This window comes from Acinonyx jubatus, chromosome B1, assembly GCF_027475565.1.
Source record: "Acinonyx jubatus isolate Ajub_Pintada_27869175 chromosome B1, VMU_Ajub_asm_v1.0, whole genome shotgun sequence".
NCBI lineage: Eukaryota > Metazoa > Chordata > Mammalia > Carnivora > Felidae > Acinonyx > Acinonyx jubatus.
This window is the reverse complement of record NC_069382.1, coordinates 120,389,565-120,598,043: the sequence shown is the minus strand read 5'-3', so window position 1 is coordinate 120,598,043 and position 208,479 is coordinate 120,389,565. Positions and strand designations below refer to the sequence as shown.

The 208,479-nt window shown below is 42.4% G+C and overlaps 1 protein-coding gene and 1 pseudogene across 5 annotated transcripts; one reads left to right on the top strand and one right to left on the bottom strand.

Moving 5' to 3' along the window:
- Positions 1-15,580: 15,580 nt before the first annotated feature.
- TSPAN5 (tetraspanin 5) lies at positions 15,581-189,123 on the bottom strand. Of its 5 annotated transcripts, none has more exons than XM_015063564.3 (8): positions 188,238-188,731; positions 48,706-48,756; positions 29,502-29,648; positions 25,364-25,534; positions 22,276-22,401; positions 20,334-20,381; positions 20,119-20,235; positions 15,581-17,766 (listed from the first exon to the last, which is right to left on the bottom strand). In XM_015063564.3, the coding sequence occupies exons 1-8, from the start codon at positions 188,316-188,318 to the stop codon at positions 17,701-17,703; spliced, it is 807 nt and encodes a 268-aa protein (XP_014919050.1). In that variant the 5' UTR covers positions 188,319-188,731; the 3' UTR covers positions 15,581-17,700. The 5 variants fall into 5 exon arrangements, 4 of the variants coding, with proteins under 4 accessions (XP_014919050.1, XP_053073082.1, XP_053073083.1 ...); XM_053217107.1 differs by having other exon boundaries at positions 20,334-20,377; XM_053217108.1 differs by lacking the exon at positions 25,364-25,534 and having other exon boundaries at positions 188,238-188,736.
- Positions 189,124-195,725: 6,602 nt separating this feature from the next.
- On the top strand, positions 195,726-195,858 carry LOC113601007 (uncharacterized; annotated as a pseudogene).
- Positions 195,859-208,479: the final 12,621 nt, after the last annotated feature.

Here is a 208,479-nt window from a genome sequence, read left to right as displayed (position 1 = left end):
ACACCTGTTTATAATACTAGATAGATAGGAACTTAATATGGTGAGAGTTCATTTATATATTAGAACCAATTACAATTAGGCCAAACTTAGGTACATACTGATGCCTGTGGTTCTCCTGACATTTTTGTTTTCTCAGTCCCTGGCTTTCCCACTGCCTAATACCACATTTATCCAAAGAGAGATGTAGAGCCTCCTACTTACTGAGCAAAATGGAAGATCAGGGTGATGTTATGAGCAGTGTCCTGGGCTCACAAGCAACTTCAATGGTTTCTCTGGTCCCCAACATTGTCAATGCAGTTTTCAAGGAATCAAAAACAGAGCAAGCAAGGTGGCTAAGGCATGGAAATGGGGGCTCAAGGGAAAATTGACTTGAATCAAAAAAAAAAAAAAAAAAAAGGCTTTTACCTTCACCCCTGACCTGAGGGCACATTGTTGGAACTTGTCCATGGCTCAGAGATTTGTAGTCTTGCTGGTACGCATGTGTGCGATTTTATTTTACTCTGTTTAGCCAAATAGAGTTAAAACCACATTCAGCAGTGTGTGGAATGGTTTTTAGTTGGTATTGGTCACATATGTAATTTTCTGTTTCAGGATTAGGCTTTCAGAAATTTGGCTAAATTTATCTTCATCAGGGAAGTATAAAGCCTAATCTTGTCATACTTTGAAACCTATTTGAGGTTTCAGGTTTTGTTTTTTTTTTCAGGAAATAATTTTAAAGTTACTAGACTTCTGTTAATATTTTAAAATTTTAAATCCTTAACACATACATCCAGTATATGAACTTTAAATATAACAATAGATCTTTTAAAAATATATGTAATCTATTTTCACATATAATTGAGAGACATTACTATTTAAGTAGTTATTTGTTATTTATTGATTCCCAGGAATCCTGAGGAATTTTGAAGGAAAGAAACTCTGGCTGTCCCTTTAGATTACAGTCCTACTAAATTTCTCTGTGAATGCTCACTTTAAATTTTATAACCATATCTACTTTAAAATAGGCCTATCAAAATAGTGTTTCTGTTGGCTTTTAAGGGACTGCAATATAAATGAAGCCAAGACCATAGGGAAGCTGGCTTCATCCCTGACCTCACAGAGTCCATGCACTCAGATGAAAAACTCCTTCTCCTTTTGGGACATTTCACAGGACTCTTCCAAGGTCAGCATCACCCCATCACCAGGAACACAGCAAGGTAGCTGCTTTTGACCTTGTCTTCCCTTAGGGATATTCTGCTCAGCTTCTTGGTTCTCAGTCCCATCCCCATGTCTAGCATAGGCACATCAGATGAATACCTGTAGTTACCTAGAACTTATGAAGGAGAGAAAGGTTGAATTATACCCTAATATAAAGGCATGTAGGTTGCAACCCAACACAAAAAGATAAATAGCTGACCTAATCAGTGTGAACAATGGGGAGGAAATATTAACCAGGGCAGCTTTGATTTCAGACCCATCTCTGAAGCAATCCAAAACAGTTCTCAATTTCACTTGGGGCCAACCATCAGTATACAATTCTTCACCCCACCTTCCCTTTTTTTAAGGTTCTAGAATGCAACCCACTCCCCCATCATATCTTTCCTACAATAACTTCCTTTCTCTTGCAGGCAAGGAAAGTAAGGGAGGAAGTATGAATGACTCCTATTCCACTTTTTACCCATACCGCTCAATTCCTGGTACCCAGAAAGTAGAGGAAGTGACACAGCAGAGTGACCATTGAGCTTTATAATATCACATACTAATACCTTTTAAATCCTCTGCTTCCCTGCTCCTACATCCTGCCCTCTTGTTCCCCTATCAGGATAACTGTGAGCTGCAGTGCCTTACCCGGAACCATGAGAAGTGGAGCAAAATGTGCACTGACCTAAGAAAAGCATCCGAGGGTTACCCGTACATATGAGCACCTATAACCGGATTTGGCAGTCCCTTACTCTAGAAAATGCAGGCTTTGTTAAACCTGTGACTAAAGTCCTACGCAGAGTTTCAGAATGAGGTTCTGGCATGCTCGGCCACAGCAACTGCCCTGTGCATGTGCATATGATGCAAAGATGAAGTGTCCTGCCTCGTGTAGCTACATCTTCTTTCCACTTCTACAATAAGCATTTGTCCACATTACTAAGAACTCTATTTCATAAACCTCATTTTTAATGGATGCATATTCTTCAAATATATGGATGTACCATAATTTACTTAACCATTTTCCCCACATCTAGACGCTTAAGACATATTTTGATTTTTGAAAAACAAACCCCAAACGCTAAGCCGTGAGCACTTGGAGATGCTAGAGCAGTTCCTAAAAAATTATCTGACCTGTCAGTCCCTCTACTTTCTGCCTCTAATTCCTATTACAATCTTCTTCAGAGGTCCTTGTCAATTGCTCAGTGTAGCCTCTTTGCACCCTCCTGATTCCACTTGTCCTTTCATTACTTCCTGGACACTCTGCTCCTGCCAAGCCCTCCCCATTCTCCTAAAGGGACTGACCACCCTAGGGAAGAGGGGCCACAAGAGCAGAGTGACAGCACCTCCCTCCTGGGCATCTAGGCATTAAGTCCGTTACACCCACTCACCATTGACCACACCCTCTTCCTTACCAAATGTGTCAGAGTGGGCCAAAAAAGAGTAGGCACAGAACACACCTCCAAACACCCATTAGAGCTGATGTTTAGCTAATTGGAGCCTAATTGCCTCTTGGCAGTGTCCTCAACTGCTACCAGCACTTTTGCACCTGTTACCAATCCTGTGAACCACCACTCTTGATTTGTTCCAAGCTGATAAACACTCTCCAGGCACCACTCACATGGAGAGGGGAAGACTGGGGTGGAGAGCCTCTTCTTCCTCAAGAATCTTCATTTAACACTCCTTGGGGTTCGATAACCTAGCTAACCCATTTCTTCCTATAGACCAAACATGGCAAACTGGGGACCCTCATACATATTTTGAAAAAAACGGGGCAGGGGGTGGTGCTGAAAAGCTGTAAACATTTAAAATTTGGATGATTTTGGGGGTGCCTGGGTGGCTCAGTCAGTTGAGTGCCTAACTTTGGCTCAGGTCACGATCTTGCTGTCTGGGTTTGAGCCCTGTGTTTGTTCTGTGCTGATAGCTCAGAGCCTGGAGGCTGCTTCGGATTCTGTGTCTCCCTTTCTCTCTCTGTCTCTCCCCTGCTTGTACTTTGTCTCTCTCATTCAAAAATAAACATTAAAAAATTTTAATATAAAAAATGAAAATTTGGATGATATTGGATAAAAACCTAGTCTTTTTTTTTTTTTCAATGGGGAAATCTGGTAACCAGGAACTCTCTATTCCAGGAGGACAGCATGTGGCTGTGGTCCCCCTTTGGATAAGGCATGCTTCTCCAGCCTGTTAAGAGTCCCTGCCTGGCCGCCTTCCCCTGTTCCTCCGTAGTTCCTGGAAGTCCATGTGTCTGTGACCCTGTGGAGCCCGTATGTGCAAGCTACCTACTTTTGGAGCAAGAGTAAGGGGAGTGGATTTTTAGGGCAAAAGCAGCAGCACTACGGGAAAAGCCATTTCTAATGGAGGTCCAAATATTTGGCCCAAGGGCATTGACCCTGAGCAAACATGCATTGTTTTTATCCCCTCAAAGACTTGAAATTCAGAGGGTCAGTGACAGCTGCGATCTGATGAACATTAGGTGCGTGGAAATGCAGACAGCTACAAGCCATGCCTCGGCCTGCCCCCACTCCATCCTGCTAGCAGGAGGGGACTGGTGCTGACCTTCTTGTCCCCTCACAGGGCTGGCAGCACACTGTGGTGACTGCAGAAATTGAAAAAGTCCCTTCTTATCTGGGTCAGAAATGCATCCCTTCTCCTGAAGCCAAAAGTATCCTAACCATCCCCATGAGTTGGGAGCTTTTATACAAAAGGGGGATACTGCTAACCCAAAAAGAAAAGCACCCTGCTCCTAAATGTTTCATTGACATCATATACCAAACGGAGGTATGTTCCCCGTATACTCCAGAGTGAATAAGCCCCAAGGGCCAGGTAATTCTCTGTGATTCAAACCACCAACATCACACAGACCATGAGCTAAAATATGACAATAGCACAGGAACAGTTGTCAAACCTTGTTTTCATTAGAGGTGACTAATTCAGGACCAAATATGTGCCAGAGCTCCCATAGCTCTGCCATATTGGAAGATGAATATAGTATCAAGAAGAGACTCAAACAAACAAAAGGTCTTCAGTTTGAGAAAATGAGGCAGAGCATGAAAAAGCAGAGGAAAAAGAAAGCAGCCACCACTTGGGACACAGACATGGTGCAAATGTCTATAAAGCCAGAACATATGGGAACAGTGTGCTTAGGCAAAGGGTTAGATTAGTAGGATCAATTAAAAAAAATTTAAAAGACATTTTGTGATAGACAACTATGAATTTTTCACCCAATATCCAGCTCCCCATTCCTTTTTACCAGAACTCCAGTTTTGTTCAGAGGGACATTAAGCCAAGCTTAAAATACTCCAATTTCTCAGCTTTCTAAGCTTCACCTTTTCCTTTTCTTCCTTTTCCCTGCCTCAGATAGTGATACGGTTCCACATGTCCAGCAGCCCTCTTGCAAACATGAGGTACAAAAATGAGGTGAAAGGACTATACACCAAGGATAGTGGAGCAGAAAGGTGAAAAGCGCCTCGACCCTCAGTAGCATCCATGACCTGGAGGAGCTGCCCTGTACCAAGGACTCTCAGTAACACATGAGACACACACCTGTTGTTCAAACCCCTAGAGCAAGGCTTTCTGTTATTTGGAGTAGAATGCAATTTTGATTAGCAAGGCTAGTCATTAAAGCATCAAAACCTCTGAAGACAAGTTGTTCTGTTCATGAGCCATAGACACAGAACTCATTAAAACAAAAGACAAAGGATTAAAACAGTTGGGGCTACCGGCTTTAACTCTCAAAGTTCAGAAAAGTCCCCGAACAGCCTCACTTGCTGATGTAGCAGCTTTCCTCACTACACAAAAATTTACTGAGCTCTTACGGTGTACATCAGGCACCCTGTTGGGATAGAACGAGAAGACAGATACGGTCCGTTGGGGAAGAAGATGAGAAACATTAATCTATTACATTAAGTAAACAAGTAAGAGTGTTAACTGCATAAACAATTACAGGGGTCTGTAGAGAGAGGACTCCGAGCATCCTGCAGCAGAGAATACATAGGAAAGAAGGGTGGAGGCAAAAGATAAGGTGAGAAAAATAGAGAAGACCAGATGGGGACAGTGGGGCTTAGACATTTAAAATTTTTATTTTGTCATAGAAAACCAAAAGTTTTTAAACAGAAGATTGGAATATTGGCTTTATGTTTTGTTCTACAACCAGAACTATTGCTAATAGGACACACACGCACCAGCAGGAAGATTAATAGGTAATTGTGCTAAGTTCCTAATATTGAGAGACAATTCTCCATGGGCATCTTGTGTTTCTATACTTCTGTGAAGAGATAGCTTTTTGTCTCTAACTATCCCTACAAGGATGTTGGTATAACAAACAGCCTTGTAAGACAGAGATAATGCCTCCTTTGATGGCAAAATATGGCCAAGATTGTTGGCAGACCCCTTTATAAGATTGGGGCTCTCCTAAGTGTTCCTCAATTGAAGCACAAACCTACTATGTGTATAGTCACCATCTGAGTCACTGCCCCCTGTGGGACTAGGGGGCATGAGAAACTTACAACCCACAGGGCAGTGAGTAATAAAGTCCTGTGTCTCTGACCCAAGAATCTCATACCTCCTCTCGGCATTGGTGAAACAGAGGCAGGCTGACCTGTTAGCTCACATGGAGGGTAAAGCCTCAGAGTCATCACAGTTCTTCATGCTTAAACTGGGACCATATGGACAGAAAAGGGTGGATTTTGGAAGCAAAGTTGATTGTGAAGTGTCTGAATTGGGTGGCAGTGCAGAAGACAGTGAAGATGTTAATGGAGAGGAGGAACAAAGGAGGAGAAACAGGTTCTTGTAAGAGAACAGTGAGCTGGCTTTGATGCACTGGGTTGGAGGTGCTTAGGGCATCTTGAGGAGACATCCAGTGGCAGGTCCTTATCTAGCTAAGCCATGCCTATAGGAGATGTTCCATATAACAATAAGACCCTCAGCCTGCAGTGTGCCTTTTAGTACTTCCTAAATGCACATATTGTTGTGTTGCATCAGGGTTCCCAGGAAACACCAAAAACATCCCCCCTGCCTGCCAAAAAAAAGGTATACCTTACACAAAACTTAGGGAATTAAATCTCCGGAGATGGAGCCTGGGCATCTGAATTTTTAAAGCTCCAGAAGTGATATCTATCTGCAGCTATAGTGGAAAAACATTGGCCTATTAGAAACTAGGCCAATCAAACTTTCCTTAAAGTCTTCAGAACTTGACCTGGCCAACAAATGGCAGGTGGCCATTTACTGCATCAATAATCCAGGATCATTATTCAAACTTCAACCTTTTGGAAGCCACTAAGTTCTGACCCAGGGGACCAATAACAACTTTCTAAGTGAGTGGACTTCTTAAGCTGCTCCACTCCAGATGTGGTCTAAGGTAGACATCTCCCAGAATGGTCATAGATCTGACACCCCAAAATTCCTGGAATGGTTATTCTTGACACATCCTCTGGGATATGACCTGAATATCCTCCTGCTTGCTCAGTCTTACTGGGCACAACTCCAGATACACCCATTGTCCACAACATCCTGCCCCCATCACCTTGATGGAAAGCCCAGACATCAAGAGCCTCTTGCTGATAATCTGGGGCCTTGAGCTCCTAGAGAAGGTAAAGGGAGTGAATGCACCCCTGATATGCACATAGCCTTTCTCTTCAGCTTTCCATGTGTCCATGCGTGCCTTACAACCTTTCCATGTGAGGACCCATGACTTCCTATTGTCTGGGAAAGGGTGGTTTCTCTTCCCACCACTGGATACCTGAAGGATAGCCAACTAGTGCAGCACAAATACTCTTACTGTTTGAACCTAAGCTCATGAGACTCATGAGGATCTCAATTTCATTTGGCAATCTCACAAGAGTTTTTCTCAGCTTAATGTTGATCCCCCCTCCCGGCAACATAGCTATATCAAAAAATAGTTGTTTCCAAAATCCTTCAAGCCTGGGAAAAAGTCAGAATTCATTAGCAAAATAATTTCTCCCAAGGTCTGATCCTCACCCACATTTTCCTTCCCTGTTCGATGCTTAAATAGGATTGGAGGGAGGGAGGAGAAGAGAGCCTGTGAGGGTTAGACACAGGCCGGAGCTCATCCAGGGTTGTCTGGCAGTTGTCAGGGTCAGTTCAACTTTGAAAAAAGCATCTTACAGGGAAGTAGAGATCTATTTTATAGAATAAAAGTCCATCCTTTAGGTGAGCCTATACTCTCTATTCGCATCCTGTACTGACATGCTCAGAAAAGCAGCTTCGTGAATATTTGGGTGCTTGAGACACAGCGGTCAACAACATGGGCCAATTCCATGGAAAAAAGGCAATGTTCAAGGGAATTCATGTGTTAGGAGTTCTTCAGAAGTGAGTGTTGTGGAGCATGTGTTTGGGGGAGTGGAGAGAGGGCCTCCCGAGTTCTGACAGGATCTCCCTGAGAAAGCCTTTTTTTTTTAGGTGAGTCTAGGGCATGCATGGGGTTTGGAGAAAAAGAGCAGTTTGACCCCTTTAATCCCACGGTATAGGTACCACCATCTCCATCTTACAGGGTAGAGCACTGAAGTAGGAGAGAAAGTAGTGTATCTAAGGACCCACCTTAGGGGCGGGGGTGTGGCCAAGCTCTAAGGAGCGCATACAGTTTATGACCTTCTGACTTTACCACAAATGGGTTTCCTTTTTTCTAAAAGCAACCCCAAGACTTTTCACTGACAGTATTAAAAACAAGACAATAGGCCCAAAATGTAGTTACCAAACCAAGACTTAATTACATTTTGGCCTTTCCCAGAAATGGAATTTTAAACCAGTCAACCAGGAATCACCAATCACACCAATGAGTTGATTATGTACCTGACAGATTCCTGCCATCCCCTTAAGGAAAGTGACCTTGCCACAACCAATCTGCTTTATGCTAGCATAACTTCCTTGTTCCCAGTGCCTTCTGCCCATAGAAGTCTTTCATTTTGTACAGCAACTCCGAGCTCCTTTCTATGTGCTAGATAGACGCTGCCCGATTCATGAATCATTGAATAAAGTCAGTAAGATCTTTAAAATTTACTCGGTTGACTTTTGTTTTTTAACAAAAGTATCCTTCAGGCTTAGCAAGTGACCAGACTTCTATTCACAGAGACTGAGTCATTCAGGCATACGTTCCAATGTCGAGTTTCACTCCAGCTCTTCCCATGACAGAGTCCATAAAGGAATCGACATCTCATAAAGGCTCTCCTTGAACTCGAGTGGAATGACTTGACTCCTTGTATTTGCTTTAACACTGCCCTGTCTTCCCTCCATCACCCTAAAATTGAGTAGAACACTTGATATACAGGAGGTTGAGAAGATGCATGTTGAGAGCCAGCATTAGCAATTGTTCAAGGAAGCAGAGTAACAAAAGCATTAGTAAAAATTAAATTAGGACTTGAAGCCAGAGTCCTGAGATGATCTTTCCCAAAAGATATAATGTACCCTCGAGAGCCATTTTCTTATTCATGTTCTCCCACTGAGAAGATGGTGGGAGAGGATAGCACTGCTCTGCCCTCGGACAGCTCAGTGGCAAATACCTCCATCACAACAGATTTGGGGGGTGGGGTAACCAGCCTTCTAATATTTTATTAGGTTAATATAAGTGATAATATGGAACAGACAAAACAAAATTTTCCTCTTTTGATTCTGGGTGCAAATCTTCACAAAATTAACAATTTTCATTTTAAAATTTGTGAATGATAAGGTATCAACTTTGCACAGTTTTAAATAAGGCTTAACTGTAAGTGCCACAAATTAGATGTGCTTAGTTAGTCCTTTGATATAGTTCTTCCACTATTAGGAGTCTACCAATGTGCAAAGTATAAGAAATGTACAAGAAAGTTTACTGCAACTGTATTTACTTGGGAAGGGCCTAACTTTCCAATAGTGATGGTTGTTTAGTTAAATTATGGTTTATCTAGACCAACAATTCTTGAACTTTTTTGGCTCAGGATCCTCTTACACTTAAAAATGGTTGAGGCTCCAAAGAACTTTTGTTTATGTGGGTTATTTCTATGAATATTAACTATATTAAAAATTAAAAAGAAGAAATGTTTAAGGCACAAAAATACCCAAATATATATTCTGTTAGTTGTCAGAGTGAGGACATCACTACAGCATTCAATCTCCGAAAATCTCCACTGTGCACTCAGAAAGGATAATAAAGAGGAAATGTCTAAGTATTATTATGAAATAGTCTTGACATTGTGGATTCTTTGAGAAGGCCTGGGGAACCTCAAAAATTGCCTGGACTTTTGCCTTCATTTTGCCTTTTTTGAAAACCCCTAATCTATACAATAGAATACTATGTGACCATAAAAATGTTTACTGTATAAAATATTCAGTGATAGTGAAAATGTCCTATTTTGAAGAAAGCAGACTACAAAAGAGTATAACCAGTATTAGAAAATTTAAAATAGTCTATGGCCATACCACCCTGAACGCGCCCTATCTCGTCTGATCTCAGAAGCTAAGCAGGGTCGGGCCTGGTTAGTACTTGGATGGGAGAAAATTTAAAACAAAAAAGTCATAGACACACTAATTCGTGAGTCTATACCAATACAGACCTTTAGATGGTAAAAATATAAAATATATACAAATATATATACACATATAAATACACAAAGATATAAAATATAAAAATGAAAACACATATTTCTTTTTCTATTTTCCTGTGCTTCTTGCACTGAAATTCTTCTTTTGCGGTTAGCACAAGATATACTTAACAAATACACACATATTGCCTATTTATTGCCACCCTGAGTTTTCCTTCCCAGACATGAAAATTTCAACTCAGTAACTTTAGGAAAGATGTCATCCAGAAATATCAAAGATAAGGTATGAATTTTGCACTGCTGTAACTAAGGCCTACCTGTACATTGCCTTTGCCTTTCAGAGTGTGGTCTGTAGATGACAGCAGCGTCACCTGGGGCCTGCTAGAACCATGGCCTCCACTGCTACTCAAGACCTGCTAAATCAGACCCAGGTGATTTAAGGTGACCCAGATGATTCATGTAACATGAAAATGTGAAAAACCCTGGTAGTGCAGGAGGAATTACCTGGGAGCTTTAAAATGGGGAATGGGGGGCACCTGAGTGGCTCAGTCAGTTGAGCATCCAACTTCCGCTCAAGTCATGATCCTGCAGTTTGCAAGTTTGAGCCCGAACGTTGGGCTTGCTGTTGTCGGTGCAGATGCCGCTTTGGATCCTCTGTCCCTCCTCTCTCCCCCCTCCCCACTTGTGCACACAAACACACTCTCTCACTCTCTCAAAAATAAATAAACATTAAAAAAATGGGGAATGGAGGGGGCACCTCGTGGCTCAGTTAAGTGTCTGACTCTTGATTTCAGCTCAGGTCATGATCTCATGGTTCATGAGATTGAGCTCCATGTTGGGCTTTGCCCTGACAGTGCAGAGACTGCTTGGGTTTCTCTCTCTCTCTCTCTCTCTCTCTCTCTCTCTCTCTCTCTCTCTCACACACACACACACACACACACACACACAAATATGCATTTTTTAAAAAATGGGGAGTGGGGAAATTCTGCATGGTGGTGTTTTGGGTTTGGTTTTGGTTTGTTTTTGTCTGATACTCCGATGGGATTGTAATGTGCATCTACTGCTGAGAACAGCTACTCTCAGGCAAGGGCCTGGCTTCAACCTGAAAAAGAACAAGACTGTCACCTCCAACCTCCACATGCTTCCATGCAATGTTCCCCGCTGCAACATGTTGGTGCTCACCCTGCCAGCTCCCAGATCATAGAAATTTCACAGGGACGGTGGAGCTGGATGGAGCAAATGGCTGGGTTCCAGAACAAGGAGAAAATAAGGTATTTGCTGCTGCCCTGAAGAGCTCTAAGGCCATTTGATCTGTAAAGTTACAGTGACTTCATGCATGGGCATGGGTGTCGTGGCTGTTATTTTATTTGCTTCCCACAAAATACTTCGAAAGAAAATTCTGGCAAATTTTTGAAATGATTTTTTGAGTATTCTCATCAAAAGCCAGGTGTTTGTACCTGCAGACATTGTCCAGCTTTACCACAAATCCTACTTTGCATCAAACACCTCTTCATTCCAGAAGGAGGGGGCTATGGATCACCTCAGGTACCAACCCCCATCATTCAGCAAGTTTCTGAGGTCTTGGGCTGTGCCAGGGACTGGGCCACAGTTCCGGGACTCTGTGTGCTTGACTTTCTCACTGCTTATCTGCACTTTTCCTTACCCCTGGGGCCTCCCCAGCAACACTCACCTTCTCACTCCTGCCCTGGGATGGCTTCCTCTGCTCTTGCTGGGGGCCCAGGTCAAGCCTGTCTTCCTCCTTGAGGCCTTCTTCCATGGCCCTGTGTTCTTCCCCTCTGGGCCAGCACCACCTTGGAAGATACTGGTTTAACTTGCGATGAAGTCTAAATTTTCCACATGCGTGGGGTTATTCTCTCCTTTGGTTTACATTTCCTCAAAAACGTATGCAGAGTGCTTACAGCACAGTGCCTGGAACATAGTAAACTTTCAGTAAATGCAGCCTGTTACTTCAAGGCATAGATGACGCATTACCCGCAGTACCAGCTTACAGGAGGCTGTGGGTGGGCCAGTGGGCTGATTCAGTCACAAAGTAACAAAACTTAAAGAAAGCACACATCATGGAAATACAGCTATTTTATTTATAAGGCTTTAATCACCCCAACAAGTTACATTTAAGATCATTTACTTAAAAATGGACCACGACTTTTAACAATAAAACATTCCTAGGGCACCTGGGTGGCTCAGTTGGTTAACCGTCCGACTTCAACTCAGGGCATGATCTCACGGTTGGTGAGTTCCAGCCCCACATCGGGCTCTCGGCTGACTGTGTGAAGCCTGCTTTGGATCCTCTGTCTCCCTCTCCCTCTCTCTCAAAAATAAACAAACATTAAAAAAAATGGTTTTTTTTTTAATAAATCATTCCCTATGTTTAAGATGTCCCACAAAACATGCTGAGACTATGTGTAAGAGCTTAAGGAAGATACAGAGAGCACGTCCTAAGCCATGTTCAGGTGCATCCATTTAAACAATATGGAGGAGCTCTGCCCAGGGCACATACATACCAATTCTAAGGTGAAAAGCAGCATGTGGACCTCAGAACAGTCCTCCCACTTCCTCCCTGAAAACCAGCACAAGGCAATCGAACTCTGTATTTGTTTCCTAGGGCTACAATAGCAAAGTACCACAAAGTTGGTGGCTTCAGCCACAGAAATTGTCTCACAATTCTGGAGTGTAAAAGCCCAAAATTAAGGTTTTGGCAGGCCTAGGTCCTTCTGGAGGCTCTGAGGGAGAATCTGTTCCTGCCGCTCTCCTAGCTTCCAGTGGCTTAGTGGCAATTCCCGGCATTCTGTGTTCATGTGGCGTTCTCCCTCTGTGTGCAGCCACATCCAAATTTCCCCAGAAGACCCATCCTACTCTAGTATGACCTCATCTTAATGAAGTACATCCACTCTATTTCCAGATAAGGTCACATTCTGCTGTATTAGGTTTAGGACCTCAACATACGAATTTTTGGAAGACAGTTCAACTCACAACGAACTCCTAAAACACAAGTTACAGTTGGTAATCCAGACCACCCCCAACACCCTACCAATCTTCTTTAAAATCAAAGTGGCAAATTCTCGGATCAAAGCAAACTCCAGGGGATCCAAACGGGTGCTTATAGAGAAAATACCAGAAGCGTCGTATTCATTGCTTCAGGAGAATTGCTTGCCCGGCAGATAAGCAGTTTTAGACTGCCACCACCTCTCGTGTAAACTGTGTCTGAGTCTTGGCAGGAAGGCAGGGCCCAGCTTCACCTGCATGCACCCTGACGCAGAGCCCTGTAAAGTCCCAGGACATAGACGGTAAAGAGAGGCAAACATCCTGCTCTCTCACTTTCCAAAACAAACTATGTCATTTTCAGAAGTGCATAAAGGGAATGAAGGACTTACCAACCCAGAGCACACAAAATACAGCCATATAACGCTCAAGTGTCTCCAAAGCACAAGTACTTCTGAGTAGTGATTTCATTCCTGCAGAAACCAGAACTCCAGCCAGTAGTTGTTCTACATGGTCACCACTAGGGGGCAGGCCATTAATACGTTCCTGTCAAACCATTTGCTCTGCAAAAGTTAATATACGAAGATAAGTTCCAGATTTACAAGACCAGTGCCCTAAACCCTGAGCTAGGGAGCCTATAAGCTCCAGATTTAAAAGGAGTCTTTCTAGTTGGTTTTCTCCCACATACATTGCAAGTACACATTCAAAGAAAAGCAACAACATGGGAAGAACTATCTTGTTTGCATGCTGTTTTCTTTTTAGAATGTATTTGCACAGTAAGAAACTCTTAAACTAACCTGCTCTTCCTTCAGGTATTCTCCGATCGGGAGCTCCTACAAGTAAATTGGGGCCTCCACTGGCCAGTGCAGGCCCCAAGGAGTTTGATTGGGGTTAACGGATACCAGGAGTGGATTAATTCAGGCATCCTGTCATGGGTGCCAAGCTTATAAGAGAAGTACTCATCATGAACAATCCAAAGGAAGCTGTATTTAGTTCTTCAAAATTACAGAAGTCCTAAAAACTAGCACTTCTATGATTTTATAAACTCGACCTTTGTCACAAACTCTTCCAAAAAAGAAGGCAAAGGAAGTCTAAAGTTGGCTTTGGTCTTTGTTCCGAGTTTGGCTTCTCTTCTCTAACCCCTACCCCTACCCAGAGACATCCGCCTTATCTGTCGTCATGTATAGATTTTATGTCACCAGAAGGCCAAAGTTAGTATATTTCCAGGCAAACACTGTATTTTTCCTTCAAAGACGTGGCTTCTCACTGCTGAGAGGGCAGCACCTCCAAGCAGTCCCATGACCTCACTGGAGTGTGCTGGCCATGAACCCTCGTTGGCCAGTGTTCATGGAGAAGTTGCCAGTTCTTCCTTGGAGGTCTAAACAGGATTTCCCTAGAGAAGGAGGGCTTCACTGAACAAACGACAAAGAGAGCTGCAGAGGGCCAGCCAGGTCACTGGGCTCCAGCTCCTCATTGTTCAGCCCCCCGGCTTCCCAGGGCTCCTGTCCAAGTGAGCCGGAAACTGACACTCAGAGGGACTCCACAGAACTGCAGAATGACCCCACTCCTGCCCACACAGACCCAGGGCATGAATGAGGAAACATTCTGCACAACGAGGCCAAGAGACACTTTTCAGAATCTCCTGGAGAGAAGGAAGACTGGGACCTACAGTAGGGAGAAGGCTGACAGAGACATCAAGGTTTACTCCCTGGGAGAAGAAAAGAGGGAGAAAAAATAGAGGGACTGACTTCTCTTTTAAGTGCTTGGTGATGCAAAATTCTTTTATTCCTGTGTTCATTTTTAAAAATGGTATTAAATATTTTTAAATCATGGAAGCAATGATTTTGTCGTAAGCAAACGATACAGATAAAGAGAAATTTAGGAATCATCCTGCAGGAGTCTACCTTCAAAACAGGAAGAAACTTCCTGTAAGCCCTGAGTTTCATGGACAAAGCATCCTTTTACATCTAAGCTAGAATTTTCTTTGTTGGCTCTGTGTCTGCTGTGAGCAAGGAGGGCCAATCACCTCACAGAGGTACATAATCCCTACCAGCACAGCTAAGAAAACTCAGTAGGGACTGCTTATCTCCAATTGCCACTGACAACTTTCTGTAAAGTCAAAATAACATTTTGGTCTCAAATATCCAGGGAAACGAGGTAAAACGTTTCTCAAGCAAGTCTTGGGACCTACTTGGGTCTCTATGAAACTTCACATTTTGTTTGATCTTTGAAAAAAGTCTAATAGTTTTAAAGACAAGTCTTTCTACAGTGGTAATTCACAATGAAAGGACATTTACAATAGCATTTTTCAAATGGGTTTTTAAGATTCTTATTCTCAGGGACTACTAGCAATTATTTTCTTAGAAAAAAGTTGTGAATATTACCAAGATAATGAGTCCTGAATTTCACCGTGCATTAAATTTTTAACGGGAGCTTCTTAAAAACATAGGCTCTGGCTCATGCCCTCCCAAACTGCCAGGGGCAAGGCCTGATGATCTGCATCCTACGTGGTCCCCAGGTGACTGTGACCAGCAGACAATGACCTCAAGGACAGACAGTTCCTACATACCCACCCAGTAGCACCCAGTAGCACAAAGGGACTTTTCCCTCCCCAACCCCGAAATGTTCCTTTCCCCCTTAGAGAGCTGATCAGAGCAGTACTTCTCAAACTGTGCATCCAAGACGCACAGCATCACCAGGGAACTTGTCAGAAACGCACCTCCTAAATCAGAAATTGTGGGGATGGGGCAAACCCAGTAATCTGTTTCAGCAAGCCCTCTGGTTGATTCTGATGCCCGTTAAAGTCTGAGAGCCACTGGATTTGAGAATTCTGCAATCCCAAGACAAGTAATGAAGAAAGACAGAACTCCACGTAAGGTAGAACCAGTTTATTAATGACAGCCTTAATTACAACCACTCTCAAGTGTAAAAAATAAAGGGTGACTAATTAAAATTTAGAACGCACTTGGACTTGCCGTTTGGCCTTTCACTGGATGTGCCAAAGGGAGGGGATCCTGCCTGATTCTGAATCAACTGGTCAGAGGGAGTTCACCGGAGAATGAGGTAATAAAGACAAGAGTGCCAATTGCGGGGCTCGAGTCTTCTCCGTGTTGGAATGACATTACAGAATGACAACTGCGTGGGGGCAGAGATGACATCAAATCATCTTACAGCCAGAAGATGGAATGAACATCTCTAACTACACAGAGACACAAAAACACACATGCAGCCACACACACACACCCACACTCTGGAGACAGTTTTCAAAGAATGTGTCTTTTCTCTGAGCAGATTGACACGTTCATCAGCCACAGAGATGCAACATGGGGCTAAAACGGAAAAGCTTGCTAAATTTCCACAAAGCATGCTAGCTGCCCAGTTTTGTGCTGGCAAGTGTGGCATCACCGTAAAATGTACCTGTGGTTTTCCCGCCGTTCCACAGGCTGATGTCTGCTCCCCAGGAGAGTGGCATCCTGGTGGATACCAGCTGGATTAAAATCTGGGGGCAGGACTCATCCCTCCCCACCTTCGTGGGGGTAAGGATGAGCGGCAGCACCTGGAAGTGGTGTCCGACCTTGGGTCACAGAACACTTGCCCCATCAATGCCCTTCCCTCCTAAGTATTTGTGCTTTGTTACCATCCTGATGGCTAGTCTGCACTAGGAGGGAGCTCTGGCCATGCTTTTTTGTTGTTGTTGTTGTTGTTAAATAAAAGCAAAGTAAAACCAGAAGGGGGAAAAAAACATTATAAATTTCTTGATTGTGAGTCAACACTGTTTCAGCATTAGGTTCAATTCCATTCAAAGAGAAAACTGGGGGCTGCGGATGAGGCCCCGGAGACTGATGGGGTAAAGGGACTATCGAGTCTGTGGAAGCATTTACCAGTCGCTTCGCAGCCAGGGAGGACACGCCACACCTCTGAAGGCCGGGAACCTACGAAGTGAATGCCGACAAAATAACATTTATAAATGTTCGTGGGAGACAGGGCAGGAAAAGGAGCTGGTGGATTCAGGTTCACAGATCATGCAGGGAGATTATACCAAAAAATTAACATTGAGCTGAGTAAGAAAACACTTTAAGAGAAACTGCATCCCAGCTCTCACTTTTGGGAGACAAAAACAAAAACGCAAAAAAAGCCAAACAAAACCCAGAATATTCCAGAGTTTCCAAAGAATCCAACAACTAATAGGGTGGGCGGGGGTGAGGGATGTTAACCAATAACCTCTTCATTAACTTCAATTTCTCCTTGAATGTCATTGATAAATAAAGCTCAGGCCTACTTAGAACAACGATCTGTCCTGCTAAAATTCAGCATCACAAAGTGTCCTGCTGCCCTTACTCCATGCACGTGGGATACACAACGTCCCTTCTAAGGGACACTCCAGGAGAGACCACGCATGCCCACCCGCATTACTTGCTGAATGCGGTCACAAACTCTGAACCCCGAAGACAAGCTGTTTTCTTCTTGGGATCACAGTTGTTAACAGTTCCTTGAAATGTACAGCGAAGGGGTGCCCCAAAACACCACAGCCCCCCCAGGTAAGGGGCTGAGTTTTAGGAAAGATGTACTTCTTTAGGCCATGGAACAGAAAGCAGTCCCTTCAAGGTGTGACAAAGAACAAAACTGCTTCTTCCAGCCCTCCAGTTATCGAAGTGGAGAACGAGACTGTGTTCCACAAATTCAGGTACATCTGGGTCCCTCACCCTCCCTTTTTTTTCTTTTTTTGGTAAGTATCCATCCATAAATTCATGGCTACAGTAGAGATTCACGGCTCAACGACTTTCATACTGGTTATCTGTTTAATTCTGTCAGTGAGCAGCATTTCCCAGTTGCACCATCCCCCTCCCCCAAACCAAGTTCTTGGCAGCTCCATCAGGTGGGATTGCAAGATGCCTCTGTGATCAGGGTCCGTGCAGCATGGATCGGGTTGGGCACGCTGGAGGGGCAGGAAGGCTGGGTCTGTCCAGTGTTTTGCAGCAGCATTGCCGGGGCCCTACCAGCTAGCCCTGACAGCTTCAATATCACTAACCAAATTCTGGGCCAGGCAGATCCCAAAAATCTGGGAAAGGAAGGAAAAGAGAGTCAAACAGTGAAACTCAAAATGTCATTAGGCTTTTCCTAGGTCAATGAATCTCTTTTCTTTCATTTTTAAAATTGATACATAATTCATACACTATAAAGCATGTCCTAATTTTAAAGTATACACATCAGTGGTTTTTAGTATATTCACAAGGGTGTACGACTATCACCACTGTCTAATTCTAGAACATTCCATTACCTTGAAAAGAAACTCTACCTATTCACAGGCATTTCTATTCTCCCATCCCTCACAACCACTCAAGTTCAATCCTTTTGATGACTTGACTAATATTCCATTCTATGGATAAACCACATGTTGTTTATCCATCATCAGCTGATGGCCATTTACACTGGTTCCACTTTTTTGTTATTATGAATAGTGCTGCTATGGATGTCCCTGTACAACTTTCTAGTGAACAGATTTCCAGTTCTTTTGGGAGTGGAGTTGCTGGGTCACAATGGCAACTCCGTTTAACTTTCCGAGCAAGTGCCGAATTGTTTTCTACAGTGACTCTATTGTTTTCATTCCCTTTAACAATGTATTACGGTTCCCATTTCTCCACATCCCTGCCAAGACTCATTATTGTCTTCCTTTTCAATTACATCCATCCTAGCATGTGTGAAGGGCTAGGTCATTGTGGTTTTGATTTAAACTTCTCAAATATCTAATGATGAGCATCTTTTCATGTGCTTATTGGCTATTTGTACTTTCTTTGGAGAAATATCTATTCAAATTCTTTGCCCATCTTTGGATTGGGCTGGTCTTTTTATTGTTGAGTTGTTCTTTATATATTCTAGACTTTGGACCCCTATCCGACACAATGATTTGCAAGTATTTTCTCTCATTTTGTGGGTTGTCTTTTCTCTTTCTTATCATTTTTAGCACTCAAGTTTTAAAATTTTGATGAAGTCCAACTTACGTACTCTCTGTGGTTGCTTGTGCTTCTGGTGTCATATATAAGAAAACACTGCCGAATCCAAGGTCACAAAGATTTACACCTACACTGTCTTTAGCTTTAGCTAAGAGTTTTATAGCTTTAGCTCTTAAGTTTAGGTCTTTGAGCTATTTTGAGTTAATTTTCATATATGGTGTGAGGTAGGAGCCCAAATTCATTCTTTTTACCTATAGGTATCCAGTTGGTCCAGCACCATTTGTTGAGAAGACTATTCTTTTCCCATTGACTGATCTCTGTTCCCTTGTCAAAAACCAACTGACCATAGGGGCACCTGGGTGGCTCAGTTGGTTAAACATCTGACTTCAGCTCAGGTAATGATCTCATGGTTGGTGAGTTTGAGCCCTGTGTCAGGCTCTGTGCTGACAGTTCGGAGCCAGGAGCCTTTTCAGATTCTGTATCTCCCTCTCTCTCTGCCACTCCTCTCCCCTCACGCTCTCTCTCTCAAAAATAAACATTAAAAATTTTTTTTTTTTTTATATCAACTGACCATTGATGTAGGGCTTATTTCTGACTTTCAATTCTCTTCCACTGATCTGTGGATCCAACCTTATGTACCATCTTGATTACTGTAGCTCTGTAGTAAGTGTAATTGGAAAGTGTGAATTCTCCAACTCTGTTCTTTTTCAAGTTTGTTTTGCTATTCTCGGTGCCTTGCATTTCCACATGAATTTTAGGGTCAGCTTGTCCATTTGGGGGCGGGGTGGGGGTAGGAAGGCAGTTGTAATTTTGAAAGGGATTGCACTGAACCTGTAGATCAATTTGAGTACTGCCACCTTCACAAAATTAAGTCTTCCAATCTATGAATATGGAATGGCTTTCCATTTATTTAGGACTTCTTTAATCTCTTTCAACCACTGTGCCCCATTTGTGACCCTCTAAGAAAAGTATTACATCTCTACAAGATAAAAACCTCAGCTCTTGGGGCTGCTTAGGAGGAAAAGTGGGTGTCTTCCTTCCCTCACTAGCATTTTGACAAGGCGGTCCAGAGAGAGAACAGAACACTGGATGTGTGTGAAATTCTAAAAAGTCTTAATGTTGCCACTGGGATCTACTTCTGACAATTCCTACCTGCCCCAACTGTCACAATACAGTATTATTTTGCCCGTGGAAACACTGGAATCCCAGCAGACAACTGCTAACCCAATCAATTTCTCCATCTTGGAAAGGAAAAAAGATTTCCTGAAGTATTTCAGGATAGTAGCATCTAAAATGGGCTTTAAATAAAATATAAACCCAATAGTTTAGGTCTGTTTCCCAGCCTTCCAATGTGTCTTAAAAATTGTGATGTTAAGGTGATTAAGCAGAGCTCCTGTCCTGGGACGGGCTCTCCCAGAGCATCATTTCTCTGTGACATCCATAAAGGAGCCTGGTCTTACCTGTAGCAATGCAATGCCTATGAAAATACCAGCCACGATGGTTAAATTGTCCTGCAACCACTTCTCAAACTGGGGCACACAGCCTTTCGTGTAGATAACAATCTGCTGGTCAACTTCCTTCGCAAGGGAAGAGGAGAGCACAGTGTCACCATGCAAGTTCAAAAGCTCCTCAGAAACACCCTTTGTGCTAAGTGACAAGATGAGATTCCACTTACTGGTTTTTGCCTGGCATCATAGCCACACTGAGTGTTGATGACATCTTCCTGGGGAGGAAGAAAATAGAAAAGTGAAATTCACTCAATAGACAGGAAGCCCACCTAAGAATTAGCAGAAGATCCCTGTTAAGTGTTGTTAATAAACTGTGTGCTTAGGCATGGAGATGTCCTAGGTACCATGTTAAATAAACACTTTTATGTATTATCCCAAGTAATTGTTATAAAAATTCTCAGAAGTAAGTATTAAAATATGCCTTCTTTTTTCCAAAAGAAGAAAACTGAGGCTCGGGAAATATAAGAAAAGCAAGCATGTTATTGACAACCTCAGGAAGCATATGGGGTTCAGAAAACTAAGACATAGATAAAACCATGGTAAAGGGCACAACGACTATGTTTACTTATGCTCTTTTGGGGGGACTTCTACTTTTTAATCTATATACTTCTGTATCATTTAAAGGATTTTTCAATGAGAATGCATTACTTTAATAATTAAAAACAAAACAATGTGCTGACAACACGTCACATGGACAGACACCCTGACATCTCACAGGTCTGACAAGAAATGTGGGTTCTGCGGTTTTAGGTTTATTTTTTCCCCTCTGCAGGGTATGGGGTGGCTTTTATTAGCTTGGCATTTATGGAATGAAAACTCTCTACCCAGAGTATCTGTAGTCAAAAGGGGAGCATAATGCCTTCAGAGACGCTTCATACTTCTGATGGAATGTTAACACAGGGCAGGAACTGGAGACAGAATAATCTGCACCTGCTGGCCAGTACCTGCGTGGGCACCCAGGGCTCTGTACTGGGTGCTCTCCTGCCTGTGAGCCCTCCTCAGAGGAGAGCACGAAACTAGCCAGTAGGAAAGGTGGGCTTCCTGGCAGGGTCTCAGAGCCGGGAAGCACAGTCCTTTCTGATTCTCAGTCTCTTTCAGACCAAGAGTAATAGCCCGGAGACCCCTCTGAAGCCCTCAGAGAACTACTTTTCCACCCCAAGACCATGGCCTCTTTTAAAGAGCCCCACACCTTACACCCTCCATGGGGAAATTGCTGACGAGTTCAGTGCTCCTCACTGGGCTCCACTTGATTTCGAGAAGGGCGGCCTGGAGGAGGCTGCCTGGATTGATGTCCCAGAAGGCCGAAGAGTGGGGGATGGACATGTGCAGAAGCAAATTCTCCCGCTTGTTCTAACATTCACTCCTGGCTTTTAACTTACGACAAGGCACTTGCATCTCAAGACATCCCATATCCCAGTCACATGATTTGACCCAAAATACAACCAAAGTCATGGTAGAAGGGGTTATGCACAGGTGTAATATTTTATCTTTTTCTCAAATACCAACTACAGTTATTATCATCATTGCAACTGAAAGTCCAGGCAGCTGCGGTCTTCCTACCTAGTAGATGAGCCTATCCTACCTCAAACTCCTCTCCTATCCCTAATATCTCCCCCAGAACCAAGTCGGGACGCAAAGGATCACTAACCCCAAACCAATGCAGGGAGCTCTCACCTAAGAGCGTCCTTCTCACAGAGAAGGAATTACAGACACCATAGGCAGGCTTCCTGGGTCTGAAGCTCGGCTCCTCACTTGCTAGCAATGTGAGCTTGGGAAAGTTAATTAAACTCTACAGGCCTACATTTCACCCAAAGAGGGAAGATAATGGTGGTATCCGCCAGGAGGAACATTCTGAATTTTATTGAGCCAACTCACAAAAAGACTGAGACTAGGAACCAGCACGTACTACTAAATTAAGGTCAGCAATTATTGCCCCTACTGGGAAGATCTGAGCACTGTGCCCCCTACAGGAGCTACATTTGGGAATGAGCACGTAAGAAGAGGCTTCGAGAAAAAAAGTCACTGTGCTCATCCCCCCGAGCCCCCCACCCCTGCCCATTCTCGGTGTGACGTGTGGAGCTGGCCAACAGTCTGCTGGCCTTCACTTACTGCAGGGTCTTTAGTACAGCAGGAGAATGGCACACCGCATCGCTCTCGACTTGCATTGGAATCTGTGCAATTGAAGTAAATATTTAGGTTCCAATCATCAGCTCCAAAAGCCCCACAGCACTGCCACTAGAGCAAACAGGAGAGAATTAGAACATCTTGACTTGGAGGCGACCAGGCGCCTATACTCACGACCAAACGACCGACACCCAGCTTCCGCCAGCTCTAACCTTCTTTTCTGTCTCAGAATTTAGTTGTAGACCAAACTAAACCTAAGCAGCTCCTATAAAAGCTTCCAAAGTGATTAAGGCCCAAGATTTGTAAGATGTGTTAGCATCTGATTTAAATGATTTAGGAGACCCATGGTGTTAGGTGGAGGAAGGGGAGGAGTTGCTCAGCAGGCTCAATCAGAACAAGGTCTGCCTGGCTTGGGTACATGGAGGAACATTCTAGAAGGATAAATAAGACACTGAACCCTGACTGTGCCTGAAGGAGGCAAGTGGGGTTATGGGTGGGAGGGCTAGAGGCTTACTGTCTAAAAATTGTGGTCTCTACCGCATCAAGGGTTTTTTAAAAAAATCCTTTTTATTGAGGTATAATTGACATACAATATAAACTGAACATATTTAGAGTGTACAACTTTTTTTAATGTTTATTTATTTCTGGAGAGAGAGAGAAAGAGAGAGAGGCAGAGAGACTGGGACACACAGAATCCAAGCTGTCAGCACAGAGCCCGACACGGAGCCCGAACTCACAAACTGCGAGATCGTGACCTGAGCCGAAGTCGGACACTTAATTGGCTGAGCCACCCAGGCACCCCTTAAAGTGTACAATTTTATAACATTTGACATACGTATACATTGTGAAACCATCACCACAATCAAGATAGTGAACATGCTCATTACCCCCAAAAGTTTTAGAGGCTTACTTTTCATTATATATCTGTTACTACTCTGAAGTTTTTAAAGAGCATGTATTTACATTTTCAACTTAAAAAATTTAATCACCCAGCAGCCGCTAGGTGGCTCAGTCAGTTGAGAATCCGACTTTGGCTCAGGTCATGATCTCATGGTTCATGAGTTCGAGCCCCACCGTGCTGACAGCACAAAGCCCACCTCGGATCCTCCATCTCCCTCCCTCTCTCTCTGCACCTCCCCCACTGGCGCTCTCTGTCTCAAAAACAAATATTTAAAAATATGTAAATGCATTTACAAAAATTCAATCATCTAATTAAAATGTATATAAAATGAGCAGTTAAAGTCAGTGAGTCTCAAATGGGGCCTGGTTCGAGTACTGCTTGCTCCAGAAGCCAACTTCGTCACTCCCCTCAAATGGACTAGCTCTACCTCTCAAGAGTTAAATACACATCAAGCCTTGACCATTTTAAGGCTTTCAGGACCAATAGCTACTTCAACACATTAAACTCCATAACAGAAAAATAAAATCACATGAAATAACAGGATTTCCATATAAAGCAGACAGCATTTCAAGAGAACGTGTGCACGCATGTTCTTCCAACCCGTCTGGTCCTTCGAGGGCTTGGGTTGTGCGTCTCAAGGTTTGCCCACAAAGCTTCATCAGATCTGTCATGCAAACTAGTCAGCGATGACATTTGGCAAGGTGTGAGCTTGCATCCATTATGACCTAACAAAACACTGAAGTCTGCTGAGGAGATGAAACAGGGCTTAATTTCACAGCTGAGGTGCAGCTTACTCAAGGACGGTCATTGATGCTACTGAACAAAACCAACACAACTCAGCTGACTTCTGAGTACCTAAGGAAGGAGGGTGGTCTCCCAGATAGCAAGTGCGGATGCGGCCGTCTCCTCCCTTTATCAGAAGGGACCCCAGCTCATTCTGGAAAGCTGTCCAACCAAGAGACCACCGTTGATCCACTGGGCTTCTGTTGGCCCTCCAGTCCTGCATTTGTGGCACAGACAGCACTGTCCAGTTCTGCTCACTTTATCCAGTTTCTCAGTGCATGCAAATAAAGACCTTAACACCTTAGGACAGTTACACCTTAAGCCTAATATAAAACCATGCACATCTCATTAGAGTGCCCTAATATTTGCAGGAGTTAAACAGTAGCTATTATTATTTCCGTTTTACTCTTGGGGAAATAGGTCAAGGTTCTGTTAGCCCATGGTCACTTTGCTAATCAGATTTTGGCACTAGATCTGTAGTTCTTCTGAACCTTGTTTATACCATTTTGCATTTTGAGTCAAACGGGGTGCCTGCTACTTCATTTGCATTACAGAGGACATCACCTGGTAATGTTCAGAAACCTGGGGTGGGGGGTGGCTCTGTGAGAGATTCTTTACTTGTTAGAAGCCGCCAGGGCTTAGAAGTTTCTCAACTTTCAGTTGCATGGCACTGCATGTGCTAGGATATTTGGATGGGCATGTTAGGAACTTTGTGGACAAATTTTCTATTGCTAAATGTATTATTGTGAGCTGTGAAGTGTGGAAGGCGATCAAAAGGGAACAAGGGGCGCCTGGGTGGCTCAGTGGGTTGAGCGTCTGACTCCTGATTTTGGCTCAGGTTATGATCTCATGGTTTCATGAGTTCAAGCTCCACACTGGGCTCTGTGATGACAGCGTGAAGCCTGCTTGGGATTCTCTCTCTCTCTCTCTCTCTCTCTCTCTCTCTCTCTCTCTCTCTTTCTACCCCTCCCCACTCACACTATCTCAGTCTCTCTCAAAATAAGCAAAAAAAAAAAAAAAAAAATTTTTAAAGGGGACAAGGAGCAAGAAAGCATGTTAAACACCAAACAAAATGCTACACCTCTAGCAAAAGAATATTCTTCAGATGTCAATAGGAAACAGCAACTGTAGTTATAATCTTGTTGCTCAAGAAGTTTTCTTGGTCCCTTGGACTTTGTAGAAATTGAGATAAGTGAAAATAGGGCATTTCCATTCAGGGTACAAATCATGTAAGTCATAAAGCAGGTCAGAAAATAATAAATACACAAGCAAACAAACAAAACCATGTGGAAGAACCAGAGGTAGGTTCCAGCTGGCACATGCAGAAGCCAGGAGGAATGTTCTCATTCCTCGAGAAGGCTTTCAACTTAAAAATAAATTTAAACTTACATATTCCTGGGTGAAGTCTATGAGGTTCTGTAAATCAATGTCATCTCTGTACGCTCTGATGTTGTTGTTTATAAAGAAATACAGCTGGTCTTTGATCCAGTCTTTGAAAACAAATGCCAGAACCCCAGCAGTGAGCTCCAGGAAGAAAATAATTCCCAGGAACACAGAAAACTAAGACAAAAGACACACAGAGAACAGTTAAAAGGGCTATTTTGATCATATATAGAGGGTTCCTTCTAAAAAGGTTTGTAATTACATTGGGTGGTTGTTACACATGTCCAAAGCAGATAATCTTCAGTTTAAGATTCATTAATAGAATATTATATTCCAAGAAAGGATTTTTAAAAATCATTCATAATCACATTTTAGGGACTCTTGTGGTCCATTTGGTAATTAAACAACAAAGCCTATAAGCAAACATGGATAAAAGGAATTTCTCATTAGACCCACATTAAGACCTAATGAGTTTCTTCTGATTGATGTACTGCCAGACTCTTGAACCATGACCTGCCCCTACCTCTAGTAAGCTTTCGTAATGCTGAAAGAGAAATTATCTCAGTATTGTAAGATCGACTGCCATTTGTTACTATGGCCTTGATTCTGTATGCAACACGTTCCTTTTCTGGATTCAGATACTGCTTTAATTCTCCTTTGCACCTGCTTTATGGTGTAAGATAGCAGATGTGTTCGTCTTGGATGAAGAGGTCAAAGAGGAAGTTTGTGAGTGTGGGCGGCGGGGGGGCGGTGGTGACTAGGATGTGAAAATCATTTACCATCATGAAAACTGGGTTGAAAGCTTTCTTAGGAACACTGGCTGTGCTCACCCTTCTTTGTAAATACCAGTCTCAGAAGATTTTAAATAACATCAACCTGCAGCCAAAGGAAGACTTCTGGCTAATGCAGACAACAAGAATTTAAACAGAAAGGCTGGAGGCCACAGGTAATGTGATTGCCCATAAATCTGGAGAAATTGCCTTTCCATCTAGAAGACTCAGATGGCAGTCATACCAACGTATCATTCACACCCACGGTTCTTTCCACTTCCTATCGCCCCCACCCTCTTACTCTTTTCTAATTCATTGTGCTGAAACAGATTATGAGAAATGAGGTTGTGAAGGACGAGGTGAACTTCTGGTAACAAGGACAGAAAGAGGGCCACAGCTGCTCAGCAGAGCTCCTGAAAGCTACAGGACGGAGAGTGGTTGAGAGGCAGAGGGGGCTAAAGCTCTCTGCCTCAGCAAGCAGACATCAAGCAGCCAACCGAGAGCAAAAGGTGCTGGAGGAGTGGCGCAAAGCAGACTACACAGTTACTTATTAAAACAAAGCAAAGACAAAAATATGTTAATTCCTCCAGCAAACATCGAAGGACCCATAATAGATCGGGCCCTGGATTTGGAGGGCTTTGCAGAAGCAAGGATGAGTAAGGCATAATCCTGCCTCCAAAGACCTCACAGTCTTATGTGCGGTGAGGGTGGGAGAGGGCAGTGGGGTGGGGCCTTCTCACATCAAATGTCTGCATATCTGACAGTGTTTTTCCAGGGTACCAAGGGCCATCTTGGGAGGGTGGGCATGAGGGGAGGGGTGGAAGAAAGAAAGAAGTTCCTGGCAAAGTCTAGGACCCCAAAGTTTAGGCCTTAATTCTAGACCCTCCAGGGCTCAGGTTCAGCTTCCATAGATCTCCTGGTTATCTGTCCTTGATGCATACAGTAGAAATAGGATCTCAACTGTTAATTATCATCAGTGGTACCAGTAATTTCAAAGTAAGCTTTCCTCAATCTAGAAAAAAAGACAGGAAAAAACTATCACTTTTACTCAATGCCTACCCCATAGTATAAAACAACTCCCGTCCCTTTATTAGGTACAGAAATACACTAGTTATCACACTATACAAATGAGAAAATCATTTGTATACAAATGTACACAAAATACCAAGTACAATACAATAGTACACAAAATACCAAGACGCAAGTCATGAAGAGATTTTAGCTAGCTTTTTGTTCTCACCACCATAAAGGTTAGGCAAGTTCATTTTCCAGTTACTCTGGGAAATTTTCCTTTAATGTTATATGATACATACATATATGTCAAAAATTAAGTCCAAATTAAATTCTTATAGAGTATTTGGCAGAAACCTATATGCCCTGACCCTGTAACCCAATTTCCCCCACTTTCAAAGGTGCAGAGACTGACTCACAGGTTTCAGACTAGGGCCTTAGCTGACCAGGAAGCTCCATTTCTATTTCACATTATCTTAGCTCTCAGATTTTCCCTCAGCAAATCTCCCAGCCTTACAGAATCCAATCTTTGAGGCTGTTTGCAAGCCGTGTTGACATTTGCTTCTACTTATTTCACAGCTCCTGCCCAAAGAATATTCTGGGCCAGGTTTTATTGTTTGTACTAAATAGAGACCATTTTAAATATTATCCGACATTTTTAAAAGCCAAGAAACAATTCAATTTTCTTCACTTCCAAAATGGGACTTTAGAAATTAAGGTGCTGATTTAGAGAAACGTATCTATTTCTGCCTGTTCAGTTAACTCTGGTATCTTCAAGTACAAATACAATAAACTACATTAAAGGGATTCCTCTTACAAACTAAACTGTATTCAAGTAGATCATATTAAAGGGGATCCCATATTGAGGCCACAGAGGCTCAAACTGATAAAATAGTGGCAAATGCTCAGTATTATCTGTGGCCTTATGAGACTACAGAAAAACTGAGTGAGGTGAGCCCACGCATTTAGAAGGCTCTCATGCCAGGAAGACTGGCAGGTTAGGATCATGGACAGAGCTCTCCTGGGGGCTCCACAGGTCTTTGATTAGGTAAGGAATGAAGTAACTGTGTGTGCATGTGTTTAAAAGGGGGAACTGGGAGATAAGGCAAATGGAGTGTTAGGAAACCAGTTGTTCCCAACACAGACCTATGTATACAGAACAGAGAACCAACTGGTCACTTAAGTGTAGAGAAGACCAAATATCCCTTAGTTTTCCCTGTTAGCAGAGTCCTATAAACTTTCAGGTTAAACATAAGAACATTCAGGTCCGATTCTCCAAAACCTCATCCGCTCCAGAGCTGCCCAAATCTGAAATAGGCTACCCTGGGTAGGGTACAGTGAGTCTGCTCTCTTCAGGAATATTCAAGAAAAATGCCAGAGGATGATGTGGCCCGGAAAGAGAATCACATATTGCATGGCTGCTGGGACTAGTTCAAGTGTAGGCTCTCGTTTTAAGTGAAAATGTCCCTGAATGATGAGAAGTATGATTCTAGCAACAGGGGTTATTACACGAATACTGTTGCCTAGAAATCCCACCATCTTCCCTCACCACAGGAAGGTGGATTGTTTTCACCCTTCCGCTGTTATTCAGAGGGCATCCACACAGGTGCCCACCCGCATGCCAAGCTCCAGACTGACAGGCACCTTTGGCTGACCTTTGACTACACCTAACAAACCTGTTTCAGATACATACACGTAAGCATATGCCATTTTTTTCTCCTTTGGAAGGAATCTCCAAAGGAAGGCTTTCATTTCTCACGCTCTACTTTATTACTTATCTGCCCCTGGTAAAACTCCTCCTCTAAAAATTTTCATGCTAACAGTGCACACACCCTGCAAGGGACCTGAAAATTATGCTGATCACACAAAAGGAGAAGTCTGTACTGGCAGAGAAGGAGGAGGACGTCCCTCTTACTGTTTTTCCATATTCTCCGAAACCTACTGCTTAACAGATTTAATCAGGACAGGCCACAGCCAATGTGCTTATGTCTGGTTTTTCTCAACTATGTGAAGAGTTCACTACTGACTAGGTGCTTAAAAGAGGAGGTAAAAATCACTTAAGAGAATAAAACTATATGTATACCTACCTTAATCTAAAGGCATTTTAGGGACTGGAAATGCAAATCCTGATATACACGTACAAAACCTCCACGGAGGGCACGGGCTGGGGTGGTACTTATATTATTAAGAAAAACGGGGGCGCACGTAGCTGGTGATCTAGAGAGCTCTCCCAAAAGGAAAGCATTAGCCGGGCCATATTTTTGCTTTGCCTTTGGTAGAGCCACTTTGCCTACAGATGGGGTATCCTCCTGTGGAGAGACGGGAGCTTAGCCCTCAGCCTGAGAGCCGAGTGGGATACTCACGAACTTGAGAAGGAAGGTGTTTTCCCGTAGCGCTCCAATGCACCCTGCGAATCCCAAAATGAACATCACTCCTCCCACCACAAGGAAGAGCCAAACCGGGTCAAAGCCACCGAGATCAGTGATGGAAGAGATGTTGGACAGAACTCCCTGGGGACGGAAAAGCACACACAACAAGGCACCAGGATGCCCGGTCAGTGTTTCAACATGGAAAGATTAATATAATGGTTTATTCCCCCTTTCAATGAAAAACTTCAGAGGTCATCTGATTATTATGCATGATTAATACTCAAGAAACACTGCAAAAAAACAAACAAAAGACTACTTTTTTCTAAGGTCTAGATAAGTTTGTAATTTTGGTAAAATTACATAAAGCAAAGAAATGACCCCAGGAAACTGTCATCAGACCTTGTATGGAGAAGATGTGGATGTTACCTTTTCTTCTATGTCCAAATATAAGCAGTCATAAGTAAAAACATGTGGGTAAGAGAAACACACTTCCCAACCCCCAGGAAGAGGAGTCATTTTTGAAGCCCCAAGGCAGACAAGGGCCTGCTTCAAGCCTGTGGCATTTCTCAGGAACCAGGGTGTGGAGCTAGATGCTGAAGGCTACCACAGCAGGCCAGCCCCAGCAACAAGCCCCTGCAAGTCTTCCAGGGAAGGACCATGCCTCAGGATCCACCCTTGAGCTTCACAGTAGACCCTACCCGGCTCCGATCCCCCAAAGCCCACTTAGGTGATCTGTGCTGATGGCTATCTCACACTGACTCATTAGGGGTATTTAACTTAATACCTTTTTTTTTTTTAAGAACTGAGATTTAGGGGCCTCTGGGTGGCTCAGTCAGTTGAGAGTTCCCATCACAGACCTATGTATACAGAACAGCCTTGATACTGGCTCATGTCATGATCCCAGGGTCATGGTATCAAGCCCCCACATCGGGCTCTGAGCTGAGCATGGAGCCTGCTTGGGATTCTCTCCCTCTTTCCCTCTGCCCCTCTCCCTGCCCCCCACATGTATTTTCTCCCTCAAGAAATTTAAAAAATAAATAATTGAGATTTAAAGGATTCATACGTCAAAAGTTACTCCCAGACTTTCCACCCTTTTGTCTTCCTTCCAAAGGAACCCAGAGTGATTTCATTTCTTTATGGACACGCAAGTTTTTTTACAGAAATCATTTCTCCCTCAGCTGTGATACCACATCACATACCACCCAGACCCTATGTTAGAAATTATGAGATTTTTTTCCCCTAAAATGCAAGGTACATATTTACTATTCATTCCTATAGAGGCAGACACCTGTTTTTTTGAAACTGTGGATGTATAGGAGTCTTAAATACCCAATATCATCAATATTTTATTTTATTAAATTTGTTTTGAACTCTCAAAATATCCCAGAATATCATAGTATAGCTTGTTGTGAAGTCTTATAATAATTTGTTTTCATAGCACTGCCAACAACCTGAGAGAACATAAAGTATGTATCTGATTCTATACTTGATGAAAATGAAACCCAGAGAGGCTTGGTAGCTTGCTGAAAGTCACACAGCTACTGATATTTTGGAACCAAAACAGAATGCCTACTTCAGTGTTTGCCTACCAAGTGGAAGCCATGTATTTGCTTCCCAGCACTTCCCAGTCATCATGAATTAACACCAAAGTTTAGGAGTTTGAAGTTTCCATCCATTTTAAGGTTGTAGGATCATTTGGACAAAAACAATTTGTTTGTTTTTATTGTTGTTGTTGTTTTTAGACGGGGCATTAACTTAAGAACAATAGGATATTAATAATAGGACAGATATGAGAAACACAGGACTCTTAAAATGTACAATTTAAACTTTACAGGAAAGGCCAAAGGTTTAAATAAGTCACAGATAAAGGGTTGAGAGATTATGAAAGCAGTTAGGAATGTAGGGTGTATTCACTAACTTCTGAGGTGACCTCACAAACACAACCACACCCTTCATGAGACTGCTTAGACCAATGGTTTGATCCAGTCTTGTGTTTCTCATATTTCCAAGCTTCGAACTGTGACTACTCTGGGGAGGCAGGGGAGAAGAGGAAAACACAGAAATAGTTATCAACTCTCTACCTGCACAAATGATGCTAAGAAAAAAATTGCCAGAAAAGACACACAAAATCCAAGCACTAGTGGTGAGGGGCCAGTGTTAGAAGGAAATCAACCTCTCCCCCTAGAATGTCTCTGAACACAGGTGTCCATACTTAAAGTCTTAATGTTTTAGACCTGCTAATAAGCCAGGGAGAAAGAGGACTTTGGAGGGTATATAGAGAACATTCTCTTAAAATTTAAATAGTTAATTATGAGATAAGTAGATTCAATTTACTTGGTACCGAAAAGAGGCAGCAGAGGTGGAAGTGACAGGAAGAGATGTCAGTACGATTGTAAAAGAGGGCTTTCTAATACCCTCCAGCAATGGATCAGAGAAGGCTCCCCATTCATGGGGAAGCCAAACTATGAACCTTGCTGTTCAGTTGTGTTAGGATGGATTCCCAAATTGGATGGGAAACGGGGCACAAGGACCTTTAGGTTCCTCCCAACTTTAATACCATTCTATGATTTCACCTATTTTTAATGGGCTTTTTGTGACTCACACTCAAGTTTGAGCAAAGATCCAATTGTTCCCAAACATTCTTCTGTGATCTGTGGCTCTACACAAAGAGGTTATGGACAACAGGGGCATTTATCTGGGCAGCTCTGGCCAAGCCACCAGCCAGCCAACACACATACCTGCGTCTCAAACACAAAGCTACACCCCAAAAAGAAAAAAAAAATGATGTCAACTGTCAGTAGATTCCTGGATCATTTGTCTTCTCTGGGTGTCATTTGGAGGAGGAGTATTTGGCTTCCCAGACAAACTTATTTTCATACTCTTACTCTGTCCAGCCTACAGGGGCAATTTTAATTGAGAGGACTTCAACTGTTTCCATGGAAACAACAATCATTTGGGGGCCTAAGCAGGCCTGCAGATTCTACTCATTTAATCCTAAATTCCGGCAAAAGCCAGGGCTGGAGACAGATACTGAGTGCTTGTGGGAGACAATATTCTGCAAAGCATGAAAAAGACTACCAAGAACTTTATTTTTAACGGATTCAGAATACACCCAGGTCGTTATCTGTTGAAAACTAACTCCAATCTTAAAACACAAAGTGTGGAAGTCAATGCCCAGTGCCCAGCTTCCTTTTCCTCAGGATTAGGGCTACTTACCTAGACAGAGATGAAAAAAAAAAAGACTGTACTTCACCTGTGCTGTGTTTCCAAATATTCACTGAAAAGCAGTCTTACTGCTTCTGACTACACAGATTAAAGAAGAGCTGAACGTAATCCTGGCAACAAGATTCTGGATTACAAAAATGATGGGGAGTTGATAGCTCAGCCTTCTGTTGTCTTAAAGATGGGGTCTCTCATTGGACTTTTTAATTTTGTTAAGTTCAATCTGACGAAGAATAATTATAATCAAAGCTTGTTGTTGACAAGAAGCCGGGGGGGGGGGGGGGAGGGAGGGAATACAAGGTCTAAGATTACAGTTAAGTCTGCCAAGTGATTTAAAATAGATATTCTGATTGGTGGTAAATCCTGAGGAATGTGCAAGAACCACACCAGCAGATACCTAGTCTTCTGGGAACCTGTGGGCACCACCCTCTTCTTTGGGGAACAACACTTTCCCCTTCTTGTAAGGATTCCTTCTCCCCCAAATGCATTCCATGTGCCCCTCAGAGCTGCCAATTCTCACATGACCCCACTGCCCCAGGACAGTTGAGAAGACTGAATTGCCTTCCTCTGACACTAGGATTTACAACAAGCGTCTCCCTCCTGTGGCTGAAGTTGTAAAATACCAAATTCTGGAGCCACATATACGGTGTTTTCCACCACGTGGAGAAAGTCAATCTACAGTGAGAAATAGAAAGCCAGGCTTAGGCAGAAACAAAGAATAAGGGTAGGGAGGGAAAATCCTGTCAGTATTATAATCCCTGGCCTGCCAATGAGTTCTACCAGTCACTCCCAAATCCTTAGAATATCCCACCCTTGACTGCACAAACTGGTTCTATTTGAGTCTGTGTTTGCATTTGAGGACCTGCACAACCTGACAACAGCTGAATAAATTGTGCTTTTAACGCCACATGCGTGCATATATACAGGTGCATCACACACACACACCCCTCCAAAACCGGAAGTTCACACTTTAGCAGGGGAAAAAAGGTTTTGGGGGGTGGGATGGGGAGCAGAAAAGAGTAGAGGTAAGCGTTGGACTTAATATGGTTCCTTTACTCAGCTGGCTGATATTTACAGTCAACACAGCAATTAAGCCAGCGTAAACAGTCTTCCTTCATGTTGACTCGCTATCAACTCAGCATCATTAATGAAATGAGCTCTGCATGGAATTTTTAGGTGCTTTGTCTCGGTCAATACTTACATAATTTAAATTCCAATTCTCCATGTAAATCTGAACGCTCAACCCTTGAGCTTAAATATCAACTTTTTAGAATTCAAACTTATTTGCGCACCTGGGTGGCTCAGTCGACTGAGTGCCATCGGCTCAGGTCATGATCTTACAGCTCGTGAATTCAAGCCCCACATCAGGCTCGCTGCTGTCAATACAGAGCCCACTTCAGATCTTCTGTCCCCCTCTCTCTCTGCCCCTTCCCCACTTGTGCTCTGTCCCAAAGATAAAAAAAAAAAAAAAAAAGAACTCAAACTTATTGAAAAAAATAAATACAAAATGTCATTGGCTCCTCTCTTCCATCCCCAGCACTGTTGCTTATGTGAGAAGTACATACACACAGCCTGGTATTTGCATCCCACTTACTAGTAAGTTCTTTTACTTCTACAAGAATCCTGCAGGCAGAGCCCTGGGAGCAAAAGCTGTTAAGGGCACCGGGCTTCATGCATCAAGTCAGAAAATATCCTCCAATGAAGCTGAATCATGAAATGAAGAAAAATGGAGGAGAAGTAGAGCAATTAGCCACATGTACTTATTCCTTTACCCATTTGTTTTGGTTGACATGAAAATGGAATCCTGAACAGTAGCAGTAGAGAAACAGAAAGAGTCCGAATAAGAAAGCCAGAGACCAAGACTACAGATCACAAGAATATATTCAAGTACTACAGACTCAAGAATATAGGGAGATATCCTACACATATATTCTTAATTTATCATTAAGATTATATTAATAAACACTGGTTTTTAAGAGTTCTTCATATTCATACTATGTATTTCTGTACCTATAGTCTGATGCCCTCAGCTCCTCCAGACCTATAGCCGGTGCAGCAGCAGAGGCAGAAACAAATTGACCATAACGTAAAGTGCTGCTCTAAAGACAAGACGAATACCAGGCAATTAAAAAAGCTGAAAGAAACAAATATATTCAGCAAATTAGCGATTCCACAAATTGGCTTTTGGACAACTAGCTTAGCTCCTGGCATATCAATTCAGAGCCTTCAAGAGATGATCCTCCAGTGAAAATAGAAGATTTCCATTATCTACTAGGGACTGGATAGTATCTCTCAGAACTTAGCAAGAAGACCAATATGTGCCTAAAAAGAAATAAGACAAGTTCATGGAACATGTCTAAGGCAATATCGTACAGAAATTTAGAGAGCCAACAAAAACATGTATCAATATGCATCCTCTATCTAAGGTAAAGGGGAGACTCAGATATTCCAATCACTTAGGCTGCTCTAGAGTGTGGCAGGGAGCGTTTGTCCTGCACTGTACTCACGCCCACCTGTCCACCTACAATTTCCCCTGGAATCCAGAAACACAGAAAGAGGGTAGCCTGGACAGGGCCAGATGAGGGGCAAAGGGACAGGACACGATAATACAGATATATCTTGTCCCGAATCCTAGTTCCACAACCTACTATCTGTGTGATCTTGGACAAGTTACCAAACCCAAGTCTCAATTTCCACATCAGTGAAATGGTATCTCACATCCTCAGGATGAAGGAAATAATTCAAATAAATCCAAACACTATGCTAAGAGCTTGGCACAAAATAAGAAGCCAGTGAATGTTTACCACTTTCCTCATTATCATCACTATTATATGACACCACAAGGAACCTATCTGATGCTTTAGAAGCACATAGGAGAGGCATCTAACCCAATTGCACTGGAGTGGAATCTGTTTTGCTCTGGTACTTACTTTACCTGACCCCCCTCCCCTGCCCTTTTTTAAATGTTTATTTTATTTTTGAGAGAGAGCATGCAAACAGGGGAGGGTCAGAGAGATAGGGAGAGAGAATTCCAAGCAGGCTCCACACTGACAGCAGCAAGCCTAACCTGGGACTCAAACTCACGAACTGTAAGATCATGACCTGAGCCAAAGTCAGACACTCAACTAAGAAGCCCAGGTGACCCTGTGCCTGACCCTTTCTAAGGAAAGCCATACCATATCTGATGATCATGCCTAATGGAGGTGGCAGTAACTGACTTGCCAATCAGATCTTCTTTGTTGGGCAATGGGAAATCACCTAAAGGCACTCAGAGTAAAGGCGGAAGAGAGAAGCCATGAGTAAGCAAAAGCCAGGAGTAGGCAGAAGCCATGAGTGGGTGGAAGCTAAGAGTACACAGAAGTGGTGCAGCGGAAAAAAGAGCAGCGAGAAGTGTGAGTCAACAGTGGTGAGCACACGGAGCAGTCAGCAGCCATGCTGCCATGATGGCGGCACCCTGAACCAGGGAAAGCAGGCTTCTGCTGTCAAGGAGCCAGATGGACGCCCTGGTGGTCAAAAATTCACCACTCCTGAGTGATCTTCCAGCTACTTAACAATGTCCTACTCCCTGTGGGATCGCATCATCCGGTGGTTTGATGAACACGTATATCTCAGTAAGAATGTGAAAAATCAGCCCACCTTCCCTCTGCTCTCCTTCCTCCTCATCAGCACCTCATTCATTCAGCTACCTCTGGAATTTAAGCAGCTTCTCACCAGGGTTCTGCAATAAAGGAATATGCTCTGAGGATAACGATTTCTTCTTGGAAAAGGTTTCTATGCACGTGCAGAAATGAAAAGGCAAACAAAGCTCCAGAAGGGTTTCAAACCAATAAACCTCAGGAGCGTCTGTGGTTTTTTTCCACCACCAGCTCAGAGAGTCCTCTGTGTACCACCTGGCAAGCTTCAGTTTCTTCTCTCACAACCCACACAGAAAAGAAATGCAAAAATAGCATTAATAAGCCCCTAAGGTCTGGGACTCTTCTGCTTTGGCATATACAAGCACATTCCTTCCGACTGCTGGATGAGAAACAAAGAGACAGTCACATGGAATGTGCACCCACAGCCAGGCCAGATGGACCCCTTTGAGATTTATGAGACTGGGTCCTGATTCACCTACCCCTCCAGAAACCAGACCCTACTGGGGTGGAACTGGCAGCAGTTCTAGAGTAAAAAGGAGAGAAGCATTTCCCTACTTGAGAAAGGAGGTGGGATAGGACATTCTAAAGAAGATGAGGTAATGGGGGAGGGGTGGTCCTGAAGAGCAGGAGGTGCAGCTTTAAACAACAGCCACAGGAAGACCCAGCTGAAACCAAAGGCCGCAGGGAGACCTGCTCCTTAAACATTCACCAGAGATCCCCCCAAATATTACAGAGGAAAGCCACTCTGCAAACCCCCCAACGTCCATTTGTCTAAAGAACTGCAGCAGAGTCCAGAGAGAGAACTCAAAGGCGAAGAGACAAGAGCTCACTGGGGCCTGAGCGGTCTGGGGAGACGTAAGGTTGTGGGGGCAGCGGAACTCGGGGTCTGGCCAACAGATGCAGGGTTGAAGAAAGACCAGCCGCATTAAAGACATGTGGTTTCCCTTTTTTTTCTTGTCAAAGGTCATCGATGAGATTTAAGGATCCCTTCTTACAGATTAAAAATGGCCATGACCTGCTTTCGGACAAGAGGAGGAGGAGAGGCCATCACCTTCCAGGTCTCCATCAAATCCTGCAGCCAGGCAGCTGGGGGGGCAGCCAGCTGTACCAAGTCCTATTCATTAGTGCCACTCACAGGCCAGAAATGCCCCCCCCCCCCGGCGTGAGGGGCTGCCTCTCTTAACATGGAAACAAAGCTTTTGCAGAAATCCAGCATGTTCCCAGGCCACTGCCCAGATATTTTCACATGCATGTTCTGATGATGGAATACGTACCCAGAAACAGCCCTAAGTATAAAGTTTAAACTGAAATATGTAACAGAGGCTCTGATCACGGTGACCCCAAAACTAAAGTGAAAAAGACGAAAGCAAAGTCTAGCCTAGTGGCACGTAATCACTGTATTCAAGGGCTCCAGAGATACAACTCAGTTATTGAGTAAAGACCTTCCTGGGGATCACCTGAGAGGCGACAAGTACTGCGTTTGTCAGGGGTAGTCAGAATGAAGGCATAGTGACACCCCCAGAAGCGAGTCTAGAGGGGAGACAGGGAAGTAGTGTGTTGGACAGAAGTGTCTGCAGTGGGTATTATGGGAACACAACGGGGAGGGGCAGGTGATGTCAGCAAGTGTAGAGACAAAGTGACAGGGTCTGGCTCACCGAGGGGTCTACGTGTGAGTGGAACAGGTGGTGAGAGGAGACTAACAGGTCGATGAGGTGAGCAGAGGGAGGCCCAGGTCATTTGTGCACTTAGAAAGCTCACTCCTTGGGCAGCACGTGGGTGTTAAGGAGGCAGCTGGTAGGCTCTGTGGGGATCTGCATTACTGAGCACACTGTGTGCCCGGCATGGGGCTCCCTGGATTACTTCACCCTCACAATAAACCTAGGTAGGACCAGTGTCCATGGCAAGAAACAGACTCAGAGACGGAGTAACCTGCCAGCCCATCCAATTAAGAAAGTGGTAGGGCAGGGCGCGGAGCTCAGACTAACAGACCCCAGAGCAGTCTGTCTGCCTACCGCCATGATGCTCTACCGTCTGAAAAAAGCATGCAGCAATGAGCAAGAAGATTCTTATTCTCAACGCGACTGTTTCTAAACAGTACACCTGTTTCTAAAATTTTAAGAAAAAGATGTAACATGATATTAGAATGACGTTTTTACCCTAGACTTCCCTGATCACTATCTGAAGACCAACATGAATAGGAGACAAAGACCCGCCCCCCCTGCCTCCCATCCCCCACACACCCCACAGGCAAAGAAGAACTTTCTCTTGCACACCCCACAGAAATCAAGTGGATATAAAGTGGCTTAAGGGAGAAGAGAGTGAGAAATTCCCCCTTCTTTAGAGAAAGTGGTTACTGTGCTGGGCAATACCTCTCCCCGGCAGCTTGCTTTTTACCTTAAACCTACTGAGGAGTTTCAAGGGGACCAGTGGGAGGGGCGGGGTGGGGGGTGTGCTCTGAGACACAGTGATTAGGGTCAGACTGCCCAGGAAGGAGCCTGTGGGCTTGGCTCTGACTCCCACCCTGGAAATCTAGAGAGAGAGGAAGGCTTAGGGCAGGCCAGTGCTGTTCTGGTGGCATTGGCCTCACCCCCAGATGAGTGTGTCCAGGGAGAGGCAGCTTGGGGTGAGAACAGGAAACCTCAAATGGCAGAGTGCAGAGGAGCACTGGTTGAGGAAGATGGCCAGGTCTGAGCAGGGGAACCAGGCAGCCGCCAAGAATAGAGAAATCCACCAAACTCAAGGGAACCACTAGACCGAGGGACTCAGCAGGGAAGCCTCAAAAAGACCAAGATATCATCCCCTTCACCATCTGCCAGGTCCCAAGAGCAAAGCTCCACTCCCACTTCAGCTCTGGCAGGAAGTGGGCAGAGGAGCATCTGGTGAGCTGGGGAAGGGTGACAACAGGAAGCAGGGGGCAAAGGCCTCACCCCGCTCTCCTCCTTCAGGGGCTCAAGGCAGATGGGGCTGGGAGAGCAAGAATGTTGTAACACAGAGTTAGGTTCGGAGATTTGATTACCATCCAGCCCATCCGGGCTTGGACTTGTGCCTCAAGAAGAGAGTAGAGCTATGGTATCTGAGAGTGAACACCAAAGTCACAGGATTGTTGACCCACCTGAATTTTCATTCCTGAGAAATCCCTCTGAAAAAGAGTTTACACAGATACACAAAAAGAAAACAGGTGTCAATATATTTCATGTGTTTGTTGAACATGCTGGTGACAACACATCAGCTCACATGCTAACTTTCCAGGTACTGAAAAAGAGCTGTCTGGTTTTCAGATTTTTGGCTACAACAGAGAACTTGAGAGGATTTCTTGGATAACACAGAGAGAGGCAGACAAATTTACTACGTTTCGGTCAATAAAATGCTATCTCCAAAGAAGTATTTTCAGCATCTCAGAAATGTCTCCTTAAAGTAGTTTTGAAGCCAAAGCAGGCATTTTTCTGTTCCAGTTATCTGGGGAACCACCTACACCTACTGCCTCCCTCTGGCTATGGAAACTTGACCGCCACTGCTATGAACTGCCTGAATCACTGAATCTCCTGGTCTCAGATTTTCCTTCCCAGGAAAATGGAGGCAGTTTTTCCAAGGTGAGTCTCGGAAAACAATCATGTCAATGACTATGACATGAAGTAACTGGAAGGTTCTAAAAGGAGACTTACAGTGAAACAGTGGTCAGGGGAAAGCCTCCAGGAAAAAGAATCCTTCTTGTCCATCCCGCAGGAAAGCCAGAGAGAAAAGCAGTCCAGGCCTGAGATGTTCTAATTCCCATTCCCCTACTAGGTCAGGACTGCCACCAACTTTCCCTCCAGGATGCTTGCTGCATAGCCCAGGCAGGTTAGTGCAATGGAGGGAGAGGGAGGATGGCGGGGCGGGGGGGGGGGGGCGGGGGGGGGGGGCCCGCAGACTTCCAGTGTAACCTCTCTGGGCCTCAGCTTACCCACCTCTGAAAGCTCTCAAAGTTTAACCCTAGGGATCCACAGGTCATGGAAGTGAAAACAAAACCCCTTCATGAAGAGCTACTTTGTCCGGTGCAGTCTTTACAATATGTAAGGGTCCTCTGAGTGTTCTCATTCATTTGCTCACCAGTACGTTCTGGGCACATGTGGTGTAGGAGGCACGCAGCCAGAATGGAGCATAAAAGGGGAAAGAAGACAGGCTCCTGCCCGCAAGAGGTTTTCAGGTCCCACGAGCCCAGGCTGCACCCTCTGCCCGGCTGGCCAGCGCCTGTGCTGGGGGGACACAGGCAGCCACAGGGGCCTTGACTGAAGGCCAGGGATCGACACTCTTCCTACTCCAAGAAGCTGAGTCTCTGCCTGGCCCTCGACAACTCTGCTGCAGCGCCCCCCTTGTGACCACTAGTGATGTATCCCTCCACCTCTCGCCCCCACCTGAACACTAAGTGAGAAGCACACACCGGGAGCAAAATGGAAAAGGAAAGGTACCCCTCATTTTCCCACGAAACGGGGCAATCATATATAGATTCCTATTTTCATGCCAGAAATGAACATTTATTTTCTTTCCCGACATCTAGAATTAATGGATTTATTGTTGTTTGTAACACTGTACCATTATCAAATCAGACAGAACCATAGGTAATTCTACTTGCTTTTATGCTGTAAGACCCGTCAACACTACATGCTTATGAGAGATCTGGGGCAACTCAGACTTGCGTAACTGAACCCTACTGGTGTTACGATTTAAAAGAATGCTTGCTTCGTTCATTTGCTCATTCATTCTTTTATAAGCAATATTTTTTGAACACCAGCTCTATGCCAGTCAATGTTCTAGGTATTGGAGTGAAGCAGGAAACAAAAGTCTTTGCCCTCACAAAGCTGCTTTTTTAGTGGAGTGTGTGATCAACACACTTGCTGGCATGAAAGTGGTAAAACCTATAGAAATAGGTAGGAGAAAAATCCAGGGAAGAGGGAGAGTAGCTACTCTAAATAGGTCAGGAAGGCCTGTGGACAGAGATCAGAAAGTAAGGAACATGCCAAAGTGGAATTCTCGGGGACAGCATACCAGGTAGGGGACAGCAAGTGCAAAGGCCCTGGCTGGGGTGGGGGAGTTATGTTTGAGATTTTGGAGAAATAGCAATATGGTCAGTGGGGGCTACAGTGCAGCAGGGAAGGTCCCAGAAGTAAGGGGGGCACCATATACGGCTCAGAGAGTGATGATATGCTCATTGGAAGGTTTGGAGCAAAGAAGTGATAGGATCTGACTTACATTTTTTTAAAATTAAGTACAGTTGACATAAAATATTAATTTCAGGTATACAACATAGTGATTCATCATCTATATACATTATGAAATAATCACCAAAACAGTCTAGTTACCATCTGTCATCATACAAAGTTATTACAATATTACTCACAATATTCCCCATGTTCTACTTTTCATTCCTGTAACTTATTTTACAATTGGAAGTCTGTGCATCTTACTCCCCTTCACCTATTTCACTCATTCTCTAACTTCTCCCCGCTCCCCCCACTTCTAACCACCAGTTTGTTCTATGTATTTGGGAGTCTGTTTTATTTTTTTAGGTTCCACACATAAGTGAAATCATATGGTATTTGTCTTTCTCTCTCTGACTTACTTCACTTAACATGATACCCTCTAGGCTCATCCATGTCACAAATGGTGAGATTTCATTTTCTTTTTTTTACAGTTCAGTAATGTTCCATTATATATAGACATACCACAAATCTTCTTTATCCTATCATCTATCAATGGACACCTAGGTCTAGCTTCCATATTCTTGATATTGTAAATAATATTGCAATGAACATAGGGGCATATATATATTTTAAAATTAGTGTTTCTGTTTTCTTGGGATAAATACCCAGAAGTAGAATTGCTAGGTCATCTAGTATTTCTATTTTTTATTTGTTGAGGAAGCTTCATAGGTGTTTTCCACAGTGGCTGCATCAATTTACATTCCCAACAACAAGGCACGAGGGTTCCCTTTTCTCTACATCCTCACCAACACTTGTTATTTCTTGTCTTTTTGATACTAGCCATTCTATATAATATTTTAAAAGGATCACTCTGGATGCTTCATGGAGATGGACCTGGGATAGGAGTAGGGAGACAAGAGTAGAGGCAGGGAAATAACTGTGGATGTGGTAGCAGCTTAGATCAGGGTATAAAAGTGGAGGTGGAAAGAAGACATGAGATTCTCCATATATTCTCCAAGTAGAGCCAACACTGTTTGCTAATGGACTGAATGTGGTATGAGAAGAAAAGAAGGAAGAGTGTGAAGAATCACCCAAGCAAGTAGAAAGAGAAAGTTGTCATTTATTGCAATTGGGAAGAGCAGATTTGGGAAGGGGAATCAAGAGTGTTGTTTTGGATTAAGTTTCAGAAGCCCCTGGACATTTAAGTGGAGATGTTGGGTAAGCTATTGGCTATTCAAGTCTGGAGTTCAGATGATGTCCAGATCAGAGATCTAAGTTTGGCAATCATCAGTGACAGATGGTGTTTGAAGTCCCACACTTGAAGGAGATCTCCTAGAGCCTGAGTGAAGACAGAGAAAGAGGTCTTGGGACCAAGCCTGGGGCACTCCAAAATTTAGAGGTCAGAGAGGTGAGCCAGAATTAGCAAAGTATGAGAAAGCATTGCCTATGAAGTAGAAAAACTGAAGTGTGGGATATCTTGGAAGCCAAGTAAGAAAACCATTTCTAGAAGGGGGAAATGATAAACCATGCCTTAGTACTTGCTCTACTGACAGGGTTTATGAATTCCTGGATGAGAAAATAATGTGCTCCAGGACCCAGTATGGGTCCAGTAAGAAAGTACTAGGTTCAACTAAGTCCCTAGGCTGGTTAATCAGAGATAAAGTGAAGGATATAGTCTATCTACAAAAACAAGAAACAGAAAAACAGCCTGATGCAATGACAAGTAGATGGATTAGAAATTGCTTGACTGATGATGCCCAAGGGCACATATAAGTGAATGAGTGTCAACCCCAAAGGAAATTTCCAGTAACATGTCATTGGGTTCTGTCTTGGCCTGCTCAACATAGAAGTGGCTTTTATCAGTGATAAGTAAACTTGACTGCAATCAGAACAATCTAGGAGGCTTGTGAAAATAGAGCACCCCAGTGTCTACCCCAGACCTACTAAGTCAGAATTTCCCTGAGATGGCACTGGGGGGGGCAAGGACCTAAAGGAAAGCCTGAGTTAGAAGAAAGAATTGAGGGAGAAGCTTGATCCAAATGTACAGCTAAAACCAACATCAATGGAATGGGGAATGTGCTGGATGACAGCTGGGTAAATGTATTTGATTCTGAAAATCAGCCAGACATGAGGTGAACAGGGTAAACTTAGTTGGATCTGAGACCAACTTGGGACTCCCAGTGATCAACAGCAGGATCTCAAACTGCACTGACAACAGATGAGAAAAGGGACATAGTCCAGCCACACCTCCTATGCCCCCTAAAGCACCTTCTCAATGGTACAGAGGACACACTAGAGAGAGGTCAGGGGATCACAACCAAGATGGTGAAGGGACTCCTCACCCACAAAAAGAAGCAGGTATTTAGCTCAAAACGCATAAGGAACCAGGCCTCCACCTTGAATGCCTTAAGGGCCAACATGTAGAAGGACTTGCTCTGTGGGATCCAACAGAGTAGATCCATAATCAAGGAGTAAAAACTAGTAAGACATGATTCGACTTTTGTAGAAGGAAGGTTTTTCCAACAGTAAAAGTAACCCAAAGAGACAGAAGTGGTGAGTATTTTGGCACAGAAATTGCTAAATTTATATACACCCCAAATTAGCATATATTACAATGTTATATATTGTATAGTAGTGTGTGTGTGTGTGTATCTTTCCTAGACTGTAAATTCTCTGAGGAGTTATATCCTGAGTCCAGTACGAACCCAATCCCGTGCTATGTGCTCAATAAATGCTATCTGAAAAAGTAAGTTGATTATGGCTGGATGTTGCCAAGCCTATTATAGAGGTGATTCATGCTACATAATTGTTAATGTTCCTTCTAAACAGCAGATTCTATGATTTCTGAAAACCTGCACATAAACCAGTTTCCCCTGGAGACACAGTTATCCTTTGCACAGTCAATTTGGAATTCAGATAAAATGGATTATTTCATTATTATGTCTAATATTCAATGGTAATATTAGCCCTAGGTTTAAGGCTCAGCCTGGTATTATGTATGCACAAGGGGGTAATAATTTTTGTCACTAAAAATGTGTAAAAATGTGTAAAGCCTTGTCTGTTAAAGAAATCTCATCCTTCCAGTGGAAATCTGGTCCTTCTAGCTGGGACCGACCCAGTTTGGAGATTTACCAATTCTACATCCCTACTGGGGGGAGCTCACTGATTCATGGGCTGGTGTTTTCAGCCCAGCAGGTGCATGCTACCCACCACCCTTGGCCAACTGTGGTTCACCTCAAAATTTCACCCCATCAGAAGTGAGAAGTTAACCCAAGGTGTTTTGACAGAGAAGCTTTTGCAGTCACCAAGGTGATCAATGCAGATCATATCTTCCTTAAGAGACCTCCAAACAAAACCAATTCTTTGCTCCATAGATCAAAGCCTGAACTCTCCTAAAATTTGAGGCAGCTTCCAACGCCACCATTCTGCTCCTCCCCATGCTATAGTCATGTGTCCAAGGGAGGCAGCCCTATATACAAGGAGCATTTACTTTATACCAGGCACTTCTTGGGGACCATCTCATTTAGTCCTCAAAACAAGCCTATGAGGTGGTTACTGTCCTCAATGCACAAATGAGGAAAGGACATCTCACAGAAGTTAACACAGTTGTCCAAAGTCACACCGATAGTAAATGGAGGAACCAGTATTTGAACTCTGGTCTGTTTAGCCTCAAAGCTGTGCTCTTATTCCACATAGGAACCAGAGCAATCTTAAAACAAAAGCCAGACACTTAAAAAAGAAAAAAGAAAAAAGAAAAAAGAAAAAAAAAAAAAAAGCCAAATCAGGACACTCCCTTATCAAACTTCAGAATGCTCTGGTGACTTCCTCTCATCCAAACTTCTGCAGGACCTTGCCTGCTCTAACCTCTCTGCCTGCCCCTCTTGCCACATCTTCTTCTTGCCCTTGCTCTCTCCCTTCCAGTCCTACTGACCTCCTTCTTGTTCCCTGAAACCCCAAGTCCCTGACTCAGGACCACCACACCTGCTATTCGCTCTGCCTGGAATGCTATTCCCCCAGTACCCTGCAGACCCTGCCCACTTCCTTCGGGTCTCTGCTCCAATGCCACCTCCACAGGGACACCATTCCCAACCATCCTTTTCTAAAAGAGACCCCTTCTCTCACCACTCTCTAACGATACCTTAGGTTTCTCGATAGCACTCACCAGTACTTGAACAAAGGCGGGTTTGGGGGGGGGGGGGGGGAGAAGGAGTAAAATGGGAATGGAGTCAGTGGGAGGGGGTTGTGGGAAGACAGGGTGGGAGGGAGGGGGTTGTGGGGACAGGAAGCTCAGCAGGAGGGGCAGCTTGGTAGTGTGGCCTGGCGACCACCCATTGAATCACCTTGGGTTCCACGGCCTCATGTTAGGCGTGCTCTGATGGTGGCAGTGCAGGGGCCTGCTTAGTGCTCACCCTGAATCCAGTGTCCTCAGGTAACCCAGAAGTAGGGGTGTGAAGGCTAAGGGGAAGAACAAAGCCTGCAGACCACCATGGGAAAGACTGCAGCCCTACCTGTCCCTCCTTCCTGCTGGTCCACTTCCCCCCAGGTGGGTTTCTTCCCTATGTGCCCCCTTCCAACCCCACTGTACCTTCTTTGAGACCTTGATTTATTGTTCACCCCTCTTCTCGAATTTACTTCTTGGAAAACATATTTCCCCAGAGTCTGTCCATGTCAGGCACAATTCAAGACGGTGAGGACATGTCATGAAAGGTCTGATGACAGGAGACAGGAAAGGATGAAGTGAGACAGACAGAATGTCACATGGACATGGGTGTGGGGAAACAGGTCCATAGTAGGGAGGCGAAAGGTCAGGTAGGTTCCACAGGAAGGTGATTTGAGCCGGACTTGGATCAGAGCTTGGTGATAGCTAGGCAAAGAGCACTCGGGGTCCCTTGAAACTCCTGAGGGGACAGTGTCTACATCAGGGCCAGTGAAGGCAGAGGCACAGATGCCATCAGGCAACAAAAAGGCCTCAGTGCTGGGGCAAGGGCCCAACGGGGATTGTATCAACTCTATGTTTTGCAGCAAGCTATGGAAAATCAGCTGGCTGGAGTAGAGAAGTGAAATTATCTGACATACATCTTCAAGAAGTCCCTTGAGGAATTAAGGAGACCAGTATGGGTCCATTGCAGTTCGAGAGACCTTGGTGGTCAGCATCGGGGTAGGTAGCACCCAAGGTGGCCAGCATCGGGGTAGGTAGCACCCAAGGTGGTAGGAAGAAGTCCTCAGCCAGTTAACTGCTTATTGTCAGGGCCCCACAAGAATGCAAGCTCCACAGCGCAGGGACTGCACGTCATTCACTGCTGTGTCCCCACGCCCAGGGGCCAGACATGTGGCCGAAGTTCACTAGAGAGGGTTGCTATGAGTCCTTTACCCTCTGCTACCTCCATTTATTCCCAGCTGGTGAAGTTCTGCTACATAGTAGCTGGCTGGCTGGCTAGCCAAGTAACTTCAGCTCTCCAGAGAAACTTTCCATTCACTGGTAGTGGCTTTGACAAAGAAGGGACTGCTATTTCAACCCTACCCAAAGGCTGCATCGCTCCCTTGCTCTGATATTTGTGTGACACTGCCAGCTTTAGAATTTTGTCATTTTATCAGAGAAGAGACATTTGGGGTAACTGATGAAACAAAAAGGTAATTATATTTCACAAAGTGGAAAAAAAACCTCCCAAATTACCAATGGTCTGTTTGTTGCCACAATAGACAATTAGTTCATTTAATGCCTTCCAACATCTTTTCAAATCAGATAGAAATGGACTCTTATTAAAGGAGAGTTATAAAAAGCTGTGTTATCTGGCATTAACCAATCAGAAGGCTTCAAAAGTAACATTTCTGAGATTCCACCAATACAAACTTACAAGCCTACAAGGGGACCAGGCAGAAGATATGTATTCAACATAAAAGTTTCTAGAGAGAAAATGTCTGTTCTGGGAACTTAATTTGTCTCCCTTCATCACTGGCCTGCCTCAGAATGTTGCTGGAAGGTGGTTCACTTTCTGTAAAACATTTTACATTCTGTATAAGTAGTCTGCAAATAAACAAAGGATGGTTCACTTTCAAAACTCAGAACATGAGTTTTATTTGATGCGGTCTATCTGAACATTTTTTTTTTTTTCCATTTTTACTTATAGAAATTCCTACTGGCATCCGAGGGGCTTTTGATGGCTGGACTTTCTTAGTTTTTCCTCTCCTAATACACAGAACATCTCACAGAAACTCTTGGCTTCAGGCTGTGGTCAAGCTCAAAGGATGAAATACCAAAGAGATAACAGACTGGTCCTCTGGGAAAACTTAAGCTAAACTCTGTTTACAAGCTTTCACTGATCCATACACTCCCTCACTCTCACAAGGTGGGTGATAAAACGCTGCCAACGATTTCACTTCCAAAGAAGGAAGAAAAAAAGCTCACGTTAATTTCTGAATTCCAGTGCTTAGCCTCAGTAGAATTTGTAAAGAAACAATTAAAAGGTGCTGATGGGAAGTAAGGCAGAGGAGTGGACACAGAGAGGTCGGGTCATGAGAGTGTTGCTTAGAGCATAAACTGCCGAGAACATTGTATCTTCACCGTAGCCTACAATATGCCACTCTGTACTTCCAGACATTTCCTTTTACTATATTGTATCTAAATTTCGAACATTACTAAATACTTTCAATCAGCAGACAAGTATTCACATTCTTATTAACGTTAAGTTTATCTGATATTCAAACATGAATTTTATCCAGCTTCCTTCATACAACATGCTAATAACAGCTTATTACATAATGCTCACACTAAAAAGAAAAACCATCTTTTACGGCTTGAGTAATCTTCCAAAGGGTTAAAAGAGAAAGAGAGAAGGCTGCAGGTGGTTTAGTGGTATTTATAAGCATTACTGAAATTCTTGTGCCAGAGCGAGGAAACGTTCCACAAGAACGCACATCTCCTGCTAACTGATGTTATGCACATGTATTGTTACTTTTGTAATTATTTTGATAAGATGACTGATTTAGCCTTCATTTCTGAAGAGCCTTTGAAATATGACACTATCTTCTAAGAACACTTTCTTTCATTAAAGAACCACGTTTCTTTATACTCTGCAGCTGTCAAAGAGGAAAGGAGACAACATGTAAGGCAAAGTGCAGCCTCTAACGACCAATATGTGTGCATTTTCATGATATTCAACTTACTTTTTCATTCCACGCCCACAGTCCAATTCCAAGAAATGCTATTCCCAAAAACTGAAAGAAAGAAAGAAAGAAAGAAAGAAAGAAAGCGTTAAGTATAAGGGTAGACGCCATGTTTTTACTAATACAAATATAAATAAAGTTTTCAACCAATTCTTTTATCACCTTACCTGGCTGAGAAATAGCCTTGCCTAAAATCTGAGTAATAGCCTTTTATGGAAAAAGAAACACCATAATCACCTTGATTAAAGCTATTACAGCATTACGAAGACTTGGGTAAAGAAAATGTGGTATGAATTTGCAATGGAATATTATTCAACCTTAGACAGGAAGGAAATCTTGTCATTTGCAACAACCTGGAGGGCACCATGCAAAATAAAATAAGCCAGACAGAAAAGATAAATAGCACGCAATATCACTTACATGTGGAATCTAAATAAATAAGTTGAGAGGTGCCTGGGTGGCTCAGTTGGTTAAGTATCTGACTGTTGACTGCGGCTCACGTCATGACCTCACGGTTAGTGGGACTGAGCCCTGCATGAGGCTCTATGCTGACAGCAGGGAGCCTGCTAGGATTCTCTCCCCCTCTCCCACTTGCACTTGCTTGCACACTCTCTCTAAATAAGTAAATAAAACATTAAGAATAATAATTATAAATAAATAAGTTGAACCCATAGAAACAGTAAAAAAGTAGTGGCCAAGGGTGTAGTAAAGGGTGTAAGTTGTAAGATAAATAAGGTCTGAGGATCTAACGTAAGCATGGTGACTGTAGTCGGTAACACTAAAGTTGAAACTTGCTAAGAAAATGGAAATGATGTCCCACACACAAGAAGGTAACTACATGAGGTGATGGAAGTGTTAACTCAAGGCTAGGGAATTCTTTCACAATGTACACAGAATCATCACATTGTACTCTTTAAATATCTTATAATTTTGTCAATTATATCTCAAAGTGGGGAAAAAACTTCTCAAACATTTTTAAAAGACAGGGTGGGGACATGTCGGTGCTTAGAACTCACTGAAATTATGAAGAATAATAATTAGGCAGAACCTTGAGCAAAATCAGAGTCATTAATAATGTTTAATGCTGCCTTTTAGGGTAGGAGAGGAAACAGTACCTACCCCCGTCCGTCCAAGCCAAATGTTCACTAAAAAAACGGACGACCAGGGACATGAATGTAAAAGAGCTGGCGACTCTGTCTATGCCGTCATGCCGTCAGAAATGGGCCAGGTCCCAGAGGGCATGCAGAAGCCCAGGATGCCCCTCAACATACTCTTTACCACGTCTTCAGAAAGTAACAAGAATCCTACCAGGTTCAATGTGACCCAAAGAAAAGTCCTGGATGCTTCCATTTTTCAGAAAGTTAAATGATTTACATTGCAGTTGAGAGGGCTTCCACAACTTGGCCTGCTCTCAACTCTGTGCCATACGTGCACATGCACCGTGAAGCACAAACCACACACCCCCAGCGCTGCCCGCCAGGGAGGGAGGGGGAGCAAATAGTAACAGAGGGATTTTCCATTTTAGTTAGTTGTCACTGTATTCCCTCTGCTCTAAGATACACATTCTCCCCCCCACATTTTAACATGTCAAATTGGGACAGGTCTTGAAATCAGTGGCATCCCAGTTTTTTCCCCTCTTGATTTTACCTAACTAAAATAGGTCTTTTTTTTTTAATTAATCAAATTAAAATTTTTTTTAATGTTTTCATTATTTATTTTTGAGAGAGAGACAGAGCATGAGCGGGGGGAGGGGCAGAGAGAGGGAGACATAGAAGCTGAAGCAGGCTCCAAGCTCTGAGCTGTCAGCACAGAGCCCGACGCAGGGCTCGAACTCACGAACTGTGAGATCATGACCTGAGCCGAAGTCAGATGCTTAACCAATTGAGCCACCCAGGCGTCCCAGCAGCATGTCTTGTAATCAGGGTGTCACATGTTTGAGGACACATTGTACAGGGCCGTCTGCCCACTAAGAGCTCGGCAGTCAGAACTGGGTGTAACGGAGCATGAGGGAAAACACATCTTATTCCTCGTCTTCATTATCAATAGCAACTCTGAGTGAATTTCCTTCCCAAACACTGAAGTGAAAAGAGAGTGGGCAGGTTAATGAGCAGTTTCAATCCGATGACAGCAGCACACTCTGTTTATTTTACTAACATCTTGATTAAGTTAAATGTCAGGAAAGCTGTCCACCGAGAGGGTGCGCAGAGAAGACAAGAGTGAGTGAGGGTGGTTATTCTTTGCAGTTTGGGGGAAATCTAAGAGCTGTCCACCTGGCGAGGTCATCATTCGCAGCAGGGAAGCGTGGGGGTTGCTGACGCTTTGAGGGCATCGGCTAATGGATCCAAGAGGGGCTGGGGGAAAACAGAAGGAGCAGAGGGGAAACGCAGGACTGAAAAAACAGACGGCTGACTGCCCTGAAAATCTGGTTGTGTTTTTAGAAGAACTTCCCAAATCTCCCGCCAATTATCTGATTCTGCAGTGAGACAGCATGTAATACCTTCTGAGCCTCCATGCGCAAAAGCTTCAGCAAGTCCTTGATTTGGCAAAAACTGAGGACCCCTTTCTTTTGTTCTTATAGGTTTGAAAAGGGTTTAGAAAGAGCTGTTGTTCTGAACCTCCCAAAAGAAAACTAAGGTCCCCTCTACGGCCCTGGTTGGAGTGCTATGTCGCTTTATGTTTTTGATGGAAAACAACAAATGTACCAGTCCCCGAAATGACTCAAAGATACCTGGGACTCTGTAGTACAAAAATAAGGCAATTCAGCACGCTACTTTCCTATTTATAGGTCCTAGGCACAACAGGGTAACAAGTGATGACTGCATACACAGCATCCCATCAGACCTAGAAATCAGAGTGCTTGACTTCACACCTATTGATGTGAAACTCGTCCCGGTGAAATGCATGCCCTATACTAAAGCTCTTCTTGGACAAATGTTCAATCATCTTCCTGATGTGGCATTTAATCACAGTTACTGTAAGCAACGGGTGGGATGTCATGGCAGAGAACATCACGGTCAGCCGTTTCTCTGGGGTGGACATGTTACTGCTGAGGGCCCTGCTAATCACTAACATTCATTTCTTATTACTTGCCAGGCACTGTGCTTACTGCTTTGTATGTAGTGTCTCTTTAAGCTTCACAGCAATTTTATTTTGGAATAGGCACTGTTACTAACCCCCTTTTAAGAGAAAAATGGGGCTTACAGAGTTGCATTTGCTTAGAAGCACACAGCTTGAACCGAGAGGAGATTAACACCAATGTAGTATATGCTCTTACCAGTCCTGATAAATTCCCATTTTCCTCCCTGGGACAGGAAGTAGAGGCCTTTGGGTTAGAATTACATGTGAGATGAGGAGGACATCGTATACTCTGCCCCCAGCAGGCAAACGGGAGTTGAAGAGGTAAAACAATGACAACATGGCCTTCACATAAGAACTGGCCATAGAACAGAAATTCCCATGCTGGAGTCAGCAACGGGAGTGATGTAGAACAGAGAAACTCAGTGGCGGGTCAACATTCTCCTCTTTGCATGAAGTTCTCCTCTTGCACTTTGAAAACCCATTTTCCTTCCCGGATCATAGAAACAGACTGGAAACCAATGATCTTCCACAAAGAAGAGAGAGAGAGAAAACTCAGAATTTAAAGAAGACTCACAACTTCCTTTACAATCCTGCTCTAATACTTTCTGCTCTGACTTTCCAAACAAGGTTTAAGAATTTTCAGAAAGAAAAACCAAAAAACAAAAAACCACTGAATGTGAGGTCAAGGAAAGCACTCACTACCTAAGCAAGCAGAATGGGGCCGGGGCCTCAACTGCACATACCTTCAGCACTACATCACTAGCAAACGTCCTCCCAATTACTCTCGGCCCATGTGTTTTGTTTTAAAATCAAGTTGCTCCAGCTTCAAATAATTAAACAGAAGAGAGCCAAAAAACAGAGACAGGCACGCAGCACTGGAGGCACGCTGAGTTTCCTCTTTCCCACCTCCAGAAGAAAAGTCGACCGTAAACCACCAAACTGACCTCATTCCGAAACCTAGGGGCCAACTTCCAGGGAATTGGCCAAGAACATTCAAGTCAACTCTTTATTCCTTTGAAAGAGAAAAAAAAATAAAACAAACAAACAAAAAAAAAACCACAACAGATCTGAGGCCTCTCCCCCTGTGGCAATGAATGCAAACGGGCAGTACTAATGTTTGACCACCCAATTTTTGATGTGTTTAAAGTAAGTTACGATCATTTTGCCAACATTTGTTAACTGGCAAAGTATGAACTAGGTACTGTGTTTTATATGAATTCCTGAAGACAGCACTGCCTAAAATATAGCCACTAGCTACTGAGCTTTAGAAATGTGACTAGTGCATGTTGAGGTACACTAATACGTTGGATTTTAAAAGACTTAATATAAATGAAAAGAATTAGTCATCCTACTATTTTTAATTTTTTAATGTTTGTTTATTTTTGAGAGAGAGAGAATGACAGAGTGTGAGCAGGGGAGGGGCAGAGAGAAAGGGAGGCACAGAATCCGAAGCAGGCTCCAGGCTCCGAGCTGTCAGCACAGAGCCCAATGCAGGGCTCAAACTCACAAACCGCAAGATCATGACCTGAGCCAAAGTTGTACGCTTAACTGACTGAGCCACCCAGGTGCCCCAGTTGTCATTCTATTATTGATAACATGCTGAAATTATAAACTTTGGATATACTGGGTTAAACAGATTATTAAAATTGATTTCACCCGTTTCAGTTTCCTTTTATAAATACAGTACCTGGAACATTTAAATTATATATGTGGCTTGCACTACATTACTGTTGGACAATGCTGGTCTAAAGTATCCCAAGTCAATCCCATACAGGAGATAGGGACATTATCCCCCCTTTTATAGATAGGGAGACTTAGAAACTTTAAGTTGGGTTGCTCAGGAGATCTGACTCCTCAGTCCAAGCTCAAAACTATTTTAGTGCTTTCCTGAAACTCTTGTTCTAAGATGCAAAATCGGCCCTTTAGTTTCTAGGCATTCAGGGCAATGTCGTTCCTGACTGGGGTTGAGAATGGCACTAGGTGCACACAGAGTGGCATGTGGGTGGAAGCGGGCTGGGGTTGGCAGAATATAAACCAGCCGGGCTGACCCCAGAAAAGGCTAGAGAGGAAAATGGCTCTAGTATGTGAGTAGGGGAACTGGGTGTCTGTGCCAGGAGGGACAGCTGCCCCCTTTGGGGGCTATGAACAGAAGATCTGTCTCCATCTGTTGCTTCAGTTCTTGCTGAGCCTTCCACAACGTGGAAGTGGAACAGTGCCCTGTTCTAACTGGTATAAAAATAGACAATTTGAGAAGCCACTCATCTGTCCACCTATCATCTTCAAATATTCTTGAGTTCTGTGTACTAGATACTACTTTTCTCTTGTGATAAATATACAATTCCTGCCCCCAGCGAGCATACAGTCCAGTAAGCGAGATAGATTTTAATCAAATACAGCATAAAAGACAAAATTGTCCTTGATGGTGCTTTAAAGAGAAGAAAATAAGGCCAATACAGACAAAAGAGGGAGATCTGACCCAGAGAGCAGTCCAGGAAGGTTTCCCTAAATAAGGCATGTAGGACCTGGGGTCTAAAAGATGAGATGTTAACCGGCAAAGAAAGGAAATAAAGTTTCAGGCAGAGGGAAGAGAATGTGCAAAGGCCCTGTGGTGAGAGGAACACAGCAAGTAAAAAGGTCTACAAGGTGATTGGTGTGACTAGCGTGTGGACAATGGGGGTTGGGGGAAGTGGCAGGTTTGAAATTAGAGATGTGAGTGTCGACCAGCCCATGCAGGGCCCTATAAGGTACATTAAGGAGTTCAGTCATTAAGCTAAGAGCGACAGGAAGCCTTCCAAGGGCCATCTGTGTGTAGTGGGCTGGGGTGGGGCGAGGGCACAGGACTTTATCATATTTGGGCTTCATAAAAATGATAATCTGGGCTGCAGAAAAGAAAGACCAGAGTGGACACACGAGGACTGGAAAGAGGCAGGTTTAGTCACATAGACAAGACCTGACTGTGACCCGGATGGAAATGTGGTGAAGAAAAAGATGAATTGAGACTATTTAGAAGTAAAACTAACATTTTCAGTGATGACTCCATATGGTGAAGGGGGGGCAGGGGTGAAGGAGAGAGAGGAGGGGTTATAGATAATTCCTATGTTTCTAGGATCTTCTGCATGGAGACTACGGCTCTTAAAAATTCATCTTATGTCCTCTCTGACAGAAATAAATCTCAGGTGCCAATTTCATAACTAGCTTAAGATCTAGTGGCATTTCTGAAGGACAGCTTTCTTTTACGGTATTTTGGCTGCTATCTGAATTCTCTTCGAAGCGTATTTCAGCTTGTACACGTAAAAAACAAGTTAATTGAAATCTCTATACATGTCTCCCCTCCCCTCCCCACTAAGTGTTTTATTCGTAAAAGGAAGCAATTATGTACAGGTGTACCTTAAAGGTCACGGACAACCCTTAGGTGGACATTTTCAATCCTCTTTGTTTAAAAAAATGACAATTACGTCAATGGCATCTGCCCAGCATCCTGTGAACAGGCTCAAAATAATGATGCAGCAAGGTAAACACAATAGAGGAAAAGAAAGATCAGGTCAATCTTCTCACCTAAACTAGAGCCTCAAAAATATTATCCTAAATAACAATGGAAGGAACTCTTTTCCCGTCAACATTCTGATGAAGTTAAAAAAAAAAAATTTTAAGCTCTGCCTGAATAAACAGGAGAGATTCATTGAAAATATTTGGCACAGAAGAGAGGAAAGAGTGCCAATGGGGCGGGGGGGATGTATTTTCCTTAAATTACAACACAGGTACTTTTTATTTGATGTTTTCTGACACTTTAGGGCAGGTGGGATGGAGCATCCCACACAAGGGTGTTAAGTACTTACGTTAACAAAATGCATATTGTCTTTCTAGAGCAGGGGCTGATTTTAGGAATAAAAAGCCTCTGGGCATAATTCTTGCCATGTCAAAGGCGTAAGCATGGGCTGGTAGAAAATTCAATACACAGAACGTCAATCCTAATTTTGCCACTGGGTCCCCACGTACCAGCTGGTACATTCAAACTGTCCGGAACATTCATGATAAGATGGCATGACAGATAAAGCTCAAACTCGTAAACAGGACATTCCCCATCTAAGCTGGAGTCGACCTCTCTCACTTCACTTGGCCCTACCGACCTCCATGTCGTCTGAACACACATAGCCTGCTGAACCCCGCCTCCAGTGCTCCGTGGTTCTGTGATCTTGACAAAGGCTCTTCCTTCACCCAACACATATTTACTGGGCATCTGCTATCAGCCAGGCAGTGCTCTGGGGGTTCTGGAAAAATTAGGAAACCAAACAGACAAAAGTGCCTGCTCTTATAGGGTTGACATTCTAGTTGGGGTGTACAGGGAGGGAAAGGCAATAAAAAACATAAATGAACACATTACATAGAATTTAAAAAAAAATTTTTTTTTTAACGTTTTATTTATTTTTGAGACAGGGAGAGACAGAGCATGGACAGGGGAGGGTCAGAGAGAGGGAGACACAGAGTCTGAAACAGGCTCCGGGCTCTGAGCTGTCAGCACAGAGCCCGACGCGGGGCTTGAACTCATGGACCATGAGATCATGACCCTAGCCGAAGTCGGCCGCTTAACCGACTGAGCCACCCAGGCGCCCCTAGAATTTTAAAAGGTAAGAGGAACTGCAGGAAAGCAGGGAGAGCATAACCAGACTGAAATGTGTCTTAAGGTGGAAGGAGATATTGCAATATTAAAACAGGCCAAGGCAAGTCTCCATTAAGAAAGCTACACATAGGGGCACCTGGGTGGCTCACCTGATTAAGCATTTGACTCTTGGTTTCAGCTCAGGTCATGATCTCACAGTTCCTGAGATGGAGCCCTGTGTTGGGCTCCGTGCTGTTAGTGCAGATTCTCTCTCTCTCTCTCTCGCTATCTTTCTGCCCCACCCCACCCCCCACCACCGGCTCTCGCTCGCTCTTTCTCTCAAAATGAATAAACAACAAAAAGAAAGCTACCCATAAGCAAAAACATGAAGCTGATGGAGTTGGCTGGTAGATATGGGGGGGAACAGTGTTGCAGGCAAAGGAGCAGCCTGGCTGGGCTCTATGACAAAGGTAACAGGAGCCAGGTGGGGTTATGACTGCGATCTTCTCAGGGAGAGAAAGAATCACTGGAGGGCGATTCCCATGGTTCTCCTTTGTCTAATGGAGGCAACGAGGCACCCAAGGAATTGCACAAAATGACTGTAGGGGTCCATGTGCTCATGTGAGACTGAGTGGCATACCAAGAGCCCATCATGGCGCCGGTTCAGTCAGCACTTTGTGAGTATCAGCACCCTCCCCTTCCTCCTGTGTTTCCCGGCCTGCCTCCTCTGCCCAGACGTATAGCGGATCCAGATGAAGCCCTGCCTCCTCTGAGGAGAAAACCTCCTCATTCACAGTGATCAGAAACCTCTCTCTTCTGAACTTCGGTCTCACCACATGGACCCCTATTTGACATTCACACACACACAGGGTTGTAAAGGAGTGACATAATCTGGGCCCAGCAACGGAAGTGATGCAGCTGTGTTAACCAGAGAACATGTGCCTGGTTAAGGGGTCAGCAGCACCTGCCTTCCAATTAATCGTCTCCCTCCCCTGATACCGGCCGGAAGATTCTTGCAGGATCAGTGTATAGGAGTATCGCATGCATTTAAAAGAAACCAATAAACTCTAGTCAGAATACCAAGATCATGTTTAATTTAAAATCTTTTCTATTTATTTTAGCAATCTGACTTAGGAATTTGGGGTCTGACTGGACCCATAATTTTAAAACCTACTTATTTTGAAATCCCACATTAAATTAAGTTTCTTCCCATAGGGCTCCTTGATGCATCTTCCCTCTCCCTAATTTTATCACTCCTTGCTGTCGGGTTTTGGTTTCATTATACCCATTTTAAGTTTACTTATTTATTTGAGACAGACAGACACAGCACGAGCAGGGGAGGAGCAGAGAAAGAGGGAGACACAGAATCCCAAGCAGGCTCCACACTGTCAGCACAGAGTCCAATGTGGGGCTCGAACTCATGAACCATAAGATCATGACTTGAGAGTAGGATGCTTAACCAACTGAGCCACCCAGGTGCCCCTCGTTACACCCATTTTTAAAAATAGAATCCTTTTGGAAGAATGTGAGATATAAATTATAACCAATATTGAGGTTGGGGTAGCTTCTCAATCTACACCCTCCCTTTTTGAAAACTGGCTCCCACCCACAAAGGTGGGCCCTTGCAGCCACGTTTGTGAAGGAGGATTCACTCCCACTCTACCCTCTTTAGACTGAGGGGTTGACCAAGGTGGGACATGTGGCTCAGAAAGAGCCATTCCATCAAAGACTAAGCTGAGACAGTCTCTCTTCCCCAGGAATGGGGTACTGGACACAATGGGTTTTGTCAGCCTCAGTGTCTCTGATGCTAGAACAGACTGGGGTGCAGACTGGGAGAAAGCAACATATGTAGAAAGCAGAAGAGAGACTGAGAGTAACTTCCATTCCTGACCACTCTCTGCTTTTTATCCCCAGGGCCCTTGGCTGCACTTCCCAACCGTGGGTCCTAAGCAATGCCCTGGGTCCTTATTATACCTCTCCTCTCTCCCTTCTTAGTTCAAGCAACTTTGGGGGCTTTCTGTTACTTGCAACCAGGAGAGTCCTAAAACAATAAATAAGAGACCAGCTTAATTCCCTTCATGCTTAGTGCTGTGACAAGCTCCGTGCTAACGATTAAGCGTACGGCACAGGCATGAGCATGATGGTGCTCTAGAGACTAATCAAGACCTGGCAGAGGGTGTCTTTCCTTTCCAAATAACTGAGTAGAAGCTCTAGTGGTTCTGAACTATGGGGCAAAGCTTTTGCCACTTGGTGTGAGGAGGAATACATGATTCAGCCGCACAACCACCTAAGAGAAAGAGCTGCCCTCTGCTTGCTTGTTGAGTTTTGGAAGCAGAAGGATACAGTTAGAGCACAAGAAATGGTCCCAAAGCAATTACCACAGCAGAGCTGAAAAAAAGGTAAGACGGAGCAGGAGAGGAGCCTCTTCCGTGGTTCCTGTATCCTCTCCTTCTGTTTTCCCAGAAAGGATGGAAGGGCTCTCTCTGCCTCTGAACTTGTACCACACCAAGAGAAGGCCAAAGCACCCCTCTGAAGACATGTCTACAATCCAGGGACAATCTTGTTCGGAAATTCCTTTGTTAAAGTTTGGAACTGAATATCTTGGCAAGAACTAGTAATGTGAGATGGGAAGGGAGAGAAAAGGGGAGGGTTATGCAGGCAATAAAACCTATATCCTTCTTGGAAATTACGCAGGCAAGGCAGGCACATAGCAAGGAACGTGAGGGATTAAGCTGTGCAATTCTGGATGGAGACACGGAGGGTGCAAATTTACAGCCCACTAATCTTTGTCTCCGTAAAAGCAAGGCATACACCGCCTGGGCTATTCCATCTGTAACTCTCTGATTAGATAAAACCAAGGCTAAGAACAGACCAGAGAGATGTTCTGAAGGCTGAGGAGGACGGAGGGATAACTCAAGTATTTTAAACCATAGGCACGAGAAGTAAGTTATCTACAGACAAACATCAGCCTTCATGGGAATAAGCTCCTGCTGTTTGCATTAAACAGCCAAGCGGTGCAGCTCCAGCTAATGGCAGCTTTGAAAGTTTAATACTCTCAGGTGCACACTGTTTGGTGTTGAAACATCTTCAGGTTTTAAAAAACATCTTGGGCAAGATTTAAAGGTTAATGCAAATGAAAATTAAAATAGGATTACTCTTTTTTAAAGCACAAGTAGGATTACATAATTCAATTCACTTACTAAGTATCTTCAATATATACTGGGCACACTGCTAGATGCCAGTGACAGAAAGGTGAAAAATACAACCAATGATCTCTTTTCTTAAAAAGCTAACTGTCGAGGGGTGGTGGATGGGGAAGAAAGGAGTGAAACCACAACACGCACAGGGAACAGGGAACAGAGCCTTCCCAGAAACACGTTGCCATAGAAACACAGAGGCCAGGCTAGGGGATCACTGCGGGGTCAGAGGAAGCTTCCTAGGAAGTGACACTTGAACTGTGTTTAGAGGAAAGGAGTGGGGGAGACCATCTCCTGCAGAGAAGGCAGTTTGTGCAGAAGGACCAAGCCTGGAAGAGTACATCCCTCAGGAGTGGGCAAGCGCTTCTGGGGCTGAAGCAGAGATCGTCAGGCCCGTGCCCAGCAAGCAGTGCTCCTCCTCCAGGTGTGGGTCCTGCTGCTCCAGCAGCACCCAGGAACTTGCTAGAAATATAATTCTCAGGTGGCCCCAGACCTACCACGTCAGGAACTCTGGGGATGGGGCCCACCAAGCCCTGTTTTAACAAGCCCTCCAGGTGACTGGGATACATGGTAAAGTTTGAGAGCCTTTGGGCTGGAGGTTGCTAAGCAGAGGCCTAATCACTACAGGCTGTATCTTGGGGAACCAAGGCATCCCCAAGCTATGTGAAGCCAACCAAGGTTTTAGCAAAAACAGTGACAGGATCAGATTGCATTTTAGCAAACTCATTCCTGTACAGCACAGAGGATGAACTAGAGGGAGGTGAGACAGGGAGCCAGATCGGGAGGCTACCATGGTAATCCTGGTGACAAGGACACCAGCCCCAAAAGGCAGAGGCAGTGACAAGAGGATGAAGACGGAAGAGGTTAAGGAAAATACTCTGTGAGACATCGTGACAGAAGCAGAGCATGTAACGTTAAGACCATGCTTCCTTGAACCAGAATGCCTGGGCTTGAAACCTAAATACATGACCTTGGGCAAGTCACTTAACCTCCCTATTCCTCCATGTCCAAATCTATAAAATGGGGATATTTATTTCTATGAAAACAAGCTCCAGGGGAGCCTGGGTGGCTTGGTCAGTTGATCATCCAACTCTTGATTTCAGCTGAAGTCATAATCCTGGGATCGTGGGATTGAGCCCTGCATCAGGCTCCACCCTGAGGTAGATAGAGCCTGCTTAAGAATCTCTCTCCCTTGCACCCCCACCCCCACCCCTGCACTCTCTCCCATCACATACTCCCCCTAAAAGAAAAAAAAAATTTTTTTTTTTTTTTTTTTTAATTCAAGGGACACCTAGTGGCTCAGTAGGTTAAACATCTGACTTTGGCTCAGGCCATGACCTCATGGTTCATGAGTTCGAGCCCCGCATGGGGCTCTGTGCTGGTGGTGCAGAGCCTGCTTGGAACTCACTCACTCTCTCTCTCTCTCTCTCTCTCTCTCTCTCTCTCTCTCTCCCCCCCTCCCTCCCCCTTCCCCACTTGCTCTCTCAAAATAATAAATTTTAAAAAATTAAAAAGAAAACAAGCTCCATGGGGGCAGGGATTTTCTGTTTAGTTCATTCTGCATCTAACAAACTTAGAACAATGTGTGCTTCACAGATCTTAAATATCTGTTGAATGAATGAGGGAATTACTTGTGGAAGAGGAGATATAAAAAAGAATCTAAGGAAATTCCCAGGTTTTTAACTTAAGCAACTTGGTACACTGCAGCATGAATTTTGAAGTTAGGAAGACTACTAAGGGAGAAAGATCAATCTCAGAGTTCAGTTTTGAGCACTCAAGTGAAAACATCCTGGCACATACACAAGAGGACCAAGAAGCTGGTCAGCAAGGTGGCTCCAGAGTTGGACTTAGGTTAGAAAGTAGGCTCCACCACTTACTAATTGTGTGACCTTGTACAAATAACCTCTTGGTTCTCTATTTCTTCCTCCATAAAGTACAGAGAAGAACAGATCCATCTCATAGGGTCACTGCGAAGACTAAATGAGAGAATGCATCCACAGGGCTTGGCAAAGTGCCTGGCACATTGAACGTGCTCAGTAAGTGTTGTTGTGGTTACTGTTGAGGCCACATGAAGAGTCTGTATAGAAGAGGACCAAGGCATTGTCCTAGAGAACACGAAGATTTATGGGGAGGCACACAGAGGGATCTCGAAGGGGAGACTACAAAGGAGGAGACAGAGAGGCAGCAGAAATTAAGGAAGGTGTCACCAAAGCCCGTGGAGGGAGAGTTCATCACCTGTACTTACACATTAAGTCAGGGAGAGAAAGGGGCTGAAATAGGGGAGACTGCTCATGTTTAATTAAATGGGAAGTAGAACTTAGAACAAGAAAACATTACAGAAAGTAACTTCCCTCTTTTCAAACTAGTCCCTGACTCTGGACATGACTGGCACCATCACCAGACAATCCATGCCACGTGTGGCTGGGCAAGACCCAAGATTAGTTGAGAGGTCTAGCATCAATCAGAAGGGAACTTGGGATTAGCCTGGGGTCACCTCTATATCAGCTGATAATGTTCTTTGCTTGTGTAGGAGACCAAAGGGTTACACAATGTGCTTCAAAGACCAACAGATTGGGTGTCAGGAAACCCCAGGTTTAGTGCCAACCAGAACATTAACTAGCTGTGTAAATCTGGTCAAGTAACTGAACAACAATCTCCTCGAGTATAAACGGAGAATGCCACCACCTGCCCCAGCCACACAGGACCGCGGCAATCCAACACAAGAGCAGATATTTTGACAAGGATATGCTATATAGTTGTTGAAATATCACATCTTATCCATCTGTTAAAACAACACGGTGAGATACATGCTGTAGCCTCTGGCCAGGTCATCTGGCACACATGTAGCCCTTGAAAATCAGTGCACTCTAATTGTTCATGGAATCTGCGCTTATTTGGTATGTAACCAGAGTATTTTGTGCTGGGAGATAATTTCCTCAAGATTTTGCCCTTCTTATGAGGGAGGAATTGATCGGAACTACAAGTGAGTCCTTTGTTACCGACTACCTTCAAGGACATTTGCAGAGCAGACAGCCCAAGAAGACAGAGACAGCGTTTCTTCACAGAGACCCTTAAAGGATCAGGCAGGCTTACTGCCAATCATAAAAGCTTGCGGTTCCCTCAACTCGGGGATCCCCTCCTGTGACACAAGTCATTACGTATACCGTGGTCAACTGGCCTTCTCTGCATCACTCTATGGAAAAGAGTATACACTCTGACTACTCGTAGTGCTGTGATTAATAAAGTCCTAGGTCTCCAACTTAGGAGTCTCGGGTCTCTGTCCGCATCCATGACACTGTGGCAAGGTAACCTGGTAGCTGGCAGGTAGGGCAAAATCTCAGACCCTTCACAGTTCTTATTATTTGCTGTTCCTACTTCACAGAAGAGGAGTTGGTACTTCCTCACACCCAATAGATTGTTCTCCAGCACCATGTCTTGCTCTGGTCTGCCAGATTGGAAGGCAGAGGCGATGTGAAGTCATAATGATCTCTGGTATTTTTTTTTTTTTTAACCTAACGCAAAATATCTGTATATCTGTCCATGTATCTGTAGATTTTAAATTTTTGTTGTTTCTTTTGTCTTGCCAATGTAATCTACTTTCTTTTCTAAGAAACATAATGACATTTATACATTTTCTGGGGGGAGGGGAAATGACTGTTACTAAACAAATATCTTCGCTATAGTCAATGTATAATTCTTTCATTTAAGTATCCCCATTTGACTGGGAATATTAAAAACACTCCTTAGAAATAACTCAAATATTTCAGGTATATTTTAGTAAACACTGAACAGTAGTTAGAAACACTTGTTAAAGAACACAGGAGACTGTAACTTCAGTTCCTTCGTCATCATATAAAATGAGAATAATAGTGCCTATTGGTCCCCATGGTGTGCACACGTGTGCGTGCACACACACACACACTCACACCATTTAGGCAAAGTCACCATAGGAAACTATATTCAGAATGCACTACTCCTTGTTAGAATTCAGAATATTTCTTTAAAATAAAATCTTATTGGGACTCCTGGGTGGCTCAGTCATTTAAGCATCTGACTTCAGCTCAGGTCATGATCTCGTGGCTCGTGGGTTCCAGCCCCGCATCGGGCTATTTGCTGTCAGCACAGAGTCTGACTCAGATCCTCTGTACCCCCCTCTCTCTGCCCCTCTCCTGCTTGTACAGTCTCTCTCAAAATAAACAAACTTAAAAAGAAAATCTTAGTAACATTAGTAACACCGGCATCCAAGAAATCATCTTTGAGAACCTGAAGTTCATATTAAAATGAAAACTGAATTTTCTCCCAGTGGGCCTTTTGAAATGCTAAAATTTGAGAAATATGCTACATCCTAGAAATGCCATGTGGCCTTCTAAATAGCTATCACAGAAGTTACAATTCTGATCAAATCAAGCAAGAACACTTTACATTTCCATACTCATGCTTAAAATCCCCTTAATATTTTTGCTTGGTTGACGTCACCTTTTTGATGCTTTATATTCAATGAAAACCTAAAACATCTTGAGAGATGAACACAGGATACATGGAGCACACCCAGGAGATCCAAATCCATTGATTATCATGTGAAAGAAGGCCTAGAGGCAATTAGTCCTTTGTTGTGGATGACAAATAAACCTCCACATAAAATGTTCTATACACTGAGGCATCTTTGATCAGTGTTACTGGCTCAATGACTCACAAAGGATGGGGAGGGGGAATGTCTGAAAACAAAAGGGCAGACTGAAGGCACCATTTAGTTATTTATTCTGTATGTTCAGCTCAGTTTTTCCTCTTTCCAACTTTTCATGACACTATAAAAAGAAATGGAATGGATTCTTTTCAACCAAGAACATCAGCACTGCATACTAAGGAGAAAAGTACTGGCTTAACACAGAACCCATATAAACCACTAAATATCAACCTGTTCTCTCTAGTTAGGTATTTTTAACAAGGGAAATGGGCTTTGACAAATCACTCTTATATAAAAGAGTTTATTACACAGACTCCTGGAAATTAATTTACATATAAGACAGGCTGCAGCCAAACCATTCACAGCTTCAGGATGGAAGGCTGGGTTCTCAACAGGCACTGCCTTGGAAACGATCCATGTATGTGCTCTTTGGAATTTTCCTTTTCTCTTAGAATTGTCTGGAAGTGTCTCAAGAAGAACAACAGTGTGAGTGATGTATGAATAAGCTGTACCTATTTCCTCTGGTTTAAAGAGACCCACAACTTTTTGTTCTCTGAACAAAGGTGCATATTAAAATAATTTGAAGACAAAAAACAATGTCCTAGAGATCAACAGGCTTCTAAAATGATTAATTCAGATGCATGTAAAAATCTGGTATGGAAGCAGGAATTATCTTTAAGACCACTGATATTTTCAAGTTAAAAGGGACAGTATAAATGGACCGTATGAATCATGAATGGTAATACAATCAAATGAATGTGGCCTGTGGCAAAAAAAAAAAAAAAAAAAGGTGGTTCAAATCCGGGTCCCAGCATTTACTAGATGTGACCCCAGACAAGCTGACAGGCTCTTGATTTTCTTACCTGTAAATGGAGGCAGTAATAGCATCCACACAGGACTGACATGAGAATTAATGAATTAAGATCTGTATTTTATATATAACATGTACTCAGTAGACACACTATTATGGCAATTAAAAATGTCATGGAAAAAGCCTTTTTTAAGTACCATATAGGTTCGCTTTTCAAATAACAAAAGGCAATTATCATATCACCTGTGCATTACTCAATTAATCTAGCAGATTTTTACAAGAACGGATACAGTACATACCATGGGAAGAAAGATTACAAAAAGGATTTTAAACCTTCCTCCCCACCCCGGCCCCTTTTTTAAGGAACTTCTTTTCATTCTCAGTATAAGATTTCATTTAAAGCTATTTAACCAGAGAGGGTCACCATGGGAAAGTAAACCACTGACAGCATATATTAGATGCACATTAATTTACAGAGGTAGCATAATGCTTATGAAAAATAAACTGGCTGGAAGCCCACGGTTTGCCCTTGAGCTTCAGCCAGCAAGGAAGTTTCAGGCCATGTGATTAGTGAATGAGGAGACTCTGGGTGATTAATTAGTGCTCTAAGCCAATCCTATCAGACGGCCTTTCAGCCAGTAGTGTAAAATAAGCTACCCGATTTTAACTTCCTCATCTCAAAATTGACTTCCATGTGAACATGACTTTGTCAAGCACTTTAAATATTGAAGGAAGATTTTCTCCAAATCTCCTTTAAGACAAATCCTGCTTCCTTTGACACACATTTTAGCTCTGGTGAACGGCAGACTGGATGGGAAAGGATCTAAATAAGGAAGTGTGACTGCAAATTCTCTGAGCACCGAATTAAGCTAAACTCACTTTATAAGTCCCCATAAGTGTTTGATGCTCAAAAGAAAAAAAAATTGCCTATGCATGAACAGATTTTGTATAGAATCCTAAAGGTCTATCAGTCTCTTTAAAAGAAAGTCATTAAAAAAAACTGTGCATCAGTAACTTTAACTGGATTTTATTATGCAGTTATCAGTGTGTTTTCTTAACATCTAATGAAGCAAGCAGTGACAAGTAATTTGTTTTTAAATCTGCGATTTCCCAGATATTTCTGATATGTATTTTATCCATGTATTGTCCCAAGACCAATGTTGCTGTCTCTAGATTTGTTCATTCATGTTACTGCACAGGCAGTTCTCTGCTATCTAATACTATTTCAGTCCAGCTTCCTAAATTAGATTTAAAAGAGAAAGAAATAAGTTTCCTAAATTAAATCAGTTCCTTTAAATGAGGTCGACCTTTGGATAGATAATTTGTGTAAACATAAAATGGGTCCTGCACTTCTCTAAATCTCATCATTAGTGAGGATCTCAAAACTGGGTTTCAAATGTGAGAGAGGGGGTTAAGAGATCAACATTCTATTGTGGTCTAAATATTTTCTCATTGCAGAGGAAAGGCTCCACATTAACCACACTGTGTGAAACTATCCTCACATACAGGGCCTACAGAGCAGGGAACACACACAGAAACCTATCTAAAAACGTCTTCTGTTATAAAATACAGGTCTCCTGGGCTAAAATCATTATCTGTTTCATGCTGCAAAAGCTCAAGGTTTAAAGATACCAGGCTGTGCTTAGGCAGAGAGGAGGCTGTTACTGATCTTTGCTCATATACTGTTGGAGCTGAAAGCAGCCTCTGAGATCCAGTCATGTCAGGAAAAGGGAAATTGAGAAGCTCTGTTTAGAAGCTGGAATCACACCCCCAACCAGATATTGTTCTTTTCCAGATACACAAGGAATCCAAGGCAGCCCAAGAGATGAAATGTCCAATGTAAGCGGCCGTCACAGCCTGAACCTCCCCACCCCCAAAAGCCCCCCTCACACGCATCCGATTTTACAGCTTTCAAATGTCAGCATAAAGGTAGCGAAGCATCCAAGACACCAGACGCTTTCTCAACAAACCCCTCAGAGGGCTTCAGTGGGGAGGACCCCTGCTCTCTGCACAGGGACCAACCCTGATGGCACCTACCACCTAGTCGCAGACATAAGTTATAAACCAATAATTAACATAAAAGGTAATTTGCAGTAAATGCCATATAGGAGATTGAGGAAAAAATGGTAACTTCAGAGAAGATCACGAGATGCCAAGATGAGGAAAGATTTCACGGGACAGTGTGGGTCCCGAGGGAAGGATAAAATTTCAAGAAATGGAGATGGAAAGCCTTTCTAGATCACTGTTTTTCAACCAGGTTTGAAAACCTGCTGATAGCAGCACAATGGGTCAAGACCAGAATTTCTTTCCTCAGTGATCAGGAAGTATTTCGTGTGGCCAAGATAAAGGACTGCTTCGTGAAACTTGTTTCATACAGTGAGATAGATTTCTTACCGAGGGTCTTGGTCAAGAAGTTTGAAAACCACTGCTTTATTTTATGGAAAAGAGTGAAGTTGTCTATCTGGCTGAAAACAACTCAGTTATCAGCTTATTTAGGCCAGACTGGAGAGTCTAGAAATGGTATCAAAGAGTTTGGATTTGGGGGCGCCTGGTTGGCTCAGTTGGTAGAGCACATAACTCTTGATCTCAGGGTCATGAGCTCCGGCCCCATGTTGGGCATGCAGTCTACTTTAATTTTTTTTTTTTTTTAATTTAAAAGAATTTGAATTTTGTACTGTAGGGACAGAAAAGTCATTATAGGTTTTCAGCTTTTTGCCCTTTTTAGTTTTATTTAGTTTTATTGACACCTACTGTGCTTAGTATCTCACACATGACCTCACTTAATTGTAACAACCATCCTTTGAAGCGGGTATTATTTCCATTATAGAGGAATAAGTGAGAATCAGACAGATTATATAACTAGCCCATAAAATGAAGCCAGGTCTTTTGACTTCAAAGCTCATAATGTTTAAAAGAAACAAAATTTTGAAGTGATCAGAGCTGAGCTTTAGGAATATTAATCTTGCACCTTCAAACAGCTAAACTGAATAGACTGTAGACAACTACACACTATTAGAGGGGTTTCTTTTGATCACTCAATTTCAGAATTTAAGAGCAATTTAAATACACTCCAAATCCTAGGCAAAAAAAAAAAAAAAAAAAATCACACCAAAACCAACAGCTAAAGCTGCTCTTTCTTAATCACCCTAAAAAGAATTGAATGAAAGTTCTTATTTCTCACTAGCTTCGTTAGTATCCCTTTCACTTCATTCTGAGCAATGAAGTTAATGACTGTTATCACTTGCAAAATGCTTTGAAGAAAATATGAAAATAGGTGCACTTGCAGAAGTCTGCCTAAAGCAGAAATGCTAACATAAAAGAAGTAACCCACTGCTTTCCTCAGACTCACTCCCTCCGGCCCTTCTGTTCCCACACCCAGACACTCTGTCTGATCCTACCTACCTCCAGGAACAACGGTGAGGGCTAATGGTGTGATCTGTGAAGAGCCCAGAGCTCCCAGAGAAAGAAAGCCTGGAGAAAGCTCAGATATTATCACTGGGGGGCTGAGACTATGCCCATGGTAGACTTCCTAATATAAAAATGTGAAGAAGAAAATGGAAAATAGAATAATGGTGTGCCTAATTTAAAGGGAAAAAAGAAGAATTTGCAAGTGGCTATATCTGATGAATAGAAGACAGAAGGCAGAACGTAGTGAGCAATGACAAAGAGAAATCTTCTCCCTTTCTGCTAAAAGCACACACGAATCAAAGAAGCTCCTCTGTGTAGCCAGAATGACCCAATCAACCACCTAACACTCAGAGGAACCAGGGCGGGAAAAGTGTTCCTCCGCCCAATGTGGGAGTTGGACAGAGAAATGTGTGCTGAGTATCCAGCAAATCAGAACAATCAGCTGTGCACAGGCCCCTTCTCTGCACACGCTGAGTGATCTAGTCAGTGTTTCATGACTGATGTACAAACCCTCTTTAAAATAAAATACTCACAGGGGCACCTGGGTGGCTCAGTCAGTTGAGCATCTGACTCTTGGTTTCAGCTCAAGTCATGATCTCATGGTTCCTGAGTTCAAGCCCCGCATTGGGCTCTACACTGACAGCATGGAGCCTGCCTGGGATTCTCGCAATCCCTCTCTCTGCCCCTCCCCCCGCTTGTGCTCTCGCTCTCTCAAAAATAAATAAACCTAAAAAAAAATTTTTTTAAGAATAAAATACAGACCCTCAAGGTTGATTATTGTTATTTAAATATTTTAAATGTGCAAACACAGAAAACTTGTATAAAATCCCAAATATATTTACAAATCAACTACAAACACTATCAAACCAACAAAACTCAAACTAGCCATGATAATTAAATGTCACAGATGATGTTTTTTGCTGCCACTAAAACACTGATGTAGCATCGAGCCTTGTTCTATATTTAATCTGTTTTGGTATTTTGACTTTCATGAATGTTTACATAGAGAACATTTGTTTACATAAGTATGTTCTACAAAACAGCAAAAAAACCTAGAGGCCAGATTGAGATGATCAGACCTCACACTTAACCCAAAGTAAGCCAATTTTATCACATGAAAACTTTACAAAGCTCTCTTATTTGCTTCAGAGGTAGCACAGCAGCATCATTGAAATTTGCATTTTTTCTAGCTTCAACTGAGGAATAATTAAATAAAATTTGTATATATTTAAAGTGTACAGTGTGATGTATTTAATATACTACACGTTATAATGACTGTCACAATCAAACTAATTAACATATCCATCACCTCACAGGGTTAGCATTGTGTGTGTGTTGAGAATATTTAAGACCTACTCTCTTAGCAAATTTCAAATACATCATAAAGTATTACTAACTACAGTCACCATGCTGTGTATTAGATCTCTAGGACTCATTCATCTACGTAATTGAAACTTTGTACCTTTTGAACATTTCTCGATTTCCTTCATCACCTTAGTACCTGGCAAATTCCATTCTACTCTCTGCTTTTAGGAGTTCAACTTTTTTTTTTTTAAAGGAGTTTGTTTTTAACGTTTATTTATTTTAAGAAAGAGAGGCTGCAGGGCAGGAGCAGAGAGAGAGAAAGAGAAAAAGAGAGAGAAAGAGAGAGAAAGAGAGAGAAGGAGAGAGAGAGAAAGAGAGAAAGGGAGAGAGAGGGAAAGAGAAAGAGAAAAAGAGAGAGAGAGGGAGGGAGGGAGGGAGAGGGAGAGAATTGCAAGCAGGCTCCATGCTGTCAGCACAGAGCCCGATGCTGGGCTCAATCTCACAAACTGAGATCATGACCTGAGGCAAAAATCAACAGTTGGACACTTAATGGACTGAACCACCCAGGTGCCTCGAGTTTGACTGTTTTTAGACTCTACATATAAATGGGACCATGCATTAACTGGGCAACTAATCTAATCACTGCTAAAGTGAGAAACAGAGATTTTTTTCATCGTGTACTTACCAGCCATGCTTACTACCAATGAACTATATTGCAAGGTGCACGTGCAAAGGCTAAACTGCCCATCATCCTGCTGGGAACAGGAGTATGGTACTGACTGCTCCCAGTTTGGTGTGACCATACTGCAAATCGCTTCTCATTGATCTGTCTTCACAGGTACCCTGGGGGGAAATGTACTTTACCCACATTTAGCAGATGAGGAAACAACTAAGTGACTCACCCAAGGTCACACAAATTGATACCAACGGAGCCAGGATGCAAAACCAGGAAACCTGACTCCAGACCTCAAGCTCTAAACCACAAATGCCTCTTGACCACTGTAACCGCCATGTAGCCCTGTGCCAAGCGTACACACACACACACACACACAGATGCAGGCACTGCCCTTATGTCCAAGCAGCCACTTATAATGTGGTTGAGAACATGATCCAGAAGATGCTAATATTTTTAACTGCCTACCTCCACTTGGTTATTCTGCAATCAAGTAAGACAGGTGCACCCAAAGATCAAAGACATTAGAAGCTTTTCCTGCAAACCGGTAGGGTCTACTTTAGGATTTGAAAATGATTACAATTATGTACTCCTAAAAAGTAAAAAACTGCCAGATGTGAGCTGTGAGTTTAAAGATGACATGTCCCAGGGCGCCTGGGTGGCTCAGTTGGTTAAGCATCCAACTTGATTTCAGCTCAGGTCATGATCTCACGGTTCATGAGTTCGAACCCCATGTTGAGCTCTGTGCTGACAATGTGGAGCCTGCTTGGGATTCTCTCTCCCTCTCTCTCTCAAAATAAATAAACTTAAAAACAAAAAAAAAGATATGTCCGTTATAAATTAAAAAAAACAAGGGCTAACATTTATTCGAGTCCTTAAAATGGATCGGGTGCAGGCAGGCACTTCACTTGGATCATATTTCACAGACACCTCTCAAGAACCTTCAGAGGTGAACACTACTAACTACTAACTTTGCAAATACAGAAATTGAGCTTAAAAGACATAAGTGACCTGGCCCGGAGCACGCACCCAGGCATCCAACTCCAGAATCGCAACCCACGCTACGTTACAGCTGGGAGAAGACCTGCCGGCAATATCCTTTCCACTTCACTCCTTCTCCAAACTCTGGGACTTCTGCAACCAGTTTAATCTGTAACCTACCTGTCCTATTTGGTTGGTTGAAAGATAGCATTCTGTCAGAATCACACAGATCTGTAATAATTCAGAGCCTTTTGGCTTTAAGACCAAAAACTATTGTGACCCTAAGAAGAATCACAATGAAAGAATATTAAGATTTTCAGTATGTTCAAGCCAAGAGATCCATGCTGCCCTGGGAACACGAAACCCAGCTTTGGTCACAAAGCCAGACCAACATTGGTGCAGCCTCCAGCCTAGACCATCAGTTCCTCAAGGCGGGCGTCGAACCTCACATGTGGTCGCTGGCAGGAGAAGGAGTGCAGAAAGGCCACGTGAGCCTCAGGCGTGGCTGCTCCACTGTTGTTCACCCAGCCAACTCCTCACTAATTAGGCAACATGATGGATGGGTGCTGCCAGGAGGCGACAAGGCCCCGGGGATCAGGGCAGAAGAGAGTTCCCACAGCAGGGCTCATGAGCCCAAGAACGAAAGTTCCCCCGATGCTGAGAGACGGTGATCATAGAGACTTCGTGCTGGTCACCAGCCTGTGCCAGGAACTACAGGTGCCTTCTGTCTCATACCATTGCTCATCATGCTGTGAAGCGGACCATGCTATCCCCTTTATACAAATGAGGAAATCGAGTCTCAGAGGCAACACAGCTCTAGGAAGCAGTTTGGGCCAGAGTCTCCCAGACCCACAGTTGTTTCCATCTTCCCGGATGTACTCTCTATGCCACCTGTGCCCGGGCTAGGGAGACAGGATGGGCCCTGGACTTGGGAAGAAAGGAATGGATGGGTGATAATCTGTGGGAGGAATACTTAGAACCAACAAATGTTTTACAGACCACCTGAGTCCTTTCATTTATAGATTAAACTAGAGAAGTTATTAGACTCACATGGGATTACAGGGGTTTTTTTTAATATTTTTGAGAGAGAGAGAGACACAGAGCATGAGCGGGGGAGGGGCAGAGAGCAAGGGAGACACAGAATCCAAAGCCCGTTACAGGCTCCAAGTTGTCAGCACAGAACCTGAAGCAGGGCTCAAACTCACAAACCACAAGATCATGACATTTGCCAAAGTTGGACACTTAACCGACTGAGCCACCCAGGCATCCCCAGAGGTTGTTTTTTTTTTTTTTTTTTAATATTTATTTTTGAGATAGAGACAGACAGAACATGAGTGGGGGAGGGGCAGAGCGACAGGGAGACATAGAATCCAAAGAAGGCTCCAGGCTCATGAGCTGTCAACACCTAGCCCAACACAGGGCTCCAACCCACAAACCACAAGATCATGGTCTGAACCAAAGTCGAAGGCTTAACTGACTGAGTGGCCCAGGTGCCCTGGGATTACACAGCTTTTATATTTCAACTAGAATTACTGAATCCTTACTTTGTAGCAGAAATGGTCCTAGTACCTTTAAATACATTACTAATTTAATCCTTACCACAATCCCATTAGGCAGGTACCCTATTTCACAGGTGAGGAAGCTGAAGCATAAAGAGATTATGCAGTTGACAGAAGATCTTTCAGCTGCCCAAATCTACTCCTCACAAACCCCTTGCTGCCCCTGCTGTGCCCCCACCCCACCCCCCACCCCTGTGAGCCACTGAAGGAGCCAACATTCAGGTCTCTGGTGCTGTCTCTCCCTGCTAGGAGGTGGAAAGGACCCTACATGAAGTTCTGAGACAAGCCTAGCTGTGGCTTCTGCAGTCTATCTCCCTGGTTTTGCTCCTTTTCCTCTGTGGCACTGCTATCCAAGGTACTGCCCCCCATGGAAAGATGTCTAGGTTTATCTTCTCCCTTGCTTGGAGCTGATTTGGCTGGATTCCAGCTGACAGCAGGGTGAGGGGAGCTGTGTACCTGCCTGCAAGGGGTTTGTCTCGATGCCCTGAAGGACCCTGTCTCTGTCTGGCACAGTCTCTTCTAAAGTATGAGCAGCAACAGGGGAAACATGCTTACGTGAAGGCTAGGGTTCTTCACACTCTTATAGACCCAGCACAGGAAACGGACTGTTCCAAGGCCATAGATCTCAAGGCCAAAGAGGAAAGATGCACACAGGACCCTGGAGTCAACTGTTGTTTATGAAGTCGCTCCATTTTCAAAACAATGACTTGGGACACTTTGCCTCTCAGAGTCCAACTAGGAAGGAGTAGTTACCTGAGAGAGTTACCTGCTCTCCACACTTGACACCAATAACAAATCTGGCCTGGGATGGAGAAATCCACGGGTGTCTTCTAGCTGAGGAAGGCAGGGTAGAGAGGCTGCATCAGTTCAATGCATTAGTGTTTTAGTCTGCCAGAGGGTCCCCCAGATGGGCAGGGGGCCAAGGACCACAGGGCTGACCAGAAGCCAAGAGTGGGCTATTCCCCTGACACCTAAGGTTCACATCCATGTGATGACTACAACCCACAGCTCAAAGCCAGCATGGAAACATTCGCTTCAAGGCACTTCGGGAAAACATTCAATTTTTCCCCTGTGCTTGGCATATACAAATTACCATTCAATGAAATATTTGCTTTTATGGAATGCGTGACATAGGAATTCTTCAAAAATAGTATTTTATGTTATACTTTGTATCAGTTCTTGTTGAAATATTTATCAACATATCCTACGACTGCCTGTGCAGGGATTTATTCAAATTTATTTCATTTTGTTTGTGTTGTGCCAATTTTTACTGGTAAATTTCTTTTGACTGTATGTACTATAAAAGAATTCATTCAAATTTGCTTATTACAGTTTGCTTTCGCATTATCATTATTCACCAAAATACTATACAGGTATGTGTGTTTTTTTTTAAAGCTCTGCATGTGTGATATAAAAATCTCAACTGTTTATAAGTGTGTTATATTACATATTAGGTACCCGTGAGTTTCATACATCATCTGTATGACTAAACTGTTGGGAAGGAGACTGTAGAATATTATTGCTTATCCAGATGTTAAGATTTCCTACTGGATCTCAGTGTATTGTTTTTGCATAAACAAAATTCTTTCCCACCAAAAAAACACTTTTAAGTCACTTTAAATACATTTATGAAGTATTTATATATTTTTTATCAAATAATTATTTGTAAAAATTGGAACATCTCTTACACAGCTCTGTTTCTTATATTGCATCTGAAACAGCACACTGAAGGAGTCCAGGAACCATGAGCCACTCCCAAGTTACAGCCTGGACTGAACCCTAAACTCCTTATCCCATCTTAAAGGCAGGAGGACCTCAGATTCCCACAAACACAAAAGACCTCAAAAACAAGGCACATCCAGATCTTTCCAACCACTCTTTTGCCATTACTCCCTTCTTCTCCACACCATACTGACATGGCAGACTTGGAATAAAATCAGGAAGTTCATCTAGGATCAGAGATGGGATAACAGTGTATTGGGCCTTCATCCCTGAATACTTCATTCCCTTCATTTTTTTTTTTTTTTTTTCTGGTGATCTCTTGTATTTTGTAATACTTCAGTGGGGGGAGTGGTGAAATATGGGTAAAAAACCATGTAATTCATTCAAACAAAATTTTAATTTACAAACTATGGTAAGACAGCCTTCAAGATGGCCTCCAATGATCCCCATTTCCTGGTATTCATACTCTTATGAGTTGGATATGTCACCAACAGATTTCAACAGGAGTGATGGAATGCCATTTCTCAGAGCAGCTTATAAAAGATTCTGGCTTCTAGCCTGATGGCTCTCTAGTGCAAGTGGTCTCAGATCAGCATGGCACTGAGGGAAGCCATGTTGTGAGCAGCTCTATGGAGAGGCCCATATGGCAAGAATTGAAGCCTCCTGCCAATGTCCGCATGGCTAAGTTTAAAAGCAGACCCTCCAGCCCCAAATTTCCAAATGACTATAGCCTCAACTCACAGTTTGACTGCAACTGCATGAAAAAACTACTCTCAAGATTCCTGACTCTCAAAGTACATGAGATAATAAAAGTTTGTTGCTTTAAGGGGCACCTGGGTGGGTCCATTGGTTAAGCATCTGACTTTGGCTCAGGTTCGTGGGTTCAAGTCCAGCTTTGGCTCATGCTGACAACTCAGAGCCTGGAGCCTGCTTTAGATTCTGTGTCTCCCTCGCTCTCTGCCCCTCCCCCACTCACACCCTGTCTCTCAAAAAATAAATTTTAAAAATGTTAAAAAAAATGTTTATTGCTTTAAGCTAAGTTTTGGGGTAATTTGTTACACAGCTATAGATAATTAATACACACAGGCTTTCATATTCTTACATGAGCATTCTTCAGTTGTCAAAGTTTCTATTATAAACATGAATTACTTTCTGTAAACAGAAGAAAAATCTAAAGTAATGTTTTAAGAAGCTTCATCCTATTGGGGCACCTGGTGGCTCAGTTGATTGAACATCTAACTCTTGATTTTGGCTCAGGTCATGATCTCGTGGTTTGTGGGATTGAACCCTGAGTCGATGCTGACAGCATAGAGCTTGCTTTGGAATCTCTCTCTCTCTCTCTCTCTCTGCCCCTCCCCCAGCTCATGCATGTGAGTCCTCTCTGTCCCCCTCTCAAAATAATAAACATTAAAAAAAAAAGGAAGCTTCATCCTGTAAAAGACTATATGTAAGTGCGTCTTCCTGGCCAAAGAAGAAATGGCTGGCTGAGATGGTGAGTTCCCTCTGTCTTATGGCTCTTAATTCCTGGACTGAGAAGCATCTAGCACAGGCTGGACCAACTAAGATGCCACACAGCTGATGTGAGCACAGATAATGGCAAAGTGAAAGAGATTCCTCCTATCCTGAGATTCTACCAACACTCACATGCCCCCAATCTGTCTTTTCTCCCCTCACGTAGGCTTAAAAACATCCACCCAAGATGCAACTTCATTCACAAAATGTAAAGATTATCCAAAACACTATGATCAATTGCTTCTGTGGCTGAGGACTGCAGAAGGACATAGATTTAAAGAGGTATTTATAATTAGCTTTAGGAAGAATTAGCCAAACAACCCAAAAAACCTGTTGTGAAACAACTACACGGGATGAACAGCTGCCATGCCTTGTGGAGTGGCAGCATGAGGTGGCACAAAGACTTCAGCTTCATCAAGACTAGGTCCACACCCAGGTTCCATCTCTTTCTGGCTGTGTGGATGAATTACTTGACCTCTCTGAAGCTCAGCTTCCTTACATGGAAAATAGTACAGATATTACCACCTACCTTGTATGTGCTCAGCTGGCCACATTCCTTCCTTCTCTAGATAGGATGGATAAAGCCACATCACTAGACCCTTTCCAGCCCTACAATTCTCTGGACCAAGTTTTGTACTGGCTTGAGATAGATGGAGATTCAAGAACACTAAGTTGTTCACATCTACCAAACTTCCTTCTCTCTTGGCAAACTGAGAGACTCTCATTTCCTGAATGTTTCTCTCAAGAACATTATATCCTGGCATTGCATCATTTTCTTCTGGAAGAAAATGTGGAGTAAGCCAGGAAATGAAATCTTATGAAGAACATGCCATTAACTAGCTGGGTGCTTGTAAAGCAAATCATTTCACCCCTCTGGGCCTTGGCTATCCTGGTAAGATAGGTTATGGAGGTCATTTTGACCTCTAAAAGCCTAGAGTCTAATTTTAGGGTGCTATGGAGAAGGTTTCAGAAGTCTTTATGTGCTATTACAGGGTTTCTGTTTAAGGGATAGACATCTCTGTATAGTTTTGCTGTCACTTGCTCTCTCTCTCCCCGCTCTTGATTTACCTCCATGTAAAATGCTCTCATTCCCTTTGCAAAATATATTGACGAAAGCCTAAAGCAAGTTGAATGCTGGCAGCTGGCAGGCTACTCTTAGGCAAATCTCTTAAACCTCTCTGTGAATCATTTTCCTCCTGTGGAAAAGAAATAATAGTACCTCACATGACGGGGTACTGTGGATTTTAAGTGAGTCGATGTAGGCAAAGAGCTCAGAACACATAGAAAGTCTGTAGAAGTGTCAGCCTCTGGTGGTCACAGAGCCAACACACCTGTTCATGTTTGTTCCCACCAACGGGGGCTGTGTGCCTATGCCAGGTGAGCTGTTTCCTTTCAGACATTTTAGTGCCAATTGTATTTACTCTGCATTTATACTATCCAAGCACCATGTAAAAGCAATTAGATATGAATGCCAAAAGAGTCATTTCTGTAAAAACTAATTTAAATGCTTTGTAAAGGGTCACTGAAGGCAAACACTGAAAAAAAAAGAAAAGTCTGCTATTAAATTAGGTGTGGGAGAGACCACTGTAACAGGCTGGAAAAATTCTGGAAGGATCCTGAACGTAGATTACTTTTCAAGTATTGCTAAATTCTAGATCCACCTTAAAGAAATGTAAAGGTCAGTTGTAGCTGATAAATTGTGGCTGAAGTTTATAAAAGATACTATAGTCAGAGGATTCATCCTCAAAGAAAGCAGGCTGGTCATGATCTCCTGGTTCAGGGGATCGAGCCCTGTGTCAGGCTGTGCACTGATAGCATGGAGCCTGCTTGCAATTCTTTCACTCCCTCTCTTTCTGTCCCTACCTTGCTTGTGTGTGTGCTCTTTCTCTCCCAAAACAAATAAATAAACTTAAAAAAAAGGGGGGGGAGGAGTCTGGGCAAATATCAAAACATTTGTGGCACTCAAAATTTTATAGCAATTGACAGAACAGTGGCAGGAGAATTTCAGGGTCTCCACATGCATAGCCAGGAAAAAACAAAATGCTAATCATGTGGCTTAAAAATTATGCTTTCATTTAAAATTAAACGCCTAAAGCATGAGTCATTTTTCATGTATCCTCATTTTAACTGACTCTTCAAGTTAATTACCAGTCCCAATTTAGTGTGACAAAGGGGCTTTAACTCTGTGTGCACATGTGTTTTCACACAAGTGGATGTGCTTGACGGGGTTACAAAGCTCCCATTAAATAATATATGTAAATCACATCACTTCCTTGCCTGGCCTTTTACATATGTAAAATACACACACATACACACACACACACACACACATATCTATACACATACACATATATATGTAACATATATATATACACATACAGATACAAATTTGCACATAAAAATGAGACTTTAAAAGGATTTTTTAAATTATCTGTAGGGAATTTCCCAATTTTGCCCCCCAAATAATACAGTACATACTTTGGGAATAACTGAATCCATACTTTTGTCTAGACTTCACAACATTGGTGTTTCCATCCTATGCAGTTACAAAATATTAGAGCACAGTAATGGCCTTAAAAATAAAGGAGTACAAAAAACGGGCAAAGGAACTGAATATACATTTCTCCAAAGAAAATATATGACCAGCCAATAAGCACATGAAAAGATGCTCAGCATCAATAATTATTAGGGAAATACAAATCAAAACTACAATGAGATACCACCTCGGACCCATTAGGAGGTCTACTATCAAAAAATCAGAAAACAAGTGTTTTGGCAAGGACATGAAGACATCGGAACACTTGTACATTGCTAGTAGGAATGTAAAATGGTACAGCTGCCGTGAAAACAGTATGGAGGTTCCTCAAAAAGTTAAAAATGGAATCCCCATATGACCCAGCAATTTCACTTCTGGGTATTTACCCAAAAGAATTGAAAGCTGGGTGTTGAAGAGATATTTGTCCATTCATGTTTACTGCAGCATTATTTACAGTAACTAGAAAATGTACACAAGCTAAGTGTCCATCAGTGGGTGAGTGGACAAGCAAAATGTATTATATACGTAAAATAGACTATCACGCAGCTTTAAAAAGGAAAATCCTGTCATATGCCACAACATGGATGAACCGTGAGGACACAATGTTAAGTAGAGCTAGTCACAAAAAGAAAAACACTGTATGACTCTACTTATATGAGGTACTTAAAATAGTCAAGATCATAAAGGTGAAGTGTAATGGTGGCTGCCAGGGGCTGGGGACAATACGAAGTTGTTGTCTAGTGAGTACAGAGTATCAGTTTTACAAGATGAAAAGAGTTATGGGAACGGATGGCATTGAAAGTTGCACAAAAATGTCAGTAACCTTAATACCACTGAAACATACACTTAAAAAATGGTCAAGATGATAAACTGCATGTGTATTTCAATTGTAATAAAAAAAATAGGGACGCCTGGTGGCTCAGTCCGTTAAGCATCCGACTTCGGGTCAGGTCATGATCTCACGGTCGGTGAGTTCGAGCCCCGCGTCAGGCTCTGTGCTGACAGCTCAGAGCCTGGAGCCTGTTTCAGATTCTGTGTCTCCCTCTCTCTCTGACCCTCCCCCATTCATGCTCTGGCTCTATCTCAAAAATAAATAAACATTAAAAAATAAATAAATAAATAAAATAAATAAAGGAGTGCTTATCTTGTTTCCAATTTAAATAGTGGACTTAAAATATCTTACAGCCGGCAGATGAAAGGCTCCAGGGTGTGACCTCAACTCTGCTGGCCCCAGACCCACAGTACTCTTTAAACACCCTGGCAGACACAATTCACCATCTGGAGCCCCTACGGAAACCAGAGTACCCATCGTCTCTTGCCCCATCTGTGGGGTGTGTGTGTGTGTGTGTGTATACAATCACAAGTATAGGGAAAGTCCTGGGCTGTCCAATAACTGAGAAGCCTAACCTCATGCAGTCTGATCCTCATTCACAGGCAGAGGATGAAAAACGGGCTGCAGAATGCAGTCATGACCTTCAGACTGGCCAGACCACAAACCGAAAAGGAGTGACCACTGAGGAGGTGGGATGTCACATCTTTGTAGCCTATGGTTTAGAATCAAAGTAACAGGTGCTAAAAGCTTGGGAAAGCAGATCAGAGGCAGCATAAAATAAGAAAATGACTTTTAAGTGGTAACAAAAAAATGGGGTGACTGAAAACCTATTTTTTTTTATTTTTATTTTTTAGCAGTGATTAGGAAAGATGGTATGGTAGACCTTTGAGCACAGCTATAGTAGAAGAACGAAGATGAAATGTAGTTTGGAATTCAAAGCACAGAAGTGTCAACACTATTCTCTGTTAGATTATTCAAAGACAGTACTTTACGTGGAAAGTCCTATGTTCTGAGAAGGAACGGTAGAGGAGCACAGTGGGCATCTGCTAGGACTTCCCCAGGCAGCAGCCCGCCCTGCTCTCCCCATGTGGTTGGAGGGGGGCTGAGTCCACAGGGTAGATGCTCCCGCCTCCTCTGGTTCAGCAACAGAGGGGGCAGAGTGCCAGGAAAGGAGGACTTGAAATCCATCAGAGTCAGTGCCCCTCAGATGTGGGACCAAATTGGAACTACCAGAGAAGAGGCTTTCTCTTTCCACTACTGGGATATGAAACTAGAGCAGCTGGTGGCTGTTTCTGCCACTGCTTGGAGCGAGCTCGCCTGAAAATAAAGCCAACAGGGAAAGGCAGAGCAAGAAATGAAGAGACAGACATTGCTGATATCGCCAGAGCAGCTGGATGTGGCCAATGCCTAAACCAACACCCGTAGACTTTTCCATTATGTGAGTCAATAATTTCCTGGTTTTGTCAAGCCAGTTTGATTGGGGTTTCTGTCACTTGTAATTGAAATTAGTCCTAACTAATTCAAGGTGTAAATGGCTGCAATCTATTGTTCCCATTTAACCACACTGCTTACAATCCATGTTTGGAACACAGACTTTAACCCTACACTTAAGCCATGTACTCTTAATGGGCTCAATATAAATTATTCCAAGGGCAGAAAAAAATGTAATCCAACTGGGGATACATGTAAATATTAAGATACAATATTAACAACAGCAACTATTCCTTTTTTAATTTTAATTTTTTTTATTATATGAAATTTATTGTCAAATTGGTTTCCATACAACACCCAGTGCTCATCCCAAAAGATGCCCTCTTCAATGCCCATCACCTACCCTCTCCTCCCTCCCACCCCCCCCATCAACCCTCAGTTTGCTTTCAGTTTTTTAAGAGTCTCTTATGCTTTGTCTCTCTCTCCCACTCTAACCTCTTTTTTTTTTCTTTTTTTTTCCTTCCCCTCCCCCATGGGTTTCTGCTAAGTTTCTCAGGATCCACATAAGAGTGAAAACATATGGTATCTGTCTTTCTCTGTATGGCTTATTAAACTTAGCATCACACTCTCCAGTTCCATCCACGTTGCTACAAAGGGCCATATTTCATTCTTTCTCATTGCCACGTAGTACTCCATTGTGTATATAAACCACAATTTCTTTATCCATTCATCAGTTGATGGACATTTAGGCTCTTTCCACAACAGCAACTATTCCTTATGTGTTAGTGTGTGCTTAATGTTAAATGCTTTATATAACTCAACCTTCACATTTTTTTTTTAAGAGAGTGCATGCATGTGAGCAGTCAGAGGAGGGGCAGAAGGGGAGAGGGAGAGAGAATCCCAAGCTGGCGGCATGGAGCCTGATGCAGGGTTCAATCTCACAAACTGTGAGGTGATGACCTGAGCCCAAATCAAGAGTGGGATGTTTAGCCAACTGAGCCACCCAGGCACCCCAACCCTCATAACAGTTTAAAGTAAGTATTCTTACTATCTCTGTTTTAAGTATGGAGAAACTAAGAGAGGTTAAGAAACTTGCCTAGCGCCAGAGACAAATAGTGGTGACACAGAGCCAAGAATGAACCGAGCCCTCTAACTAAACATTTGCTCTTAACCACTCTGCCCTACTGCTTCCAAAAATCACAGTGTACTAACAACACGCAACATAGTTCTGCTGTGCCACATAAAGAGGCTCAGAGGTTCTGTGGCGCCCTGAGCCATCCCTCACCACAGTGGTACAAAGGACACGATGCCACACGGTATTCCTTGGAGAGGTGACTTTGCAACTGCAGGTAGAAAACCATTAGTGGGTCATGAAAAACGACTGAATGAGTGCAGACCAGTAGTATTTTCCCCCATGGAACAGAAAATATAGTATCAGATTCTGCAGTGTATGCTATCAAGGTAAATATTGCTTTGTGAAACCTTTTTAGTTACACCTATAAACACATTTATGCATGCATACACTGGGTCACGATGTAAAACACATCTCACTATAGATCACTGTTAATAAAGTTTTAAGGCCACTAATGCAGAGCAAAAGACTCTGTGCCTGCTGGCTGTGAAAGCACCTAAACCAGGAGTCAACAAGGTCCAGGGTAGAGAGAGAGGCAGACATTAAAACCAAATGGCCTCGAGAGTTGGGGGGACATTAAAAACAGACCCACACTGCATACATTTTCATGAGGCAATCCTTTAAACGAATCCATCTGACTCCCTAGGAGAACGCTTTTTCCTTAACTAAATATTAGAGACTACAAATACTTTCACAAAACCCACAATATCTGATGTTTATGTAGTAATTCAATACTGAAAAGAGTGAAGCCAGTGATATTAACCTAGAATGTGCTGTGCGTAAATGGACAAGGCTCGCACAGCCAACAGCACTGGAGCTGGAGCCCTCGGCAGCACCCCGGGCAGAAGGCTGATGTTTAACCTCACCGATAACTTGAGTTTGGGAGGGGAGGGAGGGGACCAAAACGGACAAGTACAACAGCAGCCCTGACTGGATTAAAAGAAACCTCAGGCTCACTCTCCCTCTCGCTTTTCTCGGGTAGTTCCCAGTGCGAGGGGGCACAGAGATGTCAAGGGGTTGAACATCAAACACTAAACTGCCACCAAGGCTTGCTGGCTTTCCCCCCTCCCCCAGGGAAAAAACGCTTCTTAAACTTTTATTAAACCGTCGTCATAAATTGCTTATGAGAGCAAAGTAACATATTTTATCACTTGCCCTTTATTTCCAAATGGCAAGAGGTGAGCCTGTGCCTACTTCAAAGCATGGAGCCAAAATCAGCTGGCAGCACCTTTCCAGTCATTAACGGAACTGGCAGCACTGTGGAAGCCCATTTTGTTATAGTCTCATCCATAATAGATTTTGTTTGAAGCTTGTACAGACTGAATTCGGTCACCTGAGTTACTGATTCATCGTAAAGCTTAAATGCCTCTGTGTTTCTCCCATCACTCTTTTTTGGTTCTCCCACACAAAGTTGTTTAACCTCATCGAGTCGGGAACCATTTCTTGTCAGTATATTTTCATCAGTGGTTCTGAACCTTTTGTGGGTTCACAGTTCCCCTTTGAGCATCTAATGAAAGATGGGCCCCTCTCAAGAAAAATGTGAACAGGTGTATAGATGTGTGATGCGCCCACACGAAATTTTGCTAGAATTTTACGGGGTTTACAGACATCAAAAAAGTCCTCCATGATCTCTTAGGAAGCATATGAACCCCAGGTTAATATTCTCAGTCCTAAACTCTATCGCCTTTTATGGTAACCAACATATCTGTAGCAAAAAAGAAAAAATCTGCCCACTAATGCAGTTAAGTCGTTTCTCTTAAGCACATACCAAAGAACAAAATGAACAAACAAAAGTATGATGTCAGCATTTCCTAGTTAACTCTATTACACTTTAGAAATGGCCAGTTAAGTATTTAGGGCCAGTTATTTAGGACCATGCTTAGTGCTAAGATGGATATAAAAAATGTAGACGTCTCAGTTCCCCATCTTAACAAAATATATTTTGAAGCAATGGTTGGGGGAAAAAAAGATGATACACAGTTACATGTTAAATTCTCTGGCCCTAGCTAAAGGCATAATGAGAATTAGACTTGATTCTTTATTGATCTTCATAGTGGCCATCCAGGGGCTTCTCTGCTTATTTAGAGAATATTTCTCTTCTTGTTACATCATCTTGAGATTCACTGGGGCATCACACTGGTGGGCTAAGAGGGATATGACCCAATCCTGGGAAGCATAACATTCCACCTACCACAATGACTGCTTTGGGAATAACAAGTGGTCAATTAGATCAACAAACCTAATACAATGAGACCCAAGACTAAGACTTCTACTTGAGTATTTAGAAAGAGAAACTCTCATTTGCTGGTTATTAAAAAGGTACGAAAGATGCCAAGAACTGCTGGTGGCCACCTTAAACCCAGAGGGGGATACTCTGACTGAGAATGAAATCAACCCAAGAGACAGAAGAGCCAAGAAATGGATAGATCCTACATGCTTTGATGGTTATAGCTGTAGCTGAAGCATCCTTCAAGTAGAAGAGCAAATAAACTCCAACTCCACAGAGAGTGTTGATGACCACTGTAAGTTCAGGTTCTGTACTTCTCTAACCTTTCCCTGAAACTAGTACACCTCCCAAGGAGTACCTGGAATTTACCAAGTTGTCATACAACGTGAAAGATTTTAAATGATAAATGACTCATTAACTGTTACTTTACTTGATGCCACTATAATGCCAGTCAACAAAGCAATGGTATTTAATTAAAGGCACAGATTTTCAATATTTTATGTAATATATGTTTATATTAAAAACTTCTGTGGGGGCGCCTAGGTGGCTCAGTCAGTTAGGCATCTGACTTTGGCTCAGGTCATGATCCCACGGTTCATGGGTTCAAGCCCCACATTGGGCTCTGTGCTGACAGCTCGGAGCCTGGAGCCTGCTTCAGATTCTGTGTCTCCCTCTCACACTCAATCTCTCTCTCTCTCTCCTTCAAAACTAAACAAACATTAAAAAAAAAAAAAAAACAAAAAAAACTTCTGTGAGCTAACATCTTAAAATGGAACAGTAAGCAAAACATATTACTAGGCAACACCACTAGTGTAAAATTATCTAATTTGTCGTCCAAATGTATTAGAGTAAATTAAGTAAAACTAAACCAGTAGGATAGCATTTTAGGACCAACCTAAATCTCCAAGAGGGAAAAATCATTAAAGTCCAAGCTAAAACACTAAAATACATCTTAAAGGAAGTGAAAACAATACATTAGGTACAAGACAGTTTAAAAAATGTTATCCCTAGGTGGCGGTATTACAGAAAATTAGAAAGAAAAGGATCATGCATCATTCCAAACTGTCCATCCAGATCATATTATCTTGATAATGGGAAAAAAATGAGTTTTTAAAAAGATAACATGATACAGATTGGAAATAATAGGCTTCTCTTTCAAAATGTTTTAAGAAGGGGTTCGTTTCATTAGGAAATTGTTCATATGCTGTCACTGAAAGAACCTTTCAATGGTGAAATAGGCACTTATATACTTTTGGGTGTATTTCCAGATAGTTTCTTGGGATCAGCAGATCAAAGAGTCAAAACAACTAACCACCGGTTTGGGCAAGACCATACCAAACCAAATTTCAGACTTCAGCTAGTTCTTCTCCAAATTCTCCTAAAGAAAATGTCAAAAGCATTTCTGGTGACATGTTAAAATGCTGACAAGTAACAAGGTCTTATACAATCAACAAGTTTTTCTCCAAGTGTAAGTTCAATTCCATTTTATACTTGATCCCTTCAAAAGTAAAATTTTCCTTCCATTATAAAAAGAAACATCTCATCCCAACTCCCCAAAAGGATATAAAATATCTGGTTACGTAACTGCCTTTTAACTTTTTAGCTGTGTTTTTAGAAAATTTGAAACTCATCTTGAGTTGAAACATGAGCCTACTGATTCCAAAAGCCCTGTTACGATGTGGTGAAGTTCAGTGTCTCACACTTTGTTCACAGCATGAGCCATTATGGAGAAAACTTATTAAGAAGTTCTCATTTCATATTACAAATCCATAATCTAATGTGCTAATTATATTCGTTCAGTTACCGCACATCCATAAATGCCATTGTACACAATAATCATTAAAATTCACTGTGGAATAATAACTTTAAAATCTCATCTTGAACACAAAGCTATTTGAAATTACTATATTATCTTTAATTTCTAGCTTAAATTTATTTCTAGCTTAAATTTGGTTAAATGCCCCTGCAGGCTTTTTATAAAAGAAGCTAAATATAATGAAGCAACAAACCCTAAACTATTCCATTACCACAGAAAATATAAACTCTTATTAACATGTATAGATTCTGAATGAAAACAAAAGTTTCAGGGGCGCCTGGGTAGCTCAGTGGGTTGAGCGTCCAACTTTGGCTCAGGTCATGATCTCGCTGTTCGTGAGTTCGAGCCCCACATCGGGCTCTGTGCTGACAGCTTATAGCCTGGAGCCTGCTTCGAATTCTGTGTCTCCCTCTCTCTCTCTGCTCCTCCCCTGCTCATGCTCTGTCTCTCTCCTTCAAAAATAAATAAAAACATTAAAAAAAATTTTTTTTAATTAAAAAGAAAACAAAAGTTTCAGCCTGGACCTAAAGGACAGATCCACAAATATTATGAGAAAGCATTCTCTGAAAGGGCAATTTTTGCTTTCTAAACAAAAGATTCTTAGCAAACGGATATGCCCTAATTACTAAATAATCTCACCTACATGTTCATAATGAGGGTTGGAGGTAGAGGGAAGACACAGATTATAAAAGCTCACAGATAAATGCCATGTGTGCTGCTGGATGGTTATAAAACACACAGCTTACGAAAACCAGAAGTTTCTCCAAAGCCAGACCCTGAAATGTGATTAGACTGTACACACAAGGGGCTAACAATGTAGGTGAGCTATAGCTTCCAGCAGCCTCAAAGCAATGCTTCCTAATGGTACTGGAGATGTTCAGGTTGTTTGTCTGGTTGTTGTTGTTGTTTAAATCCGGATGCTGGTTACACAGGTATGTGCAATTTGTGAAAAACCACCCATATGAACACTTTTCTGTAGGCACATCATGCTCCATGAGCCACGAAGGTCTCCATCCTCTCCTTCCCACCACCCCTTCAATTTCACCTTACACCATTCTTTCCAGTCGTCCTTCTACTCCTTGACCACACTAAGCCATTTGCCACCTCAACCTTCATGCTAACTGAATTTCTTCCTTCTCCTCTGGATGGGTTATTCCCAGGGGCTCACTTCAGAGGACAGTCCCTCAGGGAAGTCTTTCCTGCCCACTCATGTTAGTCTTTACTACATCACCTGATTATTTCCCCCCTCACCTCACTTACCACAACCTGAAATTATCTCTTAATTAAATCTGTAGTTGTTTTTCAACAGTTTCCCTTAAGAGAATGTATGCTTCAAGAGAACGGAGACCATATAGATCTTATCCACTGCAGTGTCCCCAGCGCAGTGCCTTGCACGTAGTAAGTGTTCTAAAACAAACTGAAGGAATAAATGACACCTCACCCTAAAAAGTTTTTTCCCAAGTATTATGCTAAAAGGAGACTGAAAAGAAAGTAGTTAAAACTTAGGAAGTAGCTGGAACGGAGACAGATTTAAAACTCTATTTTCAGACTGCTTTCGTGTAACCTTGCTTTATTCACCACCACCAGCACCATCAGCATCATGACAGTGCTGATAACAAAACCATAAACCAACAGTTCCCAGTCATCTAGCTTACCCTTTTGAAGAGAAAACTTCTACCACACTGTTAGATGTTATTAAGGATAAAAGCAAGCTTATTAATTTTTTTTCTCCCTGTGAAAAGATTGGAAAATCACTTCAGGCATTTGCGCTCACGTGTGTGTATACACACACACACACACACACACACACACACATACACACACGCCCCTCTCTAGCAGGAATAGCTCTTCAACACCGGACTGGTATCTCCACCTACAACCCAACCCACTGGGGACTTCATAATCCTTACACACAGCCTTGGCCTGAGATGCAGAGAAATTTCATGCCAAATATGTGGGTGGGAAAGTCAATTCTATCCTTCCTGCAGAAGGATACAGAGGCAATTATTACACAACTTTCAGATGACCCATGCCTTCCTGTCTCAGGAAGCTGCCAGAGGCTCCCTTGCCTCTTATTCATCAGTGCAGTGGGTTTCAAACTTGCTCAGATGATGAAGCACCTGTAAGTTGTACTGCCCATTGAGAGAAATCATGAAATTCTAAAATACTTTGTTTCTTCTTATGAACCAGGAACAATTTTTCTGGTAAGAGAAGGCAGTATACAAATGTCATATAAAATCACAGCCTAAATGTGTGTGTTCAACAAAATAGTATTGAGACAGTTATTGAACTAATTGGTTGTAGGAGTTTTTCTGTTAACGGACTTTTGCTACTTATTCATTCATTCACATCTACTAATACTCACCAACAGGCCCGTGGTAGCTAGTGCCAAAAACTGAAATTGACAGGAGAAAACCCTGAAACTGAAAAATTATTTCTATTAACCCATTTTTTTTTCTTCTGTGGATAGGGATAGGCCATTACTCATGTCTAGCAATAAAACTGCTGGGTTGGAAGAGTGTGAATCACGCCTTAAGGGAAGTCTTCTCCTAAAGTCCAATTATTATCATTCCTGGCTAAAAATAATGACAATCTATTTTTTCATCTTTTTATATATATGGAAGATCTTTAAAAATATTTCTAACCTTTTAAAATCCACATATAAAGAAGGAAATATATATATATATACATATATATATATAGGAAAGAAATTTCCTATTCTCACCAAGTTTATACTTACCAAAAATTAACTGAAATGGCTATTTTTAGGTAACAAAATTTGTTAAAAATTATACCATATTCTGAAAAGAACCAAAAAGCAGAATGATCCCTCCAACCACATTGTACTGTCGTGTGCACAAATGTTACATATGAAGTGACCTGAAAGTTTACTACACAGAAAATCTTTACTTATATACTCTTGTTGGGGTTGACAAAGTCAAAGCCAATCAGACATGAAAGACTTCCTTTGATAGTAGTGCCCTTAAAATACATAAAGATGTTAAAACAGTTTTATTATAATAGCACTTTTCAAAATAGGGCACACACTCAACAGTAACATAAGCAGTACAAACAGGTCTGTGGTCTCCAAAACTGACAGTAATGCAACTGAAGCAGAAAAAACACACAAACAGGATTAAATCTCACCACAGAAAAAAGAGAGGGCAGCATCTGGAACTTCTGGCATGCTACTAAGAACAAACACTGGCAGAGATACAAATTCTACAGTCTAATCAAAGCTGGGTGGCTGTAATTTGGGAAGCTTACTTTCCCTTCTTAGTTAGAATAAAATGTCCATCAGAACTAGTTTGTAGGTAACTATAATGAATACAATAATAACCGTTCTACTATCCAAGTACTTTTTTAATGTTTATTTTTGAGAGAGAGAGACAGAGCATGAGCAGAAGAGGGGCAGAGAGAGAAGAAGACAATCCAAAGCAGGCTCCAGGCTCTGAGCTGTCAGCACAGAGCCTGATGCGGGGCTCAAACCCACAAACCATGAGATCATGACCTGAGCCAAAGTTGGATGCTTCACCGACTGAGCCATCCAGGCACCCCTATTGTCCAAGGAGTTTTTAAAGTACACACACTTAGAAATCTGTTTGAGCATTTCAAATAAATACTCTATCCTCAATAGGAAGAGGAGCATAACCCCCCATTCCTGAACTATGGGCTGTGCACAGTGACCTCCTTCCAAAGAGCACAGTGTGGAAATGCAGGATGGGGAGGGATTTTACAGTGGAGAAACCTGACAGACCCTCCATCAGCCAGGTGACTATGCCCAACATCAACAGTGTAAATCACACTGATAAAAGTAGGTACCCTTGATATGACCAAAATGGCATTTTACTTCCGTGGTCTTCCCCCCAAAAAACTTAGCCCTAATATCATGAAAAAAACATCAGACAAATCATAATTGTGAAGCTCTGTACAAAATATGTGAATAGTATTCCTCAAAACTGTCAAGATCATCAAAAACAAAGTCTGAGAAACTATCACAAAAAAAGAGGAGCCAAGAAATCATGATGATTAAATAGAAGGTGGTATCCTGGATAAGAACGTGGAATAGAAAAGGACATTAAAGAAAAATAAGGAAATCTGAATAAAGAAGGGACTTTAGTTAAGAACAACATATTGATATTGATTCATTAATTGGAACAAATGTACCACATTAACACATAAGAAATGAAGAATGGAAAATTGGATGTGGGGAAAAAGAAACTCTATACTATCTTTGCAAGGTTTTCATAAATCTAAAACTCTAAAAAATATTTTCATAACTATGATTGAGTTTGATATCTCCGTTTCCATATACCCGCAGACAGAATAGAAATAATGTGGACAAAAATTCTGTCCATCTTTAGAATTTGTTTTCATTGTTGCTCAGGTGGTTGACCTTCTAAGTGGAATTAAAACAAAAGAGATTCTAACAATATCATCCAAAAAAAAAAAATCTAAGATGAGCTCATTCTTGTCTACTCCCCTCTTAGGTAGCAATGGTATCTCTTACACTATTAAATTTGACTAGCATCTCCTTACTTCTTGTACAATGTAAATCCAAAGCCAGTCAGAAAACTCCCCAAAGTGTTTTCTAAGGACTGCCAGTTCGACACAGCCCTTACAGAGAAGAGTCAAGAGGGTGGGGGTATGTTGAGCTAGCTCTGTGCCACAGTCTCTTGGCCAGCTTAGTAACGCCACGGTAAGATAGGTTCCTTTATGGCTGTTCCTTTATTGAGGGTCCTCAAATGTGCACAGTGAACTGGATATATTGTTTCCCAAATTTCTTTGACCACAAAACTCTTAAGGTTGTGTGGCGGGGGGTGGGGGGGGGTGCATCTCCAGGAACTAGGTTTCTTGGCACAATTTCGGGAAACGCAGCTCTCAACAGTGGTTAAGCATCCTGAGACAGAATATGCCAGCTCCTGTTAAAGCCTTCTCTGGCAACCCAACCCCCCCCCCACCCCCACCCCACTACTTCCCTACCCACCCATGACTCTTACTTAGCTTCCTGACACTGTGAATCTACCAATCCCACAGTTCACCATTACATATTATTTTAGTTATTGAAAGAGAGGGATTTCTATCTTTTCATTTTTCTATCTAAGCCTACAATTAAAATGGCGGCGGCAGGGGGTGGGGGTGGGGGGCTGTTACAACATGTGCTTTCATCTGGGAAGAAAAGTTCCAGGGTATATTTTCTCATTGCTATGCAGCCCCTGCAGATATGATTACGGACTTTAATTTGAAAGGAAGAGCTATAGTACTTCGGAGATATTTCTTCAGAAATGGTGAGTCAGTCGCTGCAGATAAGAACAGAATCTTTCTCAGCGGGCAATCAGGACCCATAATTCCCTTCTAAGCTGATCCTCTGATGACTTCATAAAAACAGATGAAGAGGTGTGAACAGTGATACATGGAGAAAACTAAAATTTTTCTGTTTAAATTTATTCTTTTAATTTCTTTACTAAAAGAAGGATTTCTTTTTTAAAAAAATTAAGTATATTGACGTGAAAGCATGGCACTCCAAAACATAAGATGTAATTTAGTCAATGCTGAAAGGAGTCCTCTGCCTTCCTAGCCATTCTCCCCATAGCTACATGAAGCAGGTGGCCCTGTAATATATCAGTCATCCGACAGAGTTAAAGAAGGAAGGGTATTACCTACCACAACTTTTCAGCTATGTTCCTGAGCAGGGCACAGGCATCCACCTTAGAATCCTCTTTGGGGTTGGGGCTATTTTACTGATCACTCAAATACCAGCTTTAAAACACAGAACCTTGAGAGAAGGCCAATAAAAAAAATAAAAGGTATGTTTGTCTACACTGAGCATAAGAAATCTAAAAGAAATTTTCTCTAAAATTTCATGCTGGTAGAATACTGTAATTTTTAAAAGCCATTGGAAAAAAAAATGAAAAGCATTTCAAATTCTACTGGAATAGAAGAGCAGAAAACTAAAAAGCTTTTTAAGAAGGCTTAGAAAAGGTAATTTTTTAATGAAAGCAATTAAAACCCATGTTTTACGTTGTTCCTGGATCTCAGTCTCCTGGCTGACAAAGTCAGTCAACACCAAAGGCTGAGCTGAGATTAAATGGAAAGCTTTAAAAATTGCAGAGGGGGGAGGAGGGGCGGGGTCAGTGGCTTGAGCGCTGCCCAAGGGCGGCTAATGTGGTGCAACCTCAGAGATCCAACGCTCTCCGGCTCCTGATTAACATATGCAGAGTGTTTCCAAGTGCTTTTAAAGTTTGGTGGGTTTTTATTTTTCTCTTCCCCGGTCATCAAAACACTCCAGAAGGCAGTTTCTGAATTCTGCCCTTTTGTTTTAGCTTTTCCTAGCTTCACTGTTAGCCTTGCCTGCTGCTGACCACCTGCGCACACTTAACAGCGTGTCAGAGCTGAGTGGAGTCACTGGAAACCCAATACAGGCGAGGGGAGCTGACCCAACAGGCCAGAGTCCGAGAGACTAATTTCTCAGGCTGTCATTCTGACACAAATTGAAAACTTTCAATCCTTGTCCTGGACAGGACATAAGCAGTGACAAGAGTCCCTATCTACTGTGTGCTGAGACTCGGCAGGTTTTCTCCTTTCATCTCCCAGCACCCCGTGGGGTAGGTCCTGTAAATGTCCCCACTAGGATAAGGATGACACAGAATCAGCAAACGAGAAGTAACTCCCTCTAAGAATAGCAGAGCAGAATTCTAACCCACACCTCTCTGCCTCAAACCTGTACTTTCTGGCTTACACATTCCCTTTCCCCAACACAATGCATTGAAACACAGATGAAAACACGCCCTTAGAGAATTTTAACAGCATCAGCAGACAATAGGACAATGTCCCTCCCACATTCCCTACAGCAAAAAGACATCTGTTTTGGTAAGATTTCTTACTAAAGATCAGTCTAGGATCTCCATTCCCAGTCTGTCAAATTTGGAAATCATAAAGAATCACCTTAAACATAGTATGTACGAATGGCAAAACATGATCAGATATTCAATTTTGTTTTTTGTTTTGTTTTTTTTTTTTTAACATTTATTCATTTTTGAGAGACAGAGACAGAGTGAGGGCATGGAGGGGGAGAGAGGGAAACACAGAATCCAAAGCAGGCTCCAGGCCCTGAGCTGTCAGCACAGAGCCCGATGCAGCAGGACTCAAACTCATAAACCGTGACATCATGACCTGGGCTGAAGTCGGATGCTTGACCACCCAGGCGCCCCAAAACATGATCAGATATTCAAAATGAATGTTGCCGGCATCAACAGTCTAATAGGGTGATGTTATAATGCGGAGGAATTTTTTTCTATCTTTATTTATCTCTGTCCTTAACCAGAAAGGTAGAATAATTTATAAATAGGAGTAAAAATAGGCTAATAAAGAAATTGAGGAGTTCACATGAGAGTTTAGACATTTATATATGCTAAATTATTACATACACACCATTTTATTAAACACTTTTAAGCATTTTTTTAAGCCATCATTAGATACTGATTTTGCTTGAATTACTTTAATAATCATCAGCTGGAAATGCTTCTACCATAAGTAGGTTCCAAAAGCTTTTCTGTATTTGCAAAAACTGTATCTACAGACTAGCCATAGCTACATTCTTTAGCCCTTGTATCTTCAGACAGACCCTGAACATTCAGGTGTTCTTCAAATTCAGGCTAAATTTTCACCATGGTAGAAAGTAGAAACTTGAGCCAACCAACTGCTACAGCCTACAGAAAACCAACAAGCAGTTTCGGTCATTTTTCCCTCAGTGTAGAATGAGGTGACTGACTGTACTGAGCTGCTTCTGCTGCCCCCCTCCTGAGATGTCATTTCCCTGAACAATTTCCACCGGCACACAACCAATCCCTTCAAAGACAAGCATTCCCTTAAAATTAATTTTAATCTTTTCCTAATCCAAAACATCAAACGGTGGAAAAAGCAATTTTTCTAAACAGAAACGTATTTCCTTTGGTCTCCCAGTAGATTCTAAATTCTAATCAGATTTAGTCCAAAGCTACTTAATGACTACGTATTCCAACCCAGATAACGAGACATGCTGCTAACTTACCATTTGGTGACAAATGCCTCTTTATTCAAGTGTCCCCCCCCCCCCCCACTGGTGGTATTATTAGCAATGAAGAGAGTGACTTAGAGGCCAACTTTTTCAAAGAGCAGGGTAGATCTTCATCCAAGTTTTTCCCATGATCTCCTACAACTGAATAACATTGACTACAGGGAGATTTTTGAAGTATGCTGCTAATGAATTTTTTCCCTCCACACACCTATATTTAAATGTTTCTAAATGCTAAGCACAAGAGAAATAAAGTTGAAAGAGAAATGGAATAGAATATACACTCCAGGAGGGCAGGAACCTAAATCCCTTGGTTCAGCATACATCTCTAGGGCCTGCCTAGCACAAGGCGCTGCTTACCAAATATTTATTGAAATGCACAAGACAAATCCTTGCCTTCAAGGAGTTCACACTCCTTGAAGTGCCAGGCACTGTTCCAGGCTCTGCAGATAGAGCCAAACGTATCTTGGAGGAAGCAAAACCCATCTTCATCCTCACTGCACGTATTCTGAGGGTGGACAGGGAGGGAGAGATGAAAAGATGAGGTGGGAGACAAATGAAAAACTATGAGTTACACACTCTTAAGGAAAAAAAGACAGCTTAATAAGGGGGAGGGGAGTTTTTCTAGATTGGGTGGCCTTACACCTGGAAGACTTTCAGATGAGGTTGAGATTTAAACAAAATGAGGGAGTGAGTCGTACAAGTATTTTGGGTCCAAGTGTTCTAAACAAAGACAACTGTTAAATAGGCAACTAATAATACCAGAGTTTGCAACTACTATAATGAGGTACGTGGGCTGGGCTTGCTAGGTGTGTACTGTGATTGCACTTCTTCCTGGACACCCAGCAAGACCACGTGTTTAGCTTCCCTTGCAGTTTGGGGCAGCCTTGTGACTCGTCTTTGTCAAAGGACTGTAAGAGATGTGTTATGTGCCACTCCTGAGGCAAGGCTTTCAGAAGCAGGCATGTCTACTCCATGCTCTCTTTTTTTTCCTTCCACATAAAGTAAAGCACAAGGAATGGGGTCAGCAGAGCCATATGGAAGGGGCCTGGGTCTCTGAACATTACCTGGGAGACGGCCATCTGCTGACCATGTGTACAGCAAGGCATGAACAAAATTGTCTCCCATATTAGACTGGGAGCTCCTGGAGGACAGGATGAGGCCTTTTTCACTTTTATATCCCTAGAGCCTGGCACAACACCTGGTGAATGGTAGGTACTCAAGTATTAATTGAATAGGTACTATCAAGATGGTGAAAAAAGCAATTTGTTCTGTTAAACAGTAATCAAGGAAATGAATCAGCAAGAGTTCACGGTAAGGACAGTTTAAAAAATTTTTTTTAATTTAGGGGTGCCTGGGTGGCTCAGTCGGTTGACCCGCGGTCATGATCTCGTGGTCTGTGAGTTCGAGACCCGCATCGGGCTCTGTGCTGACAGCTCAGAGCCTGGAGCCTGTTTCCGATTCTGTCTCCCTTGCTCTCTGCCCCTCCCCCGCTCATGTTCTGTCTCTCTGTCGAAAATAAACCAAAAAAAATTTCAATTTTTTTTTTTAATTTACTCAAACTCAAGTTAGCTTACAGTGTAGTACTGGTTTCAGGAATAGGACCCAGTGATTCATCACTTACATATAACACCCACTGCTCATCCCAAAAAGTGCCCTCCTTAATGCCCATCACCCATCTAGCCCATCCCCCACCCACTCCCCCTCCAGCATCCCTCCCGTTTGTTCTTGGTATTTGAGAGCCTCTTAAGGTTTGCCTCCCTCTCTGTTTTTATCTTATTTTTCCTTCCCTTCCCCTATGTCCTACCTATTTTGCTTCTTAAATTCCACATGAATGAACGCATGTATTTGTTTTTCTCTGACTTATTTTGCTTAACATAATATACTCCAGTTCCATCCACGTTGTTGCAAATGGCAAGATTTCAATCTTTCTGACTGCCGAGTAATATTCCATTGGGTGTGTGTATCCATATACACGGATACACACATACGCACACACCACTTCTCTGTCCAGTCGATGGACCATTTGGGCTCTTTCCATAATTTGTTAATTGTTAACTCCATAATTTGATAGGGCTGCTATAAATAAACACTGGGTAATATGTGCCCTTTCGAATCACTATTTTTGTATCCTTGGGATAAATACCTGGCAGTGCAATTGCCGGGTTGTGGAGTAGTTCTAATTTTTTGAGGAACCTTCATACTGTTTTCCAGAGTTACTATACCAGTTTTCATCCCCACCAACAGTACAAAACTGTTCCCACAAGAAGTATATGTTTAAGAACAGAGTGAACAGCTCATAATGGATAGGAGGGGTGTAGGGGTAGATATTCTTGGCAGAGTCAAGAGCATGAGCAAAGAGAGGAATATTAGATATGGTAGTGGGACATGATCCAAAAAAGTGTCCATACTTGTATACCTTTCATTCAATAAAGGTTTATTAAGCAACTACTATGTACTGAGCACTGCTGAAGTTGTCAAGAGCACACAGCCTAGTAAGGCTAGACCCTGCTCAAGGTGGGTACTGAAAGTCAGGATACAAAGAGGACATAAAAAGGAGAATGGTAATTCTACTGCGGACCATGACACTGTAGCTGCGTCCTGAAATTCCAGCAGACATGGTCCAGGCAGATTAGCCAGGGTTGGGCATCCTAGAGGAAGAGGGTGAGCAAAGGCTTAAAGAGCTCAGCCTTTCAACAAAGTAAGCTCCAAGAGGCCAAGGCCTTTGTTGTATTTATTGCTGAATCTCTAGGGCTTGTACTTAGCAGACTGGGAATGACTGAAGATCTGGGGGAAGAGGGTAAGATTAGAAATAAGGCCACAGAGGAGGCAGGGACAATAAAGGAGAAGGAATCGGAGAGCCCTGATGGGGACCACATCAGGTTTGCATTTTACAAGAGCACTCTGGTTGAAAGGTACATGAAGGGGTGTGACCAGGAAAGGAGAGCCTTAAGAGATGGCTGCAAGGGCCCAGGCCCAAGCTGACAGGTGACTAAAACTAAAATAAAAGGGGAATTTGGGAGTAAATCACAGGATTCCCAAACTCTATGGGGAAGACTCAGAGGCTTGTGATTTTATTTATCTAGAAAAGAGGAAAGTCTATGATGACTACTAAATACAAGGAAAAGCAGGTTCAGAGTAAACAACAGTAATCCAATGTTGCACATGTAACATCTGGATGCTTGAGGGTTTTCCAAGAAATGTCCAAAAGGCAGTTGGACACGCAGGCATGATGCTCTGGGAAAAGTTCTAGTCCAGTGTCAAAAATCGAAGAACCAGCAGCATTTAGGTGATAGCCAATGACATGGGAATAAATGAAACTGCCCAAACACAGCTACCACTGCTACCCGGATTGTTCCCTGCACAACTCCCAGAGCTCTAGGGGCCCCAGGTCACTGCAGTTTTGTACAACTGTCACAGCATTTCTCTGGTAGATACCTGTAATGAATCTGTAAGGAAAGACATCTTCTAATTCATCAAAGTCTTTGTATTGATGAGCAACAGGTTTGCCTCCAGAACTCCTCCAGAACAAGCAGAGGTGAGATAAAGGAAAGGGAAGAAAAAGGGGAAAGGCAGGTGAGGGAGAAAAGAGACAAAGCAAAATCGACTTCTGTTTAGGTATCATTTCGAAACTGATCAAGGGGCATATGGGTGGCTCAGTCAGTTGAGCATCCAACTCTTGATTTTGGCTCAGGTCATCATCTCACAATTCACGAGATCGAGCCCCAGGTCAGGCTCTGCACTGACAGAGCGGTGCCTGTTTGGGGTTCTCTCCCTGACCCTCCTCCGCGTGCACATATGAAAACCATCCTCCCGCTGCTGTCTCAGAGAGATCTCAGGGGCCCTCCTTCAGCTTCATGTTCCAGGGCTCCATTTCCTTTGTAAAATGCTGCTGCTGCAGGCATCCCTACACACAGACACTCACCTAAACACAGTGAACAATTCTCCCCTGACCTTCACCAATTAGAAGACTAGGATAAAAATCACTGCAGGGCATTTTCAAATGGCCCTCCCCAAACTGGAAATGAACATGATAACAAATACCTGTTAACAGCACAGAATGCTGCTGTGTTTCAACAGCAACATGCATGGTGTGGAACCAGGGGTTCTGAAATGGGGGTGACTGTTTCTCCCCCAAAGGACGTCTGACAATGTCTGGAGACGTTTTTGGTTGTCACAACAGGGGGACAGGGAATTAGTTCTTTTGGCATCTAGTGGGTTGAGGCTAGGGGTGCTGTAGACCTTACAATGTACAAGACAGGTACAAACAATTAGCGGGCCCCAAATCTCAGTGGTGTCAAGGTTGAGTAAAACTAATATTAAACTGTAAGTTTTTTGCGGCCTAGGACCAGTAAGTACTCCCCGACTCAAAGCAGATGCTCAAAAATGTTTAAGACCAAATTAAAAGGAAGACTGTTATCACACCATATTGAAGCAATGGGCAATAATTTCACTAATAATTTCACTTTTTTTTCTCCTTCTGCTATCACTGGCTTCCTTCTAGGCTTCTAGACTTTTCAAATAACCAAAAAGCCAAGAAGTGTTAGAAGCCTAAATGATATATACAGTTTAAGTGCTTTGATAAACCAAATTCTCTCATTTCTATCAAATTCTTAATTTCTGCCTAACATAGACAAAATCTTTGAAAAGAATCATCCCTGCCTATGTAAAATTTCATCATTTTCTACAAGTCACATAGATTAAAATAATGGTCTACTAGGAAACACAAACAAAAACAGTTGTTGACCATTGTTCTATATATTGAGAAATGCAATGCTGGCAGCTAATTTAGATTAGATGAAAGAAGCAAACAGAATGAAATAAAAGCAGAAGCTAAATATAGGTCATCTAAGTTAATCTCACTCTGACTCCCTTTATCCATTACTAATTACTGCTCCTCACACCTAACCTCAATAGCCTTTCATTTCTTTTCTCAAAATTTAAATGGGAATAATAACATTCACACGTTTTGTAAAGGGGCATCTGATTTAAGTTCTGCCATTTGCTTGGATCCTGACACTAAAATTGACTGTGTTCCTAATTTTAGGGTTCTTCTTTCATTTCCACTGTAACCAGATGAGAGAGCACAAAAGCTTTTTTTTTTTTTTTGTAAAAACCCTAGAGAAACATGTTCCTGCCCTTCCTGAAAAGGGAGACAGGATATCACTATCCCAAACCAGCACCTTTCAGTAACTAATGCCTTTTTGTCCCCCAGTGTTGAGACAATGGCTCCCTTAAGCGTCAGATGCCCTGAGAGTGCTACAACTGCTGAATGAATTTTCATGGAACATAAATCACTTTCCCACTACCTGCCACTTACAAACCTGCTTCTCATGAACTTGGACCCTGCACAATATGGCTCGTCATGTCCTTTGTGACAGCTAGGAACAGGGACTGTTTGCATAAGTAGATAAAGGGCATTTTTCCTTTTGACACTTATGTTTTTTTCCTCCTCTTGTGCAATGAAAATTTTTTTTTATTAAAAATCACAGGAACATCCAATTCCTGCATGCCAACTAAATTTAAAATACACTTAAATATTTCCATGTTTCTTATGGCTGTTGAACACTTTAATAGGACTTTTAGAAACATATTTATCTGATCATTTCCTAATATAACCTCCATGTGGATCAGATCTCTTATTCTTATGCTTTTGCAGGAGAACTTTTGAGCAACTTTTCATCCCATTTCCGGGGGTCTTAGAGGATGGAGGAGGATACAGACACACCGTAGGACGGCCGCACTCCCCACATTTACTGGTTGAGAAATTCTTCCTATATATGGATTTCCTAAATTCACTTAATCCTCTTGGACCGGACTTGGTGAAAAGAACAACGATTAAATACTGTTGTTGAGGTGACAGCATTCATATTCATCTAATCCCACTGCTCTGTGCTAAATTCAGGCTGCTTTCAAGTGGGAAAGTTACACACTTCCCACAGCAACTGAAGTTGCCGGCTCCTTTGCAGCCCTTACCCTAAGCAGCTGGGGAGCCCAGGGGCTGTTTGGAAACTCACACAAGCAGCACCCCTGCTGAGTAAATCACAGCTGCCAACGGTGAGCCTGGGTGCCTGTGTTCTCTCCTTTTCCACTGGCCCAGAGCACACACCTCACCTGCACACCCAGCTCAGACATGAACAGATGCTGAAGTCAGGCGGTCCAATCACAAAAAACAACACTTCTGTGAGCCAGGTTATGCCAGAGCTCTCTAGGCATGAACTCATGAAGTAATTTAATACAAGCTTGGATAAAAAGCGAAGTGAGCAATTTAGACGCCGAAAGGAAACCCAGGGGAAAGTCCTCGGGCTTTCGTGAGAAGACAGCAACAGGCAGAGAGCATCTTGGACACATTCGGATGGGAAACGAGAGAAGAGTTGGGGCAGCGGCTATCTGCCAGGTCCGTTCTAGGGAAACGGTGGAAAAGTTTCCTTTACTCCAACTGCCGAGATTAGGAGTGCTTACAATCTGGGCTAATAATTCTAAACTCCTCTTAGGGTCAGGAGAAGCAAGTGACATTGAATGTAACTGAAGCAGAACAAGAGCTATGTGTGCCGATCTTGCTAAAAACCAAACGAAGTCCAGCATTTTTCTGAGAGTGGCCGGAAATCAGTCTTCCACGTGGCATGTAAAACCTTGAGGGGGAAAAGCATCAGCCTCAACAAGTCTCATGGGGGAAAAAAATCTATTAATGAAAAGACCTTTGCAACAGAAAAAGATGGCAGTAGGGATGTATGCTGACAACCTTGAGAATAATGCCACAGGCTAGAGCCAAGACATGTGATTCCAATGTCAGGCCCGAGCCCAGCTGGAGCGGCCATGGGAAAGAAAGATACCATACAGAGGAGAAGCCCAGGGCCAGCGCTGAGTGAAGTGGGTGACAAATTGGTGCTAAGGCACCATAAGCGGCAGGCTTGTTTTCTCCCGCCTAAGGATGTAAGCTGTAAGAGGCTTTCACCCTGGAGGCCTGGATGCCGGGGAGGCAGGCGGGCAGCATATATACAGCGGAGTTTCCCTCTTAGGCGGCAGAAGGCTGTCACCACCAGCACAGCAGGGAAAACATGACACAGACACAGATGCTGGCCTCTGGGCCAGGTGGGTGCGCAGCCCCAGGCGGACGCAGAGCACGCAGGGCAGGAGATTCACAATCCAACACAGCACGTCCCCCAGGCCAGCAAACGTGCCTTGGCCTGGAGAGCAGGACTCAAACACTGTGGCCGATTGTCACCCAAACAGCTGTGCTGCAGCCTGGGCGGCCAAGTGCGGGGACGCTGGCACGATGTCTTCAAGAGGGTGCAGGCTCCTGAGTGCAGCAGAAACAAAGCTGCCCCCAGGGGCCTGCTGGCCAGTCCTTGCAAAGGGGCATTCAATAAATGATTGCATAACTGGCTTCAATTTCCTCCTCCTGCGCCCACAGGAAAATCTATCAACCAGAACTGACCGAATTTCCCGAAACCTGTGAGGCCTGGGAAGATGCAGAAGGATGAAAAAGTCTCTCTGCCCTCAAGGGGCTTATTGTCATCTAAGCCAAATCATTTTTTTCCAAATCTGTGCACAACCTTCCTTATAGTCAAAATCAATTAAATGGGTCAAAACCACAAAATCAGCATTGTTTTTAACACACACACACAGAGCTATGAGAATAGAAGAGAAAGTTCTTGTGGAACTTTTGAATCTAATATGTATGTTTACTACTACTGTGGGTCAAAGTGAAACTAAGTTTGAAAGTTGCTCATCTACTGAGGAAAACAGAAACACCTAGCCATATACAAAGACCTTGCACACACACTATTTTGCAGAATCATCCACAAACCCCATGAAGCAAAAGTCCTCATTATGCCCATTTTTTCCAGTGACTCAGAGAGTTTAACTGGCTTGTTCAAAGCAACACAGCAGAGCTTGAAAATAACCCCAGATGGGTCTGACTCCAGTATATCCTTGAGTCCCACAGGAGTTCAGGGACACTGGTAAGCAAAGAGGGCTGGAGGAGAAAGGAACAGAGAGGAGCCAGGGGGATACAATCTGAAAGGGGCCCAGAAAGGTGGGCAGATCTTGGCTGGGGTGAAGGGGTAGAGATGCAGAAGTGAGCAGGCTATTTGGGGGTAAGTGGAGAGTCCAACCTGATTGTAGCAGAGGGCGCTGGAAATTGAGAGACTAAAGCAGTTGGACAGGCCCCAGTAGCCCTTATCAGACACTTTGAGACCTGAGACTTTGGACACAAACACTAACGTCTTTGAGATTTACTTTCCTCATCTGTAAGATGGGAGTAAGAACAGTACCTCTACTTCAAAGTAGATCGAATAAAATAATGTATGCAAAGTGCGTGAGCTCAACACAGGATAGCTTAAAAAAGTTGCCTCATCCAGAATCCTGCACCAATGAATAAATGAAAACACATCATTTTATTTGGCCCTGACAGCAATCCTATAAAATAGACAAGATAAACTTTAAGGGCTCAGAAAACTCTGGCAGAGACCAAAGATGACTTACATTGGGGTTTCTGTTCTGGGCTGCTTACTCAAAGGGGAGAAGGGGAGATAATAAGGCTGAATAGTTTGGGCAGTCTGATGGCAACCTTGAATGTTAGGCAGAGAAATTTAGACATCCACCAATACGTGTCAGGAGCATAAAAGGTTTTTGAAGAAAAGAGCTATGGGGTAAGAGTGGGGATGGGGTGTTAACTAATAGGAAGGCTCTGAAATTAGGAAAATCCTACTGCTCTCAGACCTAATTTTTATAGGTCAAGATGTGCAGGGGCACCTGGGTGGCTCAGTTGGTTGAGTGTCCAACTTCAGCTCAGGTCATGATCTTGAGGTTTGTGAGTTCAAGCCCCGCACTGGGCTCTGTGCTGACAGCTCAGAGCCTGGAGCCTGCTTTGGATTCTGTGTCTCCCTCTCTCTCTGCCCCTCCCCTGCTTGCGCTCTCTCTCTCTCTCTCTGTCAAAAATAAACATTAAAAATAATAATAAATTTAATAAAAATAAATAAAAGTCAAGATATGTAAACACATCCCAGAGAAACAGCTCTAAGACTTACAAAATTGAAAGTATTATATCTAGGGGCAAGAATGTCAGTCAGATGAGGATTGGTAAGTCCTGAAAGTGGAGAAAAGATTTTAAGAAAGCCACAGTGGTCTTGCCACTGGGAGCAATAGGGACAAGGGAGCCACACGCAACATCCGTAGTCCTTGGAGGGTTCAGGAACTACTGGCAAAGTCAGCCCTGCTGCGGAGCAGGATGGAGGCAGCTGAAGCCAGTTCCCTTTGGGTGTTCCCACTGGCAAGCCTCCTGACCGTGAAACAGACACCCTGGGCTTAACCTGATGCCATTTGACACTTAGCTTTTTGTTTTTATTCCTTGCTAGCCAACTAAGCATCTGATAATGATTTGGCTCCCCATGCAGGCCTGGCTACAGGAAGAGAATGTGTGCTGGTTACTCCCACACTAGAATCCCAGGCCATGAAATGGAAATAGAAAGAGTTCATTCTCATTTCAAGTCAGTAGGTTGGCAATCTGGCTTTATATATCCACTTCCTGAACCCAGTCAACACAATGGGAAGATGAACTCTTGTTATGCTCATCAACTCCACTTCTGAGCCGACAGAGCTGAGGTCCTCAAGGAACCAAGGACACCCACGGAATATGCTACTCTGTAAATCCTCCTGGGAAAACCCACTTTGCCGTCTATTGATGGCCTGGGAAAGCAATGGGGACTCATGTCAGCTTAAAGGCCACAGAGGTTAGGGAACCAAAAAGATAAACTAGACAAGAGGCAATAGGAATGCGGAAGAAAAAAATGAAATTACAGGGCTCCTGAGTGGCTAGGTCAGTTAAGCGTCCGACTCTTGGTTTTGGCTCAGGTCATCTCACAGTTTCATGGGTTCAAGCCCCGTGTCGGGCTCCACACTGACAGTGCAGAGCCTGCTTGGAATTCTCTGTCTTCCTCTCTATCTGCCCCTCCCCCACACAGGCTGCCTCTCCTCTCTCAAAATAAATAAATAAATTTTTTAAAGAATGAAACTACAAGAGAAACAAAGCAGCAAAAAAGATGCAAAGAGAACTCAGATTTTCAATTTCGGGGACTCCCAACCTCTAAAACACAGTGGTTTGTAGAACCTGGATTTGGCTGGAGTCGTTCACTTGAGATGACATATAGTAGCTATGTGCAAGCCACCAACTGATTGGGATCGTAAAAGTATTCATTAACACTGCTGGTCACCCTTTTCACGTCACAAAAATTTACTGAGGAGTGACAGTATGCTAGATATTACTACACCAGTCACTGGGGCTCTCTGCCTTCAAAGAGCTTAGAGTCTACTGGTGTTACAGGGAGGTAAATTTGCTATTTTGATAAATCTAGGTACTACAATGCACAGAGTACAATGGGAACACCTAAAATAATGAGCACCACGGGGGAGAGAACTAAACTTTTTCAGCCAAAAGAGCTAAATCATTTTTAAAGAGAATGTAGATCAATGTTACTTTTTCATCTTGTTAATTTAAGTAGGCTTCATGCCCAGCATGGCATTCAAACGCACGACTTCAACTTGCAACCCTGAGATCAAGACCTGAGCCGAGATCAAGAGTCAGATGCTTAGCCAACTGAGCCATCCAGCACCCTTCATCTTGTTGACTTCAAATCAAGTATCAAATCATGTCTAGGTTTCATTCTGTAAGTGGTGAGAATAAATAGCAACAGTACTAGAAGATGTGATCTTAGCTGAAGGATTGTAGCAACATGTGTAGAAAATTCCCAATAAAGGCAGATGCCAGATCTATGACAATCCATGAGAAGGCAAATATCTAATATTCAAGCCAAAAACCAAACCCTTACGTAAGGCATTGCATGCCTACATAAAGACTACACATTCCTCTAGTTTCATCACCTAGTATAAAATTCCCAAATTGCAGCTCACAACTCATAATAATTTTCCATTCACTGAAAATTTAAGAGATCATAAAATCTCAGAGCTGAGAAGAAAGGCAAACTCAGGAAGCAAGACAATTCCAGGATACTGTTATCTTGTAACCCAACAGACTTTTCCAGAAGAATAATCACCTCAAGTGCATAAACCAAGAAAATATTCTAGGGCTACCAAAAATCAGAAATCTTAGAAAAAGACCTAGGATATTCCTCAATTACCAGGACAGGGTCAACAGAGGTACAAGGAAAATACAGAGCTAAGAGCATTGGATGACAGACATAAAAGAAATGCAGCTATATCAAAAAAGCAGATATAGAAACAGTCTTGGTTAGAGCTCATATCTCCTGCCTACCTTTTTCTTCCCCATACCAACCCTCCACTCTAGGCTTAGTATAATGTACTGTGTTTGCAGAAGAATAAGAGTGGAAGATTGGGGAACAAATATTTCCATAACATCTTCTATAGAATATGTCTTCAAAACTGCTTTTGTTCCTGGTAGACTGCTCTTACTGAGATGTATTTTTTGGTTGTCCCACTGCCAACACTGAGGAACAGTATAGGAAGCTGTCCTAAAAATTCTTTACCATGTTCTAGAACTTTACCATGTTCTAGAACTTCTCTAAGCAGTATTATGTATTTTGTAACACGGGGCTGATGGTGGTTCACTCTTTGCACTGCTTTATAGGAAGCTCAGAAAACATTTGCCAATCAATGTTGAACTTTTGGCAAGTTCAACTGCTTACCAGTGCAAAAACATTACTTTTATCCCTTATTTTCCCTTCACCCATTCTCCTAATTAAAAACAATAAGCAAAAAAAAAGTGTAATAGTTAATGTTAATAGCAAATGTTTATTGAGTGCTTATTAAATATTCTAATGCCATAGCCTGTCTATATATCCTCTACCTTACATTTTGACTCCGTAAACCAGGTTTATTAAATACATACATTTAATATAAGTAAGTATATTAAATTTTGGTTTTGGAAAAGTTAGGGTATGAAAAGATGGGTAGACGGATGAGTAAATTGATAATGGGGGGAGAAACAGATCAATATCTCACATTATGGTGTGGCTTTTCAACCTTATCATGAAAAAAAGGGCACAAATAATGGCAAATGGCTGTAGACGCACCAGGTGGGACTTGGTTCACCCTGGGCTGCAGTCTAGACACTCCCACATTAAAAGCAGTTTCAGATATGTTCCGCGATAAAGCAGAAAAACAAAAACTAGTACTCCCCTGTAGTAGACATCCACTGTAGCCTCTCATTTGTACCCCTAATTTGCCTTGTTTATAAGCATGTATAAATCCCGAGTGCAAATTTCAGCCCTCTGTAGGGTGGGAAAGAAAAAAAACACGTGTATAAAAATACACAACACAGTATCTGAACTAGCTGAGAGCCAGGGTAGCTTAGAGAGTAGGGGCACAGACAGGGGGGAGGAGGGAGGGGCACAGAGAGGGAGAGGGTCTTCAAGCAGCCACAGGAAGCCAACTTTCCCCTTGAATGCTCACACTCGACCAGGTCGATGTGCTTTCATCTTAGCACTCGTTTCTTCCTCTCCTCTACCGTAAGTCCATACAGAACCAAGCTAAGCTGGCTTGTTGTGCAGCTGCAACAGACCAAACTCCAGGTAGGAGTTCCTGCAGCTCACTGGGAGCCATTTCAACAAGTTCTAGCTGGCTGGATTATCTAGCTCTCAAACCAGAGACTTACTACAAAGCAGCACATTAGAAGTGAGAAAGGGGCCGGCCCCAAGCCTGAAGGGCATTCGAAGAACTAGGCCCACCCAGAAGTCTGTGGCCACTCATGGAAGAGAGGCTGCATGCTGCCTCCCGGCAGATGTTGTGACAGGTGGGCCCAAGGCTTCCAGGGGGACAGTCTCTGCAAGAGGCCAGCAAACTCCTGGGAGCACCAAGAATTGACACAGACAAGAAGGCTTCCCACACGGTGTGTCAGCTACTTTTCAGATGTATAATGTTAGTATAGTTAATAAAAAACATTAGCAAATACTATTAAACTTAGAAAAAAATGTATAATAAAATCCCATTCTATCAGACAAGCAAAAATACATTTAATGCAATGATGGAAACATGTCGTTATACATTTGTCCAAGCCCACAGAATATACACCACTAAGAGTGAACACTAAAGGTAAACTACGGACTTTGGGCATTATAATGAGTCAGCATGGGTTCACCCTTACCATTCTAGTGATATTGATAATGGGGGAGGTTATGCATGTGTGAGAGCAGAAGGTATATGTGAAATCTCCATACCATCCTCTCAATTTTACTGAAAACCTAAAACTGCTCTAATAATAATAATAATAATAATAATAATAATAATAGTAATAATAATAAAATCTGTGGGGCACCTGGATGGCTTAGTAGATTGAGTGTCTGACTCTTGATTTCAGCTCAGGTCATGATCTCATGCTCCATGGGACTGAGCCCCGTATCAGGCTCTGCACTGACAGCACAGAGTCTGCTTGGGATTCTCTCTCTGCCTCTGCCCCTCCCCTGCTTGTGCTCTTGCTCTCTTAAAATGAACATTAAAAGAAATAAAAACTTTAACAGTAAGAAGTAAACATTAAAACAAAATACATCTTCTGTGTGAGGTTTGGGAAATTTGACAGTGAAAGGGGGGGAGCAGTGCTTGGGCTTAAAAAGTTTGGGAACTACCAACATATCAGTAATAGTCCTTGAAGTCAGACATCTGGATTTAAATCATGGCTGCCTCTCTCAGTTCAGCATCTGCAAAATGGGCATTAAACCCTCTACCTCATAGGGGTCTATGAAAGAGTAAGCCCAGGACAGCAACTGTCTCCCTTGGTGAATTAGTTTGTTCATACATTTAACAAATAAGTACCATCAAGCATCACTAGACGCTGTGGCCGTAATGGTAAACCTCCAAGGTTTCCACCATGAAGGATGGGATAGTCCAGTGGGGGGGGGGGGGGGGGGGGACGACACTGAGAACAAAGACATCAACGTCACAGTGGGCCAAACACGAGAACCATGAGCCCAGGAGCAACGCACAAGAGGGAAAGCTGACCAGGGTACAAACAAGAGAACAAACCCATGTTGTAACACAGTTGTTACATTTAAATTTAAAGGAGTTTTAACTCAATTAATTACTTCAGCAAATATCTAAATGCTGCCATGTGCTTTCTCTGTTCCAGGGGCCGAGGTCAGAGCAGAGAGCAGAGCAAAGCCCCTGCCTCCGTGCAGCTTACATTTGGGGTAAGAGAGGTCACATCATAAATATTTAAGTAAAAATTATGTCAGAGAACTGAAAAGTGTGGTGAAGGGAGCTAAGGTCAAGGAGAAGGAAAGGGGATGTCGTCTTAATGAGCTGGGTTGGGCAAAACCAAACCATGAGCTGTCCACGAACAGGTGCTCCAGGCGGATTAAAAAGCAAGTGTGATAGCTCTGAGGTAGAAGCTGCCTGGCAAGTTCATCTCAACAGCTTATTTATGTTCCCAACACGATGTCTTCAGAGGGCAAGGGAGCCTTCAGAAAGAGGCGCATTCAAAGCGATTATAAGGAACACAATGATGTTCAACAGGGAAAACCCTCAGCCCTCCAGAAAGTCAGCCGCCCAAAGTCAGGCCACCTTCACCTAAGCCAAGGCTTCACTATACTGCCTTTTTGATCTTCTTACTTCCCTTTTTTGCCTTTAGCCACAAAAATGAATATGGAGATGAAAAGAAGTTGTAAATATTCTTCCCTCGTGCAGCACCTTTTCCCCATTCACCTGGAACATGTTTGCCTCATGTGACAATAAACAGTCCAGATTGTCTAACTCCTGAGAAAGAGCCATGTCACAATCACAGTGATTTGTTTAAAGAATCTTGCCCACTGCATAATTAGCCCATAGGTCACCATCTGTCTCTAAGTCCTCATAAAACTAACCATATGTTGTTTTCATCAAGGGCTCAACTCAAGTAACATACACTCTGCCCCAAGAAAAATTCTACAAGCCCATTTTTCCTATGGCAGAGGGGCTGTAGGGGGCTGGGGGAGGGAGGGCACTTCTCCATTACCACACTTTAAAATTGTTTCCCCGCACGACCGCTGTTTATTACAAAGGTGAACCCTGCTCCTCATGATGGGTTGATCAGTAGAAATTCTGGTGGCAAGCATGGGCACAAAGACCTCCAAACTTTTTGGGATTTGTAGCAACAGGAATCAGCTAACCAGCAGAATCCAGTCATCCTGGATGAGGAGGTCTTTGATCTCCCCAGAAGCCTCATCCATGTATTTCTGGTGCTAGGCCACCAGGGTTTTAGACATGGATTGCATAAATCTGGGCTATGTGACCACCACCCTTCGCATGGACTCGGACATCCACCCTGGCAAATGGTTGCTTGCCCAAAGCAAGTGAGGCACTGTGTGTAGCTCATCAACCCGAGGGGCAGCTTGTTCACCTTAATGAGGCCATTGCCCTGGATGTAAGAAGATGGCCACAAACAAAGACCTGCATGGACTGCAGAGGGCCCGTGGACCACATGGCTCCAAGTGTAGACAAGAGGTCCTCGCCACACAGTGCCACAACCAGAAAACCACTTTTTTTTTTTGAAAAAAAAAAAATTTATTTGGTTCTCTTCATGCTCTGTGCATGGCTACCAAGTCAAGCAACTCCAATAATTTCTAGAAATTTCTGAAGGGGTTCTCCCATTCATATTGGGTGAATAAGCTCAGGGCCCCAGAATTTTAGTTCTTTTCTACAGTCTGACCCAGTGATAGAGAAATGCACACCAGCAAATATATCTTATAAATGATTCTTCCTCTCTATTGTCTATTGCATTTTGTAACTCTAAGTCATCACATATCAACTTTTTGATCAGAGTAACTCTGCTTTAAAGTAGATAAATGAATCCAAATCATGGTTTCAAACTATACAAAAACAGTCCTCTAATACTGTTTTGAGAGCAAGAATCCTCAAACTGTTGAGTTCTGTTCCTCTCCTCATATCACCCACCAATGACTAAACAATGAATAAGCAGCACAAAATGTTCTAGGTTTTAGTCTGGTTTAGTTTATTTTTTAAGCAAATTATGAATAAAAATTATCCCCCCAAAATGTGCCTACAGTTTAAAATTACATGGCAAGGAACACTAAAGCATTTAGACAACTCAAGAACGCTAGAATCTCATGGTAGAAGTGGGCCATTAACACTGCTAAGAAGCAGAGAAACCAGCTCTCCATCTAGCCACCTCCCTTAGGGCATTACAAAATTAATCTGACCCATGGTTTACAGAGTCAAGAATAAACTGTATTTACAAAACTGGCCACAATTTCATCATTTAAAAAAAGGCCAAGAATTTCCTACAAGGCTAATGACTCCATGTGGCCTGGGAAAGTATTTGTTGAACTAAACTGGTACAAAGAAAAATTTTAACTTTCTAGATCTCCTGACTCCTTAATCCTTAGTTAACCCTTTCACCAAAATAATCATGCTCTACCTTTAAAGGTTTAGCACTTATGGAACTTGAATTGTATTTATTTTTTCTAAACTCACCAACTATTAACGATTGGCAGGTTCCTCTCTCACGGATAGATTTTGTTAAAGGTGATTTTCTGTCCTCCACCAAGAGCATTTACTTTACTTACATGTGCGTAACAGAAGACTAACTCTCAGGAAATTTTAAAGTTATTCCTAACAGATCTTGAGCATTCTCCCAGAGACTTTTTTTTTAAATTGTTTTTAATGTTTATTTATTTTTGAGAGAGAGAGAGAGAGAGAGAGATCGATCAGGAGAGGGGGAGAGGCAGGGAGAGAGGGAGACACAGAATCCAAAACAGGCTCCAGGCTCTGAGCTGTCAGCACAGAGCCCGATGCGGAGCTCCAACTCACAAACCATGAGATCATGACCTGAGCCGAAGTTGGAGGATCAACCGACCGAGCCATCCAGGCACCCCTCCCAGAGACTTCTGTAACTTAAGGGGTTTAATTAAGGAAGTCTTACAATGGGTTAGGTCTTCCTCAACTTACGTTGGAGATACATCCCAATAAACATATCATAGGTTGAAAATATCGTGGTCGAAAATAAATTTAATGCACCTAATCTACCAAACAGCTTAGTCTAGCCTACCTCAGACACGCTCAGAACGCTTACATTAGCCTACAGTTTGGCAAAAATACCCAACACAAGCCTGTTCTATAATAAAGTGTTGACTATCTCATGTAACTTATTGACTACTGTACTAAAAGAGAAAAACAAAGTGGTTGTAAGTGGATCTGTTGTTTATCCTTGGGATTACGTGGCTGCCCGGGAGGTGCCACTGCCGCCAGTGCCCGGCATCACGCGACAGCATTGGACCACGTATCAGTAACCTGGTAAAAGGTCCAAGTTCAAAATCTGAAGTAGTGTTTCCACTAAGTGTGTATTGCTTTTGCACTGTCAAAGTCAGAAAATCATAAATCAAGGGACCATCTGTATTTGCAGTAACAGGGACACAAACTGTGCTGGTTCACTATGTGCCCCGTAGGGATTTCTCTCCCTCCTCCCGTGGCCATGGTGGAGTGAGTCACAACGAAAAGCAACAGTAGTGTGACTGAAAGACACAGAGACAGATGCGGATTTCCATCCCGGCTCTGCCTCCTACCTTACTTCCAGCCCTGGTTTCGTCTTTTCCAAAATGAGAACGCCACCTCCAAGCCAGAGTAACGATGAATATTAAGGGAAAGCACAAAGGGAGCTTAACAAGGGACCAGACCGTCAATGGACACCCAATAAATGACCACATTACTGAACAGGTTAGAGACGGTTCTGCCCTACCAAGCCTACTTTTTGTGATCCAGTGAAACCAGTCTTTGCCCACTTCCCCCTTTATTTAAATCCATTTAAATAAGGAAGAGTAGGATGAAGGTGAAGAGTTAGCTGGGTGAAGCAGGTGGGAGCAGGAGTTCCCAGACCAGAGGACAAGCATGAGGAACGCACATGGACAGGAGCCAAGAGGTACAAGACGTCACACATGGGGGCATGGACTGCCAGGCAGCGATGGACAAATCAGGGCTCTCCACAGCCACAGAAACGCAGTACCTACAAATCCCCTTTTCAGGGAAGATCTAGTGACACAGAGGAAAGCTCACGATGTAGTGGTAAACTGAAAAAAAGATGAAGCACAAATATAAAATATGTTGTATATATACAAATGTTTGTAAAAATATGTAAAATTACTTTAAAATATATAAATTAGCAGGGATAAGCACTACACATGTGCACACACACACTCATTCTTTTATATATAGGTTTTCTAAATTTGGGGGAACGATTTGAACACATAAAAAATCTCTAATGGCGGGGGGCGGGGGGGAAGGGTGAATTTATTTGTAAAGAAGAAAGCCCACACTGTCAGCATCTTTCCCAATGAGACCATAGAAACGCTAATCATTCCACTCTATGCTCTTCAACACGCATATTACCTGAACAGTTTGCCAGCACCCAGCTCCTTGCACTTGTTTTCTTCTCTATTTACCAGGTGTCTGTGATTACTTACTGGGTAACTAAGACCCTGAGCCACTGGGGTTGACCCATGCGCTTCTTTTCTTCAGAATGAGAAGGAGGGTCAGGAATAATATCCAAGCTCTTTTATATATCTCAGTTAACAGAAAAAATATCTCTTGTGGCTTAAATTTTTTTCTAAATAATCAGTACCTCACACAGTATTCTAGGAACTTTTTCCTCTTTCATTAGAAGCTACAGTACAATATCCTGAATACGATATCCAATGCCATTTCCAACCATCTTCCTTAAAATAAAAAAAAAAAAAAATTATTTCCTTTCTCTGAAGGCCTAGAGTATTCTCTCACCTTCTGGATATTCATGTGATTTATAAGAAGATTTAAAAAAACAGTATTTTTTTCCTCCCCCAGTTTATGTGTACCCATCTACTTTTCCATCTTATTAAAACTTCAAATTACTGGGGTGCCTGGGTAGCTTAGTCGGTTCAGCATCCAACTTCAGCTCAGGTCAGGATCTCTCAGTTAATGAGTTCAAGCCCCATGTTGGGCTCTGTGCTGACAGCTCAGAGCCTGGAGCCTGCTTTAGATTCTGTCTCTCTCTCTCTCTCTCTCTCTCTCTCTCTCTCTCTTCCTCCCCCCAACTCATGCTCTCTCTCTCAAAAAATAAAAACGTAAAAAAAATTGTTTTAAACTTCAAATTATTTAACTCAATCAACCTGTAATGCTACAAATCTTATTTAAAGTTGTGCTGGCAAATCTACAATATCCATATATTTTGCCTTTAAAATAAGGAAAAAAACAGATGCACACCAAATTAGATTATCTGAACACATTATCTTTAATTATCCAGACATTGTGATTCAAAAGATATCATGCCTAATAAAGATCTTTTTCTAGCATAAACTTAGCTATTGCTTTTATTAAGTCCTCTATCCAGATATTCATAGAGATTAAAAAATTGTTTTATGTTCTGCTTTAAGATAAAACCCAAAATCTAGGGCACCTGGGTGGCTCACTCGGTTAAGCACCCAACTTTGGCTCAGGTCATGATTTCACGATACGTGGGTCTGAACCCCATGTTGGGCTCTGCACAGACAGCTTGGAGCCTGGAGCCTGCTTCGATTCTGTGTCTCCATCTCTCTCTGACCCTCCTCAACCTGTGCACACACTCTCTCTCTCTCAACAATAAACATTTTTTCAAAAAATCTAAAACGAAACTCTAAAAAAAAAAAAAAAATTCATCTTTTCCATATTTCTATGAGCAGAAAAGAGCAGGGTCATCCCTGCTTATCAACCACAATGCTCACACATTATATTTAAGGGCTACGAAATACAGTACCTGGCACTTCTCATCCAGAAGTTACTAATGTACTGAATTTGAAAGGTTTACTCCCCTTAAGATTTTCCAACGGTCGTGCCAACCAGAATCCTTAATTTTCCACCCTGAAACTCCACGTCTCTCAACATATGGCTTCTCCTACCAAAGCATCTCTGCTGGTGTAAAATACATACCTTTCCCACAGAGTATTGCTCCGAAATTGACTTCTGAATGCCTTACATGATCAGGACCTATCATCATGCAAGTGATGTGATTTGCCCAGCTCTTTAACCCATGTTATGATATTTGGGTTCATTTATTTCAGAGATACTGTACCCACTCACACTGTTTCACATCTGACAAGTGTTAGGATGATAGGCAGCAGAAATGAGGAAGCGCCACGGAAAACAGGAATGCCCAGGACAAAGAAAAGCAGCAAGGTGGCCTGGAATGCAGGAGCACTGGCTCCAGAGCCCAAATGTTTCAGCTCAAATCCAACTCTACAAACTCAAGGCTGTGTCAACACTGAGTGGCTTCGCCACTTTGTGAATCAGTTCCCACAGCTCGAAATGGAGATGCCCATAGTGCTAACTCTTAGGGTGCCTCTTATGATCAAAAGATAAATCAAAGGAAGTAACTCAGTGAAGTCCTCAGTTCAATGCCTGGCACATAGTAAATGATAAATATTAGCTGTTTTCAGGACCTGTTTACCAATTCAGGAATGAAGAATGCCCTGAGAGATTCAAGATCATCGAGGAGCTGCCCACATCACATCAGATCATAAGATTCAACACACATCCTGTTTTTGGCACTTATTAATTCTGGAGAGCTAATTAGAAAATGAAATTTATTTTAGGAAAGAAATGCAAACAGCTACACAAAGTTAATCAATTATGCAAAGCTGCGTGGTCAAGAGGCAGTCCCAAATCTCACTGACCCTCCCCCAGGCATGAACTTGAAACATGCCCTGAAAACCCTATCACCTTTATATCCCTGAAGAGCAAACCCACCTGTGAAAAAGTTCACTCACCATCCCCCTAAATGCTTACACTTGAAGAGAAAATAATCCCACAATTATATTTGGTTTTATCTACTGAGAGATGAATTCCCCCTCCCATATGATATTGTTTGGCTCTTTCCCAAACAATAACCCCTCGATTGTTCCCTTCTTTTCACCACTATTTATTAGCATATATAATATGCCAAACCCTGTGCTGGGCTTGGGGGATAGGATGCAAACAAAACAGTCACAGTCCCTTCCCTTTTTGAAAGCGGAGAATAGTTTGCCCTGTATTTAGAAAATCCGCACCCACTGGATTTGAGACTTGAAATTCCCTGCAGAGGAATGTGAAATTATGTGGAATAGACAGAAATGTTGAGCTCTAGGATGAAACAAGCATTGAGAAAGGGGTCCTCCCAGCATACTGCATCCGAAAGAGTAAACAAAACTATACAACCACCCAAACCTCAACATTCTTTTCATTCTTGTCTTTGTCCCATTTAACAAAAGTAGACAGCACCACGTCCTTCCTTCCAGGTCCAGCACAGCTCTCTGCTTCTCCTCTCGTCATTCTCTGGCCATCTCAGGAGTCCCCTCCTCTAACCTGAGCAGGGCACCACCCCAAGGCACACCTGTTGGAAGCTTCTAGAGAAAGTAAGATGGTCTGTTTTCCACCCACATGTGCCCCACAACATTGACCATTGTCCTGTATTCTCTCTTTAGTACATAATAAATACCCCTGGCGTGATTATGACTGTCAAGGGCACAGGGAGATGTGCTGGGTGGAACAGCTGGGGAGTGGGCAGCTTTCCTCCACACAAAGCCCTGAAGCACAACAGCTGCCGCCCCCAGGTCCTCAGAGAGGGCATGGTCAACTGCCACAGAACATCTCCACCAGTATTCCATTCCCAAGAAGCCCAAGCTGGCCCTGCTCCTGCCATGCTCCCAGCTCCATCCTGACACCCTCCAGTGTGCACACATGTTCCTCTTCCTGTAACAGAACCACCATAACCTCAATCAGAGGGAGGAAAAACCACCACCAACCACTGAACCTCCACCAACCTATGCCTCAGTGCAGCATTTCTCACATGAACCAGGAGCAAGTTAAATTTCTGGTGCCCTAAACCAATGAGCAACCTGAGAAAGAATTAATAGCACAACCCATGCAACTCTGCAGAAAAGAATAGATTCGTAGTTCTGTTTTAAAAGAGAGAGAGAGAGCGCACGCAGGAACATGAGCTGAGGAAATGAATGTTTAACCAAAGGCCAGAGCTCCATTCTGTTAAATTTGATTATTTTTTAACACTTCTTTGAAACAACATGGTTATTCATTTTCCCACTAAAATGGTAAGACAACAATAAAGACAGAAAAATTGCATTACAAGAATGTACTTCAACATTAAGGCTTCCACACACAGCTATCACTCCCCATTACCAAGGTCGCTTTTCAAGACTTTCTCTAATCCTAGCCACCTCATGCAGCATTAAGAGGGCACTTAGGCTTATCTATGGAGAGCAAAAGTGTCCTAGGTTTATTCAAATCAGATCTTCATAAGCAATATGAAGGATGGTCATGAAAAGGTTTTAAAAAAAATTATTTTGCTGCAATTTATGAAACTTTATGTAAGAATATATGTGAAACTTTTCACACATTTGTATTTATTTAAATTTGTTTTTAGATTTACATACAAGTTAGCTACCATAGTGCAACAATGATTTCAGGAGTAGATTCCTTAATGCCCCTTATCCATTCAGCCCATCCCCCCACCCACAATGCTTCCAGTAACCCTCTGTTTGTTCTCCATATTTAAGGGTTTCTTATGTTTTGTCCACCCCCCCCCGTTTTTATATTATCTTTGCTTCCCTTCCCTTATGTTCATCTGTTCTGTGTCAAAGTCCTCATATAAGTGAAGTCACGTATTTGTCTTTCTCTAATCTCGCTTAGCATAATACCCTCTAGTTCTATCCACGTAGATGCAAATGGCAAGATTTCATTCTTTTTGATTGCCGCATAATACTCCATTGTATACATATACCACATCTTCTTGACCCATTCATCCATCGATGGACATTTGGGCTCTTTCCATACTTTGGCTATTGTTGATATCACACACTTGTATTTATATGCCAGATTAGGTTTTTAAAAAAAAATCTTTAGATCCAAGCGGATGTTTAAATCATTCCGTAAAATAATTTATATGCACACGTGATGATTGGCTAAGACATCTGCTCTGTGACATTTTCACATTACACAACAACCTTTTTTTCCATTAGTGAGTCTCTCCAGATTTTGTCTAGGAAAACAAACAAACAAAACCTTTCATGCCTATTTGCCCAGAGAAAACAGAAATACTAGGTGAAAAAGAATGGTCTGTTGCTCTAAGGAAATTAAGCTCTTGTCCATCACAATTGTAAACATACATGTTCAGATGCAGGTTTTACACACAGAGGTCTGAGAAACTATCGTGGGTCGTGACCGCCCATTCTGATCAGCTAGTGCAAATGGAGGCTGATGAAGGGGGCTGCATGGACCGGTCTACCCCACCCCAAAGTCCAGGGAAAACTCTCCTGACCCAGACTGCTCAGTTCCGGCCAGGCTGGGCTGTCTAGCTGACCTCTTTCACTCTGATGCACACTGGGAAGATTTTGAGGGTAGAATTACCCCAGGCTCTGCCGTCCAGGGTAGGCTGGAAGCCCCATCTACACTCGCTTCTTCAACTCTCCTGCACAGAGCAGTGGAGAACAACTCACCTACGCAACCTGGAGAAGGCTGCCCGGAGAAAAGTCAAGGAGAGGAGAACAGACACCAGATCACCAAGATGATGGCCATAACAGCCAATATGAACAGTGAATAACACTGTTGGACAAATTATAAGAAAACTAGAAACCATGTCTAATTTTCTTGTGAATAAATTGAGATATTCGATTTTAAAGCCAAACCACAGAATTTTTAACAACATGAAAGCCTATTTTTCAATTAAAAATGAGAAACCTGCCACTTAAGAATGTTTACAATGTCAGCCAGGTGCAGACAGGTATAGAAAGAGCTTCCTGTCTGCTGCCCAGGGAGGGGCTGTGAAGAAGTATGTAATTTGTTCCTGGAGTTTTTTTCCAACTGTAATTTCTGTGGAAAACGAGAGACTCTGGCTAGATCTCCATTCTCTCCCCTCTACTGCCTCTACTCAAATCCCTCCTTTGTGGACCAAAGTTAATGACTTCAATCTGGAAGCACAGGCTGACCATTAGAAACCCCAGAACCAGTAAAAGGGGCAAGAAAAAATAACTGGAACAATTTGTTGGCTCTGAGAGGCTCATTATGCTCTCAAAAGAAAACAAGTACTCATTTTGAGGAACTCCTGATTTGAGTTTCATTTTCTAAGACTTGTATAGAATCGAGGACAGCCAAGAAGATATTTTAACAACAAAATAACGAAAACATGTAACTACAGAGATGGGAAAACCTTTCAGAGAATATAGCAAAGCCCAAAGGAGTGTGGGTGGCTTGGCTGGAACATCCTAAACTGCTTACCGAGAAAAGGGGTTCCACCTCAGAACTCTGTCATCTCTAATATGTTTTCCCTAGATAACCCAGTCAATCATCACTAGCAGATTTCCATGTGCAAGTAGGGTCAGGAATGCATAACGTTGCCCTCAGGAAGCTCCTTTCTACACTCAGAACTTTCTACACTCCCCGGGCTTTTAGGCGACTCCTTTTCTCCTGTTCCTTTATCTCAATCTTTTCTGCTAATCCCTCTGTAGGGTACTAATTACTCTGTCACAATTACATTACTCCACAAACAAGGACAACACCATACAATAAAGTCAAAATGGATTAATATTGTATTTACTGAATTAACTTAATATATTGTAATCACATCATTAGCAGATTTTACAGCGTCTGAAAAAGGAACGGTAATTCTTTCCCATTGTTTTCAGTGCCACCAACTTTGATTAAAAAACAAAACAAAACAAGAAATATTTCCAAATTACCTGTACAGCCAGCAGTCTGCCCCCTCCACCCCCCCCTTTTTTTTTCCTAAGAGACCCACAGCATGAAACCAAATCCCACTATTTTTCACAAGACTAACTAGACATGGAGGTCAACTTAGGGGCTCAGTAGGGAGAAACTCGGGTGCTGACCAGGATGTCTGGGCCCAAGAGATTACCACTAGTAATCTGGTTCAAATTATGATGCTGTCTAGGACCAAGTTCATGCAAACCTGCAAGGAAAGTCAATGCACACCACACACGCAGGAGTAAAATGAAATGGAAAAGCATGCAGAAGAGATTTGTTTCCAGTCCTGATAGTAAGTGCAGGACGGCATTCACCGGCTTGCCACACACAGATGTGAACAGAAGCCTCATCGACAAGACACCCAGTGATCTCTACCCTAAGCTTAAAATCCCAAGTCTTGAGGCAAACAATGCTGCAGAACAATTTTTTTTTTCTTTCAGGAATCCTCCAGCTCCTTGTAAAATGAAGTCCAGAATGTCTTCCCACTAGCTTATTTTCCACATCGCTAAAATTCAAAGATGAATTCACATTATATTCTTTATCAGTGCTTCCCCAGCACTAATCCCACTACAGTTAAGTCTTGAAGCACACAGGTTTGAACTGCATGGGTCCACTTACATGCAGATTTTTTCCCCAATAAATACAGTGCAGCACTGCATCCATTTTCCTCTTCCTTGTGATTTTCTTAGCTTTTTTCTCTAGCTTACTTTATTCTAAGAACACAGTATATAACACACATGTAGATCTTACAAAATAGATGTTAATTTGCTGTTTATGTTATCAGTAAGGCTTCTGGTTAATAGTAGGCAATTCGTAGTTAAGTTTTGGGAGAGTTAAAAGTTATATGTGAGTTTTATTTTTAAAATTTTTTTAATGTTTATTTATCTTTGAAGGAGAGAGAGACAGAGCACGAGTGGGAGAGGGGCAGAGAGAGAGAGAGAGAAACACAGAATCTGAAGCTGGCTCCAGGCTCTGAGCTGTCAGCACAGAGCCACATATGAGGCTCGAACTCACAAAGCTGTGAGATCATGACCCGGGCCGAAGTTGGACGCTTAACCGACTGAGCCACCCAGGTGCTCCCATTTTATTTATTTTCTAATACATGAATTTTCAAGTTCATGGGGGCCAGTGCCCGTAAACCCTGGGTTGTTCAAGGGCCAACTGTAAGTTGTAATTAAGGTGTCTCCCTTGTTAAAACTGCAAGTCCCTGAGGGCAGGGGTTACGTTGGTTTGATCTATATCAAAGTACTAATGACCAGAATGAAGACAAGTATGCATGAAAGCATGGTACCCACAAGAGATGTAAAATAACTACCATGAGTTGTGAATTCCCTATGTGAGACAAAAACAAAACACAGGGGGCACCTGGGTGGCGCAGTGGGTTAAGCGTCCGACTTCAGCCAGGTCACGATCTCGCGGTCCGTGAGTTCGAGCCCCACGTCGGGCTCTGGGCTGATGGCTCAGAGCCTGGAGCCTGTTTCCGATTCTGTGTCTCCCTCTCTCTCTGCCCCTCCCCCATTCATGCTCTGCCTCTCTCTGTCCCAAAAATAAATAAACGTTGAAAAAAAAAAAAAGATTAAAAAAAAACAAAACAAAACACAGTCCTTGGTATCTACAAGGAGAAGAGGCAGATCTACTTACATCTAGAACACAAAATGTTGTATTCATCCAGAAGTCACCCACCTTCCATTCCCACTATCCCCCTCAACCGTAACCCAATTCAACTTGTCAACTGAAATAATCCAGGCAAAGTGGTTTGAAAGTCAAGGCCATGCATTGACCCCTTTCACTTCTATTTCATTTTACCAGTTTGATCCTAGATTTCTACTTTTATTCTTCATACACCAGCATAAATTTCCTTCATTTTGTCTCTACAGAGATGGCATTTGAATGATTAAAAGAAGGAAGGCAATTAGCCCCATGATCCTGACAAATTTTCAACTTGAGAGAAGAGTGTTGCGTGAAGGCAAGAGCCAGGGGGGCTCAGAGAGCAGAGAGTCTCAGATTAAGCACCTGCTCCCTCCCATGATCCCATGACCTTGTCTGTGTTGCTGATCCTCAGTGCACCAGTGTTCTCATCAGCAATATGGAAGTAGGTAACCAGACCACCCTCATGTAGTTCAGAGGAGGGAGTGGGAGAGTACATGTCCAGTGCCCCACAGGGAGCCTGGGTCATGGCAGGCCTTCTGTCCACCACACCTGGGAGGATGTGCTGCTTCACCATTCCCTATTCCCATCCAACTTCCACCACACAGTCAATAGGTCTCTGCGGTATTTGTACACATACACAGACTGGCACCTACCATCCTTGACCCTGGCTCCTTCTCTGCCCCTAAACTCACCTCCCAATCTCAAAACACCCCCTGAGCCAAAGGCCATGGGACCCACTATACCCTCTGGCACCAGAGCTTGTTTGGAGGAAAAGGAGTGGCGAGACCTTCTGAATTACTCTTACTATATAATAAGGACACTTGAGCGACTGCCATCTTACGGAAAAGTTATCCAATCCTTAACATTCAAGATAAGCAGTCAAAAATGCTTTTTATTTAAAATTTTCCAGTTACTGAACAAGCACATATGCCTAAGTATTACTGAGGCTGGAGAGTGTGTAGAATACTCAACCCTGCTTCCCAAGCACCATCGTACTACGTAAGCACTTAACACCAGCTCAATAACTGTTGAATAAATGAATCAATGAACAAATAACCAGCAGGTAAGAAAACAGACTTACAAATGAGGAGCAAATACACAAGAGTATTTGCAAAGACACAACTGGTTCCTACTTTAACCTGCAGGCTTCCCAAGTCAAAGATTCTGTGATCTCCTCAAGCTAACTTGTCCTTGTCCCAAGGTTCCAAGAGGAGAACCCTAAAGGACATCTGCCTCCTCATACTACAGGACTATCACCACGCAAAGCATGATGAATCAGACTTCAGAGAAAATGGAGGTGCCTAGAGAATCCACTCAAGGCATGTTTTGACAATTTATCCTCAGAGCACCCAAGGTTCCAGACTCCATCTACTTCCTTCTCTCAACAACAAATACCAACAAGAGGAGACCTAAAGTTTGAGGGCACCATGCCTCCTCCTCCCACCATTTCTCAAGCCAACAGACTGGTGGCCAGCTTCAAGAGAATAGCATTCTTGCACTGCCTTTACCTGCCCTTACCTCTGATATAGCTCAGAGGAAGTGGTTTCTTGAGGTCGGGACTGATGTTGAAAGAGCACAAGACCCGGGAATCAAGAAATCTGATTTTTTTTTTTTAATTTTTTTTTTCAACGTTTATTTATTTTTGGGACAGAGAGAGACAGAGCATGAACGGGGGAGGGGCAGAGAGACAGGGAGACACAGAATCGGAAACAGGCTCCAGGCTCTGAGCCATCAGCCCAGAGCCCGACACGGGGCTCGAACTCACGGACCGTGAGATCGTGACCTGGCTGAAGTCGGATGCTCAACCGACTGCGCCACCCAGGCGCCCCAAGAAATCTGATTTTTAATCCAGAATGTGCTCCAAACCAGATCTGTGCCTTGGACGATCGAGCTTTCTTCCCTGGACACCAATCTCAACTGTGAGATGAGACCCCGTAGGAGATCACGAAGGTTCCTTGCGGCACCACGACATGGAGACTACATATGCAGCTGAGAAGATGAGCCAATTTTGCTCTCTGGCCGCTGACTAAATCCTATTTTTAAATCCGGTTTCTCAGTCTCCCGAAAAAGTTGGCCTGACAAAATAAGACACCACGACACAATCTGGAAGAACCAGCGCTGTTAAAGCAGTGAGCTTCAAGACTCCCTAATGGCACGTTTTGAATCTTGTGTCCACTGGCACCTGACCTCCTACACAGCCAAATGTACTGGGAAAGATCTTTAAGGGTAGTCTCAAGTTAGAAGAAGCTATAGTATGATTTCCTTTTAAAATCTAGGTAAAAACGGCTTCCAATTCATTTAAAAGTACTATTCTGGATCTGTTACCAGAAGAGCAAACCTCTAATTTTTTTTTCCCCTTCCTCTCTTTTCTACTAACCACTGAAGACCTTGCAAAAATCCAACATCTCCCCATTAACTGCCTTCTCACATCTGCAGCAGGCCTCGTGCAATTTCTGAGCCAGGGCATCGTTTCCAAGGGAACAAAGCAAGGGGGGGTGGGGACAGAGATAGGTCTAGCACATTTAATATGCAGATGAACTAGGTCACTCAGTAGTCTTTCACTAATAGGCAAGAAGATAGATGAAAGCCTTCTATTCTTTCTTCTCCATTTTATATTATGAGGAATTTATTTGGGGCTCTGACAACAGACCTAACAATTATCCTTTGGCAACGTGGTTTCCAAAATACAAAACTCCAAAGAGAGTTTGTACAGTTAATCAAGCGAAAAGCAGCTTCTGTTGAGAAAGTCTAAATGGAAAAAGGAAAGGGGTCCTGGAGCACTGAATCTAATTCTAGACACTTGTTTTTGCAGTTCCCTTACAGCTAACGAACAATGGCACAGCACATGCGCCCCTGCCAACTCTTCACTCGAGCGGTTAGAATCCCCATTCTGATCTCCCCATCGAGCCGGCAGCATGCACAAGAAACTCCCAGTTCCCCAGTTGGAGGAGTGACTTTGGCTTCCAAAGGGGAAAGGGAAGCCAAGGAGGTGGTGCTGTCCTGCCCCCCGGCACAAAGGCAGGGAACTGAATGCGCTGGCTCTCGGGAGGCAGAGGGGGCCAAAAGCCAAGGGTGAGGGGCTGACGCAGGGCCGCTGTCTCCTCTGACGGGTCTTCTCCGATGGCCCGCATGCGGTGCTGCCGCCACCACACATGCCAACGACCGCTTCCCAGCCATCCTTCCAGAAGAGTGAAGAAGCCCCAAGAGAGTGGGGGCTGCGGAAGGGTCAGTTCAGCATACCCCAGTAACAACAACAAAGAGATGTTCTGGCGGGTCACAGGCAGAGATGAAGAGGCATTTGTGTGCACCAGCAATCCAATCAGACAGCCCTGCTTGGCACAGCAGGGAGGGCGAGGCTCCCCAGAGCTACAGAACCCTGGAGCATGAGACACCAGGACTTCTAGCGTTCTCCATGGCAAACAAAGACCCATTGTGTTTTCCCGGGCAGCCGTGCTGCCAACTTGTCTCACACCTTCCAAAGGGGCCTCGTTATTAGTCTCTTCCTGGGCCGTCTGCCTTTTCCTCGGCTCCATGAAGAGTAAACATGTATTTCACCACTCTAAAGGAGGTGAGCGCGGTCGGGGGGGAAGCAAACAAGTCAGAAACAAGCTCCTTCAGTGCAGACCTCGCTGAGGCGAGGCACACTTGCCATCTCCACAAAGACCATGGCACTTGGGCCCAGGTCCACAAGGCCCGGCCATTTCCAAGTCTTCCAATAATAATAACTGGCCCCTTTGGCATTTCACCGAAGGCGTTCCCTATGCTTCTCACCCTGTCCTTTTACTTGTATCTTAAATGAAACTCACAGCCAAGCCATCCTCCAGCCAAGCACAGGCCTGAGCTCTCTCTTCTGCAAACTGGACGTTCTGTGTACCACTTTGGAGACTCCTTTCATTTTCCTGTTTTGTAAAAATGGTCACGTCTTGGAAAGTTAAAAAGGAATTAATTTTATCACGGTCTGCAGGATGACAAAATAAAAGGGGCATTAGGACTCCAAGGCATCATGGAGTCTTTGAAGTGAGGCAACTGAGCCAATGTCACATGAACATGGTGACCAGTCACAGAGGCTGCAGAGGACCAGAGAAATCTGTTCTCACCATATGTCTCACTAAGTAAAGAAAGGGCAGTACTGGGTGTTAACTTCAATTTAAAGTTAACAACTCTCTTCTGTTCCTGAGTGGGCCACTTCTGAAAAAAAGGGATTTTAAAACTACACTGCCTATTTTTTAAAGAATCTCTTCTTGGGGCATATGGGTGGCTCAGTTAAGCCTTTGACTTCGGCTCAGGTCATGATCTCACGGTTCGTGGGTTCGAGCCCCGCAATGGGCTCACATGCTGACAGCTCAGAGCCTGAAGTCTGCTTCAGATTCTATGTCTCCCTTGCTCTCTGCTCTTCCCCTACTTGCGCTCGGTCTCTCAAAACTAAACATTAAAAAAAAAAAAAAAAAAATTAAAGAATCTCTTCTCATCTCCCATAGGTCCTTATACTTATTTTCACTATTTTAAAAATCTCCCACGGTACCCATTATTCCCAGTGCTTGAAAATAAAGGACAAAGATTAAATGACAGAAAAAGAAAGCCAAAGAAAGTTCAGTTATGATATTCATAGAGATAAGGTGGCCCTGTGGCATATGGATCTGTCCTAACAGATCCTTGCCAAAGGCAAATTTAAGCTTTCCAATCATTTGTGTGCCCCCAGAAGACTTCAAATGTTGTTTCTCTAATGTGAGCACTGAAATAAGGTCATTGAGTTTACATTTAATAACATCTTACATTTGTCAAGTGCTTTGTTTTTTAAGGTGTTCATTTCCAACTTGTCATTATAAATGTCACGTTTATTTTTTGACAAAAACCCTGGAAGCTTGGCTGGAAAATAAGCTCCTATTACATTCTACATATGAGAAACCTGAGGCCCCGAATAGGTATGAGGCCTAGAAAATAATACAGCAGAAGGGTGGCGGTTCTGTGACGAGACTCCATACACTGATCGCTAATGCTAGGCTCCCTCCACAACACCTCCCCCTCAGTGCTCTCCACAGGGGAAGAAAGTCCACCCTGGACTGGTCCATGCTGGAAAGGAGACCTACATAATCTTTAATAGCAGACAACTGTAGGCCATCACATTGTGAATTCCTGCACAGCAAACATGGGTCAGCAAATTGAGGCAGGCAGATTTTTGTATTCTTTCTCATGCGTCATCTAATCCCCCCAAACTAAGACCAATCCTTGCCGGAGGCACTGAAGAATGTGGGTGTTTAACAGCCGGCTCACCAGCCTGACTTGGAGAAGTAGCCAGAAATAGTCCCAGGGCTTTCAGGAAAAGCCTCTGATGAGGGCTTTAACAGACAAAGGAAAGAGGTGGGGGGCGGGGGGGGCAATTACCAGGGAATGTAATTCCCTATAAACACCAATTTGGAGTAATTGACAAGAGGGTGAGGGGCACCTTTCTTTCCTCCTTGGCAGGATTTCTTTACATCAGCTGGATAATTGCTTCCGTTCCACAATTGCCTAGACCTACAATTGGATAGGAGCAGGTTATCCACGTACAGACTACCAGAATTAGACTCAGAACGGAAACGCCAATGATGTAATTAAGTTTTTACTAATACTTTGCCATGGAACAGAAATGTTCATTACCTTGTGCTAAGTGTGTCTTCTCTGACCAAAGTGTAAAATGTTGAGGCAAAATACACCGTATCTTCTATCTGGTGTTGCAGTGTTAGGAGAAGCATATCAAGGAAATGTTGCCACAGAGGGTGGTCAGGTCCCCCCACCCCCCCCCTTTACTTTTTTCTTCTTTAAGAATCTGCTGAGTTATTTCAATAGCATATCAAGCTCCATTTACACAATCACACCTCTTTCCCCTACTGCAATCACAGGTAATGAGCTTCCAACATCAGACTGATTCTCAGCAGCCCAGCCTGCTGTCTGCAATTCCAGTCACACCACTGTATATCGGGAAGGCAAAGTACACAAGAGACCAGGAAATAAAAGTGCACCACCTCCATTTCAAAAGGAGCCACACACGGATCACAAACTCCTCTAGCCCCCTACTAATCAGTCAAGCATTCCACAAAATGCTTATGGTGCCACTGGACATATAGTTGTATGTGATATGGACCAGAGCCAGGAAGCTGCCCAACAAAGGAAACAAAGTCACTAGCCAATTATGTGCCAGGCACAAGGCCAGAAGTTGCCGCTTCTTTCATCTCATCCAATTTTCCATAAACCACTGTGGACATCCCTCTTTTACAGATGAGGAAATGGAGGTCACAGTGCTGGCCAGGGTCATGACTTGAACATGAGTCAAACTCCAAGTCTGGTGCCATTTCTACTCATTACCTAAACCAGGCCCCTCAAGGCTGAAGTGGTTCTTGTAGCCAAGTTATCAGTATTAAGAAAGAGGAGTTATCCTGAAGAAGGCTTTGATCAGGAAAGGAACTCTAGGTCATTGTCTGGCAGCCCAGGTGAACTTGGTCTTCAACTCCAACATACCATATCTAGATGAAGAGAGGAGCCCCCTTGAAAACTGAACAGCCACTTCATCCCACATTTTACATGCCAAATATACAACATACTGATTTCTTCAGACACTTAATTCCCTTTAATTTGGGTTTCATCAAATTTAGGTTTACCTTGACAAGATAATAGCTATGAAATTTTGAGATCTTAAACTAGGAGCTCTTCAAGTAGCTGACTCTCCAAATAAATACCCATCGGTGCAGGAACCTGAGAAGACAAGAACGAACACACATTTTGGTAACTCAGTAAACCTCAAATACCTATGTCTGCCTCAAGCGGGAAATCAGCTTCCCTAGTTTTTTTTTGCCTATTTGATAGCCCATTGGAATTCTATCAGCCACTTTGCTCTGCTAGGCTTCTCCCATATGTTAGGTGTTTTCTCTTCATTTCAGGGATAGGATAGTTTTGCTGGTCTGCTAAATTCAAAGGCAGGAACAACAGGAACTGAAGAGTCACTTAAAGAAAGACAAGAAGAAAATGTGCCAGAAAGTAATACTGTTTATACTGTTTACTCCTTAAGTTTGCCAAAGATCTACAGGAAAACCCTGTTAAAATATACACTTTAAAAAGTCCCCAAAAGCTTTCGAAATAAGCATGTAATCCAGAAGGACATTTCAAAACAATCAAAATGGACCAGTATAAAAGTGCTGATAGTCCCCCATTACTTACGGATTACAGCCTAGAAAGTTATTTTTTAACTGGTTTGTTACACTTGGAAAGTAACGTTTTTCTATAGAAACAGGGTCATAATTAGTACTTTCTTTACCTTTTTTTTTTAACTTTTTTAACGGAAACTGAAAAAGAAATCAACTCTGAGGTATAATTTACTTAAAATATACTCACTTTGAATGTACAGTTAAGTGTGTTGTGACAACTGTATACACATGTAATCATTCCACATCAAGATCTAGAACCTTCCCACCAACCCCCCCAAAATTCCCTTAATCCCCATGCCAAGAACGAAACAACTACCGATCTTTCTGTAAATACTAGCTCTGCCTGTTTCAAAACTTCAAATAAATGATTCCTACAGTGTGCAATCATTTATGTCACCCTTCTGACTCAGTACAATGTTTCTGCAATCCGTGCATGTTGTATATAGCCACAGTTGGGTCCTTTTTTGAGTGGTAGTCCACTTATAAATGATACAACTATTGGTTTAACCATTCCCTGGGTGATGGACACCTTGGTTGTTTTCCAGTGTCCATCTGGAACTGGTGTAAACACTCACACACACGTATTCTTGTGAGTACATTTCAATTATCTTTGGTAACTGCTAAATGGTTGATAAAGCTTAAAAATGGACCCACAAAGGCCTTTTCAGTCTGCTGTGTGCCTGATGCTATCACTGCTGAACTGGTCGAAAGGAGGCCTGTGGTATAAGAGGTGGTGTGTACAGGAGGAGAATTGTCTCTGCATTTTTCTACTGGCAAAACTAGAAACACTTTGCCAATTTCAAATTTTCTTTCGGACAAAGCCCCATTTACGCACCTCTCTCCCCACCCCCATAGGTGGCTAAGTGCTCACAACCCTCCTGTCACCCCTACTCTAAATCCCCAATGAAGCCACAGAACCAGCCCATCTCTCTGCCAAAGTGTCATCAGTCTCCAAAATTACATTCTTCTCCTTTCCTTCCTCTCCCCCTACAAATCAAAACTTCTGCCCCTATTTAATTGCTCATATTTAGGGATTAGGAAGGCAATCCGATTAAATGGACCTTTGCATGAAACACCGGTAACCCCTTTAAATGAAGATGTTGAAACAAAAGTTAAAGAGATAGCCATCTTTATAATCCTACAATACTGCTCTTACTCCAAATAAGGACAATGAAGTGAAATAATGAGAGGTCAGTATAGGAGGCAAGGCAGGGGAAGATTTATTCTTCCTTTTAGGATAGGAAGTTCACTGTGTTTATAGGCTAGACCTGCCACATCGTATTCTGTGTCCTCCAAAGTTATTTGTTTTTCACAGTTTCTTTCCTTCTTCTACATTCTCTGCTCACAAATTCTCAAAAAGTCTCATGTTCTTTTTACATTAGAACTCACAGTCACGGCAGCATGGTGGTGGTGAGGAGGTCATTCGAAAGCGGAATAATGACATCCATACTAGAGTAAGATCTTTAGGGGTCTCACTACCAGTTCAGTTAGACTGCACCCTACCAGGCACTTTGCTGAGGAAGCTCCCAGCTAGATCATTAACATCGTATGCTTTCACAAGGCTGACAAAGAACATTTGCCATGGGCCTATTATAAAAGATCAGATTTCAGAAACTCAAGCATAAAAGCAATGTTGCTATCAAAATAAGTCTGTTAACAGATTTTGAACCTAAAACCATTATTAGCCAGCTCACACTAGGGCGTGAAAGACAAAATCAGTGCCACTGTGGTTTTTGTCTTTTTTTTTTTTAATGTTTATTTTTGAGAGACAGAGACAGAGAGAGAGAGAGAGAGAGAGAGAGAGAGAGAAAGAGAGAGCAAGCACATGCACACATGTGACTGGGGAAGGTGCAGAGAGAGGAAGAGAGAGATTCCCAAGCAGGCCCCACACTGCCAGTGCAGAGCCCCACGCAGGGCTCAAACCCACAAACCTTGAGATCGTGACCTGAGCTGAATCAAAAGAGTCAGATGTTTAACCTACTGAGCCACCCAGTCACCCCTGGTTTTTGTCTTCTATCTCATCTCTCATGAACTGACTTACCCAGACAGCTTAGGTATCATCCAGGCAATGGACAAAACAGTTCTGATTTATGCAACCATCTCCGAGTTCTAGTTCTAGTGGAGCAAACACTTTCAAATGGATCAGAAGTGTTTCATTTAAGTAATATAAAGTTAATGCACCATAAGAGCCCAATCTGCTTTACAGCTCATGAGTTCAAGCCCCACATCAGGCTCTGTGTTCACAGCATGGAGCCTGCTTGGGAGTCTCTGTCTCCCTCTCACTCTGTCCCTCCACCACATGCTTGCTTGCTCTCTCAAAAATAAACATAAAAAAAAAAAAAAAAGTCCAATTTGCTTTGGTGGACTGGTCCTGTGTCAAGTTACAGACACAGCTCTTCTTCACAGTGGAAAAGAGAGCCAGTGTCCACATTTGGCCCCTTGAGATTTCTTATCCCCCTGCTACTTACTCTGGAGCTTGAGACCAGTCCCAGCCAGCCGAGATTAGAAAAGCCACAAAACTCCTCTAATCACTTCTGAGTCGTACAGACTCTAAGGCAACCCAATCCTAATAGGCACTTGAGAAACAATTACTTTCTTGAATTTCTGGAATTACTTGGTCATTTTGAACTACCACTCTGATCACCTGCCATTTCCTCTTCCCTGTGTGATGCTAACTTAACCTTTGGAACTGTTGAAAATGGGGTGAGCCAGGATGAAAGAAAAAAAAGAGAATATTAGGACCTTCAATCACCCAGCACTGCAGTGAGCTCTCAGTGCTCTAGATTTCAGTGGTGCTGCGGCACCAGGTAAACTCCTTATTGTCCACTCTAGGAAAGGAGACCAAAACTCCATTCATACAATGGTGCTCCCCATCACCAATCACTCAAGCTTCATATAGGTTCTCTACTTGATACCAAACAAACAAACAAAGGTTATTTTAGTCAATTCCTGGGCTTCCTGAAGACTTCTTTCCACAAAAATGAATGCTTTGTAATGCTAAGGAGATTCTCACACTGAAGACTGTTCTCACATGTCTTCATCAAAATGACAGCGTCACTGCATCTTTGACACCATGCCGTTCTGGAACTGAAGAACTGAGATGAATCAGCAAGGCATTGTCTTGTAAAATAGCTAACGTGACATGGGACATGTTAATAGGAATAAGACATGTAGGGACTATGAAGTCATCTCCTGCCATAATCTAAACAGTAGTGGGATTCATACTTGAACGCCAAATGCAGTCTTAAGTTCCAATTTTCAAGATAAGCGAACAAACTGGAACCAGCCCAGGAGGCTTATATTTGGAGAAAGTGGTGTTCCCAAATGTGTAAAAACGTTTTACAACTGTCCTTGAAATCCACAAGAAGGGAAACGGAAAAGAGAGTATCTATTGAGCACATACTCTGTTCTCAGTACCACTCACCCTTAAACAATATGGGCCTGAACTGCACAGCTCCACATAGACACAGATTTTTTTTTTCTCCATTAAATACAGTATTGTATTCTAGATGTATTTTCTCTTATGATTTTTTCAATAACTTTTTTTTTCTAGCTCCCTTTACTGTAAGAATATAGGATATGGTACATATAACATACAACATATGTGTTACTTGACCACTTATGTTATCAATAAGGCTTCTGGTCAACAGGAGGCTATCAGTAGTTAACTTTTGAGGGAGTCAAAAGTTATATGCAGATTTTTGATGGGGGGTCGGGGTGGGGGGAGAGGGGGTGGGTGGTCAACGGCCCTAACCCTTACACTGTTCAAGGGTCAACTGTATGCTTTATAGGACTCTTCATTTAATCTCTAACACAACCCTAAAAACCAGGTTTCAAGCCTTTTGTAAAGGCTAAAAAGTATTAAGCAGCTTGTCCAGAAACACTCAGCTAGGATTCCTCAACCCTTCTCTCCCCCTGGATGTCACTCTTAAAAAACCCAGGTGCTACCAGGCTCTTCAAATTCAGCAGATCCAAAATTGGATTCACTTTCTACTTGCTCTACATTTTAACTATTTTACATATACATATGTAAAATATAAAATCTTTTAAATATTTCCATGAATAAGGGCAGTTCATAATGGTTTAACAATCAGTAATAGATTATTTAGGCTTCTCTTTTTTTGTTGTTGCTAAAACAAAGAACTATTTCAGAAAGTCTGGTGGTCTAAGGTTTGAAAGAGTCAAACATTTTAATATAACCTTGAAGCAATAACTGGATTATCAGCATGTCAGGGAAGAAATATGCCAATTATCAAGCAACGACTTGGCTAAAGTTCAGTTGTGGGAGTGTTAATTAATTCAATGAAAAGAATGTTGCACTGCCCTTCCAGGACTGATCTGTGGACAATGCCACCGACCTACAACTATAGCAGGTGAGAAGAGCAGAAACATACTTCTGCCCCTCCTCCACCTCCCATTCATGGCAGCTGCTATGCACCGTGCCCCCCTGTGGGAAATCTCCAGAGTCTCTGACCCAAAGAATGCCCAGAGGACAACAAGCATACCATTTTTAAGCAAAATATTCTGCAGATACCGCAGTCCATCTATAATGCTAACTTAAAAGGGGCGCCTGAGGGGGGCCTGGGTGGTTCAGTCGGTTGAGCGCCCACTTCGGCTTAGGTCGGCTCAGGTCATGATCTCGCGGTCTGTGAGTTCGAGCCCCGCGTCGGGCCCCTGTGCTGACAGCTCAGAGCCCGGAGCCTGTTTCAGATTCTGTGTCTCCCTCTCTCTGACCCTCCCCCGTACATGCTCTGTCTCTCTCTGTCTCAAAAATAAATAAACGTTAAAAAAAAAATTTTTTTTTAATAAAAATAAAAAAAATAATATAAAAAAAAGGGGGGGGCGTCTGAGTGGCTCAGTCGGTTAGGCGACCGACTTCGGCTCAGGTCACCATCTCGAGGTCTGTGGGTTCGAGCCCCGCGTTGGGCTCTGTGCTGACAGCCCGGAGCCTGGAGCCTCCTTCGGATTCTGTATCTCCCTCTCTCTCTGTCCCTCCCCTGCTCATGCTCTGTTTCCCTCTGTCTCTCAATAATAAACGTTAAAAAAAAATTTTTAAATATAAAATAAAATGCCTTGTGTTTACACAGCCTTTAATTAGCCCAACCCCTGGTGGGAATGCAAACTGGTGCAGCCACTCTGGAAAACAGTATGGAGGTTCCTCAAAAAATTAAAAATAGAGCTACTGTACGACCCAGCAATTGTACTACTACGTATTTATCCAAGAGATACAGGTGTGCTGTTTCGAAGGGACACATGCACCCCCATGGTTATAGCAGCACTATCAACAATAGCCAAAGTATGGAAAGAGCCCAAATGTCCATCAATAGACAAATGAATAAAGAAGATGTGGTGTGTGTGTACACACACACACACACACAATGGAGTATTACTCAGCAATCAAAAAGAATGAAATCTTGCCATTTGCAACTACGTGGATAGAACTAGATGGTATTATGCTAAGTGAAATTAGTCAGAGAAAGACAAATATCATGAGTTCACTCACGTGAGGACTTTAAGACACAGAACAGATGAACATAAGGGAAGGGAACCAAAATAATATAAAAACAGGGAGGGCAACAAAACATAAGAGACTCTTAAATATGGAGAACAAACAGAGGGTTACTGGAGGGGTTGTGGGGGTGGGGGATGGGCTAAACAGGTTAAGGGGTGATTCCTTACAGGTAAGGAATCTACCCCTAAAATCATTGTTGCACTGTATGCTAATTAACTTGGATGTAAATTAAAAAAGAAAAAAAAAATTAGCTCAGCCCCAAACTATCAATCCCTCAGCCTATTCCAGCCCTGGGAAGAACCAAAGGAAGAACCAATTTCTGAGGACTTATAAACAGTCTAAAACTAGAGATATACATGTGGCTGTTTAAAATTCCCCCGTTTTGAGTTAATGTGTGTTTTTTGGTTCTGTATCTCAGCTGTCAATCCAGGATTGCTCCGGAAAACCACAAACCACTGTGAAATATGCTATCTCCCTGCAGCTCCTCTCCGCTGTGTGGACTTCATGGAATTGCCCTCATCAGAAGCAACTGCAACTCTAGCCCTGGAATCAGAGCGTGTTCTGGTTACCTGACGTGCGGCTCATGCTGAAACCACCATTTGTCATCTCCGTCTATGGCATTTTTATGCATATAGCACATTTCTCCCAAAGGGCAGTTGAATGGCATCACTTTGTACCGCAGTCTCAACTGCTCTGGGCAGTCAGGACCATCCAGAATCATGCACATCACAGCAGCCTGTATTTTTCATCAGAGCATCCTAGATGTGCTCTCAGAATCAAAGGAGAATCTACTCAACTATTTTCATGTGATGCGGTAGCAATAGGCCAAAGGAAGCTTGATTTTATTTTTGCAGATTACCCGTACCCTTGAAATAGTCCTTGTTACATAAAGCAATTCATCGAGTCCAATTCTGGCTTTCCCCCATTCTGGAATATTCATGCTCAGATTTGTACTTGCAAAAGAAAACAGGACAGACACAGAACACTTAGACCACAAAACCTTCCAAAGCAATATCAGACTATCCTCACAAGCTACTCAAGGAAAAGTAAGGAAACATCTGTCTGCACCACATACTATTCCTAGATAAAACTATAAGGGAGATACAGTTTTTCTGAATTCTCTATATACCTATGCTAGGGTTTAAACCTTTTCCACCGCCCATCTTATTCTCTACCTTTCACTCCAGATCAAACACGATTATCAAGGAAATGTATTCTGAGGTATTTCTGTATTGGGATACGTTTTTAGTTTTAGACTACAACTTAGTGGCTATGATTAGCAATGGCTCACGTGGGAAAGTTTACGCAACTATTGAACACATATGAACGAAAATGAGGAACTGAATAAAAAGTCTTTTCCATTCCCAAATTTTTATGACTATTTTTTAATGAAGAAGAACAGAAAATGAAAGCTTGATAAGGAAATGCAATTTGATTCTTAAGAGGCTTTCCTGCAAGTCTCATTCCAAATTAAAAAATACATTTTCATCTTTATGAGGCATTAGTGAAAGGTCCCGACGTGAATGTGCTTTTGCAAGAAGGTAAAAATACAAAACAAAACGATACACCGACTCTTCATAAAGTGGCAAGGTAGAAAACTGACCACAGCAAAGGGCCACTCCCTAAGGTGAGATATCCAACGGATATTCTGGTCAGGATCCTGAATGACCACAGAGGAAAATCATCACTCAGGCAGGGAGGTCGGCAAGGAAAACCCACTCTCACCCTGCTCACTGTCCCCGTTCTGGGTATAATCTTGCTTTATCGGTTGTTACAACTCCTGGCAGCTCAAACAATCAAGTTCTCAGAAGAATGGGGGAGAGAGCTCAGAGAACCACATGCTGCGATCTCAGTATCCCACACAAAGACTTTTTCTAAAAAACAACTGTAGGAAGCGGTCACAAGGAAAGCATTTCCATGTGGCTGGTAGTGCAGAGGATGGCACATACATGAAGACTTGCTGTAAAAACCTTAGACATTAACCCCTCACCTACTGAAGTAACGTGCTTTCTTTAAAGAATTCTAAGAAAGAATTCTAATACTCACCCTGTTTCTCCTTCTACCTTGGTTTCCAGGAAGCTCAGATATAAATGTAATGCTCATTGGCAAGAACTTTGCTAGCCTAGGTTATTTGGTATAATCATTCCCCCCTTCCTCCATGTGGTTTTGACCATCTATTTATGTTTTATCAGTCCTCTTTGTCTACATATACATTTTTGTTACAATCTTCCTTAAATACTTGTGCCTGTGATTGGAATACACAGTTAAGAAAAACATTGTAATGCCTTGAACAAAGCTTATATACACTGCACCTAGCATTTTATTTATCTTTTGAGAAATCTGCGGAGAAAGTTGAACTTCGGAGCCTTATCCATAATATGCTAGACGTAAGCTGCTGGAGTGTAAATGAATGACCAAAAACATCGTCTCAACTCACAGGATTCTCTACTCCATTATGCAGATGTCCCTCCCCCATCACAGACAAACATACCTGTGATAGGAATTCTTTCAGTTGAATCCCTTCTGATTTTTAAAAGCTATGGAACTTCTCCCCTAGAAAAAATGGACACCTTCACATACACACACACACACACACACACACACACACACACACACACACACATTGGACTTGTAACTTGAGGCATTCACAGACCCATCTGGGTTACTTCTTGCTACAGAGATGGTAGGGACAAGGGTAAGTCTCTGCAGCAGGCATCTACCTGGAATCTCTCCTGTGCCCAACCCACCCATCAGGGCAGCTCCACATGGAGCTACAAGCTCCTGACCTCCTTTCCCGGTCCCCAGTGAACCACCCACAGAGAGGGCCAGTCTTCTGTGACAGTGTAGATCCCAACACTGGGAAATGACAATGGGAAAACGAAGCCCAGGTCTCCTGACCCCAGCATTTTCACCCTCCCCAGTATTAAGTGGCAGCATCCTTTCTCTCCAGGAGAAAAAAAAAAAAAAAAATCTGTAACAATTTCCCACTGTTACAAAGGAAATAAATGCAGTGCCTTATTTTTACCCACAAAAAAAAAAAAAAAAAAAAAATCACACAATGCTTCCTTCAGTCTCTCCCCCCAATATATCTGATTTGCCTTTGAAGATTTTTCTAACTCCAAACCCTCAGTACTCACCCTCAAAAAATACATATGTTTCTTCTTTTCCCCCACCACTACCTTTAAATTCTTTTGTTGCTCCCCCAGACGAAATTGCAATTATTGATAAATGGTATTTATTTGTTTACTGAGCAAAGCATCCCTTATCACAGACAAAGGCTTACATCACTCCCTTGCATAAGACTTAAATTTAGAGGGTTTTATGTAGCCAATTAGGATTAGACTAGGAGGTCACAATGACAATGGCCTAGAGAGTAGTAAAAGAAAGAAGAGAAAAGAAAAAAATAACCACCAACACTGGACAGTCCACCTGGATCTACTGGGATTTTCAATCATAATATTAAATCCAACTAAAAAATATTACGGGGGGGGGGGGGCAGGGAGAGAGAAGACTGCTGTGCAAGCTTTATCCATGACGAATTAACTTAAAATTGCTAAGGAGGAGATCTGAATATTGGATTTTTCAAAGCTCCTTGTTAGTCTACTGTGGGGCCAGAGTGGAGGACCACCCGACCTAGTGCATTCTAAGGGAAGTAGGTGCAGCAGGGAGGGTCAGGGCAAAAGCAGAGTTGGTGGTGGCAGTGGAAGTTAAACCAGATGTGTCCCTTGTTGCTGGTCCTCCCAAATAGACATATTCATCCAGGGAGGTGTTTGTAGGGAATCCATTTTTTGAGCAACAGTGGTGACAGCCAGCAGCCCAAGCAGTATGGGGGACAGGAGTGGGGGAGTGAAGGAAGTTTCTCATGAACACAGCCCCCAAACCAGTCTCCATCCTCTTGGGCTCTGGGTACAGACCCAGAAAATCTATTCAGATTTTCTCTGGACTCATGGGTGTCTTAAAGGACAAGCTTCTAGCAGCTTGTTCATCATCACCACTTCTCAGTTCAGAGTATTCCTAATACCCCAAACTCCCTGGATGGGCAAGGCACAATTTGCCCCTATCTTAATGGGGCTGGAAGGTCCCCACTCCCGGAAAAGACCAAGGGAGACAGAGCTGAACCTGAGGGAGAGTGAACATGACAACCAGCTAGAGATGAAGGGTTCTGAGCAGAAGGGGAGCACAAGATAAGTCGCAGGCTAACTGATTTCTGTTGCTTCAGGAGCACCTTGCCCTCAAGTAACAAGCAAGAGGGCCCCACATCCAACACAAACAAGCTAATAGAATTTGCAATAATTAGCCCAGCTGCTGTATAAAAAACCTACAAAAAACCCCAAACCTACACAGCCCTCTCTTGCTTGAGCTCTACTCTACTCAGTCACTTTTCACAGCAGAAATCCTTCTTCTAAAATCTGAGGACAGGTAAACCAACATCCTTTTTGTTTTGGGTTCAAAATTAGCTACCAAAATGGACACTGATCATGAGCTGGACTCACCTAGGAGGTCTTACAGGTACCAACCATAAACAGGACCACAAAGCACTCTGATGAAGAGCAAACGAAGTGGACCCAAGAAGCACAGTCAAGCATATGTTAAAAAAAAAAAAACAAACAGTCTGATTAACTAAGAGCTACAGTAGAAACATCATAAAATGTTCTGTGGTGGCCCTTCACTCTCCGTCTTTATTAACTAACCATTCATCTAGTGTCCCTCACACACCCTAATATTGCATCAAGAAGGAAGGATGACTAATGTGGTAGACCATACCCTGGCATCTTCCCATCGCTCCTTTGCCCCAATACTTTTAACCAGCCAAGTCACGCCCCCCGCCCCCCAAGGGAGACTATACTTCCCACGCTCCCCTAAGGCTGGGTAAACTCCTACGACTATAACGGATATATGACTTTAAGGGATGTGTCAACTTCAGGGTCGCCTTCTTAAAGATATAGCCACTTGAACCACTGACTTGAGACATGGTAACAAAGGAAGCCACCTGGTCAGGGGTGGAAGAAGGTAGCACCTCCCCCTCTTAGGCTTTACTACTCACCTCTGAATTATGATCTGAGGACCACTGTACTCAGGGGTGTTCTGGTCACACATCCTGAGTACTAATCCTGAGACTAATCCACATCCTGAGTAATTCCAGAAGGAAGCAGAGAACTCATTTTGTAGCCCTGACTCCAATATTGGTTTGGGGAAAGCCACTTAACCTCCCCCTTCCACAGTTTCCTTCTTTATAACTTGCAGATAAAAGTACCAATAACAAGAATCAAATGTACTATCAAAGTACAAATGCTTTGGAAAGTTCTATGATATAACTACAACGCACACACTTGTGGAAGGTACTGCCCAGAATGAAACCTGGTTCCAGTTATACCCAAATACTACTACTTTTGACAAGCTAAAATGTCAGTTCACCATGGTGATGAAATGTGAACTCTTTTAAATATATCAAATACTTACAAATAGGATTTGTACACACAGACATTAAGATGTCCATTAAAACTAGGAACCAGGATAAACTTTTAGCCAGACTCACCAAAAAAAAAAAAAAAAGGACCCCAATAAAATCATAAATAAAAGAGGAGAAATAACAACCAACACAACAGAAATACAAAGGGTTATAAGAGGAGGTTATGAAAATTTATATGCCAACAAATTGGACAGAAGAAATGGATAAATTCTTAGAAACATCATCTCCCAAAACTGAATCAAGAAGAAATAGAAAATCTGAGCAAATGGATAACCTGCCAAGAAAGTGAATCAGTAAACAAAACAGACAAAAGTCCAGGGTCCAGACGGCTTCACAGATGAACTCTACTGAACATTTAAAGAAGACTTAATACCTATTCTTCTCAAAGTATTCCAAAATATAGAAGGAAGACTTCCAAATTCATTCTAGGAGGTCAGCATTACCCTGATACTAAAACCAGACAAAGACACTACAAAAAAAGTGAACTACAGGCCAGCATTCTGATGAACATAGACACAAAAATCCTCAACAAAACATTAGCAAACTGGACATATTAAAAAAGTGGCATTTATCCCTGGGATGATACAAGGGTGATTTAACACTCACAAATCAATGTGATACGTGACATCAAAAGAAATGATAAAAACCATATGATCATCTCAATAGATGCAGAAAAAGCAATTTGACAAAGTACAGCATCCATTCATGATAAAAATCCTCAAAGTAGGGTTAGAGGGAACATACCTCAACATAATCAAAGCCATATATGAAAAACCCACAGCTAACATCATGCTCAATGATGAAAATAGTATGATACTAGCACAAAAACAGACACATAGATCAACGGACCAGAATAGAGAACCCAGAAAAACCCGCAATTATATGATCAATCTTCAACAAGGGAAGACTAGACAATAAGGAAAAGACAGTCCTTCAACAAATAGTGCTGGGAAAATTGGACAGTCACACGCAAAAGAATGAAACCAGACTTCCTTTCACCATAAACAAAAATAATTCAAAATGGATTAAAGACCTAAATGTGAGACCTGAAACCATAAAAATCCTAGAAGAAAGCACATGCAGTTATTTCTCTGATATTGGCCATAACAACTTTTTTCTAGAAAGGTCTCGTAAGGGAAACATGCAAAAACTATTGGGACTACATCAAAATAAAAAGCTTCTGCACAGCAAAGGAAACCATCAGCAACAAAAAAGAGGCCATAGTGAATGCAAGAAGATATTTGCAAATGATAAATCCAATAAAAGGTTAAAGCCAAGATACATATGTAACATATAATTCAACATCCAAAATCCAAATAATCCAATTAAAAATGGACGGAAGACATAAGACAGACATTTCTCTAAAGAAGACCTACAGATGGCCAACATACACATGAAAAGATGCTCAACATCAATCATCATCAGGGAAATGCAAAATCAAAACCACAATAAGTTATCGCCTCACACCTGCCAGAATGGCAAAAATCAAAAACATAAGAAACAAATGTTGGCAAGGATGTCGGGGGACAAAAGAGACCTTCATGCACTGATCATGGAAATGCAAACTTGTACGGCCACTTTGGAAAACAGTATGGAGATTCCTCAAAAAACTAAAACTAGAATTATCATATGATCCAGTAATTCTACTACTATTTACCCAAAGAATATGAAAACACTAATTTGAAAAGATACATGTATGCTTATGTTTATTGCAGCATTATTTACAATAGCCAAGATACGGAAGCAACCGAAATGTCCACTGATAAAGAGATTAAAAAAAAAAAAAAAAAAGGTGAGATTATACACACACACACACACACACACACACACACACACACCCCATAGAATATTACTCAGCCATAAAAAAGCATGAAATCTTGCATTTGCAACAATGTGGATGGATCTAGAGAGTATAATGCTAAGTGAAATAAGTCAGTAAGACAAACACCATATGATCTCACTCATATATGGAATTTAAGAAACAAAAACAAATGAACAAAGGAGAAGAAAGAAAAAAAAAAAAAAGACCAAGCAAGAAACATACTCTTAACTATAGAGAACTGGTGGTTACCAGAGGGGAGGTAGGTGGGGGCATAGGTGAAATAGGAGAAGAATATACTCACTGTGGTCAGCACTAATATACGGAATTGTTGAATTATTATATTATATACCTGAAATTAACATAACACTGTATGTCAACTACACTGCAATTAAGATTTTTTAGATAATAAAATAAAACCAGTAACCATGAGAGACAGGGAGGTGGCTCCATGCGGTGTGAACACTAAATGTGGTTCTAATCACATCTCACCAGGTAAGAGCACGGTGTCCTGAGCAGGGAGGCAGAATCCAGACCTCACTGAGGTTTCTCTCTGGCATGGCCATTGACAGCCCTTAGGGCACCTTATTTTAGAAATGGGTAGGCTTGCTAAGTTGCTTTATGAGAAATACAAAAAGACCCCTTCTACCAGGCTGACCCATCTCTATGGCCTGGGAGGTTGGAGAGCAAGCTACATTTCAGTGAATTCAGCCTTCTCTTGCCCCTCAGTTAGGGGCCCCTGTACCAAAAAAACATGTTCCAACTGCACACAGGGCTCTATCCCAAAGTTAAAGTGTAGTAACGCATTATCATCAATAATGTAGTTGTACCTCATTATTCCTGGGCTTCCTAATTCTGGAGAGAAACCACTACCTGTCAAAAATGCACCGGGATCCCTTCATTGGAAATTGAGGTATATTCCATTTCAAAGAACAGTTAAGTGAATTCTCTATCCCATCTCCCTACTATGCACTCAAAAAAAGAAAAAAACAGAAAGAAAACACTAAGGAAACACAAGCAGCAAACATCACAGAGACAGGTTCGAAGGGAAGGCTTAAAGCCCAGTGCTGCAAGCAGGGGACAGTGAGCACTGAATGAAAAGGCTAGAAGACAATGGCTAAGCATCAAGGGATTTACAAGAACAATGATGCATCCTTCAATTATATTCTTTTGCTTAAACTAATCTTTCAGTTTTTGTAATGTTCGAGTGAAATCCATTTACAATTTCCAGAACAAAGCCAACAGCACCCTCAAATTTGCTTAGCAGACCTAAACAGTAACAATGTTGTAACTGGCAAGGACCCTTTTGCCTTTAAAGGAACATTTAAATGTGTATTAACATAATGTTAACTACACTTCCTGAGGTGATTATTTCACAACATATACATGTATCAAATCATATAGTATACCTGAAACTAGTATGTTGTATGTCAATTATATCTCAAAAAGTCAGCATGAGAGATCCTTGTGGTAATGAAATTGTTCTATACCTTGACTATTGTGGTAGATACATGAATGCACACATGATAAAAAATGCATAGAACTACATATACCCCTCCTCCCCAAACACACACAATACTGGTGATATCTGAATAAGCTTGGTGGATTGTATCAATGTGAGTTTCTTAGTTGTGATATTATGTTATCATTTTGCAAGATGTTACCACTGGAAGAAGGCAGGTGAAGGGTACATGAGATCGCTCTATTATTTCTTACAACTGCAAGTGAATCTACAACTATCTCAAAATAAAAGTTCAATTAAAATAGCAATAATAATAATAATAATGATAATGATAATGATAAAGGGCAACATAGGCAGGCCACCTTGTAGGCACAATACTAAGGGAATGTATGACCGACCCAGCATGACCTCCGTCATCTCTCCAGGAGCACACTCCTCTCTCATTCCCTCCTCCCCAGCCAGCCTTTCCCCACTTCAGGATCTTCCAACGTGCTCCCCCCCTGCCTGAAATACTTCAGCTCTTCTCACCTTTTGGCTGGCCTTCCCCATGCCTCAGGTTCCAGCTACAGCATCCCTTCCCCAGAGAGGCTTTCCCCCCAACCTACGCAGTGCTCTTCTGGGATTCCTCTTCAAATGCTGGGTTTTGTTTCTCTCACGACAGCACTTACCAAAATGCATACATTTCTTTTTCCTGCAGTATTTATGTACTTATTCCCTGGCTCCCTTATAGAGGTCAATGCCAAGATGTCAAGAATCATTTCTGTTTTGTTCACCATTTTATACCCAGCCCAGTGACAGTCACCAAGCTCAGTGTGCATCTACTGAAGGAACTTGGGAGGACGGAAGAGACACCACAGTCAAAAGGACAGTGACGGGCCCTGTGCTGGAGACCAAGTCAAACAGCTCTGGGCTGAGCCCAGCATCTGCACTTTCTAAGTTCCACAGCTGATTGAGATGCACAATGCCCTATCGAGAGGGGTACTAACCTAACATTTTCTTGGCAAAAATAACATACTCAAATACCCAATCACTCTATACAAAAGTAGTCTGAAGAAAAACGTACAATAGTGCCCCAATTTCTGATAAGCAATCTGTCCGTAAAGTAGGAGGCTTACAAATGGTGGCTATGCTCTACTCTCTCATCGTATTTCCAGATATTCTGACCATACCATAAATGATTGTAATAAAACCTACCCAGGATATTAGAGTTTCAACAAGCACACGGAAAAGCGATATTGTGAGTGAACAAGAATCCATATACACTAAGCTAGTTTAACAGCTGCAACCATCCTACCCATAAGCCTGTGTTCTCCGATAATGCAAATGTGGTCTCTGCAAAACACCAAGGCCCAAAATCCCTTCCTTCATAATGCAACAGAGTCCCAGCCTGCTTACTTCAGTGTCTGTTAACACACCAGTCTTTCCCCATACAATTTTCTAGTCCCTGTTGTAGACATCAAAGCTTTGGCCAAACAACAACAAACATGGTGACTGATGTAACCCAGTCCTGCCTAAGATCTCTCCTGGTGGTGGTTACAGCAGAAATTATTACAGATAGATAATGAGAAATGGGGGGAGGGGTCAGGTGGGAGAGGCAGTCTAGGAGTTTAAAACGCATGGTCATTGTCACTGCTAAATGCCAGTTTTTCATCTCAAAGATCCCCCCTCCCAACAATGCTAACACTCAAGATGCATTTTCTCATTGCTTTCCAATGTTATCCCTCCCTAGGCACAACCAATTATCACTTCCAGCCTTCACCTAGCTAACTAAATAGCCCCTTGCATGTCTTTACCCTCTCATTTCTGGAACTGTTCTGCTCATAGAGCTATTCACTCTGAAATTTTACCAAAACAACTGCCAACTGCCTAAACAATTATTTCATTTTTAAGAAAGTATTTCAGCAGTGGCTGGATCTCAAAGCACAAATGAGTTTTCCAGTGTTCGGTTTTCAAAAGTCACTTGGTATCATTCATCTGTAGCTTACAAGAGTAGATGCAGAGAAAGGAGCTCAGCTGCCTAAAACTTGAGGGAGGGATCTCATGACTAACTCAGAGTTCTGCTTAGGGCCCGACTCTAGTCCTACAAGCCAGACTCCCACCTTCAATTCAGCCACAGACCTGCCACACCCACCGTACTTTCTAAGGAAAAGGCCCTAGGCTGCTCCCAGTACTATGGGGACAAAGTTTTCCAACTCAAGTGATGGCGTCACTCCCAGCTGTTTGGACTCGAAGTGAGCCCATGACCCAATGTAAAGATGGTTCAGCGGGACCTTGCAGAGGTCAAGAAAGGCTTGAGCCACTCTCAACTTTAATACCCTCAGTTATGTTAATAAAGAATCAACAAGATATTTTAATACCTACATTGAACAAATTAACATTTCTAACACCCAAACACTTATGACTAATTATGCTCTTCATAAGACAGTTACAAGATTTATAAAACATATTAATTCATAGTGCACTACAGGCAGAATATCCGTTAATGAGAAACAAATTTAGATTTGGATGATGAATGCCGTCTTCTTTCAATCCTGCCAGTTTGTCTCTGTGACTGAGTATAGAAGCTCATGTGGAGAGAACACTAACAGAATCAATTTGAGGCCCTTCGAGCACGTGAGGCCCACACTACATGGCCTTGCAGTCAAGCCCTTCTACCCTCCTCCCTGACATCACACACACTATGCCCTTCTGGTCAACATCACAGGATAAAGAATTTAATTAAAGGTCCTACTTAATAAAGATGATGGTAATTAGCTAGACCCATGAAAAGTCATCCTAGCTGGTTTAAAGAAAGAGGCAGTAGTCACAAACTCCTGCTGGTGACACCCCTGATCTAGACCTCGGATCCAGAGCAACCTGTCAACATATGACCTGTGAGGCCTGGCCCCTCACAGGAACACTGTTTGCATCTTTGGATATTGCTGAGATTCTCATCTCTCTCGTTACATATAATCGGAACCATAACCCCCTGCTTCAGAGTTTTTGTGCCGTGGGACCAGGAGAGCCTAGTGCCACACTTGCCTGAAAATTGCTGAGAGGCCGCCCCTGTGCAAAATTTACCCAAGCCTGAAAACCTCAGGGGGTTAAACAGAATACAGTACTTTTCCACTGCACTTAGCAAATCACTCCCACCTTTATGGTTTCACGGCCCTTCCTTTCTGTTTTGCACTCAATCCCTCAGCTTCTCTCTTCACTGAGAGCGTACAGCATTCAATTCAGTATTTCCAGATTCTCAGATGCAGAGATTTCTCAACAGTGCTTTTAGGGAAAAGAAAAACACTACATTACACATACACGTTGATTCTTTGATCCACTGGAATTCCAACATGTTTTTAAAAGTCAATGTCATAGAGTGAAGAAAATAAGGTAAATGTGTCTATTTCAATTAGGAAGAAGCGATAGAATTAAGGCAGAAATGGCCAAATCTGGCCGGCAGCACAGTCCTGGGAAACATACAGGGCACTTGGCAGCTACAGCCAGGCAAGAACTAGGACAATAAGAACCAAAAGGAAGCAAGACAAAGATGCTGCAACTCACTTCAGACAATGCACACACAACGTCTAGAGAAGGTTTCCAATTTCCCAGAGCTCTGCACTAGAACCTCATCCAAACACTGGGTAGATTTGCAATGCCATTCTGGTTGCACTTTTCTGTCACAGGGTTTCTTAGTTCCATATTAACCCACCCCACTCAGCTCTTGCTTCTTTTGCATTCCATCAAATCTGCATCAATCCTCAGAATTGTTCCTCTGCTTCCCTCTTAAAAATTAGAGCCCTCAGAGGAAAAGGAATCATCGGGGAGGACATAAGAAGTGACCTCTCATGAAGGACATTTCCAGGACCTGAGCCCAATTCCTGAGAAACAACCCATGTTTACACAGACCATTCTGAAGAGGAAGCCCAAAGCTCTTGGAGTCTGTTCTACCTTGAAATAATTCTTCCGAATATGGGTCACTTGGCATTTAAGAACCTAACAGGTCAGAGGAGAGGCAATGTGAGGTCTTTACCTCTGGTAACTCTGACAAGTGGTAATAAAGAAACCAGCTAAATCTGATGCCCAAAGGACAGTAGGGACATCACAAAGAACAAAGCACAGTCTCAGCCCTCCCAGGGTCTAGCTGCACAGTCTCAGACAAGTGGTGAAACCTTTCTCAGGTCTCAGTCTCCTCCTCTCAACCTGAAGGGGTTGACCAGATGGCCTCCACTGCCACTGCAAGAATATGCTCCTATAATTGTATGTCATGTGTCCTGTAAGTTACCTCCCTAACAGCAGCTGCAACCAGTACTGTCCCAACAACAAATGAGAGGAGATCCTTTCCAGGCTTCAGAGAAAGATAAAATCTGCGTCTCTCCCTCCAGAAAAAATGATGATACATACTTTGATTTCCAAATTCTTAAAAGCTAGATATGGACAAACACCACCCGAATCTTTACAAAAGAAAAGCAAAAGAAAGGGTTTGTGCTTCACTTTAAGAAGTAAATTTGTGGAGCCCATTATTCAAAGAAGCAAACACCAAAATATATGAAGATACATATTGTAATAGCAATGTAACAGGACAGATGGCAGCTACATTTGTGGTGAACGCAGCATAATGCATAAACTCGTCAAGTCACTAAGTTGTACGCCCATAACTAATGTAACATCCTGTGTCAAGTAGATGCAAATAAAAAATATATATATGTATGAAAATACATATGATGATTTAATCAGTGTTGGGCATTAAAGATCTTATACTTCTATCATCATCTGGTCTGGCCTCTTCATAGAGAAGAAAAATTAGGCACAGAGAAATTAGGTAATTTGCCCAAGGACTCCCAGCTAAGAAGAGGCAGGCCAAATAGTAGCACCCAGCCAAGAATGATTTAATTAGTCCGAAAAGGTATCAGAATAGGTTAGCAAATTCTGGGTTAAGCGCCTAGTCTTTGGAAGCTACAGTCAAAGAGGACAGCCAAGCCCTCCCACACAGCGTTGCTTACGGCTCTCATACACAGGCCGGAGCACCAGGCTGACCAGTGCAGGACGCATAGATCTTTGGCTCCCACATTCACACATTTCCATCCAGGACAAAGACGGCAGAAGCCCCACAAGGCAAAGAACAGCTGACACCCCTTCCAAAACAGGCCAGTGGCTCCTAAGTGCTTAGGACCTCAGATTCCAGGCCAGGTTTCCCAGTTCACTGTTGTTTTTGTGCCACACACAGCCACCTCACCACACCACGGGAAGCCAATGCCACCAGGGCCAGCCCACCAGCAGCAGCTGCCCCAAAGATATCACCCCAGGACCTCACTTCCTGCTCTGGCAATCAAGCCCTCCTCCGTGCCAGTTCAAGGTCTGGCCCATCGTTTTTCAAAGCGTAGAGCTGGACAGGCCCCAGATATCCAAGAAACCATCTGTTACCCAACTCTCCTTCCTCCAAATTCACTTCACAACAGACCACAGATCTACCACCATCCCTGGTTACACAAGTAGGAACTATCACGAACCTTCTGAACTGAGGCCCCCTTGGAGAGCTCCTCCCATGATGACCCTTATCCAGAAAGGGAGGAATCACCAGTGTTAAACCAGACATCCTGAAATCAATGCATCTATTCTGACAGCATTAATTATGGTGGATGTCAGAAAAAGGCAGGAAAATACATTCAACTTTCTAAAGTCCTAGAATTTTGAATCATTTCTCCTTTTCAATTTCTATTTATTCTTGAATAGACACTTTTCAAAGCAAAAGTCATGAGTATTAAAGACAAGGTTGCGGGGGTGGTGAGGGGGGGTGCTCCTGGGTGGCTCAGTCAGTTGAGCATCTGAGTTCACCCCAGGTCATGATCCCACAGTTCGTGAGTTCAAGCCCCACATTGGGCTCTGTGCTGACAGCTTGGAGCCTGGTGCCTGCTTCTGATTCTGTGTGTGTGTCTCTCTCTCTGCCCTTCCCCTGCTCATGCTCGCACTCTCTCTTTCAAAAAATAAACACTTAAAAAAAAAGTATTAAAGACAAGGTGGGAACAATCGCACTAATAACCTACAAATATCCCAAACTTAGAACAGTATAACCTTACTTTCCCATTAAGAGCAAAATCAGAATAAGATTGAGCACTCTTTGAAAGCCATTCCAATATTACTAAATTTAAATTCCAAGTAAACCCCAAGCAGTTACATTTGCATAATAATAGTCATAATAGCTAACATTGATTGAGCATTCACTATGTGCCAGACTGTATAAGGATCCTCATACATAGGATCTCACTAAGTTCTTCTAACAGCTCTATTATGATCTCCCCCTTAAGTGAAGGGGGCATACGGAAGGTAACTAACTTGTCAAAGATCGTAGCAATAAGAAGTGGCAGGGTTAATGTTCAAAACGTAGGTCCACAGGACTCCAAAGCCAGTGTCTTTAACATTACCCCACACTGTGCTGGGGTCTTTGGTGTGTAGAAGCAAAAACTAAAACTGCATTTTAATTTACCGAACCGCATCCCTCTGCATTTTAAGAGGTTCTGTGTAAATGACTGCCCTGAAAATTCGCTGGCAAGGAAGGGAAACTGGCACTCAGCTGCCAAGCCTGTAGCACAAATGTCAAGTGGTATGCAGGAGCCGGAGGAGCAAGCGAACCGTGTACCTGGCAAGGTTAGGTGTGTGTCTGTCTCAGACTCGAAATTTTTCAAAGAAGTGAGGAGCCGAGGAGATGGGAAGGAGAAGCTCATTCTCAATTCTGCAGAGCGTGTTAAATAAATATGATCAGCCCCACACAGCTCTGATGAAGTCAGTCTGTTAAAAATAAGCTATAGCCCTTACTACCTTCCTTTCTTCACCCAACAGGCACAGCAATCCATGAGCAGCAATCCATGAGCACACACACATACCTTATTAGTACTAGCCTATTTAAACTTTAAATTTTTAATTCTGTTTATTCTCTTGTGGGGAATTCATTCAGCAAACATTTGGCTTCACTTATACTTGTGTTGCTATGTTTTATTGCTGGCATCCAGAGGATGTGCTCTTGGGTAGTGATCTCAGGGGTCTCCTGCAGTATCAATAGTCACCAGGCAGCCAGATTTATGGCTGGACAATGGAGATCAGGAGGATAAAAATACAGGCACGGGCCCCTGGGCGTATTTACTAGTGGTCACGCTTGGATTGGCTGCACAAGCTCGTGAGGTTTGGGATAGCTCGGAATACCTTCCCTTGCTGTGCCTTTTCGAATTCTTCACAGTCAACTTCCATTTCATAGTTACCAAGCACCCATTATGTGCCAGCCACTGTGTTAGATGCTGGGAATGCTATGGTGAGCAAAGTAGGTTTATCACCTAGTTGGAAAGACAAATTAATCCAATGATGACACAAAGGAGTGATTTACAGGGGAACACTCTGAATGAACACAGATGGAGAAGTACTGTGGCAGTTTTTAACCACAGTCGCAAATTCTGATATTCCTCCATTGAAGGGGAGGTCTAAATCTCCCCTTGTGAATCTGAGGGTGGGGGGGTGGCCTGGACAGCTTCCACCACTAGAGAGTGAGGTGGAAATGATGCTATGGATTGCCAAAGCTAGGTCCTAAGAGGTCGTGCAGCTTCTTGTTTTTTTTTTTTTTTTTTGTGCTGGAATACCCACTCATGGAGCCCTGAACCATCCTATAACAAGTCTAACTATCCTGAGGCTGTCCCGCTGTGATAAAGTCTAAGCCACATCAAGGAACCATGGATAAGAGCGCTGGTCAGCCCAGTCTTTGGGTCATCCCAGGCCTGGCACCAGGCACAGGCTCCCAGAAGAGTCCAGCCCCAAGCTGTTGAGCTCTGACTTGTCTGCCAACCTCAGACATCACAGAGGAGATAGACCACTCATCTACAGTGTATCTGAATTCCTGACGTACCTGGAGTCCTGACAGACTCCAAGAGCAGAACAGAACGGTGGTTGTTTAACACCAGAAGTTTCCAAGTGCTTGGTTGCACAGCGGTAGATAACCAAATGAAGGGTAGCATATGTAATAGAAGAGGCTGCCTTATCCTGGAAGCCCTACACGAAAATATCCCTGGAGCTGCAGTTGAAAAGGTGGAAAGGCTTCCAACAAATGGAAGGAAGGGGATGGCAAAAACAGGAACAAAAGCAGCTCGTAAGCACAGGTCCTGTGGTTAAAGGCAGAAAGCCAGTAGGCCAGAACACGGACTAAGAGAAGATGAAAGGGCTGAGGGGATAGACAGGGGCCAGCCTAGGTTCAGGGCTTTGGTCTCTTACTTGACAGCAATCAGAAGTTCCCTAACAGTTGTTTTTTGGTTTGGGGTTTTCTGTAATTGAGGTAAGATTCACATAACGTAGAAGTTCCTATTATGGGTTGAATTAGGTGTCTGAAAAATGCATATGAAGTCAAAACCAGTACCTCAAAACGTGACCTTATTTGGAAATAGGGTTGCAACAGATGTAATTAGTTATGATAATTAAGGTGGGCCCTAACCCAATAGGGTTGCATCCTTATGAAATGGGGAAATATGGACACAGACATGCACATAGCAAGAATGTCACGTGAAGACAAAGGGAGGGCTGGAGTGAAGGGTCTATGAGCCAAGGAACATCCAAGATTGCCAACAAGCCACCGGAAGCTACGAGAGAATCCTCAAACAGATTCTCCCTCCACACCCTCAGAGGGAGCCAACTTTGCCAACACCTTGATCTCAGACCGGTAGCCTCCAGAGCCATGAGACAAGAAGTTTCTCCATTTTACAGCACTGAGTCTGTGGTACTTTGTTACAGCAGCCCTAAGGAACTAATACAGGCATCATTTTCACCTGTGCAATTCAGCAATTTTTAGCATCTTCAAAATATAGTGCAATAATCACCACTATCTAAGTCTAAAACATTTTCATATCCCCAAAGGCAATCCTGTTTGCTTCTTCCCCAGCCCTGCCAACTATTAGTCTGCTGTTTTTATGAATTTGCCTTTTCTGGACATCATATAAATGGACTCACACAATATGTGGCCTTTTGGGTCTTACTTTTTACTTTACATAATGTTTTCAAGGTTCATCCATGTTATAGGATGTATCAGCACTTCATTCCTCTATATAACAGCTAAATAACAGTCCAGTGTATGTATAGATCATCTTATTTACCCATTCATCAGTTGATGGACATTTGTTTTGACTTTTTGGCTATTATGAACAACACTGCTATTGAACATTCCTGGACACCTTTTATATGAACATCTGTTTGCTATTCTCTTGGGCAAACACCTAGGAGTGGAATTGCTGGGTCATACGGTAACTCTGTTTAACTTTTTGAAGAGCTGCCAAAGTGTTTTCCACCGGGGCTGGACTATTTCCACTCCCATCAGCAATGTCTGAGGGCTCCCTGGGAAGTTGTAAGCAGACAGGGTAAACCTCAAGATTGTGCTTTGAAAATAATAAGAAGAACCAGTTTTTGTGAAAGAACATGAATTAGTTTTGGACTGATGGGTTTGACATGCCCTTTAAAACATTCAAGTGGAAACGTCAGGTGGGAAAGGCTTGGAAAAGAAGCCAGTCGGTTCTGGAGTTAAAACTGGAGACTCCACAGCCATAGCCACGGAGCGAGGGCACCTGGGTGGCTCAGTCAGTTAAGCATCTGACTCAATGTTGGCTCAGGTCATGATCTCACACTTCGTGGGATGGAGCCCTGTGTCAGGTTCTGCACTGACAGTACAGAGTCTGCTTGGGATTCCCCCTTTTCCTCTCTCTCTCTCTGCCTGCCCCCCCTGTCCCTGCTGGCTCCATTGCTTTTGTGCTCACGTTCTTCTCACTCAAACTTACAAATAAACTAACATAGGGGTGCCTGGCCAGCCCAGTGGGTTAAGCATCCAACTTTGGCTAAGGTCATGATCTCCCAGTTTGTGAGTTGAAGCCCCACATCAGGCTCTTATGCAGATAGCTCAGAGCCTGGAGCCTGTTTGGGATCCTATGTCTCCCTCTCTTTCTCTGCCTCTCCCCCTACTCATGCTTGCTCTGTCTCCTTCAAAAATAAATATTTTAACAAATTTTTTTAATAAATTAAAATAAAATGCTTAAGAGAAAATACAGAGTGTAGAACATGAGAAGCTTGGCCAGAACCTTTCAGGAGCTCCAAAAAATGAATAGTGGGGTAGAGGAAAAGGAATCTGCACAAAGGAGCATCTTATAAGTAGAATGTAACAAAATAATCAAACTGGTGGAATAAGAAAGAGGAAGGTGACAGAGCAGGACAAGGGATTCACCAATAAGAACAAATCTGAAAAGGGTCTCACTTCTAACACTTTAACAAAGAAGATAAGCATCATTTTACTTCTTTCTACACCTTTTTTTTTTTTTTTTTTGCAGGGTGGGGCAAGGAAGGAGTCATGGTGGTAGAGAGAAATACTTTTAGGTTCCTCAGTCTTCTATGTAAGAAGTTAAACTACTTGACCTTTTATCAGAACTGGTGAATAAATGCTTTTCAGTCTGAACATCCAGCCACCTAACTTAAAATAGACCTCATGAGGGAGCTGTGTGGAAAGAATCTGGTTATGTACTTAACAGGGTCCTATTGTCTCATCAAAGCGTCTGAAAGCCGGGGAAGACAGTTGGACACCGCTTCAAAGTAACACGAAGAAATCAACAGCGATTAAAAGAGAGAGAATAATCATTCCTCTATACACCCTCACCGCCAAGTAGATATTTAATTACAGAGGCAAATCAAAAGAGGAGAATCCTAAGAATAAACCTATAATAATATGTTCTGTCCCATTTCAAAATTACAGTTTAGATTATTTTACTTCACAAAAGCCATACATAGTTCCAGAGATTATAAAACTCTTTACATATCAATCAAGAGTGTAACTAATCCTTTCAGGCCTACATAGCAAGGAATTGAATTTTAACTTTGTAATTATGGGAGCAAAACTCTCAGGGTTAAATAAACATTGCCTTTAGCCGAGCAGAGGCCAGTCTGGTTCAGGCCAAGCCCCTCCTTGGATATAGAGTTATGCCCTTGGTTACCTACTCCTTGAGTGACCCACAATTTTCATACAAAAATCGGGAAATGTCAAATTGCATCACACTGAATTACTTTATTTGAATATAACATACACACAATTGCATATTCACATCCTTTGAATGATATAATTTTGTCAATTGACAGAAGAGGTGTCCTCCACGAGTAAGTCTGGAAATAAGAGCTTTAAGGTAAGTCTATGTCAGGCAGAAATCCAATTGACAGTAAGACCCTAAAAAATATCTTCTTTTGCTTTATATGAAAACTATGAAATTGGTTCCAGTTATATTACCACATTCAACCATATTGGAAAAAGTAATAAAATCATTGTGAGTATTAGCTACAGTCAGGCATACACGCTGGTGTTCGTGCCTGGTATTTAACTTATGCTATTTCAAAAGCATTATTATCCCTGTTTTATAGACAAAGGTCCTGAGGTACAGAAGCTCCAAATCTTACCTCTGGTGAAACAGAAATGAAACACAAACTTTTTTTTTTCTTTAAACTGCGATCCTAGGAGTGCCTCTACTATGCTGTCTTCATAGACTTGTGGGAATTTTTAGAACGTTAGTGCTAAGTACAGATGGAACTGCTGCATAAACGATGAGAAAATAAAATCAAAAATGAAAGATGGTGATCTCCCAGCGGAAAAAAGACTCACTTAATATATATTTAATAAGTAACATTTTATTAGTGAGTTCTACAAGAAGTTACTTGATTTACTTTATTTTGTTGTTGGGGAGGCATAAAAATTTTAGATATGGGTAGTAATAAAACAGCAAATGTTCTCACACACTATTTCCCACAGTACATAGGGAAAAGTTCTAAGCCCCTGATTCAAAGAATCAGTTGATCACGGTACTTGGAGAGACTATAAGATCAGTAACTAATGCTAATTAGTACTTAATGGGGTAGAGCCACAAACATTAACCTATTCATTAATTCTCACCACACATCTCTCAAGCAACTAGGAGCATCCCTCTTTTATATGGGGAGGGCAGGGGGAAGCTAATGTCACAAAAGTGATGGCAACGGACTTCCAGGAAGTGCTGGTCATAAATACAAAAGGACAAACACTATACTTAAGACTTTAAACTTTATATAAACAGAGGCACAAATGAGCATATTTCTAGACACGACTAATAAATATACTCATCCCAAAACAACAATCATTGAAAATGCATAGCATTCCAGAAAACAAAATATGGTTTGAAAGCACTGAAATATAACAATAACAATAAAAATAGGCAGGGGGAGGAGGAGGAAAAAGCCAGTAAGTACCTTATGATCATTAATTCTCAACCCTCACAATGAGGTTGTGAAGTAGTTATTATTATTTCCCTCCTATGTGGAAACTGAGTGACACTGGTAGTTCAGAGCAGGATTTGAAACCAGTCTGGCTCCAAAGTCCATGCTCTTGACCACAACATCACAGTTTAAAAAAAAAAAAAAAAAAGGCACAACTTGCTTTCATGTTCAAATGAACATTACCATGCAAGACTGAACTTTAATTCAATAAGAAGAAAAAAGCCACTTAACGCTTTGCACTTAACCCTGTTCCCAGGGCTCCTTCAGAGATACATCCCATGGACCTCTGGGACAATACAGCACCCAGCCAGACCTGGTCCACTCCAGTTCTAAAATACACATTTGTATCTAAAATACTCGTTCCTCTCTTTCATGGCTTCATCCAACCTACTCCTTGAATCCAATTTCTCTTGAATACATTTAATAGCTTCTTTGCAAATGAATCCTATTAGTACCATTTATCCATTCCTTCCGAAACCATGTGTTTCGGGGGCTGGAAAATAGCATGTCAGTATTATGTTTATTTCACAAAATACACTGCTCTTTAAAAAAAATATTCTTGCCTAGAGCTTTATGCACTGAATCAGTTATAAAATTTACACTACAAGAATTTTTAGAAATTGAGTAATATGTTTACAAGAAATAAAGCAAGAAGAGCAGAAACACTTCATACCTAAGTATCTCTAAAGGATTTTCCATACACCAATTATTCACTCATTCCAAAATCACTTGTTATTGTATTTATCAACCTGTGGTTCAAGGACCACCTACCTGAGAATCACCTGGAGGGTAGTTGTTAACAATACAGGTGAGACCTAATGAATTCTAGTTTCTGTGTAAAAAAAAAAAAAAAAGTCTGTATCACCCACAAACAACCCACACAAATGGGTTGTCCTCAAGTATGAGAGCCACTAAGTCCCTTCAGTGTGCCTTCAGGACAAACAACTATGCAAAGGGCTCATCACATTCCCTTAATCGCTTTCCCTGCTTCTACCCTTCTTCCTATCCCCACATATTTGCTATTCCCTACGTAACAGAGAGTTCTCTTCTCAAGCATAAACCAGACCATGTCACTTCTCTGCTCAAAACTCTCCAGAGGCTTCTCATGGACACTCCATGGCCAGAAGCCCTGACTGATCTCCCATTTCACCTTTGCTACCGCTCTCCCCTCACCTCCAGCCACCAAGCTGCCTCCTTCACACACCCAGCCCATCCAAGGCAAAGCCTTTGTACCCTCTAGGCTCCCTCCGCCTGGACCACTCCCCTACAGATACCTGCATGGCCTTTACCTCACTTCCTTTGGAGCCTTGCTCCAGAATCACCCTCATGGGAAGCCTCTCCTGGCCACCCTACCAAGAACCATCACACCCACCCCACTCTCTCCTGCCTGATTTTGTCCTCTTTAGCACCTATCACTATCTGACATACTTGCTAGTTTATTTATCTTGTCAGTGGTCTGTTACCCTCACTAAAATGCAAGCTTACACGTTCTCACTAAAATGTAAATATTAGCTTCATAGAAGCAGGGTTTGTTTTTAAGTCTGTTTCAGTCTTAAATGCATCCTACTTGGCTTATAGAAATCAAACAGTAATTACTGACTGAATATCAAAAATGCTCAAATAAACGTATTAATGGAGCATTGTAGAAACCTAAACGAGACAGCCACCAAGTCCTCTAGGGTAAGCCTACCTCTCTGCAGAGAGGGTAACACAAGCTGGGGTTTGCAGAAGGAATACAGAATACCCTCTAAGAAAAGGAAGGATGTTCTACAGAACTGGCCGGCCAATTTTCAAAAATGTCATCATCATGAAAGACAAGAATGAGGAACTCTTTCAGATCGAAGGAGGCTAGAAAGGTGTGAAAGACATAATTGGAATAACTGGAGAAACTCGAATAGAGTCCTTCAGTGAAGGATATATTTTATACACACACACACACACACACAGTTCCTTTTCAGTCTTCTTAACCACTTTCCTAGAAATCTGAAATTGTTTCAAAAGAAGAAAAAAAGGGGGCCCAGAAAAAACAAAAGCAACAGAGTTCCATGAGTAAATGTAATGTGTTAAATAATCTGTAAATGAAAACCCAATGATAAAATAGGGAAGAAAGGACTATTTCTTCCAAATGTCTCCATCCCCCTTGTCCCCCCATTCCTCCAAGAAAAACTTTGAGCCTATATCATCTTGGCTTAGAGTCAGCCCAAATATGGTAATTTTTCTTTAAGCATCACACAAATAAACCCCTGGATTACAGTGGAAACACAGCATGCAGCAGGACATTTGTCTGTGTAAACTCTGTAGCAAATGACATCTCTTTTCTCCCTACAGAGTAGAAGCTTGATCCCCATGAATTGCTGTAACTCAAAGCATACTTTTTACATAAAAATAATGATAGTGTTGGAAATAGAAAAAGTAAATCTTTGGACTGGATTGCTGTTGTGAGCCAGAGAAGGACTGAATACAAAACAAGGGGGGAGGGAGAGGAATAAAACAGTAATAGCACTAGGTTATAAAGAACCAGACTGACATAGATTTTTTTTGAAACTGGAAGATACAGGCAACATGCCTCGAATTTAGATACCAGTATTAAGGACCAAACACTCTTCCGAGCACCTACAGCTCCCCTGACAGGTCACATCCCATTACAACAAACACCACAGCAGAAGAATCTGAGTAACTCAAAGCATGCCTAGCTCATGACCTCCTTAACTCAGGCAGTACACCATATCTAACCCCATTCTCCACTGAAACACAGAAGTACAAACATACAAAACAAATACAGTGAGTGATTACTCGCTGTACAAAGGACTCATCAGAAGTCTCTTAACCTTCCATTAAAAGGTACAAGGCTATTTTTAAAATATAGAAAAGAAATTTAGCTTACCTAAGACTTTTCGGGGATACATGTATGTACTGCACAACCAAACAGGCACGTGAGAGCAGAAATTTCATGCCACAGGAGGAGAGTCTAGGGCTGGACGCTGAGCTCCCTCCAAGTCCCCTATTCTCCTTTGTGCGTGGGGCCCACCATGCTCTCTGGTACCGGTTTAACTTGAATTTTCTTCCAGAGTCCTGAAGTTGGGAAAGTTTTCACTTAAACAATGTGTTTTTCCAACTGAAAGTTGGTGACCTCTGTCAACACAGGCCGTGTATTCTCTGGTCAGCCATCAATGGAGGAAAGCAACTGCCAGGACTGGCAGGAACTCCGCTGATCCTTTACCTCACTCCCGGTCACTCCCTACCGCAGCCCCACTCCTGACACGCAATAGTTTTTTTTGTTTTTGTATTTTTTTTTAAGTGTGTTTATTTATTTTGAGAGAGAGAGCACAAGTAGGTAGGGGCAGAGAGACAGGGAGAGAGAATCCCAAGTAGGCTCCACTCTGTCAGTGCAGAGCCCCACGCAGGGCTCAAACTCATGAACCGTGAGATCATGACCTGAGCCAAGATCAAGAGCTGGGCGCTCAACTGACTGAGCTACCCAGATGCCCATTGATGGCTTGTTTTCTGCCTGGTCCCTCAAAGCACAGGAATCTGCAGCCCCAGCTTTGAAAAAACAGCAGCAACAACAGAATAAGCCAACTTGCTAGGATACCAAAACCAAGCTACACAGTACACATTCTGCTCTAATAAGACTTCAGAGAAAAAGCATATTAGTATGTATAAATTACACTCACATTTTTCCAAAGGCATTCTCACCAGCATCATCGGCAAAGAGGCAAAGTTTATCATTTTTAACTGAAACCACTTTGCTTGGGAAACAGGAATGCTTTAAAAGTCTCTTAGCTTATCAAATCATGAAGTTATTTGTTTTAGAAGCCTCTACAAGAGTTCAAATGTAATCATCATAGTTATATAGATTTTTTCCCCACAATTGAAAAACCAGAAAAAGCTAACGATCCTAAACATGCACAATCTGTGATGGAAACAAGAAACATAATTGCCCTAAACTGTCAAAAGAGTAACTCCTTTCTGAATCTCCTAATCTTCCAGTTACACACTATATGTAATCAGAATATCTTCAGTCCCACAGGGATTATTTATGGGCACATGACCATACTCATGGACAGGTCACATGCTTCTCCGTGCCTCAATGTCCTCAGCAGCAAAGGGTGAAGAGGAACAGCACAGACATCACACAGGGGCACTGGGAGGATTAAATAAGTTAATATATGCATGCAGCACTTAAAACAGTGCCTACCATGTGTTTCCTTTTAATGCTTACACAGCAATCACTACTGCTGCGTCTTGAATTGCTTGATACACTGACCTAAACCACAGATAAGTTAGGTATTCCTGTCAGAAACGTCCTCCTCTCTACCCTGGTTTACACGGTGAAACACTGTCTATCTGAACAGTTCTCCGCTCAAAGCACATTCCATTACTATCAATTTAAATTGCTGCCAAATCTCAAAAGTCGTTAATAAATGCGGTGATTTCTTAAACGGTTTATGGTCAACCACTCTAAGAAGTACTTAATGGAAAAGAATTAGCTCTAAGCCAGTATCCAAGAGATAGAGATTTATCAAAACAATTATAGAGTTTAAAGAAAAAAATCCCCAGCGCAGTAAAAATGCAGCATTCAGAAAAATTCAGTGTAGGAAAAGAGGAGTATCCCCAAAGGTGGAGCCTGCTAGCTAATGAATGAATGAATGAATAAATGAATGGACATCAAATTGGTGATATGCTGTTGACCAGACACATGCTTTCCTAAAGACAAAACCACCAAAGCAACAAAACAAAAAACACCACTCTGTTTATACCCGAGTCATTGCTGAACTGTCTTGTCAGACTTACAGAGCCAGGTAATAAGAACATATAAAAAATCCTCAACCAGCCTTCCCTAAGTGCTTGCTGTATGCACCTGCTGCAATTGTGCTTGATGTGGATGGGGTGGTCCCTGGCCTCACGGAGTTTAAAATCCAGCTGGGGAACAAAACTAACAGAGATAAACTAAGTGGTAACGTCTGAGAATCAACTATACGAGTTCAAAGAGTGCTACAGCCAAGGTAGGCTGCAAGCACCCTCAAAGTGATTGGGAACAGGACAAAGACAAAGGAAGAGGACCCCAGAGAACCAGCACTACAGCTATCACAGTGCACAGGGGTATACACAGCAAAATGCAGAATGTAGGCTCAGCTCTGAATCCTAGCAAGTTTGATGAGGGTTTTTTTCTGTTGTTGGGAGGGGAAAAATATATATACAGCAGTGGGCACCTGGGTAGCTCAGTTCGTTGAGTGTCTGACTTTGGCTCAGGTCATGATCTCAGGGTTTATGAATGTGAACCCTGTGTCGGGCTCTGTGCTGACAGCTCAGAGCCTGGAGCCTGCTTCAGATTCTGTGTCTCCTTCTCTCTCTGCCCATCCCCCACTCACTCTCGGTCTCTCTTTCTCTCAAAAATAAACAAACATCATAAAAACACACATGCACGTGCGCAGACACACACAGCAAGTGTTGTGCTCAGACAATCCCTAAACTTCCTTCAAAATGCACAGCAACATCACCTCCTCTGAAAGCCTCCCTGACCACTCCAGACTCGGGCATACATACCACTTCCCTTCTGTGTATTTATTTATAAGTCTTTCCTCCACTGGAGTGAGAGCTCCTAAAATCCAAGAATTATCTGAAACCATCCTGTACTGTAGTTATAGGCGTGCATGCTCAGTCAACATCCCTGGATCAAATGAGTACAAGGGAGGATCTCATAGCCAGGGGAAGAACTCTATAAACACAGTCCAGGAACTAAGGCCATGCGCCATCTGGAAAAGGCACAGCCCAGCTTCCCTCTACACTGGCGCTACTTGGCAGGAGGGAAGGCCTCTGTCCTCAAGGAACGTGGAGTCCACTTAGATCACAGAAAGTATCCTGAGAAAGCGTGTTAAGTGCTCTATTACGGCAGTCACTTATTACTGGGAATTTGAAGACGTCCTCCCCTTAAAAGGAGGTGCAGTGGTTTTTTAAAGGCCCTGTAGGGCTAAGGTCTTAGATGACAGATCACTGGCAGCCAGTACACATCACAAATAAGAGTTCACTGGGTCATACCAAGGAAGAGAATTAACTTACTCATAAACCTCAAACACTCCCTCTTTTGCTCACTGGCTAAGAAACTGCCATCTGGAAGGCTTAGCAGACGAAAGGCATTATCACGGTTCTCCTGGAATATTTCTGGTAGGCAGGGAACACAAGATGCCAGAACTTAAAAAAAAAAAAAAAAAAAAATCACATAATTGTGATTACCTCATTTCACCTTTCTTTTTAGCCAATCTAAAATTCAGCCTATGGTAGATATTTAACTATTAGCAAAATCTCACAAATGCTTTGCTGAATCACTGGACTAGCAAAATGTCCATGAGGCCTGCCCAGCTCCCACAGTCTACTGCTCTGGCCTAAACCGACTGGGCAAGCAAAGCGAGTGCCCTTCGCACAACCTTTGAACCAAAAGATGGCAGGACCGCAAGAAAGGCGATGCTAAATTTCACAGAGCCCATCACCAGACTCTCCTTAGGTCCACCGGGATATCCCAGAGGCATGTGGCTTTAGTGCACTGTCCCTCCCTGATGCCAGATGCGAGTGCCCAGGCCTAGGAGTTGAACACACCTGCACCCTCTCTCTGGTCTATGCTTTTGTGTTGTCTTTGTTTTCTGGCATCCTTCGCGACTGCCTGGGGCCTCTGTGAGGCTCCCCGGGCTTCCAACCCTGCGGGGCCAACACAAAGGAAGTCACCGCTTCAAGGCTCAGCAACTGAGGCACAGAAGCCAGGCCAGAGAGAGAAGGGCATTTGCGGGTGTGGTTTTGAGACCGCAGGCTATGCGCACAGATAAAAAATATCTTCACACTGGAGTCACAAAAAGCCCTTTTCCCCTGAAAGGGCCACCAATTTCAAAGTGTCTTGCAAAGCTTGTTCTCGTTCCATTCTTCAGAGCCTTCCCTGAGGCTGGCGCTTGTAGGTACCAAGTCAGAGAAGAGGAAACGGAGTCTCTGGGGGCCTGGGCCATAACAGGCCTCAGAAAAGCAGGGCCTCGTGCTGCCTTTTAGATTTTAGATTTTTTTTAAATGTTTATTTTTGAGAGAGTGCGCTTACGTGTGAGTGGGGGAGGGGCAGAGGGAGAGGGAGACGGAAAATTCCAAGCAGGCTGCGTGCCACCAGCGCAAAGCCCAACGTGGGGCTCGAACCCATGAATTGTGAGATCACGACCTGAACCAAAGTCGGATGCTCAACTGACCGAGCCCCCCCTCAGAGACCCCCTTTTTTTTTTTAAACTCAACAAGATCACTTGGCACCACCTGCATGACTTCTTTATGTCTACAGATGGGCAGCAAAACTGAAGCGTAGATTATTCCTGTGCTTCCCACCAGGTCCCCCACAAACCCATTGCCACCTGGAGACCAGCTTGTACTAGAATGAGGACAGCAAGTGCCGTGTTTGGTGGCCCAACAAGGTGCAAAGAGCCTCAGCCCCTTCCAATTAAGCTGTCAGCCCCTGATTGGAAGAAGTACCTACCCTGTGTTTATTTTCTGTTTCTGTAACAGCCTTGATGCCTCTCACGATGATGTTCTAAAATCCTAAGTGCACAGTGGAATGTTCTTACCTCTTCAAAATATTGGGGGGGGGGGGGAGAAAAAAAGGTGAAGGTCTATATATACATGCTGCCAGAGTTTCAAGAATATAAATTATCTTCAGACAGATGAGAATTTATCAACAACCACCTCCCACCCTGCACAAGGAGCCTGAAAACTGAACCATACCTGAGTCATTCACCATCCTTTGGTTTGAAATAGGATCACTATATATGCTATTATCCAAAATGAGTCATTTTCAAAGTGAAAGGGGACACTATTAGTCAGGACACCAGGACCACAGGTGTAAATCCAAACTGCTGTGGAAAACCAAGTCCTATGGAGCACATTAAACACCCTACCCCAGGGCATCAGGCTACCATCAATGTCACGTTCAGTATATAGCCCCTGCCTTCTGGAAGCTGACTAGTGCAGAATACAATTAAATAATCACCCAAACAAGCAATAACTGTCTAACCCAATTATGATGCATAGTCAGATGGAGAAGTCCTGGGTTATAGGACAGAATATTCCAAGGCTTTAACCGATTGGGGGGCAGGGAGAACCCTGCATGCTCTGGGAATAGCATATGTAAAAGAGTCTGAAGTAGGAAGGACTCCAAGGAGAAAAGAAAGGCCAGAGGCCTGGAGTGGGAGAGGAGGAGAAGATAAGGCTGCAAGGTGGGCACTGGAGGAGAAAACAATGGGGAGGCTTTTACGCTAGACCATGGACAACAGGAAGCTGAGGAGGGCACTCACAGCATGGAGTGTCATGAGTGCGTTCAGACAGAAGACATGAGACATGAGATAAGACCTCTCTGGCTCAGGGTAAAGAGTGCCAACAGGGAAGAAGGTAGGAGGCAGAGACCCGTGGGCGACCAGTGCAGTGAGGAGGATGAAACCTCAGACCAGGGCAAAAGTTGTGTAGATAGACTAATGAGGGCAAATGCGAAAGAGATGGAGAGGTTAACACCTGCCCTGGTGATGGGTCAGAAGGTTGCCAAAATTCTGGCTCAGCCGGGGGGGGGGGGGGGGGGGAAGGAAGGCCTGAACATAAGACAGCAAAGCCAGTTCCTTATACAACCCTAAATTACCCTAGACTTGCCCCACAATCCTGTTCACACAGCCTCAAAAATCCTTCACAACATAATGTTCAAATGAAGTGCAAACGCTAAAGCTACCTTGCCAGTTTTCCCTCACCCACAAATCAATGAATCCTTCAACAACCTAAATAACGGAGACACACCTAAACAACTCAATATCCTGTGTTTGCCGTGACCTCTTGAGTTATATCACCCAATAATACAATTGAAGATGAAGTTATTAGAGTTCTGAGTGATATCTTTGGAGATGGTATTCAAATCTCAAATGCTTTCTAGGATTAAAAATCTGTAAAATCACATCGGATCCCATTTCATCACTTGGATGAACAGAATTTAAAATGATTATTGGTAGCCACCCTTGGAGACAATCTGATCAATAAATTGAAAGGAATCATTTGGATCACAATGGCTACACCACCCTGTACCACTACCCCTAAAGACTAGATTTTCATGAAGTATGTCACACAGAACAGAACAGTGTCCAGGCTCTTCTAGGTCAAGCCAAGAATTCCCATGCACTTAAGTAAAAATGCCCAATCACAGTAAAAATTACTAAGAACTTACATTTGTATCATACCCCCCACTTCGCAAGGTTTTGACTTTTTTCAGTGACCTTGACAGCACATGCAGGCAAATACATACTCAAGCATCAAGATTTCTCACAAGAGCTCAAGTGGTAGGGAGTGACATCACCGCTCCATAGCGCTATCTCCCAAGAGATAGGCACAAAGGACCTTTTACCTTGTCCTACCTAAGCCAACAAAGGAAAACTGGGGCCAAAGACTGGATTATAGCATCATCAAGTTTCACTACCTAAGATTTTGCTACCATGTCCTCAGATTTTCTAGAAGTTTACATTTCAAATATTCAAATAATGTTAACTGACCTGCATATATATGCACTTTTTTTCCTTTGAATGATTATTTGAAATAAACCAATTCATTAAATGTGGGTTAATGTGTATGCTAAAAGTGTTTGGTACAAAAGAAGTCCACAAATGGGGGGGGGGGGGGCGGTAAAAATCCATTATGAGAGGTTTGTCCCAATGTTTAAAGATATATAGTCACCATTCTCTTACCTTCCAGACGTACCCCAACCCATTCAAGAAAAGGGTCCCAAAAGTATCCAGGAAACACAAAGAAGGAATCTGTGGCTCTGGGAGGAAAGAGAGGATTGTGTCAGAGATAAGTCTCTACAGATGAAGACTGGAACAGAGGCAAGGTGGAGAGAATTAAAGGATAAAAGGGATTACAAACCCTAACTGGAGGGGGTGGAAGAAGAGACAAAAGAGAACCATTCTCTGAAAAGCACCTTAAGTTTGTACTAAAACAGAGAAACAGAGTGCAGAAATCAGGACAACACACTACTTAGAACTTCCGTTACTGCCACGCTGGCTAACTCTTCAGGGACAGAGGTGCAAGAGAAGAGAAAGACAGGACACAGGCAGAAAGAGAGCCAAGTATAGTAACCATCTTCCATCACCCCAAATTGCACTGCCAGCCTGACTCCTGCACCAGCACATCTTTCCACATCAGAGAAGTGGGGGGGGGTTTGTTCACATTCGGCTAGTGGTTTACTGTTAACTAAGCACATTTTCCTATTTAGTCATTCATGCATTCAAAACAATTTATGGAATGCTTTCTGGGAGCCAGGTGCTGTCAAGACCTGGGATGAGACTGCATTATTCAGGTCCGGTCTCAAAAGGACCTCAGAAACCATGGGAAATGCGCCCCCAAATGAATCAACACCAGAGAAGACCCAGGTGGCAAGCACCCGATAGACGTGCAATTCCAACAACACAGTCCCTGCAGGAGGGAGGGTTATTGACTAATGCCTATCTTCTCGCCATTGTTTAAAATGGTTCTAATGGTAGACCTAGCTAGAGAGTACAATCCATATGATGTGACAGCTTGCAAGTTTCACAATTTAATAGGCAGCTTGTACGGTTAACCATTCAAACCCACCTTTGATTTACCCATTAGAAAACAATTTGCTGTGAATCAAAGGCCATCAGGTGGAAAACAGGGTGTTAACAGGGAGAAAAGAGACTACAAAACAAAACAGATTGCCCAGACCCACTTAAACTGAAAAAGGCCAGCACTTTAGCTAAGAGCACTCCACAGCCCCCCGCCCCTTTATAGAGGCCATCCAACTGGCCAGAAGAAACCTATATAATCGCCTTCTTTTCAGTATTATAATAGATTCTGGTGTATTTTTTTTATTATTTTTTTAAATATTTCTGAAGATCTATACAGAATATATGCTATAGGATTAAACGGCTAAATGGGGTACACCTAAATGATGGGGTGGGAATAGAAGCAGTTTAGCAGAGCTACTTCTGTAACCAACAGCCTGTAGGCAGGCTGTAATTCTGACACCAACTCTTACAAAGACAATTACAGCAGCACCAGCACTAATCAGGCCCGGAGATCAGTGCTTTGTACCCATGACCTCTTTATTCTTTACAACTTTCTGTGGTAGATGCTATACCTTTAAAAGAAGGTGGACAGAAATGGTGGAAAGGTCACTGAAAGCCCAGATAAGTGCAAAGTTACAGTCAGGAAAGTGGAGTTCACGATTCACTAGTCTCCGGGCCCCAATTCCCACAGGGGGATGGTAAGCAGACCAGGCAACACCTGCATGCACAGCAGACTGTGTCACAGCACAGAGGGAACTGAACTTAGGGAATCTGAACAGTTTATAATGAACATCAAATAGATCTACCCCTTTGCTCCATTGTCCATACACATACGGCTGGGGAACAGAAGAGAAGTGTGGGAGGGGAAAAGTAGGCAAGGTCCCTGTAATGAAGCTTGGCTTTAATCCTGTCCTAATTAAGAGCCAAGTAAGTACTTAAAGCAGGGCAGTGTGACACAATCAGATGTGCCACTAGAGAAATCTCTCTATAGGAGAATGGGGAGAATGGAGTGTTGGGAAGGTAGGGGGTACTATAATATTGAACATGGGAAATAGGAATGACCTGAACCAGGGCAGGGACAGGTGGTAGAGAGAAGCAGAGCATACAAGCATACACTGATTAAGACTTGCAGTACTGTGCAGGATCCAAGATTTTAACCTACTTACAAGCTAACAAGTTAGCCTACCACAGTTCCATGGGTGCTGGCGAGAGACCGAAAACCCCTGGGTCAGAGACAAAGGATGGTTTATTACTCACAGCAGTGGCAGTAGTCACAGTATCTGTACTTGTGCCAGCTCTCTGAGCAACACTTCCCACAGGACAATGCAAAGAGGGCTCACACAGTGATCAGGACCACAAGAGAGGGCTCCTGAACTTAGGGAACCCAGGTATTTTTTTTTTCATGGGCATCTACCTTCCAAGGCTTTTCACTATACAAACATCCTTAAAAAGCCCAGAACAAAGGCAGTCAGTGCCCCAGTTCACAAGATGTGCAGAAACATGGGACAACTATGGAGAACAGTTGTTCAACATACTCCCTTTACTCATGAGGAGACAAAGTCTCAAAAAGCTTAAAGAGGGCAGCAAAGCTGCCTGGGATTCAAATCCCTACCTTAACGATGCCAGGTCCCACAGACTTCCACTATGTGAAATCCCTTTATATAAAATACATATAAAGTGGCTTCTGCTAGTGGATGGGGGTATGGGAACAACAGGTAAGTCCTCTAGGCTTTTCTGGAGGTTGTCAGCTCATCTGGGCAGGGAATAAGAAACACATTGGGGGCTGGTACCTCCACCTAGCTGTAAGGAAAGTAGACATTCTCTGTGTGCTAAGGGTCCTCAAAGCTTGAGTGGCAGGACAGAACCAAGTTGCTGCAGAAGGCAATAGCAGTGTATCTTCATGCAGTAGGGAGAGTTCCACTCCCAAGTCTTTTTTTATGAAAATGCATCCAGAATAGTGAAGAAAAGTTTTTATGTTGATACTTGGTTTTTATTTCCTAGAATTACTTGCAGAGGCAAGCAATAATCTTCCACACAAAAAAGTGATCTCTATTAATCTGGGCATTTACACTGGCAAACACTATATATATTCACATATGTAATTAAAAAGTAAAGTAACTGTATTAAGAAACCGGAAAAAAAAAATTGGTCAGCAGCCTCTTCATACCCTGGATTCAAGATCCAAAGGTAACTACAGACAGACGATCACTTCACAAACAAGGTTAATTATTTTGAATATGTGTAATCAAGCTTATTCACTAACATAAGCAAACCACTGGTTTATTTGATTTCAAGGGTACAGTAACAGGTTCAACAGCTGCAGTTCTTTTGTTCTCCCTGGGCCCAATAAGGACCAGTTGGAGAGTGGATCCTGGTCTGAGGTTTTTTTAGCCCAGTCTGCAAAGTCCCAAGGCACCTGAGGGTCTTTGTCAGACTAAGGAACCCTCTCCTTAGCAAGGAACTCCCAGGTCCCCATGAGAAGCCCTCATGTCTACCAACATCACCCTCATTATTCAAGGGCTGAAAGGCACAAGTGGTACTTACCACACTAAGCAGAAATGTCTGAACCCATTTAACTTAAAGGACCACCCACTTTCCATGCCACTTACTTCAACCATTGGATGACTGCCCAATGCACACAAAGCTCCACATTGCACAACTCCAGGGAGCATCATGCATATCCCAGGAAGTTGTACAGACCACAACTTATGTTGTGCAGCCCTTGGGGATGGGGGACAGAGGGGTCACTCCCACAGATATTTCCCCCATTAAAATCCACTTCCTGATCCATGCACTCTTAATCCATGAATCCTTAGATGTCAGCAGTCACCATGGATCTCATTTTGATGGCTATAGATGGTTAATACCTTTCACATATCATTAAATGAATAAAAAATATTTAGAATTTGGTTGACTGAATGCAAATAAGATTCACACTAGAAACAACAGGAGTGGGGTTTCAATAGCTTACCTCATATTTGAGCCCTGAGAGTCCACTCTCGACGTAAAATCTTAGTATCAGGCCTAATTACCATAAGGTCATATTCTTCTTTTCACAAGGGAAAGAGCAAGTACCTACTGCAGCTAACAAGTAAATACACTTTTACAGGTATTTGATGAAGAAAAAACACAAAAAAATATTGTTTTAAACAAATATTCTTACTTGCCTTTCATCAGCTGCATGACTGTTAATATAAATGCTCTCTAAACTGCGTAAACCAGCTTGGAGATGATCTCGGTGTTACTCTCCAACAGGTTAAGTGATTGCTTAAAAACAATTCATTCCACAAATATCACAAAGCAAACAAATTTTCTTCCCCAGTCCAATTCAGCAGAGCCAGGATATTTCTGAGATGGGTTCTTCCTGCCTCTTCTTAGCTCTGGCCTGCTGCCTTGGCCTGGACTTCCCCATATCTCTTCTTTCAGGGCCAGATGTCATCCTAAGCTCCTAATATTGTGTGCTCTCTTCCCACCGCCACCAATACTCCTGGGTTCTGTTGCTCAGTACTGTCAAGATCAACCTCTTGCATATTTCAGTTTTATATCTTACCTGACTCAGGATACAATTCTCGGCAAAGATGCCGTGGTCTCCCTTGGTTCCCTTGGTTCCCTGGAGACATACAGGCCAGGGGCATAGATATGAAGTACACGAAAAGCTCTGAGGAACCACCCACCACTGCCTTCCTAACCACACTATTTGTAGGTTAGGCCCAGGTGATTAGGGTCTAAACAGGACACAGCTCAATATATTTAACTGGATAAGTATTCAACTTACACACAATACACCTGTATCTAGCCTTATTTGCTTTTACTCTACTTACATGGTAATAAATTAACCTGTTACCATCGCTTGGAAGCTGGCAGAAGACACGAGACACCTGGGTCAGAGACAAAGTACTAGTATTCACAGCAGAGAGCATGAGCATCATGTTTGAGTAGGTTCTCCTTGTCCCAAAGTCTGAGGGTCGGGGGGGTTGGCACGGAGGGGCCCAGATGGAAGCTGCATGTGCTGCTCTATGTCTGCATCACAGCTGAGGAACCCGTGCTTTAGGGAACCTTCTGCTTTATAATAAGCAGTAAATGAGACTACGCTTTGTTCCAGAGAGAGACATTACCTCATCCTTCAAGACTGCTCACTGCAAATACACCTCTAGGAAATGGCCCAGGTAAAGAGGATTCCTGGCACACCCAGTAAGACACGGAGAAGCAGAAGAAACATGTGGAGTGTCTTCTGATAACTTGTGTATATTCCTAAATTTAGATAATTATCTTTATGGGGTTCATGGTCCCAGAAACTCCACCACATGAACCTCCACTACACTCGTCATGGGATACAAAAGCTGAGCATAGGCCCCTCACTGGAAAGGAACTTTGAAACATCCCATATTTAATTGCTTAGTCCAATAGCCCAGTCTAGGATTCCCCCCAAGCACATCCTTCCCTCAAGACAATGGCCTTTGCTTCTCTTCTTCCTCTCTTTCACCTCCTCCACCTTTGGAAATTTAGGATTAGAAATAAACAAGAAATAAAAAAACCAAACTAATAATGGACAGAATAGAAGCTGGTCTCAATCTGGGAAAAACTTCAGTTCCAGAAATCTTCATCTATACAGAAAAATCACCTATGATAGTTCAGAAAATGAAAAACGAGACAAAATTCCACTGGGCAAATGTTCACACTCTGAAAAGCACAAACTTTGGGAAGGCAGGCAACTTTCTTCTTGTCAGAATTATACTCTGACATTCCATACAGTGAAAACACAACTTAAAATGCCAGATTCCTTAAAGTTCAACAGCCCATAAACATCATTTATAACAAAAAATTGTAAGTATACAAATATAAATTCAATTTAAAAAGTTGTAATTATCACAATAAGTTATATATTAATACAGGTTCATAAACATACCTACTTGTACATAAAAAAAAAAAATCTTTGCGGAGGGCCGAAATGGATGCTAGTTTTTTTTTCCTAAGCTAAGAAAATTACTTTAGATTTAACTAATTCATTTCAATTAACAAGTATTGGGTAGCTACAATACTTTAGGTATTTTTCCAGGCATAAAAAATTTTATGCCTTTCATATGCCTATAAGATCTACACATGTTATTTTTTGGAACTGTAATTTCTGCATATACTACCATTAAAAAAAAAAACAAAAAACAACCCAGGTAGGTCTGTGGCCTCAAAATGACCCTCAAGACAGGACATGAGAACTATGAAAAAAGCCGGTGTTTGTGATACAGAAACAGAATGCTGATCAGGTCACGCCAGGAATGGGCATGGTGGACAGCTGCAGCTAAACAGGAAAGCAAATTAGGGTCCAGGAGAGTGGGGAATGGAGCAGGTGTCCTGGCCAGAAACCCTCAGATCCAGTTGCCAAAGGAAAGCATGGAGGTACAATTTCCACCAGTGGGTGAAGGACAAAAGGAAACAAACAAACAAAACTTTGCTGTGAGTGAAAAGTTCTATTATACAGAGTGTATCTCCCTAACAAGGAAAGGTGAGACTCCCGGACACCAACACCTTTCCCAGATGATAATGAACCAAACAAAAGCCTGCACCTGTCCTGAGTTGTCATCTATTCTACACGTGATTACAGTATCAGTATCCACTGAGTGCTCACCCCTCTCAGGGATCCATGGCAACATCTTATTGAACCTGTACAATTATCCTAGAAGTAGACTCACGTTTTGCCCAAAAGGAACAGTTCAGAGCGATGGAGTAAATGTACACAGTCACACAGCTTCAAAGGGTCAAGGCCAGTATTTGAACCCAGTCAGTCTCACTCTTAACCACTACCTTAAACAGGGGGGAAGTATTCTCTGCCTAGCATGGGGGTTGGGGGACAATAAAATTAAATATATAAATAAAGAAGCAATGTCCCGTTTTTTATATCATGTGTGACTATCTGGGGCTAATGGTGCAAAACAAAATAAATTCCATGGGTAGCTGCATTCAATATGAAAAATACCAAATAGGGGAGCACCTGGGTGACTAAGTTAGTTAAGCGGCCGACTTCGACTCAGGTCACAATCTCATGGTTCGTGAAGTTGAGCCCGCATCGGGCTCTGTACTGACAGCTCAGAGCCTGGAGCCTGCTTTGGATTCTGTGTCTCCCTCTCTCTCTCTCTCAGCCCCTCCCCCGCTCCTGCTCTGTCTCCCCCCAAAATAAACATTTATAAATAAATAAACCAAATAGGACCTATATGAATTCATAGATTAAGGTCATCACCACAGAAACTTCAAACACCTAGTAGCTTGTTTAAATATGAACAATATTAGAGATGACAAAGAATTTCAAATAATACCTACACCATCAAGCTTAATCTATTCAATATGCAACTTTATGTGCAAATTAATCGAAAGGCTTTGTGTTTCTGCTAACTTAAAAGCCACATATGGAATCCATATGAAGCCAAGTTTTTGAGTCTGTTCATTCCAAAGCGTAAGAGTAATACATAGTAAATGACCTGAGTACTCACTTCACACAAGCAAGGTTGATGTTAATCAGAATGCACCAAAACCGTTCAGAAGAACCAAATGGAGCCGAAGCACTAGCACTTGAAAACTAGGGCAATTCTGCGCGCCCACAGCGTACAGGCAACACAAGCCAACACGGACTTCTAGGTGAATTCGTAAATGCTAAACAGATGACTTCCCCACCATCCTCAGCAAAATCCGCAAGGCCTCTCCTGGTCCCCTCTGCCTGCTCTCCCCACGCAGCGTGGCGGAGGAGGCGTGAGCCCCGTGAGACGCTAGGCTCCTGTTTTATAGCTGTTCCCTGTTTTAACGTGGCGGGCTCTCCTGAAAATTTTGGTTGGGGCAAAAAAAAAAAAAAAAAAAAAAGGGGGCGGGGTGGGGGGAGGAGGGATTCACTATTAGGACCCCGCGGGGCGGGGAAAGAAGTAAAAACCTAAATGATTTTTCAGGTCCTTTTCAACATAGAAATACTTAGATCATATAAAAAGGACTGCAAAAGACCAGTGAAAGGATAGTTCCAATACCCGGGCACTAAACGGATCCACCAAAGAACACTGAATAGCTGTACCGCCATTCATTCCTGCTGAAAATAATTCCAACCTTCTGTTCTGTCATCAGCAGGTTAACCTCTTTAAGGAATGAGAAGGATTCTCCTTCACTGAAAGCAAAAAGCCCGGTCTTCACAATTCTGAAATTAAATTCACAGAAAGAAGAGGGGCAAGGCAGGGGATATTCAATAGAAAGCTCACAATTAAGAAAAGGTTCTTAGCAATAATTAATGATCTGTTGGTGCCTTCAATTAAGATGTAGTAATTTTATAGTTCAAAGAGTTCATTTTCTAGTCTTCATTTAAGAACCAAAAATATAATCACAGTCTTTTTTTTCTGTTTATGCCATCGAGACTAAAACTGATCTATGGTTTTTCTTTTTTTTTTTTTAAAGTAGGCTTCTCACCCAGTGTGGAGCCCAACACAGGGCTTGAACTTAGGACCTCGAGATCAAGGCCCGAGCTGAGATCAAGAGTTGGATGCTTAACCAACTGAGCCACCCAGGGGCCCCTCTGGTTTTTATTTTTAACTTAAAAAAGTTTTTCATTTGGTTTGCATATTTATACTAAACTGTCATAAAAGAAACTTTAGTCTTTTATCATAAATAAAATTGCTTGGAGGTCATATGGTCATTTAGGAAGCTTGTCTTTCTCCAAAGGAAGCACATATCTACTAACAACAACAACAAAAATCCAAGGGTATAGATCAATATTTAATATTCATGAAGGATATATATTTGATAATTTACTGACTTATACTGATATATTAAAAATCCAAGTATATAAATATCTAAATGGAATAGTTGTATTTCACAAAATACAAAATATTTCTCTCCTCTTTTTAGTGACACCAATCCTTCCATTTTTAAGATATTGATTCTGTATCTTAAAAAAAGAAGAATAAAACACAATTTTCAAACTTTTATGTAATTGTTTCAAATCCTCACTGGAGAGCAACTTGAAAACTCTCAAAACATACAGTAAGAACATTAGGGATTATTAAATCTTGCAGACTCAGGAAAAAAATGAAAATGCCACATAGAATTAGGTCATCTAGCCATCTCTTCATTCAATTTATTCTTTCCACAACCAATAGACAAAGCTAAAAGAACTGGTACCAAATAAACACTATTTTCCCTAGGATTACAGTTATGAGATTAAAAAAAAAAAAAATACGAGGTAGCATTTGTCACATGAGTTACCATGTGGGCAGTTGCCCACATATTTGGATAAGCAGGGCACCAATAATACAACTGGTGCTCAGAAATTTTTCAGCTTTATTTTTCTGTCTACATAAAGGTCATGTTGAAAAATATTTAAAGCTAAGAGCCTGGGTTTTGGGGTTTTTGTTTTTCAGCTACCTACCACTGTAACTCTTTCGTTTAAAAGTACAGGGTGTTTCAAATGCCTAAAGCAGATCTATTGATTTTTTTTTTTTGGTTGTGTGGAATTGATGTTTATTCACAAGGTATTTGTTCTGTATGTTGAAACACTTATTCTAAATGTTATCCTGAGGGGGGAAATGCAGGTAAAGTCAGAAGAAATGCTTAAAAGCTATTGATGGCAGAGCACCTGGGTGGCTCAGTCAGTTAAACGTCTGACTTCGGCTCAGGTCATCATCTCACAGTTTGTGAGTTCAAGCCCTGCATAGGGCTCTGTGCTGACAGCTCAAAGCCTAGAGTCTGCGCCTTCCTCTCTCTGCTCCTCCTCTGCACGTGCTCTCTCTCTCTCTCTCTCTTTCTCTGTCAAAAATAAACATTAAAACAAAATTTTAAGCTATTGATGGAAAAGCACTTTTTTTTTCCTTTACAAAGTTAAGTAACCGAGCTTTGTTAAATTCAAATCCTTGTAAGAGACTACAAGTCTCTTTAGTGAGACCCTAAAATGGCTTTTTGTTTGTTTCAGGGTGTTTGTTCACTGCTCTCATAGTATTTCACTAAGAGTCTCCATTTTTAATATAATTGAACCAAAAGAAAGTATTACTGGGATTGTGGTGAATTTCTTTTCCTTAAAAAAAATGTATATTAGTGTTGCTGTATTATTTTTACAGTAGAAAAGTACAAAGAAAATGCCCTATTCTAAAGAATGCATCAAGTAAATGGACTCATTCCAAATTGAACATAATCCAAAGCAACTTGAAGGAAGAGGAGATGGATGTAAAAGGAACCCACTGAGATAGATTTCCTCAGTTTTTAAGGTCAACCTCCTATTAGCCGGAGATCCAATTTTCCAAAGCATTTTCTTTTTTCTGCCTAAGATGTAACTACTCACTGGGCCCAGAGCTGGTAGCAACTTTTCAGAAATGGGGGGTACCTCTCTTTTTTCCCCGACAGGAAACAGAACCTGAAGTAGGCAAAACTTTCAACACATCTCCCCAACCATTTTACCTCACTAATAGAGTTTAGCTTATAAATGTATGCCTTCCTTCGAATTACTTAAAAGCAGGGCTCCCCAAAGTGAGATTCCCTCGTGACCTGGGGTGCCAGAAGAGATGATTTTAGAATACAGCATTAAATAATCTTGAATAAGAAAGTCATTTCCTTTTCAGCTCTCTTTTAATCCTCTGGTCTAGTCAAGGAGAAAGTCTTCATTTGATGCCAGGACGTCGAACGCTTTGTACACTTGTTAACCTCTGTTGTAACAAAGGAAAATAAGCTTCTGACTCAGGCCTGCTAGCAGGCACCAATCACTACCTAGAAATTAATAAGCCAGATTATCGTCACTGTATGTATTTGAATAATGATATTTTTGAAGTGTTTTTTTTTTAATAAATGTATTTAAGGTTTAAAAACAGAATTGATTTAAAAGAAAAGAATAAGTTCGCAATGGTCTAGATCCTTGCAATTCAAAATGAGATCAGTGGACCAGCCACCGTGGCCTCACCAGTGAGTTTATGAAAGTGTTAGATTTTTGGCCTCTCTCACGCCTACTGAATCGGAATCTGCATGTTAAACAAGATTCCCCACGTGAATTGTATGCACATTAAAATTTGAGAAACTCTGAGGTGGCACCAGAGTTTGTCCAAAACCATGCAGGAAGCCTGCAAATGACTAAACTTTGGGGTTCGCTGTTTGGATTATCATGTGGGCCATCCTCCAGGCCTCACGAAAACTGGCTAGCACAGGTCAGAAGGACAAGGGGATAACTTCAGTGTTTGCAAAGGGAAGTCACAAACCATCAAAGGACTGTGAGGCCAACGAGGGAATCAAAATTAATAGTGTTGGGCATGTTGCAGGTAGGCTAAAATTACCTTAAGTATGCTCCTATAATATCCTGTCATGCTCCACAGATCATTCTTTTTGACCAGTGAACGCTACAGTAAAAATTCTACTTACCCTCCCTTTCATCCCTCCTTCTTCCCTTTCAAGAGCTGGGGTTTTCTGTACACCTTCTGCATAACAGTGAGTGACAAGGCTCCTTGCACCTACTAAATTAGCATTCCCTGGCCTTTTCTCCTAGAGGTGAGCCTAATTAGAGGGAAGATTATGCTTAGAATTTAGGACAGCCTGGGGCACCTGGGTGGCTCAGTCAGTTAAGCATCGGACACTTGGTTTTGGCTCAGGCCACGATCTCACAGTTTTGTGAGTTCGAGCCCCTCATAGAGCTCTCCGCTGACATCGCAGAGCCTGCTTGGGATTCTCTCTCTCCCTCTCTCGCTCTCTGCCCCTCCCCTGCTCACATTGTCTCTGTCTCTCTCAAAAATAAATAAATAAACTTAAAAAAAAAAACAGAGGAGGTCACCTTTTGGGATGAGCACTGGGTGTTGTATGGAAACCAATTTGACAATAAACTTCATATATTGGAAAAAAAAAGAAATCAATTAATGGAAAGGTAAATAAAAAAACAAAAATGTTTGGAAATGAAGCTATGTTCTTAAACCCAGTAGTCAAGAAAATACGATGACAATTAGATAATAAAAATTCAACAACTAAAAAAAAAAAAACCAGAAAGAAAGAAATTAGGACACTCTGGGTCCTCTGTGTCACGTGACGCCACTGGAGGCAAAAGAGCACAGCACCCAGTGCACCCCATAACTGCCCCAGAGAAGTCACACCGTCAGTCAGTCACCAAGATGGATGGCCCTTTAGTCAATGGCCAGGTACTTCAGGCCAAAATTCTACTTGTGTGCCAATTCAAAGGCCCCTTCAACAATCTCAAGAATTTTTCTGAAATACAGAGTAAAACAATGATCAAAATATACATGACTGATGATACCATAAAAGCTAAAAGCTAAAAATATGTAGTTACAGCCATCCAGATATTTCTAGAATATCCCGATTCAACAGATGTTAATAAAAGATTTTTATTTCTGCCAGGTGTTAGGCCTAACACCAGAGCTCAACATCAGAAACTCAACTGTCCCAGCACAAAACACTAATAGGAGACCAAGACCGTATGGTTTTGCAAAGAAAATGAAAAGGGAATCTAAATGGGTAAAGAAAAACGGGGAAATTAACAACAAACAATAGATGCAAATTCATGGTCTGGTATCCATGATAAGAATTACATGCCATTCATTACAATGAAAAGAACACTGTGAACATTTGTTAGATCTCTTTTCCCTTTAGTTATTTTGAGAATGCGCTTATGTAGGCAGAACATTACAGAGAACAAAAAATATATGTTACAATGTGAGATTACTTGAATGGTTCTGAAAGAAGTTAAGAAAAAAACAATCAAAAAAAAAATCATGGGTGTTGAGGAAAACAGAGTAAGAACTGCTAATATCTACTGAGTTTTCCAAGCCATTCATACATATTAACTTCTCTAATCCTCATAACTCCAAGACAGATATTGAGTCTTAATACTACTATTAATGACATCAATTAACACTACGACTAAGAACGCCATTTTGCAGATGAGCAGATTGAACTGTAAGGTGACAAAATAACCTAAGGTCACAGGCCTGGGAAGAGAGCTGGGTAAAAATCAGACACACGTGAAATCCAAACTCAACACCATACTCTTCAGCCTGCTTCCTCGCCTGCCCAAGTCACGATGCACCTTTTTCATCACTCTCTAATACGGTCCCAAATAAACCATTTTTCCACAAGGTCAATGACCTGTGGAGTCTGCATCCGTTAAAGGGCTGGGGCATTTTTATAGAACTATACCTTAAAACAGGAGAACTAACTTTTGGCATTAAATGCTTCAATAGTGATTAGAACTACTTACTTGGCAGAATTAAATTTTAAGGCTGCTTGGGGGGAAATATTAACAGCTGGGGGAAATTTTTGTTGGAAGCAAAACATACTTTGAGAAATGCTTAACTCAAGTATTCCCCTTTTATTAGGACTACTTAATGAAGTACAAAGCATTAAAATAGCTGGCCTGAATATTTATTAGAGCACCAGCTGTTCCCTCCAGATTTTTAGAAATTCAAGACTTAGTGCCAAGTATAATTTAGAAAAAAAAAATCTCAACAAGTAAAAAGAGCCCTATGTCTTATAATACTTCTGTAAATAGTAAACAGTAGCTGGAAGAGGTATACAACATCACTTTGCCTTTTCAATGAGAGGAGCCAAAGTGTTTTGCCATCTACTTCCAAATACTAATTGGTTATCAAGGTTGGTGATTACATTGCTTAAAAATTATACCTTGCATTTCATAATTAACAATCTTTTACATACAGATACCATCAGTGCTAACCACAGAGTTTGTCCACCATTCTGGGTCTTTTTTTTTTTTTAAGTAGTCTTTACACCCACTGCAGAGCCCAGAGTGGACCCCAACACAGGGCTTGACCTCACAAGATCAAGACCTGACTTGAGATCAAAAAGTCGGACACCCAACCAACTGAGCCACCCAGGCACCCTTTTTCTTTCCTTTTTCAGAGTAGTGTGATAACTATGCCCCAGTAACACATCTCAGAGAAATACTTTAGAATTTTTTTCCAGATTTTATTTCTTTCAAAAGATTTCCACTTTAGGAGCCCAGCCATAACCAAATACCTAATCTTTTTAAAGGGGGTAGGAAGAAGTCAAGAAAATTATCTGAAAATTCATTATGCACACTCTGAATATTCTACATTGACGCTTCCCTTGCTAAAGTAAACTGACAGGGGTGCCTGGGTGACTCGGTTAAGTGTCCGACTCTTGTTTCAGCTCAGGTCATGATCTCACAGCTTGTGAGACTGAGCCCCATGTCAGATTCTCTGCTTGAGATTCTCTCTCTGCCCCTCCCCTGGTCACACATGTGTACGTGTGTGAGCGCACGTCACTCGCTTTCTCAAAATAAATATTAAAAAATTTTAAATAAAAATTAACAAGAGAAAAAAAAAGTAAACTGACAAACATCAGGCTTGAGTCTCCTGTGTTGTGTTACTGTCAGCTCTTTGTGACAGTGCCGCACACGGGGATGTGGGAGAAGAAATGTCCCTGCAATGGCATTGCAGCAGTGAAATCAACAAAACTGCCCTAGGATACAGAAAGCAACTCCCCTTCACCCCATCCCCAAATGAGGGTACGGAGGGCTGGAGTAACAGAAGAAAGTCCCAGGAAAGGAAGAGCACCTTGGCCAGGGAGGCCGATATTTGAAGGGGAGGACAGTTCACTATCTGGCATCTGTGGTTAGACCCAGTCCACTGCCCTGAAGTGTGCAGGGCTGCTAGGGCAAAAGAACAAAATGTCTATTTCTTCACTGTTCCTGTCGAGTAAATAACTAGCTTCTATCCCTATATGATGCTAATTTTTAGCATACTAATTGCAGCACAAGAGGTTCTGTTTAGCAGAGATTTTCTCATTTTGTTTTTAGGACTTTCAGATTTAAAAATAAACTGGCATTTTTGGATTAATAAAAAATTCCATGAAGGATAAAATAGGCCGCATTATTTTTTTCTCATAAGCAACGAACACTAGCTTCATGTGCTGGTGAAATCAGTCACTCTTTGGTCATGACTCTACACTACCCACTCCCAGCTCCCCCAAGTGTCCTCTCCAGACAGCATTCGGAAGAGATGCCACATCTTGCCAAGAAAAACAACCAGAGCTTCTCAAACTCAGCTGGACATCAGAATCACCTGCAGGCATTTGAAAACAAAACAAAACACACGCACACATAAAAAACCCACAATACCAAGACCCCATCCAGGACCTACTGAATCAGATCCCCTGGTGGGAAGACTAAAATTTCCTAACAACTTACTAATTATGCTGCTACATCTATAAAGAGGTGAAATGCCAACTGATCTTACAGAAGCCACTCTAGCTAGTGAGACGGACTTCCTGGGTATGAAGAGATTCACACATAGAAGAAGGACCCACACAAGCAATGATTTTGTTAAAACATGCCTTGACCATCAAGATTCAAAAACATCTGAAAGCTAGAATGGTGGTTTTCAATAGTTTGTTTAAGCAGGAGACCCCTCTTTTCAAGCAAAGTTTTTCATGGTATCCCCAAACATCAAACCTAATGGCTGAGTTCTCAGGAGGGGGGAGAGGTCACAGATACTCCCTGTCAGCCCAAGCATACCTCAAGGAAGCCTAGGGCTTCTGGCAGCACAGTTTAAAAACTGCAGGGCTGGAATAAGACATATAAATGGGATAAACATATAGCACTAAATCTAAATTCAAATAATTAACGAGAGGGTTAGGGCTGCTGATTAGCACTTAGCCTAAGGAGATGAGTTTGACAGAAGTTCACCTGAAAAAGAAGTGAAGGTTTCATTTCACTAGAAATTCACTTTGAGCCAACACTGTTCTCTGGCTGCCAAGAAAAGCCTGTGTGGTTTAGCTGAGGTTAATCACTACTATTTGTATTGAGAGATGTACCTTTTACCAAGCACCTTCATGTGCATGCTCTCCTTTAATACTGGATAACAACTCTATGAGATATGGGAATTATTTTCCCCATATTTGAGATAAGCAACTGAGGAAATAATTTGTGAGAGTAACTTACTCAAAGACAAATCCAGGCGGTGGCAGAGGCTTCTACCTATAGGCCCAGCACGGCCTAGAGACTTAAGAGGAAGTTCAATAGTAACAGCCCACTGCTTTCTGCATGGTTGGAACAGTGAGTGAAGAATGTGTTCCACTCTGGTTGCTACATTAATGGAAGTGTGTCTGACCACAGGCAGAGTATCGTGACAAGGGCAAAGAACAATCTGGAAATTGTACATGAAGAATACATGGAGGAATTTAAAGCTGGAAAACAGAACAGTTTTTAAAGATGGAAAACAGAAGGTTTAGGAATGACAAAATACCTGTTTTTAAATACTGAAGGGCTACAGAGAAAGGAGGTAAGTTTTGTTTCATATCACAAAAGTGTTACATAGGCCCTTTGCCTTCTTCTGAAAAATTCTGTCCTAAAGCCATTAGTTGGGACCAAGCAAGGTAGGCCTTTGTGCAAGGACGGGTATGAAGAGGGATGTGGAAGCCCAGAGCACAGTATCAGAGCCCAATCAGAGTAGGGAGGGTATTTTGGGGTGCAGGGTTGTGGCATTCATGTTGCAGCATCAGCAGGTAAGGAGGGCAACAGGAGCAGCTGTGGAAGACTGGCTACATATGAGGAGAACTTATCAAATAAGTAAACTGTTAAGAATAATGGGAGCCAGGAATCTCACTATCAAAGAAGGTATTTACAAATATAGAAAAGGAAAAACCTAGAATAAACCCCATGGTATCAAATAGGGATTTGAGGTATCACGGAAATCATGATTTTCAAAATATAAATAAATATAGAAACGCATATGTAACGTATGCATATGTGCATATATGTATATACATACACATATGCCGCCATTATATCCACTGGGAATTCCCAGGGGTGGTGATACCCTCATAGTAATGAGCACACTTAGCAACTAGATCTTGGCTTCTAAATAACATTCGCCACTCAAAGGAACCAAGGCTCCTTGGAGAAATGACTGATACAATAGATGACACCCCAAAATTACAAAATGAGCTTGGAACATCTTGTTCTGCCAGAAAGCACAGAAATGCTCAAAGAATGATGGGAGTTAAAGGGCACAGGAGCGGGGGGGGGGGGGGGGTGGGGGCAGCGCCTGGGTGGCTCAGTCGGTTGAACGTCCACTTTGGCTCAGGTCATGATCTCACAGTTCGTGGGTTTGAATCCCATGTCAGGCTCTCTGCTGTCAATGCAGAGCCTGCTTCCAATCCTCTGTCTCCCTCACTCTACTCTTCCGCCAGCCTCTGTTTCTCAAAAATAAATAAACATTAAAAATAAATAAACAAACAAACAAACAAATAAATAAATAAATAAATAAAGGGCACAGGAGGCAGCATGGCCGCCAAACCTGGGACCAACTGCAACATCAAAGTAAGGAGGTTAACAGTTTATTTTATTTTTTATTTTTAATGTTTATTTATTTTTGAGAGAGAGAGACACAGAGTGTAAGCAGGGGAGGGCAGAGAGAGAAGAAGACACAGAATCCGAAGCAGGCTCCAGGCTCTGAGCTGTCGCACAGAGCCCGACGCGGGGCTTGAACCAATGAGCTGTGAAATCATGACCTAAGCCAAAGTCGGACACCCAACCAACTGAGCCACCCAGGTGCCCCAGGAGAGTAACAGTTTAAAACGCACTGAAGAAAAGGAAGCAACTTCTTACTGATTTATATAAATTAACAGGTTGAAATTTTGATGAGGACTGGGCTATTTACATTGTTTGGACGTAACCTGTCACAAAATATGTACAAATTACAAAAGGAAAAAGAGTAACTTCATGGCAGAGCAGCTTTGGCAGACCACACTTTAATCAAGTGACCATCAACAGTAACAGGACAAACAGAAATCATTGCCATCTGATGGGATGCCATGAAACAAACACGGCACCATTTCTGTAATTTTCCTACCAACGATGCACAGTCTGAATCTAAGAATGAGAAAATGGAAGGCAAACCCAAAGGGAGGGACATTATACAAAATAACTGGTTTATAATCTTCAAATGTGTCCAGATCCTGACAGAGAAGGACTGAAAGAGATAAGTAAATACAATGCATGCTCTGCATTGGATTCTTTGCTTTACAAGACATGACTGGAACAACTGGGAAACTTGAATGAGGTCTGAGGATTAGATGATGGTAATGTATCAGTGGTAATTTCCTGGCTTGGATGGCTGTCCTGTGGCTATCTGGGAGAATACCCTAGTTTACAGGAAATATACAGTGAAGTGTTGGTGTGACAGCCATCTTTCTGGCAACTTTTTCTCAAAAGATTCAGGATAAAAGCAAATTATACCACATGCAATTTCTCTGTAGGTCTAAGATTGTTTCAAAACGAAAATTAAAAATCAGCCACAGTAAATTACAAGGATGGGAGTTACAGGGAAACATATTACATCTACTTGGAGGACAAGTGAAACTCTAACGATTAAAGTGGTCCAAAAACAGATCCATGTTTAGATGGGTTGGCAGGATGTTAGAGAAAATGTCTCACTGAATAGGAAGTTAGAGGAGATGACGTCTAGGTACTTTCCAATGATTTCATAATTCGTTCGTTCAACAAATATTTATTAAACATCTACTATGCTCCAGACAATGTGCTAGACACTGAGATTATGAAAATGATGGAGAGACAGTCCCTGCAGGTGAGGCCCTTATAATCCAGTGATGATTAATGATTCAAAGGTTAGAAATGTAAGACAGTCATCAGTGTCACATATAGAAAGAAGCATGTGTCTTCAGTACTCCATTGTCTTTAATTGTCTTTAATAATCCAATTTTCATTTATGAATTTTCAATAGACTACACATAGTTTATTATACTATCATATTCTCTAACATTTTCATCCTAACTCTTTATGCTAGTGGGTGGTGTTAATTGAGGCATATGCAAAAACTTTATCACTTTTCAATTATGAACAGATGTAAGTGACTTACTTGATGTTTTATTTTAAAATTAAAAGCATCTTCTAAAATAAGTTTCAAAGGAGAAGCTGGGGCTATCATTACTAGAGGAGACTTAATACTTGAAAAGCGAACCCTGACACCTTCTTCAAACAGCTCAAAAGTCACTCCACATCTCTGTGCTCCAATTTCTTCATCTGTCACAAAGATGTCATAATATGCTTGTTAAGATGCTTTGAGATGCTTAGAAGAAAGAGACCATAATTATAAAGCTTTGTTAAAACACGGGTTGCTTTCACCTTATGCCTGGGATTATTACTGTGGACACATTAAGACAGAGTGATCCATTTTAGCTCACCTTGGCAATTTGATGCTGGGTGGAACATCATTTGGTTTTCTACCTTTTCCCCCTTTGCTTCATTTCTATCTTCCAGGGATATCATCAAGTGTGAATGCTTCAGTGCCTTCTCACTGACCCAAGAGTGAACAGCCAGACCAAGCAAGTTCAGTATTCAATTACTTTCCCCACTGAGGTCTATACACCTTTGTTACACTTTTTCCATATGACACTTTCATAACCATATTTAGCTTTCTTCCTACCATCTCCCTGTAATTCAAAAGGCAATTTAAACTCCCATATGGTTGCCATCGAAGCTAACAGATGTCTAGCAAATTAAAACAAAAATTATGACTTATAAACTGCTGATGTATCGTCATTCCAGAACATCTTACAATTTATAGTGAATCATAAGATAAGGCTTCCTACTTGATGCCCCCGCAAGGTTCCCTAAATCTCTCTCCTCTCTGAATTTAAGCCCTGTGGAAACAAATTAGATACAATATTCTGCCATCAACCCAGGATAAACCTCCTCTTAAAGACACAATGTAATATTTGAAAGCACATCAAAGAGAAATTTGGCCTCAAGTATCCAAGGCTGTTCTAATTGTAGTACTGTAAAGAGAAGAGAAAAACCAGTTGGTGTCCCCAAGCCATTCTTGGTTTTCCCAAGTCGTTCAAGGTTTCCACTGATCCATGGGGCTTTTTTTTTCTAGTAAGTGACAAATTTACTGAATCCATTTTACTGAATCCTAGGAAGATCTTAAAGGTATTAACATTACCTAGTGGTAATGATGCCAAAGTATCAGGCTAAAGTATTCTAGAAGTTCTACAGTGCAGAATGGAACCAGTATAAAGTCTAGAGACAATAACAATAATGATAGTCACCATGTGTTACATATTGAGACATTGTACTGGGTAATATGTTACTCACTGAATCCTTGAAACTATAATTCCATTAGATAATGTTATCCTTCCTTTATAAACCAGAAATTATGGCTCAGTGCAGCAGAGTGTATGTTCCAAAGATGGCCACAAGCCACATGACCTTGATGTTTGTCCATAAAAGGTAGAATTTCTTTCTTCTCCCCCTTGAAATTTAGCAGACTCCATGTGTGCTTTAATGAGTAAAACAGACAAAAGTGACAATGGGGCAGGTAAGTAGTTTTAACTGGCTGGAACCTTCTTTCAGTCTCAGAGACAGGAAGAAGCCTCAAATAGGTGCTCTAACCAACAATCCTGGCTGAGCTGTAAGCAAACATCAACTGCCAGTCATGTGAGTACACCATCCTGGCCATCCTACCTCAGTGAGACTTCACATCTCACTGCAACTGCCCAAGAGACCCCAAGTGCAACTGCCCAGATGAGCCTGCTCAAATCACATAACTGTGAGATATAATAATAAAGTTTTGTTTTAAACCACTAAGAGTTGGGGTTGATTGTTACACAACAACAGATCAACAACACCAGAATGAGGTCAATTTACTTGCCTACAAACAGTTAAGCATTAAAACCAAAATCCAAAAAGGTCCTGGGGCGCCTGGGTGGCTCAGTCGGTTGAGCAGCCGACTTCGGCTCAGGTCATGATCTGGCGGTCTGTGGATTTGAGCCCCGCGTTGGGCTCTGTGCTGACAGCTCAGAGCCTGGAGCCTGTTTCAGATTCTGTGTCTTCCTCTCTCTGACCCTCCCCTGTTCACGCTCTGTCTCTCCCTGTCTCAAAAATAAATAAAACGTTAAAAAAAAAAATTAAAAAAAAAAAAAGTCCAGAGCAAAACATCTATTAATGGTGTGAGGTGATGTGGGGGTTCAGTCCCCCCAAAAAAGAGACTTTAAAACAAAATTCCCTGTCTCTTCCCTCACCCACCTCAAAGCAGCCTAAGGGTTTTCCAAGAAATGTCCTAGTAGGGAGACACCCTCAATAAAACCAATTCCCTTCTGGCTTGAGGTCTTCCAACATTAAATAGGGAAAATGAGATTTTCCCCACCACCCTGTGACAACTAATGAGAAAGGAATCTGTACAAGATGTTGACTTTGTTACTCAGAATATCATACAACTGTTATATAAAAGGATTCATATTTTACACACCAAACTGTAACTCTAATAATAAAAAAAAATTTTTTTTAATGACTCACAGGACTCCATTTGAGATTCACAGTTGGGGACAGGGAAGAATGCAAACTACACCAATGAGTGAATAAGCCAAGAAGAAAAAATGAAGTAAGAAAACTGATCTTCAGACAACTCTCAGTAAGAGAAAAGGTCTGTAGTAAGTACTCCAATAGATGCTATTTTCATTATACACGGTGCTCATCTCTTGTATTTTTCTTCCCTAGCCTATTGGAACATGACAGACACATTCTTTGTCAGAACTAGAAAGAACCTTACAATTCATCCAACTCCTTCATTTTAACAGCTGAGAAACTGAGGCCCAGGGCAGTTAACTGACTAGCAAGGAGTCAAACTACCCATTAGCAAGAGAACCAAGCTCACAGTGCCAGGGTGACAATGTCCACATGTCAATTTTATTTCACCAGAACTACACCTCCAAATGTCCTCAATGTATTTCACATTTATTCTAGCATCTCACAGCATGAAAATGAAAGATTAGGAAGCCGTGCTCTCTATTATGAATCTCTTCTTCATAACTGTGTAAGGGTAGCATCGCGTCTGCTGTTTCTGGCAGTAACTGACAGGATGGTAACTCTGCATTGAGCAGAGATGTGCAACTTGACAGAAGCAGACTGCCAAGTTACTGACCCCTGTTCTTCAGTCACTAATATCTTAGTCTGAATTACTGTACTTTAATCGAATGTCATGTTACCTTCCTGCTGATTGTGACGAGAGACTATGGTACTGACACACTGGGAGATTTAAATATGGGGTAATTTTGAAGTAGACAGCAGGATAGGAAAGGTATGAAGGGGCATCTGGGTAAAAGGCACTAGGCACAGAAAGGAGGGAGGAAGCATATACAAAGCAGAGAAGGGCTATAAGGAAAGCTTCCACTTAACAATTTTGCCTGGGGTAGCTTGTTTAGTTCCACAGCCTAGGTTTCCTCTCAGGCTTCCCATAAAACTCCCACCAAAAGACCTTCAAAATCAAACAAGAGGAAGCTCTATTCTGGAAGTCTCTATGCACGCATTCTGTAATTCTTTGATGCTCTCCACAGTTCTAGTGGAACTGCTACAACCCAATCCACAGAAAATACTAAATTTTCCTCTGTATACTGTACAAAACTACACCAAACTGTTAGGGAAACAGGCCCAAATCCCTTTATTTCTTTTCCACCTCCTGCTATGAAACTACAGAGAAAGCCCCTGGGTGCTTTCTGTTGCCTGGTAGCTGAAACATGCAACTTTTGAAAAGTGTTCAAGTAGAATGCAGAGGCCTGGACTCATTACCTCAACAAGGTCCAGTCTCAGTTCAGTAGTCCCTGACTCTCAAAGTCACAAAGTTTCAAGGTCCAATAAAATCAAAACACCTCACTCAGAAATGTGACTAGCCAGCACTTTTCAACATTTTTCAGATGAAAAAAGAGAAGCAAAGAAAAACAATAATTTCTTCTTCCTATTAACTGCAGCAGGGAGGGGGCGACCACTCACAGGAATCACATACAATCTCTGGCAAGAAAAACATACAAACCTGTCTGTGAATGACTAGATACAATATTTATTCACGTTATCCACCCCCCCCATTCTCTTTATGAGTCTTGAGGACAGATGACATGGTGACACAGAGTGGTCCCCAAACCCTTCCATTTCCCTTTGCAAAACATGCAAACCAATGCAAGACACTTCAACAGAAAATAGGAAAAAATGTAAAAATGGCTTTGTTAATGTGAGTAGGGAAAAAAATGAATATACAGAGCTATATGGATAACTATTTTCATAGCTGTACATGTCTACAACAAATGGCTAAAATTAAAGAACAATCAAAATAAACACACAATGTGTGCATACTGCCGTGGATTATGACTGATCCCACCGTTGCATTATTGTGTGTCTCATACTGAACCTACACTGAATAGCAACTTGGAAAACACCCCCAGACAGCCACCATCTTTACTTTCCACTGGGGGGGGGGCGCATTAAGGAAGAAGATGGGATGGGATGGGGGGGGGGGCGGCAGGAATAACACAGTCTTTGAACCAACGGTCTCTCCTTGCCCTAGTGAACTCTTTGTCTGGTTGCTGAACACGTTTGTGAAATCAAGGAAAAGAATCCAAACAAAACAAAAGAGTAGGCATCCCAGCCTAATTACAATAGGTGCCCAGCACCCTGTGTTGCCAGCAAAGCCAGAGCGTGGTTTGAATCTTTCGTTCAAGCATTTGCTCTCCGTACCCCCAATAAAACGTATCTCATACATTCTCTTTGCATTTCTCCAAGGTTTCCCCAAAACGGCCCACTCTGTGTCACTCCTTAGAAAAGGAGGACGTGAGGCACGAACACACTGAAACATGTTGATGGTGACTTGTTATCATCCTGAGAATATACACATGGAAATAAAACCCTCCACCCCACGCGCCCACTAGCCAGTCCATTATGCAAAAGGAGCGCTTTCCAGCTGATGGGGAAGAGCGCGCAGGAAGCGTTATTTACGTGTACATTACAGAACCGTATACCACTGCATCTGCATCCTACACAAAGCCCGAGATGGTGCAAGAAGATACACGCTGAGCATGGCACAGACCAGCCGCGGCAACACGGAGCCAAGCCCTCGTCCAATCAGATCCCCGTTAGAAGGTGGACCTCAGGGTCGGCTCTGCCCGATTAGCCTTCCCTATTATGACACCACGCTCTGCCCAACAGCCATATCCCACCGGGAGCAAATCTAATTCGTGCGGTTGCTCATTTCTCAAACTGCCGAGCCTTTCTTTCATCTGCATCCCTGCTATTCGTCCCTTAAACAGCCACCCCAAGGCCTGGGTGCCCCCTTTCCGGCTCGGTTTTTCTTTTTACCTCTTCCCACTCCTAAATAGGATTAAATGTTTATCTCTCCAACGCGCAAGCTGGAAAGGCGGAAGGCAAATGCCTCTCCTTGCTCGGGCAAGCGCCCGAGGGGCTGCGAAAAGTAAAAGCAGCAAGCAACGTGGGGGAAATCGCCGCGGATCGATCGGCCACAATAGTTGAAATCCCAGAAGCGCTCCAACTTACCCAAAATATGACATTGAAGCCAAATATGAAATATTTGATGCAACAACTGACTTCAGGACCCTTGTAGTGCTTCCCGGACATCCTCTGGGTTCATGAAGACACTTGCCCCGGCAGCCCGAGTTTGGAGCCCCGGAGCACCGTTGCTCGGAGCAGCCCGGAGGGGAGCAGGGGATCTGGGACACAGCTCCGGGCCGCGGCTGAGCCGCACGGGGACCGACCGGCGGAGAGCCGCTCCCGCACCTCCAGCCCCCTGCGCGTCGAGGCCGCCGGAGCCGGGGTGGCCGTGAGCTAGCGGAGAAACCGCGCGCTGCAAACCCCGAGCCTAGCCAAAGCTGGCCCCGAGCCCAAGGCGAGAGCCCGCGTCTGTCCGCCAGGCGATCTGTCGGTCCGTCGGTCTCCGAGCTTCGGGGAAACGCGGCCACAGCAGATGCTGGTGGAGACGCTACTCGCTCGCCCGCCCGCCGGCTCGCGCGCGCCCTCCCACCCTTCGCTCCGCCCGCCGCTCGCTCCGCCCGCTCGGCGCGCGGCTCCTCCGCCCGCAGCTCCGCCCTGCCGCCGGCTGCCCGCCGCCAGAGCCTCGGGGAGGCTCGCGCGCGCGCGTACGGGCTCGGGCGCTCCCGGGCGGCCGCGGGCCCACGTAGCCGCACCGCCTCCTGCCACCGCTCTCCGCTCCTCCCGCTGTCTTTCTCCCCGCCCCTTCTAGGACCAGCCGGGAGCGCCGCCGACCCCCCAGCGCGGCAGCGGGGTAGGTGGGGAGGAAGACTGGCGGAAGGGAGGAGGAAGCGCGCCCCGGGATTGGGAGCAGCCTGGCGGAGAGACTGGGATTGAAGAGCAGCGGGTCCCTCTCCGCCACCCGCTGCGGCAGACTGCATCTGGGGGTACGCGGGGGAGAGGGTCGCTCCGGGGCGAGAGGGCTGGGTAGTACGGATCCTGCGAGCCCCCTGTTCCCGGACAAGCCCCCTTCCGGGTGTGACCACACTCGCCCCCTCCTCCACCACCCGGTAGTGCTGCAAGAGAAGACTCCCGGCCACTGAGCGTGAGTGGAAAGGGGTCGTAGACTTTGCTGGGAGCAGAGGGTTGGGGAGGGGGAGAAAAAAAGAGACGGGAAATGGGGCGAGTAGATTGGGAGAATTGCAAAGGAACGTCTCCGGAATCCAAGTGTGGCTCCAACCCAACCTCCCCACCTGCCGGAAACATGAGCCTCGTCCCAGAAATGCGGACAACCAAGGAGAGATGGCTTCAAAGGAATCCCAGCCGGGATACAATTCTCACCCTAGGGTCTTGTAGTAAACACAAACTCGGACAGCAAATGCCCCCGCGAGAAGGAATAGTGCCGAAGATCCTGACTGGTTCCAGGAAGTCTTCTGGGAAGTTGGAATTGGGATTATAAATCATAAACCATTAAGCTTTTGACCCCTGGGGAAGGATAGAACGCGTGGCTGGAAACTGTTTTAGAGCGCTGAGAAGGTGTGCCTATTTGTTGCGTATCCGACCTCCTCCTGGAGCACCTTCATGGGTGCTAGGAAGCAGGTTCGAAATATGAGCAGTTCAGAACTGTGTGTAAATGTGTATGGGAATGTTTTTTCCAAGCTTCACAGAATTAGAAGGAGAGATGAAATCAGGAAAGATTTCCAGCACCACCCATGTAACCTGGTACTGCACGCAGAAATCTGCGTGTTTCCTAAACTCCCCATGTGATACTTAGTAGGCTTATGTTTGAGAACCTTTTGCATAGGGTTTCTCTGGTTAACTGCCTATCACTTTTCTCAAAAATAGGATAGCTAGTTGACAACCTGTAATCCAGCTTTGGAGACAAGAAGTTGCTTTTTCTTGCAATAAACCATCCTTTGAGATAAGCTTGGCCTTGAGAGGGATTGAGGGTATATTGAGGTCACAGGGGACCCAAAAACGTGAGAGGATCAGGAGATCCTATCTATTCAATACCACAGAACTATGATACTAGCTAACACAGTGACTCAGCCCTTTGGATGATAGAACCCTCTCTCCCTCATAAGCGCCCTCCACCTACGGAAAACACACAGCATACTAACCAGGTAGGCTAAGCTTCAAAGGTAAGGTCTGCCTTCAACAGCAGATTCCCTTCTAACAGGAAGGCACTGAGAAGCTTTACCTAGACCTATTCCTGCGATATTGTAACTCTTTCTATATATATAAATAGAACAGTTCCTGTAGATTCCTGAATAAGTCAGAGCAAAGGTCTTTCTTAAGTAGAGCTAACACAATTCAGAAAAGGACTGGAAATTAGATCCAATTGGATCTAAGTTGAGTTGATCCCTAAGCAGGATTTACCTTTGAAATAAAAACAAAGAAGGGAAAGTTCAGATAACTCATCAGTAATCAGGAAGACTAGTTGAATTCTATTTCCTATGTCAAAAGTAAGTTTAAGTACCTTTGTAAAGCAAACCAGAAGAAAACAGAGTATTTGTTTAACCTCTAGCTAGAAGTATTTCTCACCTAAGAAGCAAAAGAAGAAAATGATGTGGATATGACTGGGTAGTATCTTAAAATGCATCAAGCATTGTTTTAAAAGGCAACCTAAACCAGGGAAAGAATATTGACAGCAGACATGAAAAAAAGTCTGAATGTCTGTAAGTAGGGCTCATATAGCTGAAGCTAAATATGAAATCTCAATGATTGAGTATAAACAGAAAACAAACTATATACAAACAAATATGAATAGTAATAAATATACGGTGAAAATCAACCTTACCAGTAATAGAAATAGACATTAAAACAAATTAATGATAGGGGGCCTCTGGCTGGCTCGGTCAGGTGAAGCATGCAACTCTTGACCTCAGACTCATGAGTTTGAACCCCACGTTGGGTGTGCAGCCTACTTAAAAAGAATGAATGAATGAATTAATGAATAAATAAATAATTTTTTTTAAATAATTACAAAGGTATTAAGATAATGAGCACTGGCTTCCTCATTCGTTGCTGGTCCTTGTGAAGGGATATCATGCATTTGGAAGGCATTTTGGCTGTGTGTCCCAGGTCAGGGAGTGCCTACACTTTGACTCAGCAGTCCGACTTCTGGGAATCTAGCCAAAGAAATACTCCAAAATATGGGGAAAGTTATATACTGCAATTTGTACATCATGGCATTATTTATATTGAAGATTTGGCCACAGCTTAAAGATCCTGGGGTAGGGACTATGGCCGTGTCCTTGTTGCCACCTGAACCTGGACCATAATGTTACTTCATGTTTTTTGCCTGTGCCCATGTCATTCTTGCCTCTGCCTAAAACACTCTCCTTGCCCTTTGTCTGCAAGATGACTCCTCTTACTTATCCTCAACACTTTTTAGCTCCAGTGTGGTTAGCATGCACTGTTATATTAGTTTCAGGGGTACACCATAGGGATTCAACAATTCTATGCCTTGCTCAGTGCTCATCACCATAAGTGTGCATTTAATCCCTTTCACTTATTTCACCCATCCAGCATTTGCAAGGTTCTTTCTTTTGTTCCCTCAACACTTCCTACATTCTTCCATTTTGCACTAGGAGACTACCTGTAATTACTTGTTTCCCTGCCTGTCTGCTCCACTCTGCTGTGACTCCTTCAAGGGTGTGGTCCATCTCCTTTTAATTTTAGAATCACTAGCGCCTTGCTTATGTGGCAGGTGCTTGATAAATATTTTTTTAACGAATGAATCATTTACTCAAACATTTTGCAGCCATTAAGGACGATGATTATAAAGAGTATGTGGCAATATGAATAATTATAATGTTAAATTTCCAGGGCACTGTATATGGAATTATATCAAAGTAATATTGTTAAATGAATTGCAAAAAAGTGCAAAACAGGATACACAATGGGCTGCCATTTTGTAGGGGAAGAAAAAGAGCGTTGACAAAGGAGACTAGAAGCTTTGTATACACACATATTTCTGGTTAATGGGTCGGTCATCTACAGAAGAAAATAAGAGACATTGATAATAGAGGTTTGGGGTGGGGTTGGGGAGCACACTGAAAAACTAAAAGATATGATACAAAAGAGACCTGCTGTATATTTTAATATACCCTTTTGTTTTTGAAATGTGTACAATGTGGATGATATAACTGTTTTGAAAAATAGATCACCCTACAAAAATTTTATGCAATTGGATGAAATAAGTTAGGAGTCAATTCTCAATAAATAATAACAGTTGTTGGTTGTGGGATTGTGGGTGATTTTGTTTTCATGTCTCTGGCTTCCAATTTTTTTTTTTTAATGTAGCTATATTGCTTTTACAGTTACAAAGATAAAATTAAAAAGACTAAACAATTAACTAAATAATCATTGTATTTATTTCATCACAACTTCCTCACTTCTCCTTAAATTTTGATCTATCTTAAGAAGAAAAGAAGAACAGTTTTCTCCCTGGAGACTCTTATGGTCATCTCCTCTATAATTCTGAAGTTGAAAAATGGTTAGTAAGTTTAACTACCAAAAAGTTAACCAGTCTTTCAAATAGCAGTGAGAACATGTTAAGTAGGTAAAGCATGTTCTTCTAACAGTTGCAGAGCTGAACAGCAAGATATGACAATAGCATTGTACCAAATTTAAGACACCAAATTTAATGAGCTTGTCTGTCTCTGTTTTACTCGTCTTGCCCACTTTTCTGCCTCCCTCCTCTCCCTTTTACTGTCTCTGCTCCTCTAGTCCTTTTTTTTACTTCTATGCAACCAGCACAGCTGGTTACCTCCCCTCCCCCATTGCCTCCTTCCTCTCAGAACCTGGGGAGTGTTCTAGTGTCCCCCCTCTTTTAACATCCATATCTTCTGGGAAGACCAGTCCCCTGCCAGGCTCCAAGGGATGTCTTGACCTTCTAAGACAATTTGGCTCTTGCCAATGTTTCGTTCAGAAATGGGCTGTGACACAATTCTGGCCAATGAGACATGAGGAAAATGTGCTGAGGGGTTCCTCACACCTAAAAGATGGTTTCCTTTTGGCCTTGGATTTAATTGTGTTTGGATACGACAGCTGGATCCTATATGTAGTCTGATAGTAAAGACCGCACCAACAAGGGCAGAATGAGAAACTGAAGAGAACCTAGGCCTTGCAGACATTGCTGCATGGCTGACTTAAGCCTACCTCAGGACTTCCTGTCATAAGAGAGGCTCACTGGGTTATGGGCACTGAGAGGGGTTTTCAGTTTCATGCAGCTTAAAGTATCCTGACTTAAAACACTCTCCTCTGAGCTTCTCCCCGTCCTTTTGATTTTCTCTTCTTGAATCACCTCCAGCTTCTCCATGTTTCCCTCAGTAACACTCTTTTTCTATTTTTCCCTCCCCTGTCCTCTCTTCCCCCACTGTTCTGTCTCTTTGAACTAATACGGGACAGACCTTTGGTGCACTGTCTGACCGGTTGATAACCCACCCCTTTCTCTCAGCCTTTCTCAGCCACAAAACACTTCCCCACCTCTGGCCATGTTTGTACTTCACAGTGGACAGGGCTGTGTAGATCCAGGCTGGCCTGCCAGAGAGTCTTTCTCACTCAAGGGGGTTCAGTAAAAAAAGGATCCCTTCCTGTGGCTGAAATGGTGGTGATGTTTTTAGGAGAGTTGGGGTGCCTGTGTTTCCAGCAGGAAGCCAATCTCTCTCTCTCTCTCTCTCTCTCTCTCTCTCTCTCTCTCTCTCTCTCTCTCTGTCTCTCTGCAGAAAGAGGAAGTAAGCATAAATGCTGAGAGAAATAGCACTCTGACAGCGTGGGCCACACAAATGGTGCATTTTGTCTTCTGAAAGGCCTCCAGCCATGCTAAAGGCTTTCTACTTTGGGTTTCTTCAAGAGGACCTTGTCCTTGAGGTTTATGAGATTTTTAGACAGAATCCTTCCATCTCAGCCCATTTTGTCTTTAGCTACTTTGAAATGGGAACCTCACATTTGCAAATCAAAAAACTTTGATTAGACAATGGGTCATCCCACCTCAAATCCATTGTGAAATGAGGTCAACTTAAAATATTTTTTAATGAGTCATAATATAAAATTAAAGTGTATTCTCATAGTTAATGGATTAACTCTTGTGCCTACTGTTCTTTAATTGAAAAGTGAGTGAATTAAATGTTATATTTTTCTATGAACAATTGGTCCCCCAGGATCAGTACCAGCCCCATGCTTCTCTAATCCCATACCCACACATACCATTAAAGAAGATTAGCTTTCAGAGTCCAAGGAAGAACATAGAAAGTATATTTGTCTCAAAAACATGATTAAACAAGTATATGTAGAACATAATTGTTTCACTTTTTGAAATCAGTTATAATTGCTTGTACAGTAAGATTCTGTCTTTTACAAAATATGACAAAACAGGCATCGATTTTATTCTACTTTCTTTTGAAAATAGCACCTCAATTTCCTCCTGCTTTGGAAATAGTCAGCTAAGCCTGTGAATCAAGGTGCCAGGCCCTTCCCTCACCTTAGGAGGGAGCAAGTACTCAGAAGCTACCCTTTGTGATACTGAGTAGAGGGAGAAAAAGACCAAAAACCCCCTGGAGTTCAATGATACAGGAACTGAGACCACCTTTCAGATCCTCCTGGTTCTTCCCCCCCCCCCCCCCCACCCTGCTCCCAAAGCTAGCTGAGTTCTTTCCAGTAAATTTTCTTTCTGATTAGCCAATGCCTATTTCTATGGCTTAGATCAAAAACTCCTGGGGCACCTGGGTGGCTCGGTTAAGTGTCTAACTTCAGCTCAAGACATGATCCTGTAGTTCATGGGTTCCAGCCCCACGTCAGGCTCTGTGCTGACAGCTCAGAGCCTGGAACCTGTTTCAGATTCTCTGTCTCCCTCTCTCTCTGCCCCCACCCCCACCCCGACTCATGCTCTGTCTGTCTCTCTCAAAAATAAATAAACATTAAAAAAAAATCTAATAATACTATGTGAACTTTTAAAACTGCACCTTTTGGGGCACCTGGATGGCTCATCAGTTTCAGTTAGGGTCATAATCTCACAGTTTGTGAGTTTGAGCCCAGTACCAGGCTCAGAACCTGCTTCAGATTCTCTTTCTGCCCCTCCCTCCCTCAAAAATAAAGTTATTAATTAAAAACTGCACTTTCCAGAGAAAAATACTAACTTCTTTTTTTAAGTTTATTCATTTTTTTGAGAGAAAGAGAAAGTGTGAGTAGATAGGGATAGAGAGGGAGAGAGAGAATCCCAAGCAGGCTCCGCCTTGTCTGCTCGAACCTACCGTGAGATCATGACCTGACTGAAGTGGGACGCTTAACCGACTAAGCCACCCAGGCACCCCGAAAAATATTAACTTCTGATTTCAAAAATAACATATTCTCTTTACACAATATTTAGAAAATACAAAAAAACATTTTTAAAGAATCACCCATGACAATATTTCCAAGAAAAACTATTGTCAATATTTTGATATATTTTCTTTATTAATAAATATTTTTATATGATTGATATAAATCTCTGCAGACTTCATTCTGCAGAGAAAAAATGTAAACCTATTATATCTTTCATTTCTAGTGCCCCTAAGCTTTGCACGGTGGCAGTATCATAGCCAACAAGGTTTATCCGAGGCATGGTTATTGCTAATTGAAAACTTCTCCAGGGGCGCCAGGGTGACTCAGTCGGTTAAGCGTCTGACTTTGGCTCAGGTCATGACCTCACCCCTTGTGTGTTCCAGCCTCACATAGGGTTCTGTGCTGACCACTCAGAGCCTGGAGGCTGCTTCAGATTCTGTGTCTCCCTCTCTCTGCTCTTCCCCCCCCGACTCTGTTTCTCTCTCTCTCAAAAATAAATAAAAACATTAAAAAAAAAAAAAAAAAGGAATCAAGGAGAAGAAGGAGAAGAAGAAGAAGGAGAAGAGGAAAATACAACTTTTCCAGTGCCCCAAAATAGTGCCAAGAAATCCTCTATTAGAACAGAGGCAAGTCCATCTCAAATTTCCAGGCTGTGGTTATCAGTCAAGATTCCAACCTCATAGCCCCATATCTCAAGCCCTTCAGTGTTTTCCTTTTCAACCAAATATCAGTCTTCATTTCTATTCTTATAAGGCAAACATGCCTGCATGTTCTCTTACATTCCTAAGTCACTCCCAACTCCAAACAATCTCAAAAGGCCATTCCCATCATATAAACCTCACCTTCCATCCACCAGATCAAATTACTTCATAGTTAAGTAGAATTCAACTCCTTATGAAATCTGCCCCCACTTAGTGGTAGGCATGCATATCCAGTAATTGTCTCTTTCACATTCAGTCATTTTTAGCCTCTAAAAACTTTGCTTCCGTGATGAAATATCCCTTTCCAGTGAATCTATAATGGGTGAAACACTGAACTTAATGTTCAGAAACAGGGAATAGATACTAACAGATTCATCAGATATCTACTTAGGTTTTATTATGCAGAATCAATTGATTCAGCCACAAATATCTATTGAGCACATCTCCTGTTAAGGCACCTGTGTTCATGGTTCCTGCCCTAAAAGTGCAACTGTAAGAAATAGACAGAGGTAAGAACTCAGGTCGGAGTGAATTAAATGCTATAATTCCAACAAAGTGTGGCATGCATACAGACCATAAATAAAAGCCTCTTCCAGAGCTATTTTTTCTTTTCTTTTTCTTTCTTTTCTACAATGGTAACACTAGGACAAAACTTCTAGGAACAAAAACTAGTTATGTTAATCAAGACTGAATGTCTTATATCCAAATCATTTATTTGAATGAGGCCAAGACTCTGGACGAATAGGTTTTTGAAGTCATGCTTAACCACATGGTACAGCTGCTGTGGAAAACAGTTTGGTAGTTCCTCAAAACATTAAACAGAATTGCCATATGATTCAGCATTTCTGCTCCCAGGTACATACAAAAAAAAAAAAAAAAAGGAATTGAAAGCAGGGACTCAAACCGATACTTGTGTACCAATGCTCCTAGTAACACAATAGTCAAAAGGTGACAATAAAACAAGTGTCCATCAACAGATAAGTGGATAAACAAACTGTGGTATATACATTCAGTGGAATATTATTCAGCCTTAAAAAGGAATAACATTCTGATGCATGCTGCAGCATGGATGAACCTTGAAAATATTATGCTAAGTGAAATAAGCCATACACAAAAGGGCATATATTTCATGGTTACAGGAAGTAGAATAGAGCTTACCAGAACTGAAGGGCAGGAGGATGGAGAGTTATTGTTTAATAGGTAGAGTTTCTGTTTGTGATGATGAAAAATCTCTGGAAGTGGATAGTGGTGATATTTGCAGAGTTATGAGTACTTAATGCCACTAAACTTAAAAATGGTTGAAATGATAAACTTTATGTTATGTATGTTTTACCACAATAAAAAAGTCTATACTTAAGTAACAAACAGAGGAATAGTTCAAAATGTTGATAAGTTGCTCTCACAAGTCTAAATATGATCAAAATTAAATGTCCAATACATGCATTCTAAGGCTATGAGTTGCATGCGTCCTCACTTTAGGAAATCTAAGAGAAGTGCAAAAATAAATTAAGAGGCAATTGCATATAGAAGGATCTATTTCACAGAGGGATTTATCCAAGCATCCCTTTAAATAAGGAGCTTCCCTAGTAAACTTAAGAGTGGAAACACTCCACTATTGAGAGCAGGAACACTCTCGGGAAAGAACTATCAGGAAGCTGGGGTCCCTCTCCAGTGCACAGTCTCAGATAGGAGACCAGCCACCTGTGTCTTTCTCTTTCCAGAGGAAACTCTGGCCCCTCTCAAGACTCCCATGAGAATCCAACACATCTGAGGTGATTTGGGGATGTGTGGTTGAGGGCATATAGCTACGTTCTAAGCTGGCAACCTGAGTTTTCCTTTCAGTGGTTCAGCTGCCTTTTCCATCAGACCGTAGACTCCTTGAAGGCAGGATCAGGTTGTCCTTGTAGTATGTTGCAAGTACTCTATACATGCTGGGTACATAATATTATTTACTGAATAAGTGAATGAATGGATTAACTTTAGTGAAATGACAAGGGAAGGTCAAACAGCTCTGAAATTCTAATATGTAGGAAATCTTATTTGAATCATAAAGTTCAAATGACATATACAACCCTAGAGAAATACTTCTCAAAGCATAAAATGAAAAAAAATCTGTGTTCAAGTTTATTCTATCTACGAACGAGACATATTTTCTACTGTGTTTGTAATTCTGCCGCTTACCCATATGTACCACATTCACTAAGTTCACAATAAATACTGTTGACAGAATGAATGACAAGGCAAAAAATAGCTTGCAGTACTTTCATTTTTTACAAGTGTGGAAAGCATATTAAACCATCTGCTGATTAAAAATATGCGTGTTTTGACTTGCATATGAATCAAATTAACATACATAAATCCAGCATCTTCACATCACTAGATTCACAGCCATAGCCAATGTAATTTTCCATGTTTCTTCAAATTCATCAATTTCAGTGACATAATTAAGTTATTAGGCATAAAGTACACAGCAGTGATATATAACTAAAAGCTAACTTTTGTTTTATTTCAATTCAATGATTGCTTATCCTCTAAAAATAAAAAGGTGTAAGATTGTTGGAAATCTAAAATTTTATGTTCAAATTTGCTCTATAAATACCTAACATCACCATGGAAAACTAAAATTTGAGGTACAGAACAGGAACTATTACCCCTCAGTATGATGAATTAGGATTAACTGAAATACTGTACGTTGAACAATAGCACCCTGCTGCCTATATAACTCCAGAAACAACTTGCAAACTTCAGTTTCTACCTGCTTCTGCTGGCCCATTACCACCTACCTCTCTCCAAGACCCTATCCGGAGCAGGGAAGATATTCTGTGAAGTAAAGGAACAACTCTGTACACTGTTACACTAATGGACCAAGCAACCACGCTGGGAGGAGGAACACATCCAAATTGCAAACCTAGGTCAGACAGAACACCAGGTCTGGGCCAAGACAATTAAGATAGGGTCAATCGCGGGGCACCTAGGTGGCTCAGTCAGTTAAGCATCCAACTCTTGATATGAGCTCAGGTCTTGATCTCATGGTCATGAGTTCAAGCCCTGCATTGGGTTACATGCTGAGCATGGAACCTACTTAAAAAAAAAGAAAAGAAAAAAGACAAGGTCAATCTCTGTTACTAAGAGACACCTATCTATTCCTTCCTCTTAACTCATCAGTCCCTCAGGATCCACCACCATCTGGAGCACCATTCCAGGACCAAGAATGTAGCCCAGGTGGAAACTCTAGTACCTTGCTATTGATATACCTCTGGCACTATAAACCTGCCACCATATAAATGCCCAGCACCTTGGTCATTGGGTCCTCCCAGGATTGCTGGCACTGAGCCACTGAGAACAATAGAAGTCTCTCTAAAGCGGTGTTTCCTAGCTTTGTCTGGTGATAAGAATCATCTAGGGCTATTGATATAAACACAGATTTTCCTAGACAAAAATATTTAGGAGATATATCTGGGGTCCAGGAATCTGAATTTGTAACAAGTACCCAGGTGATGCTCTTCACCAGGGAATTTGGGGAAATACTGAGTTCAGTACACTCTTCAACGTGTTCCTACAGTCTCCTAGTAGGGGGACAGGGGGAGTTGCCCTGTGTGGATTCAAGCCTTGTCATCTTCAGGGATAATGAACTAGGTGTCCTTTGTACACTGAGAAGTCTTTGTAAATCCAAGGCATGCCATCATTATCATGATTATATACCTTTAGCCACAGCCTCCAGGACAATACGCAAAGCTGGGTGAACTTCTTCTCAACACACAGGGCTGAATGACCAGTTGAGGGAGGATGAAGGGTGGCCAAAGGCAGAGGAGAGAGGAAGGAGAAGGAATAAAATCTGGAGCGAGAAATTAATACTTATGTATTTCAATCCACAGCTGCTTTGGCTGCTGATATAAATCAAAGGAAGAAGGAGAGAGATTGAGGGAGAAAATGTAAACAACATGAATTTTTCAGATATTAAAAACTGAATGTGTTAGCTGAATTATTCATTTATTGAACTTCCAATTTATTTTTCAGTACTACTACGTGAATAAATGTGAGTTGGGCTCTGAGATACAAGTAGGTATTAAGATAAGCACCTATGATGGGTAGCCACACAAAGTAGGGCGCCTGTGAATTTTAGTCATCTACATGAGGTTGCCACAGCTGGGAAAAAGATTCCATTCTGTCAGTGTGGGTGCTGACTTACCATAAATTAAAGATGAATGTACTTAGAGCACAGTCTCCCCCGTGGACACAAAGCCCAGGCCCTTCCTTACAATATTGATAAAGAAAATTTGCAATGATGCCAGAAATGAAAGATCTGTATATTCTTGCAGGGAGCTGGGAGATAATTTAGAGACAACAACCACTCTCTTTCTGAGACTTGAAAAAGAAGTTGTGACTTACATAGTACTCTGCAGAATCACGTGGCATTAAGAAAAGGAAAATCGTGCTCCAGTCACCTTCAAAAGATAATTCAATCTTCTGAATTCAATCATATTCTGAGTGAATATGTTCCTGCATACTAATGGAGAAATGGACTGGCTTTTCCTGATCCCATCTAAAGGCATGATTATACAACCAAATATTAGCAACTCAACTCAGCAAAGACACGTTGTACAGATAAATAGCATGAATGAGTAGAGCAGGTAAATCTCCTAGATGGAGTTGTTTGGGAAGAATCCTTCAAGTTTCTGAATACATTTTGAAAGACACAGGAATTCAAACTTAACTCTCCTCAGGTCAGAAATGTATCTTAGCCCTTTAAGAAGGTGTAGTTCCTCCCATTGTAACAAATATTGCAACGAGCTGGGGTGCAGTCAGGAGATGGCTTTGGGATCATCAGGAAGTGTATTAAATGCCGAATATGCCCCCCAAAGCACCCTCTTTTGACAGCCACATGAAATATGCAAAAGGCACTTAATAATTCTCATTTTCAATTACAATTCCTTAGGTGTCATTCCTTTTTTCTCAGATATGTACAAGAAAAAACGTATGTCCATGGTCATCCCGCTGATAAAATTTCAATCACAGAAACTTTCCCTTTAAAACTAACAAGGCTTTTTATCTCCCTGAGTTAGCCAGATAACGATTGCACAGGCCACTCGGAATCACCGGGGAGAGCTGAAACTGGAGCAGCGCGGATAAATGAGATCCCTGTAGATAAACCACATAATTCAGGGCAGCCAGGAGGTACAGACTCTTCCCTCACTTAACCTTGTAGCAAAGCTCCTGTGGGTAATTTGACTCCCTGTGAGCTTTTCTCTGTTGGAATGGAAGGTGGGTTGTAGGGAGGGAGATGTTAGCGGGGGAGGCAACATCCTGGGAAGGAAGGAACACTGGATAAGGACATAGGAGAGCTACCCTAATTTGCCCACCTTTGCTCAATGACTTTGCAACTGAAAAACCTTAGCTTCCTTACCGAGAAGGGGGGAGACTGAACCTGCGGAAAAGAGATCTTGACGTGGAAGAACTCTCCAAATCCCTGCTGGGGACAGTGGGAAAGTAAGCAGGTTCCAGGCTGTGGCTATCACCAAACAGTATTCTGTCTGTCTGTTTACATGTTAGGATTTCATACAGGATTTCATTTTCTACAGCGTATCCCGTACTGAAAGAAAGTTTGCAACCCCTGGATTAAAAGAATGGTTTACTTTCAGTTAACAGTCAATAATAAAAGGGATATAGACCTGCTAAAGTGACTAGAAGGTTCTCAAAGTATTAGCTACATATTGGTAGAATCTACAAAACGAAGAGATGCTCAATGGATGTGAGAGAGGAAATTTAAAGAGAACCTCTGAGGGTTAGGAAAAAAAGCTACATCATTCTTTCTTCCTCCCTTCTCAAGGCAAATTTTTACCCCTGCCCCAGTGTCTCTCAGCTCTGGCTGCCCACGAGAATCACCTGTGCAACCATTAAATTATACAGGGTCTGGGCTCCACGTCTGGGGATTCTGACGGAGCTTTTTCAGCTATTCCAGTTGTGTGTGTGTGTGTGTGTGTGTGTGTGTGTGTGTGTGTGTGTGTGTATTTAAGGATCCATAGCTGACTTTGATGTATAACTACGATTGACAATCTCTGCTTGGCTTCAGTTCTTGGTCTTTCCTAAGACCACTCTCATAAAAGACATTAACGACCTCCCCAATGTCAGTTATCATTTTTGGGCAGATGACTCCAAATCACACTCTCTAGAAACAACCACCTTCCGTCTGGGTGTCTCAGCTCTTTGCCCACCAGCCAGCCTTGCTTCCAGTATCACTCCATCTGTTAGGGCAAAGTCCTTCTAGTGGCTCAGGCTCTCAGTGACCCAAAGGCATCTCTGATTCTGCCACTCCCTGTGCAGCCAGCATCCTATCCGCACAAGCTTAACAAACCTACCCCTGTATCTGATCTTAAACCAGGTCCCAGCTTTCCATGCCTACTGCCACTCTTGAAATCAGGCTCCCTTTATTTCTTGTCCACGATGTATATAGTCACTTACAGGAGTCTCATTCTCCCATCTTTACCCTCTTTGATCTACCCTAATCTGACTTAACTAACCCCTTGTTTAGATAACTACAAATAAGTAACCCCACAGCCTACCCTTTCAAAATAAACCCCTCCATCTATCTTTTAGGTTCCACAATAGAAACCCAATCTAAGTTTCCAGCCTGATCTTTGATTACACAGCAGCATGAACACAATCCACCAACCAAAGAGCATTGTTGTTTCTTTTGTAAACATATCCTAGGCTTTCCTAATTATGCGCCCCTATTGTTCTCTCCCTCTCCAAGACCCTCCTCCCCATTCGATGCCACCTCCTCTGAAAGGCTCTCCAGAATTCTCCAAGTGAATATGAAGCATACTGAAAAACATCGTGCTTGATCCTCTTTCATAGTAGTCATTATACCCTGTCTTGTGGTGTGGCTATCTATGGCTATCTCTTATCACCTTTACCAAGCTGCTGCTTCTTCAGAGCCCTGACCTGGGAGCCTTGTAACTGCACAGAAAGAGAGGGGTCTTTGGAACCAGAAAACCCTATATTTAAATCCCAGCTCTGCCACCCAACATCTGTTTGAGCTGGTTCAAATTATTTAACCCTTCTCTGTTCTAGTTTCCCAATCTGTAAAATGGGAATATTAATATCCAGTTCCTAGGATTAGTGTGACGTCTGAATGAGATGTAAGGTGTCTGACACAAGAAAGGCTCTTAACAAATGGTAGTTCCCATTAACGAAGGTCAAATGGGGACTCCACACACTTTTATCTATAATGGAAGATGATGTGCTGCTAACCCAGCCTAATGGGAACCTTCCTCTACAAATATTTGCCAGCTGGTCTTTGTTACTTATTAAGAAGATGGCAAGGTATTTTTGAGACAAGACTCTGAAGCAGGGAAGTAATGGCTTCTTCCTTATTATCTGTTGGCCAGTAATAATAAGTGTTAGTACTAATAGTGAAATAGCAAGGGGACAGGAAAGGGAAGAAAAGGCAGCAAGAAAACCCTGAACTAAAATGTCCAGCAATACATAGTGAGAGACATAAAATGCCCACAACTTTGCAAAGCAAATATCAAGTTACATTATGCGGTAATGGAATAAGCCATATTCAGGAGGGTGGAAATCATTAAATAATAGGAGAGTTATTAGAATAATACATCAAATCATTATGTCAAATACAAAAAATATATAATTGCTTCTATATACAATACATTTGATAAGATTTAACACCAATCCCTAATAGCATTATTTTAAGAGTAGAAATAGAAAAAATATTTTCTTAATATAACAAGTATAAAATTAAAATCAATAGCCATCATTATATTTAATAGTAAAGCATTAGTGATAGCCCCATTAAAATACATACAAAAGAAGGAAAACTATTTAATATTGTTCTGAAAGTTATAACCAGTGCAATAAGACATGATACAAAATTAAAGGTATATTATTAATAATGAAGAGATAAAATGGCACTTATTTTTAAATGAAGTCATTATACAATTGCAAGTTCAAAGAAATAACTTAAAAATTGATTGAGCACAGGAGATGGATGCAAGATAAACAAACAGGCATCAAAAGCACCCCAACATAATTGAAATAATCAGTTGGAAACTTTTAAAATTCATATTAATATGTAGTTCTAAAAAAGATTGAGATGGTTGTTAGAAAAAGTGAATACAGAGAGCCCATACACTGTTACAACAACAAAAATATCTTAGAAGTAGATTTAATGTATGCTATCTTTCATCTATTTAAACAAAGGAGCAAAATTTTATTGAAATATATTTATTAGAGCTTGAGAAAATGGAAAAACACATTGTGCTACTGAACACAAAGACATTGTTCTAAATGTTTAAATATTTTTTAAATAATAAAGGTTTAATCAAGACACTCAACAAGTATTTACTGAACATTTATTACATGCCTAGCAAAGTTTTAGGGGATAACCATACAAAGAATGAATAACACAAAGACTGCCCACACGGTGTTTAGATTCTTATGGAGCTGACACATCAAATAAAGCCTTCCTATAACATAACGTCAGGTGTATTGAATATAATATGTGCATTGAAGAAAAATAAAACAGGGCTAAGCAAGAGAGAATGAAAGGAGGAGAATATTGTTTAGAATGAAGTGGTCAGGAAAGGTCTTTGAGGAAGTAACATGTGAACAGAGAGTTAAATAAAGTGCAGTGGAAAGCCATGTGGCTGTCTGAAGGAATGGTGTTTTTGCAGAGGGAATAGCAAATGCAAACACCCAGACATGAAGCCATGCTTGATGTCTACCAAGAACAGTAAGTAACCCGGTGTTATTGAGATAGAGCAAGTGAAGACTAGTAGGAGATATGAGACAGATCCTATAGGGCCTTGTGGACCATATAAGCTCTGGATTTTATCTTAAATCTGATGGTAGCCATTGGAAAATTTTGATCAGGTGAGGACGTGATTTAATTCCATTAAAAAAATTTTTGTCTGGGGGCAGCTGGGCGGCTCAGTCAGTTAAGCATCCAACTTCGGCTCAGGTCATGATTTCACAGTTCTTAAGTTTGAGCCCCCCACCAGGGGAGCTTGAGCCCCACTTTGGGTGAGCTTGAGCCCCACTTTAGGCTCTACACCCTCTTTCTCTCTCTTTCTTTCTCCCTCTCTCTCTGCCCCTCACTCACTCATGCTCTCTCTCTCAAAAAAACAAAAAAATTACATTAAAAAAAAGTTTGGTCTCAGTGCTGAGAACAGATAGGGTGGAGATGAGGGGGAAGTAGTAAGAGCAGTTAGAAGGCTATTTCAGTAATTCAGGCTGGAAAAAATGGGCTTGTGTTGGGGTAGGAGGGGCAGGGGAATCCGAAGTAGAGTCCAGATCTATACAGAAATAGACAAAAGATTTGCTGATGGGTTGGGTAAGAGGAGTGAGAAAAAGAACGATACCAAGGCTGGCCCCTAGGTTTTTGTCTGGAAGCAACTGGTTGGATCTTAGTGTTCATAACTGAGATGGCAGAGACTGCAGAAGGAGCAGGAGTTAGGAACTGAAATGAAGAGCTGTGTTTTGAACATATTAAGTTTGCATTGTCTATCAGATGCCAAGTGGAGATGTTGAACAGGCAGTTGCTATGCATCTGAGACTCAGGGGTACTTCTTGGGCCATCAGCAGATAGGTGGAATGTAGAGTCAGTGGGATTGGATACGGTCATCTATGGGGAGAATGCCACAAAGAGATGTCTAGGGGTCACCAAAATTTAGAGTTTGGGACAAGGATGAAAATCCAGCAGAGAAGACTGAAAGGGGGCAGCTGGCACAATAGGGGAGAAACTTGGAGACTTGAGTCTTAGATGCCAAATAAGTAGTTTACTATAACTCCCATCAAAATATCAGTGATTTGTTTTCATTAAGTAACAAAATCATTCTAAAACATACTGGAAAAATTTAATTCACACCTAGGATAATAGACCATCCCACCACATAATTCTTTTGTAACCACTGATAAAGACATGATGTTTTTATGACTTGGTAAATGAAAATGAACTCCTATATATAATCTATATAATCCTTCCATCTTTATACAGACACACTTGTTTCAGTCACCTAGCTGGTGCCCTTGTAGCAAGATAACAGAATGTAGCCTGTGCTCGAGAAAATTTTGCCCAAGAAATGTTGCTTTTGATACTCACAAATTGATCCTATTTCATATAAGTATTCATTATGCCATAAGAAAACATAATAAGCCATCGGGCAGGGATGAATTATTTAATAAATGGTATTGGGACAAGTGTCTAGAAATATGAAAACTAAATTGATTTCTTTATCCCACACACCAAAGTAAATTCCACGTTGATTAAAAAGTTAAGTATCTAAAATTCCAATAATAGAAACATGTTAAGAAACTATGGACATCTATTTGTAAAACTACTATAAGAGGGAAGATTACCTAAGCCTAGAAATAAACAGGAGAAATTATAAAGCAAAAGATTAGCAGATTTGAATCTATAAAAATGATTTTTCTATGCACAAAAAGCCATGAGGTAAATATTAAAATGGAAAAATGTTTTAAATAAAATATAAAAGTTAATATATCATCTACATAAATAGTTCATGCAAACTGATATGAAAAGTCCTAGGGCCCAATGATAACTGCTCAATAGAATACTCATAAAAGAGATCATTACCCAAAAGAGAAAATCCATCTGGTCAGCTCATATGCAAACACGCTGATTCTTGATAATAATCAAAGAAATACCACAACAAATTGTTATAATTTTTCAGCAATACTATTACCAAAGATTTGTTTTTAAAAATCATAACATGCAGTCAAGAAGAGTTCAGTAAGGATGGTCTTCTTTTGTCCTGATGGTACACATTTAGACAAACAATTTGAGCATCTCCACTTGTAGACTATCATAAAGAAATAATCCTTACGTGGAGAAAAATTATGATTTAAATAAATAAATAATATGATTATTTATAATAGCCTTTAAATAGAAATAATATAAATGCTTTACAGATATACTGGACTTGAAATAATTAAATTAGAAAATAGCCTTCCCTGTTTTAACCAGAAATAATTCTTCTTTTTTCTTTCTTTCTTTTTTTTTTTTTGAGAGAAAGAGAGAGCATGAATTTACATAAGTCAGGGGAGGGAGGAGGAGGGGGAGAGGGGAGAAAGAGAGAGAGAAGGAGAATCTTAAGCAGGCTCCACACTCAGTGTAGAGCAAGACACAAGGTTCGATCCCACGACCCTAGGATCATGCCCTGAGCGGAAATCAAGAGTCCAATGCTCCACTGACTGAACCACAGGTGTCCCACAGCCAGAAATAATTCTTAATGTTACAAAGGAAGCTTCACTGTGTGCATATTTCTGCCCAGTGGGGATCTCTTTGTAGCTCTGACCCCAATCAGTAAGTTACTCTGTCCACCAAAAGGAGAATTTAGCTGCCATCCGTGCAATGTGGGCAGAAGATAGAGACTGCTGACCAGGGAACACAGAGAACGCAGAGTAAAAGACTAGAGAACTCCAGGGTCATGCAAATAAAAGGGAGGTTCCTCGGCACTAGGCATCTTTGCAGAGCTTATTGAAACAAAGTCTCCTTTGTGATGAAATTGATAAAGAGTATTATTTTGGGCAAACTCAAAGCAAACACAGGCTTTCTGCTGAGAAATCAGGGTCACAATAAAAGAAAATGACATTCCTGCAAACACTGGCATAGAAAACGAACAAGCTAAAGGTCATCAACAGAATTCAGGGGACACCCAAAGTAGAGGAATCTCGACCAGACCAGAGACTGCTCACTCAGTGACATTTCATATACATTCATTTATTCCCTCATTCACTCTTTCATTAATTTAGTAGTTGATTCATTATGTGTCTATTGAGTAACAGATATATGCCAGGCACTAAGCAAGTGTTGGGGGTTACCTTAATGAAACAAAGCTCTGCTTTCATAGAACATAAAATAGTAGCAAAGTAGCATTGAAGCAATAATAACACAAATTGTTATTTAAGTTCAAGTTCAGGGGCGACTGGGTGGCTCAGTCAGTTGAACGTCGACTTTGGCTCAGGTCATCATCTCGCGGTTTGTGGGTTTGATCCCCGCGTCGGGCTCTGTGCTGACAGCTCAGTCTGGAGCCTGCTTCAGATTCTGTGTCTTCCTTTCTCTCTCTGCCCCTCCCCCACTCACACTCTGTCTCTCTCTCCTTCAAAAATAAATAAACATCAAAAAAAAATTTAAGTTCAAATTCAAAAGTGGTAAGTATAACCAAAAAAAAAAAAAAAGTTTTAAAATCTGTGAGAGCAAATGACAGGAGGACCTAACCTAACTAAGGGCATCAGAGAATCCCTCT

Excerpts from the sequence above, each read along its gene's own strand:
- TSPAN5 (XM_015063564.3), bottom strand. The coding sequence starts at position 188,318 with ATGTCCGGGAAGCACTACAAGGGTCCTGAAGTCAGTTGTTGCATCAAA. Across the intron at positions 29,649-48,705 it reads TGTGGGCGTGGAATGAAAAA|GGAGTTCTGTCCAACATCTC; the intron begins GTAAGTTGAATA and ends TTCCGTCCCCAG. Across the intron at positions 20,236-20,333 it reads ATGATGCCAGGCAAAAACCA|GAAGTTGACCAGCAGATTGT; the intron begins GTAAGTGGAATC and ends TCCCTTGCGAAG.